Source organism: Anopheles cruzii, chromosome 3, assembly GCF_943734635.1.
Source record: "Anopheles cruzii chromosome 3, idAnoCruzAS_RS32_06, whole genome shotgun sequence".
Lineage (NCBI taxonomy): Eukaryota > Metazoa > Arthropoda > Insecta > Diptera > Culicidae > Anopheles > Anopheles cruzii.
The window spans coordinates 74,316,628-74,579,514 of NC_069145.1; the positions used below are offsets into that span (position 1 = coordinate 74,316,628).

Below are 262,887 nucleotides of genomic sequence, written 5' to 3' on the forward strand. Positions count from 1 at the left end.
AAAACAATTTCCCCCCACAATAACCGGGGTGAGCCAGGCATTTTCCACCGACCCCGACACCGTTCACTTTTATCCGAATTGCTTATGGCGCCTGTTTGGATTCGTTCCAAAATTGAAAGCACTCCTATGTCGGTGTGTGCGTGCCCGCGTGTGTGTGTGTGTGTTTCCTGCCTTCCTTTTTTCATCTAAATCCCGCGTGCCATGGCAACGCACCAGCGCCACGCCGGAAAAACCAATTTTCATATTGAGAAACTGACTCTTGAGATTTCAATTATGCGCACACACACACACACACACACCAGGCCGCTCTCATGTGTGTGTGTTGAGTGGGGGACACAAATACGCGCGCCTGCGAGACCACACAAGAGGCAACCATACGAATGCTGGGACGGGTGGGCGCCGCCGCCCATTTTCCGAGGCGCGTATGTCGCTGAATGAATAATGACGAAACTTTCTACTTTCTCGGACGTCGGGTGTCCTCGGGGGGCGGTGAGGGCGGTGTTTGGTGGCCCGTATTTTGTAACCGAGAATCCGAGAAAAACAGGTGAAGGTGATTTTCGCGCACACACACACACACGGTTCTCTTGAGGCACATCGCCCCGGGGAAGGTGACGACCATTCGGCGACGGCCTTCATAATATGCTCATATTTATGCTCACCTTCAGCCGCACGCACTCCAACTCCGGTCCGTCTCGGCCTGGCTTGGCCTGGCTCGGGAGCTGCCGCCGAAACTCAAACAAAACTGTATCGGCCAATCTCGTTCCACGGCCTGCTCGGAACACACATTTTGGTTTTTTTTTTGCCGTTCGCCCGAACGAACGACACACGGACGCGAACACATCCAAGCACTCCCGGTCCGTGCCGGTAGTCCTGTGGGTGAAATATTTCATCATTTTCCCCTTTTGTGTCCCTGTGTCCACACTAATTTCACACACTCGCTCGTTTCTGAGTGAGTGCTTTTTTCTCACTCTTCGCCGTCAGCCGTCTTAGTAGCCACAGCCACAAAAAAGCGAACACACACACACACAGACCGAGGCAGGCGGAGCGGTATCCAAGGGAAGCGGTACACATAACTCGTTCGAACGATCGCAAAATCTGTCGCATATATTTCATTATTTCACCACCACCGAGGAGAGAGAGACCAAGAGCCTCGCGTCTTGTGGCGCACATCCTTCGGGGCCGCCCGGGTGCCAAACGGGTGCAACGGGATCGTAAGCGGCCAAGATGAATATTGCAGCGGCCCACAGCCCCGTTTCCTGGATGCTCGGCAACGACACTCGGCCCGCACAGTCATTGGCAGCGTTGTTCGCGGGGCCCATTTATTTTTATTGTGTGCTCTGTTGTTTTGCATAACCTTTTTGTTTTGCAAACAATACGTAATTGGAAGCTTTTGGTGAATTCAGTGATCCAAATAGGGATCAGTTTCGTACTTAAAATTCACGTACAAACACATTTAGCAAACTACAAATATCAAGGAAGTGTGACTTTGCCTAAAGCCTTAGTCTTTTATTCAATAAACAGATCAAGTCAAGTCCCCAGATCGCCATTTCCCTTTGCAGACAAAATTCTAACCCAACTTTACTGTATGGCTGTCCAAAGCTGCTAGCAATTCTCCGGAAAACATTTGTTTTCCTTCCCGGAACAACTTTCCATGCTCGGCGCAACACTAAATTTAAATTATATTCACATTTGCAGATTAAAACCACTAGCCCGAAGCTGTCTCGCTGTCTACGTGTCCGCCAGGCGACGGAGTTAGAACAAACATCTCTATGTCCGCTTCTATGTCCGTGTACTAGGTCTATACGTTGAGAATCGGAGTTTTTTAACACACAAAAAAAAGTGTTTATAAATTTTTTATGCAAATTTCTATTTTATTCGAAGGTCAAATTGACCATTAACGTTTCCATCAGGTTTTAGGAGCTTGTGAAACACCACACCTTTCTGTCCCATCAAAAAGTTCGTTTTTTGGAGTCTTTCGACGCTTTTTTTGTAAAGTCAAAATCGCCATTTTGGAATTTTTTAAACCACTTAAAGTACTGCGATCTTCCAAATACAAGTCTCGACAAGCATTTGGTGCGATTCCGAAGTAGTTTTCTTCAACAGGGGCAGAAAAATAATAATCCCCGCAAAACTTCATTTTCAGGCACAAAAGTTGACATACTTTAACCCTTTAAATGATGGGTTGCACACCGAAATAATCTATTTTTCGACCTGAACCCATTTACCTGATATCAAAACAAGGTAATGATGAATGAACCGCAAAACTGGGAAGTCCCAATCGGCAGGTACAGCAATCTTTTTAAAACTCCGATTCTCAACGTATAGACCTAGTATGTCGCCGAAGATGGTCAACGGTGTCAGGAAAGCGAAATCCGTTCGTTGGCTCCAGCACACATTTCGCGTCTTTGTTTCCATCTTTGGTTTTCCTGTAAGCCATTTTGGGCGCCCGTTTCTGGGAGGAAAACTCTACGGGGCACGCTCCGACTAACCACAATCTATGGTAATGTAGTCGCGCTTGAACGCGTCCGCAAGAAAGGGTAGAGCTAGTGTAAAATACTGCGCCCAAGATTATGAGATCATCAGCCCGTGGACGCAGCCTTGCAGCGGCCGAGGGACGAACTTTATAGGTTTTGATTTTGGTTCGAGCAACCTTTCATGGTCATTACCGCCAGACCAAGAGCGCGCAACGATAGTGTTTCCGAGCGGCATGGCATTAGCGATCCGGTACAACTATTGTTCCACGCGCTATCTTATGGTTTTCGCTCGAGTTTGTTGAATAAATTATGGTACCAATGCAACCTTTTTCCACCTCGACGCTGGACCCCGCTGGCTTCGAGACCCCCCATTTGGCCACCGAAATGGCAGAAAAAAACAAAGAAAACAACAGCTTAGATAGAAACCATTACCCAAAGCGCCACGAGGAGGGAAAATGTAAAAAACCGAACCGAGCGCACCTTACGCGAAGAGAAAGGATGGTAAACTTTGGCTCGGATGCACTTTTTATCGTTTATCATCGTTATTAATGATGCAGGGTGAAGATCATAAAGTGTTACCAAATGGTGCCCAAGCGCGATAAACCTTCCCTCTATGCTATGCTGCTGCTGTTTTGTCCAAACGTTGCACTAGCCAAGGGTGTGCTGCCATTGTTACGACCACCACCACAGTCCCAGAGCATCCGGAGAGACAGAGAAAAGGAGAGCATAATTGTGAAAAGCACTCCAACATATTAGATTTCAAGTGTCGGCCACGGTGCAGTGCAGCTCAGTATTGGAACCAACGATACGTTGGCCACTGTTAATCCCTTTGTACGCTTCAACAATGTGAATTTTCATTAACATTCTGAATCGTTAGCTTCTTCGAACTGATAGAGCGCAGTGAAAAATCAATGAAAACTCCATTAATAAATGAACGCTGAAACTGTTCCACAGTAATTGTTCCGAGGGAAAGCTCCACCAGCCGGGTGGCCGAGGGAAAGCCAAGTGTTAATATCGATTTTTGAACGTTACCAACACTTGCCGAGAGTTCCGTAAAACACTCCCTTATGCACGGGTCCCCGGCCGGCCGGCTTCCTGACCGACCAGCCGGAATGGGGAACTGCAAACAGAACGCGTCAGCGAAAGGCTGCAGGTGAAAAACCATCGAACGTTCGCTTTCCCGGGAGTTTTCCAGGAAATAACATAAAAAGCGCAGGGGAAAAAAACAACAACAGCACCCGCAGTAAAGGTCCCGCCGCCGGGCAAACCCAATAGGTAGGGTATTTAATTTTAATGACGGGGTCCGAAAGTCAATTAATGTAATTTTTCACCGCCGGACCGCCGGGCCGGGCCCCGGGCCTTGGTTTCCGGCGGGAAATGTTTCCGGCCACCCGGTCTCGAGCGATCGGGAAAAAAGGCAAACTAATTATATTTATTGAATTGATTCTGTTCCCGTGTCCCACTCACCCCCCCGGGGCCAGTCCTTTGGGCGACTGGAAAATTACAGACTGGGAGCCGGCGGACCCGATGGTCATCCGTTGCCATTCGGCCCGCTCCTCGTTAGGTACCAAGCCAAACTATCATTTCCCCCACAGCGCTCGACGGGGGCACGATGACACGAAGGAAAACTTCCAGTGGGCTGCCGGCGGACACTAGCCTCTTGTTTGTTTGCTGCCCGTTTAAAGAAAAGGTCCTTTGGGGAGAAAGAGTTTCCAGTGCGGCAGCTATTGGAAAGTGCGATTAAAAACGCGCCAAAGCTGACCACAGAAAATGTCCACTCCCTTGCCCAAGTGGCTGAACCCGGGCCCGGCCCATTAGGGGCGATGAATTGGAGGGCTCCTATCGAGATCGCACCCGGTGCAGGATGTAGCGCACCGATCACTTCCTCCGATACCGCCGCGACGATACACGCACCCGTTCCGGTTCCGGTGATTAATCGTTCTGTTATCGCCAAATCTTACACCCAAGGTCGGTCTCGTTTTCGGGCAAGATTTATTCAATTTAGTCCTCACGGGGTTTTCAGGGGCTCAAGTAGCAGCAGGATACACTTTCAATTTCTGGAAAATTGGGAAAAAACACGGTTTTATTTTACGGGTGCGTGTGATCCACACTCCGTGACATTCTCACGAAAAAGGGTGAACCGCGACGGGGCACGAAATGGAATGGAACAAATCGTGATTTCGTTCGAATTCAATTAATTTTATCCCCCCTTTACGGAACCCTTGCGGAAGAGCCTCGGGCGTCGTCCAATCACCGTAAGCCGCCCGAGGACACACACCTTGAGGACACGCACGAGACCCAGCCCAGTGCTATACATTACCCTCCTCCGTGGGCCACACACCTTCAGTCCCAGCCGTGCGAAAGGGCGAGAGCCTCCCCGAAAAGTGTGTGGATTAGTAGAGCAGGTCTCGGGTCTCTTCAGGTCTCCAAATGTCAAGTTGATGTAGCGTTAGTTCCGGTGAAATTGATTTTTTGCTGCGCATGTGGGCACGGCACGGCACGCTCGACGCGCGGCTCTTTGAAGCGAATCTTCCGTCATTTGTTTGGATATGTAGATTACATTCGGTGCTCTCGCACGCCCACCGGAAGGACATTTTTCTTCCATCGAATGCCCGGGGCCGGAGCGAAAGGAGAAACAAGCAATCTCGTTATTTTGATTCGCTGTCGATTTTATTTCATTTCATTCTGCGCGCTCTCTTCTGCGTGGCAGTAGCACCTCCCAGGGTGGCCCCATCGAGGACCTCCGGTAGCGGAGTATCTTGAATTTTTTTTGTTGTAAATGGTGCGATATGTTGCATACCGCACCGACCACTGAGCCCGGCTGCCCGGGGCTCGTTTTCGTCTGGTTTGCCTAGGACCAAAAACACACACACACACACGCAAAGAAGGTCCTGTCTTTTGGCTGCTACGGGACGATGTTTTCGCTCTCGGCATATGATTAAACCCAGCATCACGCCCGCCCGACGAACGGCCACAGCCGGGGCGGGGAGTGTTCCGAGAAGCACCGAGTATATTTGCCGTCATTGTTACGCCACTGATATGATTGTTATTTCACCGTGACTGTGTGATGTGAATACCGGCACACTGTTGCTGGCTGGTGGTCAGGCAGCTCGCGGTGGCTGGCTTGCGTACAGCGCAACAGCCCCAGACCCAGGGATGGTGTAGGCTCTGTGCCTATCTTGCTGCAAAGAATACACATGATGTGGTCCGCTGCATGGTTGGCATTCTTCAAGTTACACGCTGTGGAAGTTCGTATGTCGTATGGGAGGCAGAGTTTTCTGCGCTTATCTATGCAAAGAAGCGAGTCACATTCTGGTACACGAGCGACTTTTAATGTCTTAATGGCCCTTTCGGAATGGCCTCAGAAGAAGCGCCTTTATTGGCTCGACTCAAATGAGCCACAGGGACAGTGTGCCCCGGCCCAGTGACTCCACCAGGGCGGGCTCGGCTTACGCTCGATTGGGTTGCAAGATAAAACAACTTGAAGAAAGTTAAATTTCTCCATCAAAACTGGGCGCCAACAACAACGAAAAAAAATCCAAACTTTTTCCCGTAAAGGCGTTCAAGAGTTCAGCACAAAGTGTGAAAAAGGAGAAGAGGACGAAAAAGAAAATTATCCTTTCCACGGATCCTTTCCACGGAAACTGCGCGGCCCGTGCGCGGCCTGATGGAAAACGCAAGCGGATCGTGTTACAAGGATCCACACGAGCCGGCGTTCCAAGAAACCCGACGGGATGGTATAGGTGGTAATGGCATCAACTTGGAGCGATCTCATTAAAAATCCAATTAAGAAAATGCACGAAAAAGGAAAACAACACGAAAACGGAGGGACAGAGAGAGAGAGAGCGGGGCGCGCGAAATGGCGAGTGAATAAAAAATAATCTGAAATTCAAATTACATCCCTCCATTAAGAGAAAAGCCAGTGATGGGGCCCGCCGGGAAAAGGCCACGGCGGGAAAGCGGCGAAAGAAAATGTGATACGGTCACACCCCCAACCCCTATCTCCTCCTTTCGAACCCGCTTTCGAACGTCCCCGGGTCGGTTGGTTTTTATTTTTTATTTTCCTTTTTATCTCTCCATTTCCCGGAGATCGAGGGTGAAAACAGAAATCGCGCACTAATGTGTGTTCTGCGAGAGCGAGAGAGAGAGAAAGAGTGGCCGCGGTGTCGATAGATGACGAACGCCGGTCAGACGCTGCTGGCGATGGTACGAAGAAAAAAATCAGCATAATTTGAGGAAAGAAGAAGAAAGCTCCGAAAAAAACGAACCATTATACGTTACGGTCCATAATCAAGAACACTCGCCATTCAATTTAATTATACACTCCGAGGCGGGCGAAATGGGCGAGAGAGAGAGAGACAGAGAGAAAGGGCGCACTCGCACTCGTTCGTCGCCGGGTGTCAAAAGGGCGAATCCTTGCCGTTCGCATCCTGAGCAAGCCGTTGGCAGAGCATGGTCGCCATGGTTACTCCGCTTTCGGGCGCTTCATCCATTTGTCGTCCTGTCATCGGGTGGACGTTACAAAATGGTATTAAAAAGCGAAGCGAGCCCGGCCGACCAAGAAAAAAAACACAACAACAACAAGGAAAATAAAAATAATCGTCCCATCGGCGGCAATGGTGGCAATAGAAATCTGCGCCACAGACGACCGAGCGAGAGAGAGACAGTGAGTCCCTCCAAACGATGACGTCGGTCGGAAAAAGGGGGGCGGCGAGAAAAGTGCCAAAGGCAAATGGCAGCCGGGCCAACCTTACGGAAAAGCGACGGAAATTAATATTGCATGAACGCGGGACACGGCTGGCGGACGGACGGACGGACGGACGGGACGGTCACAGGCGGAAACCCTCGGTGTCCCCACCCCGCGACGCAATCGAATCAAAGTGACGGCATTTTGTGTTTTAAAACGGAGCCACGCTGGCGACACAATTAAATTGCGAAAGCCCCGGCCTGCGACGGATCGTGGCAATGAGTGCCGTCCCCGGCATGACACAGGACGGCATCGGAAGTGGCAACGGGCGTGGGGAAATTACTTTCATTATCCCGGCTTCCATCCGATTGCTTCCAGAATGGGGCTCTCTTAGTGTTATTATTATTATTTTCTGTGTTTTCTTCCGTTTTTTTTTTGCTTTTTTGAAACTTAATGCATCGGCATTAATGAGCCGCGCCCGGTTCGGTTCGGTGCGGTTCGTAAAGAATATAATCAAAGCTGATGCGCGATGCGAATGGGCTTTTAATGTATTCATAATCTCTCTCCCAGTCCCCCGGGCTTGCGTCTATGTTTATCAGAACACATTAATTATAGGCTGTGGTCCATTGATGCGGTGGCTCCTGGGTCATTCAATTTAATGGCGTTTAATGGAGTGGTTTTGGTGTTTAGCTTTCAAGAAGCGGCTGTTAAAGGACTTGACTGTGTGAAGTGTACCTTATATGGAACCGGATCTCACGTTTAGTGGCCTTTTACAGTATTGATTGGGTAGCAAGCGAGAAAACTAGCGTTCAATCGCATACCAAATAACGAAGGAACTCGTGTTTTCAACGAAACCTCTCTGGGAATAGGATTCATAGTTTAACAACAGAAAACCGCTCAATCGCTTCGTAAAGGCGATAGTTCTCTGTCCTCTGGGTGTAACATAGTTTCTAGTCGGGATGTCTGTCTCATTTTTGCTTCGGACAAAACGACGAAACTGTAAAACCAAAAAACCAACGATTGTCTGTCGATAAAATTCATAAAATGCCTAGAAGACAATGGCTAACAATGGCCATGCATCCATTGTAGCCCTTCTGATATCTTGTTGCTCTGCGCCATCGTGTTCATTTTGTAGGTCATAACATTGTCGCCGTTGACCACACGCTCACCGTATGCTTTGATTTGCCCCCGAATCGGGGGCACCGACAGTTCAAGAAGCTGTTAAAGCAGGAATCGCCTTTAAAAGCGCCCGTAACACCCGTAACACTTGATAGCGCCCGTGGAGGGGTATTCCGCATTTAAGTGGGGCTTTAAAAGAACTCGGTGCCACGCGGCAGACCTCGGTCCTTAAAGCTCTACCCGCCCGGCGAAGGATTTCCCGGGCGAGCGAATAGGCAATTTCGATCGTTCTTTCAACGTCCCGGGACGCCGCACGGAACCCGCCGGCCTGACCGGAGGGCGGTGGACGGCGGAGAGATAACGCTTACCCGCTTACCACCGACCGGCACGGGAGTAGGTCACAGGGAAACATATGCTTCGGGCCGGGCCGGGTGGGGCACACGGGGTTTGATGGCCCGCCGGCCCGCCGCTTTTCGGACATTGACCGATATCGCCGTAAATCGACGGCACTTTTCCGGGGGCACGCCGGCCGGTTGGGTTTGTTTTTTCTCTACTCGCCCCTGCGTGGAACCTTTTCCCCGCACTTCCGCCGGTGCGGGGAAGGTGGGGGGCATGGCGGGTCACTGGGTGCGCCACTCAGCGGAAAAAGTGAGTTAAAGTTCCGTTTCCTTTTGTTCACCTTCGATTTTGCCAACGCAACCAGACAGGCGGGGCGCGGCCAGCGGGAGCCGGTTATCGTTGCCGTGCCATCCGGGGGCACCCGGGGGGTGGCACCGGATGATGTAGCCGAAGGTAAAGGTTAACCACCACGACGGGTGCTCGGGAGCATCTGGAGGTTTAGTTTTCCCTCGTTTTTTTTATTTTTCGTTCGCTTCGTCCTCTCACGTGTTTGATACCATCAGCGCGAACGCGCCGGCACTGCTGCTCTCCTTGAACTTGGGTCACGGTTTTGATGTCTGCCAATGCCCGACTTCCCGGAAGCCTCGGCGCCCCGAATCCTCCCGGACGGGAGCCGAAGCGTCAACAGACGCCGGTTGGCCTGATGTTTTCTCGCACGCAGCATGACTTTGAACAATTCGCTCACAGCCACAGGACATCGCTCGCCGGCCCCGGGGTTGCCGATCCTGCTGATCCTCCTCCGGTCCTGCGAAGGTCAACACCTGCACGTTCTGCGGGCGGTGCCGTGCCCGAGGACCGAGGTCGAAACCGTCGCCGGCCGTCGTAAAACATTGCCCACCGTTTATGCCAACGTTTGCACATTTTCCCGGAAGGTCAACGGGCGCTAGAAACGTGTTTAAAGTGTCCCTTGCACGCCCCTTTAACCACGGATGCTTGGGAAATTCCTCCCTCCGTTTCGGTTTCACGTGGACCAATCGTGGAGTGAAAGCGTTATGCTTTTGGTTTTGTAGCTTCAATAATTGAACGCACTTGGAGTTTGTTGAACTTTGGCCAAACTAGGCAAACATCTCACACCGGCTTTGGACATCGCCCCGTCGCCGGGTGTTCGTTTCGCATAAACATCCTAACGCCATTGGCGCAAACGGGGAGGCGAATTTTCACACCGAATCGCACTCGCGTTTCAATCGCGCCGCGATGGCTTTACGAGCAGTGAAAAATCCGTTTATTGGTTGCCGCTTTCCAATTTTGTAAATTTTACCCACGCGACCGGCAGAGGGCGCGAAACCGGAGGGTTTTCTCGGTTCACAAACCAGGCGACGACAGCTACGTCTTCGGGGTGACCCAACCCCGTCCGCTTCCGCCAGCACAATCTTTCACACACTCCTTAGCGCACGACACACGACGTCATTAAAATAATGGCCAAGCCGTCGGCCAAATTTCCATCACCGACACGGGAAAGCTCTTTATTGCTCCAAAATCATCTCCCAGCCGACGGTGACGACGCAGCATCAGCGTAAGCGTCGATCCTTTTCCATTCCTCCGTTGCCAACGCAACGCAGCCTCCGTGTGAGCGAAAGAGAGAGAGAGAGAGAGCGCGCAAGTAGCAACCCCTTGGCTCGTTCCGAAAATACACCCAACCCAACAACGAGCAGGAAGAGGAATAAGAAAACCCCGTCTCAGTGTGTGTGTTTGGGGGTATGGGGAGCCCTTTGGCGAACGACATGCGTGGTCGTGGCATCGCAGCATATTTGCACCTACCCAGGACACCCCGGACGGACGGCAGGCTGGGGTGGCTGTGTTCCAGCGAACTTTTATTTATTCTCATCTCGACGGCGGCATGCGACGACGACGACGACGTTCGAAGTTCGCGACTCGCGAAGATTTGCTCTTAAGGAACCCCGTCCGCCCGCCCTGTACCCTTGGTGGGTCTCCGCCTGGGCCGAATGGCAAAAGGATTTCTCGTTTTTTCCTTCGCTTCTCGTTCTGGGACATACCTCTCCATCCGTGGCGGTGGTCCCCCGGTGAGGTGGATGTGGATGGAAAGTAAATTGATTTTTATTCAACTTTCGCTTCAATTTCATTTTTATTTATTTACATTTTTATTTTCCACACCTACACGCGCGCCGAGAGCCCCGGGAACCAGAGCACGCCGGAGCCGGAGCAAATGAGAGCGCGCCGCGGATGTGAGAAAAGTTACAAATCAAATATGAAAGCCCCAGAGGACGTGGTTAACACTTTCGGCAGCGCTCGGTACCGGGCATTAGAAATAGCGTTAGTGATTGCGGTCCCGCACCGTCCCGGCCCCTTGATCGCATCAGTCAACAACGTCGTCTTCTTCTACTTCGGGCACCCATGACGGCACATTCCTCGCGTGCCGTTCCCAGGCCCGCGCTTCCGGCCCGCGGATGGGATTAACATGAAAATTCGAATCGTTTTCTGGGGAGATGAAAATTTAACCCACCACAAATGGCCTGGCCGGGCCGCCTGTGTCGCTTGTGTGTGGTAGTTACTCCGATCCGAAGGAATCGCGAGGCGTACTCGGGCACCGCACCGCGCAACGCGATTACGTATGCAGCTCTCAAGGACTCATCTACATAAAACATATAACATCGTTTTAGGCAGCATCGCGCGGCGTTTCACCTTGCCAATCGAAGGCTTCGATAGGTGGCTCCGGGGGACAGCCGGATGGTACTCCGCACATACTCCGAATGAAGAAATTGAACTTCACCCAAACCCCGAGACCGAGTCCCCCCCCGGGAGCAGCCGCACTCGTGCATCTTGGGCTGGCGTGGGCTCCCACTTGGAAACGGATGGCAAGAGGCAGCGGGGCCCGGGAGAAAAAAAAAACCACGCGACGCATGGTCGAATTTCATTACAACGCTAACGAACGACGGCTGAGGGTGGCTGCCCTGCTGCCGAAAGTCCCGCAAAAGGGGTTCATTGGCTCCGGGCCCCCGGCGGCGGGCAGAAGGAAGGGCTTTTCCACGAATGTATGTTTTCCACCGATAACGAGCCCGGAGCGGCATAGGCCGGGGATTATGGGGCCGCCCGGCCCGGCCGGGCGGAGGGCAATCAATTGAGACGACGCGAGGCGAACTTTCAAACGCAAATTCACAGTCGAAATTGGACTTCAAATGGGGCGGCTGGGGCGGCGAGAGTGTGGCGGCGGCAAGTCGAATATAGGAAACCCAGAATCGTATATGCGGTACGTGTCCGTTAATGATCTCCGAGTCCGGCGCCATGATGAGCATGATTGGAGACGTCCGAAACGTTGGCAACAAATTTTGGATTGTAATAGAAAAATGGAAAAACCAAAAAACAAGTTGGACCCATGTCATACGCGCCCCAAATTATTCCGATGAGGAACACACCCACAAAGGACGCTTCTGTGATGGACGCACAATGAGTGAAAGAAAAATGAAATATTCTCATTTCGCCGGCCCCCAAGAAAGTGGGCTCCGAGTTTCGTTTTGTTGCGCCAAATAATCCCCAAACAATCGGCGTAATTGAAAGTGCACCAAAGTTTATTACTTTTCAGTTTACCCGGGAGAAGGTGAAAAAGGAGCCGGGAAAAAAGGCTCTTGGAAACTTTTAATGAGTTCCCTTTTGAGCCAGCCAAACCGTTGGCCCATCCGAACTATATCGGCCCTTCGTCGGCAGTGCTGAAGCTTCGCACAACTGACCTCTCGCAATGTTGCTGGAAAATTCGGAAACATTTCGTTTTTTTTGTGTGTTACCTTCTTTAAAGAAGCTTGCGCCGGTGCACCCGGGTGGGATTATGGCCGGGGAACTTGAACTGTCCATTTAATGGTGCCAGTGGTGCGTTTTTGTACGACACGTTTTATGTCCCTCGGCTGGCAGGTTAGCCAGCTACTGGTCAATCGCGTGGCGCTTCCTAGCCCATGGCTTTTAAGGAGCTTAAGCTTTATAGCCTCGAACCTTAGCACCGATGTTTCTTCGTTCGGTGGCGCATTAAAGTGGCGCAACATGTTGTTTACGATGGCGCCCGGCCCGTAAGCGTGTTATTGACGATCTTGTCGGAGATTCAATTTTTTGTTATTCAAATGAAATCCGAATCGACGCAAAAATCGTACGCGATGATTTAAATCCGTGATCAGTATTCCCGAAAACGGCGTACCCGTTTGTTACTGGATTGCAGAACACATTTCAATCATGGGCGTAAACAACGGGCATGGAAAACACACACTCCGTAATGCCGATTGCGTAATGCGTCCATTAATTCGCCGAGCTGCACAAACTAATCATCATTTCAGTGTCATCGTCCACCCATTACGGAACCGGACCGGAAATCCGGAGTCCACCGTCCACCGTTCGTTCTCCGGTGCGTTGGGTTGGGAAAATGTAAATTTAAACATTACATGACGGTTCGAATTAATCTAAACCGATACCGGATCATTGCGCACAACCCCGCGCAATGACCCCATGAGCTGGCCCAACCAGACCACAACGTTGGGCTATGATTCTAAAACGAGTTTTTTCTGTCACTCATCCGGTCACACTCTTCAATCGGGACACGCGGTCGCAGCGTTTGGTCAGCCACAAATATGTGGTCCGGCTGTGTGGTGTATGGTGCGTGGTAATTGAATTTATGCAAAATCGCACCCGTTTAGTGGTCGGTGGGGCCGTTAAACTTTGAAATTAAATTGCATTCCCAACCCCAACCATCGCTGTCGCTGTCGCTAATGTTCGGTCGGCCACCATTTTCCTAATCGGCCGCCGGTGATGGTGGTCCTGTTCGATTTCCCGGCCGCACCGCATCCGTCCACAGTCGTTTGGGATGTGTTATAAATTATAAATTACAATCATTTTAGGACTTTCGGTCAACGTTCCAGCCAGTTGCTGTTATTATTGTGCACAGCGCCGCCGCTGCGGGATCTGCACGGATAACGGACCGCATGCTGGATGGCTTTGCCGTCGTCATGAGTCGGCCACATTATGCGGCACCGTCACTGGGTTGGATGCTTCCTGCTTCGATGGTGCACCTTCGGAATGGAACTATAATTTGCTGCACTTTGATTAAGTATCCAGGCGGCTCACGGACACTACTCGAACGGCCTTCAAATTTGGCGAAAACCGTTTCTATTTTTAGTTCCAAATTAAACGAATTCTTCGATCGCCGGGCTCTGGCGAAGGTCCGTCCTCAGTCCGTATGCAAATGTGGGGCTTTATGTAAATATCTCTCCATTCTTGCCACCAAATCACTGGCACCGGAGCAGCAGCAGCGGTGTTTAGGCGGTGGGGAAAGTTAAATGATGCATCCTTCGAACACGATGCCATTTCGATGCGCCGGTGTCCATCTCCGGCTGCTGGCACCGGCCCCGGCCCGAGCTAGGAGCTTAGAAACCGGGCGCAACATTAGGCGCACAGGGCACCATCACAGGTCTCGGTAGTCGAATGGGTCCATATTTTTGCACCAAACTCCGACCTGCGCCACCCAAGTCCGTACCGGTGACTAGGCGCCTCCATCGAAGTGCGGATCGCCAAAAGCGAACGTCCAACGGGAATGGCCACCCTTCCGGCGGTCTCGGTGATTGTGCTCACCGATTCTGTCTGGGGGGCGAGTCCGGGTACAGAGCTGCTGCCGCAGGACTACGCTGCTCTGGTCCGGCACTTTCATTCATATTTAATCTATTGATGAATATGAAAACTTTCAACTTTTTCAATTATACTCATTCGTTTTCGGGTGGCCGAAATAGTCGATATCGCGCACCGTATTCTGCACCGTGCGACTCGACCCGAGACCGGCCCATCGTTCCAGCCGACCTAGCGATGTCCAGGGGGGGCAGCCGCTTGAAGGTACTTCCAGTATTCATGAGGTTATGAAATTTTGAATGACTAATGGACTAATAGGGACCGAGAGAAGATTCGACATTCGTTGGTAGCAGCGCCCCGGGGCCCATTCGTCCCATCGGCGCTGGCCCGGAGCTGAAAAAATCCCAGTCCCAACCGAACCTTCCAATCAGCGTGCTTAAGCCGGACCGTACCGGGGCCGGAACGGGGCCCGGGAAAATCTCTTTCCGTTGCCGAGTGGTTCACTGATTGAACCGTTCCGGGTTTTCCGCCAATGTCCATCGATGAAGAGAATGATTATTTCATCAGACCGTTCGTTAGATGCACCCGCCCACCCGTACGTGTGATGGTCGACGGCGACGGCAACCCCACCAAGAAACCATTTTATAATGCGATCCGTGCATATGACACACACACGCAGATACGCAGGACACGCGTCGTTATAATCACTGCGCTCCGCGTTCGCCACACGACGGTGTCTTCGGTGGTGCATCGTGCACAATTTATTATGCATAATGCAATACCCGAAGAACGATCATTAAGTGTGCGCACGCTGAGGGAATTCGATGCGGACAAATTGCATTGCAGAGGCTCTAGAGTTGTTTGACCGGCCAAGCTCCAGCCCGCATCGGGTAACGAAGACTTTGTTAGTGTTTCACGGGTGTAGATTTTTATGCAAGCCCACTGATGGCTGAAAACGGTACGAAACGGTGCTACAGAGAAAGAAAAATCAAGCCGTCTGTAGTGTTATTGTATTTAAACTATAGTAACTCACTTATTAAATGATTGAGTTCTGTTTAACCTAGACTACATTGGAAAATTTGTAAGATAAATTTTCTTAAATCCGTAATTCTTACTTTTATGTTAACTTCGGTGATAATACTCTCAAAGAAGCACATAAAATTGTCCATATAATTTTAAGCACCAAGAAGAAAAAAAATAAAGAAAAAAAACCATTTTTTTAGAAAGTAAACAATTTCGTAAATTTTCCGACTTTCGTTTGTTCGAAAACAGTTATCAGTCATCAAAAGATATATTCTTTTCATGCCCACCATGAGTGATACTCGCGACTCGTGTTAACAATATTTGCTTTCCTGCTCAAGATGGTGCTGTGGTCATCGACCATCGAACCATCTTCGTCTCGACGCCATTTTCTTTCCATCTAATGATTTTAGCAAATTATGTACACTCAGTCCAGTTACCCACTGACTGCTAGCTACAACCCAACGCGACCATCCGGTACGCCCTTTTTCTGCTCCATTCACGCCATTAAACCCCTTTTCCCCGAGCGAAAAAGGCAGGATAGTGCCTGACCGTTCATTGGGCCACTAATTAGTACATAACCGGGTTTCCGGCCGGGCTCTCCGCGTCTTATCTCGCCCAAACAATTATACGGCATCGCCAAGATGGGTATGTGTGCGTGCCCTGCACTAATACACCGAGACGGGAGCCAGTGAAAAACACTGTGGCATAATCATCCCACCACCACCCGAACCCGGCATTTTCCTCCGAAGGGTTTCGTATTCATCTCATTATATACTTCACACATTAGCGGCGCACGTACGGGTTGATGGCCGAAGGAAATAAATGCTCGGTCCATCTCACTCACTCTCTTCGGCACACACACACACACACGCGCGCAGGTTTTCTCGAATGAAGAACCCCTTATCCACCCGCACACATACACACGCTTAGTCACCGTGAAAACACTCCTTCCTGTTCCACGCGGCGGGTACTTCCGGTTCTATTTTAGCACCAAGCAACCTCCAAAGATGGCCCTTTTTGTCGCCACAAGAAGAAGGATGCTGCTGCTTGTCGGGCAGTCTTTTTGTTTCACACCCAAACACACACACACACACACACCGGGGCCGGCACATAAATACCCTGCACATGTACAGCTAACGACATTGCTCCTTTTTCAGTCAGCGGAGCGAGGAAAATGAAAAGGTTCCTTGGATCGAGGGGTATATGTTTTTCGCTTCTTTTATTTCTACTCTCCCGTTGAATGATTCATTTATGCTTTCGGTTCGGTTCGGGGGTTTGACATTAGCGAACAAAGTAGGCTCTGCTCAAAGTCTGCTAGCAACGCGCGTGGTGAAGTGACAGCATCGCTCGGGCTCTTTTCTTCGAACCGAACTGAGGCAGCATTTTATTCGCTACTTTAATTAAGATGGTTGCTGATGGTAGCGATTTTCCGATGAAAGACAGAGGGAGAGAGCGCGAGTAAACGAACCAGATTGGACCCAGAGCCAGATTGGTTGTTAGAAGATTGAAGCGGACTGGCGCAGCGTCAGCAAAATGCAGATACACTAATGGGCGCCATTTTGTTCCCCGTGTGCGCCGCACGGAACGCACATTATGTACCGATTGACTGTTGGGATTTGATGGTTGAGGGCATTAATTAATTAAATTTCGTGCCGGTTGCTAACAGGAAGTTTTCTTACGACTATTCTTTACAGGGCTAGCAACGAAGAAGGATCTTCTAGGACCTATTCTTTGATCAGCCACCGGAATCTTTTATGTTACAAAATGGTATGTTCGTTTTCTGATGGACTGGTTTCTTATGTAATAATTGCGTTTTTTTTTAACTTTTGCCTTTTTTCAGAAATGGCAAGCACCGTCGTATTTTGATGGTTTATTCCCGCCACTTTACTATGTTTGCAACGAACCATGGGAAGTGGCACGCACATTTAGTGATTGTACCAACAGTTTACCGATTGACGAAAGCTGTCACGATGAAGAGCGAAGAACTTCGGCCCAGAATCAAACATCAACGAACGCAACGCAATGGCACACCGCGGAGTGTTGTCCGCTTCTGCTGGCGACCCATGAAAATCACCTCCCGAAACGTGGCTCAATGTAAGAGACGGAGTACTGACACGATCACACAAACGATACGGTGCCACAAGACGCACAGCTAACGATGGGTGGAAGCAAAAGTAAGAAAAAAACTTTATGGCTTATGGCCATCAGAAGCAGGAGAAAACAGACATGCCAATCGAGTGGCCGAGCGAAAGAGTCGAGGCAGAAAAGCTGAAGACGAAACAAGCAAACAACATGAAACAAACAACGGCAAGCATGAAGAAAATATACACAGACACAGAAGAAATGCAACAATTAAGTTCCTACTCTAAAATAAAGAAAAAATGAAATGAAACATAGATAAAAATATACGTTATAAACGAGAGTGTAATAATTGTACTATTTAGGCGCATGAATTTATCCCAACCAGGATGTTCGATGTTTTGGGGAAGTGCGGCAGAAACACAAAAAAGAAAAACGAGCTGGTGGAAGAGAAAAATCCAAAAACGCCCAACCAAAATGTGGGAGAGAGAAAAAAAAACACACACACAAAAAACATGAAAACAAATGTAAAGTTACTAGAGACTGACCGTTTGTCTGTGGCGCACGGTTTTGGCACCAACGGCGCCGAGTTGAGGAGCGGTCGTTGAAGGATCGGTATCTCTTCTCCGTGCTCTGCCGTGGTGGTGGTGGTTTGCACCACTCGGTGGCGGAAACACTCGGTAACTAAATCGTAACCGGAAGCAGCGTTTCTTCGCTAACGGAACCAACGAGCTGGTATCCGGACTGTCCGGCGAACGGAACCTACGTTCCGGGTGCGGTTTAGGACCGGTGTTTGCTAAGCTAAAGTCGTGCATTGATGACGATGATGGGCTGGCAGTCGGAGATGACGAGACCTGACCGCTGACCGCCCTGAAAGAAGCCGGAAGGTGCGCCGTGCCGTCGCCGACAGACAGACCAGTTTTGCACCTCGCTTGATCCCGCTCCGGAAGTTCAGAGTGGAGATCTAGAATTCTATTACTAATAATTTGTACCGCTGTAAGTGATGATGAAAACGAAAGCATAACGAATAATTGTATAAAGCAAATTGAGTTTTACGTTGAGACGAAGCCGTAAACCGTTAATCTGATGCTACAGATCGAAGAGCGAAATACTGTGTGTGTGTGCGTGTATGTAACAAAAACGTGCCAGATGATTTGGTGCTTCACTCCGTCTCCAGGAGGGAACGCACCGTTTAACAAAAAAAATGACAAAACGAATGTCCAAACAGTAACGAAACTTTCGAAGGCGACACGCTCCAACCGACAGAGAAGGTAGTAAGTTTCTTTTCATTTCTCCACACACTCGACGCTGTACGTACGTCACAAAACAAGGACACCATTTCGTGAGAACCGAACGCTCACCCCCGGGCCACGCTGGAAACCATTTGATGCGGGAGATTTTCGACACATTGCACCCCGATCGCCAGGATCGCTTGAACCGGACCGGAACATCGGAATTATCCACTACCTGCGGTTCCTGCGAGACTGTGAATGACAATGATATTTACGATGATACTCTTAACCTGTACGAAGTTACGGCTTACCTATACCTAGAGGAGTATTTTATAAAATCGAAAAAGAAAAGAAACCAAAAAAAAACACATAATACATAAAGCGTAAGCTACCCAAAAAAACGATAAGTATTCTAGATGAAAGTTGAACATTACAATGAATTTTCTTGATGGGCAACCGAGGCAGTTGTGCTATTGTATGTAAAAAAGACAAACCCCCCCTCCAATGTGCAATGTAATAATTTATGTATTAGTTTTACGAGCTACCAATGGCAGGATCTGGCGAGGATCTTTGATGAAGAATCGGAAGGACCAGCCCAACCGGGAAGGGACGATTTGCTGATGAGGAAACACAAACATCAATATTGCGAGGAAGCGATTGTCCGGTTTCGGTTGCGGCGGGTTGGTGCCTAACTTCAAGCCTCTCTTCTGAAGTCGACAGAAGCGATGATTCAAGTTTGCACCGTCCACTGTATATTGCTAACTGCTTACGATTATTGGTGATTAGAAGAACGCGATAAACATTGGCGCACGTAGAATGCAGCAACTGATCGATTACGATATGATTATACTGACTATATGCTAAGATTAGACATGACGATCCGCTGAAACAGAATAAAATTAAGTCGAGGGTAAGTCGAGAAAAAGCACTACTAATGAAAAAAGTTCCTAAAATGTATCCCCGCTGGCCCGGAGGCGTCCGCTAGGACCGTCGCTGGGTTGGCGGGTTTGCGACAATTTGCATTAAATACGCACGCATGACATACTGCACTACTACTACCAAACTACTAACCAAAACACGTATGAATGGTCGCGTTTCGTTTGGGTTAGACAATTTTAATAATTATGAGTCAAACCGTTAGTTTGTAGAAAGCATAAGCTAGGCGACGTTTGTGGTATGAATAAGAAGACCGGAGATGCTGGAACCCACGGTCCTAGCCGGGAGAATGTATGGTGCAATGTATTAAACTATCACGATGGAAAACTCCAAACAATACTATGAACTTTCACAAACCTTTACCAGCAAGCGCCCGGGGCAAGCGGTTCGTAGCGTACTGACGTTCGCGTGCACTAAATTCGAATGGCCAACATTTACTAGCACGAAGCCAAACAGTGACCGAGGCGTAAGTGTAACGAATTGTTTCGTTTCCCCAACACTCGGGGACAACTTTCACACTAACCACACTCAACGATGCACTCCAAAATGAGCCAATCTGAATGGAAAGAGACAAAAATATTTTATTACACAAAAACCCCCCAAATCCAGCACAGCAAACAACCGTTGGACAGTTTCGAAACAAGTTATAAAAGATGAAGGAAAATGATACTCGCAAAGAATAACAATAATAGATAAGGGAAGTCAAATTGAAAGTGGGCGGAATGTTTCGAATGGTTACGAAAGAATACGAAAGGAAACACTATTTTGTTCCGAAAGATAAGAAAGTGAAAACCGGCAACAGAAATTGATTCAAAAATCCCCCAAAAAGAAAAACAAACCACTAAATTCAAGCTCGCAACACGCGTAAAGCCGACCCGACACGATGAAGAGAAGGACTCGACATATCATGAACGATTACAACTTTCCTCGCATTGAAAAGTGAAAGATTTTTAGAAACGGAAGTGGAAGAAGACTTTCTGTCGACCGGTGGTTCCACTTGCCAAACAAAACAAGACACACACACACACACCACTGCACTTCCTTCCAACCACAAACCTCCAGACAGAAATGGTCCTAATCCTCTTCGTTTTCCTGGTGGCTTTCCGTTTGATCAAAACAGTGCAGTGCCTGAACGGGTCTGAGCATTTAATGAAAATAAGAATCGAAAATCCTACTACAAAGTTCCTGTTCCCTTGGCCGTTACTCGATCACAGAGAGAAGAAACGATCGGTACCCAAGGGACGTTTGTTTTCTGTTGTTTCGTTTTCTTTTTTGTTCTCTTTGTTGAGTTTATGCTATCCCCAGTGGCCCCAGTTAGTTGAGCCCAGTGCGTGATTAATTTCTAAATTAATGTGCATTAAAGCTGAGAGCAGGACCAGGCTCGCTGCACTCGATCCCCTGTGGCAGAGATCGTTCGAGGGCATTGAACTTTGCCTAGCAGTTCGGGTGGCAATCGGGAGGGACTAAGCTAATGTAAGCAGAGTACCGTATCCTCTTGCAGACTGTCGTTCGAATTGTTTCAAAGTTCCGCGACCTCCGGTTTCGAGCCTCAAGACGAGGCAGCTCGAGCCTGCACATCTTGGCCACTTATGCACAGTGGCGATCCACAGTTCCTATCTCCACCGAGCGGAGGCTGTGTTGCTCGGGGCCATCATGTTGGGTGCATCGAAGCGGTGGCCCAACGATGTCGTTGATGACACCGACCGGACACGGCCCAGAGCCCCGTGTGTACTGAAGCACAAACGAAAATGGTAAAAAGAGTTCCTACTAATTAGTAACACTAGCAACACTCGCGCTATTTAAACGGACCGCAAGTTCCCGTTTCAGTTGCCAACATTTACGGTTTTGTTCGATTTGCTCGCCGAGGTGGGCCCTGTCAACATTTTGCCCTAAGCGTATTTTTGATTTGTTGATTAAAACTCCGGACATCGCATGAGGCCGTTTGGTGTCCCTGTCCTACTACAACGTTATTTTGAGCAATCGAAAATGCATTTATTGCCGAAGGGAGCGAAAGTTTTATTTATTTGTGATTTTGCACAGCATTTTGAGAAGGGAGACAAAAATAAAAACATGGTGAAAAGTAACTATTAGCTGTAGAAACGAAACACGAAGCGACGTAAGTTTAGTCCGGTTTTCAATCAGACCACACACTTCGGTTACAGAACATGGAAAATATGGTTTTTGTTTTGCCGATAAACCAACAGTCGATGTCACGGCCATGTACATGCACCACACACCACCACATATGAAAGAACCCAATAAAATAGTAATAAGATAGGACACGGCATGGACAGGAGTCACAGAAATACCGAAAGCGCATTTTTGCAACCAAAACAGTAAACGGTGGCCGCAGTGTCTAGATATTGGTTGGGAAGTAAATGCAAATCAACTACTTACTATCACTACCTACCTACTACCTAGCCCCGCAAAAACACTCTTAAATACAACTACTTAACTAACAAACAGCAAGAAGCAAAAGGACACGAAAAACGTCAACCGTAAACTTACTATGCTAACTATTCAGAGAAGGAATTCAAATGATTGCAAAGTGAAAACCAACACACATCGACAAACGATGGTGCGAGCGGAGAGAAGAAAAACAGACACACACAGGCAGTAAAACACGCAGAAAATTCTACTTACATTGTATAAGGATATATTGTCAGATGTAAAAGAAGAAAAATAAACTTATTTGGTAGTCAAGTCAAGTGGTGTTTGCTATATTTTATTGATGATGTTCAAATTTCAAAACGATTCAAACGGATATTTGAAAATCGTGCCACACAAAAAAGGGAAATCGTAAATTCCCCTTTTTTTGTAACGTTGCCGCAGGGCAACTGTCAGTTGTCAGCGAACCGGTACCGGTAGAACGTACCGGTTCGTGCGGATTCCGCGTTCCCGCACCAGAAAAAAAAGATGTAGAAATTTGTCAAAGGCTTAAATTTGTTGTTTAGTTTCGCTGTGCGTCCCGCGAGCAGTACGCCGCTAGAAGGTTCATAATTCGTAAATTATTTGGTGGTACCACAGAGTTCTGCATTAGTGGTTGGAATTGTAAATGAGTCGTCCAGCAGTAATCCTGCAACACGATCTTCGAGTCTTGCCGGATAAAGTGTTTTTAATTTACTCAATCGCTCTATAAACCTCATGTATAAAAGTGTCTCGCATACACGTGACTGTAGAAGAAACTAAATAGTGCATCGACACGTACATGTTTGCAGTGCACTCGCTACCGGGAACCAGGAAACGCCAGAGAAAGACGTGCTCCTTCGGTTCGCTGCATCGGGATTTGTTGAGTAAAATGCTTTCGGTCTATTGAATCGATGACGGCATCGTATCCGCTTCATGAGTGCGTTTTCAACGGTGATACCCGTAAGCTATCGTTGCTGCTGCGGACCCACGAAATCGCTGAAAAAGACAAACATGGTAAGTGCGCAGTGGCCACCACTTCTGAGTCCTCCTGGGCACCGGACACCCCGTTCAGACGATGGAATCAGCAAAATTTGTGTACCCTTTTTCTTTTCTGTCCACGGAACCCTTTTCGCGGCTGCCTGCAGCCGCAGACCGTGTTTCATGCATCGATTATTTGCACTCCCCGGTGTGTTGCGCTCCTCGATGTTCAGTTTTCGCTTCATTATCCATGGCGAGTGGTGCGAAAAATGCTATCGCAGTAAGCTTGTCCGAAAGTTGCCTCTAAGCGTCCATCCATTATTATTGCAAAAACCACCAATTGGATGAATTTGCAGCGTTCAGCAGTTTGGCGTACCAAATCGCTTAAGTTGTGTTTTATATGTAAAGCATGTCAAATAATACCAAACCCTAACGAAGCCCTTTTTTTGTATGTTTCTTTTTAGGCAACACACCTCTGCACCTGGCTGTTATGCTGGGACGAAAAGGTAACATTGGCTGGGAAACGGTTCATAATCTGACCATGTCTGGGGTCATTGCAACGAGCATCTTCGGTTGGGTCAGCATATTATTATACGTTTTGTTTTGTGGTGCTCGCCTCCCAAAGAAAAGTGCAAATAATTATTCAACAAACCAGTGGCTCGTGGCAACCGTTCGAATTCGAGTGATAGTTTTATCTTGCAATTAAAGACGAGAGTGATAAATGGGCGCCAAGTGAGGTGAAAAGTGAAATTGGCGAGCCGGCCGAGATCCGGGCGTAGAGATTGCACTACACGCCAGCCCACTTTGAGTACCATATAAATTTCATACACAGATATCATACAGATAATTTCAAGTAGCACATCCAATCATGTCACCATACAGTTGGTGCGACGAGGACATCCTTGTTTGCGCGCACTACCGCTATCTGGCGCACCTCAGGGAACAATGCCGCCACGAGAAGCGCGAAAAAGTCACATTGGTAAACCCACTGATAAAGGGCGTTATCGGTTCTTATCTAGCCCAGCATAGCAGGGGCGATGTGGGCTGGCCTGACTCAGCACACAATTTACACGCTATGCAAACAAGTAATTTCCATCGAATCGATTTCTAATGAACTTTTTGTGTATTTCCCTTGGGCCATCGAAATGTTATCGCCAAACGTGGTGCAGATATTGGCACCATTTACGATAAGCTCCGCGTGACGACGCTCAGTCAGCGTTACGGTGCTTCCTTTTGCAGTGAATCAGTGACCGCAGTTCGCGAAACGAACCTTCGGGGGATGACTGGGTTTTATTAGTAAGTCCGCCTAGGGTTGTGTCACAATACGGCACCTTCACTGATGGCTGGCTTTGATATAATATGGGTCGTTTAATCAATGCTTTGGTATCGTGTGGGAAGGCAACGGTATGAGTGAATTTCTCATAAATTCAGTCGTTCCGACGGTCAGACACTTCGATAGCAATCTGATCATAGCCATCACCCGACCGAAAGCTCTGTTATTTTCTCTTTCAATCACTTATTAATCCTCTCCGTCCTTCGGTATCCTGTTTGCCACGAATCAGCCTGTGAATGCTTCGATTCAATAAACAAAGACTTCCCGCTCGCGTCTCCGTAATTACCCTCGGTACTGCAACGAGTAAACTCCGATCCGCAACATGCTGCCATCGTAGTAACCTTGATTTGCAATTCCTTGGCGTCCCTTTCATACGTTTTAAAATGTCTTTCACAAACCATCCAGAACGTTTGTCCCGAGAAGGTTACCGATGGGACAAACGACCCAGCCGGGATCCTTGCGACCAGTGCCGTAACTTGCCAAAGCCACTCACTTTTTCCACCTGTTCCGTTTTATCGATTACGCGAAGCGCGTGTCCTCGCTCATTGTTCTCGTGCTAGAATGAATGTCTCCGCTCACCTCCGGGACCGTATCCGTGCTACGCTGCCCTTGCGATGCGAGGCGGTTTATTTATAGTCACGCAACGGGGCTCGAATGTTGTACCACGAAAGGAAGCGTAACCGTATCCTTTTTGAAGCGATGCTCCGACGGAATTCGAGCGCAGCATTTTCGTTTCGCTTGTGTTGACGAATGGACGAATCGAAAGACAACCAATAAAATCACATCCGCCGCGGCGGCGTTTTCTGATCGGCTCACTTGGTTTTCCACATCGAACCACTGGCAATCCCCGAAGTTAGTCTACTCTGAAATGAGAAGATTAAAGTAAGCTTTCAATCTTCGGCATAATCCTCGCATTGCTCGAGGGACAAGAGGCGGGAAATGAGGTTTATTATTAGTGCTCCTCCTTGAACAATGTCAGTAGGGCCTTCGAAGGATACTAATGGATACCATTATTTCGTTTCAGAATGTACCTTCCTCTTGCTGGCACACGGAGCACCGGTTAAAGTAAAAAACACTCAAGGATGGTCCCCTCTGGCAGAGGCCATCTCCTACGGAGATCGGCAGATAAGTAAGTTCTATCCCCACGGCACCCCTCGCCGCACCATCCTAAACAAGTTCCGCTTTATTGCTTCCTATAGTCAGCTCGTTGCTTCGCAAACTGAAGCAACAGGCACGCGAGCAGATGGAGCAACGGCGACCGAATCTGGTGAAAGCCCTCAACCAAATGGGTGACTTCTACATGGAGCTCAAGTGGGACTTTCACTCGTGGGTCCCACTAATATCACGCATCCTGCCCTCGGATGTGTGCAAAATCCACAAATCTGGCTGTTCGATCCGGCTCGACACCACGCTTGTCGACTTCTCCGATATGCGCTGGGAGCGCGGGGACATTTCATTCATCTTCCGGGGTGAAAATCCACCGAAAGACTCGCTGACGGCGCTCGACAACGAGTGCCGCTGCTATCAGCACGTACGCCACGAAGAAACGGAGCTGGAGATCGAGGACGAGGTCGACATTCTGATGTCCAGCGATATCCTCGCGGCGCAGATGTCGACGAAGGGCATTAGCTTTACGAAAGCACAATCGGGCTGGATCTTTCGCGAGGATCGCCGCGAAACGGTGGCCGGTCAGTACGACAGTGATCTGTACACGATCAACGGTCTGACGCTCGAGCAGCGTAAACGGCGGGAGCACCTTTCGCGCGATGATCTGCAGAAAAACAAAGCCCTAATGGAGTCACTCACCAAGGGCGGCGGTCAGACACAGGCGGTCGACCAGAACGGGGAAATCTATCGACGCGCCTCGCTGCAGCCTCCAGTGACCAGTGGCACCACCTGGGAGGAGTACATTGCCGCCGACACCGGTCAATACCCGAACCTGGGACGGGACCTAGTTTATAAGGAATCGAGTAAGAATTTTAAAGCAACCGTAGCTATGGTAAGTCATGGTGGGCAAAGTCAAATGGTCCCCGGATGTGCTTTTTAAATCTAATCTTGTTCGCTTTCGCCGTCGTTTTGCAGAGCAAAGACTTTCCACTGAGCATCGACATGCTGCTGAACGTGCTGGAGGTGATAGCGCCGTTCAAGCACTTTAGCAAGCTGCGCGAGTTTGTCACGCTGAAGCTGCCGAGCGGGTTTCCGGTCAAAATCGACATCCCCATCCTGCCGACCGTTTCGGCCAAGATCACGTTCCAGAAGTTCGAGTTTCGGAACGATATCTCGCCCGATCTGTTCGTCATCCCGGACGACTACAAAGAGGACACAATGAGGTAACGAGCGCCACCGTCCACCGTCCTTCGCCACCACCACACTTCGCGTCCCATCTAATGCGCCACTCTCTTTCTCTCTTTCCGTTTATTTTTCTTCTCTTCTCTTGTTGTGTTGTTTGTCTTTGGTTTTTCTCCATTTTGGATTCTTACATGCACCCCTTTCCGTTGTTTGCTCACCAATCTTGCATCTTTCCCGTGCAACTCAACCAACCACAATTTGTTCGTCACCAAAACCACCCGCCCGCGCGCACACCTTCTACGCGTGAACAACAAAACACAAACTAACCGATCCGACGCTACGGCACACCATGTACCCACCACCACCATACGACCGACACACGCCACATTCCCTGCCACCGAAACGGATTGCGAGGGTTCATAATTAACGCGCTCAGCTTTCTCATCTATTTCATAGATTTCCTGATTTATGACCTTTCGATCTCGACCGATTAAACACTGCTGCTCGTTGCTCGTTGGTCAGCGCGAAGCAACGGACCACACGACGGACCATCCATCGGAATCGGCCCCACCATCGGCAGCAAAACAGGCACAAGCAGCCACCGATCGCGATCTCTCGCTCCTCTCACGCTCCTTCGTGGTTGTCGTCGATCAATGTACCCGCCGTGCATTGCACATCTTAACGCTAAGCGATCGGCTCACCGCGCGGCCGTGCTGTGTCCCTCCAGAAACAGTCCGGCTTGCCCCGCAAATAGCAGATCAATGTCTAACGTCAGATCGGCAGCTGTGGAGGGATGAAGAAGGACATTTTCTCCGTCGCTCCATCAAGGGTGGTCAGGGGAACACAATATGTATTAGCCTCTTAGAATGGGTAGTATTTTTATTGTTTGTGTAAGTGAGACCACTAGAACGAAAATTATGTCCTGTTTCCTATCCGTTTAGCGAAACCCCGCTAGAACACAAAATTGTAGTAGAGAAACAACCGCGCGCCAGCGGAACACACTTTGGTACAGGGCCGTTTTAACGGGACTTTTCCTGCAGGACTATGCTCCGACACAACAAACCAAAAACCAAATAGGTTACACGAATATTATCGAGTGACAGGACGTGAAATGATGTGGAAACGTTTACTAATGATGATTGCAAATGTAAGATATGCATTTTTGGGATCCCACCAAATTTGGGTCTACAAATGGCACACAGTTTTCTTGAGGGAACAAAATGGGCTCTGGTCTGGAATCGGGAAAACAATAGTGGCTCGTTATTCCAACGAACCTCCAGTTGATTGATCAACGTCTGGTCCTTGTGCGCCATTTGCATGCGTTCAATGTCTTTACTGTAATGGGCATCTATCAAGAAGTTGTTTGGTGTATTGATCGTGTCACGCTTTCCCGATGGTTGTGGTTGGTTTGTAATGATCGTTGTGCTTCATGGTGATCACGGCCCTTAGCTGCGTATGTGTGTATGTGAGTGTTAATCGATCGTGTAATCGATCCAATATTTGGTCAACAAGCTTCGACAGGGATTCCAAGATCGAGCGAGAGAGAGCACCAACTGTTGTCAGACACCTACCGTGGATATCAGTGAAAACCAAAATCAGCAATTTGTAAGATGTTTTGTTAGCTCTGGAGATAGAGGACAAAAGCGCTGTACAAAACGGCACTGCCCGTTCCTGGAGAGATGAAAAACAAGAGGTGAATCGAAAGGAGGGTAAAAGAACAAACATAAAAAGTCTACAAACACATAAAACAGTTCAAGACCACCCATTACTTGGCATCGGACGAAAGAAAACTCACGAAACGATCGGTGGTGTGCCACACTTTCCCACCACCAGACTGTGTACAACAAGGAGCGGCTCTAGGAATCCCGTTTCTGCCGTAAACATGTCCCGCGGAGTTATTGTGGAATATGCAACCAATCTTCATTATCGTCGATAATGACCCGGATGAGCGCAAACATTTTCCCACCCGACATTACACGTTTATAAATCAACGTCAAGTACCTCGCACTGCTGTGCGATCCGAAATCCAGAACGAAGCAATTTGCCGCGATCCGCAGCAGCGCGATTCGTTGCAGCAGCTATTCCGCGGACCGTGGCGTAAATACGGTTCATGGTAGATGGATCATTAGAAAACTACTCGCACCGGCTCTCACGCTCCTCGGTCGAGTGTAGCGTAATTTTAGCAAACGTCAAGGAACCCGTGTGAGGTTCGGAGCGTTGCTGCGGAATACCCTTCTCTAATTGCAGATCTTAATTGATGTATGAGTTGTATTTGCGCGGATTGCCAAACATTGCGCTTCCCTGTTGAAAATGCACGAAGCGGAGAGAGGTATCTTGATGGTTGGCCAGTTATTATAGGATCACTTGTTCCGTTAAAACACCGAAATGTTAGTGTGAGTAAGAAAATGCTTCCTTCTCTGGTTTATTTAAATTGTGCTGAACTTTCAACAGGTTTTGTATGCTTTCCTTTCTGTTAACAACGTTCACAGTACTAGCAATAGACTCCTTAACCTAATACACGAGTTTTCGCACGGTCTGCCAGACTCTAGTGATGTTTGCTCCACCCCGGTGGCGGCTTCGGAATGGGCACCCACTCGGTCACCTGCACCGGTCCCCAAACACGCTTCCACACGCCAACGTATACCTTCTTCTCCTGCCAGGACTTCACCCAGCGGGGCTTCCACTGGAACCGCTTCTTCCAGAATCCGGTCGGCTGTGGCGCCGCCACGACTACGTGATCGTGATGCACATGATGCACATCGTGATGCAAGTCGTGATGCAAATCGTGATGCAGACCGTGATGCAAGTTATGGGTCAGATCATGGTGCAAATTATGGGTTGTCAGATCATGGTGCAAGTTATGGGACAAATCATGATGCAGATCGTGATGCAAGTTATGGGACAGATCATGATGCAGATCGTGGTGCAGATCGTGGTGATGTAAATGATGATCCGCGGTGGTTCCAAGGCTGTGCAGCAGTGACTCCGGATGATGGTGGACTAGGTCGGCAGCATGATGAGCAAGGCTGTCGGAAGAAAAGCTGCAAGTGAAACGAAACATCGGATGAGTAACCTCGGTATCTAGGTAGATGGTACACGTTTGGCTCAATCGTCAGTTCAGTCCCAAGACCTCTTTCCGGAAGGGAGACGGAAGGGAGCTTGTTTACTGGGTTTGAAGTGAACTGCTCTTTATGGTGGTGTGATAAAGTACGTTGTTTACGTTTAAAATTATCTTTAAGCCCCCACTCGAGGCTGGATTTGTTTGGTAACATAAGCATAAGCTTGTTGGGTGAAGCAGTTAGTAAAAAAAAATTTTGAATGACAGTTTATTACAAAAATCGTCTGAAACATTGTGTTTAATGGAACCGGGTAATGGATAAATCGAACAGAGCAAGACAGAAACCTAACCCCATTTGGGTCCCATTAGCCACGAATGTTTATCGAACTCGAGCAGCGCTAATGGCTTCGCTTGAACGGCGAAAATGGACGATAATGCCTACCATTTTGCAGCCCGATGGAAACGGCACGATGCCAAAGTGTGGCCAATTGAAGTCGCAGACGGTACTGGAACATTATTGCTCGGGGTTTCCTCGCTATTGCGCACCCCAAATCATAGATCGTAATTTACGGATGAAAGCATTGATAGGCCGACGCGTTTTTGAAGCCGTACATTGTTGTGGCAACCCGGTTTTTTATTGGCCCGAACCGTGCGGCACGGACGGCTTTCGTTTGTCAGATTGCGCTGATTGCCAACTAATCGGCACGACCACGGCCGGCAGACTGTTTACGCGAAGCACCAGAAGGGTGGTGGCGCGCGCGCTCGCGCATCCAAATGGACGCAAGGAAATCAGATCGCTCGATTTTTGTTTTGGCAGATGTTTAGCGTTACACACACTGGCCGCTCGGGATGTTTGCTTTCAGGCGCGGTCCAGCAAAAGCAAAAAAGGAAAAGTGTTGATGCGTTAATCGGATGCTTCGTGATCGGCTTATGATATCATATTAATGCCGAGACGACCTGGACTTCAAGGCCACGAAAAGTTGAAAATTGTTAGTCATCAACCCGGGCCAATACGTCAATACCGGAGACGGAAAGCAAGCGGCTCGATCTTGCTTCCGAAGTAGACTAAATCAGACCCGCGGGGTGGGGAACTGACAGGGACGAGAGAATGATTTACGAACTGTTAAGCTGCTGAGCTCAATACGCTTGAGACGTGTTAAATTAAGTGCATTAAGTTCTCGTTAAGCCGATCGTAAATATTCCTTAAACTAAGACCGAAGCACGTAATTACCTTTCCAAATCACTAGCCCTGGTCGGATGAAGATTCGGGAATACGGTGGCCATTAACGCTAGAATTAATAGTACCTATGAGGAAGAAAAAAACATCACACAAACCCCTAATTAGAAAGCTTAAAACATGAAGTCTTCCAATTGGCGTTCTGATCAACATTCTGATCTGCGTTTTCAATGGAGGCGCCTGGTGAGTGACAGATTCTACGAAATTAGTCTGATCCTCCTTCGCCATCGTAGCGCACTTAAAGTTTTAGAGTCAACAAAACAGAACACTTGAGAAGTTTTTTGCGTGTTTACTACAATAGTTATAGTCCTTCAGATGTAATCTGTTATCTCCACGACAAACGCCGAATTACACTGATAATTCCATTCACAGCAATCTCACTAAACTTATTTTACTTGAAAACTCACTTTCAGCGCCATTATTGGTAACAAGTTGCCGTTATCGTCACTCAATGCCCGTCGCTCAACGATGATTTACTCCAAATTGACAACGCACCACCAACTGACTGGAGAAGCCAGCGGCGAGCTAGTTTTAAAGACGCGCCAGTTTTACCACGGCGCCAATTTGAACAGTGGGGCTACACACATTACGGCCCACACAACTACTGGCCCGCACGGGGAACGGACGAAGCATGATTTTGCATGTGGAAAATGTCCAAAAACTGTTGCCGCCGCTCGCGCTCGCCCGGCGCATTGCGTCAAAACACCGGAAGCGAATGCAAGTTCATTCGGTAAGCACGTCAGATGAGGCCACGGGTGGGTTGTCTGGGCGCCAGCTACAGTGCCACGCATGGCTGTAACAATAAGTCACTTGTTGTTAACATGAGGGACCTCAAAACTGTTAAATAGTAAGAGCCCCAACAAAGACGAGCTTGATAGGCCTTTCAGCTAAACGTTAATAAGTGGAAACTTTTAGGTTTTACTCTGTCGATCAACAGCGACAAGTGACACACTTTTTGTCAAGTAACTGTAATTAAACGGTGAACATTTTGATTCTTGTCCAGATAGTCCGCTGCTCCACACTCTGATCGTCTTTCTCTTTCGTTTATTTTCTACTCACTTTGTCCACAAAATGTGTTTCATTTGGTATGCAGCGTGCGTGCAATCGCTCGGTTCGGTTCACCGGCCGATCGGTCGCGCAGTGGTGTGTATCGTAAACCGATAGTTGCAATGACATTTTCAAAACACGTACCACTATCCCTCCGCTCCGCCAGAGCTCTTGCACTTAGGACAGGTTTTTTTGGTCGCTGCAGATGGGTACATAATTGAAGTGGACACTTCCGAATCGAAAGTCCAAAAAGCAAAACAACAACATCGGTGATTGCAAGAGCATGAGATGTAGAGGGAAGCCGGCGCACCGCGTTGGCCGAAGCGGTCATAACTTAATCCCCAAGCGATCCGCACTTATCGTTCGCGGGCAGCGGTCTCTGCATGCCAAGTTGGGTATTAAATGTTTCGATTATATCACCGATGGGCGAGCATGTGTACATAAATTTAGTTCGAAACGATCGTCTGCCCTACTGATCGTGAGTTACATTTGTTCGGTTACTCAACGAACGATAAAAAAGTGGATCACTCATTTAAATAAATCATTTGTGGCACAGCACTTATTTTCGAATATAGACATTCGTTGCATTGTGAGTTTGTAAATTAAAATGCAAAATTAACGAAGGCTCCGTACTCCAATTTGTGTTTAACCTTTGTGAAGGGGCACGTCCGAACGGGCACGGAAAGGCCAAAAACATGCCAAACCTCACAACACACACACCGGACTAACGATGTGCCAAATGTAACACCTAAACGGTACGGCAGGGGCAAGGCGAACCGCAGGCGAACAAATCACTGCCAAAGCGGCGGAGGTCCTAGGCCAGACACCCGAGAGACCCCGCCGGAATGGAACGCTCTTTGGCCTATAAATAAAGTTTGGCAAGCGTTTGCGGTAGTGCAAAAACAATGATACGGTTCAACGCAACCGAAACATAGTGCGGCCAACCGAACCGACCGCTCCCTACCTTGGCAACGTGCATGAAATGTATGCTACGTCCGGATACACTTTTCCAAACTCTCTTTCTAATCTTGCACTGTTTGTGTTTCAATTTGGAGCCGCCCCGCTAACATTCAGAAGAATCGAATGGAGTGGCTTTTTGCTGCCTGAAATTATGACCCATTTACCATTGCTTCAGAAGTGCGAAGCAAACTTTTGTTTGTTTATTTTACATTCGTACACCGAGCATCGCGGTCTTCACTAGAAATTTTCAACCAGAAAAATGGCCATACTTTAAAAATGGAACGCGTGCAAGGGAAAGAAGTTGGACCGACCGAAGTTTATTTATCATGCAGGGGCTCAGGGTTTCCAATGAACTCGCGTCTGTTCGGGAGTTACTCGAAAACGTTATGCTTACATCTCTTACACTGAACTTACTAAACTCGTACTGAAAATGCCCTGAGATTTGGTTAAATCTATTTCAAAAGATAGCGTCCGTCGAAAGTACAGAAGCCTCATTGGCGTGTGATTTACTGTCGCGCACTTCAAATTGTGAAACCCCACTGAAGTCCCTGTCTGTCTCCCAAGGTCCCCCACATCACTCACCAGCCAGACGCATTGCGCCGTAATTCATTTTTCCTGCCCGCCACATGAGATACTACCGCTGAACTCGGCCACGGCCCTGAATCGCCGCCACTTACGGTTGCAAAACTTCCGGTGGTGGTGCAGATAGACCAACCATGATGCGCCGGCCAGCCAGCCAGCCTGCCAACCGAGATCGACATTGGATGGCAAATTGGATCATCACACTCCGCTTCCGTGCCACCACCGGACGTGGAAAGTGCCAGGGAATGCGCTCATAAATAGCCGACCGGGAGCGCGTGTGTCCAAGATTCATCGGATCGGGACCGGAGCGCCATGTTTTATTCGCTCAATTAAATCATTCGCTCCCGCCGGAGACCGTGACCGGTTTTCGGCAGCTGACCGACCGGATGAACGACAGCACGTTGTACAGATCGGGACGGATACGAGGTGGAGATTTGTTATGAATATTTCTTTTCTACTGATTCGGGAGTAAATTGCGATCTGCGTGTTGAGTGTGCTCTACTTTTTGCAGTATTTCACAAAAAATCAAGAAATTTCGTTATCCGCTCGGCCCGAGGATTAGCCCACTAGCCCCATCTATTAGCCGAACGGCACGAGAGGGACATAAATTTCTACGTAATCAGCGGCTTGTACACCGTAAAAATATTTACTTGTCAGCGTAGCTTCACTTTTTTCATCCAATCCCATCCGTTTCTCTCCGTAGATAGCTTCGCGTTCACGCTTCGCCTGCTTAATGGCCACACAAGTATTTGCGTCGGAATGGGCGAGAAAATGCGGTCACCGAGTCCTGCTGTAGTGGCAGGGGGGACCGAAAGTCGAAAGAATCCCGTTCAGCGGCCACACCAGACCGTGGGGGATGCGAGGAACAGCGACTAAACCTTCGACCCGCTAATGGTCAACATCAACAACGGTGGTGGAAATGGTGTAAAATGAAAGGAGACTCACACCAAGTGCCGGCCAACAGCATCGGCGGCCTGTAAGTCGATTTATCACACGACAAACGACACGACTCGTGTCGGGGAACGTCGAGGAAAATAGCGTCGGAAAATTAACGAAAATATGCGTCGTGCGTGTACGGGCATTCGGTCGGCGCGCCGGGTTGCTTCGGTCAGGCGCTCCTCAGATTTTGCGCCTCGAAAACGCAGAAACAAATCGTGAAATTCGATTCCAATCCATCAATTCTCATCTCGCCGGGCGCGAAGCGTACCGAAGTTACGCATGGCCGTTGTCTATTGTGACAGCAAACCATCAAAACACCGGGGCCAAATCGAGCCTAGGCAACCGATAATTTAAAAAAGAAGTACCCGAACGTGGCATCGTGACAGCAACGCCGGAAAGGGCCCTGGCCCCGTGCACGTGTAGTCCGTTAGGTGATCAACTGTTTTGTTGGACAGCAGCAGTAGATCACCATCGATCACTTGTGGGCGCGAGGGCGTTCCGAGATGATTTGTTTGGCTAACGTCCCAGCACCGCCCGCCCGGAGCGGCGGAAAATCTGTACCGACAGCTAACCGCTTGTTTTTCCATCTGCCACCGGAGACGAAACGAGACGATCGCAGTGTTTGTTTTGCAGATGTTTCTCTTTACTGTTCTTTTTTTCTTTCGGCAACCGATTATGTTTCATTAGGCACATAATTTGCCTCGTTAGGCGATCGTTTAAAAGGCGATTCTACTAAATGAACCACGAAGCGTTTGACCTAGGGTTTCAAACGTTCTGTTGAAAAGGTCATTTTGTGCAAATTGATCGCAATTTAAGCACGCTTTATTGAAACTGGACTAAACCTTTCTGCGTCCGATCAATGTGCGCCACCGATCGGCCATTAATCTTTCCAGTTAGCCTCGACCTGTCAGCGGGATTTCAAACGCTCCCCAGTGTCGTTTCTTCGTCAAACGGAAAAATCTAACGCAACAAAACCCGCCGTAAATTAGAACCGACACCGTACGTGGTTAATATAGGTTTACGACTAACTGCCCGGAGACGACCATAAACACTGAACACCCGGACACCCGGACACCCGGTTCCATGTTTCTTGTCGCAACAACATTTCAAATCCGGTGCTTTGGGGGCGTTGTATAAATAGTAGGCTGCGTGCGGCCCGATCCGGTTGCTCATCGGCCGGCACCATAAATCAATCCCCACCGGCCACGCACGGGAGGACATGTTGCGCTTACCTGACATTTTACTACAACGTAAACATAAGAATGGCGGCTCCCCGCGGCCCCTCAGACGAACGTCGAGTCGATATCATCCCGGTGGCCAACATGGCTGAGCCGGACCTGCAACTCACGCAGTTTGCCACACTGCTCGTCGTACCGGGCCTCCAGCTGCTGGTACAGCGATCCCTGGGCGACGGTCAGCTTCTGGAGCATCTCCACCTGCTTCGCCTCGCTCTGGGCCAGCTTCCGTTGCAATTCCACCACCAGATCGGTAAGGTCTTGCAGTTTGCGTGTGAAATCGCTCTCCAGCCCCTTAAGTCGCTCGTCGTACATCGGAGCGTCTCCGCCACTAAGACGGTCACCGGTGACCCCGTTGCAGCGCTCCAGTGTGCACACTTTCGTCTCGAGTGCCCCGAGACGCTCCTGATGGCTGCGCGCCAGCTGATCGATCTGGAGTTCAGCGGCGATGATACGACTTTCGAGTACACCACCAAAGGCGGACCCTTCGGCACCTTTCGACTTCGTTTTGGCCACCTTGCCCAATTCGCTGCAGGTCACCTTCAGGGCGGTGAGCTGCTTCGTTAGCTCATTCCGGCAGCCGGTCAGCTCACCCTTGAGGCCCTTAATCTCGTCCGCCTGATCCTTGAGCCGCTTCTCGATCGCCTTCGGGATGGCACCCGCTTTGCTCTGGACGCGCTGCTCGTACTCGTCCGCCACCCGCTGCTGTTCCTGCAAACTCCGGAGGGCCTTCAGCTCGCTGCTCAGCTCCCCGTAAGCGTAGTGCGTGGCGGTCAGGTTTTTGCGCAAGTTGTTCAGCTCATTGCTGATCTTGTGAATATCGGCCGCCGTGTACGTGGTCTTGTGGCGGCTAAAGTACGACAGCCAGCCCGTGTTCTCGTACTCTTCCGGTTGCATGTTGCTCATCGTGGCAAACGGTTATTTGCCCTCCACCAACTTTAAACACACGAAATTGAACTCCGAATCCCGAAAGAAGGAGATTTACTTCATAATTTAGAACGCCGATCGACGCGTCGCCAAAGACTTCGACCGTATGCGTTGAACGATCGCGGGGAGAAATCTAGATCTGTAAAACTCGGAACGGCAGAGATCACAGTAACGATTGCGGCCAACGTCGGGAACAGACTGGCCACCGACCGGTACGACACACACGGATAGTGATCGGCACCTCCACGATCGGCGGCCTTAAAATAAATCGGCCATCTATGTCGGGAAAAACTCCATTTTCCCTCTCTGCGGCTCTCTCTCTCTCGCGGGGAGCGCGAGCGAACGGACTTAGAACGATATTTTTACTGCGATTCTTTTGGCCAGCGTTCTTCGGCTGCGGTGTTTCCGGTGCTCGGTGCTTTGCAAGTGTTGCTCCAATATGCTCACATTTCCATAGCATGGCCAGGTGATTGGAAAAATTATTGTTTGAAATGCCACAGTAACTGAAAGGCCGAATGCAGAGTTCACTGGGAGTGGATGGCACAAGTTCGGTTTGAGAGAATCTCACTGAAAGCAGAACCACCAAACCGGTTTCCGGTTTCAGATCGTCAATACTCAACCTATGAGACATTTATTCAACTCTAAAATCACTAACATAATATCCTTTCTTGAAGCAGCAGTCAAACAAATTAAAAACAAAATGTTCTGAAACTAAAACACGCTTTGAGGTATGTTCCAGCGAGAGAACCTATAGGTACAGAGGAACATTTAAAGCTACGCTTTTTACATCCGACTGTTGTATTCGAAATACGAACAGCCCTCAGGTGGAGGTAATACTAAAGTGAGAATTCTTTGGAATCGCGCCTTAATCTCGTCCCTTCTAAGGATAGATCACGTTCCGCACGACGTCGTACGCTTTGCGTGCCATCGAACGCTCCTTCAGCAACAGATCGGCCACCTGCTCGAATTTGTCCTCGTTTCTTGCGTAGTACGCGGCCGTGTCCTGCTCGAGCTGCGCAATCTTATCCTGTCGCACCTCAACCATCGACAGGAACTCGGTCAGATACGGATTGAAGCGAAAGTAGCGCCCGGGAGGCAGCAAATCACTCAGCACCGTGTGCGTCGCCTCGGTATCGGTGGCCGAGTCGAGAATGCGCAAGAACTTCGTTTTCCACGAGCTGGACAGGGCCGCCTGGTCGAGTATGCCTTGGCTGATGATCTTCTGGCCGTCGTTCGATTTGCTGCGTGTGCGGCCCGTACCGAACGAGACCACGCACTGGATGCGCTCGTTTGGCCAGAGACATTTCGCCTCGTGAATGGCGACCGTCGTCGGATTGTTGTACAGAATACCTCCGTCTTGGTGCAGCTGACCGTTCAGGGGAAAATCTCCAAAGTACGCAGGAGCGGCCGACGACGCACGGACCACCTCCCACAGGCGCGCCGTATGACATCCGGCGTACACGGACTGTACGTTCCGCGGGAAGGTGTAGTTCCGGAACACGTGCGCATCGATGTACTCATCGCAAACCGTCGTCGATACGCAACAGCACTGAAAATGCAGAAAGAGGCCCTTTTAAAATGCAACTCTGGCCGGCAGATGGTGGCCGTTTTTACCCCCGTCGGATCCCACCTTCGGTATGTTCGGCAGCATCACCGTGTCGATCATCCGTCGGTAGCCGATGTGGCGCTTGAGCAGCGTTTCCCACAGCTCGATGTCATAGTACGCGTGCGAAGCGACCAGCCGCGATGCTCCGGACAGTTTGTCGAAGGTCGACGGACGGTGAAACACGTTGTACGCTAGCTTCTTGTACAGGTGGATACCCTCGGTGAGGGTAAGACTTTTCTCCGACGCTAAAACGGCAATCCATTCGTTAGACCACGATCGCCGATAGGCTTTCAAATCGACATCAGCTCACCCAACGCACACACCAATATGGCCCCGGTCGACACGCCGCAAACCAGATCGAAAAGTTCGAAAATTCTCCGATTGGTCAGTCGCTCCAGTTTACGCAGCAGTTCCATCACGATAATGCCACGGATACCGCCACCGTCGATGCTCAGGATGCGGATGCCGTCGCTCGGCAACGGCGGCACGTAGCCGAGCAGCGCCAGCCCCAGCTTCGCGTGCTCCGTAATGGCCGGATCCGTCGAGTACCGTAGCTCTTTCAGCAGCTCGATCGCACCCTCCTCGATCGCGAACGCCTTCTCCTGCGGGTGTTTTTCAAACTTCTCCACCAACTCGTACAACACCTGGCGCTGCCGATCGACCGGGATCGCTTTGCGACGCAGATCGAGCAGGGCGTGGCGCGTTTGCGATTGGTTGTGGCGCTGCAAGGAACAAACCCGTTAGCAGGATGAAACGATAGCTCTTGGGCACTAAATTACCCTTTGTTGCTGGTTGGTCCATCGTTGTTGCCGTACGGTACGCGGAAGAATACCACGAAGAATTGGTTGCTGAAAGGTACCTATAGCGAACGATCTGCGATATACATAAGCCCTTCACTGCCTCGGATCGGATATTCACGACTCACCAGCTAGCCTCCAGTTGGGCATTTTTAGCTTATCACACTGCCCATTCCTACGGATCGTGTAGAAAATGTGTAATTGTGTTACGCAAAACGTCAAACGATTTTTGTTTGTTGTTTGTCTGAGCGTTGCGTGCATTTCACGCTTTCGTCACGCTACAGGGCAGCATGTCGCGTGACACGGCACGCACGCCAGATTGACAAGACATTTGAGTCAAATTTCGCTTCACAAACGGCTTCTATTTTATTTTTGTAAGCGATCTTCACACTCGCACCATAAATCTTGCGGTCCGTTCCGCTTAATCCTCTTCAAAATTTCAATTTCCAAACAAATGTCAATCGTGTGGCTAAATGGCTATTTAATATCGGAATAAGATCATTTTAAATGCCTCCAGTAAGTCATGTTTCACTTTTTCTAGCACTCCGTCTCGATACCCCCAGGGTGCGCGTTCGCGTCAAGGCTCCTTTCGCCGGAGCGGCTTCTGGCCCCGGCTCAGCACCGTTCGCTGCCTCGTTTGCCTCCTGCAGGGCCCGCTTGTTGATCTTCACAGTAGCACCAGCCCTACTTTTCGCGGTTTTCTGCTTCTTAGGCAACGCGCCTTCGTCCACCGTTTCGATCGCACGCTTCTTGGCCGCCTTACGCGTGCGTTCGTTCAATCGGGCCAGATTCTTCAACGCCAACGCTTCCGCACTCACTGTCGCGCTAACGGGTGGCTCACGGATAACTTCCGATCGATTAGAGCAAGTCAAACGGTCGATGGTGGACTCCAGTTCCGGGTCATCCTCTTCCGGATCCAACTGTGGTTCCAGTTCTGCGTCCTCCGCAGGAAAATCGTCGGCCACACCATCCGACACGCTCTTCTCGATCGCTTCCATCAAGGCGGACGTTTTGATTCGAAAGTCTCGCACCGTGCCCAGGTGCAGCAGACACGTGAGGTCCTTTTTCGTTTTCCTGCTCACCTGCGTGACGATCTTGTTGAACGACTCGATTCGAAACACCAGCTTGGGAATCAGTTTCGTCTGGCGAAGCACCTTGTCGCGGTTCGATTTTGCTTTCGCCGAACTGGCCGGCTCTTCACCCTCGTCCTGGCCGAGAACGTTTTCCTCGATGAACGGAATGAGATCGTAGATTTTCGCCGCGAGCGGTTTTGAAGCCTTCACCACCAGGTTAAATCTAAAAGACAGCAAACAGAAGCATGAAAAGAACCGGCACAACGCTAGGGCATCCGATTGCGCTTACTTCGTAACTTCGTACGACACGGGTACGATCGCATGGCAAGCAAGAAAGTGACGACTCAGGTTGGCAAGACACGCGTACATCGCGAGGAGTAGTTTTATCAACGTGTCCATCGTCGAACCGAGTGGCAAATGCATGTTGCAAAGATGCGTGAGAATCGTTAGGATGTGCACCAACTGGGAGCAGATTGATCGTTCCATTGATTTCAGCATTTGAGTCGCTACGAAGGATAGGCAGGCGTTAACCTAGAGCGAGACTAGAGACTGGTCCCATTCGAACTTACTTTCATCGGTATCATGGAGGCCGAAAACCTTCAATCGGGCCATCAAACTGTTGATCCGCAGGATCAAATGTTCAATCTCTTCCAGCTGCTGCCGCACGACGGCACACAGATGGAGAAACGTTTGTTCCACCGTACCGGAAGTGATCGATTTGAGACAAAACAGTGGAGACACTTCCTCCGTCGTTATTTGGCCAAATTTAAGCTCGAGCCGCATCGCCACCGAATCGAAGTAGGCCCCAGTTTGTGTGCGCATCCGAAGATCGAACAGAATGCGGTGAACGATGGCAAGGGGTTTCGTTTTCAGCTTCGTGTTGATGCAGAATTGCTGCAACCAATCGTAGGCCAGCGTCAGAAGGTGCTGATCCATGACGGGAGATTTATAGAGCAGCTCAAGGCACTGAAACAGGCCGACGATGATTTTCTCTGCCACCGAACCCGGGGCCGAATCTTCTCCAGCAAAGTATTGATCGATGATGGTTTGCAGATTCGTTAGAAGGTCCTTCTTGAAGGACAATCCAATGGTGCAACCTTTTGGAGCGCAATAAGTTTATGTCATGGCATTAGAAAAGCATTCAGATCTGATTCTCCCTCTCCTTCCGGCTCTTTGCTTACATATAAGTTGAAGAAAGTCGTTGAATTTTCTCTCGTACAGCTCCTGTGAGGTTATCAAAGCCTGACGGAAGCACTCGACGGCCGCTTGAGACACCAACATTCCACCACTGGCTAGCAGTTCCGTTGTCTTTCGGACGCATCGATCATAAACTAGTTTGGTGATCTCACACAAGTGGCTGAAGGTGCGCTTACTGTGGCTCGCTTGCCAGTAATCCGGCAGGGAGCGCAGTGATTCCATCGTCTGACCCGCAACCTTCAGCAAATACTGTTGAAACTCTCGACTGGAGCGCAATGTGTCGAGGTCCTCTTCCTTTCCGTGGCTCGTGGAGTTGCTAAAACAAACGAAAGTTCTCGTATAGCAAATAACTGAAACAGTTTCCTCGTTTCTACAACTTACTCCAGCATTATCCGCAGGAGCCGTTCCACGGTAGCGGCATCCCAGATGTTTTCCGGTTTAAATGATATGCCCGTTTTCGCAGAAACGATGGTGGAATTCATCGTCGTATCTGTCGTTTGCTTTTTGTTGGTTCCCCGTTTCGGTTCCATTTTCTGAAACCAACCAACAAAAGTGTGATCTTCGTAACGTTCGAATAATGGTTACGATCAGTTTTTACCTTGAACTTTTCGGCGCACTGCTGATGATGTTTGAACAACCGGAAAAGATCCCTTAACAGGCCATTATTGGCCGTCGTTTTCCACGCACAGTATGCCATCGCGGCCTCGATCACATTCAAATATTGTGTAGCAATTACAACTCCCCGCGAATCCAACGTGCCCACAATGCCCAGCTTGTCCACGGTAATGGTATCGACACGTTCCACAATCAGCTGTAACGTGCTTTTAATCGCCGTCGTGTCGTGCTGGACATCGTGCTGATCGCACAGCACGACACAGTGTACCATGAATGCTGTCAAGCGTCCGATATGATCGTACACGACGATCGGTCGCGCCAGGTCCGACGCGTGCTCATCGTGCTCGATGTCGTGTCGATAGCGAACACACTTGTCGAACTCAATACCAAACGATTCGCTCGGATTCTCGCCGAAGTAGCTTTCGAAATGCCAATCGATAAACTGGAGCGCATGTGGTAGTAGCATTGTGTTGTACTCAACCGCACGTCCCAAGGCTTCGTAGAGCATCTGCCGGACTTCGACGGTTTGCGTGAAACACCTGCCGAGAGAGAAACGCGAAACGGCAATCTTTATTCAGCGTTCTAAACCCACGACCACCGGTCCGAGAGCATACTTTCGCAGTATTCCCATAATTTCCAGCGTCGGCATATCGAAGTGAAAGTTAGGATTGTTAGCGGAACCATAGGCAGCTTGCGATAAAAGTGACATTCCGGAGATCGTGATCTGCGTGAAGCTACCACCACCGTTAGCCATGATCGAGCGGCGCGAGTTACTGTTTTTCAGCTGCTTCAACAGCGAACAGAACCCAAACACGCCCATTATTCGTGTGGAAATTTCTCTGTCGACGAAAATCGGTCACCGTTAGGGTAATGGCACATGAAGGTATTTCAACAGAGGTGCGTAAATATGCGTACGTTACCCATTGTACATGGCATCCCGAAGCACCTTGATGAAGCGATCGCGGATGGTGTGCGACCGGTGGAGCAGTGGAAATATAAATGCCATAAAGCGCATAGCATACGTTCCGTTTATCTAACGAGAGGTGAAGAAATAGGAAACAAAAATATTACACTCAAAAGCTCAAGCTCAAGCTCAATCGGCCCAGTTCCGCACCAAAAGCAAATAGTCCAATATGAACTGTATCGTCGAAGTGCATTCCGAAACCGTGAACGTGTTGGTCAGGCTGAGTGTGGTCAGGCAAAGGTTGAACTGTGTCTCTTCCAGGTCGGCAAAGAGGAATTTTTTCAGCTTTGCTATGATGCCATTTCCGAAAATGAACCTCTGTTTGAGGAACTCTTTAAAGAAATCAATCGCAATTTCGTGCAGCTTCGGTTGCTTCTTCGCCAGCAGAAGGGCAAATGCAAAGTGTATAACACCCGGTGTGACCACCTCCTTGCCTTCCTGGCTGTTTTTCGTTAGCACCGAAAACAGGTCCTGCACCGAGAAGCTCACGGACGATTCAATCCGGCCCCGGCACCACGCCGACGTGGCACACAGCTCGCGATCTCGCTCACTGATCGTGATCAGCTTGATCAGAAACGCCATTATCGGTGACGACACGACATCGGTCGTATCGGGCAGTTGGTTGACGCGGCTCATCGCCAGCAGCGAACCAACCAGAAACGGCGTCAGCAGTTTCTCCGGGTTGTTCTGAAACGGTTTGTACATCGCCACGATCTGCGTCTCGTCCAGCCGAAACTCGGTGATGTTCGACAGGTGGTACAGGATGGTTTCTTCGGCCTGACGTAGCTCACTGTCCGAGTATCGATCTTCCGTGAAAACGAGAATTACAATCAGTCAAGGGCTCAAGGGACTGCCCGGGAAGATTCTCTTACCAATGCTATCGAAATCGGTCGTGTCGCTGTTGGCATTCGACAGCACCTTTTTGTAGTAATTCTTATGGAAATACTTCTGCAGGGCCATCAGTGGTACTATCAGCAGAACCGGATGTTTGAGGCACACGTGAAACAGCTGAAAGGCTAGCGGTGGAAGCTCGAGCGGTTCAACCTGTCGGATGCAGTCGGATACTTTCGTCAGGAACGTGGACGCTTCTTCGCGGGAGAGGTTCAAATCCCGGAACATTGCACACATCGGTGTAAGAATGGTCGTTTGTAGTTTCATTTTGAACAGCTCCTCCAACAACTTTTGCCGATAACTGGCTCCGGTCAGCAGCAATCCGTTTGCGTTGAACCTTCCGACACTGCCAGACAGCTGGGCCAACGTTTGGGGCAATAGATACTTCCAGCTTAGACATTTCGAATCATCGGATCCCCGAACCGATTCGATACACAGTTCGCAAATTTCCACGAGCTGCTCTGGCGAAAGTGTCGGCAGGTCGGTCAGCAGTCGAGCGATCAGATCGAAAGCCTGCTTCGTTGACAGTTCCACCGAGTTCATGTGCCGCAGGACGGCCAGGATCAGTTGGAAGCGCTTTTCCCGAGACTCGCCCGAGTATGCCAGCCCGAGCAGCGTGTAGTGCCAAAGCGTATAACCGTCGATGGTTTGCAGATTCGAGACGACCAGATCGATGAGCTGCAATAGGAAAAGTAGCACCCAATCAGTTGCCACTAAAAGTCTCCGGCGGTCGGCGGTCGGCGGTACTTACATAGCTTGATTTCATTTTCTCCAACATCTCCTTTAAGTCTTCGTTTTTACGCTTCTGGCCAAGCTCGATAATGGAAGCTACGATATTTGGAGGCATTTTAAGAGGCACAAAAACACAGCAAAATCATTCACAAAAACACAAGCCGTACCGCATGGCGGTTTACAAGAAATTTCTTGTTGGTTGATTTGTAAACATTTCAAACGCGCGTTCCCGCCGATGGCCGGCCAAGGTGTCTATAAGAAGAGGAGGCGATCACTAGGTTCAAGGTTACTTCACAAGATTACAAGGTGGGTGCATCTGGAGTACTACACGGTGCGAAACTGTAACTGGGGGGCCACACGATGCATAACATATAACATAACATAACATAACAAAATTTGACACTTAATCGGTAAGCATGTGTCAATATAATAAAAATTTATAGTTAAAATTAAAAAAAAACTTCACAAATAAGAACTTACATTATCCTTACGTTTGTAAACAAACGCTCGTTATTGCGTGTTATGTGTTATGTTTTACAGGGTCCGCTGAGCCACAAAGCTTTTGACACATGCTTACCGATTAAGTGTCAAATTTTGTTATGTTACGTGTTACGTGTTATAGTTATGCACCGTGTGGCAGCGCAGTTACGGAGCGTGTGGCCCCCCAGAAACAGTTTTTCCTTCCTTTTTACCCTTTCAAGTGCAAACTAAACTGTGAACCTTTAACTAAGTGCAAAAACCACCTCTCATGGTGCGCTTGTATCCGGATAAATTATTAAATCATAGCGGGCAAGAGTGAGAAAGTGATTGCACGATCACCTGAAGGTGTTTGATGACCATTTACACAGTTCTGTTTGTCGTTTTTCATATCGTCAGCATTTCATTGCGCTTCGGTTTCGCTTGGTGTGCAGATTCGCTTGGTTTGTGTGTTTTTTCAGCCCATGTCGCACGCTTTTTTTGAACGACGCCGTGTTATCGCCGTTATCAGTGAATCGAGCACACCTATGTGCGTGTGTTAGTAGCTGGCCACGAACCACCGTGTGCGTCGCAGGAATCGCCGGTCAGTCGATAGGTTTAGTCGTTGTTACCGCAGTGCAGTGAAAATAGTCAAATAATTTATAGGACAGCACGATGCAAGAGATGACCAATAAGGTTGATGGGTGGTCCAAGAAATGGATCAAAATATTCCTGTGCATGACCTGCACAGTGCTATGTGTAAGTTTGGCCCCGCTTCCAATGCATCTGCGACAACTACTATTTAATGCTCGTCCCAGTATAGTATCTTGCAGTGCTTCTTATGACGATCAGCACCGTTAGCAAACTACAGTACGAACAGTTGGACGTATTCATGGATACGCGGATGTACCGGATGGTACTGTTCTTGGTTCTGGTCGCTTCGATAGCGTTTGTGTTGGCCTTCGTTGGGTTCTTGGGGACGTGGAAAGAAAATCATCCGGCCCTCTACACGGTACACGATTTTTCGGAGCATCGTCACACGAGCAACCTGTAAACTTTCCCACCCTTTTCCCGCCTCAGTTCTGTAGCCTTCTGGTCGTCTTTTCGCTGATGGAAAGCACGGTTGCGTTTATCGGTTACAAGCAACGGCAGAACATCGAATCCGACATGGAATCGAATCTCTGGCTCGCGGTGAATAACTATCCACTGGACATAACCTGGCAACCGTATGTCGATGTGCTACAAATGCAACTGCAGTGCTGTGGTGTTAACAGCTACTCCGATTGGCTGAGAGCGCTCCCGCCGGACGAGCTGGCACCAGAGGATGCGGCCTCGATGCTCCAAAGCGTACCCCTATCGTGCTACGATCCGACCGATATTACGCGGCGCAAAATTTTCGATTCCGGTTGCCACAGTAAGCTGTACGATATTTTCTACGAAACCGGAAAAACGGTGCTGCTCAACACGCTCTGCGCGATTACATTGCAGGTAAGTTTAAGATTTTACACCCAAAAGAAAATTTGGCAACTCAAGATGATCGCTTCCATTTCAGCTCTTTGCAGCATTTTTCGCGTTCTTCTTGCTTGGAAAACTGAAGCGGCTCCCCGAGTGCAAAGAAAAAAAGGCCATCAGTGAGCAGAACGCATTTGGGTATTCCAAAATGCAGAACGCTTACGGTGGTTCTTCGGGGAGTGTGTAAACGGAGCATTGAGCAATTTGGAGCAGTAAGATTATTTTCGCGTTTCCTGTTCCCGCACCACAGTCGAGGTACTGCAAGCAAGGTAATGCGCCGCTTATCAGCATGATAAAACCTTTCCGATAACACAGGTTCAGGTTGTTATCGCGCATGCAGAGAGAGTGATTTCATAAAAATACGCTGAAACCGCGTCCCACACCTACCTCGTGCAAAAGCATGGGAGTGGTTAGCTTGTTGCTTGTTTAGTATAATTACGTCCTATTCAATCGCCTATGCTTGTAGAAACTTGTAACTGTTCATTTGACCATCGAGATGCGAACAATCATAACTATTGGAGAACACACAGAAAACACATCTGTGCATAATCAAAGGGACAAGAAGAATGAGTTTATTCTACACCTCATAGGATACTTTGTTAAGTTCGAATCACGGATTACTATTCCAATAATAACCATTAATTCAAATGTTCCTCTAGCATTATAAAAGTCGATTTTTATTGTAAAAAGCTCATGCAAAAAACAATAGTATTGACATAAGGTTTGACTGAGCCAAAATAAAATCACAGCTATTCAAGCTGGAAAACGAAAGTATCATTTGGCCTTTTTAGTTCAAATTGTGGCTGACCGTTCGTAAAATCAAATTCATGAAAATTTGAATTGGACTTGTACACACCTTGCGCGTGACATGTTTTCCGTCGCACGCTTGATGACAGTTTGTTATGCAACATCTTGGTCCGCGTTTGACAGTTCTCATTTTTGACAGTTCAGGAGAAAAATCAGATCCTCAGCAGCAATTTATTGCCCGCGACCGAAACATTGTTTGCTAAATTGTTTGGGAATTGGTCTGTTCGTGCTCTACCGCCCCCAACCATGAGTAGTCCGGCGAAGCTGCAGGATCTACCACCGAAGGGAGGCTACCAGAATATCCCCTTCGCACGGGTGCCTGCCAAAACCTACTTCCGAGGTCAGTGATGTTGTGATTATGTCACTTGCCACGAACGAGCGGCTGATTCTCCGATTCTTTCGCAGGCTGGCAAATGATTGCCGGTTACGCCGGTATCTCGACCGTTGGACTGTTTCTGTACTGGTTGAATGTGAAGGAGAACCACCGGAACGAGATTGAAATGCGTTCGGCGCGGAACGTCATCTACCCGCTGCTAGTGGCCGAACGTGATCGCGAGTACATGAAGCAGCTGCGGAGAAACCGCGACGAAGAGGCGGAACTTATGAAGAACGTGGAAGGCTGGGAGGTACGCAGGGCGTGTGGTATTCCAAGAGGGACGATCAAAATAACGGATAATCTTTCTCCTGGTTTAGGTTGGCACCTGGTACGGTGAACCAGTCTTCAAAACACTCCCCAAGGACAAGCTGATCGAACCGACGTTCCAAGAGTTCTACGTCCACACCGAACACAAGCATATGGCCCAACGTACCGACATAAAACTGATGAGTTAAGCCCACGGGCTGACTCCTCTTGGGCTGGTTGGTTTAGAAGTTGTAGTTTGAAATGGAAATGTTGTGAACAATAAAACGGAAATCATCGGCGACCGAATAATGGATAGAGTGAGTTCGGGTGGAAAGAAAACCGATCATCGGTTCTTTCAACTGCTTCCGCCAAAACGCCTACGAAAGACATGAGAAAGTCGGCCTAGAATTCAAGCTATTTATTTCCATGTTCAGCGCGTTGCCTCACGTTGCTACACATCGTTTTGCATAACGTTTTTCACTAGCACGGCACAGCTGGAGTGCCTTATGAATAGCTCGTCACACCCAATCCGTGCAGCTTAATTTGTTTGGCCAAATAGCAAGCAAACATGACGCCAAAGAACTGGAGAGACAAAAAATCAGCATCAACAATCGATTCGATAGGTTCTGGGCTCGTTGATCATACCTGAATAACGGCCAGTGCGATACCGACCGCACCGAGGCTGACGGCGTGGGCTTTAATAAAGTTACCAAACGAATCCACACAGCCATCCTTGCGCAGCGTGGTACTGTTGGTGTCCGGGCAAGCGACATAACCGATGGCACCTGGAATGGCAATCAGGATATCAAAACATACTTCTAACCTTTTTGTTTTTTCAACTCGTACCCGTCTCTACTCGGCAGCAACTCATCGGTAGGAACGTTGCATTAAACTTTTCACCGGCCGTGACCCAATCCGAACTGTTGTGAACGCCACAGCAATCGAACTAAGAAGAACCAAAGTTAATGAGAAAGATGATCGGCAAATGTCCCCTCCCATTATACCTACATCTCTCTGAATCTCGTCCCACACTAGAGTGATATCGGCATGGCCGGGTTCACGGTACTGTTTCATCGATCCGGTCAGGGCGTTGTTGAGTAGCTCGTAGGTATCGTTGCGCAAAACGTAACCACTAATTCCAGCCGCCAGCTCCAGGACGAAAATCAGAATCAACAGAATGGAGAACTATTCGAAGATAAAACGGACAAGAGAATTGAACGAAAAGTTTTCCTTTTCATCATGCGGCGTTCTAAGCTACCGTCAGGGTCATGCAATAGTTTTCCTTGTACGCGCCGCAGCACCCGAAAAAGGCGATGATGAAAATGAACGAACCAATCACCACCAGGAAGGTGGGAATGCTGAAGAACTTCGCATCCAATATGTCCCGGAAGCTATGGTAGGCACCCTGGACCGTCAGACCGACCGACATTATGATAACGCCGGTGATCTAGAACAATAAGGAAAAACGGAAGATTCCGGTAGAGATCTTTGCCAGGTGATATGTTAAGCAGCAACGCGTGTGCTTACCACAAAGAAAAAGTTAAAGAGAAAGAGTAAATATTTTACTAAATTAGCGCTGGTTGAGAGAGCCATTTTGGATGATTAAGTGACGATCTGTAAAGACAGAGAAAGGAAAACGTGTTATACTTCGCTTCGCACTAAACCGAGCGCACCGGACAAACACTTGGGGCCAAAGGGCTTGAGTCGTGGTCGTTTCATTTCGTTTGCCATTGGTCATCAATTAAGTCGCTGATGATGCGACCGTTTCTGCTAGACTGAGTTAGACTGTAAGATCCCGGAAGGTGAACTTTTTCGGTTTAATCGCGACTTTCTAGGAACGCGTTATTTCACGCTAATTGCAAATTCATACCTCTGCCCTCGGAAAGATTACATATACAACGATAAGATAAATTCTTATCGTGTCTCGCCGTTTTCTTGCAGGAATTTTGCACCACCAAAACGTTGATTCTCTTGGCTATTTGGTGCGACAAATAAATCCCTGTTGAAGTTTGTATGAAAAATATGCGATCATGCAGATCGCAACTATACCTGGCAATTGACGGAGGCCCTGATCGATATCTATAATAGAAAGTGAACACGCGAAAAAACAATCAACAGCGACGCAGGTCCGTTAATGTTTTGACTACGATCTGATCCAACGTTGACTCGGAATGGCCAACAATTTCGCCAGACAACACTATTCGGCATGCTGTCCCCACCGCGCTCGGTACTTCCATTTGGGGCAACTTTCGATCTCGTTGTAGAGCGGGGAACGCACAATTTCGGCCACTACTCGTTTCCATTTCAGGGCCACCAACAATTCAGGGGGGGAAGCGCGGGAAGAAGAAAAAACCAGTAAAGTGGGGAATTATGTTCGCGGCTCGCCCGACGTCTGTTTTTACGGCGCTACTACCTTTAACACATTGTACCGGTGTTGGGGTTGGCTTCGAAGATCACAACTGTTACAACCGTGACGCAGTGTTTGCGCACAGGGCCGGCCCCTCCATCCGGCCCCCATCGCTACCGAAAGAGTAGTGCACACCATTTTGTAACACCTGTAAATTGATCTTCTTTCCAATCGCACAGTTACCGGCATCGGGTGCATTTTCACACTCCAGCGCTATATGATTCGGCTGCAGCCTTTGGGCACAACTCGCCTCGATTCAATTTGGCGGCGGACATAATGAATTTTACCGATTTCCAGTGAACGATCTGGCAAACGATCGACGTGGCGAGAGGTATAACAACAAAACAAAAGGACAAACTATCTCGGTGTGTGGTGTCCTTGAACTACTGCAAAGGGTCCGTTTATCACTTGCCTTGCTCTGCGTCCGTTAGCACTAAACTTAAAAGCAAATACGTTTGAAAAATGATGCGCAACAAAGCGTTTCTTCGAGGTTTGGTGCGAAACTAACACCGCAAATAAATATAGCGCGGGGCCCGCCGCGAACGAGTTGAGCCACCATTCTTATCGAACACAACGACCACCGAGACGACAGGAAACCATCAGCGGGTTTCGTATCGCTGATAAGCCGCATTATTGCCACGCGTAGGTGTGTATCCGCTGCGCCCATGTTCGTTGTCGTTGTGCACAGTTCTTACCTGCCGTAAGCCGAGGACTAGACACCGGAACCGGGGAACGTGTTCCGTTCGATTGAGACACACAAACGAACGTTTGTATTCTTGGCTTTCAAAGAATTTTCAGCGCGTATCTTGCGCCGAGATCGTTACACAGAGAACCAGCCTGCTGCACTTCTCGAGCGATAAAATACGAATGATTGAAACGCACTTCGGCCACCACAAAACCACTACAAAACTACGTCGATACATACAAGAGTCGCGAGTCGCGATTCGCTGGTATTGGATCGATGCTAGCAGGTGACTAACGTGCCGCAAATAGTACATATTGCTGCTGCAGCGTAATCATAATCCTATTGACGAACTACAAATTATTAATTACGTGTCGTGCTGGAAAAAGGGGCGGTTTTCCCACCCATTCGATCGTTGGATGATAGTGTGTTTTAAAAAATTGAACATGGGCCACACGAGTGAGGGTGGCACGGCTTAACGTGGCATGCGGTCTCGGTTCGTCTGCTGGTGACAAACAAGTAATTATATATTGGAAACCTACCCTTAGAATTTATATCAAAATTTCCCCAATGGAATAGAATTATTTGTTGACGGTCGGAAACGAAGGGTTAATGAAGACACGACGAACGCAGCCATCATGTGACTCAATTGTACGCACGCAACCAAACCCAACGTCAATCGTTGTTTGACACAACCGGCGCGGAATGTTGTTGATAAACAACCGCGAGCGGATTCGAGTTTTGTCCGCGAAACTTTCCTTAATATCTTTGCTGAGAACTGAGCGAACATGAATATTTCTACCGATTTCGGACCAGATTCGGGAGGTCGTGTTAAGGTATGTCTCCGGCGGCAGCAACAGAGTGCAGTGGCTGCATTAACCAAAACGTTTTCTGTTTTCCATAACCGACCCTTAGGGATTGACGATCGTGAAACCAGTTATCTATGGCAATGTGGCGCGGTCGTTCGGTAAGAAACGCGAAGAAGACGGTCACACGCACCAGTGGACGGTTTATGTGAAGCCGTACCATAACGAGGACATGCAGAGCTACGTTAAAAAGGTTCACTTCAAGCTGCACGAAAGCTACGCCAATCCGAACCGAATCCTCATGAAACCACCGTACGAGGTGACGGAAACGGGCTGGGGAGAGTTCGAAATAGTGATCAAAATCCACTTTCACGATCCAACCGAGCGTCCGGTTACGATGTACCACATACTGAAGCTGTTCCAGTCACCAATCCTGGACGGGGAAGTGTCGACGCAGATCGAAGGAAAGAAGGGCCTCGTGTCGGAGCAGTACGAAGAGATTGTGTTCCAGGAACCGACTCAGTTGATGCAGCAGCAGCTAACCAGTGTTCAACCGGTCACGGCGGGTGCCTGGAAACACGATACAGACTGTAAGCAGTGTGATATACGATATTGGGGCCTGGTACAATTTTAATTCCTGTCTTGTCCCAATGTTTTAGTCGAAGACAAAAAGGTACAAGCGCTGGAAAACATAATCGAAACGAAAGCCAAAGTCATCTCGGAAATAGCGCAACTGAAGGAGAAGCTCAAGCTGGCCCGCGAGACTATTGCAAAATTTAAAGCGGAAACAGCCAAAGTGCAAGGACAGCAACCGGCAACGTAAGGTCGTGTCGCACTTGACTTAGATTAAGCATCTTTGGCGGCGAGAATACTAGGATTAGGGTAATAAATTGTCAACTAAAGCACACGCCGGAGAAAAGGAGCATACCAATTAACTTATTCACACCAACTTTATTTCACGTTCGTGCCGCACTTATTTCGGATTGGCCGACGGTGGCAGAGCTACAGTAGCTGCAGAGTAGCGGTGCTGCAAATGAGAATAAATGTGTGTATGATCGACGGCGGTTTGGCTACATGGCGATAAAATTTACGTCACTCTAAAGTATGATAATTGTTACGTGTCTGGGATAACAATGCTTGTATATCCTTTTTGTTACCATGATACTTTCTTGCTTGCAATAGACAGGTGGTAGCCGTACGCCATTTTTCTCTGTTAAGATATAAGATCGTTCTCAATCGTCCCTGAAAGCCGAAACAGCACCAGCAGTATAGCACGGTATTATCGTTTTTATCTAGAGTAAATGCTTCATCATTCGAAAATCAAACCTCTACCTATTCTAGAGCAGATAAACTAGTTCATCTTTGCCGGTGGCGATTACTTGCGTCTCGACTGAAAGATATTCGTTTCTTAATTGCTTCGTTCTCCGGACCCCACGGTCCTTTCGATTTTCAGTTCAAAAAAAATATTGACAACGATTGATTATGTACTTTCAGTTTCCGGAGTTAAAATTAATCTCGATCTAAAAACAAACGCCATTTTCAAAGCTCTCCTAGACCCTTGCGAGCCGTCGTACGGTTTAAGTGACGCGCCCTAAACTAAATTAATCCTAACGCATAAGTACCACTGGTTTTGGTAAGTAATAGAGAGAGTGCCGCCCTACTGCTCCTGGCTGTTGTAGTTCTGTTTCGGTGATTCCTTCGTGTTCAGTGGAGTAGCTTCCGCTTCGACTGCCTCGACGGAACCGGTTGGTTTGTCTCCCTTGTTCCACGGTTGCTCTTCGCCGGAAGCTAGCAAAAGGTAGGCAATGATCTCCACAACATACAGAACGATCGTAACGTAGAAAATCACGCGCCAAGCACCGATCGTTTGCTGCGAAAAGAGAAAAAAATACGGTGGAGCCTTTCGTTTCTGCGATTCTAGCAATGGCGATACTTACATTTCCGTGAGTTATCTGTCCAACAAAGATCGGCACAATAATGCCGGATAGCGTGGCTGCACTGTTTGTGATGGCCATTAGCGTGCCAGCATAATTCGGCGCAATGTCGATGTGGTTCGAGAGCAAGCCGCAGAACATTCCACCGATTGCGGTGATTCCGATCGTCATGAGAGCCACTGCGAGGCCACGCTGGCATCCAATGAAGCACAGGGCCAACAGACAACACATCGGTACGGCAGACGCAATGAAGGTGGCCGTTTTACGCGCAATCGTCGTAGTGATCTTGCCTCGCGATCGCAGCGCATCGAGCGTCTTGCTGAGCGCCATACTGAAGAACCACATTGTCAGAAACGGAATCGCAGTGACTACGGCGTTCTCCTTGATGTTGAACTGTAGCACCTGCTTCATGTAGAACGGCAACTCTATCAGCAGCATGTACCAGCCCCAGTTGTTGCAGATGTGGGCAATCAGAATACCGTAGAACGGACCGGAGGTAAACACCTTACGCCATGGGACTGGAGCTTTCGGTTCACTGTGGCCACCGCTCGAGCACCCGAGCGATGTGGTAATGAGATCACGTTCCTCCTGGCTCATCAGCGCCTGTTGGTTCGGGGAGTCCTGCACCAGCCACAGCCAAAGCACCATCCACAGGCAGCTAAGGCCGCCCATCACGTAGAACACGGATTCCCAGCCCAACGTGCCGGCCAACACGCCCGCCATCAACATCGAAATTACCGTTCCGAGAGCGGTTCCGGCGTACACGATCGCCGACATGACGCTGCGCTCGTTCGGAGGTGCCCACGAGGCCAGCATAACATGCATAGCTGGGAACGTGACCCCGCCGCCGATACCTTCACCGATGCGCATAACAATCATCGCCACATAGTGCAATTTTGCAGACACCGGTGTCAGCAGCGTGCAGACCACGTTGATCAGGACCGAGAAGAACATAACCCAGCGGGCCGAGAAGGACTCGGCAACGCGAGCACCGGGAATTTGCGACACCAGGTAACCCCAGAAGTAGCAGCTCAGGATAATGCCCTGCACCGGTTCGCTCCAGATGAATGGACCGTCCTACGAAATACAAAGATAGTGTGCATTAAGGAGAAGGTTCTATACAAGACGCCATTGCCATTCGAAATCGAGGCTATTAAAATATATAGTTAAATCTTAGTTATTTTGAACGAGAATTTTACGGAGAAAACAATTTGAACAGTTCAAACAGCCCCAAAATTGAACTTGGATTGGTTTCTACACTCTTTGACGATGCACAGATTTAGTCGTTCGTATCGGAATCATTGCGTCCACTGGAAGTACTTTGGCAAAATCAATGTCCGATGATCTTGTGCCGATGACGGCCTCGAATGTCGTCATCTGCACAAGATGCTTTTCGCATTCCTTTCGCGCCCGAAAATACCACAAACGCGTCATTCTTACGCCCGTTATCCGTTATTCCGGTCCGGGCCATTAGTCCAGGCGCAATCATGGTGCTATGGGACTTGCGAAACTCATTTCGCTCCACCCCACTGGAATGAAAGTGAAACCAATTGGAGAATGAAAATGTACGATCATTGACCACCGAAGAGGCAGGGGCATCTTCAGCGCGGCCCCCGACTGTTCCTTCTTCACAGTCTTGATCTTCAAGTGCCCTCGGTTAGCTTGTTGAACACTGGCCGCGATCATTTCGCGCGGTCTGCACATGATTATTATTAATTGGAACGCGTGATCGTCTCTAACGGCCATCACGGACCATCTGTCGGGACCATCGCTCCCGTTCGCGACCATGACCCTCTCTACCGCGTGTTAGTGACTTCGACCGCCGATGTTGAAGATGTGGTTTTTGGCCTCCGTTGGTTCCGGACAATTTGCCGGTTGCTTGATTGAAATGTGACGCTCCGCAAATTGCCGGCGCCTCGGACTTCGATGGAGGATCTAATTCTGGAGATGTGGTGGACCACCCGATCCGAACGAATGTGGTGTGACGTTCCCGCTTGCTATCAGGTTGTAAATTGATTATTTTTGGCCAAATTGGTAACCGAAGCGCACCCTATCCTCCATCATGCCAACGGGATCATAATTCCGCTTTTGTTCCCGTGGTTATCGGAGGGGCACTTTGCAACAGATGAGCTTTGATAAAGGTTTCGTTTTTTCGCCCGAAGTGGTCTCAGTCGAGTGTCGGTAAACGTTGAATGCGATTTTTATTGGAAACATTTGTTTCAGAATCACTGTGGTCGAGTTAAGCGAGGTTAAACGAAACCGGTTATTGAAAAGAATTTCAAATCATTAAAGTAACGGACTTTCAGAACGATTTTGAAGGTCTTAGTTGGGCATGTCGGCTCACGCTCCCTACGCCTAAATCAATTGCGCCACTCGTAACCATCCTTTTGCTCTGTTTCGTATGGTTGCCAAGCAACCAAGAACAGTCAAGGGCAGGAATTAAAGGGCCGCCAAAATAGGGTACTTTTCTTTGTCTTCAACAGAGCCCGTGGCTCAGACTTACCTCCACGGCTTCGGTTGAGTTGCTGCCCTGGCAGACGGGTTCGGCGTTGACGTGTTCTTCCTTCATTTCCTGCGGCCCACCGTGGTGGGCGAGGGCCGAATGGTTCAACATCGCGACCATCGCAACGCTCAGATTCACCTTTAGCCCATAAATGATGGCCATAGCGACTGAGCCCAGAACGGCCAGAATGTAGCGAGCCGGGACGAGGGCTGTGAAGTAGAGAAACAAAAAAGGGCAGCATAAACATATAACGTTAGAGTGTACAAATGGTAATCGTATGTCGAAATCATGGCCACAAATGTGTGCCTCAGTGTTGCTCGTCGAAACAAAAAGGTAATTAAATTTCTCCGTGTCCGTGCGTTCCGAGGCGCGGGATGAGGATTTCAAACCCGACGCATCTACCATCGGGACGCGGAGGGTTCCGGCACGACGTATCGCTATGTAAATCAGTCGACACAGTGACAGAGACGCGAGGGCCACCGATCACAGCAGCAAAGCAATAGCCCGGCGGGAACGGGAGACCGAAACAATGGGGGACACCCTAGCGCGGCCAGTGGCCATCGGTCCGGAACTGCATCTCCACCACCGACGTTCGCTGATGTCAATTCGCGCGAAGAAAAACGCGTCCTCCTCACCCGTTCCCCACATCCGGTCGACGGGATTGCGACCAACGGTGAACCCATGATAAGGTTTGCAGCAAAACGAAAACTCGTACCACTGGATCCCCGTTTGGGGTCACAATTTCCGGCAACCGGTAAAACGGTAGCTGACGGAGTTGACGAACTCGCACAGGGTGCAGCCGCCACTACCGGATTGGAACACGCGAAAGTGGAAGCATTTGCAAGACATTGCACTTTTTCCGCAGACAGTTCGAAGCCGAAGGAGTGCCAGTGGCCAAGGAACTGTGTGAAGTATTCTGAACCGACGGATGAGAACGAGCGATGGAACGGTTAGGTTGGCAAGGGCCCAAAACAGTTGCACGTTCGCAAGGGTCGAGGTATGTTTTTACGGTTGATTGGCGATCATTCAATTAATAGGCAATTGATAGGGTAAAGCATTGATCAACCTCGTTTCGATGAAGCTTTCATTGACAATATTATGTACTTAAAAATGAAATAAAATTAGACACTAAGTAATCAACAAAATTGGTTGAGACCAATGCAATAGACAATTGGTTGCCGAGGTGTCCATTTCGAAATTGAGCCCAACCGCGCTTCATGGATTATGTAATCGCCCAGAATAGAGCAAGGTCGTACGACTCGCGGCACGGTTGAGTGCATAAATCGTTCGCGAACATAATGAAAGATTCATAATATTGTTGTATTTAAAAATACTTTACAACATGCAAAACACGCCGAACGGAGTGACAACAAGAGAACGACATTACAGCCCCAGCATTACGGGCAGTAAAATCCATCGAAACAATGCACCAAAGCACAACATTCCCATCGTAAATTACCTCGTCAATCTCGGTCACCCGACCACAAACCTGTCTCTGCCTCTAAAACTATTACCGGGCCCCCAACGGCGGGCGATGGATTTTGGCGCCATCTCGGTGTTGTTATTGTGCTGCGTTGTGGTATGCGCGCGCGAGTCGAAACACGTGGGGGTTTCCTCGCGAACTTCGGCCCCGGGAGGCCGACTCCCGCTATCGTTATGCGGTCCACCTGTTGGGCCTGGTCACGAACCGCTGGGTCCCCGAATGCTCTCTTCTCTCACAGAACAGAGCACACACCTTATGGGAAGCCGTTCTCGGCAAGCCGACCGAACCGAACCACGTGCTTCGCGAAGGATACCTCAATGTCAAACCTCACGCGCGACTGCACCTCGACACGGCGACCATCTTCGGTATCCTTTTCCGACCGAAAGTGAAAGGAACGTCAAGCCACAAGTATTTTCGCCGGTTGCGGCAGACTCTGCGACCTAATAAGATAAATTCTTTTTCCTCCATTTCCCACACCGAGCGCACAAGTGCTTTGTGATTTAAAATTGGAAAAGACAAACTCAAAGATTTTTTCTTCAATTTTTCCACCACAAAATTCCGGGACCAATAAAAGGACCAAAATTCCTTTGGCGGCAATTTCTCTCACCAGACACCAGACGAGGGGTTTTGCTCATTCGGCCCATTCTTCGCTCTTTCGTCGACGAGCGCGCCGAGAGATGCGCCGGTCGGTTGTCGAGCGCGTCCCGTGTCCTCTAGCTGACCTTTCGAGGCACTCCGCCTTTGGTAAGGTGCACGCATTCGAGTTCGTAACATTGAGCGCGGATTGCGTATTGGTTCGCCAATATTAATTTCATCACCGACGGGCCGATTGCCTAGAATAACACCCAACGTGACACCCGCCCGGTCTCATGTGATTCGGTCGGTCGGTCGTTTACGATATAATTGATCACATTTCGCTATCCCCTCAATAAACAGTCAATTTGCCAAGACTACAAGATGTCCTCCCTTAAAGCTGATGTGTACAGACATTTTTCACAACAAACCGTCGCCACAAAGCAAAACATCTGTTTTTCGCGATTAATGATCCGCTCCCGGCTGTACGACCGACAAGCGAATGTCAAACAGTAGGTAAGGCTCCCCGGATAAGCTCCGGTCCCGAATTCGATGGTATATCCGGCCTAAAAATTCTTCTGTGCCGCTTGTTTATTTGGAAACTGTTCCCGACCGGTGTGCTCATGTAGTGCGGATACCTAGGCGTCTTTTTTTTTTGGGAACGAGACCTGTTTAAAGAGATGGTCTTGTGATTGAACAGCTCGATTGGCCGCCCTGTAATCCAACCCACACACACACACGCCCCTGGGATGCTTTGGAATGTTGCTGCCGGGTCGGTGCTGCTTAACCGATCCCTTCTTAGGTCTGCCGGCTTTGTAGACCCACTTCTCCCGGTGGGGTCACGCATGTCTCGAACAAGAAGTGACACTTCGCTATTAAAGAGCTCAGTTCCTCGGATCATCCAATGCTGGGTCTGGAGGGATAGGCCGAAGTGTTGTGTTCTTCTTGCTCCTCGCCCAACCTGTTATGTTTCAGGTGCTGTGTCGAACCGAGTAATCCGTAGGGGTGTGGTGTTTCACTCGTGCCCCCAGCGCCGGTTCGAAGCCGTGCATAAATTAAACAGACTTCTGGGGCGACGAAAGAAAATGCGCGCTACTCCGCGACACCGATTCCGCTGCAGATAAACTGCCGTGTCCGCGGGGCCACGGAACGCCGTCTGCTCGTTGCGCGTGTCGCTACAGAGATTGCCGCCGCCGCACGGTCGCAAGGAACGAGAGGACGCCAACCGCCGGCCGGGTTTAATTTTAGTTCGATGAAAACCTGAACGCACCACGCACCAGGCATGATAAAGCGCGCCCGTGTGTGTGTGTGTGTGTGGGGATGGATTTCGATGGCTGCCCGATGGAAAGAAAGCAACGGGTAGTGTGGCTGGCCATCGCGAGGGGATCCGAGAAGGGAAAAGCGGTCCACCGTCTTGGCCGCCGATCTCGACCGCAACAAGACCCGTGCCGAGTGGGTTGAGCTGTGTATTACACCTCCGCGCGCGTGCACGGACCCCACAGGACCACTTCGAATCGAATTTCTCCCTCAGCTCCCGGGAGGGTAATGGCCTTTTGTGGGGTTATTGCGAGGAATGTCCGGGCGTTGGCGGACGCAGCCAACGGACAACTTTCACGGCGCAGCATGTTGCACACGCAGGACGTGCTCCGGACGATTCATCTCCGTTGACCTTTGCCGATGTCCTGCGTATCACACACTTTGTGTGGGAGTTTGAAGCGAAATCGCCGACCGCTGCTCAAAACCATATGGTTACGGGCTCACGCTGCCAAGGATTGCCACTGCGATAAGACGTTTTGCTTGCCCATGACTTACATCCTAAAACGTTGCCCTTCACCGGTACGGCCTGGTCACCCATTTTGGAAGCGCGATTTTAACTTCCTGGCCAATTACAGACACTACTTTTCGACTCGACTGGCGAATCTGGAAAAAACAGTAACACTTCCACTGGATTCACTGCTGGCGGACAACCAGATGTTGCTCCAAAGGACACGACACTCCCGACTTCCCGACTGTACGATAGCGTAACGATTAGATAAAAAAGCGTATAGCCGCAACCGGCCGCAAACTGTTGACCGCGGAACGCGCACACACGGTTCGATCCGATTTCTAACGCGTCCGGTGAAAGAATGATTCCGGATTCACGCGGCAAGCGGCAACGCAAACGCAACCGCGAAAACGATGAGAACGAGTTTCGGGAGGTCGCACTATGGGGAAAAGGCGGTCATAAGTCAATTCAAAAAGTAAGGGTTTTAGTTATATTGATTTAAAATAGATAAGATATCTATGACAAATCCGAATTCTTAGCCTTCCATGTTGCGCAGATTCCGAGAAATCATTTGTCAAAGTCGAAAAAGTGATAAAAATGGCTCTTTAAAACCAACTTTTATCAGCTACTTTAACGCGATCGTTAGCAAAGTTTTGCAACGGTAATATACTAGGTCTATGCGTTGAAAACCGGACTGTTAAAAGATGGCTGTACTGCCGATTGGGACTTCCCAGTTTTGTCAAGTTATTGCCCCAGTTGTCCCAGTTGTGCCAGTTATTTTAAGAAAACAATTGAACGACAACAATGGTAGATAAGGAGGCGCCTAGTCACTTGTTTTAGAGAATTTACGCGATTGTGCATTGAAACATTTAGGTGCAATACAGATTGCATAACCCAGGCGTTTAGATTGTGCATTCAAAGATTTTAGTGTCATTCAAATTGCATAGCTGCGTTTAAAAACCTTAAAATAACGAAAAAAGCTTATTTAATCTACTTGAACGCGTACATTACACATAAAAAGATGAATTTAATCAAAACACATACAAAGAAAACAAAAACGTTGAAAAAAGTCCATGGATTCTTCGTAAAAACAAATATGTCCGCCTTTGTCATACAAATTCCCTACTGTGGGTCGCGGCCACACTCTCACACAGATGCAAGCACTGCGGCTCACACACAGAGAAAGTGCCGGGCCGGCTTGTTCCTCAGCTTACAATCCGCGGCACCGCGCGGTACGCAGAGCGCAGACTTTTACATATTTGGTTTCTTCTTCGCAGTGTGGGTTTGCGTCGGCGTAATGTAAAGGATTCGCCTATGCTTCCACATAGCCTTATTCTTATGCTTGCTTCGAGAGCCATGCTTCGGCAGAGATGTGTCTTGGTCCGTCGCACCCTCTGGCCGACAAAATTACGCGCGTGGCCGGCCGTGATTGTGGGGCGATGGTAATGGCAACAGGCGGGTTGTGGACGACAAAACGTTGTTTATCTTTTTCGTTAGAAGTGTGATGAGAATTGTTAATATTTCCAAATTGGGCCCGCCAATGTGCGATGGACACAAAGTTATCGCTGGACCGGAACGTGGCTGGCAGCACGACGGACGATAAATGCTGCAACAGGCACGATGCTTTCTGTAATAATAGTTGAACGGAGTTTGCATCAACTTTCTGAGTTGGCATTTGCATTTCGATGCACTCACCCAAACCCAAGGCAGGCCATTTGTTGCATCTTTTATTGCATCATGCAATCTGTGGTTGCGACGAGTGCATTTCAGGTTTCGTCAGCATGCTTCTTTTGGTAAGACGAAAAGTTCATCCACCTTTCGGTTATCGAACACTTTACTGTAACTGGGTGTTATTGACTCAGCAGCTATCGGAGATAATGTTAACGGAAAAAACCTAAACACGGTAGTATCATTGATAGGCAGCAGGTGCACGCGCACGCATAAATATCATTCGGCCATGGTAATGGTAAACAGTGGGACATACTTATCAATCCATCGAAAGGTAAGGCCAGAGACCAACCATATGGGCTAATAATCATAAATACTCGCAAACGTTGTGCCTCCTAAAGTCAACTGTTGTCGTGGTTTGCCTTGAAGAACTCCGTTCATGAACCGGAATAACGGCGAATTTAACTAAGAGTTAGCACGTGCGTTATACGTGGGACTTGGAAAGTACGCCTTTAAACAAATCAACCGTAACTACACATACAGAGCATACATATTTTCTCTAAGTTTTTATTCATTACTGAACGAAATCGATTATATTATTTATCAATGTTAATGCATGAATTGCATCTTAAGTACGAATCTTCTGGATTTCATCATTATGCTGATGCGGTTACGTTCCGTTTAACAACGAATATCACAGTCACCAATGAGTTGCTTTGTGCTGGGATCAGCTTCTATCATATCAGAGGGCTGCATCTGCAATGGGGCCAAAAAAGATGTAAGTCCTAACGTTAATATGCGTAAAGTAGAAAGTAAAAATGGGAATGGACTGTGCGTTATATTAAAACCAATACCTCTGATCTCTAATATAAAAATACTATCAAACATTCATGGGCTGTTTTCATGAAAGTTCTGTATGGAGGATTTTCACTATTCCCTTAGTTCGCCAAAAGGCACCTTTTTAATTTTGACTTTTTTCGTTCTTCTATTCCTACATAATGGTTTCGGACTTACGGTTTAGTTCGTATCCATTTCGGTCCGCCTTTGCTAGCGGCATCTAGATGAAGAGCGCGATCGTGAATATGCATGGCAACGGCGATACTCATTACGGGATTCGATTCGGGAGTGTTCCCTAGATGGCGGCGAACTGTGAACCATGCAAAAATACTTTCTTACACGATGGGTGCCATTATCGCGAAAAGTGTTCTTAAAATCTTACTTACCCCGTTCCACAGCGTCCCATGTACACGCCCGGTGTGGGAGAGTGTGGCCGATCGGTGATGGAAAAGTCCACCCTGATACGCCGACCGTGTATTTGCAAGCCGTTGCAGTTCAGCCTGGCGGCGGAAGCCTCAGTTTCGGTTTTAAAGTAAACGAATCCGAAACCGCGCGACAATCTCGTTTTTGCATCGTACACCACATTTGCCTTTTCAACCGTACCGTACGGACAAAAAATGTCAATCAGGTATGGTTCCGTGGTGTAAACACTCAACCCGAACACGCCCAAGCAACGACTCGGTTCCGGAGAGTCAACCCGTATGCGTTTGCGGTACGCAGCTTCCCGGTCCCGGTGGCCAGAGCGGCTTCCTTCCGGTGAACGCGACACCGATCTGTACCGATGGTGGTACGGCGAGCGACTTCGGCTGCGACGACTACGATGACTCCGGTGGTACTCCAAACTGCTGGAACGCCGGTCTCTGCGATAATCATCGCGACCTGGGGGGCCACACGATCCGTAAAACATAAAACGTAAAAAAAACCCCAGTTAGAATTAAAGTAACTTTCGACTTTCAGTTTGCCTTTCGCTACAAATTATTAATTCTTCTAATCGATCGCAGTGACATCTATACGAAAGCTTCTTTTCATTCCAAGAGCTTTACGAACGATGCCTCAGCAGAAAAGCCAACTTTTGAATTTATTGTTTTTTCGTTCAAATGACGGTTTTAATCTCTTGGGAGAAATTACTGTTTACTTTTACTTATTACTTATTACTTAATTACTGCGCGAATTACCATTACTTGTTTTATTGACACGGCGAAATTTGTTCAACCTTTGTTCCGCAATAGATCACAGAACACAAACTTTCAAATATGTCTTGTGATTTGTCATGACGAAAATTGGAGTCTTTTTAACTCAAACGGCTCGAAATCGATTGGGATCATCGAGAACTTCCTCTCCTTCGGATTTTCCTTTGAGTATCGTCACAAATTATAAATCTAATTTTGTTATATACGTTTGAAAATTATCTTTTGCATAAACTAAAATTCACAGTCATTACATCGATCGACCCCGTACGCAGTTACCAAGGTGAGACCCGAATAGATAAACGGTACTTGGACACTTATGCGAGTCTCATAGTTTTTAAAGCACATGAACGCTAACCGGCAATCAGCCAGCCATCATTGTTTGATCTACCACGGGCATAGCTGATATGGCGCCTTCGAACCGATCTCACATTAGCTGGCCATCCTAATTAATGGCTTGTATCGCTAATAAACGTCCGAAAATGGGATTTCGAGGGATCGCGGCGTTTGATTATGCTGTTTGACCATGCGCCTGCCCATCGTCCGTCCCGAGTGTTCGCTTCACGCACAAAGGAACGCATTTTATGGCGGTGCCCGTCCCCATTCCCCATTGCTTCTCCAAATTGACCATGATTATGTGAATCATTCCACCGCGGCCAGCGCTCGATGGACGACGACGTTCTGCCATTAGAGTGCAGAAGCAATCGCAGAACGGTCGGTCGCTCGGTCGGAAAGCGGCACGGACGCACCACAGCATCCGCGTCTGATAGGACGAGCGTAGACAAACGGCCCGAAAATTCACTAATGGTCCAGTTGATTACGATAAAGGCATCGCTCGCCGTCGCCACGATGGCGTTCGGTTGGATGGTTGGGAATTTTATGTCTTCATTTGGTGCAGATAAAAATGGTAGCCCAGTTACCAGCCTCGGTCCATTTCGGGCCCCGCCGGCCGACCGCTCTTCCAACGACGGCGGCCATTTTCTTTCTGCTTCTGCGCTATCTAATTAACGTTCAGCTGGTGCCTGCGGAGCACTTTATGGCCAAATCAAATTTGCTCATCGTGCCGGCAGTTATCGACGATGAATGCGCTTTTGATAATGCGCGCATGCTTCTTTTGCTACTCTAGTAAAAACTTTTTTATTTACAAAGGACTCAAAGTTTTTTTTATTTCGAACATATATCAAACCATGTGAGAAATTTCAGAGGTGTTTATGTTCGCCGGAAATATTCTGCGTTGCCATTTTACTATTTCATTAGTTTAATGTTAGACGGGACAGAGGCGTTATATTGCCAACTTAAAATTTTGTTCTCAAGTTAACGGACTGCCAAAGCGATTAAAATAAACTCTTTCGCATAGGAACGGATTAATCGGTCCAATGTAGACGTTAATCGGTGATTTGCTATGCTTTTAATTCAAACAGTTTTCCACCATTTCAATTAATCTACACTTTTTTAATTTCCCTTATGTGGCTCGTCTGTAGATCATCTATCTTGCTGCACCTATTAATCGGTTTCTCAGCGAAAGACTTCCGTTTGAGCTCTGACAGCGCATCAACTTGAGTTCCTGGCGTCTTCTCCGTCCTTTGGCTTCTCAATGTGCGTATATTTTTATTATGTGGACCGGTAAAGTTAACTTTAATGTTTCATAAAAAAATAGCCAATCAATCTTTTTGATACACCATTTTTTCAAAAACCAAATTCGTTCGCGAATTGAGAGTTTTTGTAAATGTTTTTTAAAGAAATAAAACTGCCCGATTGCATCACCAGAAGTGACACGTTCAAGGATCGTATAGATTTTTTACACTCCAGATTCGCCCTGCCTAATGAACCGACGTGCTGATGCAGAAAAAGTGACTGTGGGAAACATACCGTTTATTTTGTTTTTGCCTGCCGAAAGAATTCGGTGTGCTTGTCCAGTTTTTTGCTTCCCTCGGAACTGGTCATTCCGATTCACAGCAGCAAGCCTTCGGCTCGCCACGGTTAGGTTAAGTGGTGTGTCGCTAGTGAGCAATGTTGAACGCTCTCGTTGTTGTGTGTCTTTATTTTTCCGTTTTTCCCAAAATCACCTTGTCCGAATCGAACCGAGAAAAATGTAAAACCAAAACAAGCCCAAACGAACAAGAGGAGCGAATCGGGCAAGAACGGGTAAAACGGATCTCGAGCTTCGAACCAACACAGGCCAGTGCGGTGGGATCGAGGAAACGGGGAAAAAATGTTGATGTACCGGCAACGGATCGTCGAAAAAAATGCGTCCGCGTTCTGGTTGCGTTCTCCTATGGAGAGCGTTTATGACCCACGGGGTACCATAAAACCGAGAGGCTTCAAGAACCGAGAACGGAACAAGCAGCAGCGAACCCGGCAAAGGCGGTTGACTACTGACCGGGTCCAGCGGCCATAGCTCGACACATCCACTCCGGTGCCGGCCGCGAGTGGTATTAGATATTTTAATTCGGATTAGGTGCTCTTTTTAATTTTTAGTCGATGCGTCCGACACCCATCGGGCGCCCACGTTGACTGCCTGCCCGCCGGAACCGGTGGTCTGCTCCGGCGTGATGTGATCTGTTTCGAAATGCAGCGAAGGGTTAAGGAAGGGACGTTATCTTTTTAATCGGATTGCTTTTAATTAGCTCCGGTGCAGCTCTGAGCGTCTAGGCGCGCATTTTGATTGGCTTGGCAGAGAACGGCTCGAAATGGACGCAGTGGCTCGCCTGTGTTGGGCTCTTGATCTACGCCTATCGCAGGACCAGCTTTGTGCAATCGAAACATTCTTATTTTTAGTGTGAGTTTTGAGACGACACGAGTGTCTTTAAAGCTTATCGTGCTTTTAGCTGTTGTTTTATAACCTTCGGCGATGAAGCATCTATATGTTCAACAAGGTCCGTGTTGGATCGAAACAACTCTTTTTGCTAACGATGAACAATCGAATTCTAAAATGGTGTTCGTTAACAGTTTATATAGTGTGAAGGGTATTGGAATGTTGTTCGTCGTTCCAGAATGGTGATCCTTTTCATGGGCACTATTTCGATCAAACGCACCATTCAACGGTGCTAGAAAAGGAATGTGTGTGATCGAGAAATAAAAATAGAAATCGCTCCAAAGGAGAGATAATACTTTTGTATAAAGAATTTCCTTCTTGCGCCGTCTCCGTTGGAAAAGAAATCGTTGTCTTCCCTTCTCGATGCCAATCAAAAGTCGTATTCATGCCAGAGTTTCTCACAGCGAAAAAAAGCACAGCAAGCACAGCAGCCACGGATCGTCCATCTTTGTTCGAAAACCTGGTGCCCCGGCTAATTTATGGCCCTCCGCTTTCGATGGGGCCACGATGATGTTTCCTTGACACTTCACGCCGACCTTCGCCGACGGTTTTTCTCATCCATTTTGGACCCATCGGCGGTTCCAGTTTCGCCTTTCGACGGGTTCGGCAACGAGAAACGGGAAACGAGCAGTGGTACTGAGGCAAGGGAGAGCAGATAAAGAAAATTGGACGTAGCAGCTGAAGGGATTGTCCTTAATTGATTCCTTCTTCTCTTGCGTGTCTCGGCGCTTTCCGGGGGAACGGCCATTCCACAACGTTCTTGTCTGTTTTTGGTTTCCATTCCTTCCCCGAGACGGTAACAGCAGAAGGCGTTGCCATGGCAGCCATTCGCCTGTTCGGTTCGACGAAGGCATTTTCGAATCTAGAAAGCTAGAAGAAGGCACGAACGATTTGCTCGAAAATGGATCTATTTGGAAGCGACCTCACTACAACTTGTGCCAGATGGTCCTTAACAGGACTCGAGAGGCAGTAATGGACGAAAAGTGTTTGGTCCTACTGACTATTGTTGCAGTCGAGCTAAAATGAGTGAGAAAATTCCGTTTTTAAAAGCAACATTATATTCATGTTGGTGCATGAAATCTTACTTAGTTTGTATTACTGTCAATTATCGATAATATTACTAGTTCGTTTTATTTTGTTTAATATTCGAAACAATCTTAATAGAACCACGAATGTCGAAGGAAGCGTTCACCGAAATCTGACTCCCTTTCCATTGAAGGTATTTGAAGAAAACAGTTATGTTCGAAGAGATAAACATCGAATGCCTTTACTCATCACACTGTATCTTCACACACGACACACGGCAAAAATGACGAAAAATGCATACCGAACCGAACCCTCGAGCGACAAAAATGCCCTGATGATGATTCACCGGTTCGCTCAGCGATTTATGGCGCGCTATTACTTTTCCTCCAAGACGGCGAAGGATGGTAATAAAGCACGAAGCGGGTTTGGTGTCGCTCCAGAATGGGAACCACGATTGTGTTCTTTTACCACCTCACCGAACACCGCTGATAAATACTAATAAGCCTACGCACTTTACCAAGAACCGCGCTTATTTTGCGGGCCCCCGCGAGTGATTAAATTGGGACCCCAGCGCGAATCGAATTGGCACAAGGCTACGGTGGAACTGTTCGGGCAAATTCTGCTTCATCAACCGACTGCAGTACCAATCCTCTAAACGAACGATTCCGGGGCGAGTAAATAAGGATCATCGATGCAACGCACAACGTGCAACGTGCAATGTGTGCTGTGTTCGTTTATGGCCAACGCACAGCAACGGGGACTGGGCCATTGGGCCACGACTGTGACACTTTTCATTTGATGATTCGCCGACAGACGCATGACACGGGGGTGCAGAATTAGGTTTAGTATCGCAGGGTGGCGTCCAGTGCATTCGACGGGTTGTAGAGAACCTTTCAAGATCCGATCCGAGGCTGGCGGCTACGCCGACACCGCGCAAATATGGCGCCGAGGCATTCAATGGTGGCTTTTATCGACGATATCGATCCGCGGCACGTGATAACCGCCGCCAGCTACCAATCGCAGCCAAGCTCGTCGATAGCTATGTACGTTACTGAGCCTCAAAACATACTGATACCGGTCGTACCCGTTTTGTATCGATCGGTTTAATGATGATGATTCCGATCCGATGATGCGTAGAACGGGAGACGGATCGAAATGGGCGGCGATTTTGCCAGCATTGGCCAGTGGCCACTTACGATAGGCAGGCACACACATTTCTCTAACACCGCTCACGAACACACTCTCGCTGAAAGGGTTTCACTCGTTTATCGATGATTATTTTCCGAACGCGAATCAAACGCGCGATAAGCACGTGCCTCGGGCCTTAAGGTGCGATTGGCGTGGAGGGAAAATTGTGCTCGAAGCTCACAACGGGACCTTCGGAGCTAACGGTCGACATATGCAATCGATTTATTGCCTGCTGGCTCAGCCAGCAGTTACGGCATCAGCCATTAGAAAAAATCTGGAAGTTTACAGCGCAAACAAATGGTAAAGATAGTGAATTGTTCAACGTCGATTATGGCAATTAAAGTTTTTCAACAACAGGCCCTTTAAGTAATGCTGTCAATCATCTTGGCGATATCAATCACCTGTTTTTGGTTTAAAGTTTTTCTAGTTTATCATCGAGATTAACTGTCAATCAGTTGATCAGCGTTTCAATGGCCGTAAAATCAATATTAAACATTTAAACTGGAATACACAATACGACTTCGTGTCGGGTAACTTGCTGAGAGACAGCTATTTCGCTGCTCAGATAAATAACTTTGTTTGCAATCCAACTATCAAAGTTATTACAGTGTTTCTTGTGAATCGCGTTAGGTCGTTACAGTAATGAAACAGTTCTTTCCAAAACCATCGACATGTGCGAGAAATGGCTTATCATTAATATCCTTAACATTCCTCGGCAGAAACGCAGTGCTGCCCTCCCTCGGTGCAGGTTTGGTCCATCTCCCGGAACCCACTTAATAGGCATCATGCTTTAGGTATTAATAACAAACCCCACCGTTATCATCATAACCTCCTCGTGCCCAACAGTACCGGAGACTTCTTCGGTTGATGGCCGCATTTAAAGCGCTGGTCGAGCGCGTCTATGCAAAACAACTTTAAGTATCGCATTTCAAGCGGGCGCGGTCCGTTTAGATTCGTAGCACGGCGCAAGTATTCCTCACGCTACGGGCCTTTTCCGGGCGGAGTGATTCCTGTGAACAGCGCCACAACCGCACGCCAGTCACGGAACCGTCCTGCGAAGGGTTCCTACACGCCACTGCCGTCCGCACGGTCGTTATTTATTCGATGTTTGGCATTCGACAAGTTCACAGTTCATCTCGCCCCGACGTGTCTTGTTCTGGTTGGCCGCGGTCCTCTCGGTCCCTGTTGACCAATAAAAGCGGACAGCTCCCTCGGGAGTCAGCGCGACCGAGTACGACCGGGTGGCTGTGGGCTGAAAACTCTTCTCGGCTCGCCGCCTGGAGGGTTCCATTGATTCGCCGGGCGTTTCGTAGGGTTTCGAGTTACTTTTCGAAAAGTTTCGAAGCGGCATTCGCCGAACCGGCATCCGGACGTCGAAATCGATGAAGTAGAGCGCGAAACGATAGTAAAACTAGCCACACACATTTGAGAGTGTTCCAAAATGCAAATCCGTGGCCCCGCGCTGTTTGGCATTATTAAGGAACAAGCCAGTGAAAATATTGTTAAAAAACAGGGAACCCGCCACTAATCCGTAGTCGCACGATGTGCCGCGGTGCCTAGTTTCGCTTGGGTCCCAAAAAAATGCCGGACCAGTTGCGAGCTAGCCTGCGGCCAGAAAATTCGGACTAACGATGACCGATTTATTGGATTGACCACGGAGGAAGCAGATTTGGATTATTTTTTACGATCGACAGACCTCGGCCAAAGTAGATCAGTTTATTTTCTTCGTTTTGCACGGCACGGGTCATTGGAGGGAGAAAATGTAAGGTCCCTCGGCGAAGGGTTTACGATGGCTAAGCCGATCCTACCGAGAGCGCACCGGAAGTGTGTGTGGCTTGTTGCATTAATTGGCGATCTGAAATCCGTTCTTTCCGCGCCATTCCGCGGGAGACGATTCAAGGCAAACCGAAATTAGCATGAAAAGTAAGGCAAGGCCAAAATGGTGTGGTCTGATGGGCGCATAAAAACGAGTTGCACGGCAGTTCAGGGAATGGCCGAATGTTAATCGAAAACTGATGTTTTCCCCAAATTCTGAAACCTGCCTTCAACGAATCTCGGAACCATGTTTTCAGTGAACAGTGTTTTGATGGATCGGGAGATTGTAACCGCTGACGCAATCCAGCTCAAAAATAGCGACTTCCTGTTCCCCAAAAGCATTGGCTGCATTTTATCTCACTGTGAAAGTTGCCAAACCTAGAACGGGTCTTTTATGTCGATCTGACATATTTACTAGCGTTGCCAGCCGATTGGCCACTTCGGCAGAGTTTGAGTTTGTGCAAAAAAACGACATCTACGTCTTACGTTGTTGGTTTTTATTGCAAATTCGTTATGATGCAGTCGACACGCCACATTATAGATGCACTTATGCAAATGCACCATTAATATTCGAAAGCATTTCCAAAAAATCTATCTTGTCCAGGTTTTTTCCCCAAGCCAGGAGGTTAAACTGAGTGACATTTTCGACAAACCGCAACAAGGTTACTTCATCAGCTCACGGCTCACGGGGTTGCCATTTTCTACTTTTGCTCTTCGGCTCCACTTTAGCTAGTATCACCCTCACAGAGGCCGTTTGCCATTGTTTATCCGACGTGCTGCTGCTGCTGCTGCGGTTCAGTTACGGTGTTACGAAGGATGAAACCCCGCACTGGTGGGATTACCGTGGGAACTCTCGGAATGCGCGTCAATTAATTCTCACTGCCGTGTGAAACTGTTAGCACCTTCCGTCGGTGTGCTTTGTGGGCACGTGTATGTGTCTGTGTTGGCTCTGAGGTCCCAGCCATACACGGGAAAAATGGTAACATCCAGTACAGAAAAAAAAAAACAAAACTAAATAAAAAGCCGTGCCCTCGTGGCGAACGGCGAAGGATTTCCCGATGGTTCACCGAAGTTCGCCAGCCAAAGGCCAAGGTTTGTTGCTATTGCCTTCCCACTTCACTTTGACTCCCCATTCCGTGGGGTGCATCCCCATGCCAGTGACAAACAACTTGTTGAGGTATACTATTGGAAACTATACTTTATTGAGTTCTTGCATCTTGAGTTTCTACGCCAGCCGGTGTTTAGTTCTGTGTGTGTTTACAAGGTTCATTGTTTGCTTCTTCGTTTACATAATGTCTTAATCGATCTTTAATACTTACTATCTAGCGGCTGGCCCGTTCGTCTCGCCGCTAACTAATTCTTCCTAGTTCTCTTACAAAAAAAGCACAATCTCTTAGAGATGAATCTCAAAAAACGTAAGAATAGAACAGAAAGTAGGCAAAGAGAAGGCTACGGCCGGGGGCTTGAAGGGGTTGGCGCCAAGCGGACACGCGGGCGATGAGGTCCCGTTCACTCACGTTTTGCATATCCCCAGCGGGATCCTAAGCACCGTGCCAGACCTCCCCGCGGATGCCCCCGACGCTCGGTGTGTGTGTGTGTGTGCCAAACTGTACAAATATAACATGCATTCGGCGCACTGTCGTATGCTGCCCTAACGGAACGGAACGTAACACAACAATCCGCGCTGCCGTCACACGCCACAGGAACCAGATCGTTTTCGAACCAATAAACCGGGCTGTTAAACCTCCGCAGTGGCCCAGGTCAGCGTGCCGGGAGGACGTGCGGTCCGTGCGTCTGCGGTAGTGACTTACTTCAATACGCGGCGCCTATCTCTGCTATAACTACTACCATTACTACTAGTCCTAGTCCTAGGCGCCCTCAGGGTAGGGCGCCTATGGTCGATTAAAAGTATATCAATTTTGTTTATACATTGCACTTGAATTACAGATTTTATTTTGTAGTGTTCTGCTGTCTCGCTTCTGTTGCTACCTACCAGCTACTACCTTTTCCTCGTCTCTCTCGCTCTCTCTCTCTCGATCTCTGTAGTCGTCATTTTCTTTTAATCGGCGATCGATCAGCTTCTCCTAACGCGGTTTGTTCCCGACCGAGAGCCCCACGCGCGCCTAGCTAATCTCCGGTGGGCCGGCCGGTTGGTCCAGCCAGCCCCCCCCCTATGTGCTGCTCGGTTGCCGTTGGATCCCCCCTCATTCAGGTTACGGATTAGTTTAGTTTACAGTTTGTTCGACATTCTTCGCCCACAGTGCAGCGACGGCGGCGGATCGTCCTAACCTCGATCCGCGCGGGCGTTCGTAAGGCGTTCTGTGTGTGTGTGTGTTTGTGACTTTGTGTGCGTCTGTTCGAAGCGGTGGCGTTATAAAGCGGTGCTGCTGCTGCTGCTGCGGATGGGTCCTAGAGGACAGGTTAGGATGGTCCGGCTGCCTGCGGGCAGAAATAAATTAAGCACTCGGCCTCGGCACTCATTAGCCGCATCACATTATGCTGAGCGATGTCGGCACCGGAACCTGGCCACCGGCGGACTGCGAGTTGAGGTGCTGCGAGCCCGGTACGCCCAGGTGGTGGTGCGGGTGCAGGGCCGGGTGGTGGGCCGGATGGTGCAGGCCCATCGAGCCCATGCTCATGCTCATCGCGCTCATCTGGTGCAGATGCGAGAGGTGCAGCGACGGTTCGAGCTTCGGCTTCGTGTCCACCAGCAGACTGTGGGCCGCGTGGTTCTGGGCCGCCTGCGAGTGGCCCACCACCAGCGACTGCGGTCCCCCGAGCCCACCGATGCTGCCGTTTTCCGCCTTCTTCTTCTGCTTGCGGTCCTTGGCGCGCCGGTTCTGGAACCAGATCTTCACCTGGCGCTCCGAGAGCTGTAGATTTTGGGCCAGCTCCGCCTTGCGGCGGATCGTGATGTAGCGCGTGTAGTGGAACTCCTTCTCGAGCTCGAGCCGCTGCTGGTCCGTGTACACCACCCGGTACTTGTCCTTCGTCCGTGTTTTCCCTGCACAGCCATCGAGAGATAAAGGAGAAATAGAAAGAGATAAGCGATTACTACAGAGCCTTTCGTTACGGGGGGAAGGCACTCTGGCCCCCAGAAGACCCCAGAGAGAGAAGGAGACAAAGGGTCTTCGGTGTCCGTCCAAGAAGGAGAAACGTGTCAATAAGCAATTCTATTAGTGACAACTCATTTTCATGTTAACAACCCGTGTAACGGCTCCGGAACGAACAACCCGTGGAACCTTGGCCCGAAATAAAAAAAACAACAACAGACGACCAGAACTCGACGCCTGCCGAGTACACGTCGTCGACAACGGTACGTGAGTCAATATTTGTCCTCCCCAGTGAGTCCGCCACGGCACGTAACGAGCTGGTTTCGGTCCGCCGCAGCCCCGGAGACAGTTCGGAGGGGCTCCCAAAACTTGCCGGAATCCCCCGTCGGAAGGGTTGCTGGTGATAAGCGTGGCCGTGTGGCCGCTAGTGTTTGTGTAGCTCGCCGAGTGCCACGTCAACCGACCGTCAGAGTGGCAGATTACGAATCTTCCGCTGCCGGGGATCGTACGGTGTGAGAGCGATCCGAGTCCGAGTACGCAGCAGCCAGTCAGTGAGCTTATCAACAGCAACAACCGAGGTGTGTATTAGGGTGTAAACATGGCGCGATTCGCAGAAATTCATCCCCAGCTCGGACATAGAGGACCGTAGGAACCGCGGAGACAGTCGATCCTACGATCCCCCGGGGAACAATCAGGTGATCGCCAATGCTTGGGACCTCCGAAAGGTGTCGAATGCTCAAAAATTGGGGCCTCCACGTAAGTGGGACACGCTGGCGGACTGACGGACGGACGGGGTTTTGGATGGCCGCTCCCTGATGACGGAGCGACAGATAAGTCGCGTCGTCGTCGGCTAAGTCTGGAGTGATATCTTCTTTATCGCCCCTCGTTGGCGTTTAATATGGTGGACATAAAGATAAAAATGGGCGCGCGCGCTTGCGCACGCACACACACACACACACGTGGTGCAATGTGCGTCGTTTAATTGCCGTATCGTCGTCGTTGAACTGCACCGGAACTCGGTACCGGTTAAATCGGGCGAATGTTCCACCGTGATCTAGGTTAGGTTAGCCGTTGGGGTTTGCCCAACTTGCGATCGCTCCATCCGCTCGATCGAATGAGGTTGGCGCTCTTCCCCATCGGGGTTCAGACCGGGCACTAACCAGCTAGGGGGTGACGTTAACACGGCCGGGGGTTCGGGGGTTTTGGGTTTCCCACCCTAGGCCGTCTTCTAGGCCTCGGCCTCGGCTCATCAAAGGCTGACGCCGCACCATAAGCCACCGATAACGAGCTGTACAACCCGTTCGTCGGAAGTCCTCAAAGTGACGGTGTGTCTCTTTGACACCCGCCGGTGGCCGTCACGCGCGAACCGGGCCGGATTTCGACATGGCTTTAGTACCGCAACGAGTAGTACATTTGAACCGTTTCGGTCCGCCAGCGCGAAGATGATGAGCGAACCGCGAGAGATCGATCGAGCAAATAAATCATCGGACCAATCCGAAGATCGCACAATCGGCCCGACAATTGCACCTGTGCAATTGCACCGGATTGTGGGCGGTCACCGGACTGTGGTGTCGTACGGCGGTGTCGGGAGTCATTGCATCAAACGGCGCAAACCGGACCGTGTTGTGACGTAAATATTGGTTTACCGTCTGTAATCCATTCATCCATCGGAGGCTCCATCCCTGGGCTGAGCCGCCGTGTCAGCTGCGGCAGGATCCGGTCTGCGGGGCCAAGGCGCGTCCCCCCCGGGTCCCCAGGACGTACGCAAATGCACCGCAACCCCTCGGCCGTGGCGGCGGCTCAAAGCGCCGCCGCGCAAAATCAAAGCGACGCCGCTCCGCGTATGATGGGGAGATGATTGATAATATCAATTGACAAATGGATTACCGATTACCCGGTGCCCCCCCTCCGGGGCGGAACCGACCTCAAAGGGTCGCCCTCGGTTAATCCGGCCGGATCAACAACCCGCTTTCTACCTTCTTTATCGGACCATTGGGAGCCCTCACTCGGTCCCCACCCCGGGGACCCCTCGCGCCGCGAGAGGCCTTCCGCATAGGAAGAACTAGACAAAACCTCTTTTCCCTCTCTCCCTCTCCCTCTCTCTCCGCACTGCTCTAGAGTCTTTTGATGTTTTTGGGGCTCTATTTATCCAGAGGTGCTCAAAGGAACATCAAAGGAAAACATAGACACCCACGGCCGCCGCCCCCTGTCCTTGGGCTGTCATCACGCCTAGAAGTGGTCACAATGTCTGACGTTTTTCTGTCACTCACCGTCACAACTCGGAAGCTCTGAGGATCGAAAAAAGTGAAACCTCATCGCGAGGCCGCGGCGTGCCTGCCCGGGTCTTATCGCGCTCATCGTATCCGGCGGCCCGTCGTGCGGATTGCTCCATGGAAGACCAGACACCAACCACACACACACACACACACACAACGGTAGGCCTCTTCTTCGGGGCAAGCCAAGAAAAGTGGACAGTTCGACCCGACGGCGGGTTGGCTCTATCTTTTATCACCACACACCATCGCCGGGATTAACGATGGTTTGGAGGAACCGCACCGGATCTCTCTTACCTTCCGACGGAAGTATGGGGCTGGGCCGAGCGAGCGAGCGAGCGAGAGAGAGCACGAGGCACACACACACTGGTGTAAGAATCTCGGCGGCGCATCGTAAATAATTACCCGTAATCTAATGGCAATAAACGTATTAATACGTTTACGACAAATATCAATATAATAATGGATATCAATTTTTATTTCGGCCATATATAACCACCCAACCGCCCTGGCGAACCCGATCCAGGAGCCGGATCCTGGGCGGACACAATCCGGAAGAAGTCATCGTGTTGCCCGATGTTTTTATTGTCCTCCAATAACTCAATCGTCACCAATCGTCCTCGACACACCCGGTGAAAGGTATGTGTTTGCGAAGAAAGCCTGATGGCCTCGAAAGGGCCCAACCCGCCTCGGCTCGACATCAACCATCCGGCGGCACAAAAAAAGGATGGTGACAATTTGGACATGATTTCTTTCAAATCACCCCCCGGCACGAGAGTGGATTATGTTACCGGGACGGGTCCGGTCCGGGACCACTGCGCTCGGTCTCGGTCCGACAGCTTCCTCCCTCCGCCCAGGCCGTGGTATCCCGTAGGGATAATGGCCTATCACTTCATTCGTTACGCACTCCCCGGGGGTGCGTTTATCATAAGGACACAGAAACTGCGGTTTCTGTGGACACTCTCGGAGAGATGTGGTTCCATTTCTCCCAGTGTTCCCAGTGCCAGTCCCGTGTTGTCCCTTCAGCTCCTACTGGGTGTAAATTGAGGGATCTTCATGGTTCTGGGCTGCCTGTCTAAACTTTAACACCCTTAACTATCTCCGACGGTGTGCGACCTCGAGAGTTGGGTATTGCTGTTTATCTTCCTTGACCGCGTGTGTGTGTTACACAACACGCAGCCCCTCACCAATCACCGACAGTCGTCCTTCTGGTGTGGTCCTACAAAGCGTCACGAAATGTCACTACAAATTCACAATGGCACAGCGGGCAGAGCGGATCCGTGGTGAGCGTGACCTTGTACTGACTTCAACACAAACATTTGGCCACCAACCAACCTCCGGTTGGGCGTTACGGTTGGTCAATTGCAATTTTAGTCAACTTCGAGTGATTCGTTCACTCAATATAATGGTGCCATTGGGCCACCGTTGGGCAATTGCGGAAAGATTGCTAGACTTCGGGTGGCTAAAGAACGTGGACTGCAACGGTGCCTTGAATTCGATGAAACCGGCATGGATTTACTCAAAGCGAGTGGCTACTTCAGGGATCGATTAGAGCACCTTTCCTATCCCATTCGGCTATGACTAATCAAACCAATTGCCTCACTAGTAGAATGCGCCTCCCCCCATTCGCAGTAGTGAAACTGTTATCAAAACCCCCAAAAAGGGCCTCACCCGAGAGGAAGCGTCGCCGACGTAAACGATAACGGAACACACGATCTAATCGGGTCCAAATTTATCTACCATCCGCGGAGCATAAGCGAGCGCACAAGTGATTCAGCAGTGAAGGGCTCCTTTTTATGAACAATAAAAACAAACAATAAAATAGTGGTAAAATAACCGGGCAGGATCCGAGCCGGTCGAGCACGTGTGTGAGTGTGCATAAATATAAACACTGGGAAGCACCGCACGGAGGGCACAGGGTCCCGCGTCGTTTAGTCACTCTGTCACAGCACTACTTAAGACGCACGAGACGCTGGCGCACGGGAAACTAGCCGAAACTGCCATAACCCTTACCGTCTGAGACCGTGGCGAGTAACTCACGAAACAATCGTAAAGCGGCCAGCGCTTCGGAGTCGCATCGCCCCGCAGTTAGTTTGATGGTTTGGAGGCACCTAGACTCCGCTGGAAAACTCCATGGCAACCCACAGCGCAAACGCCACGACGAAGCGAAGAAGGCTGCGAAAGATGAAAGCAATACTCGTAACCGTTTGCACGGAGTGAACCATTTCTGTGAAGCACAGTGTATCGGATCGTCTCGGCTCGGCGGCACGGTGTCCCTTTACTGACGTTTAAGGAGCAACTATTTATGCTGTCCTAATGTTTACGATCATAGTCGTAGCGTGTGCTGTAAAAGAATAAAATACCGACAATGTGTGTAATGGGCCCGGGGATATAGGGGCGCTTCCATAGCTTCGAAGCCTCGAATCTGGCTCGAAAACGGTCGGTGGAAGAGTCCCAGGTCGGTCACTCGGGGCAATTCTATGGCCGACAAATCTATTATCAGTTTTGTGTTTTCTCTGTGGCTCGTTTCGAAGCCTTTGGCTGCACTCTTGTCAACTTCCTGGCATCCTTCTGATAGCCCCGAAGGAGGAACCCGAAGAGGCCAGTGCTTCGTTTTGGCTAAGCCCCACTCGAAGTCACCCTCACTCGATACGGATCGTCGATGGCAGTTGTCTAATTACGTGCCGTGCAGCACGGAAGGGACTCACGCCCGTTAGAGCGATCGAAAATATTCCATGCTGCGGAAAACTTGCGCAAACCAGGACAAGCAAAAAACCACATTGTGGGGATGGCAGCAATTACCGTTATGGTAGAATTTTGATTTACTTGCCCATCGTCTGATCCGGCGTTGTGGAATCACGCCACACAACCGTCTGCGGGGGGAGGATGTTGGTTAATTTTCTCTATTTCACCCACGGGACCGCTTTTCCCGGAGCGGTACGGTGTGGCCGCAACCGCTCCAGAGATGACACCGATGACAGATAGTCGTTGCAATTTGTCACTTTTCATCTCGCGCCGCGCCTACTCTGAGCGCCTGCGGAAGATTGTTATGCAGACAAGATTCACAAACAGTGTCGTTTTTCTATGCTCTGCTTGGTCCTGGCAGACGGTGGAATCGGGAAGAAAATTGGAACGGCACCGTAACTACCGATACTGCTTGTTTTGCTGGTGGGTGATCGTGCCTGTTCAAAGGACCTCGCACATTTACATGTTTGCCGACACTTTGGTGGGCTCGGTAAAAACCTCCCAGAAAAAGGGCCCAAAACAGGGTACCTCCGTCCGCTCTCGGGACCCTCGGGCGACCCTTGCTGGCCATTACCGTAATGGTATAATCATATTATCGCACCGTGAAGGTCGCATCGAGTAACCTCGGAATGGTTGGGCTTTTGAGGTCCCGCTTGAAAGTGGAAAGTCCCACAACAAAGGCACGCACACCGGAGACCGGAAGCGGCCCAGATTGGCCGGCCTGGGCGTCGGCACCGGTGGGCCGGCGGTCCAATCAAGTTGTAAAACATCCTTCGGAGAGCGAAAACAAAACTTGGCCATCGTCGGCTTTCGGTCGGCACAGTTTGTGCACGGGAATGTGTTTATTTTGGCCAGCCTGTTTGGCAACGTTTTTCCCAACGAGAACAAAGCGAAACGTAACGCCCTGTGTGTGGCGGTAATTCGGCCATGGTTCAGGGTATGACGGGTGGGTAACAGTTGGTTGAGCGCCAGAACGGAGAGCCCCTAGCCCGGCGGCGGCCACCGATAACTACGGCTGTGCATTAATAAGTTGGCTAGGATCCTGCTCCTATTTCCCCACTCGACAGTAAACGAACGGCAGAGGCACGGATACGGTTGATTGATGGCCACGGCCGCGACCGAGATCCCCTGACTGACAGCTCCAACGTATATTTGGGAGTCGAAAATCGATTAATCAAACCAGCCTGTCGACCGATAAGCCTTCTGATCGGGGACGGCGAAGCCGAAGTAAGGCCAAAGAGCAGTGCAGTACAACCAATCGCGATGCCCTCCACTTGGCTGGGGGGGCCTCAGTGAGGCCCCAACAACAACAACCACAACGGCAAAAACAGTGAATTCGAAATCTGCAGCTTGGTGGGGCGAATGTTTGACGTAAAATAATGATAAAAGCTTCGCCCCAGTGGCCAAACCACGGTGAGCCGCTCATGGCCCGCCGTGGCGTAGATTAATGACCGAATTTTCGGCCAACCGGAACGCTCGGAATCAAAATGGCCGCCGCCGTGTTGGATCGATTGTTGCGCAGTGGAGATGGAGAGGACGCCACGTAGCGGCAGCAAGTAACGGATTCGCGTGGCGGAACCCGGCGCTGAGTTTCGTTGCGTAACGTGGGAAAACCCCAGACGAACGTACTTCCAAAAGCCGGGCGATTCGTGCGAAACAATCGATAAGATTGCGGAACAAAAGGAATCGGGAATCAACCGGAATGCGCGCGTGTTGGAGATATTTGATTAGGTCCCTTCGTATTGAGCTTTGGCTATGGCTTATTATCGGCAGGGAAAGGTTGAATGTTAACCCGAAAACTCGGTGCATATCTTTTGGCGTTTGGCGAAGCGTTTTGCGCTTTCAACGGCGTACTTTTTTGATAAATAAACAATTTAAACGAAAACGAAAAAAATCAAGAAACACAAAACGAGTGATATATTGAGCGTTACCTGTGTAACATCGGTATCAAACATGCGGTCCGTGCGGGGACAGACTAGAAGAAGGGGGCTTAAGGTGGGCTAACGAGCGCGCAAGGAGTCTGGACACTGACACGGTCCAAGGCACACGGATACTTACACTTTCCTGCAAGAATGCAAATGGGTCGAAAAGAAATCATTAGCACTTTCTTCACGGAGGGTTTGTGTAGGGTGTACTTAAAGGCTTCGTCAAACAAGCTTCGTGTGCCATATCGTGTGGTTGGTTAAAGGAGCAAGGGCGCAAAACATACGCAGCGTAGAGGGGTTAACAGGTCGTTACCATTGCAGCGGGTGTTGGGAAGTACAAATCAATTGCAATCGTGGTAAAACAATCGGTCAAACGGTGCTCTGCGTCAGCTGTACACGGTTCTTATGGAGGGTGTGTAAGTTAATTGAAAAAAGGAACAGGTATTTACATAAAACGCTTCAAACCGAAAGAAATAACACAATCTGTGAATCTTACGAAGCAACTACGACGCATCCCTGAATCTCCTGAACATCTGCTTGCTTGGGAAAGAAGGTGAAGCCGAATAATATGCCATATCCATCACTAATTTCAAAGGGTGATCAAAAAGCAGCACAAGCACACCCGTCGGACGCTGTTTACAAATTAATCCAGCCGCAAGAGTTGGACGTTAAGAGTTAATCCCAAATCGAATCCGCCATCGGGGGGGGATGTGTGCGCTGTTCCGCCTAGTTCGTCACACAAAGTGGCGTCCACCGTAAACCCCCATTTGTCCCGTTGGACAGTGTTTTTGTACAGATTTTGCTCGCTCTCTCCCTCTGAGTTTAGACTTGATTTTTCTCGGTCGGTTTCCAGAGGTTTCGGAGCCGATTTGGTCCGCCGCCGTCCGTCCGAGGAGCAACTGGGCCCCGCTTGTGCCATAAATATTAAATACAATAAAAATATACATAAAGCGAATAAATTAATAGCGCCAAGCTACGGGGCTAGCTTTTGGGCCAACCCTTCTCTTCCCGGTCCCGGTCCGTTTCCTTTCCGATTCGCTCGTCGAAAGAGAGACGGGGGGCCTGTAACGGTAGTGAGGCATCGGAAGCGCACCAGGGAGCGGCGGTAGACGGGTGGAAATGAATATTCAACCACCGCCAGAGAGTGCGCCAGAGAAAATGCCAAAAATCAACCCGTTGTGGTTTGTGGAACAATTCTATTTTCTATTCAGGAGCTTTTGCCCTCTTTTTCTTTTCTCCGTTCCTGGTGCCCGCCACATCTATTTTTTGAACTTCAAGACCAAGAGAGCGGAACTCGCAGCACTGCTACCGGGGGGAAGGCGGAAAAAACCAAAAACAAAATGGTGCCCCAAAACCCGAAGTGTGGGCGAAGCCGTAAAATGGATCCGATTTAATTGGGATCGTTCGCGCGGGGCCCCTGGTGGACGCCGCCGCGGACCAAATCGGTGGTCGCATGCACCAAACTCAACATCAAAACTCGTCATGCTTCGAGATGGAACTTAATTGCGGAACTTAATTGTGAAGAAACAAACAAAGGGTTGGATAATATTGAAATCGTTTCATACCACCGGGCTCCACGGGAGCGAAGTCTTGCAGTGACGGGGCCGAGCAGATGTTGAGAAGTCCTGGTCGGGTCGTCGCGATTTTTTGGGGCACAAAGCCAGGGTACCACCAGCACCGGGTCCGGCCCAGATGGATGGATAGAAGATGGATAGAATGAAAAAAATCAATCGGCTAGCATAAGCTCATGTAATGTGAGTGGATCAAATTCAACTTTAGCAACAACTAAGAAGAGGGTAACGATTCATTTTTAAATCAACATCTTTTGCAGTCCTTTTCTAGGCCGCAAAACTAGCGATCAGGGCCGAACATAAGCGAAAACGCACCGATAAACTCTAACTAAAAACATCATGCTGAACATCAAAACATTGAGTATATGTAGCTTAGGATTGATGGAAAACGAAATAGCTTTACATAGGCCGCCTCATCGATTGGCCATCATCACCGTCGAGGGCACCGAAGTGGACAACGAAATTAGGCGCTAATCGGCCAAAGGAACGGCTCCCGGCGGTCGTTTTGATGGAAAGTTTCCTCACGCAGCCAAATGGACTCGTTCGCCGGGTGCTAATGGAAAGCGCAAAAGGCGGCACACCGCTCGAACCCGAAACGGTACTCCTGAGTGCTCCGGCAACCCTTGGGAAAACACACCACCATCTTATTCTGGCTAGCCATTCTTTCGGAGGATCTCCGAAAGACGCTGTCTGTGACGCTGCCAAAGGGCCGATGGCGACGATCACCATAGCAACCGGACCATGGGAGATCCTTCGATGGCAGACACGGCACGACTTGAAGTTGAAGGAACGAATCGTCCATGTTCTTGGGCCACAATTTTCGGTGTGCGGGTATGCCGCATAAATCACGTCATCGATAAAACGGAACAATAACTCCCCGTCCACCGTTCCTTGAGCCACACATTGGCCGCGCAGGGACGCACTCGCTCGAAAGCTCGGGCCCGTTCGTCCGTTTTTATGTGCCGCCCAAAAGTTTGGTAACAACACATAAACCAAGAATTGGCATAAAACCCGAAACCGAAACTATGTATGCGCCGGGGACGACGGGACCAACCAACCAACGGCTAACCGGCGTAACCCCTGGTTTCGGGGCAAGTGTGCTACGCACCCAATGGAGGACCGCGTCGTGGTGCCGCGTCCCGCACATAAATCAGTCCATTATTCCGGCTTTCTTGACGCTCGAAGCCCCGTCAGGCGGCCCTGGCGACGTTCTTGAGTTTTAATGTTTCTTTCGTTCCTCATCCAGGGTTCTGAGCGCTCCGTACTTCGGCAAGATCTCGAGCAGGGCTCCGAGGGGGCCCCATCGAGAGCAGGCGTTGCGCGCGGCTGTTGCGCTACCATGGTGACGGGTTTATGGAATGTTTTGGGTAATAAATTCTGAAACCTTCTTCGCCTAAGGAGGATCTGATAAAAGGTCGTTAAAACTGCGAATGAACGGGGCGCGGGAGATGCTAAACGGACATGCGGGACACGGTTAAGCACGGTCGAGCGCCACGGGGTTGCCAATGCAATGGAGAGGGAGGTTTTAATATTAATTTTGGTAAATATCCTTTCGGCTTGCTTTGCATTATTAAATTATTTTGGGCAAACATAGCATAAGCTGTCTGTGCAGCAGTCCATGCAAATAATTTGGCACCTAAACATTGTGCCAAGACAAACACAACAAACAACAAAAATGGGTGACAAACACAAACCCAAACACGCACACACACACACACACGCGAGGTGGTTTACTGTACTGACCTGGATTTGGCTGGCTCTGGTAGGACTGCTTCTTCATCCACTCGTACGGGCTCTTGACCGGCGTTGGCCGCGGGGTGATCTGTGGCGACGCCGATCCCGTCGGCGCGCCCGGGCTGGACATGTCGCTGCCGGACACCGTGATCGGGGGCGACGGTATGCTGTGCAACCCGTCGGCCAGGTGGTCGTGCCCGTGGCTGTTGCCGCCGTTCGCATTGTTGTTGTTGCTGCTGCTGCTACTGTGATGAAGGTGATGATGGTGGTGCAGATGGTTTGCCGACTGCCCCAGGTGGAGGCCAACACCGGAACCGGCGCCTCCACCTCCACCGCCGCCACCGGCCCCACCGCCCGGGCTGGGCCCGTGGGACAACAGGGTCGTTTGGGGTGGCGTCGAGAAGTTTTCGTGGCCGCTCCAGTCCGGACTGGACTGCGGGTGGAACACGTGCGGATGGGCATAGTACATGGGCTGCGGGGACGATTCGCCGTCGCCGATGAACTGCGGATGTGGTGGCTGGTGCTGGTAATTGCCCGGATACCAACCGGTTGTGGCCGAGTACGACAGATTGCCGCTGTGGTTCTTCGGGTACATCGCGAAGTGATTATAGTAGGACACCATTTTGACGGACAGTTTGTTCGGGATTCGGTCTTCTAACAACACACGCAACTTGTTTCCTTTCTTTTTTCTTTCACACTCTTTCACACACGCACGCACTCACCACTAGCGTAAAAGGACACTTTACGTTCGCAACCACCAATTTCCATGCACTTAGCCAACAACGGTGGACCGATGGGGCTCGTCGCAGCAGTGGTGCTGCATTGTTTTGTAGCTTCACCAAGCACCCAGCAAGTCGAGAGCTTGTTCTTCGCTTGAATATCAGTGGCTCGCGGCCAATGTTTGGTCAGTATTTAGCACACATTACATTCTTCCTGTTTCTCGATCGAAGCACGCCCGATCACCGATCACTAATGAGATAACAACAAACCGGAGACGCGCTTCCGAAATTGAGCCTCGTCACACCACTTTGCGCGATTAGCGAGTTGTTGCCTTCTACCGAGAGTAGAAAACACAGGAACCGACCTCTTCCGTCAGCTCTCGCACATCGACTGAATGTGATATCGAAACAAAACTCCGATCCGTAGTTGTTTCGGTGAACCAACAGAGTGTACCATTTTACCCGTTCCAAGATAAAATGGGAAAAAACAGAAATGGGCGTGTCTTCGGGCTGCCAACGAACCAATCGCCGTCCGCCAAAGTCGCTTGTTTATGGCCGCCGCTTTTTGGTTTGCGTCTGCCATCTTGCTCTGCGTGAATGAAGGTTTCTTGGGTGCGTTTAGGGGGCAAGGATTTGGTCGTCTCCCTCGTCAAAAGCTCGACCAGAAATCCGCAGGAACGATGCGGCGTTTGTCACACTGTTGCGGAAACAATGTGCGAACGCGAGATGGCGCTCTCGCGAACCACCACGGTCCGCAATGCATAATGATGTTTGATTAATACCACCGTAATAACCGTATTTATCCGCATCGAGGGGAACAGGAAATATAGCTCAGCGACGGCAGGGACTTTTAAGGGTGACTCCCATTTCGCTAATGAAGCCCGGACGCGGACGCGGAGACCCGTCGCGCAGTCCGCCGTGCGCGGTTTTGCGCGGAACTAGCTCGGGAGGTGGTTTGCATAATGGGACGCATCCTTCCTTCTGCGTACTCCATTGCTAGCGGATTTGCTGTCACCAGCAAGTGGGGAGTTTAACGAATTTAAGCTTTCGAAACATTGTGATGACTATAAATTAATACTTAATGTATATGAGTTCCTAGTACTACGTAGTCGAATATGCCGTTAAGCAATTAGTTGAGGAACAGATTTGTTCTTGACTGAAGCTACTACAAATGATGGATTCTCCAGCAAGGAAGTCCTTCTAGTCCTGTGAAAAATTCGCCCAGGAAGACAGGACTTTTAACGACAAACGATCCCACCAATCCCGCTGACGTTATGGTACCATCCAGGAAGCTCCAGAAACAATCGCCAACCCGTCTCCTTGCACGCTGCCCAGGGTGGTGCTTCGAAAACGTTGCCAAAAACGTGTCCTTGAAACCTGGACCGAAAATCTACCCACCGTGTCGGCGGTGTCGAACACAAATGCGGGCCGGCAAAGCGGGAATGTGCGGGGTACGGAAATCTGTACCGCCCTTTGAAGTACCCAGTGCCAATCGGTCGGCAACCGTGGCAAGGGTGGAATAAATTCGCCACCCTCGGGTGCGGTAATAAAGAATATTTTTGACACGAAAATAAAAATAAAACTCCCTTTTTTGCGGCCGTTTCAAAAACGCTGGCAGGCCAACTTGCGGCCGGGTAGGCAACCCGTGGGCAACCGGGGCCCGTTCGCACTACCTAGTTCGTCACATTCGCATCCGTGGCAAGATGGGCGATATTGCTGATTCTGGCATAAAATATATTTATGTTTGCAATCACACCGAAAGGCTCCGGCCCGGTCGATGGGTGTCTTTTAATGGTTCGCCATTCATTCAGATACGAGTAAACCAATGTGAATCGAATCTATCACGACGCTTAACTATTCTGCATACCGATTCGCATCGAACGAATAGTAGAATCACCATTTTATTGCAACCAAACTAAAGTCGTCTCCCTGGGATGTTTCTTTTTTGGGCGCATAAAAACGGGCTGAGTTTATTTTGAAAATTGACACCAATCGTACCATCCTCAAAAGAATCTAGAGAAGGTCGAGAAATTAGAGCATAGCGCTTCGATCGGTGCATAAGCGACCTTGGGTGAGTTTTTTATCAAATGTTTACAAGAAACACAACTAAAGCAGCTGGCTCTTATCACACGAGAGGCTGACATAAGCTAGCGTGTCCGTGAATGCCACTTCAACTATCATCTGCATGATCTTCATCCTGGCCCGTCCTAGGCCGCACGGGGCCTATCACATCCGGAATCGATAACTGTTCGGCATCGATAAGTGGATCGCTCTACTCTCGAGGATGTGTGGCCGTATGTTCCGCGTCACGGCGCCCGGGACAATATGTCTGTGACGCTGCAAAAGGAATGCGCTGCATAAGCGGCTGGCCGGTGCTCCGAAAACGATAGGACGTCAACATGTCGGCGTATAAAATATTGGCCCCCCTCCCCGGCCATAAAGGCCGCGATTCTTTTGATGGCCCTAATCAAACTGTTTAATTTTTTACAGGTGCCGTTAAACGTTAATTGCCATGCCTATTGACGATACTAATCACTCGTGCACATTCGCTGCGGGCCACGCAAACGCGAGGCCCCATTTTGCGCACTGCCTCGTTCCCGGAGGACGTGGTCCATGTGCAACGTTACATTTTCGATACAGCCGAAAAACGGTATCTTGGCTAACGGTCGGCGCGAACGACAGTCAGATGACCGACCTCAAGCTGCACGGCCACCAACGGATTGGGAATGCGGGTTCGGTGGATTAAGCATTCCAAAAATCATTCCAATTTAACGGTTACCTCGAGCTGTGCGTTAAGTAAATTGATATTGAAAACGAGTTTAAGCTTTTCAATTATAGTTTCCCTTCATCGTCCAACTAGAATAGCTCCAAACATTTTCATTTTTTAGGTCGCTTGTCAGAAAAGAAAACCTTGTAACAAATGATAACCTATCTGTAATGTAATGTATGTATATTGAAATAAACTTTTAATTTAGTAGACGACTCAAGCTCTAATCATACGAGAGAATTGAGTTGGAGGCAACATCAGAGGTTGGTGGAGATATTATGAATGAATTACTCCAAGTTCGAGTCGTTTGGCAAGAGTTTTTTTATCTTCCTGACAAGCGGACACGTTTGTTTTCAGTTTTTCAAACGGCTGTTCCTCAGTGGCGAGTGGTGTACCTAGGATGAACCGATCCAAATATTGACCTGCAGCTCGGTTAGTCGGTGTGTAACAAATGCTGTGTAAAAGAAGTGGAAAAAACACTGCTCCCTCCCATTATCGCCATCGTTTTGGGAACCTGCTCTGCGCACCGGTGATCCTTTCGCTACGCCAGTGTGCCACGTATGGGCAGTGGACAAAGGACAAATTGTTCCTTAAATGAGTTGTCGTAAAATTTAATTGGAAGACAATGGTCTCCTCCGGTAGGCCCATTGGACCATTGTTGAGGTTTGGGAAACCGGTTGCAGCAACAATGCCGCACCAAATAGTCCTACATAACAAATTGATCCACAACATACGATCGTTGTCACTCGATTTCACTCGCGGAGATGCTTGGGTCATGATGTGCATGTTTTGGAAGGTAAATTACCCGTCGTTCGAGCTCCAGTCCACTCCTTGAAGGTAGGTATAGGTGGACATTTTCGTTGTACCCGTGCCTTTGTCCATTTACCGAATTGTTTACCCCAGCGAGGCCGATGGATGGTAAATGGAACGGAATGAATAACGATGGATCCGCTCGTTGGGAACACCCGTGCACCCGGGGAATCGGAGCGATCCGTTTTCCTTTGGAGAGCGATCCCTTTTCCTAAATACGCCGCGCACCGCTCCGAAAGGAGGTGTGGTTTTGGCAATGTTTCGCTCCGACACTATTTGCAAACTTAGGTAATACTATTTGTTTTTCTAGCTAATTACAGTGCACGTTTCGGTAAGCTCCGGCGGTTCCTTTCGTTTCAAGCCAGAGAAGGGGAAACACCAGGAATGCGGATTCGATTTGCTGATCCGTGCCGTTTTCCGTTACTTGCACTACATTACCAAATTTACATGAAAGCAATTACATTGGTTGTCTTTTGAACTAGTTTTGGAATTATGCTGTAAATCCCGGTCAACTCAACAAGAAAAAGTGTTCAAGGAATAGTTGACCTGCAAAGGAATATGATCGCTGAACGCAACACATTTAAGAACAGCCTCAACCGTTGCAGAATAGAATCAAGCAAATGTTTCCAGCTTCAGGCTCTTTTGTTAACTTCGACAATGACAATTTTAGTGCAACTTTACGCACGATAGTTGGCAGTTGGTGTGAATGAACTTTAATTAAAAAATAAATAGAGCCCACAAATCTCTGTTCATCTTGCCAATGGAACTCCAAAAACTATAAGTTCATCGCCTTGACCCGACCTGTTGCGAGGGTAGACTTGTGGGCAACCTTTCTTTCATGGGGCCATGCCCTCTCATGGAGTAAATTCCGTCCGACAAACATACAAACATCGTAAACGGACCCCGAGGAGGGTGCATCCACCCGGCGATCCAAGATTTAGGAGCTGGCAGGCCCGAAAGGTCCTAAAGGGCACGAAATCAAAACCCAACACCAGCCGCGTAATATATTGCGGCAAGGGCATCAGCGTGCCCGGGTACATATTTACCATGGGATCGGGTCGCCTATCGCCAGCGAATGTAGGTGAGATTTCTTGTTGTGCCGTCCCGGTGTGACACACGGTCGATGCGGGGCCGAGAAAGTGAGAAGTTTCTTCCATTTTTCATCACACTCCACACGAGGTGGTACCGAGCGAACGGTCTTGTCGCCAAAAAGCGCGAGACGGAGAACCGCCCCACGAAAAGAACCTGTCCATGGGCGCATAATCCAAATGTTGGTCACATTTCTGCGGGTGCCCGGGTCGGCTGTGGCTGCTGCTTGTTTTGCTCCACCCCGACCGACGACTGTTGTCACTGTTTATCGTGTGCCGCCTCCGCATTTCAGCTCTGACGATCCTCATGATCTTTGGCCGTGGAGCAACACCAGCATCGGTATCTGAAAATTCGTTGTTAAGCAAACAGTCAAACAAGGGCCGAAAGCAGAGGGAAAACAAACGTTAACCACACACAATTAGCGTGTGTTTGCACGCATTAGGTCGGGGCGATAATACTATAAATTCTCCCAGTTTGGGTTGTTTTTATTTTTGTCATGAACTTGTTGAAACATTTTCGTTCTGCACCAACAAAATTGGTCAAACGTTGGGCTTCTTTTTTCTCACTCGCATCATTAACGCGGCCGGGCCGGGTTTGGCGGAGAGATAATGTGACTTGATTCACACTTAGTCATGGTCACTAAACGGCAAAAAAAAACCTTAATTATATAACATTTCTAGCTTCATCAACTGAAAAGGATAAAGAAGTAGTGCGGCCACGGGGTAACATAGGGTAGATCTTAGTTTATGATTTGTTGCATTGCTTAACATTGGTGATCTTGCCAACCGTAGGTCTGCGGTAGGTTTAATAAGAATTACGACCTATTCTTTTAATTGATATAATTGTTTGTGATCACAACCAATAAACGTATAGATTTAGGAACATGCGTTCTGTGAAATAAAAAAATGGGCAGGAACGCTGGCAAAATTTAAAGTTTTCAGAAGTTTTTGCGAACAATTTTGAACTATGAACTGAGTTGATTATTATGTTCAATAGCTGCTTTGCGTTTCCCGTACTAAAACTATGATTCCGCCAATTTCTTTATTGTAAGTTAAGTCACAAGTTAATAGTGTTAGTTAGTTAGTAGTAGTTAGTAGTTAGTGTAATAGATCACAAGTTAAGTCAGCAATTCAAGACGAGCCATTAACGTATTGACGACCACAATACTCTAGCGAAATTCGAAAAAAGTCCTAGATGAAAATAAGACACACTAACAAACTAACGGTGATAGGGCAGTGAAAAATAACACATTTATCAATATACTTGTATTAGGCAAACATGGATTGATTTTTCAAATTAATTTTTAGAATTCTTTTTGAATTTTCAAATGACTAGAAATAGGTGCCTCATAGTGAATCATTAAAAGTTCTTTAAGAAGACGAAAACTAGTTTGAAGAAACAGTCTGATGATATCAGTTGAGGTTGATGCTTTTATTTTGTCACCTCAGTCAAAACCCATTAAATTTATTTGTACAATCCATCCTCTTTATTTCAGTAAAGTTGACGCAACATAAATTTTCCCAACAGTTTTCTTGCTTCTGAAACATCTTCAGCAGGTCTTTATATGAAATTCATAATTGAATTCTTTGTGCAACATTAGTATTTAGTAGCTTTTTTCAACCACTACATAAGTGCCAATAACAGCCATACTTCCTTTAGTAGTTTTTAATTTCATTGCTTTAAACGACTATTTAAGTGATAATCTATTGGAACTATACTATTAGAGAGTATATCATTTTATTCCCCAACAAGAGTTTCCCAAATCGTCCCAATTAACTTCAGTCGAATAATTTTCCTACGAACAAACCAAACAAGCAATTTCCCGGCTACGGACGACCACTGGCAGCTCACTTGCGACAGGGAATTCAACCTTTTCCGTTATCCCTGGACTAACCAGTGAAAGGCATATGGTGTCGGCGGGCAAAAAAAAACCACCACTGCTCTTAACCGCCCCCTCCAAAGGCATGGCCGGCGATGGGGTTTATTTTTTCCGTTTCGGCCACTCGCAACGCCACATTGAGGCACAAAATATAAAACACCGTAGTAACACCTTGCGTGATTGTTCACTCGTGTGCAAAAGTATTCCACCTACCGGTGGAAGTCCGAAAGCGCAGGCTGTCCGGGCTAGCGCGCGCGGATCGTAAAATGTAAATGGTCACGAAGTTGAATCCTTCACTTCAGCAGCCGCGCGAGGCCCCAACGCAAGCGGCAGTGGTGTGGCCCAAATATGGCGCAGGGGTTGCGGCAGCTGTGGCGGTGGTGGCGACTACATAGCTCCGCTTTTCGGCTTTGGCCGTTGGTGGAAACTTGCGCATTAACGAACACCCCGACCCGACCACGCAACCCGACGACCGTTTCTCATAACCTGGCGCACAAGGCTGGGCGAGGCGAGGGTCATTTTCCCGGAGCCTTCACCCAAACGCCACCGACGGCCGGCTGTGTGACCCAATCATAACTCATCCAACCCAACAACGGTCCGGCCCGCTGGTCACGCGGTTGCGTTTTTCCATCTTTTCCATTTACAACCCGCGGCGGCCGCGCCGCCGGGCAATAAATTATGAGCGTAATTTTTATTTTCTGAAAATTTTAATTTAATTATCTTAATTAGCCAAGATGGCGATTGCGGGTCGCGGGTGCGCGCGCGATCGTATTTCTTGCGTCCCGCACCCGCACCAAACGGAGAAAGAGCGAAAACCAAGCCCCCCCCCCAGCCGTGGTGCGTGACCGGCGTAGCGTTTGGACAGAAAAGCGGGTGGAAAACTCCTGAGTGGCCTGAGCCGGATCGGAGATCGGAAGCCGTGGGGCGTGGTGGTGGGGTAATCCGGAAGCGCGAAAGGGCTATTACATCTTGCCACCTCGCACGCCAGCCAGGGGCTGACTGGAAGTGATTGGCAAGTTTGATGTGTCGGTCTTTTTGTGTTACCTGAAACTGTGTCCTTTTGTGTGCTTCATTATCGAAGTGGCCCAATAACATAATGTCCCTCTTTTTGGGGGACCGGAATTGGGGAGATAAATTATAGCCCCCGGCCATGGTAGTCTATGATTTGATAAAGATGGCGGCCATCGGGCTCCCTTATCGAGGTTTTTTTTTGGTTTTTGCAAACTGACCATCCCATTGCGGTCGTAAATAATCGCCCTAAATAGCACCGGGTGCGAGCGTTAGATAGAGAAAGCCAAGCCCTCGGGGAGCTAATGGAGTTATGATTTGTGGTGCTGCCCGGGAACAATGGTGCCTGTGCAATATCAGCGAATTGTTTCGTGAAAATGCCCCCACTCGTGGCCCGTCACACGGGTTATGTACTAAACGGCAATGGCACGTGAACCCGGGTGAAAGTAATCCCTTCTCCCGGTGCGGGCCCTAAAGACATATTTTCCTGGCCAAGGAATTATGACACCCTTTTCCACCGGCTTCCCTGGCCTCGCTACCAGCGGCTACCAGTCGAATGATCGGGGCACAGCGGGAAAAACGCAGCCCAAAACGATCACGCTGTGAAAGCACAGCCAGTTGGCCACTGGCATAGTAAAGTGGGCATTTCTTTTCTACTTGTCTGCATCGGGCAGGTTGTAACGAGCCCCGGCTGTGTGACAATTAGCCCTGTCAAAGCGGGCTCGTGAGTGACAATCACTACCAGGAAGGGGCAATGCATATGCAATCTTCAAATTGGTGTATCGTAAAAGTGTTGGTCTAAAGAAAAGATCGCAGATGATCGTGATCATTAGAGTGCGCACCGAAAGTGACCGTTTATGATCCGATCTTCGGCAGCACCACGTGATACGTAACGAGAAGCAATTATTTGCCTTGCTTTGGGATGCATTTTGCCTCATTTGATTGCAACGTATCGAACGTGAATGGTTTCGTTTGGGTGTTTGAAAAATAAACATATCCTTCCCTAGGCGGGTCAGGTACGGGCCGGGTGCTGTTATGTGTTTACAACAAGAGTTAAACAATGCTCGCAGCATCACGTTTGGGTCGAAAAGAAAGTAAAAAGACCACACAAAAATGGCCATTGAATAGAGAGAGTGTAAAATTTAAATCATCCCAAGCACACTGGAGAACGGATGGGCCATCGATGGATGGGCATCATTTTACTGCCGAGCAATCGAACGCAGACGGTTGCGATGGATTTTTATGTTGGTTCTGTGTAATGCACTTTGAAGCGTCAGGCCTTTGGGTTGCTGCTGTGCAATCGTCCTGCTACCAGAACAGAGTAAGAAGAATGGACTTTATCGTATGTCCTTTATGGTTCGTCTCCCGAACGGGGCATTTACATATTTCTAGTCCAACGCTCTGCAAGATGCATTTTGTTGCTCCTTCAAACTTGGCTGGGGATTCGAACTAGGCGGTGATCCTTTAGCCATTCCTCGGGTCTAGCTTGTCAGCCTTTTGCGCCGATATAGGTGATCTCCCCCTATTATAGCATCAGTAGCCGACACAGTGACGATCAGTCAACAAAGCCGAACATGTTAAAAATTTATTCCCTCCTCCGTCCAAATCTATTTACAGAGTTACGGGCCATAACATATATTACAACTACAACTTCATCGACTGCCATCCCAGAAGCATAGCATGGAATCCCAAACTTTACGACCAAGTACCGATAGTTTTGGGTCCTTTCGTAGGACCCAGGCACCGGTTGTTTCTCCGATTCGTGCGTTTATGATGTAATAAAGATGTTCGGCAAAAACAAAGGATAATTCGGGACGCGGGAGTAGCCTGAAAAGTGCTTGTTAGAAACAAATAAATCACCGTGGTGCCAAATCACTGAAAGGGACCTTTAGGGACCTGAAAGGAGTGGAAAATAAACTTTTTTCTTCCTTCCAGCGTTTTTATTGATTTGTTTTGTAGCCGACACAAAAACATGTAAATCAATTTCGGACAAATGTCCTCCCTGGGAAAAATTGGGAAGCGATGACTTACGGAGCTATGACAAACGGCGGCCGATTGATGAATGGACAGTCTTTTGAGTTAATGACGACAACGAGCGTCGATTGAATGTTTTTCGATGTCATTTCGAAACCCTCGAAGCCCGATGACGCAGGAACACCTTCACTGGGTGAGTTTGCCGAAAAGAAAGCGAACTGCGGGCGGGCGGCGCAGGCTTGCCATGGCGCGGCCCACTCTAGTGAAAGGTGGTGGGCACTTGGGGACGAAATAATTGTTTCACAACACGCCGCAGGCGCCCCACATGGCCGTCAATTAGACGCCAATCTGAAGTGCCAAACCATCGACGTCGACAGCCTTCGTTGCACGAGCCCGCACGAAATCAAACTTGAACGCGATCACGGTTGGAGACCACGGGGCCCACCCGGAGGGCGAATGGAAAATAAAAATGGCCGACTTCAAGACTTTTATGGCCCCCTGCTGCAATTGATTACATGTGCGCACCGGCACCGGGGCGGCACAAGTTAAAAACCGATTGCAGTGTGTGTCCCCACCGAGCTGGTACGGCGCGTTTGGCACTCGTTTTCCTCCAAACTAGGGGTTACGATAGCGCCTCCGTTCACGGGGCCGACCTTCCTTTCTTGCGCTGAACCCTCACGAGCATAGAAATCACTCATCTGAATGCTCTATAGTTTGAAACCCCTAAAGTGATTAAACGTACAAAATTGTAAACCCCCAAAACATACTAGAAATTGAAAATACAGATCCTATAATAACGTTCTCCGAGGAACAACACGTTTTTTGTCACTGAAAAACAATCGTTCCTGATGACAATCTTGATAATAAACTAACGATGAATCTATTTGAAGGCACCTAAGGCTGTCGTGCCTGTTGTGTATAGTTAGAATTCTGTTCTGCAATAAAGGATCATTGAACAGGTTCGTTCAGAATTTTGTATAGACCCAAAAATACGATATTTATTGCTGGAAATTGAAAAGGATCTAATCGTTTTGGAAAACTGTAAAATATTCGTAAAGGTACCATTAATATTGAGAAATATTTTGGAATCTAACATATGCACGAGCAAACGTTAGTCAAAAAGTTATCAGTTGAGTTCTAATACTTATTCTTCTGACACGAACCTCATATAATTTGAAATACATACTTTTTACACAAAGTTGAATATGGCTTACATTACTGTTCGCTTCCTCTCTTTCTTTTATCTCTCGATGGCCTTATTACTGTGGCCGATTGATTTAACTTAAGGAATGTGAGAAATTCAAGCAGCTATTCTCGTAGTTTTACGGTTCGTCATGCCAAGCGATTCAATCACTACGTGATCCGTTATTGGAGCTAAAAGATTTGCCTTTTTATTGCTCCCGAAAACATCTTATTTGCGTAGCCCCGGTCCGGGGGTGCTCCGACCGTAGCGGCGCGACGGTACCGCCTCTCGAAGGTTGCCGAAAACAATATTCGCCGAATTTTGTCGGCACCAAAACAAACAATCGTTTTCATAGAAACGCCTTCGGTGCTGGCGGGACCAACAATGGCCCATACACCAGGACCGCGCTCGGATTCGGCCGGAACTCTTTCAAGTCGGCCAGCACGGTAGCCGCGCCTCGCGTCCTTCGCAACCAGCGGAGGAGGAAAAGCGGCCAGCTAGCGACCGTAGCGGAGCGGAAATGGGAAAGCAAAAGGTCGAACCGGTTGAATAAATTTTCCAAACAGTTTTCTCCACTCCGCTCGGCCGAAGAAGCCTTCAGAGGCGCGCGGCGCGCGGCTCGACGATCGATTTAGGCTGACCATCGTCGTCGGTGTCGGCTCTCAACGCGGCACAATCCGTCCCAGGGTCCGGTTCGTGCCTGCCGCACAAAGTAGTGACCGTTCGGTCCGGAATTGCCCTGCCATAAAGTGGAGGTTTACTATCGCTTTTCAGTTTTCGAAAAATTTGTTTTCCCATTCGAGGGAATTGGTTTCTGTGTGTTGGCTCGTCCAGCGAGCGGCCAGGGAACCGGTGCGTGGCGTGACCGTTCCGTTCGGCTTCAAAAGGATGTGTTTTTGGCAGCTGAATTAATTCAGGAACGGGGCCTAGCTTGCAGACTCGTTCGTTTGCCCTCCACAGTTGGTTCGCACATTTTTTGGAAAGTTTTAGTACCGAGATGTTTTTGGAACCCCAAACTGTATCGGTTGCCCTCTAGCTGCTCGACTTCGAGCAAGGCCAATTATCTCGCAAAGTTAAACAACCATTCACCGTCTTCGCTGGTTTTAATTATCTCTCCGCGTTATGGACTTACCATATGAATGCACCCTGGATTTTCCCCCATCAATGTTGGCGGTGCATTAAAAAGTGCATCGGAAGCTTATGTTTAGTCCATTCAAAAAACAATCATTCAGAGTTTTCGCTTCGCCCTGCCCAGTTGCTGGGAGCATCAGGTCCATCGAAAGCGAAAGCCAATACACTTTTATAAACAAATAATCATATAACAATTAGTTCCGCCGCTTACGCCACTTCTATTCTGTGCCGGGTGTTTTTTGCCGCTCGATCGTCCTCGAGCCCTCCAGCCTTTGACGATTCTCGAACGGGGCACGGCACCAAACCGAAAAAGGGGTACGGGTGACGGGGCTGCTCTAATGGCACCAATAGTCATCCATACCAACATGCATATTGTAAACAGTCCGATCGCTACATTTTCCCCACCCGCAGCGCGCCCCGATCGTCGTGGTCGCGGAGTGTCGCTCGTACCGTTTGTGATTTAATACACCCGGCCCGAGCCAACGTTTATGCGTGGTTTATAAATTAAAGTTTTGTTGCTCCACCATAACACTTGTTGGTTCGGTGGGATCTGCTCCGTTGTTGTTTTTTTTTGTTTTACAATATCTACGCTCCGACACCCCCGGCGGTCGATATAAAAACTGGCTGGCTGGCACTATACTTAAGTGGCTGGCCGTCTCGTCTGGTTCTATTGGAACTAGACAACCGGTGGCGGTGGCACCCGAGTAGTGCATTTTCACACTCTGGCACCGTTTTGTGTTTTAGTGTTTGATTTTCCTCGGCCGGCGGACACTGCGGAAGCCGATTTAGCGGTTGACAAACGCGAGTTAATGCCATAAAATCACACTTAAATCCCGGACGTTGGTAAAGCGGATGGCCGTGTTGGTGGTGGTGGGTTGCGCCTGCAGCGCTGCACATCGTCCAATTGGCGCCCCCATTGGCCGGGCTGCCAACTGGCAGTAGGCTAATCACTGGGTATATGCTCAATTGGGCAATAGCCAGGTGTGATTGATTACTTTATTAGTATGGTTGGCCATATAATCATTTGTGAGAACATGTCCGATCGATACGCGAGCACGCGTGCACGATCGCGGTAATACAAGCTACGGTCGATCACGGGGATGCCCGGGGCTCGATCGTCGAAACACGATTGATTTATCAACTGCTAATGGCAGCAGCTTCGTTTGTGTCAACTGTTTCCGTTTGAATTATTTCCAACTTTTACTATGCTTTCTAAGTTCAACTTTTATTCCCGTTCGTTCTAACTCCAGTGAGGAGGACACGGTCTGAAGACTTCTATTATTTTTGTAAGAAATTATAAGCTAGAAGGAGGTTAAATTTTTCGTGCAAGACCTGGACTATCTGGAAAGCGGTACATATTCTGATTAAGCTCCAGGAAAATCTGTGAGCAATCTGTGAGTGTGTTCTGTCGTTGGCCACAGTTATTGCCCAGTTTGTCAAAGATAACTGTTTTTGGGATATGGAGTCCTCCAAACGATCGGACACGGAACAATAAATCCACAAAATGAAAATCATAATATAGACTCAACCACCGATACCGATAAACAAAGACCGATGTCCGAGTCTTCCGGTCTGACATGGTTTCGAAGAGAAATTAGATTTACTTTAATTGTTCCTGTAGACAGAAATATCTACTCATATTTCTAATCTACGTGAAACAGAGATTTCCTGGGCATGGTTATGGAAAGTGTTACCTCCAGCTAGTAGAATTAAGCTGGAAAATTGAACATTGAAACGCGTGACAGAGAAAACTGGGCACCGATCGTAAACGTAAATTGTGCATCGTATGCCTGTAAGCCTTTTTTCACCATACCTCGATGACACGTTTTCCGTGCTGGCCGTGTTCCCAAATCCTTGCTCCCAATCCCTCCCAATAATCTCTCCCTCGCCGGCCCGCTCCGTTCCGGCGGCTTCGTAGGCGAATGAAAAAAGAAAACGGGAATTCAGTTAATTAAGGCCCCAACCCAGGGAGTGGACTGAGCCCCAGCAGCAGCACCATCGGCAGCAGCACCATCGGCAACCATCGGACGGCCATGGTATTTGGAAATCCGCACCAAGCCAGGCCGGTTCACGGCAAAGGCAACCTGCACCCGGATCGACGATCAATGCCACTGGCGGCCGAGGGGATTTAATCGCTTAGCCGATCCAACGATCCGGCTGTGGACGAGCATTAAGCAGGGATACCGTGGCGGGGCTGAATATGTTAACAGCGACATTCGGCCATCGATTGGACCGTCCGTCCATTTCGCAGCCCGGCTCGAGCAAATGAAGACATAAATGGGAAAAAGAAATATGGAGGTTGATCGTTTTTCGTCTGCTTGTCCCGTGCGGACGGTTTTTTCCCCCGTCTGTCCTGCTTTAGCGTTTTCTCCGCCCGTCCCATCCCGTCGTCCCGTTGCCCTGAACGGGCTATTTTTGAAGGCTTCCATTTTATGATACACCCGCTCCTACATTCCGGCGATTGCCTGCCTTCGGACTCCACACCTGAACCGACCACGACTGTCAATCGGCTGTTTTTCATCCTTCTCCTGCTGCTGCTGCTGCTAGTGTCGCTGATTGCTGGCCTTTAGCTTGATCCCACATTTAGAGTTCTTTCTCTGCTGCTTCTACTTCCCAGCTGCCTCCGGGAGAGCTGTTCCCGGGTGTGTTTGCTTCAGTCAACGTTTCATTAAAAGTTGATGGCAGATAAATGTTTCGATCGCGATGGCGATCCGTCCCTGGTATCCCGCGTTCCAGTGGCCCCGAACGTAGTCAATCGGTACAGAAGCAGAAACCTGTCTCGCGACTGCAGAAAGCTCTATGGAAGAGTAGAGGTAGAGAAATAAAAACGTTTGGTAATTTACAACATCTTTCAATTCGATACGATTCTTAGAACGGCACACCGTAAATGGAGTTTGCAGTAGAGTTGTGTTGATGGTCATCGTTTTTATTTCCCTTTAGGAAACCGAACGCTTTATAGATATTTTACGTGGCATTAAATTTGCCTCAACTTTGCTAAAGTTTGAAAATTTAAAACTGCTTCTTCTATGACCACCCTACACTATTAAAAAAGGACATTTAAGATTAACATCACAAGTCAAGTTATGAAGAAATGGAATACAGACGAAGCATGCAGGTGACAAAACGTGTAAAAGTGGCATCCAGCTCGCGGGCCCACATCAAATGGGAACCGAGGATCACTGACTAGCGCGGTGCGGAACCGAGCGGTGGAAAAAATAAAGCCTTACCACACGACCAAAGGAATTTATGATCGTTCCGTGTCGATACACGTGAAACGGCGCAGAAGAAAAGTGAAGCCCTGATAATTGAGCCCGGCTGTCAGCCGGCCAGAAGCCCGGACTGTCCGTTCCGAAGGTCCAAAGACGTTCGTTATTCGTTCCCAGAACACCGCGCGCGATCGCTTCCCGGTGCTCTCGGAGCCCAATTCCACCGGCCCGATACGATCAGGATCGGACGTTTCGGACACGTTCGTTCGTTCGGTCGGTCCGCTTTCCATCTCAATTGGCCCAATCGGTCCAATTAACGAGAAATTTCCTCCTTCACTCACCGGATCGACCGGACCGGATCGGGTGGAAATTGTTGCCTTGTTTCGTTCCCCGTCGTCTTCTGCCTTTTTAAATAATTTATGACAACGCGCGCAACGCCGCCATCCGACACAAGACAAACAGAAAAAAACGAAAGAAAGACCCGGGGCTCCGATCGATCCGAAAAGTGACGATCCGACGAAGATGCCGCACTACCTTTGGGTACCAACCTGTTCGGTGATGTCAGCCATTTTCAGCGGAAACACGCGGCACGGCAAAATGGCGCACATCAGCTCGGTACACACGATCGTGCGCAGAAACGCACGTACGTTACGAAGATAACGGAAGATTTGTTGCGCTCTGCACTGCGATACGGTGTCATTAGAGTTGCTAAAATTTAATTTGTTTTAGGTTAAGATTGTTTCAAGCCATACATTTGGCCCGCACGAAACCGGATGCAGATCCCTTTTTCCCATTCTACATCCTTTCGCAAGCGAATGTGGCCTCGTTTGATAGGGAAAAGTCCTAGGTCATCGCGCGAGCAATATAAAAATAAGACGAACTAACGAACGAGTTGTATACGTCGTACTCATCGCCTTAGCCTTATCTTTCTCCGGCTGACTGACGTCTTCGAGGCCAGCTTTGAAATGTGCCGCGTTTGATGTGAACCTCGTGGCACAACAACGCTACTTCTTCTTCTTTCCCTGGGTCACACTGCGAAGAAGAGAATGGGCTGATGGAGCATCATCACCACGCCGGAGTGGAAAGCAAACCATTCCATTTGCCATTGCTGTTTGGATTGCTGTTTGGGTTGGCGTGTGTGCCAAGGGCTGATTTGTGTTTGCTGAAAAATGTTGAACCACATGCGGCCATCGGCGGAACGAAAGGGCTGCCTTCGCGGGGCCGGTGCCCAGGCCAGGCCGCGGTTGCTATCGCTCGTCGTCCACCGTTCGGTAATGTAAACGGCTGGCCCATTGCCTTCGCACCTCGCACCAGCGGCCGGGAATCGGGAAAGGATCATAAATTTTCTCGCCCGGCTTAAATTGACAATCCAGGGCTTAAGCCCGGGGCACAATTACTACAGTCCGACCCACCGACCAACCGACTGCTGCGAAGAAAGGGGGCTCAGCAACAGTTTGCACTCCGCAATTGAAGTGGTGTTTTGATTTTGATGGTTTTACAATCGCCCATCACCTGTGGCTCAGGGGCTCGATTGCGATTGACCTGTTTCTTGGTCCTGCCCAGAACAATTCCGAGCCCAATGATTCGGATTGGCTATCGCGGGACGAGGTTTATTAATTACTAGCGCCATCCATCCCCCCGGACAAGCCCAATGGTGGTGACAAACGATCGATCGATGGTCGTACGGGTGTATAAAAATCAAATTAATCAACAAATACTCGCAATAACCATCGAATTATTCTAATGATTATTGCTTTGTGGAGCTTGCTCGAACGCTCGAAACCGGTGCTAATGGCGATGATAGCGAAATATCTATTTCTAGGGAACCGCGCCCGCCGGTGGGCAATCTCTGTGCCCAGCTTGGTTACGGTGGTTATTGGTAGCTCCTCAGCGCGAGCCTAGTCAAACCACTTCCCTGCGCGCACCGTGTGACCACTGTGAACTGGCCGCCGCGCTGGACAGTAAATTAATATAGGAATAAAAATAAAAGCATAAAATTTTCATCTACTTTTTACGAGCCGTGTGGCAGTGAAATCAAGTGCCGAACTGGGGAGGGCTTTTCATCCCCCCCCCGCCGACCGATTTACGTCAGTCTCAGAATGAAAAATGAAACGATAGAGAAAAATGGCGGTGAAAAGTGAGAGCAAAAGGAAAAGTTACGAAAAGCGTCAAGTGGTGCACTTTCGCCGGAAAATTGCTGGCGTCATCATATCGAATTTGCATCTCCCAAACCGGTTGCATTTTCATAATCAATTAAACCAAGAACCTAGACTGTCGAATTTGTTGGTGGAAAATGTCCACGGGCTTGGAAGAAAAATGAGGTTCGAGGTGCAAAGAACAACCAATCATTTCGAATTTCCACATCTCACAAAAAATATGAATTTATTTTTGCCAGCAACACAAGCAGCGCCACCTAGATGACTGTCTTTGGAAACTGGATAAGCTCGACTGTACCAACCTTGGGAAACGTCATCGGCGAACGCGGTGCGATCTGGCAGCACTGGCGGCATGGCTTTCAGATTGACGGCTTCAATTCGTCTTAATTCTTCTTCAATTCCAGTGTTGGTGAATAAAGTTTAGGTTTTTAAGCATTTTGAGCATCTTTTACTGATCAATTCAGTAGCGAAGCAGAAGATCTTTGAGCGCTAGCTTGCTTGGGAACGTGAGCAAACATGGGCAGCACCGGCGATCGGATAGAAACGCTGTACAAAAACTACGAAATACTGAGTGACGCTAAGGAAAAAATCGCCGAGGTGCGTGCGGAGGGTATCTGAAAGCGGTGGCCGGCTCTGCAAAGATGGCCTACCGAAGCGGCGCTTGTTTACATCATACGTTCGCTTCTTTGCAGCATGAAGCCGAGTACAGGGAGATTCTCGATGCGGTGAAGGGTTCCGACAAGGAAAAACGGCTGGCGTCGCAGTTCATCGGCAAGTTTTTCAAGCACTTTCCCAGTCTGGCCGAGCGGGCCATCAACAGTCAACTCGATCTGTGCGAAGATGAAGACGCACAGGTAAGCCCATCGTTTTCATAGCCAACGGCATGGCTGGCACCACGATTATAACTGACTTTAAACGATGCGTGCAGATCCGACGCCAGGCAATCAAAGATTTGCCCCAGTTGTGTCGGGAAAACACCGATCATACCCCAAGGATTGCGGACATTTTGGCTCAACTGCTGGTCACCGAAGACGCTGTCGAGCTGCAGCAAGCTCACCAATCGCTCCTTACGCTGGCAAAGGTAAGACCGACACCGGATGCCTCATGGTGGTGCGGTTTGGTAACCTCTTCTTTCCCGTTACAGTACGACGCCGTTGGAATGCTTACCGGTATCTTTAGCCAGATAGTGGATGGTGATGAAACGACCCGGTTCCGTAACTTTCAGTTCGTCAATAACAAGGTCATGAAGTTGGGCTCCGAAGTCATCACGAAGCTGGTCGAAGATTTTATCATTGCTGAAATCAAGAAAATATCACAGGTAAATTACCTTATTTCCCACGTATTCACTCGTTGCATTCTACAAAACTGGATCGTTCGCGTTGCCCGTTTGCAGGATGTGACCGCCGACGAATTTCACATGTGCATGGCCATTCTCAGCCAAACGAAGCTAAGCAAAACGTTGCCCGGGCATGTGGAGCTCGTTAATATTGCAGCCGAACAGGCCGACCTCAAAAGTGACCCCGGCGTGCTTGCATCCGACGATGAGACTGTCGAGCGTTTTATTCAATGCTCGACCGAAGCCCTGCCGTATTTCTCGGTAAGTTGTTGGCCAATCACAACCTTTCTGGTCGGGGTGCACCGTGCGCGAATCCATGAGTTACGTTCTCTTGTTTTTGGCCAGTCACAAGTGGAAGCAACCCAATTCGTCAAGTTTATGTGCGAGAAGTTCTTGCAACCGAACGTGTGGAGTCTGATCGGGGCGACCGACGAGCACCATCAAACACAACTGCGGCTGCTGAAGGTGTTTGCCGAGATGTGCGGTTTTTGCGGGACACTCGAGAAAGCCACCGAGAAAGTGCAAGCGATCTACGACGTGTTGCTGGTGAGTGGTCCACCTTTTGCACGCTGGTTGTCTTTTGTCTGACCTTTTGCTTTTTTGGCTTACACAGGAGTACATGCCGACACCGCCACAGGATGCCGATTTGAATGACACACCATCGTTCCAGTTCTCTCATGCCGAGTGTTTACTGTACGCCCTGCACACTCTCGGTAAGCAAGCGATCGACTTCCTTACCTTCCCGGACGATCAGGCAAAGTTGAAAGATTTCCGCTCACGGCTGCAATATTTGGCCCGCGGTACTCAAGGGTAAGTATTGCGAACAGGCCCAGTGTTGCAAAACGTTGTTTAATTGTACTTTTGTGGTGTTACAGATACATCAAAAAGCTGCAGGAAGCGGTCAAGGGAAAGACGACAGAAGAAATGAAGTCGGACGAGAATCAAATCAAAGTTACGGCCCTCAAGACCACTTCCAACATTAGCACACTGATCCGCGACCTGTTCCACTCGCCGCCCAGTTTCAAATCGAACGTCCAACTGTCCTGGGTCGTACCGAAGGGAAAGAAAGTGGTAAGCCACGCACACGCTGGGTTGCACTTGTCTCATCGGTCATGCGGTTGCAATGACTCATCTGCTTCTTTCGTCTTGCAGCAACAGGAGGACACGAAGGCAGGCAGCAAGCGACATGCGCCCATTACCTTCGACAGTAATGGTAAGGCCTCGGGAGGGTCGACGGCGGGTGGTGACCCGAAAAGCGCTAAGCAATCAAAGCAAAGCTCGGGATTACAGAAAATGTACACCCCGCCGTCGGGCAAGTACTCTGCCAAGATTCAGAGCAACTATCAGTCGAAGAACGGCAGTGGCCGCCGTCCATCTGGCGGTGGCGGTGGTCGAGGTGGTGGTGGTGGCGGTGGCAACCGTTTCAACGTGGGAAAAAGGAAGTATTAGTATGGTGGTGGACCATGAGCATCCTACACAGAGGTCGCGGAGTGGGATTGAGAGTACGAACAGCTGATTGGTCACCCGTCCTTGCATCTTTTGCACACATTTCCGAGTTCTTTCTTATCTTTCCTATTATCGTATCTCTTCACTTGGCCAGCATACTGACGCTCGCATTTCAGCTTACGGATTTTATTTAAGATGACGGAAACTTTATTCGTTTCTCTTTGTACTCTCTTGGAAGTTTTGTGTTAACTGCTGCTGCAAGGTAAAGAAACTGTTTAAGTTCCAATGTTACATTTCAGTTAAAATTTCTCCAGTTAGTCCTAAATCCCTTTCATACTTTAAAATAATGCTACACTACGCTCGTAGTTCCGTAGCTTATACAGTTGTTTCTTTTCATTTATCAATAAAAAAGATAAAATGTGCACTTGAACGATTTTATCACACTTTTAACAGTGTGGAAGAGGAACTGTGAGTTTTAGTCACATTTCCTGCATAGCACAACCATCTTAACGTTTGAAACATAACGAATTATCGAACGAATTATCTTCATTCATTCTCAAAACGTTAATTTTCTCTTCGTTTTCTTTCCTCGGTAATTTTACCAGAGTTTTTTTTCCAATGACTTACCTCTGTGCTTTGTTCCTTTGTATTTCATGAACCATTTGGATGTGTTGCTACTTTCCTGCGTCAATTTTCTCATAAACCCACTATCGAATGATTTTCGATTTGTAAATTATTATCACAACATGCCTCAAAACAAAATCATCGCTGTTCGTACTTCTCGAATCCGATTGTTCCGTTAGACGATGATCGATGGCCGTACTCTGCGAAGTTCCACCTGCAACACCCCACCCACCACCGTATCCCGTATTCGAATGCTGATTGATGATGCCCGTTTGCAAAACCTTGCAAAAAGTGAGCCAACCATGTTCCGTTTCTCCGTGTAAGTGTGTAGTGCCGATCGGCCGACGATTTTCCGGTGCAAACAGAACCGGAAGTGTTTTTTTTATCTTTGCACGTTTCTGTCATGAACGTTCGCGAGTTGATTCGATTGCCAGCAGTCGAAGCTGTGAGCTTACTTCGATGATTGGTGTGTATTGAACACTTCTCAGTGGTTCATTTATGTTTCTTAGCAATTGGGAATTGTAATCAAGCAACATTACTTGGCAATCTAGGAGCTATGTAATCATGCACAACATTTCAGACTTTTCAATGTGTTTGCTTGGTTCCTTTACTTTCTGTTTTTAGAGGTTTTTGTACCCTAATCTAGCTGTCAACCCGTTTTCGAACGGTGCGACTTATAAATTATTTCTCCTATACGTTTCTGCAAGTACGTTGTGGAACTATTCTATTCTCTCTATGAACTTCAATGTCCTCGAGAAAGTACCATAACCTAGAAGCGACATTCAAGATGAAGAATGTTTCGCTTGTCGGGTTGCTTCGACCGGGCAGGATGTAGTTTTGCATTTTTGCAAGCACAAACCGCAAAACAAATGTGTTCCCTTGCTCACAATCAATCTGATTTGCACCATCCATCCGAAACTGCAAAGAAAATTTGCTGTTCTTTCTACAGATTTTCAACCTTAAAACACTGGACAACAACTAATCCCAAAAACATTCATTAATAAACATTTTTCCTAAAACGATCAAAGTATCAGCTTTTGGTAGAGTTTTCTTCCTGTTTTATCCGAAATCATTTTCAGCTCTTTTCTTCCTCGATAAACCTCCAGTTGGCCAGTTTATTGTTCCACTTTATGTACAAAACTGCTGATCAGGACCAACAATCCGGAGCACGCGGTCTCAATCCGATCCCGGTCGGTGTAGTGCCACTGCTGCCTCGAATGTTTCGATCGTGTGGTCACAAACGCGCTCCAAATCCTGCAAGCCACGGAGTAAAATGTCGATGGCTCGAACCGATTTTGCGGCCTGTATCCGAAAGTGCATCTTATTTTCTGCCGGGTGGGGGACCGTGTAGCCGCAAAAGTTTACATCCGGGCTGTGTGAGAGAGAAGAAGTGATTGGACCGAGCGTTTTAGTCGATTAAGGTTTTCAATGAAACCGCCGTAAACTTACTATTTACAGATGATGCTTTTCAGTACATTTCCCAGCGTGTGGCCCTCATCTTCGAAGACAAATGTGCGCGAACTTTCGGAATGCTCATCCCCGGCAAGCTAATAGTGAGGAGAACATGAGATTTTATCGTAACACGGGCGTCAAGCATAAAGATTAAACATACCTCTGCTAATTTCGGCATCTTCAAAGATTATTTACTAGGCTTAACGAGATTTGAAATCAGCGGCAACGCGTGTTTGTTGTTTCTTTGAACCCCACATTCTGACAACTGACAGTAGGGTGAGCAGTGTTGCCAGGTAAACTTTTGAAACGATGCAAGCGATTTGAATTTATTTTAAACATTTATTTGTGGACAACAAAAATCTTGTTCATTGATGCGATTTATGAGATTGTTTTTTAAGTTGGGATTGCTCCAATGCGTCTTTGCGCCACACAGTACTGAACTCCCACCCACACACCCTGTCTAGTGACTCTGGGTGCACGGTTTGTGCTAGTCAAAATTGTCCGTTACGCATATACCGTTCGGTCGAAAAACAGACGCGCGTAGCAACTCGCCATGGCGGAGCTAAAGGAAATCATTGCGAAGAAGTATCTGATAAAATGTGGCACAATCTTAAAACAAAAGCACCTGGTGACGGAGGAGGAGTACCAGATCGTGAAGTAAAATCGTTTGGTGATCAAGGTTTTCGTGTTTTTCTAGGAACTCGCTTTACTAAAAGGCGTTCTTTGTGTTTCGCACCAGGTCTAGCAGTCTGAACGATTTGCACGAAGCGGAGTCCAATCCGTACCGGCTGCAGCTTATCTGTCATGGCGAAAAAGCGCAACTAGAAGCGTACTACGACCGACTGGATGGTAAGCCTCGAACCGTTGCCATACTTCATCTCGTATTGATGTACCCTCTGTATCGATTCCCCAGCCAAGTACAGGCGAATACTGTCCAAAATAAGACGAAAGCCTCGAGCAACTCCCCGGGTACCGGCACCGAGAGTTCCGAGGCCGGCGAGACCACCTTCAGCGGAAAGTGTAGACGAAGCAACCAGGGAAAGGGTCGCGAGCCCCGCTCCTCTGCCAGCATCTACCCTGGAAGCCATTCCCGAGGAGGAGGCGATACCAGAACCAGCTGTAAACCTTCCGGAATGGGACCTCAATCCGTCCCCCAGTAGTCTTCCACCATCACCACCAGCACCATTGCCACCGCGGGATCCATACCAGTTGGTGGAGAAACCATTCCTTCCGCCCGTGCCATCCGTTTCCTCGCTGCTCCTAGAGGGAATTAGCGATGAGAATTTTGGAAGCCTGGAGGTGGATGGTGCGCGGGAGTTTCTGGAAATGGCCACCGGAATCGAGCAACCACCGATGTCTGTGTCGGACCCGCAAACCGTGCAACTAATATTGGCCCAGTTTTCGTCCTTCCGCAGTGTATCGCAACCGACGGATAACTTTCAGGATATACATCCGGAGGAGTGGATGAGCCCGGTCGAAATCGGGCCACTTGCTGAGAACGAAACCGTTCCTGGCGCCGCTATTGTCGATCTTCCAGCGGTGCAGCAACCGGCCATTAGCTTATCGCCTTCTACCTCGACCGGCGGGGATTCTGCTACCGGGCGTCCGACGGCACCAAGACGGCGCAGAGTACGCCGTGTGAATCGCGCTCGTTTGCCATTGGTGAACAATAGGGCGTTCATTCCGCCACCGCGTAGAGCGTTCGATATTTTTGACATTATCATCCACCGTGGAATCGATACCGCCAGTTTACTGAATCGCACTCCGAACGTGAACGTAGCGGTCGAAAGTGTCCACGAAATCCCACGGGCACCATTGCCCACGATCGATCTGTCTGCCATTCAACAGTCTAACGATTCAAACGTTCGGGGACAGCTGGAAACCCAGAATGCTGAGGTGGAACTTCACGAAGGAACACAGAATCCTCTAATGCCGAATGTTGAGCGGAACGAAGAACGGCATACGGCACCGAGCGAATTGATGCCGCAGCTGGTCGATAACCCAGAGCCGATAGTGCCGATTTCTTCGCAGGAAGTACCCGATGTGCCTCGCTTGGTAGACTTGCCCCAGGTCACGATGCCAACACTTCCGAGCTTGGTAAGTGGTCGTTTACAGCTAATTTTCTTTTCATGCCGCTTTATTCTTCGATCCCTGTAGGAAACCCCAGAAATCGTTGTCGATGATGGAGCTGTTCCGTCGTTGCCTGTCGAGGTGAGCTTTGAAAATTTCCGTTACCACTTTCCATCGAAGTAGTCTCATGATTTATTTATTTATTAGCATAAATTTGACAATGGGCAACTGAGCCTAGTTGACAAAAAAATTTAGCTAACCCAAACAATGATGTCTGTCTATTTTCACAGAACGCCACCGGTTTGTCCGAAGCAACATCACCTTCTATGGATCAAATGGTGAGTTTCTAAAGCGAATGCGATTTGTTCTTTTATATTGATTAATCTCGTTCTTGCAGTTGTTGGATATATTTTTCGCCGTGCAAGGGGAAATGTGTCGCCAAAGTTTTATTGCCGACGAAGGTGGAGTTACTGTTGACCAGCTAAAGCGATTGTTAAATCTTAACTCGCGCATCTCGTTTGTAAAGATGATCAAAAACATTCTACTGTTAAAGCAGGCGGGCCTCCTGGAAACTCACTGTGACGCGAATTTACAGCTGCAAAGCGTCGTCATTCGCTTTCCGGACGAGGCCATTTAGTTTGGTGCATGTCATAATATCTTTTTCGATTACTATATATTTTAATTCGTTTGAATTTATTTATTTATTTTATTTCGTTCGAAACGAACGGAACAGACAGGAGAACTCCGCAGAATTAATTTATTCCAGACATAAAACTGTCTCAAAAATAGTATTGGAAAATCATAATTTATTCCCACTGTCTAGAAACATGTACCATATTTTTTGAGTATAATATCCACCAAAAATATTCTATAATAAATCGCTACCTCTTATAAAGAATTAAGAATATAGATTGCTCAATATTGTGTCCACAATTTGTGGTGGACATCCGGATGTAAAACATTTAACTCGAGTAAATATCGCCACTTGTTTGAAACCGACTGTCCGATTGAAACACTTGGCCTGGCCCTCGATGGTTTTGTTTTTCTCGCGAAGAAATAGTTTTTATTTTCTTAACAAGAACACAACTGTACAATATGCGATCGATACAAACAAAAAGAACTTACACATTAAAACAAGAAAGAAACGCAGCCCATTCACCGCTTGTCGTCCTTTTACACATTTGCTGAGACGTTGTGCTTCGCTGAAGATGATGTACAGTTTAAAAAAAATAAACAATTTCCTGGCTCTTGGGCCCAGTTCCGCAAAAACTCGTCCACCTTTTGCCCGTTTGGCGATTGCGTAACAATACGAAGTAATTTCAAAAGGGGCACTGATAAAAAGATTAATCTCACCGGGACGATGGCCACACTTCGTATATGGTACAAAAGTAGTTGATGGGCTCGTTCCTACTGTAGTACGTCGTCTAAAAGCTACGTTCCGTCTCCGATCCGGGACGATACCATCATCCCGCTAATCCCCACACTGAAACGGATTAACTTGGCCCCGGGGGGCCCGGTTGTGCGGATGTGTAACGATCGTTGTTGTGCGCTGGCGTATTGGTGTGCAAATAGTGGTTTTTATCACGTTTGTATTGGTTTTCGTTTGCATGTTTAAGATTTTTTTATTTTACCATTTTCATAGCAAAATTAAGGCGCTTCTGTTTCTTCGGGTATGCTTCGTCGTCTTCGACGTACGGCGGGGTGCTATCATCGGCGGGGTCTAATGGCCAGAGGTTGTGTACGAAAATCCGTTTGGGTGGTGCTTTGGCCACAGGGATTTAGTTTTTCAATACTGTTGCTTGCTGAACCCGTGCACTTACGCCGCGGCCCCTACGCCGGACCGAGCAACTCCGAAAGCATCTCGCGGCTGGCGAACGCGTTCGCCGTGATGCCGGTGCGTGAGCGGCTTCGGTTGAGCTGTGCCCTACGCTCCGCTCCCGCCGGTCGGGGACCGCGCCGCCGTCGCTGGTCCCGATTGCCGAACGCCGAGCCAGTTTGCAGCGCTTCCAGCAAACTGTCCATCACACCTTCCTGCGTTTGGCCGGCATCAATGTTAACCAGTTCCACCTTGCGCTGCTGGCGCTCTTGCTGCTCCCGGTGTGCCCGTTCCTTCGCTTCCTGGGTGCGCCGTTTCTTCTCTTCCTCCTCCCGTAACCGCAGATTGTCGGCGTGCGCCTGCATGAACGCATCCTTGAACGTTTTGATGTCGGTGAAGAACTCCTCCATCGTGTACTTGGCCGGATCGAAGCAGTAGAACTCGGACAGGCTCGAGAACAGGGACTCCATTTGGGACAGCATTCGGCCCAGCACCTCCACCTGTTTCCGGCACTCGCCGGCAAACTTGCCCATCACCTCCACGTACTGATCGTCCTCGCCCTGCGGCACCTTGTTGAGGATCAGATCCGATTCGAGGTTCTTGAGCGAGTTGTTCATCTGGCGCATCGTCTTTTGCACGTTTTCGAGGCTCACGCGCGACGCTTTGGCTACGTGCGGTAGGTCCTCGTCGAAGCTGAGCGCGTCCGGGAACTTGCTCTCGACCACCTCGGCCAGGTAGTGCAGCAGCGTCTGCTTGTTCTCGTAGTCCTTCGTGCTCGACAGCTTTGGCAGGAAGCTGATCTCGAACCCGAACGCGGCCTCCTTTTTGGACCCCGAGTTGAGGTAGTTGCCGAGCAGCAGTATGAGTTCGAGCACTTTGGCAAACTTTTTGCTTGACTTAACCTCCTCGCAGGCGGCCGTGCCGGCCACGATGTCCGGCTTGCAGTCCTGCACCATGTCCGGCAGTGTGATGCGAAAGTGTAGGCTCTGCAGGCGTGCCCCGAGCCGCTTGATGTTGCCGACGGTCGCTGCGAACGCTTCGGCACCGGCCAGCTCTTCGCCTCGCGACCGCATCTCCTGCAGGCGCTTCAGCTGGTCCGGTGTCGGCAGGTACTGGATCAGCTGCTGCAGCACGTTCGAGCTGAACACGGTCATGTCGCAGCGCAGCAAGCAGGTGCGTATCTGTTCGTGCGAAAGGTGCTTCAACGAGCCACCGAGCAGGATCGATAGGTTCTGCGCCGACTTGACATCCAGCACGCGCAGATCGATGTTCTTCTTCGACGTCGTGGTGCCCCGCTCGTGGTTGTCCTTGTCGATCGGTTTGACCGGTTTCGAGGAGAACTTGAGGGCGAGTGTCGCGAGCATATCGTTGTCGGCCAGCTTCTCCTCTTGGACCTGCACCCAGAACGAGCCTTCGGCCAGCTTGTCCGGTTCGATCGCTTTCCAGTTGGCTCGCTTCATCGGCCCATCGGTGTCCCACTTCTTTTTCGGTTTCAGCCCGTGGGGCAGCGGTTTCGGGACGGCGGCCATCATGAATCCACCCATCATCGGCGGTGGCGGTGGGCCACCCATGCCCGGCATCGGTGGTGGAGGCGGCATTCGGACTCCGCCCGCACCCGGCATTGGTGGTGGCGGCGGAGGTGGTGGGCCTCCACCGCCGACCGCCACTACCATACCGGGGAACGGTGGTGGCGGCGGAGGTGGGGGTGCGCCACCCATCGGAGGCGGCGCAGGAGGCATCATCATACCCGGCATCATCGGTGGCGGTGGAATGTTAATCTGAGGTAGTTTACTTTTGCCCTTCGGCGACACGATCAGGCCTCCGGATGCTTCGATCTCCTTCAGTCGATCCTCGAGGGCGGCTGCCCGTGCCTCCGCCTCTTGCCGGGCCGTCTGCAGCTCCGTCATGCGCTTCTCGAAGTCTTCCGACTTTTTGCTCTCCATCTGCTTCGTCTTCTCCGCCATATCGTCCAGCAGGGTGCTGGTGTCGATGTGAAAATCGCGACTCTCAAAGTTCGGATCGCACCCGCTCTTGTGCAGCACGATCTGGGACACGCACTCTTCGATCAGCTTAAAGTACGCCGATCGGTACTGGTGATCGTCGCGGATGAACAGCAGGTGCTGCAGGATCGACAGAAAGTACGGCTCGCAGCTCGTCTCCGCGGTGAGGTTCTTTAGCAGGTCGAAACAATCGTTCATATCGTCCAGCTCGAGCCGCACATTGTCGAAGCGGTTGCTAAACTCCTCGAAGTCGTCCTCCCGGTAGCCGTTGAAGATTTTGAAGTGGTTTATCAGATTCTCGTGGCCACTCTTCTCCACCAGCTCCGACAGCTGATCGAGCCGATCGTGCAGGCCGGCACGCATCATCTCGCACCGCAGGTGCAGCCGGAAGTTGATCTCCACCGGCGTGTTGATGATACAGTTGATGAAGATCATCGTGTTGCTCGACAGCTCGTAGTTGCGGTCCTTCTCCACGAACAGTCCGTCCACGATCGGTCGAAAGCGTTCCGAACCCGGCTTCCGCATCGACGTGGCGTTCGTGATCGCGCGCAGCACCTTCTCGTAGCCGTTCCGTTCCTTGATGAAGGAAACGGCCGACAGGAGCTTCACCGCTTCGCACATCGTCTGCGGGTTGCTCGCGTCGATACACTGCGCCACCAGCAGGATGGCGGCGTGCTGGTCCGGGGTCAGTATCACGTTCAGGCCCCACGAGTTGTTCATGATCGCCTTCAGGCACCGGACGCACTCGTACTCGATTTTCTGAAAGCGCCGCGGGCTGGACTTGCAGAAGCGCAACAGCGTTACGATTTCGTCGATGCCATCTTCGCCAAAGTCCTTGATCCAGCTGATCGGATTGCTGGTCAGCGCGACCCGCAAGCTTTCCACGCACGCCAACACTTTGGCGCTGCGGCTCGCGTAATCACCTTCGCGGAGGTAGTGCACATAGTCGGACGGTTTTTCAAAGCGAGAGTTGGCCCGATGCTCGTTCGATGTTTTGCCTGCGGAAACGGACAAAAACGAGAGGTCATCCACTGGTGTAAGGAGAGCAAGTAGCATTTCGAAAAAAAGGGTTTCACTCGTTCACATTAAAATTGACTGAAATGTTCCACGAGGTTGTAAATTATTTAATTTCCATGTTGTAAACAATTGAGTCGGTAATTCCGTTTTTTTGTTTACAGTGAACTGAAGCCAATGAACCGAACACTTGTGCGAAACGGCAGGCATAGCTGTTGGCCAAAGTAAAAAAAAAAAATTGGGTAAACAAAAACCAATAGACGGGGCGTTGACAGCCGCCACTTCATTAATCTGTGCATTGCGCGCTTCGCACGCCTCGGGCGATCGTCGGTAGTAACTGATCGCCATCGCCAGCGTCGTTATTGGAAGATCGCTCGTAACGGGCCGAGCGCGCGTTTTCCATCCGCACTTTCTTGCGAGGATGCGTAATTAATCATTTCATCCACCATAGGAACGCCGGAGGGCGGCCAATTTCGGTTGGGGTGTGGAACGAGACCACCAGATAGCCACTTCCGGGCGAACGATCTTCTACTCTGCGTGCGCGGTGGGCAGCGAGATTGTTTAAACAGACGATATTTCGAGAACACATTATTAATGTAGCGTTAATTATAGCACGATGGTGTCATCGACGAGCGCAAGTCGCGACGAGTGCCTGACTGCGAACCCACGACGGGACATCACCCTCGAGAAGTTGCATTTGAAAGATTGGCGAAAACATTTGCATCCAACACTGGCCAACAAGATGCTGCCAAGATGGCTGTTTTGCGTCTTTCGACCGTAGATGGTAAAATGCTCTAGCGATTGTGAGCGTCGGAGAGCGGAAAGATCGTTGATGGCGGGCGGCCAAGAAGATGATGTAATGTGAAACGTGGCGCTCGTTCGGACGTTCCAGAGAACCGGCTCTGACCTTGAAGAAGATGCGCGAGAAAGTGGAAGCGTGCTTAGAGCGGAACGAACGCAGAGAATAGAGAAGCAGAAGCTTCTCGACCCTCGCTTCTAGGCACGTGGAACGTGATCATGAGCGGTCGGGGTTGGGCTTGATCTGCACATTTTTCGCAACAATGAACAGCTGATTGGCGCTGCTTGCGTACCAAGAAAGCAGAAGCGGGCCAAGAAAATGGAGCAGAAAGAAAGCAAACGAACGGATGCACCGATGGGAGTAGAGAACCGGGTGGAACGCCACGAGAACCGAGAACGCCACGCTTCCGTCGGGCATTTCCTACGCGATCGAGCGAGAATGGAGCGGTGGGGTGGTGCGTGTTTACAGTGACTGGAACGTGAGGCAACGGGGCCCGATGGATGCTAATGAGAGCACGTGGCACGTCTGGGGTCTGACCACAAGACGCAACCACACTAACGAACGGCGGGCGGTGGTGATCGTGTGGCGCTCGAGAGAACCATCGTTTACTACATCACGCGCTTTATGATAGCGTGGCAAGGTGTTCTACTAGGCCGGCCAGCGGATCTTGTTGCAAGCGGGACGGGACGGGACGGGACACGTCTCGAACGCTTGAAGCTCGTCATTGAATACCTTTCTTGAATTGATACGTGCTTCACAGCTAAGCATTTAAGTATTGTTTTCACAATAATAAGTAGATAGGGAACATAGCGCGAACAATTGATGAACCGCTTCAACCCACATAATGGGTTAAGTTAACAAAATAAAAGAAGGTCGATAAAACTTAAGCACACCAAACGAGTCCCGTGTTCCGTTGAAGTATATTTACTACAAGTTGTAACTATGAATCAAGCTCACACAAATCAACGCAAAGCCCCGCTGAGTACAGGTTTAAGAGGCGATATTCCCAGCACCATGTGTCGAGAATCGTCATCGCGATAAGTACTTGAAATTCTACGAGGATTGCCTCGTCTCTTGAACCAATCAACTCGTTACGCGCGCTCTCTCTTTCTCTTAGTTACTTGCCGGCGTCTGGATTTGTCGTCGTAAACGACCGATGAATTATCTTTTTAACGTCCGTCGCACAGGAGACAATGTGTCAGAGTTTGAGGACACCACCTTCGCGGCCATCCCGTCACCCGGCGACCCGTAAAAGTCGTTGGGCACCCGCCGAAGCCGTTGAGAAGACGACGAAATGATGATGATGATGGTGGTGATCGAAACTCCCAGCCATGGGTGCTTTATAAGGAAGGTGATGGCCGTGAGTCAGCGCCATCGTCACGGCTCCACCTTTCGATTTGAAGTGGCTGGGTGGTGGCATGAGAGAGAATTCTCCCATCCCAAAAGGTGATATCACCACCAACCGCGGCGGCAAGGCCGGCACATTCCGACGCGTTCTTATCGGAATAACCTTTCCGCCGTTTGGACACAGGACCCGTACACGACGCCATCGGTGCGTTGGATTAGGGCAATTTCGTGGTTCCGCTACCCGTCTGTCCCGAAGGGACTTTTCCCGGGGGTTCTGTCATTCGTTCGATCTCTTGTGGTTCGTAAAGATAGTAAATTTGGTGTGTCTTGGCGATTGATGTGCCGGTTTTGGGCTGTCAGCGAATCTTACAACGTGGTCGGATGGCACCAAAGACATTAATTTACTAAATTATTTAATTTAAATAACCGGTTTTGGTACTTGACTGGCGACATTTCTATGGAAGATATTACGCTCGCCTGAGCCATTTTAATGCAACCATGACTAAATTTACGCTGAATCTTAAACGTTGGAAAATGAAAACTTTCCCAAGGTTTAAAACGGCCGAAAAGCGGAGTAACGAGAGCCGCTTGCTGTTGGACACCGTTCAAGCGCATCGCCTACCGCCGTCCGAGCGATGCGGTTGGAAGAAGATGCAATTCATGAGCCCTCTCAAACGCTTAGGGCGTTTATGTGTTGTATTAAAATAAAAAAAGGGGGAAAGCACTGTTCCACTGGCCACTCGCTCACCGCTCGGATACGGAATTTAGAATGTAAACAGACGCAAAGAACTTCGCCCACAGAGGGAATGCGTGCGTGGGGCACCTGTTGCGCGCCCCGTTCCCAGGCGGCACATTTCGCCGGCGTTTCCAAGGCAACCGCACGAGCATTGCGCAGCACGCTCTGCCTTTTCTATGTGTCATTTTCGGGCTTTTATGCTAGTACCGAAAAGAGATTTTAAAAAGTAGAAGCATCTACAGCGAAGCCATCGCTCGGGGCAGTTTTTGGGGCACGATTGATAACGAACCGGCGCGTGATAACACGCGAAAAAGACACTCCCAAGCATTTGAAGGCGTGTACAGAGGGTACCCGCTCGAGACTATTCCATGCTGGCCAACGGACCAGTGGCGGCTTATCACATACACACACATACTTCATGCCATCATAGTTAGCCACCACCGCCAGCGCTCGTTTCGGTATCCACAGAAGTGCGTTTATAAAACAAAACCTCGCGGCTATGTTGTCGAGGAATTTGCTTGTAAAATTTCAAGCGGGTCGCTAGCAACTCATCCACCATCATCTCATCCGAGGGTCACCATATCGTGCTGTGGTGTGGGACTTTGTTTGCTCACAACAAACGGCAGCCGCAAATGATAAGATTCCGAGTAACCAGGACAAATGCAATCCAAGTCGCTCGCGCAGCACTCCAATATCGCGGCATTGAATGTGCAGAAAATGAATATTTTTGGAATTCAGTAGCACAGCACACCGTCACGTGTGAAACCTTCCGTTTCGTGTCCGATGCAGGTCTGGGGACAGTTTGCTAAAAATAAAACTTCGCTTGTTTTCCACTCGATTCGCCACATGAGGTGTAATAAACCGTTGTCCAACTTGCCCTTCCTTTTGGCCGTTACGATGCCACTACGGAAGGTCATCGTCACTCTGCACGGCGCCACGGTGTTTCTTTCTTCGCGTTTTGCGCTGATCGTGAAGGATGCATTTGTGGGTCAACAGTGATTCCGCCCCGATCGTAGTAAACACCGTCAAAGCTATCTCAAGGAGAGAGAGACGCACATTAACAAGAGACACTACATGTTCCAGGGGCGAACAAGAAATCATCGCACTGACGCCACCATTGCGTACTGATCGACGGGGGGCTCGGATTCCGGTTGGCAGAGTAGGCATTGGTAAATAAACAATCACAAAACACACCACCGAAACGGTATTCTTCCTCCAAAACTCGCACCCTTTCACCTTTCTACCGACGTTTCGTTTTGGGACTCCGATTCGATCCGCGTCTTTGTTACACCCGAGGCGGATGTGACTGGTTTTTGACTGCGGCGACTTCTTTGCGTCGGATGCTTTCTTCGGTGACACTTCGGTCGAATTGGCTTACCTTTCACATGCATCATAATCATCTTGCGCTTCTCCTCCAGCGGTTTGTCCAGCAGCGGATCTCGTTTGTCCTTCGGAATGTTCATGTCCTCGAGAATTTCGAGGAACAGTTGATCTACTTCGGCTTCGCTCATTTTGCGCGACTCATTCGGTTCGATCAGCAGCGACAGGTCTCCGGCGGGCCCGGACAGTGGGCGGCCACCGTTGAGGCTACCGTAACTACCGAAGCCACCACCGTGGCCCGTGCCGTTGGGGCCATTGCCGTAGCCAGTGGCGCTCCCGCTGCTACCGTGCCGCCCGCCCTTCTTGTGTGGTCGGCCAAGCAACGTATCCAGAAAGCCACCCGATTTCGCTCGATCGTGTTTCGACATTTTCCATGCACTTGGGGCGCGCACCGCGACCGCAATTCACTGCCAACCGTCGCAAGCCCACCCTAGGTCACGCACTTTCCTAAGCTAAGCACAAACAACGTTCGTTAACAAGGGGGAAAATCAAAAATAGTTCTCGCACGACGCGACTTGCGTCTGACATCATTTCAGTTGAACGCTTTTGACATTCTCGTGCACTGGATCTGGACACAAAACATTTCTGATCGATTACGTCAACGAATCGATGGCGCAAGAGAGAGCGCAAAATCGATGAACAGTCGCTGGAGCGGTTTGGCGTGCATTTGAATGCGACTGGACCGATGGTAACATGCGTGGATTATATTAATGAGTCTTAATAATCGTAATAATTGAAACCATCCCAATCATTGATACCCTTTTGCAATTAAAAAATTGAAATTATGGGCGCTAGAGGCGATTATTTTTCAACAGCCTTTTCAAGAGCCCTTTGCCAGCTGCTCGACTGTCACATCGAGTTACGATGGTCTGCTCGAATAGCTAGTGCATGATTTCGGCCGTGTTTCGGTGCAATTGTTCGCCGGAAGGTGTGTATTTCTCTCGTAGTTGAGAATTTGTTATCAATTTCTGGCTGCATTTTATTACTTTCATTAGCCAAAAGTTTATCACTCAGTCGCGAAAAGTTTCCACTTCTATAATTGGGCACATTTTGCGTTTTTTCCAGTTTATTTACGAGGAAGCTAACAAATCAACATGGCACAAAGCAAACTGAATGATTTGGCCGGAAAATTCGGCAAAGGTGGTCCGCCTGGGCTTACGACGGGTCTGAAAGTACTGGCCGGGGTTGGTGCTGCAGTTTACGGTCTCAAAAACTCCATGTACACGGGTAAGCCGATGGGCAAGAGTTAGCGGCGGCGTATCCTTTCCATTATGGGAAAGAGAGAATGATGCAACATAACCTCTTTTCGCGACACCGGGTTGAGTATTTGCGTTGTAAATTATACTTCATAAATCTTTCTTCCCTTGCATTCGATTCGATTAGTTGAAACATAGTTTTCTGGTAATTATTCATTGTTAAAAAACCCGTTTTAAATGTTTTATTTAATTCGCAAGACGCAATGTTTGCATTACATAATCAACATAGTCGTCCCAACCCTTCCGGAGCACAGCAGCCTTCTATGTTTTTGTGTTTCTCACTGTGCTATCGACTCACATGTGGTGTCAATTGTACTTCCAGTCGAAGGTGGCCATCGTGCGATCATTTTCAACCGTATCGGCGGAGTCGGTGATGATGTGTTTGCCGAGGGATTGCACTTCCGAATGCCGTGGTTCCAGTACCCGATTATCTACGATATCCGCTCGCGGCCGCGCAAGATTTCCTCCCCGACTGGCTCGAAGGATTTGCAGATGGTGAACATTTCGCTGCGCGTACTGTCGCGACCGGACTCCCGCAAACTGCCCGTCATGTACCGGCAGCTCGGTCAGGATTATGACGAAAAGGTGCTGCCCTCGATCTGTAACGAGGTGCTGAAGAGTGTCGTAGCCAAGTTCAATGCATCGCAGCTGATTACCCAGCGGCAGCAGGTTTCTTTGCTGATTCGGCGCGAACTGGTGGAACGGGCCGCGGATTTCAACATTATTCTCGACGACGTGTCGCTAACCGAGCTTAGCTTCGGCAAAGAGTACACGGCAGCCGTCGAAAGCAAGCAGGTGGCACAGCAAGAAGCGCAACGAGCAGCCTTTTTGGTAGAACGCGCGAAACAGGAACGGCAACAGAAAATTGTTCAGGCGGAGGGTGAAGCCGAGGCGGCCAAAATGTTGGGTATTGCCGTGGGAGAGAATCCCGGTTACCTAAAGCTGAGGAAAATTCGTGCCGCACAGAACATTGCCAGAACGGTAAGTATGAGTGAGTGATTGGGAGCATGGCGATGTCCGTTTCATCACTCTCGTTTCTTCCTCAGATCGCCAACTCTCAGAACCGTGTCTACCTCTCCGCCAACAGTCTGATGCTGAACATCCAAGATGACACCTTCGACGATATGTCGAAGAAAGTTTCAAGTAAGAAATGAGATTTACTGTCGCCTTCGGTTGCGGAGGCACCACTAACCCCGTCTGAACACTCACCAACAACTAACACGCCCAACGAAGAGACCACAATTCACGGATTTGGGTTTCAGCCTCCATCTAGATTTCCATTCGCTCAAGAAGTAAACACTTTCCAGTGAAACTGAACCATAAGAACTTAGGGCTTTCGAATTGTAGCACTTAAAGATATTGATTAGGGAATGTTGTTTCCGAAGAGCTAAACTTACGCCGTCGTTTCCTTTTTTGGTCCCTCAAAGGTTCTAGTAAGCTTTTGTAGTATTGTAACTAGAAATTAGCTCAACCAATAAAAGAATCGTTGCATCGTAGAACAACTTTGTCCGCAAAGGGCTTAAATCTATTTAACAACCATTGATCATTGAATTATAGATTATTTGCATGGGACATGCTCATTGTTTACATAAGGTTAACAATTGTTCTGAAAACTATGGCAGTAGTAAATATGGGAAGTAGAATCTATTCGGTTTCTAACATTTAATTTTTATTTGCTCCATTATCATAGGGAAATAAGCGCCTGAGTGATGCGGGAAACTAAAATACAATCACCCAAATCCGATAGAACCGTAAACAAAGTCTCGTCGAAGTCAAAGTCAAAATCGTCGAACGTAGCCAATCGTGTAGTCCCTCGAAAATCGGCGTGTGCAGCAGTGATCTTTCTTCATCCTTCCTCCGGTAGCGCGCAAAACCAGTGGCAAAGATCGCCGGGAAAATCGTCAAATGAATTAGGTGCAGCGATTTTGTTGGACTCGATCGAGAATTGATTGTGTGTGGCGCGGTGTCTTTTGTGCCAGGCTTTCGTTTCTTATCGGCGCTGCTGTTGACTAAAATAGAAAAAGAATAGTGTTTGTGTGCAACACAGAGATTGATTGTGAAGTGTCCCAGTGACCGGTTGGAACGTGACGTTGAAGTGACCTGCAATCCTTGGGAATCGTGCGTTCGAGCAAGGCGCCGGTTTGCATTTTGTTTAGTGTCTAATAGTCGTTAAGATGCATTTTGTGGGCGAAATAAAGTAGAATTCGAAAGGTCTGGTTCATTTCGTACTACCGAACACCCAAGCTGGTGGCGGTTTAAACATAAATTTCGTCTTTATTTTGGGGATCCGCGAGAAAGAAAAACGCAACACCTGGATGATCGTGCCGGGCGCGTACCGGAGGAAGGATCGTTTTATGTTTGTAGTAACCATTTTACTTACATTTCTTTGTATATTTTTTATTTCTTTCGTTTTTGCCTCACTCTGGTGACCGCTCGTTAACGATCCAGGTGGACAGCAGCAGGGTGGCTGGTTTTCGTCCTCGACACCTTCTGTGGTGGAGCAATCACCGACCACCAGCCCTGCTTCTGTGAGTCGTCCCGGCGGCCATTTCGTAGAAGAACACGACGAAAGCTTGATAAAAGTAATCGCCGAAGAGACGGTCGATCGCTTGAAAGGGAACGTCCTGTAAGTAGCAACGAAACGTGTCCTTGGACAGCGATGAACTCTTTCGGACCATACCAACGTGCATTTAGCCGAAACATCCGTTGCACTGTTATGTTTTGTAATGTTTTGATTTTAATTTTGATCCGTTACGCTACAGTTTGATACTTAGCAGATGCTATATGCCTTTTTCCAATAACGTACATTGACTAAAGTTGAACAATGATGAGCGATTCGTGAACGAAAGAGCGTAAGATTCCTTTGCTGGAAAATGGTCATTATTTTATGGCGTACCTGGTGTCACTTAATAAAGTTGTAAAAAACCCGTTTAACTGTATTCTTTGCAGCTAAGTTAGAGTCTTGTTTCGTTTGAACATTAATTAAATGTCTTTCTATGTGGCTACGATCGCAATGGCAGTAAAGTGTTGAAGAACAATCGAAGTGTTTGCTTATTACGTTATTCAATATGTCTTCATATTTTCTGCTTTTTCCAAGAGTCCGTTAAATGGCAGTGTTCTGTATCGAGCGTGTGTGGACACGGCTCATTTCCTGACGTGTGCATCGATTTTGGTCGGCAGCTGTTTCCTTCTCTAGCTGATTGTTATGTGCTGATTATATAGGTTATCATCATCGTAACTAGTCGGAAGCTATTGTGGCTAAAGGCTGTTAGTAGCTATTGTTTGTCTCAACTGGCTCCTACGTACCGGGGGTTTCATTCAAAGACCACCATTGGATCCCTCTTTTCTGTAAGCATTTTTGACGAACTGCAAAACTACACTAACCATGTTCCCTCTACAACCGAACGCAGACTTATGAAAGAACGGCTAGATGAATTAAAATGAATATTAATAACTGAACAAAACCAGTCCAAGTATTTCCTGGGAATCGTTCAATGGAGTATATGAATGGGTGAAAACAAAGAAAGATTGTGAAAGATTTGTGAAGATTCATATACACAATTCGCGGAAAATGCGGTCGACAATGACCACACGACCACGGCGAAGAAGGGATGCGCTGATGCATTCTTAATGATAGGATTATCACAGTGTTTTTACTACAAAGAGGAAAGACAGCAGAGATGAGAATACTGTTTGCAGCAAACTGACAAAATGGATAATATAGTAAAAAGGAAAAAAAAACTTCAAACGGTGGAAATACACCGCAAGAATGGAATGAACAGGAACTCAACATACTATGAAAAACGCAGTGTCGGGGTCAAGCAAGCAGAATATTTGCCAAAAAAGCTTGAAAATTATTTTTTTGTTTCCGCCTCCGAACCGTTGGCGGAAGCTTACAAATACTTAACAACGAGATAGAGACGTGGAGAACCTAACCAACGTATTTATCAACAAATTAAAAACCCGTTTTTTTCTAAAAACTAAGTGGAACAACGGAACATACCTAAACTAAAACACAACACTAATTACACCGTACTCCGAAACCGGCTCACTTAGCAAGCTACGCACACAAATATGACCATCTCTTTGCTGAACGGTTCTGAACTAATCTGTATAACCCCCGCTAGCTTATCTTCTCTCGGGTGTAGCGTGCATTTTACCGAAAGGCATTCAAATCTAATTCAATTTACGAATGAAGCTACACACGCGTAACCGAAGCCATAAGACAGGGTGCACTTCATCCGAAAAATGTGGAAACCAATGGATTGCACCTCAATTCTGCAGGAGCAATTCAAACCTTTTTTTTGGCTAGCTAGCTGTTTAAATTTGTTATCTAAGTTACCGTTGACCTATCCTTCGATCGACGTTCGTGTTTTGCTACCACTCTACACACACACTACACGGTGATGATGAAATATGTTGGCTACGTTGAAGCTGCTGGGGATGAGAGTTAGCGCTCTTCCCCATTACCACTAGAACTGTTATTGTGACTGAGCAGGCGGTGAATTGCCGGCACCGGTTGGCCCTCCGGCATCACTGGCGCTGGTCAGTGGTCAAATGCTGGTCTGTAGTAGGCCGCGCTCGAGATTGAAGCACTCCAGCACCGAGGCACCGATGGAGCTGCGGCGGGTCAGCATCGATGTGACGATGGTCCACTTATTTACCTTCGGTTCGTACCGTTCGACGGAGTTGAGGGACGATGAGCCATCGTTGCCGCCGAGCGCATACAGGGAGGCGTTCGCTTCGACGACCTCGTGGGTTGATCTGTGGAGGGACGCGTATCACGATGAAGGGGCTATCAATTCACGCCCAGCCGATGGCTGGCTTACCTTCGCGAGTGCATGGCACTGATGGGCTCCCAGGCGTTGGTCCGCAGGTTGAATCGTTCACCCGTCTGCATGCACATGGTCCCATCGCTGCCGCCAATGCAGTACAGATAGCCGTCGAGGGCGGCCACTCCGCAGCTACTCCGTCTGGACGTCATGCTCGGCACCGACGACCAGCTTCCGACCCGCGGATCGAACCGCTCCACCGACGATTGGTAGTTGCTCGAGTCGAAGCCCCCGAGCGAGTAGATACAGTTATCGAGCACGGCCACCCGGCAGTAACGGCGCCGGGTGCTCATCGCCGGACACGACGTCCAAACGCCGGTCAACGGATCGTAGCGCTCGACGCTGCTCAAACAGGACGCCCCATCGTACCCGCCGCACACGTACAGCAGCCCGTCGAAGGCGCACGTCCCGAGACAGGACCGTTTCGTGCCCATCGGCGTAATGTTGGTCCACTCGTTCGTGAGCGGATTGTAGCATTCGGCCGTCGCCAGGTCGTTCTCGCCGTCGTACCCACCGACGACGTACAGGAGCTTCCGGAGCGACGTGACACCGGCCCGGGAGCGGCGTGAAATCATCGGCGAAATCGTCATCCAGGCGTTCGTCTTCGGATTGTAGCACTCGCACTCGTTGTGGATCGCAAAAAGACTTCCGCCGCCGACGGCGAAGATGTACGAACGCATCCCTTCCGGGCGCCGTTCGAGCGTACGCTGGGTGACGAGGGCACTGCGCTGCTCCGGGAGCAAATGATACTTCATGGCTTCAAGAAGCAGTTCCTTGCAGTGCGGATCCTCGCGGACCAGCGCTTCCGTTTCGACGCAGTTCATCAGGAACTCGCGGTTCACCAGCGGCAACCGGACGTGCGACATCAGCTCCGAGATGTGCTTTTTGCGCTCGTTCAGATCGTGCTTCACCCAGTTCAGCACGGCCACGAACACTTTCTCCTCGGAGCAGATATTCAGCTGACTGTTTGATATCAAATCTTGTACCTAGCCGGGCAGAGGGGTCCGGGATTAAACGATAGATTGGTTTTAGTGTCAGGTGGTAGAAAAGAATGCCCCAAAAACATGCAAAATAAGTTCAGTGGACGACCTGTCCCTCAAATGATCGATAAACAAATGAAAACAGTTCAATCCCGATGCGAACATGGACGGTCCTGTTTCGAAGTTTACATAACATCATAAAATCACTGGAATCAATGGGATTACCGTGCTCATTCGTTTCGAATGCAGCGCGGTACCGTTACGCGGATGGCAATAACACCTCGGAACACGGGATGGCAATCTCGATGCAGCGATCAATTAAAACCGTTCCCAACAGAAACGCCGATTCCGCCGCACGGTTTGATTGGTTTTAAATTACAAATCCAACCAAACACTCGCGTCGAGTTCGCGTGTTAACGCAGCAAGGATTCTTCACCTTCGGGCGCCAGGGGCGGGTTGGTCCTGTGTGTCGCCCCGCGTAGCGTAAGCTCATGTTTGCCGTTCGATCGTTACAGGAAAATTTATTGGACGGTTGGGGCCGAGGTCGATGCATTTCCGGGAAGCGAAGGCCCCTCGGTTACCGTACGGCTATGACCAAACAGTGTGGCCCTGTGAACTCCCTGGTCTGTTTTTTGGGGCCGTTAGAACTCATAAACCTATTTTCCAAATGCTGCCTACAAGACAGGGCACCGAAAGGACACACAGTCGGGGCAGTCGAAAACAACCTGGAAACGTATGGAAAAACCCCCCCGCTTTTGGGGCTATTCGTTTGTGTTATTTAATGCTCAACGGTACGCATCGATGGGCGGGTAACATAATCATTTCGGGATGACTTGTTTCGTCCTTCCGGCACCCGGGACACTGGGGCCATATGGGGTGGGCGACTGCGACGCATATTCCGGGTTAAGTGAATGTTTATTTACCTCATTAAATCCTAGCAATAAAAACTCCTCGGTGCCGACGACTTGCTGGAAGTTCTGGAGCGCGTAGCGGTGGGATCGGGAGTGGAGCTCCTTGCACGAGTGGGCATCTAGAAAGAGGCGAACGGAAGCCGTAATAGATGAACGCGGACTGATACGCCCGCGGCGAAAGGTGTCTATTTTATCGCCCAACCGAAAGAGGATGCCAAAAGTTTCACCGACTTTAAGTGACCACTATTGGAGATAATGCATTATGGAGGGGATTATGGAAATGAAATTGTGTTCCACCAATTGAGCCCCAATTTGTCCGGGCGTTGGCTCGCGTGTCTGGTATGTGAGTGGAATTTTGATTCGCTTTATCGCTTGGGTGGCACGTGAAAGTCATGTTTTTTTTGTGTCAACCCGGTCTGTGGACTAAACTTTCTTTCACTATTCCCCAGTGGCACAGACGGGCATTAAATTTCCACCCCGCTCGAAAGCTCAATATTGTTCACTGTTTATCGCTTCCCGAAGCTTGGCGCAGGTTGAAGTACGGTAAACATAATTTTCCGAAAGCTGTGCACGGTTTTTGGTGGCAACAGCGGCCCTGGCCTTCGGTTTGCTACGAAAAAAAAATGGTTAAATTGGGTGCGCCACCCGAAAAACAAAAACAACCAAAAGATACCGTAGAATGGATAAACTCCCTGCGGTCGGACAACTTTGGACATAAATTTGTTTTGCCGATGGTGCCCTCGGACAACAACCATATTTTCAACGAATAACACCATTAAACGGAAGGCTAAAGCCTCTCGTTGGATCAATTGATTCGCAATCTCAGTAGCCACTGTCTGTGCTCCGGTTGCTTAGCATTGTGGAATATTTTTACACAAACTATTTGAAAAACTCTAAAATGTTTTGTTCAATAAAACCAAACAACACACTGAGACATGTTCCATTACAAACTACAAATGCTTGCCCATTGTTTGTGGGCCTAATCGTCTATTGTTCATGCCTATAACGGTGTGCCTCCTGCCCAACGGACTAATTAATCAATCGTCGGGGAGTGCCAACAATCTGGCAGATTGCAATGTTCTCACCCGCTCCATTCCGGGATCGGGATGGTTCGAGTTCGATGTTCAATTAAAATGCATACCACCTACGAAGAGGGAGGCCTATTGCAACATCGCAGGGGCACGTCTGCGCCCGGCGACTCGCAACACGTGTTCGGCGTGTCGGCACATTGTCTGCCATTGACCGCCGATGTGGTCATTGCCAGACGCGGCAATTATGAGGTACGGTCAGAGTATGACGAGACCATTGAAACGTCGTAAGGCCTCGTACGGAACCACGGAAGTGGACAGTTTTGATGGATTAGAGTCCGCGATGGTATGCTGATATGACGTCACAGGCATTATGGATCGCATGCAGCGACCAGTGCGCCCGGTGGTAATAATCCGTTCAATGGCCTTACGAACGAACAACTGTATTCCTGTCTGATGACTGTTTGACTAAATAGGATTTACTACTTTATCGGCTCAGACGCGAACGGCGCGGAACGATCGGGACACTAACCTGCGAAGCTACGAATGCCTAGACAGTTCGACGGGTGCAGTTGGCGTAGCAGGAACTTGCAGCACGCTTCACGCACCGACTGTATCTGCAGCAAGCTGGACGCGGGCAGCAATACCTGTGTGGGGATGGAGTACATGCGGAGTAAGATGCGTCCGGGACCAACAGGGAGCTAGGATTACGTTGCCACGAGCTCACCTGAACGTTGTCCTCGGTGATGGTGATTTCGCCGCTGTACGCGTACTCGATGAGCTGCTTCAACGAGGAAGCGTCAATATCGTGCAGTGTAACCACGTCGCAGTTCCGCTCGAGCATGTCATCTGCAAAATTCAATATTTTCAACAATTTATTCGCCAGGACTTAGCCGGACCAGAGTCGGTCCGTCGTCTGTGTCGGAGCGCGATAATTGAATTCTCAATTACCGACCGGCCTGGCATGCGTTTCCATCATACCCGCCCGGCTTGAGCCGGGCTTTTGGCTGCCGGCTGGGGGGTGGGTGGTCCACTCCGGCCACTTCAGACCGACGGGCGCCCGCCAGCTACTCACCGTTGAACATGGCGTAGAAGTAGGGTGAAACCGAAGCGAGAATGACTTTGTGGGCGTTGATCGCTTCGCCGGCAACCTCGAGCCTCACATCGCAAAGCTGCAAAGAGGCACGCGGAGCAGAGCAGCAACAAATTACGGGTCGGAAAAACACGGTCGGCGCGCAAAGTGCATAAATGAAAATCCCGTTGAACCGGTGCCAGGGATGCGAAACGGTTTCACGTTTCCCATTTGACCCCGCCACTGCGGCTGGCGTGCGCACTCGTGCAGGGACATACGCAAATTTGATTGTCATAATTTGACTGTTGAACCTGTTGGCTGAGGGGTTTCAACGCCAACGCCTTGCCGCTGTCTGCTGCGGTGGGGGTCAGGGCACCTACCTGCGAGTTCTGTCTCATGCGGTTGATGGTGGTGAAGGACGCTATGCAGTGGCCGGGGTTCTGGTGGTGGGCCTGGGGCAGTATGTCGTCGTTGGACATGTTCGGTGGGCTCAGATCGCACGGTGTTTGCGTTGAGTTGCATGTTACGGTGGTAACATCTTCGCCGTTCGTCGTTTCATTGCCTCCCGGTGACCTGCAATGGTCGCGATTGGAAAATCGTCAATAACCTAACAAGTCAAACATCTATTTTCTATCAATCGATGGAGCGTGTTACTATTTGGAGGTTTTCCCATAATATTCTATAATTTTATTAAATTACAGTTATCTATAAAAATTACGGATTTAAAAATTGTCTTTTTCATGCAACAGTTTGGCTCCCGCAGTTGCATAGTGAATGTTCTGAACAGCGAGCATACTTTGTCCACGTCCACATCGCAAATGAAATGCATTTTTAATCAGTACAATGAAATGAATGTACGCCACGAAAGCCCATTATCCCCCGGGTCGGACCATTTCTGTCTCCCCTAATTCCATTGTAGCATTCCACAGCCCTGCACATCTTTCCACAACCAAACTGTTGGGCCGAAAGAATGAATGGCGACAGTTGCAAAGTTCCGTCGCCGTCTGTGGGAAACTTTCCACCCAACCCGGGCCGGGGGTGGAAATGGCACAAAAATGTGTGTCTCCTTCGACCGATCGCCGACATGGTTTTTCTTTCACTGCGCTCCGTCTGCGGAGCCGCTGGTCATGCTCATGCCGGGCGCCACACTTTGGGTGGGTTTCCATTGTGTTTCCCTTCCGTCGGCGTTTTTACAGAAACTTAAATCCACTTTCGTTTCTGTTTGTCATGCTGAACGGTTTTCCGGGGGCCACCCGTTGGCGCCAGCGGCACAGTTGGAATCGAATAAAATCGACCGGCCCGGAGCATGATGATGGTTTCAGAATGCGGTTTTTCGCGTCAGCGACGGTCGGGTCTGAAGATGGGTCTCGCTTGCCAGCTGGCCTGAGGGTCTGAGCGTCGGATTAATGCAAAAGTTCATGATTGAAGCAATATTGACAGGAGTTGTAAAAAACCGCGCGGCGCAAGCATAATGCATAAATTGAATAAATTATCATAGAAAATATTTCTGTAGGCGTTTTTGAGTGCTTTGCTACAGCTGGTTTCAGTGTTTAATCGAATGCATTTGGAACCCAGTCTGGAGATTTGGAGTCCACGAGTTTTTAACGATAACGTTCAGTAACAGTATTGATTAGATTGTGTAACCATGTAACCTCCATTTTCTAATTGGCTTAAAGCACTGTCAAATGAACCGAGATTTATTATTCAAATAGAATACTAGTCCCAAACGGGGACTGCTTGATGGTGTGATCAATTTTTCAGTCATTTTTAAAACTAACTAACTGTAATGGGCGGTGCCACGTGGAACGTCTATTCGGCGGCCTGTCGTCGATCATTAAAAATTTCTTCTCTCCCTAATGATGCCCTTTTGATCTTGTACCGAACCTGGAGGAGGTCCACCAACAGCACCGTGACCGTGTAATTGGGTGGTAGAAAAGTTTTAATGATGACCCTATGGTGCATACCCTGCGCGTTAAACGAGTATCTATAAAAACACTCGCCACCGATCGGTAGCCAGTAGCGGCAGTAGCAATCGGAAGGTGCAGAAGTCAACAGCCACAAAGTGGGACGGCCATGTTAAAGGTACGGCTCAATCCGCGCTGGAATGTGTACGATCGGCGCGACTCCTTCCGGCTGCAGTTGATGTGTTTGAAGTTCCTCGGACTATGGCCACCGGAGGATGGCGATCGGGCAGCACGCCAACGGCACACCGCGTACGGTTGGGCTCTGCGAGTGTTATTCATGTACCTGTACACGCTGACACAGGCACTGTACTTCAAGGATGTGAAGGACATCAAGGTGAGTGGGATAAGCATTGACGAGGTTCGAGTTCGGTAACTGACGGATTCGCTTTGTAGGACATTGCGAGTGCCATGTTTGTGCTGATGACGCAGGTTACGCTGATCTACAAACTGGAGAAGTTTAACTACAACATCCCGCGCATTCAGAGGTGCCTCCGTAAGCTGAACTGCTCACTGTACCATCCGAAGGGGCCCGATGAGCACGGGTAATTTGGCGGCCGGCGTGTGGTCGGAGCACTTGAACCACTTGATGGTGGCGTTTTCTTTCAGACCCGTCCTGCGCTCGATGGCCAACGTCTACTGGCTGATGATCTTCCTCACGTTTATCGCTTACTTCACCATCTTTATGTGGCTGGTATCGCCGGCGTTCGACAACGAACGTCGGTTGCCCGTTCCGGCCTGGTTTCCGTTCAACTATCACCGTTCGGCGGTGACGTACGTCTTGCTGTTCCTCTACCAAACGATCGGGATATTAATGAGCGCAACGTACAACTTTTCTACCGACACCATGTTTTCCGGCTTCATGTTGCACGCCACGGGACAGCTCGTGCGCTTGGGAGGGATGGTGAGAAAGATAGGGCATAGTGTTGGCACGGAGAAGAAAGACCCTCTGCTGGCGTTCGAAAGCGATCGCGAGTGGAAAGCCATTCGGAGCGAGGTCGTACGCCACTCGAGAGTGCACGGAAAACCCTACGGCGAGCTGGTCGAGTGTGTGATATTCCACCAGGACATTCTGAGGTACGGTACGGCTCGTGGTTGAACGCGAGTTTTGATTTAATGCTTTCGACTATGGTCGGCCCCTGTAGCTTCATCGATGAGGTGCAGGACATATTTCAGGGGTCCATCTTTGCCCAAGTGTGCGCCTCGGTGATCATCATATGCATGACGCTGCTGCAAGCCACCGGCGATGATGTCACGACGGCCGATCTGGTGTCCTGTGCGCTCTATCTGCTCGTGATGACCTCGCAGGTGCTCATCTTCTGTTACGTTGGCAATGAAATTTCGTACGAGGTATTGTGGACGAGTTGACGCGAGTTGTAGAAATGCTTAGCTCTCCCTTTTTTCAGACAAACAAGTTCACAGAATTTACCGGCTTTTCCAACTACTACACATTCGACAAACCCGCGAGCCAGGCCGCTATATTCTTTATGCAAAGGTAAGGGTCATGTCGATCATGAAACATTGTAGCACACGGATTCTCTATTTCTCCGTAGGACAATGAAGGATACACGCATCCAGGTAGGAAATGTGCTGCGCGTCACACTGAACCTGCACACCTTCCTTCAGGTAGGGATAGGATAGTTGCAACAAATCGAAGAGGAATGTCATAGAAGGGAGCTTCTTTTCAGATTCTCAAACTGTCGTACTCGTATCTGGCGGTTCTTCAGAGTATGCAGTAAACCGGAAATGCATCCAAAGTTCCCTGTCCCTTTTTCTGTTTTAGCTACCAAATATCACACGCCCATACCAAAACATATGCTCCGTCACGAGCTAGCGGAATCGAGTGCACCGGCTAAACACACGAAAATCATCGACAACCCCTTTGAAGTCCTCTCCGTGTCAGGTACCCCGGCGGGCGCGACACTCGAGTCGGATGTCTAGACACTAGTGGAGTGGCCAAGCCCAAGCCCCCGGCGGGGGACCGTGATTTCGAAGCGCGATTACTTACGTGCTGGATTTGACGGGCAGGAACATTTTTTTGTTGCACGCTACCAACTTAGAGAGATGCTTGATGAGAAAGATTTTCACTTTGAGCGTGCATATTCGGCGCGGCGCCGCTAGTGCCGTGGACGAGGGCGAACTCGATGCGGAGGATGTCGACGCCCGTATCGAGCCGCCGGATGCTGCGGAAGGCTGCTCGTTTACTGCAGGACCCGAGGCGGTCGGCTTCTGTTCGCTGCGGGTCGTGGACGAGCAGCAGGGAGGTTGTGGTGTTGTGTCCGGTTCGGCACTGTCCTGGTCCGCGGGGCTCGACTCGGTGGAATCGTTAGGTAGTACGGTGAGGTTAGTAACGTTGGCGGTGGTGCTGGTGGTGGTAATCACTTGTTGCTTGGCAGCGGAAGCAGCACTGATCGAAGCAAGCTGTGCAATGGCAAACTTATGCTGCGGCGGTGCAGGTGGTGCTGGAGGCGTCTGCTCTAGTTCTACGGTCACTGGTTCCGGTTCCGATGCAGCCGGTGCGGCACGCGCGCATCGGATCAACTTCGCACAACCGTTAAGCGAGGCACATGAACCCGACGTGGCCGGCGTCACGCCAGACTGATCCACTTTTACCGGAGTAGCTTGCCCACGGGCACACACAGGCAATGGTGGAACCTACGGTCGGCACCACACGATGGCCACCGGTGCGAGTGACGTGGGAATTCGGGTGGTTTTTTCCCTTAGACTCTGATTTATTTAGCGCTTTTCAACACTCCACTTTACGCCGCTGACGCAATGATGATGTTGGCCGAATATCTCGACGTTCAGTTCAAGTGCTTCTGCATTGGCTGGAGGCCTCCGTGATATGTCGGATGATGGGTTCTATAAAAAAGCGCAAAGAATAAAAAAAGGGAAAAGTTAAAAACTACGCTTCTGAGATATTACAAACACACACACGCATCGGTCATGGGCATGGGCGATAGTGGAGTATTGGAATGTCCAGGGAGCGCATCGATTTGCCTTCCCCGACGAACGTCCAATGCCACTCCTCTCTATGAATTCTCGAAGCAACTCGTTGAATTTAATCACGGGCAACTGTTGCCGAGACAGAGGCATTCCAGTGTGCCAAATCTGGCGCAAATTAAGGTCCACTAAAATAAGGCCATGATGCCCTTTACCTTAATATGCTCCACCACTGTAGACCTCAATTCTTTACGTCCACCACGGGACTATGTGGCTTCTGGTATGCTACGCACTGGCATGGTATGAAAGATACATAACTGCTGGCGTGCATAAGGGAACCGTGGTCCAGTTAGCGAACCCTAGACTTGAAAATTGTCCACAAATGGGATTACACCCATTCCGAACGGTGCTCCGACATCCATTGACGGGCCGCGCTGCGGGGACAGCGGTGCATAATGACCCGATTTTCGGTAGGCACACTTGGCACCGGACAATATACGGAGTACGCACCCCTGTGCCAACCGTGGCCGGTTGTTCCTTTAATGGGTGCAATCAAAACAGTAAACCGTGAGAACTTCCGCCCGCGCGAAGAGTGCAACGCTTCGGTGCGTTTTTGGGCTGGGGTCATCAACCACCAGCAACCATTAGCATTTATTAGTTAGCACTCATCGAGAGATTTGCTTGAATTAAATTAAATTTATGCAATATTTTTTTCTAGTGACGTGTTTTCCCGTTTGTAAGTTCAATGTCTGCTTGTTTAGGTGGAACCATCCGTTTGCTATTTCTCATGCACGCTATCGTCGGCCAACGACCCAACTTCGACCAGCAACGTGCTGTTGCCCAGCTCGTCACCGGTGCCCGTCGACGAGCAGTACGGGATGAACTTGACGTAGTCCGTGTACACGCAGCGCTCATTGCCGCAGTTTTGACACGTTTCCTTCACACTGCACACTTCCTTAAGAAACAGCGACACCGCCCGGGGAACGATCGTCTCCCTGATGTAGTACCCGAGCTGGAAGTCCCACTCCAGCATGGCCCCATTGATTTCCGCATCGAGATCGTCGTTTGTGAATTTTTCCGGCTCGAAAAAGCTGAAAAACGTAGTCCTAACCGACGACGACGCTCCGGCGTTCGTCTCGGCTTCGCTCGCTTCGATCAGATTGTGGCCCGGCTTCCAGTCGATTTTGCACCCGACGCAGTCGAAAATTTCGAACCCATCCACCATGGCCGGCTTCAGCGTGTTGGGAGCGTAGCGCAGGAAGTACTCCTTAGTCAGCACCTCGTTCGTGAAGTAATCGTTCGGTTCGAAGTGAAACTCTAGCACGAAGCCCGGCATCGGCAGCGCCTTCAGCACGCAGCGTATGTCCTTCAGCTTTTTCAATACCGCCTCATCCGCCGACCCAATCTGACCGCTCAGGATACTGGCCTTGAGAACCGTCAGCCAGAAGTCCACGATGCCCGTCGGTTGATCCGCGGCTTCGAGCGCCGCTGCGTCCGGTTCCAACCGCTGCGGCACATCGGATCCGCGCACAATGCGTGCCAATGCCTCGTAACACTCGTCAAACTCCGACTGAAACTCGGCTGCTAGCGCGTGGGCCATGTGATTAAATTTAACTTCCTTTTCGATGATCTGCCGCTGAATTTTGCCCAATGCCTGCACCCTGCCTGCACCGAGATTGCCCGGCGGTGACTTTGGGGGCAGATTGAAAGAAATTTGCTTAACACGCTCTTCGATTTCCGCCACCAACGGGTTGGCTTCGGCGGGCGGAACGGCGCTCGATACTTCCGTCTCAAGTGCGGCACCGGCTTGGGATTCCATTTTTATTTCTTTCTTCAGCTCGGTTCGGTCTCTCGGTCGTAAACGGTACTGCACTCGTCTTGTGCCGGAGGCGAACTAAGTGCTCAACCGCCGCACAGGATTGCTGTGATGGTTTTATTTCGTTCGAGCGAATAGCATTCTCATCAAAGTTGCCTTTGCATTTTATCGTCTCAAGGCAATTCAAATTTTTACACCGAAAACCGCTTGAAATGAAAATTGCCACCAAATGGTTTATGGTGCAAATGGTTTATTGGAATCAACTAATAGTACAACGTCGATAATAAAATAATGGAATTGTTGTCAAAATTGAATTTTATCCAACAAATAACGGGGGTTTAGTACCCAATCGATGCGCTTTTCCCCAACAAATGCTTGATTGGGTAAATAAACAAGTTAAAAATTGATGGAATTTTTGCTGCGCAACATGTAGGCAGAACAGAGCGATGGCGCAATAGCTACCCAGTTTATGATCGAGGGGCCATGGCCTTGCGCGTGGCTCAGAATACCGATGAGATGGCCGTAAAGGGGGTCCGCTGGCAGAAGGCTACCCAACGGCTCCAGAGGCGGAGCAGGTTAAAGCCACGCACCCTGCAAAGAGCCCAAACATTGCCCAACAAAATCCAGGATCGGCGGCGGGCTATCAGCCGCCCCGTTCGGCTTTATGGCGCATTAAACTGAACAACAGGCCCACAATATTCCCGCTTCAGGAGCACCTACATGAAGGTTTTCTAGGACACCAGCGTAACCGGCGGGCCCAAAAAAAAAACGGGTAACCTCCCTGCGTATCCTTCGAAATCTAGGTCAATGTTGCCGATTTTCCCCGGCATCGTCGACTGAACGCATATAATTTTACGACTTTTCCCAAAACCAACATGGCGTTGCGTAACGTGGCGCGCCCGTTCCGTTTTCCGTTGCCCGTTCGGGAAGAGCGGGTCCCGAGCCCGAGGGAAGTGCCCCATTTTTGATGATGTTGTCTGCGCGTGAGTAGCGTGCATCCGCTTCGTGTCCGTTAACCAAAAACGAATCCGAACGGGGGAAAGAATGTCGCGAACAAAACGCTTGACAACATGGTGCCAATCGAGCGGTACGGTCCCGATGTCGCGACGGATAAAACGGCGTATCGGCGGGAAGGATCTAGCGCCGTGTGCCACGCGGGGCACCGAAGTCCTTTAAAGTTGCCAACCACCGTTGCGATGATGACGGTGTTTGCGCCCCTTTTGCGTGGCCCCTGAGAAAAGCGGTTTTCACCTTGTTCTACGCTTTCACTTTCATTCCGGTTGTGTCGCTAGGTGGCCGTGTGGCCAATGGCGTCATCAACTCGCCCGGTGGAAGAACGTGCTGCAGTCCGGGCCCGCGTAGCGTGCCTGTGTCTTATGTAATACAACGGACGAATTCTACCAAGTGGGCAGGCTAGGCTCCACCATCCTCGTCCGCCGGCCTCGTCTCCCCACGAGTGTATCTACAGCGTTCATGAAGTAATGAGCACGCTCGTAATTCGAGCCCGGGACAGAGCCACGCAGGAGAACCCGTTGGATGTTGCGAAGGGTCCAAAAAGGCTGCCCGGGAGTTGTCGGGTAGCAACAACGGTGCGAACGTCCTCAGAGAGTAGGTTTAATATAGAAGCCGCCTTGCTTGGGACAACAAACGGGCCCACTGTTTGCTCTCGTGTGGAGCCGTTTTCCGTGGAATGCTTTTGCCACATGGCGCGGTGGGTCGGTCAGTTTCGGTATCGATTTCTGCCGGGGCGGGGTGGGCCGGTTGCTCATAAGTGTGGTGCGAAAGTGTGGGCCAGACCCTGCAGGGCTACCGGTCACGAACCGAGCCGTGCCGGTCATGCGGGCGTATCACGATTGGGGCGAATGGACTAGTGTTGAAGATGAACAAACGAAGATTAATCGTCTTTCTCCTGTGTCGACGACCTTGGCAGGCCCTACGAGTGAACGCACTCAATATTGGGTCAAAAAGAATGTGCGAGGGAATGATGAAAACTCATCGAAATGAGTAAGGATTAAAATTAACTTGCTTTAAAAATACTACACAATGGCAACGACGACTCGACAGGAAGAAACGTGAAGGTTCCATTAAAAACCGCTGCCCTAGGGGGCCGTTAATTGGAGTGAAAACTTTGCGATGCCACACACACACACACACACACTCCATGCGAAAGGAGGCAACATAACTGCACTTTAATTTGCATCGCTCCACGTGCAACAAGCGTTCGCATGACTGAATGTACTAAAAAGCATACATTGTGCGGCGAAGTAAAAGCGCAGCTCGCAGTGCAGAAAGTGTTGCCTTCCTTCCCCACACGAGACCCCTCACGTTCCGTGACGTTCCGGGAATGGCGGCCATCATAATTCATATTCCATGCCCGGGAGCGAGCATGCACCAGCGACCAGTTTGGGGTAAAAAAAAAATGGGCCGATGCGTCGAGAGTACCGGCGATGGAGGTACGATGCGGCGAAAGTTAGGTCGCAAGGAGTCGTTGAACGTCTGCAAAGGGAGTGGAACAACAGTACTCGTGCTCCGTGCACGAATTCCGTGCCCGAGGCGAGTAAAACTTGAGCCAAACATTTTTGCATAATCATCAAACGCCTCCGGTGGGGCGAAGGTATGCAAGCCGTTCGTGGACGGCACTCAAATAGGGCTCCCCGTTTTTTATCCCCGTTACTATTCGTACTAAAACATTCAAAAATTCCTTGTTTCCTCTTGATCTTGATTCGGAGTGCCGCTTCACACATTTTGTGTCGACTTAAGTGCTGTAGATCAAACGAGTTTTTGCCGAAAGATTAAGCCCCATATAAGGACAGGCAGCACGCATAGGCGCCGGTACTTTGACCGAAGCTCACGCTCCACGGCGAACCTGATACGCTCTGCTTGTCGGTGCCCGCCACGGTTGTTAATTGAATTAACGCTCTCATTTATCACACCTTCTCATCACATCGAGACCGCCGCCGGGTCGAAAAGGCAGCGTCAAAGCGCGCCGCGTTTGGCATCAGAAACAATAGTGTTCGTCTGCTGTGTGACGATCGCTTAGCAGCACTGTGACTGTGGTTTGGTTCACATTAATGCTCCATCCCCCCGAACCCCCCGAAAAGTAAGCTTCGGTCGGGCGAATGCCTGGCCGATCCGATATCGAGTTACATGCTACCGATGATTAACCATCACGGAGCTTCCGCGGGCGGTTATTCACCTCAAGCCGGACGACATTAGGGGCCAATTTGCGGGCACCACTTACAGGCGACGGGCGTACCTGTTTTCCCGGTACTAACGCCCCGAAGCGAACCGATCATTAGGGAACCGATTCGTTCGGTCTGGGCTATAATCGTCTAACATCACTCACGACACCGGCCTAATTTGCATACCGAAATCGAAACAAATGCCCAAACGCTTCCCGGGGGAACCACTGCACTGGATTCACTGGACTCTAAGCTACGGTTCTTATAACACCCTATCCTATCACTGCGTGAACTCGGGTTCGCGGGTTGAATGCTCTCGGGGCGGGATGTCCGACACGGCGGAAGTTTCACTGTCAACTGAATCGACGGTTCGTAATGCTGCGGCCGTTCCGTCAAACATAGGCGCGGGCCGGTTCAACATAAACGCTGCCTGAGTGTTAGGGTTCGGTGTGGCGTTCGACGTCGTCGTGATTCGGCCCGATGATGAACGCCGTGTCGCGGTCGGTATGCGCAGGCGATTCATTGCATGGCGAGTGTGACGCGTTTTGGTCGTGTGCCACCCCGTGGAAAACGGTGGAACGGACAGCGGGAGGAGCTGGGTCGGGCCGGATGAAAACGAGGAAAAACAATGAAAATCAGAAATGCATTCGATAGGGAGGTTTTTACTTCTTTTTATTGGGGTGGGCGGAACTCGCAATCCCAACGGCGATGAATTGGGTGACGAATTGAATGATGTGTTCCAGTGAATTTCCATGTGGTGACGTTACTGTGCGTCGAACGTGATTTACATCTTCACCATGCTGGGCTTTGATTTGTCGTAGAATTTAGTAGGTTTTTCGCTTAAGAATAGTTGAACAAACAAGGATACTTTGATAATCCGAATCTATCGCTGGTGGTTTACTGAAGTTTGACAGCTCATCCAAGAGCTCTTGCTGAGGCTTATAAATTATTTGATTGGAAATTGTCATTCTCATTGAAGTTGCTTCCAAATAAACCCAATAATTCAGAACGAAAGGTAAAATGATTACCAAAAGCCTGGCCTACAGTGCTCCCAATCGACCTTTAACGACATTTTACGACGAAAGCATTCGGGCATCGAATCAATACCGGGCACTTAAACATTACTGCGTCTAATCCACAAAATTGACGTAAAAGTTTTTCCATTTTTCCCGGAAAACGACCAACCTTGGAAGCGGGGGGCCTTGGAAAGAGAAAGAAAACCTTTTCATGTTCTTTTCGCCGAGCTGGTTTGGTTTTGTTTTGTATTGGACATCCATCTGCTCCCAAACTGCGTAACTGCGGTCGCCATGTACGTCACGGGAATAGGCGGGTGGCGCTCGCGGGACGGGTAGATGGAAGTTATAAAAATGCTATTAACCGACGGACATCGCAAACAAATGAGGCAAGCACAATTCTAGAGCGGCTCGCGTACGGTAGGCATCATCATCGTTCGTCTGGCGGCTGATCTGCGGCTTGGCCAGCTTCGTCATCTTGCCGGGCTTAAGACAAGAACAAAACCGATGAACCTCAAAAAAAAATAACGCTAGATTCGAATACGTGTCACAATAAGGCGCGAATAAAACGGTACGATCTACAGCGCCGGGGTAGGCCGTGCGCTGGTGAGTGATTAGCTCATCTCCGTGAAGCAGTGAGCCGGGATCGGGAGTGAGAAGCGAGTGAGTGAAGTGACAGTGTGTGTACACGAGGCTGTTTGCACGGATCTTGTCTTCACTTCTGGCACCGCTCGCAACACCGCGCGCCGGGAAAAATAAATATTAATCCCATCCCCGTTGGCCGGGCGTTGTGCCCACGAGCGGTCGAGGTCAACGAACGCGAACGGACGGACACGGGCGAGAATGCTGGTGGCAAAGTTTACTTTGCGTTGCCCCTCGATTGCGCGCTGCTCTCTAATGCTTTCGGTTCGGGTATTTCCTGGTTTTTGCTTTTCTTTTTTGTCCACCGGGCGCCGGCCGGGTGGTGGTGGAAAATTGATTCCTTCGTGCTTCGTAAGACGCCCGCGTGGGTGATTTGGCGAGGCTTGCCAGGAACGAAGTTTGTTCCGCATCGCTTAGTTACACGATCGGACTTCGTCCGTTCGTTCATCGCTCTCCGACCCCCGCCCGAACGAGGAAGTGACCGAACGGAGGCTCCGGCGTTGACACCGTCAGCTTTTGCGGGTGTTCTGTTCTGCCGCAAAACACACTCGGCAGCCCGGTGTGGGTTTGTGTTGGTGGTGGCCACCGTCGTTGTCGTCATCGCGTGTTGCATACACAATCAAGCGCGGCACATTGGGCGCGGGAGGTACTTACGGTTGAGGTAGTATCGCGGGTTGCAGCGCTTATCGCCGAAAACGCGGACAGCGCGCGGCGCTACGGCGATTGACGTTTCGACACACCAACACACACACACAGGGACGCTTCGGGCCGCGCACGTGAAGGTAAACAGTTTTCTTACTGGGTCCGTCGCGAAGAAAGCTGCACTTTCGTGAAAAACTGGGCGTCTCCACCGCGTGTCTCCACCGACACATGGAGGCGCACGGGTGCTCACTGAAGGACCTCACCGACAATCGCACAGCACGATCGGTGCAATATGGTTTTCGCACTATCGCACAACGCACACACTTTCGTCAAGGGCTGTCACTTCGCGGGTAGCTCGATGGGTAGGAAGATTCACCGTGTTGCTTGGATCCCGGCAACTATGGGTCCGTGTGAAAGCGGTTCTGAGCGCGTCCAGCGCTAGCGACGGACTGAAAAACCACCGACGGCCGAAGATAGGACGCACGCACGCAGCAGCATCTCTTGATCTCGCACAACATCGGTCCGCCGCGGGGAGTGTGCGCACTGCTACTGGCCATGTGGCCATATTCGTCAGTGTGTGTGCGCGACCGAAGCATCTGTGCCTTTGTTGGTGTTCGTAAGAGAATTTCGGCGTATTGGCTGAAAAGTACCGGTGGTTAGAAGAATTTGGGAAAAATGGGAACATAAAACCGATCGCCATTTAATCAACATAATTTTATTTATGAAACGTGTAAATAAGAACTCCTTTACATAAGGGGTTGTTAGAAAAATTCCTCCTTGAAAAAATTTATACATACTAAAATTAGTTTAAAAAACCACCCTTTCAACAAGTGAATAATGTGCGGTTGATCGGAATACTCGCATCGTTTGGAAACTTATCGATTTCGACCCTCATTTCGGACCAACGTCTCGCGCAGGGTTGCAGGGAGGGAGCGAAACGTTTCCGAAACGCTCCATCGGCCTCCCTTCAGTTCAGGCCACCCCGCGAGGCGTCATTCGGTTCGGTTCGAGGCGTTCGGCTTCGAACCGTCGGCCCCGAATTGACAACATAAAACCGACGACTTGTTGTCGCGCCGTTTTGTACGCTACGTCATGGATTTCGGGACGTGAGGGGAGCGTTGTGGCGTCTGTGGCGTCGTCTGGAAATGCATTCCCCCCCGCCGGCTGGGAACAACGTGATTGGCCATGTGCGCTCCGTGTTGTTGTTGTAAAATTCTGGAACAACAATTCCCTCTACTCGGGACGGAAGCGGAGTTTTTCCCTCTTTTTACTGCGCGAGCTGATGGATGGGTTGTAACAAAGACACATCGCACTCTTGCCAAATGGTTCTCTTCGAATTAAACCTATTTATTTGAATTATCATAAAGAGTTCTGCGATTGCGATATGATTTATGTGATATTCTATCACAGTTATGGTGAGTTTTGGAAACGGGTTTTAAACGGTTACCTGGATTATCATTTTTTTAACTTACCTCGCATCCATTAAACATCGGTGCGAAATGTCAAAGTAAATAGGAAAGCTATTCAAACTAAAAAAACCCACCTGTTTGTCGAAAAATAAACTTTTATTCAAAATAGCGTAGTTGATATAATTTATATTGCGAACGATAATATTGCTTAACTGTTAGTGGGCCACTAAGGTGGTCCGAGTTTGCCGAAAAAGATATTGCCAACAATTAGTCTTTTGTCACGAGCATTTCGCATTCGTTGTGGTAGATATGGGTCGTTGCGAGAAAAAAATGTAACATAACTTCTATATGCGTATGTAAGATGATTACACTTTGCGATAACGGGGCGCTAACAGCGCCCAAGCCGAATAAAGAGACAAACAAAACAGATAAAGTGTGTAAATGGATATAAACGGGAAAGGGGCTTCCGTTTACTTCTTGTCCCGCACGTAGTACGTGTGCTGCTTGGTGATCCTGCTGTGCTGCTTCAAGCTGTCGTGCTCCGCCACTGGGCAGCGTCCTTCGTGCTGCTGAATGTATTGCACCTTGTACGAGCTGCTGCCGTGGAACTTATCGTCCCCGAACGAGATGCTGGATGCGTTGGCCTTCGTCGAGCTGCGCGAAACATTCATGGCCGTGTGGTAGTCACGAAGTGCCTTCTCATTAACCATCGACGAGCTGTTGGTTGACACCGACGTGGTATTGGTGCTCCGGTTGCTGCTGCTGCTGATGTTGTTGTGGGTGCCACTCATGCCACTGCCGCTACTAAGCCCGAGTCCGCCCAGCGAAGGCGGTGGACAGGCCTGTCCACGGACGTTCCGGCTCGCAATGGTGCCGGTTTCCAGGGTCTTCACATAGTTCTGCATCCGCGTCTCGGCCGACTCCTTCTCGCGACGATGCAGTGAGCTGTAACTCGTACGGTTGGTCGTCGTGTACATGGCGCTGTCGTTGAGATTGGAGATACTCTTGCGCTGGTTGAAACCGGAAGCACTCATGCTGCTCGTGCTGCCGTTGGTAACGTGCAGTGCGGTGCCGGTGGCAGCCTGCGGTCCCTGTGCCGCTCGGCAGAGGATTGCATTGTTCACGTTCTCGCTGGACGCGAACGTGCTCTTCCGATGGTGCTGACCAGCCGCGGTACTGGAGGAAACCGCCTTGCTGGTCGTGTGACTGCTCGATTCGGTCTTGCTAGATTGCGCCACGTGCGAGGACGATGTCGATGTTTTGCTCGAGGTGTGATCGGTCGCGGAATGTGCGAGGGTTGACGATTTGCCAGCCGCAGCGTTGTTGTTGCTGTCGTTTGAAGCGGAAACTTGAACAAGTTTACCACCGATCAGCTTGGTGGTGGTTGATTGTTGCTGGGCTGTTGCTCGGCGCGATGAGACACCACTGTCAACGGTAGACTGCCCTAGCACGATGCTGGAACTGCCACGGGCCCCGCCAGCACGCCCCGACGGTGAACCAGCTGCCGTCACGCTCTCGACTGTTCCTCGTTGGGTAGTCTTTTCGCTGGTCATCTTACTGCTCGATTGAGATTTCATCACCGAAGAGCTGGTGGATGAGCTGTGCGTGTGCATTTCCGAGGTGCCAGTGGAGCTGTGATGTTGCTTCTGCATTTGCTGCTCCGATAGCACAATCTGGTCCGGCTGGCGTTGAGATGAGGGTAGAGCGTGTTCCGCTCCTTGCTGCTGATGGCTCGACTTGCTCTCAGTCTTGATCGTCTTCGTCACCCATTTTCCGCCAATCAGTTTCTTGACCTGCGTTTCCGTAGCCTGCCCAGACGACGGCTGTTTGGGGGAGCCGACAGTTCCGTTTCGATGCACCGTGCCATTGGTCGAGTCGCTGTGAGTAATATTGTTGCTAGAACGAACTGTCTGACTCTGTGTTTTCTTCATCGAATGTGCTCCGATGGAACTGGCGGTTGCATCGTGTACTTGATGATCCCCGTGCTGGATAGACGTGGTTGCACCCTGCTGCAGGTGCTGCACACTGTCCATTCCATCGAAACCACTCTGGTGTCTTTCGGTGAAACTTTTATCCGTCACGAGTACGCCATCAACTGCTAGCTTCTTGGAAGCGTGCTGGCTCGTTGCCGATTTGTCCGTGATGACCTTTCCGTCGACAACCAGTCGACTGCTGGTGGAAGACATCTGTGAACCGGTCACTTTTTCGCGCGAATGTACATTCGAGCCGAGCGTAGGTCCACCATTTTGGGTCTCCAACAGTACGCTGGATTGGTCACCGTGAGTTCCGTGCTGAATGCGGTGGTGTGCTTCCTGTGTACTGCTGACGGCAGACTGCTGCTGCATCGAGGAGGACGATTTGTGGACTTTGGAGCTGGACGACGTGGACTGCGTGCTGTGACTGGCGTGCTCTTCGGAGACCCCGCTCACCATCGTTGCTCCATTTACCCGATTGGTGGTCATCGATTCGGCAATATTTCGCCCAGAAACGTCATGAATCGATTGCGTTTGGTTCGTTGTGGATCGATGTGTACTACGATCTCGGTCGTTGCTACTGGTTTCAATGCGTTGTGCTTGAGTGTGCTTTACAGCATTGGAGCTAGCGACATGCTCGCTACTAAGCTGATGCTGATGGCTTTCCGTGTGGCTATGAGCGAAAGTCTCTTCCGAGCGAGCGGAAAGATCCTGTGACTCGGTTGTGGTTGTTTGTCTGCCAGTCGGTGTCTTTTTATCTCCCTTAAGAATCGTGGTGACAGTTTGCGTCGTCACGAGTACTGCGCCGTCAGCGATGGTCGGTTCTTGCACCTCCTTCAGTATGGCTTCCTTCCGTTGCTTCTGCTCGTTGTAATCCTTGAACGAGTTGTAGTCACCTTCGATCTGCAGATTATCCTGTGGTTTCACCTGTTTCGGTCTTTCCGCGGGACGGAACTGTTGTTTTTCGGGTTTCTCAAAGCTTCCCTCGGTGCGAAGGTTATCTTCGGGCCGTATTTGTTTCGGCCGCTCGGCAGGTTTGAACTGAGCTTTCTCCGGCCTGTCGAAAGTTCCCTCCGGGCGCAGGTTGTCATCGTGTTTAATTGGTTTCGGACGTTCGCCTGGTCCAACCGTTGATTTTTGTGGCCGTTCGAAGTCTCCTTCCGGACGAAGATTGTCCTGCGGCTTAATCTGCTTCGGTCGATCTGCGGGGCGGTAGGCCTGCTTTTCTGGAGTGACGAACTGTCCTTCCGGACGCAAGTTGTCGTCCGGTTTAATCGGCTTTGGCCGCTCACCGGCCACATAAACCGTTTTTTCCACCCGATCGAAGGTGCCTTCGACGCGCAAATTATCTTCATGCTTGACGATTTGCGCTCGATCGGCCTTTCCCACCGTAACAGGCTTCGGACGATCAAAATTGCCCTCTGGCTTAAGGTTGTCTTGCGGTTTAATTTGTTGCGGTCGTTCAGCAGGTCTGAACTGTGGCTTCTCAGGAGTGACAAACTCTCCTTCAGTTTTTAAATTGTCCTCGGGGCGTTTCTGCTTAGGTCGCTCCGCTGGTCTAAACGGAGATTTCTCCGGACGCTCAAAGTCTCCTTCCGAACGTAGATTATCCTCAGGACGAATCTGTTTCGGACGTTCTGCCGGTCTGAACGGAGATTTCTCAGGACGCTCAAAGTCTCCCTCAGGGCGCAAATTATCGTCGTGACGAACTGGCTTCGGACGCTCTCCTGGAAGGTATTGTGGGCGATCCGGAGCTTGGAAATCTCCTTCCGGTCTCAGATTGTCTTCTGGTCTTATCTGCTTCGGCCGCTCAGCAGTTATGTATTGAGGCTTATCTGGCGTTGTGAAGTCACCTTGAGGACGAAGATTGTCCTCAGGACGAACCTGTTTCCGGCGTTCTGCAGGTCTAAACGGAGATTTCTCGGGACGTTCGAAGTCTCCTTCCGAACGTATATTATCCTCAGGACGAACCTGTTTCGGACGTTCTGCTGGTCTGAAAAGAGATTTCTCAGGACGCTCAAAGTCTCCCTCAGGGCGCAAATTATCGTCGTGACGAACTGGCTTCGGACGCTCTCCTGGAAGGTATTGTGGACGATCCGGTGCTTGGAAATCTCCTTCCGGTCTAAGATTGTCCTCTGGTTTTATCTGCTTCGGTCGCTCAGCAGGTATGTATTGTGGCTTATCTGGCGTCGTGAAGTCACCTTCAGGACGAAGATTATCCTCGGGACGAACCTGTTTCGGACGCTCCGCAGGTCTGAACGGAGCTTTTTCAGGACGCTCAAAGTTTCCCTCTGGTCGCAAATTGTCGTCATGACGGATGGGTTTCGAACGTTCCCCAGCTATGTAAACAGTTTTCTCTGTGCGTTCAAAGTTTCCTTCCATGTACAGGTTATCTTCATGACGAATGATTTGAGCTCTATCGGGCTTTCCGACAACTGTAGGTTGTGGTCTTTCAAAATCTCCTTCTGGTCTCAGGTTGTCTTCTGGTCTTATCTGCTTCGGTCGCTCTCCAGGTCTGTATTGAGGCTTATCTGGTGTTGAGAAATCACCTTCAGGACGAAGATTGTCTTCAGGACGAACCTGTTTCCGGCGTTCTGCAGGTCTGAACGGAGATTTCTCGGGACGCTCGAAGTCTCCTTCCGAACGTAGATTATCCTCAGGACGAACCTGTTTCGGACGTTCTGCTGGTCTGAAAGGAGATTTCTCAGGACGTTCAAAGTCTCCCTCAGGGCGCAAATTATCGTCGTGACGAACTGGCTTCGGACGCTCTCCTGGAAGGTATTGTGGACGATCCGGTGCTTGGAAATCTCCTTCCGGTCTAAGGTTGTCCTCTGGTTTTATCTGCTTCGGTCGCTCAGCAGGTCTGTATTGTGGCTTATCTGGCGTCGTGAAGTCACCTTCAGGACGAAGATTATCCTCGGGACGAACCTGTTTCGGACGCTCCGCAGGTCTGAAAGGAGATTTTTCAGGACGCTCGAAGTTTCCCTCTGGTCGCAAATTGTCATCATGACGGATGGGTTTCGAACGTTCCCCAGCTATGTAAACAGTTTTCTCTGTACGTTCAAAGTTTCCTTCCATGTACAGGTTATCTTCATGACGAATGATTTGAGCTCTATCGGCCTTTCCGACAACTGTAGGTTGTGGTCTTTCAAAATCTCCTTCTGGTCTCAGATTGTCTTCTGGTCTTATCTGCTTCGGTCGCTCAGCAGTTATGTATTGAGGCTTTTCTGGCGTTGTGAAGTCTCCTTCCGGGTGTAGATTATCCTCAGGACGAACCTGTTTCGGTCGTTCTGCAGGTCTAAACGGAGATTTCTCAGGACGCTCGAAGTCTCCTTCTGGACGTAGATTATCCTCAGGACGAATCTGTTTCGGGCGTTCTGTAGGTCTGAAAGGAGATTTCTCAGGTCGCTCAAAGTCTCCTTCAGGACGCAAATTATCGTCGTGACGAACTGGCTTCGGACGCTCTCCTGGAAGGTATTGTGGACGATCCGGAGCTTGGAAATCTCCTTCAGGTCTTAAGTTGTCCTCTGGTTTTATCTGCTTCGGCCGCTCAGCAGGTCTGTATTGTGGCTTATCTGGTGTTGTGAAGTCACCTTCAGGACGAAGATTATCCTCGGGACGAACCTGTTTCGGACGCTCCGCAGGTCTGAACGGAGATTTTTCAGGACGCTCGAAGTTTCCTTCTGGTCGCAAATTGTCGTCATGACGGATGGGTTTCGAACGTTCCCCAGCTATGTAAACAGTTTTCTCTGTGCGTTCAAAGTTTCCTTCCATGTACAGGTTATCTTCATGACGAATGATTTGAGCTCTATCGGCCTTTCCGACAACTGTAGGTTGTGGTCTTTCAAAATCTCCTTCCGGTCTCAGATTGTCTGCTGGTCTTATCTGCTTCGGTCGCTCTCCAGGTCTGTATTGAGGCTTATCTGGTGTTGAGAAGTCACCTTCAGGACGAAGATTGTCTTCAGGACGAACCTGTTTCCGGCGTTCTGCGGGTCTGAACGGAGATTTCTCAGGGCGCTCGAAGTCTCCTTCAGGGCGTAAATTATCGTCGTGATGAACTGGCTTCGGACGCTCTCCTGGAAGGTATTGTGGACGATCCGGTGCTTGGAAATCTCCTTCCGGTCTAAGATTGTCCTCTGGTTTTATCTGCTTCGGCCGCTCAGCAGGTCTGTATTGTGGCTTATCTGGTGTTGTGAAGTCACCTTCAGGACGAAGATTATCCTCGGGACGAACCTGTTTCGGACGCTCCGCAGGTCTGAACGGAGATTTTTCAGGACGCTCGAAGTTTCCCTCTGGTCGCAAATTGTCGTCATGACGGATGGGTTTCGAACGTTCCCCAGCTATGTAAACAGTGTTCTCTGTGCGTTCAAAGTTTCCTTCCATGTACAGGTTATCTTCATGACGAATGATTTGAGCTCTATCGGCCTTTCCGACAACTGTAGGTTGTGGTCTTTCAAAATCTCCTTCCGGTCTTAGATTGTCTTCTGGTCTTATTTGCTTCGGTCGCTCTCCAGGTCTATATTGAGGCTTCTCTGGTGTTGAGAAGTCACCTTCAGGACGAAGATTGTCTTCAGGACGAACCTGTTTCCGGCGTTCTGCAGGTCTGAACGGAGATTTCTCAGGACGCTCGAAGTCTCCTTCAGGGCGCAAATTATCGTCGTGATGAACTGGTTTCGGACGCTCTCCAGGACGGTATTGTGGACGATCCGGTGCTTGGAAATCTCCTTCAGGCCTCAAGTTGTCCTCTGGTCTTATCTGCTTCGGTCGCTCAGCAGTTCTGTATTGAGGCTTATCTGGCGTTGTGAAGTCTCCTTCCGGGCGTAGATTATCCTCAGGACGAACCTGTTTCGGGCGTTCTGCTGGTCTAAACGGAGATTTCTCAGGACGCTCGAAGTCTCCTTCCGGACGTAGATTATCCTCAGGACGAACCTGTTTTGGGCGTTCTGCAGGTTTGAACGGAGATTTTTCAGGACGCTCAAAGTCTCCCTCAGGGCGCAAATTATCGTCGTGACGAACTGGTTTCGGACGCTCTCCTGGAAGGTATTGTGGACGATCCGGTGCTTGGAAATCTCCTTCAGGCCTTAGGTTGTCCTCTGGTTTTATCTGCTTCGGTCGCTCTCCAGGTCTGTATTGAGGCTTATCTGGTGTTGAGAAGTCACCTTCAGGACGAAGATTGTCCTCGGGACGAACCTGTTTCGGCCGTTCTGCAGGTTTGAACGGAGATTTCTCGGGACGCTCAAAGTCTCCTTCCGGTCGGAGATTGTCGTCGTGTCGAACTGGCTTAGGGCGCTCTCCTGGTTGGTATATTGTCTTTTCCGGTGTTTGAAACTGGCCCTCAGGCTTTAGATTGTCCTGAGGTCTTATTGGCTTGGGCCGTTCACCCGAACGATATTCTGTCTTTTCGGGCGCTGTAAAATTTCCTTCCGGTCGGAGATTGTCGTCATGTTTTATTGGCTTCACCCGTTCTCCCGGTGTATAGCCCTGGCGTTCGGGTGCATAGAATTGTCCTTCTGGTTTTAGATTATCCTCGTGGCGAATCGGCTTTGCACGCTCGGTTTTGATTTTGTTGATATCAACATTTTCGAAGTCATCCAGTGTCCAGGTTAGTCGACGTTTCGTGACATCCTGTTCGGTGCTGCTGTGCTCGACTGTATAGGACTCCCTGCGATTCGAATGCTGCTCGGCGTCGTCTTTGGTCCACGTTCCGCGTCGAACAGTAGAGGATTCGTCGTTGAGCTCAGATTTGAAATTTTCTGCAACAGAAACACAACAAGAATTTTTATATGACTGTGACCGATTTCCTTGCAAAGCAACAGTACCTTGGTGGTAAAAATTTTCCGAATTGCTCATCGTTGTGTACTTTGAGGACTTTGTTTGTGTCGTTGACACTGCCCCAGCGCCACAATTGAAGCAATTATGCCGGCTGTAGATAAATTTAAAAAGAAAAAAGTCAGTCCAATGTTTGGCTAGACATCAAGCATAAAAGAGAAATAGTAAGAGAGAGAGAGCGAAATGCAAGGCTTGAAAGCTTTATAGAAATGCTAATAATGTAGTAAACAAAATCGTGTACTTTGCGTCATGATGCATTAACGAACCGTTTCAATGTATGCAGCTGTGACCGGCACTGGAAGTCGCCATGTCACAGTACAAAGTAAACAAAAAATGTAGCGATCTACATGGACAGCGGGGTCACCGCGGACTGAGTGGGAACGCACCAACACAATCGCGCCGACGATCGTCGGCGGCATGATGTCATCGGGCGTTCGCGTAGGCTTTGTGTAAATGAGCATAAATTGAAGCGAGGGGACCCAAACGAACCGCCGACGGCGCGCCACTCGCCAATTGACCATTTATGGGCTACGCGCACGGCCGGAGGTTACTCATTTGGAAAGAGCACAACCGCGGCCGCAGAGGAAAATAGCAATAAAAAAGGCGAAACAACATCGTTGTCGAGATTGTGGACATTGTGATCGGCTTGGAACAGAGTGATCGTGAGGGCGGTGAAAGCAATTTAAACGAAAGCTTCTAGAATTCGTCTCTCGCCGGCTCCGACGCCGCCACTTACCCGCAGGTGCAGATTTCGCAGATGCACTGCTCCTGAGTGGTCCGTTCGTCCATTCGCTTCTTGGACTTGCTGAGCTGTTGCCGTTTGTCTTCGCTTAAATCTTTCATTTCTTTGATAGTCACGCGGTCCTGAACGCGAAATGTGCGAATGCAAATGTACAGAAATAAATCAATACCAACAGTTGGCGGAATGTAGGTTCCGGTATCGAAGATTATCAGTTATGGGTGTCAAAGTGCGCGCGAGGTGTTGATTGAGCAACCACTTACCACCACGTCGATCGATCGAAGGTTTTTCGATTGTTCCGACTCGTTGAGCTCGGACCGACCGGAGTTTTCTTCGAGGAACGTAATCTTTTCCAGCACGTCGATGTGTTTCTTGTGGTCCACCGTTTTCCATTGCTTGGTCTTTGCATCATACACCTGTCAGCGGCCGGAAATAGAACCCCCCCAGGCGTTATCATTATGGCTTAGCTTACGTTCGTTCGTGAGCCTACCTTCGTGAGCTGAATGGTGGTGGTGATGTTGGCCAACTCGGGCCGCTCCACTTCCAGCTCCTTTACAATCTCGGCCGGAATTTCGGTGGTAACGTCCTTCTCGAGGATGGTCTTCTGATCGACCAGCTCCCAGCGCTTCAGCTTGGGATTGTACAGTTTCGCTTCGAAGGACGTCTTCGTCACGTTGGTCACGTCGTCCTGCAGCCCGGCTGTCACGCCGTCCTTGGGGACGATTGTTTCGTCGATCAAGTTCAAGCGGCGCCCACCTTCATCGTAGATCTTGCGCTTCAAGATGGCGGCATTCGATTCGCGCTGCTCGCGGAACTCGGACGTCTTGCGCCGGGAGCTGCTCTGCTCGTCCATCTGGGCGTAGTGTGAGGCGGATTCGCGGGTCTTAGTCGACTCGGAGTGCTGCTCGGTGTGGCTGCTGCTGTCCGCTTTGTTCGATTCCGTCACCAGCTGGGTGCTTTGGATGGTACTGGCGAGTGCATCGTGCACCGACGACAGACTTGCGACCGTGTGTGCGGACTCGGTCTTCGCCAGCATACTGGAGTGCTGGGCGTTGCTGTCCTGCGCTTTCGTGTAGTTTTCCAGCGATGTTGAGTCGATGAGCGTACTTTTCGACGTGGACGTCGCGCCCTTTGAGCTGGACGTGGAAACGTTCGCGGTCGCGGACAGATCGGTGGTCGAGTGATCCACCGATCCACCGGAAGTGTGGAAGGACGAGGTGCTGTGTCCTTGGGCGGCTTGGTACGACGAGGACGTGCTAGTTGTTTTATTGCCAGCCGCATCGTACACGGTCTTGGTCGTCGGGGCCTGACTTTGAGCCATGGAGTAACTCTGGCTATCGACTTGCTGGCGGGTGCGTCCATCGGCCCCGACGCTCTGGAATGATTGCTGATCGTACGTGGAATGATCTCGCATCGGGACGATCGTAGAGGGCGCTGCACCGAACAAGGCACCATTCTGTCGATCAACATTGATCGCTGAATGGGCATGAGATGCACTGGCACCGGCCAGCGTTTGGAATGTTTCGGACGATGTCAGCTCGCTTTGACTGAGGCCTTCCGATTTCGATGTCTTGCTGGATGCCGAGTGCGCCGTCGTTGTACTGCTGCTCGTGCGCTCACTTTTGCTCGACTGCGATTCAGACGAGAGCTTTTCACTGTGCACTGCACTTTGCGAGGAGCGCTGACTCTGTTCCTTCTGCGTTATGGCACTGCTGCTGCTGCTACTCACGGTGCTGCTGCTGCTCTTCTGCTGCTGCTTAGTGCTACTGCTGCTACTGACTGTGTTGAGGGCAGCGCCATGATCGAAAGCCACTTTCGTAATCTCGATCTTAGCCGGCCCGATGGCTGATATCACTTGCTGACTAGCGGTATCACCGGACACACTCGACACACCACTACTAGTGGCCCCGTGATCACCCACGATCGAGTACTTCTTGGACCCGGTGCCCGTCACTAGCACCGTTTCCTGTGTCACGTTCTTGGCACCGTGCGACGACGACGACGACGACACCACAGAACCACCAATCAGCTCTGTCGTGCCGATCGTGTCGCTAGCGATGTGATGAATCTCTTCGATGATGTTATCGATCTGTTTAGATTTGCTGGCCGCACTGCGCACACTGCTCACGGAGCTGAACTTCTGCTCGGCTACCTTCGAGCTCGATTCGTCCCCGGTCACACGGACGGTTTTCCCGGTGCTGTGCATCTCACTACTGGCCCCAGACGAACGGGTGTTGCTGAACTGTTCCGACTTGCTGCTGCGGCTGCTGGACGAGTGGGCCGCCACCGAGGAACTGCTGTGCCCACTAACGGTGGCCATCGACTCGAGCGGCACCGCGATCGTACCGTGGTCCACCATCACCGTCGACGTTGTCGTGTGGTGCGATCGCTCCGAATCGAGCAAACTCTGGGTCTTTAGCTTATCCTGCTTATCGCGCTTGTTCAACCCCATGGCGCTTTCTTTAGAACACACTACACTATTGAGCTCTATTGAACCTCACTTTTTGGCGCCGTTTAATAATATTCGACGGGCGTGCGATTTTTTTTTGCGCCCCGTTCCCGTGGCACGCACTTTTTTCACACCCCACCGAACCACTATCGGGCCGCGGGATGAGTCGGCGATGGCCACTTATCAAATTATACACGATTCTAAAACCATCTGGTGCGCCGCGACTGACTGACACGCTTTGCGCCAACACCGACCGCACACGCACAGAGATTGATGAGGTAATTCACGGGGATCCAATGGCAGAAAAAAACCACTTCCACGTACTCGGGGCACTACACGGCACTGCGCTCAAAACGGGTTGCGCGAACGAACTAAAAGATGCCAACCGCGGAACGAACACCTCACGGGGCCACCTCTCGCGGCTCGCGGCTCTATTGATAGTGTGCGTGCCGGTTGCAGGAGAGAGCTATCTCGCGAGAACGAGAGAGAGAGACACTGTGTGGGGGCTTAAGCCGTTTACGCAACGCTCGCGGGTCGGGAGATCACTTGCTGGCACAATGTTTGCTGTTCGGCGGACACGATGTGACTGAGCGCAGCGCAGGCTCGTTCCATGAATTAAATATTATGAACCGCGGACGACTGAATGACGAGAGGCGGCCCACGACCCGGCGAAGGTCTCTACTGGCGCGACACAGTCAACATCGGGAGGCGATGTTGGCTCTGTAAGGGCGTATTGGTACGCCTACGTGTACAGACGGCGTCGTTGGCGGGTGCCGCGGAGCGAAAGTCCGAAGCCTGCGGAAGAAGTGGCCGCGAAGGATTTACGGTGTTGCGTTGTCCCCGCCGCCGCCGCCGCCCGAAAAGAAACCCAGCGGGATACGCGATCGGCCAGCATCGATCGTATTCGATCTCTTGCGGTGATTCCTCCGGGAAACCGCAGACTTCGGGAAACAATGTTGCTATATTTAACTTCATTGCGTAAGCTTTGATCGGTCGTCGAGGCTGTGGTGTGATCACTATCACAAACGGTTTTGGGCGGAGCGAGACAGATGCAGCAAAAATAGGCCTCATGCCGGCAGTCGACATGCTTTCGGCCTGGCCTCGTATGTCCCGTATACCAAATTTAGAAAGAAACCGCTCATCGGACCGTGATTCACTCCCGTGCGTTCGCACATTCGGTTGATGGTCCTGAGATGACGGGGGCGACAGACCGATTAAGGACGGCATTAAATCGCACTCTCTCTCTCTCTCTTTCTGTCCTCGTTGGCCGTGGCTTCGAAACCGGCTCCGAGTAGAACCACCACCTTCGCAACTCGGAGCTGCAGCTCAGACTGGGCCACCTACGCCATCGTTTCGGCCTACGCCTGCTTTCGGATTTGGGGCCAGATTTGTAGAACTCGATCGCACAGTGTCCATACTCGACGGCGCCACATCGATACCGTGGCTCAAATCTCATTCGGAAGAAATATTGTCTCGGGCAGTGCGGACTGGGCAATCTCGCTAGGACCGGACCGGTGGATCACCGGCGGATAGCTGCAAAATCCATGCAGAGTGTCCCCGTGAAATGACCGTCTTTGGCGGCGATCATTTCACCCACCCATCTAAGGTGCTGTCGGATGTTGCTTCGGTTGCGGTTTCGATGATCACCGTATGAGATCACTTCGAAATAGCTAGACAATGTCACCGCCCGTTAGGACGTCCAAAACGGTGTAGTTCCTCTCACGCTCCTTCGGTCTTTCGGATTGCGTGTGCGGCCCGCATAGAATGAACCGGCAGTGCTATTTCAAGCAAAAACCGCTTAAGATTCTCAACCGGTAGGGTGACAATAAAAAAAGGAAAACAAACAACCATTCGTAAATGGTTCGTCAAGGGCGATGAATCGACAGCATATTTTAGGATTCAATTAAGTAAAAACCAAAATGACCTAATTGTCGGCGGCCGACGAGACGACGTGATACATTATTCACCGTTATTTATTGCCCTATGTTGCATGTCTAATCCTGCTCGAGAACTTGAGGCTACTTGAGTTCGAGAAGCGCTTCATACAGTGCACGGGAGCCAATCAATCAGATCGAGATCGTTTCCATCTAATACCGGGCGCACACCGCGTTTGAAGTATACACGCGGCAAGGTAATTGGTAGTACAATGCAGCGGCAGTAGCCCTTTTTACGGTGGCCATTAAATCACGGAATAATGATAGCTCGCTGTTGAGTGGCCGAACGCAACTATCTGGTCCCGCTGATTGTTGTGCAAATGTGCTAATAGTGTTGTTCCTCTTGAGCAGTGCGCGACACAAGAACACAAGGCACAAGTGGTTCTGTTTCCATCCTATGATGTAAGGCCAGGTCAGCTATGGTTTGCCCACTAGCTAAATCAATATTTGTTCAAATTTATTTATCGACGGCCGGCACGGCACATAATGTGCGTGAAAATGGTCAACACGCGAAAGGCGTGATGGCGATAAGGAATGTTAGATAATATTTTATCGGTTCGATGTTATTTTTTATATTTGTGTGGCAACAAAGATTGTTGGACCTCTGTAGTTGGGGCTTACCTACACGTTCGTGTGGTCAGTGTGGTGTCGGAGAACTGTGTCGGAGCAAGCAATAGAGTTCCGAAATGCACGAATGTGTAAATTGAATTATTTCTTTTCCAATCAAGCGAACTGTGATGTTGGTTCCGCCGTGGCTGATGACAATTTATACGTCCCCCGGGACAGTTGTGACCACTCGGTTTGCCTTCAACTATTGTTTCAGTATTCGTTGGTTCTCGTCCATCAATGGCGGAGCTCACATAAACTGACAACAGGTCGTCGTGCCGAAACCAGAAAACTTCAATTAACAAACATAACCTTTGGCGTGTGCAGGGAAACAACATTCGGACGGCACGCGGACACCACTACTGACCGCGAGTATTCGTTCGCCTGCAGTCCGTAGTTGGTCAATGTGTCGAATCACCGATTCGACCGACAAGTGCAAGTAACATCATTCTTTTTGAGTCTCGAGCTAAAGAGTATTTGTTGGGCAAAGGAGAGAAAAAAACACGCAAATGCATGTCAGTTAGGTTAGGTGTAGTTCGCGGGTTTACACGCGACTTTATCATTACCGTGTTTGAAGTCCGGTGTTTGGTGGATTAGGGAAGGCGTGGCCCCGTCTATCTGGCTGCTTATCAGTGCAATTGCATCTACTCTGGCACGAATGTCGGCCTTGGAATCTTTACGACTGACGCGCAATCTAGGTGCTGGGAACACGTGGATATGCTGATGAAGCGGGCAGCGAAATAAGCTGCCGAGCGCATTAGTAAACGAAAGCACATGGGTACGAAATTGACAGCACTCTTTAGTGCTTGATTTAATCAGTGATGAAGCGTCTCTCTACTCTAGTGAATTTATTGACACGAAATGGCCAGGAATTAAATATTTAAGTATACTTTGAAGTTTGATTCCAATTGATTGTTTGATGTTTGGTTTGATCTATTATTCTACTTCCATGAATGCTGCCGATTGGTACCAGGTTCGGTAAATATTGTAAAGCATACTGGCATAGGTATTTGTTGAATAAAACAAAACTACTTACAGGTTTAATACAAAAACGAACAGACTGTATTATTGAAAAGCTGGGTTACAATCTAGTATCACACACTGCAATGGCAACTAGATTGCTTGTGAAAAAACCAATTTCCTTGGCTGTTATGGCACTTGAAATTCTTCCCTTCGTGAAAGTCTCGTTGGAACATGTTACAGTTTTCATCCACATGGTACGCTACGAAGGGAGGGAGAGAAAAGGCGGATCACCCCAATGCCCCAAACGCGACGCACGTGCCTGACCCACCTAAAACGTGTGAAGGACTTCCAATCACCAGAATGTCACGTTCGTCGTCCTTCTTCAAACGTCCGGCCACGATGGCCCGTATCGGAAAGTTCATGTTGAGCAGCGCAAAGTCGTTTTTGATTTCCGAAATCGAAAGTTTGGAGTTTTGCAGCCCGTATCGTTTGTGCGGTGTGTGTATTAGGATCTGGTGGTACGAGGTACGTAAATCAAAAGCGAATCATTTGAGCGAACGGTTTCAAGTTCAGCGCTCGTCGATCGACACGATCGTGACAGGTTGGAGCGATTAATCGAACGATGCGGGAGCGGCGCTTATAAGGATTGTTGAATGCGAACTACTTTTTGCATATCGTCCATTTTGGAGACACTTGATTTATGAAGGCAGCACTCACACTAAATGATCCATGGCCGACGGTCGAAGATGTGGTACTTACCTTATCCGCGGTGGTTACCATTGTGAGACACGAATGGATACCGTCGTACTTCCCGCATGTTACTAACTTTTCGAATATTTTATAATTCAACGAAAAGGAAAACACTGGCTTCGTGGAGATATCCATGATAGTAAAATCGAGGTGCACGCTGCTGAGCAATGTCGGCAATGGGCATGTGAGTTGTTTGGGAATTTTTCGCTTTGATTGTTTGTGATTCAACGTACTCCATGGTTACAATGGGTAAGCCAAACATATTTCGCTCATGCGTATCAGGACGCACCTGTTGATATTTAAACGCAACACGTACATCGTTATGGTTGTATTGTTCGATTTTTCGACTTTATTGTTTTATGATGCAAACACATGTTCATTGTGGCCGTAGTCACGTGTTCCACAATCTTCTATCTATCTATCTTCTATATATATAAAAATGGTTGTTTATCACCCGTCTGTCTGTACCACATTTTCTCCAAAACTACTGAACCAATCCGCGTGAAATTTTGCCCAGCGTAGTTTTGTGACGCCGGATTGTGAATAAGAAAGTTTGACCCTCCCACACCTCCGCGGAGGGGGGGCTCCCATACAAACGTAACGTATCGTAACGTCCCATGCGTAACTGCGGTGCCACACGGTGCATAACTGTAACACGTAACATAGTGTCAAATCTGTTATGCGCCCTGTATAATGTCGTGTTATAGGGTCTGCTGAGCCACAACGCTTTTGACGCCTGGTCGCTGTACTGTCAAAATTGTTATATGAGGTTCTGCTGTTATGCACCGTGTGGCAGCGCAGTTTCAATCGAAAATGTGTGATGAAATATTTCACGAAATAAATTGTGACAGCCGGTTTGAAAAAGCCATAAAAAAGCTATAAAAAAAGAGCCATACTTTCTTGCTGTCAGTTGATTTGTTTACATACTCGCGCGGAATCGGCATTTTAGTTTGTTCCGGGCATTCCGCTGTTGATAATAAAAGCAGCGCAATGGACGATCAAGTTTGTCCACGTTGTAAAACCACAAAATACCGCAATCCGTCGCTCAAGCTGATGGTAAACGTTTGTGGCCACACGCTATGTGAAAGCTGCGTCGAGTTACTGTTCCTGAAAGGATCCGGTTCCTGTCCCGAGTGTGGAGTGGCACTGCGGAGAAGCAATTTCCGGGTGCAACTATTCGAAGATTCTAACGTCGATAAGGAGGTGCAGATTCGCAAGCGCATTCTGAAGGACTTCAACAAAAAAGAAGACGATTTCGCATCGCTCGACGAGTACAACGACTATCTAGAGGTGATCGAAGAGATAGTGTTTAATCTGTGCAACAACATCGACATCATCAACACGAACAAGCGGATCGAACAGTTTAAGCGCGACAATCGCGACGTAATTCTGAAAAACAAAACCAAACTAAGCAAGGATGAGCTCGAGCTGGAGCAAATCGTCGAGTTCGAGAAGGAGCAGTTCGAGCAGCGGCGAAAAGAGCTAGCGATGATCGAGTCGGAAAATCGGAAGCTGAAAACAAAAAACAAGGAAGAGCTGATCGATTCGCTGATGGCCAGCTACGAGGATGCTAGCGCAATTGTGGATAAATTTTCGCAAAAAGCTGAGCAAACGCAGATTCAGCTATCAAAGTCGATGGCGCCACCGCCGGCACCGAAGCAGACACACTTCTCCTCGGGTATCGCGACCGGCTTTCAAGGACAGCACGGGTTTCTGCCGGTCCCGAAACCGGACGAGGGACCACTGTACGTGTACGAGGGCCAAGAGTTTTCTACTGATGGTCCTGCACCGCCTAGCCTCGCGGAAGTGATCAACAGTGGATATATTAGGCATATAAGGTAGGTGGCGTATTGTTTCGAACTGTTTGAAAGTGTCCTTTTCTCAACGGGTTGTCTTCTTAATTTGCAGAGCTGAAACTGTGGCAGAGAAAACGGGTGGATTCCAAACAAACGTGTCATGCCTCCGAGCCATACAGGAAGCGTTGGCTGGCTTGTATCATGGTTAAGTTTATCTGTACTGGAGGGAGATTGCAGTAAAATAAAATATTTTTGTACCTTACATTTCGATTGCCTCCTTTGCAAATTAGAATATTTGCATCATGTTTTTATGAACGCAGTGGCCGATTCGTGTGTGCGAAAAACCATGTCTACTATGGCAACAGCCGATACGAGGCTAAACACAAACACACAAAAACAGTTTTACCCGTTGCCACTAGCAACGGATATTGAACTTTCATCCCGTGGAACAAGTCGGTAGCTCTCTGAGGTTCTGAATAGCCAATTCTGAGCTGGTGCTTGAAAAATGTACAAATATAGAATTTCTACCCCGAAGCGTACGAAAAACGAAACATGTGCAAGCAAAGCACACAATACCGTCGTATCAGGGTGCCTGGCGGATAAAGGCAACAGTGTCCGGCAACAGTTTCGTTCCGACCAAGCACATTCAGCATTTACCAGTGGCGAAGCGAGCCAGATGGAGGACCCCAATTCGGACGAGGGAATTTGTGTTAACAAAACGATGCTTACGATCAACGATAGTGACGAGATACACGAGAACGAGCTGATGCTGGAAGACGAAGACGACATTGAGCTTACGAAGGAGCTGGATTTTGGTCGAACCTCTCCACCGCTGTTCGGTGATTCTCCGATGAAAACGTGCCTTGTGGAGGGCAACTCTGCGACCGACGCTCCGCCAACTTTGTGCGCGACTACCGAAGTGGCCTCGACTCATCTGAGTATCGTAGGTGATTTTTATGCACCGTCGTTGCTCGAAGCGTCTCAAAGTGTTTCGCAGTGGATTAGTGCCGGGTCGAAGACGACAGGTGAAGCTTCCGAGCCGGCCGCGAAATGTAGCGAACGCAATTGCCAAGCACAACGCCAATCGATAGCCTGTGCCATCGAAGAGCTGACCACGATGACGAGTGAGATGCAGCAGTTCATCCAAGCATTCGAGGCAAAACATTCGATAAATAAAAACTAGAAACAAAACTTTACCACGGAGTCGCCATCTTTTGGGACTCGCTATACGGATTTCGGACACAACAAGAGAAACAAAACGCGCCGATTCAAGAGATGTACACACATAGTTTCTATTTGTTCTTCACTCATATTTCTATGACTCTTCAATGGGTCGTCGTTTCAGGGGCTACGTTGCATGCACAACCCAATGGCAATGGACCAATTGCAGTTAACGGAGACGCCTTTAGCCGGCCCTCGCATATCAACGTGTAAACGAAAGTTCTAATCTTTCAATAATAAAACGATTTTTATAGAGAAAGCATTGTCTTGGACATTATTCTGTTTTCTTTTTGGTGTGGCTATCACTTATAAACTCTTTCTCTCTCGCTTTGATCTGTTCGAAACGAAATGAAACAAATGCACGCAACGTAGTGCAAGGAAATGTTACATTTTGATTGGGTTTCTCTTGGATCGGGAGAAAATCGGCTTTCAACCGGGTTCCGCCAATAGTCTAATTCCTGTTAACAAGAAGTACGAAGTGGTCTTATCGTAGTGTTGTTATTGATATTGTTTGCAAGATGCATGCTGACACTACCTTTGGATTGCACTGCCCAGGCTGCGTTCCGTTCCGTGGATAGATTGTTAAAACTCTGCGTTCTGCTGATATGTATCTGGAGCCTTGGCCAGGCTAGTTAGGTTACTCTAGTTCTACTGCTAGGTAAGGGCCTAGGGCGTTTGTTGCTGTGTAGAAGGTGTGCGGGCTTCCACTGCGGGATGTTGGGTTTCTTATATTTGTACACTGATATGTCATTGATCTTCACTGTCGTTACAATCGAAGGGCTCACTCATGATCATAATCAATAGGGATATGTACTTGATAGTCGGATCGGTTTGTGTGGCGTGGCCCCTTCACTGGGCGGGTTCATTCGCCGCGAACGGTGTGTGCGATTGCGATGGACAATCGATACGTTGTTGTTGGGTGAGCACAGGAAGCGCCTTGCGAATGAACGCGTTCCGCAAAGGAAATCACGCGGGGACACGCGGGCGAGTCCTTTAATGGGTTAGTTCGCTCTTCGTCCCTTCGGAAGGCGCGGACTCACGTAACAGGATCGTGTTTCACTCAGCAACGTTTAGTCGTCTTCGAATGGAAATATTTGCTATTAAAATTTGGATCTTCGCTCCCGTTCATAGGCGTGCTGTGTGGTGGTGTTTGTTTAGCGAAAGTTTGGCTCCTGTCTAGAGGCTCGGGTCGTAATGGGCGTTCGTGAAGTTCCGCGTTCCGTAGCGCAGGGAGCAAAGGTTGAACGGTACCGCGATTAAAGACCCGCTGTCCACGAGCATTGCTCTGCGGCATGTCCCTTCCGGTTGGGTCGAGTTCTCGTTGGAAATATGGTTATCATAAGAACATTTCTTCTCCTCTTCATACATCTCTCACCAACAGTAGGGTGTTTCATCGTGCTAATCACTATCCTTTCTTTTGTTTCATTTCTTTGTTGTTGGACTAGATAAATTGGTTTTGAACAGCTTTCCATTGATTCAACCATAACTTCTTCAACTGTTTGTGTGTTGTGTTGTATAGTAGTTGCCGTGTTTCACTCACTTTACTTGCGTCCGGTGCGGAACCGGACGTACTCCTCTTCGAACAATCGCGACACGCTCTTTGCGCTTCCGAAACTATGCTCGATTGCCACGCGGTAGCAACTTTACATTTAATGTATGTAAGGATGGGTTATAAGATCAAAATGCCTCAGCCAGTATGAATGTAAAGTTTTTTTTCTGTTTTTTTTCAATGAGTTTTTAACGTTTTCTTTTCTCGCTTATTTGTTGGTAGTTTTCTGTTTATTTTGCTTAGGTTTTTGACCGCTCGGCCGGTACGATCACCGGAAGCGGATTGTAGGATTGTATTCCTTAGTCTACGAAGTGGGGCGAGGGGATTGTTAGCAGATTTGGATTTGATTTTTTAAACTTTCTCCCGCCCACCAACTGCCACCATCGTATGTATATGTATATATGTATATATTTAGTATATTGTGTGTATAACGATATGTTTTCATTGCATAAGAACCGATTATATCAGCAAGGGTATTTATTGTTTTGTTTTCAATCAATATTATGCATGTAGTTTAATTGTTCACTGTAATGGACGAAGATTGTGAAGCTAGCTTCCGTCGTATCACCCATTCCGTGCCGCTTATCGTACAAGCCGCCGAGTGGGGCAGTTAGGAGGACAACATGCCGCGTTGATAAAGTACCGATAAATGTATCTGAATCGGAATGTATATAGTGAATAATGGTAACAACATCTGAAGTAAGTCACATCGTATCGAAAAGAGAATTACAATTTCTTAAGATTCTTTTTGTGTTGTGTCGTCAAAAGTTCGAGTGCTATACACTTAGCGTCGCCCCGTAAGTGGGACATTGAAGAAGTTTAGTAGTAAACAGCGATTCGTTGAACAACACCACGACCCACATCCGACAGACATTTGTAAGACCTTTTTCGTGCCCGTGGCTCATGCTTTGTGTTCGTTTGCAACCTCTTACTTTTCGCCAGTTGTGGAATACCGTTTCGATCCGTCTCTCTGCGAGCTGCCTGAAAGTATCGATTGGCTTAACTGTGCTTGATCCGATGATCTCAGCGGGCAGAAATCAAAGCGTTTTATTGCGAATGCGCATTTTGCTGCATCGCCCCATGGTATTTTAGCTGAACAATTTTTAAACGGTAGTAAAATAATGTTGGTGTAATACTTGTCTCATCTTCGTGCGTGTGTGTTTTTAAAACTCTCGTTATGTTTCTTCATGAACGTTTGTGTTAAAATGCTTAACCGTAAGCTAAGGACAATCAGTGATATGTATTAGTTGTGGGTTTATCATGGTTTTCGCGTTACCTTTCCGGGATGCACCGGCAGGTATACTGCTTCCGTAGTTCTATTTTGTTTCGTACATTCGTCAGTTCAGAGTCTTTCTATAGGTTTCAATATATAGTATCTGGTAGTGTTCCGGGTTTTGATTCCGTGCTATAGAACTGTGTGCACTGTCAGCTTTAAATGAAGCATGTTCCGTTTCAATTTTCGTACCTCTTAACTGGTGAAGATTTCTCTAACCAAGCGGTAATCTTTTTACATACTCATCACAAGAGAGAAAACTTATGCTGGGATCATAATGTGAGAACTAATGATAACGCCTGTTGATCTGTTTGCGTATCGGTGGACATCAGGCGCTTAGTGCTTATTGTAGATGATACGCTTCTCCCCGGCGGTGTGTTCAATCTGATGCTTAACCTGTTGGAAAACAGGGAGTATTAGGCCGCAATCGGTACATATTTTTTGATTCATTTGCAGCAAGAGCTTACAAAACACTTTCAAACTTAAAGGCAAAAATTATGTAATATGGTAGCAACATCACACAGCTCCAGTGACTTACCTGGTCGGCGGCGACCGTCCCGATGCAGAGTAGAGGATCCTTGAAGTAGGAGCAAACCTGGAGCACAGGATGAAAAAAAGGGCACCACATGAATACATAGCAAAGAGTCTGCCCATTCAGCTCAAACACCATTCGGTGGCCTCGTGATGAAGGTTAATTGAGCCGGTAACTGAGCGGGGGTCCATACACAACGAAAGCTACTGATTGAACTTTACCTTACGGGGCACTTGTCGATGTCTTCTCTGCACCTGGCAGCAGAGACCACTGGAAGACGAAAGAAAAGAACGAGAAGCAATGTAATAAATGTAATGACGAGCTGGAATCGACAAGATACTCGGACGCAAGACGCTCGCCTTGCTTCGGCGGCGATAGTTGTCGGAAAAGGATTTATCGGCTAATCTGTCGTTTCGTCGTACTATCCTTTACGGGTAGGATTGCCCCATCGGTCTTATCTATTATCGTCTCAAGAAGATGTCATTATATACAAACAGTCGGTCGTGCCAGTATCTGGATGGTCGATGTTTTCGTGACTCTTTAAACAATACTTGTCCCACGACACGATTCGATCGATGGCTCTTACCGTGTTATATCACAATCACTGGAGGAGATGCAATCTTCACCGTACTGCTTGGCCACGATTGTCGGTGGTCGGCAGACGCTGGCACCGCTCAGGGCGGAAATGTCGCAGATAAGCCCGGATTCGCAGTCAGAGTCGTGCCGGCACAGTTCGCCATACTTCCGCCCGTACATTGGCATGCACAGGCCTTTAACTGGAAAGAACGGTGAGGCGTTCGTTAGCGATATTTTCTATTTGTTTTAATTAAGTTTCACAGAAAACCAAGTAACACTAATGGCCACTTTCTTTGTTAGTCATTTCCGTTCAGCATACGCTTCGTTACGCTCTGCGATGCAAATACCCTGGAACAGTTCGGAACGATAACGATGAGGGCCAACTTGTAAAAAAATGCGGCGAATCTCCACTGGCAAGTGGCAAGCAATTATGAATTCATATTCTATTCCATGCACTCTGTGCCGGAGGAAGGTACTTAAAAAGTCCGGGAAGCTTTTAGGAATATTGTTTGAGCTTCCGGGAGCTTCCGGATACCTTTCCCACATCAGCACGCAAGCAATAAACATTTTGTTCAACTGGAAGGATTAAGGTAAAAGTTTTAATACACGCGAACACGTTATCTGTGGAGCAATTTATTTGCGCACCTGCAAATACCGCTTAATCGGCCGCTGCCGGATTATGCGAAACAATAACTCCAAACATAAAAACGGTGAAATTTTAATCATACGTAGAATTGAATGATAAAATTCATGATTGCGTTGCCCCGGGGGGGGCGACTTGGGAAATTGGGAAACATTTTATATCCTGCCATTTTCCATGATTGACCGGACGGAACGGGGGGCCAAAAAGTTGTGACCTCGCAGTGCACACGGGATATGATTGTACTGACACCCCGCACAGCACGGTTGATTTGGGGCACGCTGTGTGGCAGTTGGCGATTGACAAAAAAAGGGCGTCAAAGTCCGTCCGTCCCAGCTCGACGGACGCCACGCACCGGGGCGCTATCGATCATCATCGATGGAGACGCCTGGTTATCGGCGTTTGACGAAGGTCGCTTCAGGAGGTTATTTTTAGCCTGTGACAAACGGAAACGGACCGGTAATGGTCACGCCCGTGAATGTTTCCGATAAATATTTGCATCGAAGCAGCGGGCAGTCCTTTTTCGAACCAAGTGCGTCATATTCCAATAGGGTGCGGGTGGGTTGTAAAAACATCTTAACCTGAATTGCGAAACGTTGAATTGCGTCAAACTCTTGGTTTGTTGAACTTGGTTGACGGTTAACCTAATCAATACACAATCGCAACGTATTCCTTTTCTACACACAACCGACAACTACCGGTTGGATTCACCGACGACAAAGGCATCCGTTTTTCAATTCCTGCCCCGCGGAGGACGTAAACCCTTCATCGGGCTCTGTATTGTTCCGGATGAAGTGATGTTGAAGGAAAAGAAAAGGTCTCTCGAGGGCTATGGCGAGAGCAGCCATTGTGTGTATCTTCAAGGGCCGTACACATCACAGGCGCAGCCAGTGATGCTTGTAGTTGAACCGATTCCTTGTTGATCGATGCCCGGTTCGCCCGAGTCAATAGAACCTGAGAGGCCCGAAAGGCCCTTCGGAAGGTGAACCCATTGTTTCCATCTCTTGGTGGTGATGGGTTTCGGTAAACTTTCTCTTCGCCTTCCGCTTCCAAGCTCCGTAGTTTTTCTCAACATATGTGGCGCCGGAACATGGAAAAAATAATACAGACTAATGTAAACAGAAAAAAAACTGGAAGAATATCGGCAAAAAAACAAGACCTCCCCAGGGTCTTGTTCTGAAGAGCCACAACGGCCAACGAGTCCTTCGCGTCGGTACGGTAAGGCCCATAAAACATTCAACCGTACCGCGCCGTATCTAGCCAGTTGGAACCGGTTCCCCGGGCCCTGGCCGGATCGAAACTGACAGCAGAAACAGCGCACCCGAAGGCAGTGTCATGTTTGTACTCGTCGTGTACCTCCCGACCGACATGTACGTGTAGGTTGCCCCACGTAAGACCCACAACCGCACGTATAACACCAATAGAGGTAATTTTGACATTCGACGACGACATCGCCGGTGGCCGGGGCGGAAATTTGGCCCGAACAAAGTGAAACTTGTTCATGTTCTTTTTTTGCTATGTTGGCGTGGTCTCCGGCGGACCGATTTCGTCCTGCGGACCGCAGGGCGGATCAAACTAAACTCGGCCAATTTGACATTCTGCCGCAAGATATTTATGAAGTCACCCGAACGCTTGCAGATGACACCGCGGATGAGAGAAGGGTGCCCATTCGGTGGGTCCCAAGCTGTAATTTGATCGTCTGAGTGGTGATGGGTAGCCAGAAAGGGGTTTTCACTAGAGTTTTTCTATACTTTTTCGGGATCCTTTAGCAAACCCTTTAGCGGGCACCTTTCTTGCCCATTCTGAACAGTTTACAAGTTGTTCTAAAAACCAACGGACGTAATATGACACAAAGTTTTTCCTGTTCCAATCCAAGGTCAAATCGGTGCTGTCACCGCGGAAGCCGTTCGATTTTCGAGCCGAACCACCCACGGCCAAGCCAACCGGGGCCATCGATTATGGCTTCGACCCCGGAAGAAGGGCTTCAATTTTCCCGGTCACCCGTATCAGGCGGGAGATGGAGGCCAAATCAATGCCAACAACGAAAAAATGACGACTAAATCCACCGTGACGGGTTTTCTCCCTGCCACCAATTCTTCCTGGGGTAGTCTCCCGACCACAAACCCGTTGAATAATGCCCCTCAGGAGGGAAGAAAACGAAAACGAAGGCAGCCGAAAGAATGATGAGCAATGGAGAAAAGTGTCAGGACGAAAAAACACAGAATGACAGAGGATTTTCGGATCGACCTTCCGCGGTCCGGGGATTAAGATGAGTGAGGTTTCGTGGTGGCCAGAAGCGTCTGGCGTGAGTCCAGGCGATAAGTTGCACGGGTCATAAAATGTTATAACAAACAGAGCCAATAATCCAATCGCTGATGGAACGGATGTTCCGTAGCATTATCCAGTCCGGCCTTTTTCTATCTGCGCTAACGCGCTTCGGCGGCACAGATTCTTCTCCGGCGAAAGTTGAAACGAATCTCACACACCAACCAGCGTGGGTTGATGTAGTGGGCCACAAAGCTGCCCCAAAGGACACACAACTATGCAGATGAAAGGTATGCTTTTAAGTCAAAATGTAATTTCATTCTAGGTTTGGGGAGCTCCGGTTCTGCTCCGGAAGACTCGGAGCGCTTTTGATGAGCTCTTTCGAGGCGACTGACTTTTAATCACTTTTCCAGAGCCAGAGCTGCGAGCCGATTATAGAACCGAGCCCCGGTAGGCCTTCGGTGGGCAAACTGTGAGTCGTTTGCTTCGTTCGAAAGAAGAACTTTGCCCGTCAGGTAATTATGTGGCGCGTGGTTCACTTCGGCGAAAGTGTGATTGTGTGGCCAGATTTTTGGAATCTAAACCGAAACAACTGGTGGCACTGGATTGTTGTGGCACCGGAGCACCGAAATACGACACCGGCCAGAAAGCTTCGCCGAATGGTGGCCTGCTGAACGAGTCCGCGAAGAATACGCCACGCGTAACATGAACATAAAATCAGTAAATATACGCAAACTTCAAAGTTCTGCTCCGCGGTTCTTCGCCGAGTGCCAAGAAATTGGTTAAAAAACGCGTAAGGTACTGGGAAAAACGGGGGTGGCGCAATAAGAAAGGCGCACCTTGCGAAAAGGGGCTCGCTCGCGCATAATTTGTTCTGTCGGCCGTGTCCTGCGCTTTTGCCGGGCGACTCACTCCGAACGCTCCGTTTGTTTTAATGATTCGCCAAAAGGTTGCTTTTTCGCACCCAAAATAAAGCGAAAGAGCAGCCTGGTGTGTGTTATGCTGATTGATTAGTATTTACTTTACGTTCTTTTCGGGTTAAAACTTCAAAGGGCTCATTGCGAAAGGTAAAACATAGGCTAAGAAAATACATTTCTTTCGCCCCCGCGTATCGATCCTTCGTGAAAGACATGAAAGGCCGATTGCCGGGCGGTCAGCAAAGAAAATGGCCAGAGCATTAGTATGCGTCATCAATAATTCGGGCAGGGTGGACAGTTGGACATTCACCTATGTGGAACACATCTAGCACGGGGGGTGCGACACTTACCACCGTCTACGGCTATGCAGATGAATCCAGGGCAGCAGTATTCGTTGGCCGAGCAGGTTCGAGGGTAGCACGGATCCTCCTCGTACCGTGGGCTCTGTTGCTCCTCGTCGAGAATCTCGTTCTGAAATGGGACCGCAACGGCAGAGATCGTTAGCCGGGAGCTCCATTAGCAATGCAGTAGATTGAAGATTGTTATGAGAATTGGATTTGGGAATAAATAGGCCATTCGGCATGTTAATCCGTTTGTAAGGTGTCTTAATGAAACTTCTCACGTTGGACGACGTATCACATTCGAGGCATTCGAAATGCCATTAAAGTGTCATGTTATCCTTCCATTTCAAATAGAATCACTTAGCCAGTGTGTAGTTGAACAACTTCAATGACGTCTCATCGTGTTGCGGCCACCGTCCTCTGTCAAGTGCCCACTTCAAACGGTCATACATGACCAAACAAGGACCTACACCTTTCTTCGTTCTACAATTTCTGCTTCACTGAATCGAACTTTCTCGGAAAATTCTCAGGAAATCTGCTCGACCGAGTTTGGCGTTGAAAAGCTTTCGGCTCTAATTTCCGATCACGGCGGTCACGTTCACGGTTGAAAGTTTTATGTCGTAAAGTAAGCGCCGAGTTCGGTGAAGCAGGAAGCGGCGCACATTTCGGCATAGCCGCTGGCAACTGGAACGTTCCGGGCGCGTGTTAAGTCTAATGAAATTAGACCAGTAAATTCGCTTCTGGGGGTCGGCCCCTGTAGATCAATATTTATGCGGCACGGTATGTAATCTCACCAAACAGTGCCACGCCTGAGATTGGCGACGCCATATTAGTTCCGTCGTTCAGCATACGTGCCACGGAGCGAATATTCGCAAATATGAAGCTTGGTGAAACGCTCGGAACGTCCACCGTCGGGGGTTCGGGGCACAGAATCCTTACTGCGAATACGTTCGTGTGGTCTGTGGCAGAGATCAAATTACCATGTAAATGTTGTTACGGTCCGTGTGTTTGTGACGACACTTTCGGTTCTCGCACGCATTCGCACTGTTTGGCTCCGTTCCGCGGTGGCGTTGTATCGGATTTGGTAAATTAGATGAAAAGTTGCCAAAAATGTTGGCGATAGTGCGTAATTAGTTTTCACCCACCTGGGTGGTCGGTCACCGAGGCGTGGACGATGGCGGTGAATTTACGCGTCGCAAAACGCCCAAATCCAACCTCGGACTCGGGTGGCCACACCACACGCGATGGTTTTTATTTGATCAATATGTAGATTTCGGAGCAGATTGTGCGTCGTTTATATCACACACTTTTTGTGGCATGCTGTTTATGACGTGCAGCAGTTTATTGCTTTGCGGTTAGGAATTATTTTTATCAAAACGTTGTCCGTTGTAAAATTCCGTAGAAAACAAAACAAAGAGACAGAACGGAGCAAGTTATGCGAACGCGGCAAGAATATATGTAAATTAAGGGAACCGGCAGAATGCATAATAGCAATATTCAAAAACCGTTTTCTGTTTTCCTCCGTTTTTCATTAATAAAAAACATGAATTTTCTGCATAAAAACACATTGCATTTTGCGCTCCCATCGCAATCGTACGCAGCGTATCTTCGATCGTGCCAAGAGCGTGATAAATTATTCTCTTGCGTTAACGGTTCACCAACACGCCATCGGCAAAACGGGCAGCCGCATTAAATTTCGCTACAAAATTCGCGAAAACGCTTGGCGTTTGTTTCGTACAATTTTTTAGAATATTTTCTTGACTTTTACTATAACAACATCAACCCACCACCAGAGGTTGAGGTCGTGTAATTTACGCGTTCCGTTATTGCCCACAGTGCACGCACATTGGTGACCGTGGGTCCATTTGTAGAGAAGCAGTGGTACTTCCTTTTTCAAATTGCTTCCCTTTCATTGGTCGGAAGTGGCACAGAGCGCGGTTTCAAAAATAACAGACACAACACAAACGAGGACCACACCGTGGTCAGGCGGTTGTCTCGAGGGATGTTGCAAGGTGTGGTACGATGGTAGCAAATATCTGTTCATAATAGCATAAATAGCAGAAAAGGGGTCGACCGGCAATAAAGGTACCCCATAGTAGTCACGGAATAGAGTCGCTGCCCACCGGGCTCGAGGCGACCGTTGGAGCGTGGACTTTGTTATGTTTGCCCACAGAAGACCCAATGAATGGGCAAAGGTGTTACAAGGGAGGACACCTGTGCCGCGGACGTGTAAGCGTTGAAATACACACGGAGTTGGAATATCTTGAAGCGTGGGGCTTCGTAATAGTTTCGAAGCGGTTGTTATGGTTAGAAGAAAGTTTGTTCTTAAGACATGAACCATGGTGAAATTTAATTAAAATAGTTAAGATCAAATAAGTCCGCAGGACACAGGCAAAGGTTAAGAGAAACAATAAGACACTGCCCAAAACTTTCTCACCACAAAGTGTTTTTGGGATTTTCTTTTAGTTCTACGTTTGCAAAGTTATCGAGCGAAATAAATGTTAACCTATCGTTAAATGATGATGTTAAAGCACCATATTTATCTTTGTCTTTGGATTCACTTGAGAAGAGGATGTCGCAATATAATGTTAAGTTGCTAATGTTGATAGCAGTGAATTAGTCTGTACGATTGCTCAATCTTTTCTTCTGTTTTAATATTCGGTAGATCGACCTTTTTCACAGATTTTTTAACAAATCTCTCACATTTCGCTTGAATGTAACGTTCGGGTCAACTGACAGTAACTCTTTTCGAACTGCACAAGCAAAATGGTTTCTTCCGGAAATCACCACTTGAGCACCCCCCTGGCAACGGAAACGGAACGGGGAGACACCGACAAGCTGACGCAAAGCACGTTCTTCTAGCCGTGCAAGTATTCCGTAATTGTTACACAAACAGGCAGACAGCACAAACAGGGCCACAAAATACTCGCCACTCACGGTGGTACCGATCTCTGTTTGCTTCTTACTTCAAATGCAGGAGAAGCGTTCGCCTAGACGAGGCCAACTGCGACGGACAAGTTATGAACTGCGATTATGGGAAAAGTTTCACTCAAACTGAAACGCACTGACACTTGACCCGATGCTGGCAGCCAAGCACTGTAGAGGTTTTTCAACGGTAGAAACGGCCAAGAAAACCACAATAAAAAAACGCACACCACTGTGCCACTGGCAAGAACCGTGACCGTTCCAGGAAATGCGAGGCGATTGAGCGAACGCGAGAAACACTACCTTTTGCCGAAACTTTCGTCACGATCCTTCGCTTCGCTGGGAATCTGCTCGGTGCACTAACTGCGCGCCGTGTGGTGTATCCTTTCGACGGGGGTTTTGCTGCCACAACACACTTTTACACACTGATGCCAAACCAAAGCCAACCAACCAGCCAAATCCCTGATGGCCTTGCGCTCAGGAAGCGTTCGGAAGTGGGGCCAAGTTCTCTCGGAGCTCTGGCAAACGTACTACGCCACGGTCAAGAGTATACTGGCAGGCTTCGGCGCGGTCTGGAAGGACTAAATTGACCACGGACTCGGGCAAAACGTGTTTATGTCTTCCCCTGCCATGGGAGTCCTCGGCCGAGAGAGAGAGAGAGAATTGGAAGTTTTTAAACGAGCATGCGAAAGAGCTTTTCGGTTTCCTCTCGCAAGTTCGGCAGTGGTTCATTGCGGTGTTCATTTCCTTGTTCCAGGCAGCCGAGCTCACTGGGGCTTTTTTTAGGTGCGTTCTGCGATATCGCAAGGACGTGATACCAGTTTTATGTTGTGTTGGTTGTGATTGTTCGCCTTTGGGGTGTTCAAGTGAACGGTTGTGTTTTAATGGTTGCTTGGTTTATGTCCTCACCAAGCATCCATTGAAAATGTGTCATGTCGGGCGGAACTCGTCAGTTTCTCGTAACCCGAGCAGCGTGAGCGTTAAGAGTCACACTAAAATAAATTGAGAGGAATTTGAACTTTTCAGTTACAATTTTGCACGTAGCGCTTCAAAGTTTGTTCTCCAACTATCATCAAACTGACTTCTTTTGTGCAATGCCAAGATGCGCAGATACACGTTTAACAAATAGATAACGAGCTTAGCTAACTTAGAAAGACTTCAGTTTAAGATTGACTTCAAATAGATAGCTTTAAAAGCATTGTTGCCACTTGAAACGGCTACAGTGAGTGTAGTGCAGGCTAGTGCCACTACCATTGTAGTACGCGATTAGCGTTAGCGACACGAGTGCGGCGTAGTTCTTCAGAATGGGTCCTTAGAACTGGTAAATGAAAGAACAATGCCGTCTAATGAGTTCATTTGCATGGGTTTTGGGAAATAATAAAAAACAAGCAAAATGAATCACACGCTCGGTGTGAGCTATCCGAGAGGTCGCTCTTTAAATTGTTTTCCCTAAGATTTTCGGTAGATTCCCCTACGTCGTGGCTGTGGCCACGGTACACGGCGGAGTTCGGCTGAAGCGTTGTTCCGTTCTCATCTCCAGGTCTCCAGGTCGGTAGCGGGCGGTTTCGTGCGCAAACTCCCCAAACAAACACCGTGCTCGGTGGCGAAGCTAAAATGTTGCTCTCCCGTTCCTGTCCTAGAACTGGTCTCAGGACATGTAAAGCTTGTGAATGATTATTACCGATGACGGCCATGTACGGCTTCGGATGATTGCTGCGAATGTTCTGAGGCTTCAAGGAAGTGAACGAGGAAGTCTCATGAGATACGAAGGTGAACGGAAACTTTGCGTATTGAAAATAGAAGTACTTCCTGCCGTTTTCTTAAATTTGGATCGAAAAGTATGAACCACAATGATAAATGATGTAAATCATCATAAAAAAGAAAAAATGTCAGCATCAGAATGGGTGGGAAATTCTTTACATTTGCTTTACTGCCAGGGACACATTTGGTTTGAACCAAAAATAGTATTGTTTTATTTTTGGGTCAACCACATCACACGAATGAACACATTTTCCTGACGCCACCAACAATAGCACTGGCTGATGAGTGGGAGATTCGGCCGCAGGGAAAAAAACCCGAAAGGACGCAATCACTGTCTGGCACGAGGAACAACGCAATCTCTGTCTGTATCAGTCTCCTCGCCACTGCATCGCGATACCGGAAGGAAGTGAACCGGTGTGTTGGAAAGGAGTTTTATTGGCCCACTCTTTGAAATGCACATTCGGGACCGCTGTGAGGGATGCTGACGGCGGGCACGCGGTGGCAAGAACGGTGCCAGTGACGTAGATAGGACAACTCGCGCTAACAAGCCACCGACGACACGTGGGCGCACGAAATTGATTGCCTGGGCGAGAACGTTACGAAACATCGGAATTGAGATGGCGAACGGCGGGAAAACAGCGCGCATCACGGAGATAATCAAAATTGCATAACCTATTAATGTCCCGTGATTGGACGTGCGAAGTTGTTGTGGTGAAACTAACGAAATTTGAGATACTTCTCTCGTGCTCAATTCAGCACACAGTCTACGTGGAAATATTATTTGGAATACCCACGGCGAACCGTTCCGTATTTCGGTACCGTAATCGAACCGACATTCGATTCGATTCCGTCACCAAAATGCAAATTATGATCGACGTTATTACGAATCTATCAAACGTGATGATTTAGTAGCGTTGCGTAGGTATTCGCGAGTGCCCTGATGACGTGTGTATGTCGAAATATGAGCATACCAAGTCGAAGTAACGCACGGCCATCCGGCGCTCGAGTTTGCATACTAGTCCGGGGTGGCTAACCCGGGGCGTTTCGCCTTCGAGACATCCTAGACGCTTCGCTTGGCACCTTTTTTGCCGACATCAGCTTCCACCGAGCTCACGTAACACGGTTTGTCCACGAAGCCAACACACGGACACGCTTCGGTCCGTGCTGGGACTACGGTGAACAAGTTCCAGTGCTTCCAGTGTTTGCTACGCAGGATGCAGTTGGAAGACTTTTTCGCCTTCACAATCGCCCAGTCGGGGAGCCTTTGCGAGGGAGGTTCGAAATTTATGAGCTCCTACGACGCGGCCGTTCGTTGCGGTTCCGCCTTCTGGACCGAAGCAGACATAACTTTTCGTTCTCTCGCAAATAGTTTCTTACAGTTTCGTGGTGTTGAGAGGCTACCGTTGGAAAGGGTTTCTGCTGCTGCTGCTGCTGGGAAGCATTTTACTTCGACCTGAAAAGTGGCGTCCCGATGGATCCAGCATTTGTGGCAAAATGTTACACGCGCAGCGAAGATAATTCTATGTAAACAGTAATTCCCTGCGCCAGCTTGAGCCAAACGTCCGTGGAAGCTTTCGATAACGTTTCTAGTGCACCAGTTTTATGGTTTGATGCACAAAGGAAGAGTACGGTAATATGAATTACGAGTTTTCCATGGGTTGCCGCTATGAATGGGGGAGCTTTTCGCAGAAGGATGCTGCCAGCCAGAGGGAAACCGGATCGACTCTGCCAACGTACGTTAGACTATGACACAAGGGGTTTACTTTGTGAGTTATATGTTTGAATGACCTGCCAAAATGTAATTCTTTGCGAAGGTATTAAAGGATCCTACAAAACCACTAATATCGTTTGCTTGCATCGGTGGAAATGTGAGCGCGAGAGTGAGCAGAATTCAGATGGAGGCGCCTGGTTTGTTTCGGTGGTTCACGTTGAATTTGGCGGAAATTCTTTATGCACTGGACAAACAATAGTTAACTTTATAGAAGAATTTGACTGCCGAAAATATAGTAAAATACTAACCCCGATGTACGAACCCCGATTGGGAACTGGTTCACTCCTCCTGCTACAATCAGATTCGAATAGATCGGCTGCAGACGAGTTATCGGAAGTGAAATCGCTTTAGTTCGCAACTCTTAAACGGCCCCATCAATGGCCCGTGCCAGGTCCACTGACCAGGACCACCGGAACACGTTACGCTGGGAAAACATTGTTTTAAATGGTACTCTTCAAATATTCAACACCGACTGGAGCTCGTGAATAAATAATCCTTCAACTTTTCCCGGACACCCGGACAGAAGTCAAACGGAAACGGACGGCCGAAACGGTTGCAGCACGCGTGGCGAGGATAAGTGTTGCGAGCGGCCCGAGAAGACCTTCATCCCGAGCCAACCTGTTGCCGGCGGAGGGCAGCGGAGATTCCGCCGTCTGCCGCAGGGGGCAGTGCCGAGATTCGGCGAAGCCCGCCGTCGTGCCCTCGGGCGACATAGTTAATAGATAATTATCCTGCATTTTTCATGCGCCGACAGGGCGCTCGTGGAAATGATTCGATTAGCTTCCATTGCGGCGAGAATTCGCCCAACAAAGCAAACAACGACGAGACAGAGTGTTTCCGAGTTTTAGCACCGATCCGCTCTATATTTAACGCTCTTTCGTGTGTAAAATTAAAATAATCACATTATTGTTTTCTACACCGCCCCCGTAGTTGGAGCCCCATTTGCTGTTCCAGTTTTGCCTGTCTTTTCCCGGGATTCCGGACCGATTCCGGCCCGATTCCTTGCCTCTGCCACGTTGAAGTGTTAAGAAATAGCACGAAATAAATATAAAGTTTAATAAATAGTTTGAACCGCTAACAACAAATTTAATAAATTAATAAATTACTCTTAACAATGACTCCGAAGCACATCAAACTGCTCGCTCGGTTCAACCCGTCCGGCGTGTCTGATGTGTCTCTAGTGTTTCCTAGCCTAAGCTTCTATGCTAGCTAGCTTGTCCTCAATGTAAAGAAATGCCTACACACATACATACAGACACACACACACACGTACGGGTGCACGCACACGTACGGGCGGCCGGAGCAGCTTCCGGGCGCCACGTCCATTCATCCGATCGAGTGCAACGCAGTCACACTTACACACTCGGCTCGTACACACTGGTCGCTACACGCACACGCTTTCGCGTCACACGAACGTATTCACACCCGGTAGGACCGGTAGGCGGGAGAGGGAGGAGGGGGGCCAGTGCTGCTTTGCTCGCTACTTGACACCGGTGACACTCCGGAGCCAGGGTTTGTAGAAGGTCGTGCGCATGTAGACTCCGGGCAGATACGGAGCAGCACACCGGATGCCATGGGAAACGGTTCCGACCAGCTCGTACCGGCCGTCGGGACGCTGCAGCACGAGCGGACCTCCGCTGTCACCCTGGAACGAGAGATCGACGGGTGGATGGTTGAAATTTAATTAGTTTAACCTATGCCGGGTGATGCACCACGGTGCAGCCGATCCGATCGGCATCGGCTTAATTATCTCATTATGTCCCACATTTATCGTTCTATTATTTTACGGAACGCACCGGACGCAATCTCATTACTTTCATTGCCCGTTTCCCGTCGTCATGTCGCGTTACATCGTTCGGGACGAGCGCCATAATTGTTGCATACCATCGAAAGCTAATTGCACCCATTTTCGGGGACAAGCTCGATCATTGCGTGCCGAGCGATCCAATCTACAGTTACCGAGGATTCGAAAGCATTAATTCCGTAAAAAGTATGACGGAAAGCACAGTAACATCAATGTGAGATAATTAGTGGCTCATGTTAAAGTGAAAACATTCACCAAAGAAAGCGGCATCGAATCCAGGGAGCAAACGGTCAACAACAAATGGGAAGCCCGCACGGTCACGGAACATCCATCCGATTCGAGGCATTCGACGACGGCGGGTGCGGGTGCGGTGAAAAATGGCCGCCCATTTGGCCCCACTGGAATGGCTGATGGAAACCTTTCGGAGCGTTCGGATGAACGAAATTAATTAACCGAAGCTTCGCCAATCAATAAAACGTCGACGTGCCTCGTTAGACGCCGGGCGGCCCGTGGCGCACGTATCCTTTCCTTCCGGCCAACTCGGTGTCGGAAGTCTGCAAACCCCGATACGTACCTCGCAGGAGTCACGTTTGCCGTTGGCGTACCCGGCACAGACGAACGATGGTAGGATCTTCTTGTTGTGGCCCGCCATGTGGAACATCTCCTGGCAGACGCTGTTTTCGATGACCGGCACCTTGTGACCGGAACCGGCAGGCAGGCAGGCAGAAACAGGCAGATGGAAACGCCGTGTCGTATGCAAATGATGCAGTGATGGGGAACGGGAAACGAAAATGTGATTAGTTGTAATGCGAGTTGTTGTTGTTGGGGCGATGATTTAGGCGTGTAATTACCTGAACTTCCTGCAGGACGGACGGTACGCCACCGCCGTAGGTCAGTCGGCCCCAACCCGTCACTGTCGCCATGCGGCCGGTGAAGTCCGCTTCGTCGCCCGGCATACAGATTGGCACTGGCAAAGGCAGAGGCAAAGGAGTGTAAAGCGTGAGACAAAGTCCCGATTAATTGTAGCGGCGAGCGCCTTTCGGAGCCAGACACTAATGGTTGGGCAATCAAGGGTAAATACAAGTTCCGTGATTTGCCCACGTAACGGAGTGGATTAAGATGATTACGCAAGGCCGGTTCCGGCATGTCCGGGCGGTTCCGGTTCGAAGATCTCGCCAAAGTGTGTGACCTGGATGTGGGTGCACCCAGGTCGCAGGCATCGTTCTTACCTATGTGGACGTCGTAGTGGATGGGATTTTCCAGCTCCAGGATGGCTAGATCGTTCTCGAACGTCGCCGCATCGTACTGCCGGTGCACGATGACACGTTTCACGTTCTTCGTCACGGACCGCTTCGTTTCCAGGTCGCTCGAGATGTCGAACTCACCGAACACGGCCACCAGCGAGGCCAGGAAGCTGCAACGGAACGGGCGTTAGCGCGTTAGTGCTGATTTACTCTGTCCGTTCATATTTTCCGACCGAACTGAGCGTCCTTCGAATACAATGTTTGCGGGCGGAAGTCCATAAGGATCGCTCTAAGGTACGTCTACTACAATGTTGCAAGCATTTCTATAGGGTGATCCATCAATTGTTTGGATTTTAAAGTACATCTGGAAACTTCATCTGGAAGTTGTAAACATTTAGCAAAAACTTTGACATTTTTAAAATAGGACGCCAGACGCTTGCTGAAAATTGGTAAGTAATTAAAACTTATTTCCCAAGTGGTATGTCTTCAACTCAAATTTTACGCAATTTGAAAAGGTCACTTCATTTAAGCTTGTTTCCACCTCGGTGGTTATGGTAATAAGCAGAATTGTCGTATTTGGGGCTCGGGAAACCCACACGTCGTGCAAGAAAAGCCAATGCTCCCACAACAAGTGGTTGTTTGGTGTGGATTTAGGTCTGGCAGCATCATTGGTCCAATTTACTTCAAATTCCGTGTACAATGTTTGCAGTTTGAAGTCCATAAGGATCGCTCTAAGGTACGTCTACTACAATGTTGCTAGCATTTCTACATTCGAGTAGCTGTACGCCTGCTGCGACCTCCAGATCCGGCAAGAATTATCGATTTTCAACAGAGCAATCCAAGAGATACCCAAGAATGAACTTCCCGAATATTCCGGATGCCCTGTCGCCCCGGACCTGACGTGTCACTTACCCCGGCTGACAGTGGGCGGCCGTGATGACGTATTCGTTGGTGATCAGCACCCCGCCGCACTTGTTCTTCGTGAAGAGCCCGAGCCAGGTCGACTCCCGGACCAGCACCTGCCAGGGCCACTCGCCAAACTTGGACGCCTTGCCGCCAACCACCCGTCCGCTCTTCATCAGTGGCCGCTGCCCACAAACTGGCGAAAAAAAGGAGGAAAAGGGAGCGGTCACTTGGGCGACCCGGCCCTGGTCTTCGTTGTCGTCGGCTTACGGATGCGTCTCGATCCCGCCGGCTGCTCGTCCTCGCCCTCATTCGTCTCCTCGCCCACGTCCTCGTCCTCCTCGCCCTCGCCGTCACCTTCCTCGTCTTCGCCGTCCACCGCGTTCTCCTCCTCGTTGATCGTCTCGTCTTCCGGGGCGGCGGTCGTACTGGTCGTCGTCGTCGGTCGTCGCGTCGGCCGCTTCGTCACCTATAAGAGTGGTTTTTTTTTCAACTGATAAAAAGCGGAGTTGCTAGTTTCTATTGTCCATGCATGCCTTGGGGCCAGTACTCGGGACTTACTTTGGTCGGGCGGCGTGTCGTAAGCGTGGTCGTGGTCAGATCGGCGTCCGCCAGCGTGGGTCGCGCGGTGCTGGGCTTGCGGGTCGGCTTCTTGGTCGTCGACACGCGGACCGGCTTCTTCGTGGTGGACGTCGGTGGTTTCGTCGAAGGCTTCGGGCGAGAGGATGCGGATCCAGGCTTCGGTTTGTTCGAAGGTTTCGGCTTCGAGGGAGTATCGGCGGAAGGTGGTGGTTTGTTGTTGACCAGCGTCACTCCCTGGCCGGAGCCCGGTTTCGACGTCGGTTTGGTGGTGTTACTCGGACGGCGCACTTTGGTAGGCTTCTTCGAGGGGCGCGCCGTAGTCGGCTTTACCGCCGTGCTGATGCCACCTCCTTCGACCGGTGTGTCGGCCAGTGCGGTCGGTTTGGCGGTCGTCGGCTTCTTTGTCGTCGTCCCGTTCGCCGGCTTCCGGTTGCCGCTCGGACGCTTTTTCTTCTTCTTCGGTTTGGCCGTAGTGGTGCTGGTCAGGCTGGTGTCGGCCGCGGCCGCGTCAGACACGGCCGTCAGGTTGTTGCGGTCCTTCAGGATCTGCTCCAGCTCGGCCAGGTTACCGTTGAACGACGCGACCAGCTTGTTGACCAGCAAGTTCACCTTGTCCTCACCGTTGGCCGGCGATCCGTTCTCGATCTTCGTGATGTTCGACATGCTGCCCGTGGCCTCGGTGATGTTGAGGTTCGGGTTGCGCACCGGCGGGAAGTTGTTGCTATCGTCGGGCGTGGTGTAGAGTTCGGTTTTCAGCGTGGACACTTCGATCGGGGCCGGCTGACCGTAGGTCTGCAAGCTTGGCTGACTTGGGATGCGGTTCAGTGCCGGGTAGGACGCCACGGACCCGTAAGACGGCGTCGGTCCGTATGCCGGTGGGTAGGTGGAGGAAGACGCAAAGTTGCTGATTTTGTTGCCACCGTCGACGATGGTGTAGATTGCGGTCGCGGACGTCACCGACCCGGTTTGGTCGTGGGCCGCCGGGCGGCTCGTCGATCCGAAATATCCCTCGCCCTCAAAGTCGGCCATCGAGGACAGGTACACGGGCGGTGTGTTTTCGTAGAAGCCGGGCCGGGAGCTACTCGCGGCGACTTGCGGTGGCGGCTGGGTGTGCTTGTTGTTCCACGTTGATGACGTCACCAGACCGACCACCGGTTTCGGCGTGATGTGCACGGTGGGCGACGGACTGTCGGATGCGCTGGCAATCTGAATGTAGTTGACGTTGGCCAGTGTCGACGGGTTCTGGTGGGACAGGGTCGACGATTGGACGATGTACTCCGGCAGCTGGATGGTGGTCGGAACGGGGCGCTTCGTAGCGACGGTCGTCGTGACCTTCTTCGTTGGTTGCACAGACGAGACGGCGATTGTGGAGGCGGGTCTGGTTGCCGGGCCGTAGTAGTTGCTGGCCAGGGTGTCGGAAGTGATCAGGACCGGACGCTTGGTCGCGGTGGTGCTGGTGCTCATCGAGACGATGATCTTCGTAGGCTTCGGTCGGGGTGTCGAGGACGGAATCGGATCGGCCTGGCCTCCGCCTCCGTAACCGGCAGCGTTGGTCAGCAGGGTGGCCTGCACGACGACCGGTTCCAGGGTGGGCCGCTTGGTCGGCTTCGGACTGTAGACGTAGCTGGTCGACGGGACGTTGCTGGTGGTGTCCGTTTTCTGGGGCTTCGTGATGTAGAAGCTGGTCGGACCGTACCGGTCGTAGTCGATCGAAGCGGTCCCGTAGGCCGGGGCCGGCGACGTGGTGTCGGAACTGGTGGACGGCGCTGTCGCCGTCGACCCGTCGGTATCGTACTGGGGACCGACGGCCGAATCGTTCAGCATCAGGATGATGGACTCGATCGACGGAATGCTGTTCATCGAGACGGTCGGCTTGACCGGGGCCGTATCGTTGTTTTTCGTGTCGTTCGAGATGGTCTGGACCAGGACGTACTGGTCGCTTCCCTGCTCGCCGCTGCCGCCGCTGCTGGTGCTGGTGGCGGCTGGCGTTGGTTTCGGTCGCGGTTTGAAGTGTGGCTTCGGGTACGTTACCTTCGCCGGTTTTACCGTCGACGGCGGAGGCGGTGTGTCGGGGACGGGCGCCGGCGCCAGCTGTGGTATGCCGGAGAAGTCGGCCGGATTGGCGTAGCTTTGGTCCACCGAGCCGTGCTCGTTCAGGAGATCGGTTTCGGCGGCCGGGTGCGTGATGTCACTGTGGTCGAAGAACTGGCCGTTCTCCTGCAGGATCTGATTGGCAATCTGCTGCACTCCGGTCGCCGTAATGTCTCCGGCGGTGGTCTCCGTGGACTGCTGGGAACCGCCACCGGTCTCGCTCGCCTCACCCGAATCCCCGTGCTCACCGTACACGCTCAGCAGCGACGGAATCTCCGAGCTGTACACCCCGCCGGCGCCCAGTTGGCTCACCCCGAAGTGGCTTTCTCCGTCCGACTCGGTCGTCGACGGGTATCCGACTGACGACAGTAAGGACGACGACGGTGGCACCAGCGGCTGCTCGTCGGTTTTGATCTTGTTCGTCGACGGCGAGTAGACCGAAACCGCCCCGTTGGCCACATCGTACTTGCTGGCGGCGGCGCTGATACTGTTCATCACGATGTCCTCATCCAGATCATCATTGCCGATGTAGTTATTGTTCTGGATCTTCGTAAATAGCGGACCAATCTTCTCGCTGCTCGCCGTGTACCCGCCACTGGTGTCGACCGCCTCGTCCTGCACCGGTGCCTGCGACTCCCCCCCGTATCCACCCATTTGGCTCCCGAACTTTTCGTACTGGCTGGCGATGGCCGAGCTGAGGGACGACGACGATTGGCCCGACTGCTGCTCGGTCGCGTTCAGCTGCTCCATCAACGGATCAACGCCTCCGCCCAGCGAGAGTGACTCCGGCGTCAGCGGTAGCTCGCAGCAAGTCCCGAACAGGAATCCGTCCATGCAGGCTCCGACCACCTCACCCTGCCGCTGGAAGCACTCGTGGTTGAACATACAGATCGTCGGGCCGCGGCGCTCCGGCTCACGTTTCGCCAGCGACCTCGTAGCATTGCAGAACTTTGGCGTAATTCGGTAGCCACCGAAAAGTTTGCGGCTGTCTGTGGGGGAGAAAAAGAAGAAGCACCGGCTGAGGTGAGTGAAACAGAACGAAGGACCGTCCCGGACCGGACGAAGTGTTGCGAAGCGAACCGCCGCAAAAACGTGCCATAAAGTGCGACGAAAGTACGTGACATTGCAGCGTAGCCGAGCTGTCAGTATTCACTCCGCTAGGTTGCCCAGTTGGTCCTTCCTTGCTGCAGTGTCCGCCGCCGAACACCCCCCGTCGGACTGCAGCGCCGTCGGTAAACAGAGCGAATGGTAATGTTGACCTACACGCCGCCCGACTTTTTATGGAGGTCCTTCCAGCCACCTGCCACCACTCGAACGAACGGCGTATCGATTTTTCGCAGGCGTTCTGAGGCGGCCGAGAGCGAAAAGGCCACCCCGACGGGGGGCAGAGGGCTAAACCAAGAGATCAGAGTTCCGAGGGTAGCAGAAGTTTCGATCTTTCAGAGCGCAATGTGTGCGCTTTTCAACGTCAGTCGGCCGGTCGGTTTTAAAAGTTCCGACACCGACACTATTCGGGGGGTCTGCTATGGTCACGTAGAATATTGCCTCGTGTCCGTTCTCATGTTAAATGTGGGCGTTACGTGGGTAGCTTATGATACATGTAAACACCACGACACCGGCTCCGATTTTGGATACATTTTGTTTGGATATCGATTCCACTGGTTCCAGCCGAAGCGATTGGAATCTCCACCGATAGGATCTCCTGTTTGTGTAGGAGAGCTCCCTAACTGGGCAACCCATTAAACTGCAGCTATTCTGAGCCAGCATAGGGCTGCGTAGGGTGCCCTTCCAAAGTAGCAGTCGGCATAGCCTAATCTAACCTAATCCCGCGGATGCTCACCGAACGGGAGCGACAGAAATTTAATCAATACCCAAACGGATTGCGGAAGCCACCCAAAGCCATTGGGAGTCCCATCATTTTGTCGTTTAACAAAGGTAACGCTGCGCTGGCTGCTTCGGTAGTAACGAGTTTTCGAATCATCCAACGTTCCGCGGGTTGCCCTGATTGTGCCATGAATTTACGATCGATTTTTGCACGTGCGTTTGCCCAATGTCGCCTCGAGTTTGATCGTGTGGACCGAGGCACGCACCCAACATTTGCGGCGGACACTTGTCACATCACATCAACAGAAACATAATTTTAATGTGTTTCGATGGCGGTACTAAAAGGTTACCGCCTTGGGGCTAGTACTGGCCGCAACGTTGCTAGATGTGCTGGACGGGTATCCCACGTACCCCGGATTTCAGCCGGTGACCCACACGAATTCTTGCTTCTCTCTGCAAATCTCTGACGTCAAAACGACATCGGCAATTAATTCTTTCGGATGGGAACGCGCTCTTGCGCCTCTTACGCGGGCTCGATTATTCATGGCCGTTTGTGCATTTTTCTTTCCTCAACCAGCCATTGATGGAAAAGCGCTTCAATTATGGCGCTTTCTCGAACTGGAATTGGAAAACCAGCCGAGCGGATAAGGTGTGCCAGCTTCGCTTGATTTGGAATGATTTATTTACAGTGTCTACCCGTTGCCTACCCACCAAAAGCCGGGTGAAGGTGCAAAGTTCACGCAGCAAGCCACCGGCTGGCAGCAACCTGGGGCATCTCGACCCACCTTGATAAAGGCAACCGATTGCGTGCCGGGGAGTAAAGAAATTCAACGAACCAGAGAAGACAGTAGGAGAGAGAGCAAAAATTTCACAGAATCCATCAACACCGATGGGGCATATCATTAATGTCGCTTTCGTTTGCAGCAGCCGTCCCCGAGCGTGAGAGTGGTTTACTGCCTGCGAAGGTCACATTCGCCCTAACTCCTTGGGGGGCGGCTTCGAGAATTGCGCCCCGATATGCTAACTGTTAATGGGCGCGCCTCTCTATTGCGCCACTGGCGTGTGCGATAAAAGTGAAATTCGCGCGATTGTCACGGGCGTGAGAGGAGATAATGGCAAGGTGCCGGCAGACAGCAATGAGACAAGTGCAATGAATATCAATTGTCGGCCATTTTCACGGCTTTCATTGGTCTGAGTGAACATTTGTATTATCGTCCCCGGGGGTAAGTAATTTGTTGTGAAGCTGGCAAATTAATTTTTTGAAATTCACTGCCAACGGAACGTAGAGATCTATGCTCCTTTGTAGGCCTAAGGCTGTCGATTGTTTCGAGTCGCTAATTCTGTATGGTTAATATCACAGTGCTTCGATGCGGTATCTTAGTGACACTAAACGATTGGGTTGTCCAATAAGTTTTGAGCTTCGATACACAGGACGCCGCTGCTAACCTAGTTTTGTTTTGTTATGTTGGTGCAGTGATTACATTTTTTTTAAGTTTTTAAGCAAAGGAAATTTATGAACGAATGTTGAAAGTGTATAAGGACTCTTCGCCTTCAATTAGAACAGTAGTAAGATGACTTGCTGGATTTAAACGTGCTCGTACAAGCATTGAAGACGATCCACGTCAAGGACGTCCAAAAATACAGGATATCGTATTGCAAAATCGTAGAGTGACTGAAAGAGATTTTGAATAGGGAGACCATACTGAGTAATAAAGTGTATTTTAAGCCATAAAATAGTGTTTTCTTATCGAACCGCAAAACTTATTGAACAACCTGGTATCTATTTCAGTCCTGACCCAAATTTCCGATTCATTAGCACGTAACGCCAGCCACTACTCGGCCACTGTTGCTGCTGTATGGCGCGTCTTCCTGGTGATGTCCTTTTCCCAGACCTGCGCCTACACTCCTGGTACACTGCAGTGTACGTACTGTGTTTGCGTTGATCTAATTTACCGTGACCACTGCCGTGGCTCACGCCGAAAATGGTGCAATAGAGCGGTGCGAATGCGTACCGACCGTGCGACCGACCGAGCGGTGATCTGTCTTCATCTCGGACGCAAATCCCTCCGGGCCGGCAATGCCAATCTTTGTCACTGTTGTTGCTTTGCCAAGGGCTCAGTGTCGCAGCTAATAAAGGTCCCACGGATAAGGTCCCAGCAGCGATTGTCCTTAAAGCGCACGATGCCCGAAGCAATCATCGTGCAGCGTTCGTACGGAGCTATACATATTCTGTGCCCAGGTGCCTCGCGGGTGGTGGATTTCATTTTCCACAAACCCTCCGTGGCGCCGTGCGATAGAATTGCAAATGAATAGGACGCCAAAACTGCGCCGTGTGCGGCACCGGATGAAGCGTGTTCCCGAGCGTTCGGTTGGCTTGGTGCCAAACGCAAAACTTTATCCCCCAAATCTGGTGCCGTACGGTGTTGCGAAGTCTTCCGCCTCTCAAATATTGACCCATTTGACGCCCCGGGCACCCAGTCCAGCCAGCCATCGGACGGTGACTGTCAAGAAGTGAGCCGTGGCTACGCGATTGGAAAGATGAAGTGGATTAAGGTTTCAGTAAGACAGCGCTATTTTGTAGCACGATTATTATTCATTTGCGGCTCTCTCGATTCTTGTAGCCTCGGCCTCGATTGTGCCGAGCTTGGGCTTTGGGCGGATCGAAGGGATTATGTTATGGGAAACTTGGACTGCGGCTTCTACTTTTCGGTTTGTCTTTCGGTGACTTTCCGGAGATTCTGGTTATGCGGGGTATAAAGTTTTCTGATTGTTATTATGTCACGAAGTATGCAGTACGGTGGCCATCGATCGAATTGATTGAATATGGATCCCAGCGAAGGGTCCATCAATTATCGAGCGCTGGCAATGAATCTCCTTGCTCTGTTTTGCTGCTTGCCTTCTCGGCTCAATGCAGATGGAAAGTTATAATTAAGGATAACACACTGATATAAAGATATTAGAGGAAGGTAGAGAAGGTGCCCCACTATAAATCAAGTAGAGTTGCCCGGAACAAATTTATAATAAGTCTCCCAAAACGGTCTCCCACTTAAGACCGGAGACTCCGGCGGAGAGTCGGTCCAAGGTGAACCTCCGATGAAACCATTAATCATTCGAGTAATTGGGCCAAGGGTTCACAGGTTGAAAAATCGGTCGGAGTGTTTTCCACCCGGTGTTACGGCCGGTCACGGTCTGGTCCAGGCGCCCACCATGTGTTGCCCGGGTGGAGGTGAACAATTGCACCATCATCGTTGTCTTTGTCCAGGGCAGGCTTAGGCAGGCAGATCAGACACGGTAAATGTTTTATGCTATTGCGCTACGCTTCTTCTTTTCATCACTCGGGCAACATAAACCGGACCTATTCAAAGCTTTTGCCGTGGGCCAAGGCGCGCGCACACTATCGCATAGAAACTCGGTGTTTTATCTCAAAACGGCGACAGGAGTCCATTGCTGATCCCGGTGCCAGATAGAAAACAGGTCGCCGTGAACTTCGCTTTCGTTATGCTGTGGGTTGGGTTGAGTCTGGCCATGGCCACCAAGCGAATTGGCATTTTTCTTTTTAATTGCTTCCATTCCGGCATCCTGGCAGTGGGTTTCACATTTTCACGCCTAATAACACGCCAACACACAGTTCGATGTCCGTGTCCGGCTCGCTGGGCCGTCGGGACGGCCACAATATTTGTTGCGTAATGTTTCCTTTTGCCCGTAAATGTTTAGCTTTCGCGTTGAGCTCCAGACTGACGGGTCGAGGTGTTCTATTCACCCACTTTCCATTTTTTGTTTCAAGAATTCACAACATTCTCATTCTGGTTTTCGGAAACAAGGGCCACCGATTATGGTCTGGAGTCGATAAAAAACGTGACCAACAGACCTACCTCAGGCCGGCGAATGAAGGATGGAAGACTAATCCCGAAGGGCACATTCTTAGCATTCAGATCAGATTAGACCGCACCTTCGGGCTCGCTGACTGACTGGCGATCGGCCACCGGCGATAGGAACAACCTTGACTCTACCGAAAATTTCCCCAGCCGGCCGGAACTCGGTATCGGGCGTTGAGGTTGGGGCTCCCGCATCACGCTTTGCTTTGCGCGCACCTCGCGTGACGCTCGCCTTCGGGGTTCGGCTTTCTCTTTTGCCGTCATTTCTTGCTCTGTTTATTTTGCTTTCCATCTTCGCATCGACGCAAACGGAGACATGCACCAACAACAGCAGCACCATCACCACCACCATCACCACCAGCACCTACAGCACGATCAAAGGCCGTGGCCAAGATGTGCGCCGAGCCGGGCGCTTGTCGGCGATCGGGGCGAATGATCGTATCTTAAGTATGACGGTTATGAGAGGAAAACTGAAACACCTCGGTGTCGAAGGAAAACGGAGCCCCGCGCCGTGCCGGGTCGCCGGGGGTTCGGGTAGCATAATTGATGATGGACGGGCGCGTCGACGATGTGGCGCATCGGGTGTCGACCGAGCGCGAATCAAACCCACCATCATCATGACTGACTCCTCGAGGGGGGGAGCGCGATATCGGAAGTTATAAATTAACTCTTGACGAGTGACCCCGTGTTGGTGGAATCAACATCACCAGGGTGTCCAGGAAGTGGGTGTCCATGGGTGATCTGGACCCCACCTGATCAGGTGTGGGGCCCCTCGCTTCGGGAGCAGATTTGGGAGATCTTTTATTTGCTGCTGCCGTGCCCGAAGGTGAAGAAGGTGTGAAGTTGTCGATGAGTTTTGCCAGTCAGGTCCGGCGTCGTCGTGGGCAGTCGTCTGAAGCATATCCAGCGAAGGTTCACCGCCAAATCGCCAGTGCTCCCCCGGGAGAGCTGGCGCTTCGCTTCGGACGGCATATAGGTCAGCTTTTCTGGCCCAAAAATGTGGAGCTATCGCGTGGAGGGCATGACCGAATTGCTGGTATCGCTGGTATAGCGTGCCGCGTGTCGAAGCCCGGAAGGTCTCACGTCGTTGCGGATATGGGTGAGAGATAGGATATAAGGGGAACCGATTGTATCGGGCTAATTTTGTGGGGCTCGCCGTGGTGGTCACCCCATTAGCGGCAGCACAACCAGCCCCCCGCAACGTTTTGTTTTTCGGGGGAACGGATTGAATAAACCTTGAGTCTTCTAATTGGACATTGCATCATAATGTGAAGATAGCATGTTGTTCGGCAAGATCGGGTCCAAATGATATGGACTCATCAATATTGAGTTTACTTATTAGTAAACGAAGTAGTCGATGATGTCTAACGCGATTTGTCAAGAGTCCGAAACCAATCCGAACACCAATCCGAAATATAATGCATAACTTGAGATGAACTCCAATTTGTAGCGTTACGTGAGTGTTCCTTGATTTTTAAGGTCAATTTTGGAAATTTAGAAGACTCTCGTTGCCGGCTTCGAGAGACGAAGCCACGGTCAGCCAGAATTGATCAGAAGTGGGCAAAAACCGAAAACTAAATAAAGCCATTAATCGCTCAGCAAATTAACGTCCCTAGCACCCCCGGAACCGGTAGTTTTGATGAAGTTCATTGTGTAGCCGGCATCATCAGCCGACGAAAGTGCCGCTCAACTGTGGAGCCTTGCGTCTGCGTATTCCGTATCACCAGCATCAACGCTAGAACACGTTAAAACCAATCAAAAAAAGAAAAACGGCGGCGCACCTCCCAGAAACTAGGTTACCCGGCGAAATGGGTCACACCGGGCGAGAAATTTAAATTCTCACCACGCACGAAGCAGCAGCAGGAGCAGGAGTGTTATCACAACGGTATCCATGGCAATGCTTCTAACGCGATTGGACCTGCACGGCACGGTGATTGGCTTTGGCGTTCTTTATGATTAGCGCCAGCGGCAGCAGCATCCTCGATCGATCGGGTTGTTCCGATAGTTGATTGCGAGAACGAACCTCTAATCTGGTCGCTTCCGACCGGCACCAGCCGACCGGCACCAGCCGACCGGCAGCATCCGTTACCGACTAGCGGTATCGGGGCTGGGCGCATAAACTGGCCGGCTGGCCTCCTCTAGAGGCCTCAGCCTCGCCTCGTAAAGTGGTGTAATCACTGGAATGTGAAATCAATCGCCTCTCGCCGCTGGTGGCTCCACCGATCGATCGTCGTTATATCGATCCACGCGTGCTGAACGACGTACCGGCCCCAGAACACTCCATAATTCTTCGCCTCTACTCGCAAAAAGGAGCGTCAACTGACGCCATCTTCACGCACAGACGGTAAAGTAAGACACTCGGCAAGCTAGGCCTGGCCACCGCCCGGTGGGAGGTTTCGGTGAACAGGTGCGACCATTTTTGCGCAGCAGACCGACCGACCGCCCGCCCGCGTGAGAGAATCGCCATCGCCAAAGCCCTCGAACGAGCCGAAAAATTAGCTGTAGACGAGACGAAACGGCCTTTAAGGCGCGGCGTTGTTCGTGGCGTCATTATGGGCACACGGCTTCGGCTCGAAGATTAGCGGAATGTAACTGTTTGTAGCTTCGGAGGCCTTCCTTTCGGCGCACGTTCCAGTGGCGCCAGACCGCAGCTCAAGAGTGGCTTTGTTTGTATTGTGTGTTTTTATGCCAACCCTTTGGGAGGTTCGGTTCGCCCGGACCGAGTCGCCCAATTCATGCGAATAGTGCGAAATCGCGGGTTCGGCCCAGCCATCGAGTGGGCCTAATGTTGGCCTTAATGATCCGGAGCTATCGAAATTATAGCGCACCGCAATTGCTAGGCTTGCCTGTTTCGCCCCGTACAGTATCGTGTTCTAGATTGGAAATCGTCAGAACTCCACCAGAAACTTTTCCCGACCCGACGCGATCGCTAGTCGATTTGGGCGCGCCGATTTAACTGCAGAATGGGGCGCACAAACAAATGATTTAAATGCCGGAGCCGGGAACTCTTGAGTGGAGTTCCATAGATACCGTTCCGTCCGGGAAGAACGGCAGATTCGAGTGGAGCGGAATGATAGCAATCCAGAACCCGGAACCCGGGGTTTTTGGGGGGCCGAAAATAGAATCCCGACAGAAACAGAACTATGCAGGCGCAAGTGGGGCACCATAAATGGGCCTCGGCCATGACGTCATGCCGTCAGACCGGGCGGGGAACCGATGTGGTGTGTGAGGTGTGACAATTCGCGGTAGACCCAATTCTCGGTACCAAAAGCCTATGTCCAATGCTGACACCGTGAATTAGAAACTTTGGTCAAGTGTAGTTGTGCTCGCGCCCCCTAATCGATGCCAAGGGGACCAAGCCGTGTTTTGTAGGTCGACCCGGCCGGTTGGCTGACGGTTGAAAGTGAATATCATTGAAGAGAAACGGGAATTTGATGACATATCGAGAAAGTTTCGTTGTCGTCGAAACGAGGCGATCGACGACGCGTGGTGCGATCGTGCACGATCGGTTTTGCGCGATCCAGAGTCCGTCTTGGGTTTGTTTCTGCGTTGTGGGGAGATCTGCGCCGGATTTGCGGGGCACAAACTTCAAAATGTACGCTAGATCATACGACTAACAGGAGAGCGGGAGTATATGCCGTAATCGTTGGTTATATAGGTTGATCTATCTAGTGGACTAACTTGGTTACTTGCCTTTTAAAACGTCAAACTTCGTTCTGAAAATTGTTCGCCTGACGCTTGCAGAAAGTACAAACAAACTTATTTCCAAAGACTACAGTATTCTACTCAAACTGTACGAAAAGCTCATTTCCACCTCGGTGGTTATGTTAATAAGCATAATTCTCGCATTTAGGGAATTGGAAAACCCACACGTCACGTGCAAGAGAAGCCAATACACCGACAGCGTGTGACTGTTTGGTGCGGATTTCATCGGCCCATTTTCTTCGGAAATGAAAAAGGAGCCGCTCTAACCGTCCGAAAAATAGTGGTTGACTGGTTCTTCGGCAAAATAGAATTGAACCCATTTTCGGAATCCAAACTAAAGTCTGAATTTGAAGTCCCTGATGGGCTTTACTTACAGACTTGAACAGAAGCTTTGAAGGTTGAGGTAAGATAGAGCCATTTGCTGCTGGAAGTAGCTTTAATCATATTCTCGGTAAATTGATTTGGACTTTGGCGGTTCAAATACTATTGACTTATGCTGAGGATGGCATAGTGCTGACATTCTTTGACGCTCCACATCGATAGGCGCTCCCGTGGAAGGTCCACATTTGACAGTTGCTTCGTGTGCGCAAATTAACGCGTCTCCCTCGAATCGATCGATAGTTCCAGAGTTCCACGATCACACGGGTGGTGCGAAGTGTGCAGCTGCTGCTGCAACCACACACCGACAGCGCCCCACGTACACATGCGTGTTCCGGTCGATCCAGCTCCGCGTCTGGTGATAGCAGCGGCAGCAGTGGCGGTGTGTAGTGTACCGGTCAGCGCGGTCAGTACTCGCCCGACTCGTATTCCCGTTATGTCCTGGATTCCTCGCGCTACCCGTTCGCGGCTCGCAGGCAGGCAGCGGCCCGGCAGCGAATGTGGGACAGCGCCGTGCGGCAAGTGTGTGGCCAGGCTAGCGAGCGAGCGGTGGCAAGTGTGGCAAGTTGTGCGCGTTGCGCATCCGCAACATGTACAACATTGACCAGCTGCTGGCTGGCTGCGACCTGCGGTCGGGCCGGGTTGGGCGCATTGCAATGCGTGTGTCGGATGGCGGTGTGTCGGTTTATTAACCACCGCCATCGATCGCTGTTTGGTAGGCGACACACACACACACTATGGCCATTCATGCGGCCGACTTGGACTGGAGCCTAATCAGCCCAGTATTCCAGGCACGGTCCCGGTGACAATCCGGGTTACGGGCTTGGGCGCATCCGTCTCCGACAGGCTGTGACATCGGACCCCAAACCGCAATCGGTGACGATGGACTGCTACTGTGCTCAGACCGAAAGAGATCCCCGGGAGTATTCTGAGGGGTTTCAGGAACCGTTGTCGGTTTGAATTATCGCATTACGTGTCACGTCGGTTGACAGCCGGATTGGCACGTTACCGAGAAGGATGCAACGCAGCACCCTAAGCTGGTGATTGGCCCCCATTCAAAGGTGCCCCAAGCTGAAGATAAATGTTTGAGCTATATTGGGACTCCTACATAGTGTTTCAGTGTCACATAATGAGCTACCTTTTTATGTCGCCTAACGTAAGCAAAATAACTAAAGTATCAGGAACATAAGAAAAATCTGGCTCCCTATTGTAAGCCCCGATCGATCGTACAACGTGGCCATTTTGAAGCGTAATAAAGTTGACTTCGCATCCACCATCGGTCAAGTGTGATTTCGCAACTTATCAGATTGGTTTACGACACCAACCGACCGAAACGACCAGCGGGCGATAAAATCGGGGCCATCGTTGCCAACCAGGCCGAAAGCCGATTCCCAGCGTTCCGCCCGAGATTTGTGGAAATCATTAGCAAACGGGGAAGCTCTGCTCGTCGCTTTGGTTCTCACAGCGCCATAAACACGTAAAGCCGTATTTATAGCCGAGCACCGGGGACTGGTTTTCCCAGACTCGCCGTTCGTCCTGCTCCTGCTACGAAAATTATCCATTCACCCGAAGGAAAGTTCCGGTGCCCGGGTGGGTTCCGGGCAATAATAAACAATCATAACACACAGGCCGTCGTCCGGTGTGTTGCCGCCACCAGCACGAAGGATACACGGACACTGGCCTGGTACGATTCCGCACCGTTTTTATGCACGACGATGAGCTCGGACCGGGCACCGGGCACCGTAAAACTTTCACTGTCCGTATGACGCCGATCCGGTCCGTCTGGCGGTTATTGTTCTGTTCGCCTGTTTTCTGCCAATGTGCGGCCCATGGCATAAAAAATGGCGCACCCTGACCGGTTGCTAATTTTATGGTCCCCCACCCGAAAAAGGCAACCGGAACCCGGTACCCCGGCCCGGAGTTTTTTGACAACGAACAACGACGTGGGGCGCTAACCATTTCGGGACCCTCTGCGTCTCCGTCTCCGGTCCGTGATTATAATAAACTACCGCGCGATCGGCGAAGAAAGTAAAAACGGAAACGCGCGCTTGGATCCAGATCCGCAGAAGCGCTCCGGAGCAGGCGCGCGCGCGTAAGAATGCCGCGCGGTGCCGCGGTGGAAAGCGAAAACGATGGCTCGGTGGCCACCGAGTCGGAACATGCTGTCGAACGCCCGTGGAACACTTCCCCTTCTCTGGGTGGGTTGAAAAAAGGTCTGATCCGTTTTACTTTCGTCGCCAGAAAGCGTATCAACCCGGGGCCAGAACCTGGGCTCCGACCATGATCTGAAGAATCGCACCGCCGAGTCTCGGAAATGTCATGCGCAGTGCGGTGAACAATTTCGGATCACGGATACGAAACTTGTGCCTTTTTTTCGGGGCAATGTACTACAGCGGCCAAAAGCAAACCGGAACCAGTTGTGAGAATATTTTTACAACCGGCCAAACTGTGAACAAAGAATACTATTTGAGCGCTAGGCGTGGTTTGCGTAATGTTGTCTGTAAAAAAGACCATTTTTGGAGAGACAAATCTTGGTTCAAGTTCCTCGTAATCATTCCACGATTATTTGGACACAAACTCGACTCATACCGTTCCGCAACCACCGCGAACCACGAAGAATATGTTGAAGGCTAAGACAATTTCCGGAAATTGGAACAAATCTAGACAAAGATGTATTGCATACAGCAGGGATTACTTTAAAGATGATGACATAGATTTAGAAGAATAAATACAGATTTTTCGAGATATAAGCCCGAATTTCCGGCCACAGTAGAAATTGTCCTACTGTTAGTATCTTGTGTTGGTCGTCTTATCCTTAGTCTAATTGAATAACTTGTTATCCTGTTGATAAGCAGCAATATGTTCAAGGTTTCACGGAACACTTTATTGCACCGAAAGGTCAAAGGCTCTACCCAAAGGTCAGTGCGGATTTATGGCCAGTTCGCGATGGTCCCGCCCGGATGCCTCGTTAGTGACTTGTTACAGGCAGCTCTACCCTCCCAGGGACCCGAGTTGTGCTTCCTCGCCCTCGATTCTCGCGACGCGGAAAAGCCATCCGCCCGTTCGGTATCGATCGCCATCGCTTGTTAATTAGCCCTCGGCAGCAATCTTATTTTTATCGTTCTCCCCGTTAATCTGCAGCCGGCCCGGGCTAATCTGGCGATCGGGACTTAATGTCGTCATTAACGTGGCCGCGCGTTTGCCAATTTGCTCCTCGCCCGTTTTGGTTTTGGGTGAGAAAATTGAATTTTACAGCCCCGTCACGTCAGCCATTATTGCGGTGCAGTTTTGTGCAGAAATGGGCGCGCGCGCAGGTCTCGACACTGCAAAAGCTTGTATCTGAAGTCGTCCGACGTCAGTCAAAAGGGGTCCCGAAAATGGGTGCCGTTGTCGTACACTTTGCTGCCGCAGTGGACCGAACCATTGTGGCCGGTGAGAAAAGCCCCAGATGTTGGCCCGTCGTCGTGAGCAGCGAGAGGTCCGAGGAGCAATGTGCGGGGTCGTCAACAGCCACAACACAAAAACAAAACAAGAGTAACACGACGCCTATAAAAATCGTATAAACCCCAAACGAGCATCCGACTCTGTGGGGTGGAAAATAGACCACCAACAAAAAAGGGGCTGAGAATTAAGGCAGCGAAAACGGGGAAATGGAAAATGCCACCGACCGTAGTTGCGGCAGTAAATGTTTACACTCCCGAGCGCCTTCCGGTAACCTCGACCTCGGTGGCCACCAAGCTGCAACCCGGAGGCAGTCAAATCAGGCAGCTCTCCTCGCAAGATGTCAAAGCCCGCGGGTCGCGTCATGCGGATTTGGATCGGCGTCTTTCCGGTTCGCTAACCAAGGCGGTCAGCGCGACGGTGGAGGTGGCACCCGTCAGTCAGTCAGTCAGTAAGTCAGCGGGGCAATGCCGTTTTGGTGGCTTCTTCTCATGGGCGGACCGAAAAAAATTCGGGCCCCGGATTGATTTGACGGTTTATGATTTCGGCGAGTGCGCGGCGCGGATGTAGGTTAGTGAGACAACGCGGAACTCGCGTCGTTTACGATCCAGCGGCTTTCTGTGACAAGTCGTGAACGAAAGCGAATGGCTTCCGGGTTTCGTTTCATTTCTGTGTGACCTCGTGTACCGTACGCTGGGTCCGTGTGGGTGCGGAGGGGCGGAACCGTTTGAAAGGATTGCAGCAGCAATCTTGTCCCTAATAAACGGAGCATTCCACGATGAGCGACCGATGAAGACAAGACAGCCCCCGGATCAACTTTATGCCTATGTCTATGAGCGTTTTCGGAGATTCTTCTTTCTCGGCGCGGTTTTATAATCGTCTGCTGAGCGTTTACGGGGCATTCGGAACAGGTTTCGGTCCCAAGTTTGTTTTGTTGGTCATCGATACCAATTCTGGTTGCCGCGTAAACTGTACGGATTAAAGCTAAAAGGCGATCAGTCTGGCTGCTGGAAGTGATCGCCGCCGATCATCGACGGGCCACTTTCTCTCACACCAGATAAAGCGGAAGGTGTTACCAATATCTTAAGTATAATAACAGGTGACGGCCATGTGGTGCTTGAACTGATTTTCAACTTGCGTGGCCAGTTCCGTCCCAACTTTCGATACACATTTCAGCCATTTTTGTGGCGTTCGAAACTGTGTAAAATAACTTTACTCACTCTGTCCCTGAGCACAGGAACTCATTAAAACCAACGCCGGATACCGGGAACGGGAACGGTCAGTGGTATCGTTCTTTTCCGGTACTCAAAAACCGAGCCGAGAAAGTAAAAGCATCGTCAAGCGTCGAGCAAAATACATGTCCGGCAGTCCCAATTAGATCCCATAAAAGGACATCTGCCGGTGGCTGCGTTAACACGCGACTGCGGGGTATAAAACAGCCTCCAGCCATCGGTCTCACGGTAATCCGGACGGCAGAAAGCAGATGAAATCATCTGCCAGTGCTATTTTGTTTCTTGTTTTTCTTTTTGCCCCCTCGCGCCGGGTAATTGTCGCCGTCGAACGGGATGGACAAAAAATCCGGCGTGCCGGTGAATGAAGGTTTCACTTTTCATCGAATTGCCTCAACTCACGGAGGCCATTTTGGTCATCGAACGGGCGCCGTCTCGTGGCAAATTGCGGACGTTGACTTCGGACGTTACCGATCGCGGGCGCGCGCGCGGAAGAAATCGAAACCGATCGAGGGGAGACCGAATTCGCAACCCTGGATGCTTGCAGTTTCCCTTGCAGTCTCCGGTCCGCCAGCTGACAGCGTGTTAATCAATTTCCCGTGGCCGGGCTGGGTGTCGGAATCGAATTTTTCCCCTTCGTCGGTGCATTTTCGCTCGTTCGCTGAGATTAGAGGGTCGAAAGGAATCGGAATGGTTTAAAACAATCGCCACAGCCTCATCGTGGCCAAAGTGGGAGAGATTAATCAGCCTCACGCTTCGCCGATAACTTGGAGCGAAAGGAGCGAAAGTCTTTCGGGCCGGGCTACCGGGGCCGGGTGGTGAGAAAAGCGTGACACGGCCGAGGATTCGCCGCGCTGGAGATGAGCCCGACTTCTTCGCGGCCCGGTCCGTCGTGCTGGGAATTGCTTTTCCTTAGATTCTTAGGTCCCGTCCGGGAGGTCGATTGAGCCTATTTCCGAGCCGATCGTGAATTTCTTTTCGTGCCTTGTTTTGTTTTCCAAATCCCACACCAACTTTCCTGCCACGGCACCGGCACCACGATCTATTGGCGGTGTATTGTTTCGTTTCCTAGGTGCTTGGATTGGCCGGGGATCGACAGAAGGCCGGGATCCGGTCGGTCTCTTCACTTTCTCTTCATTGGCGATGCACGGTGCACGCTCCTTGTTTTTTTTCGGCACCTTCGGCCGGGGTCCCGGGGTCTCTGGCGTGATGACGGTGATAAAGTATAGGTTGGCCAATTGTTTTTTTGTTTTCGAGTGTGCGCGTCTTTGCGGGCCAAACGTCGTGTACTTTACGTCAATGCAAAAGTAAAAGTTCGCCATTTAGCATAAGTACGGTGGCGGAGTGTGAAAAACTCGTCGATCACCCGCCGTGTGACAATGGGTGGCTCAAGTATGCTGCCCGATGCTGCCGCCGAAACGGGTCAAAACACGTGTGGCCTTCTTTGGGACCTGTTCGGGCCATTATTGGCCGCCCGATTGATTGGCCCGTAGGAGCCGTGGCGTGGCAGTAAACAGATTCTCGGCTCGCCGAGCCTACGAGTCTCGGATCGGGTTGTGGAACCCGCAACATAACAGTTCAAGATGCCCGGCAGGCGCTTGTTGGCCTAGCCCTCCCCAGCTTCCGTACTCCGTTAGAAGGTATTTGACCCCGCGCGTTCATTTGGCAAGCACCGCGGACGCCGAGTGGCCGTCTGTTGCCTTCTGAGCGCCCCAGTCGGGTGCAAATGTTCTCTGCTCGTCGGTCTCTTCCCGTCTTCGGTTCCGTACTTCAGAGCCTCTGGGGATTCTCGGGATTTACATCTGCTAGCGGCTCCGGCCCGCTGATTGTAGCCCGCACATCCCATGGCAAACAATTAGTCGTTGTTTAACTAATCGGCGGTGGAGATCGGGAAGGACTGAAGCAGTCAACCAAGCTTCGGAACCCAATTTTGGCCACAACAAAACAAACGTTCGGTAAACTAAACCTTGTCGGCGATAAGACAGTTAGACGATAAAATAGCGCTTTTCGGAGTGATAACATAAATTAAGATATCTTTCTGTAAGCACCTCTGACAGGGGCCATTCTTGTGCAAATGGTCACCACACAAACCGCAGATTTATGAACCGTTATGCACCGTTGAACGCGACCGTTTTGCAGCCCGCCATTCGCCCATTGGCTGGTCATTTATGTGTCAAATATTGAAATGTGATCCTCGGCGAATCAGGATCCGGCTATGCAAATGGGGCCGGTGAACCGGAACCGAGCCCGGGCGAATCGTTTCATATTTTAGCCGCCACGGACGCGTTTCTCGGCGGTTCCGTGGCGAGAATCGCGGCAACATAGTTCGCGATTCCTGGTGCCAAAAGTGTCATTCCCATTTGGTCGTCGTCATCCGTGGCTTTCACTTCGATGTGGAATGCAGGCGGAGGATCGCTGGGGATGACGCATGTCAGCTGGTCCACGGGGATTAGAGAGACCCCTCGAACAGGCTCGTGTGCATATAAGCATGACGAGGGTTTGCGTGGTGTAAATCCTCCAAAGTGCCGCCCGCCCGCTGGAACCGGCTGCGGATGGTTCGGCCCGGGCCAGTTGGCACTTCCTGCGACGGAACCGAAAGTGAACGGCGTTCGGTGTGTCAATAAGAACGATGAAAGTGAGTTGAACTGTATGTTTATCGAATTATATTTACACACAGCCACCAACCGGTCGGTGGTCGGTGCCCAAACGCGGGACCTCCGGGGCTCCCCGGTGGTTCCGGTACGGTTCGTGACGGGTCGCTCTCTCTTCCTCGGAACGTTCCTTCTTTTGCATCGCCCCGGCCCCGGCAAGGATTTGGTGGTCGTCGCGAACGGAGAATCCCTTTCCAGCGGTCCGCGGCGATGTATGTAAAATGTGAAAGTGAACTCAGGTGAACCGCGTGGCACACACACACACGGAATGGCCACCAATCGTTCGGCAGCAAACAATTCAATGGCGGTAGCGGTAGGTTGGCAGATAGAAAGTTGGTGTCACGGTCGGCGCCGTCACCGCATGTTGTGTCGTTTTTTGTGGCCGTTTAATTTTGATGTCATTGCATTCTGCTGTCAATCGGATGCAGGAACCTGCGATCTGCACGGAGCTCACCAAACATTCATTAATTCGATAATAATCGAATCGATTTAAACGATCAAACGAACGGTCAAGTTACTGGCTTGAAGAGTGTGGTCGGTTCGAAGCTTGAGGCATATGGAGTCTTTCTAACGGGTCACTCTTGGAATTTTAAAAAGCCACTTCGCGAACTCGAACTAAGCCTCTTCTGAGCTCCTGGACCGTCCTGTCAGCGGCACACACAATCAGGCCCAGGCCGCTCGGGGTACCGTTGTAATTCGTGCTGCGTTAATTTTGCTCGACTCCCGGGGGACACTTGCGGAAATAGCAGATAGCCACCCGACAACGACAACAAGAATGTAGAAGACACAGGAGCGCCGTGGCAGCCAGCGCCCTCAGGATCTGGTTACGGGGCGTAGATGCGCAATTTCCGGTCTGCTGAAGATCGAGCGGTCCGACCCAGCCCGGCCCGGCACTAATTGATAACATCCTTCAGGTGGTCGCCGGCGACCGCCGGTCCAGATATTCTAACAGTAGATACATTCTGCCAAGTAACGGTTTCCCTGCATGCTGCGGTCGGTCGGTCGGTTAGTGCGCAAATAGACGTCGGGACGGGCTGATAAGAACCCGTTCGCGAAGGAAACGGTCACCGACATGTGTCCCGACCTAGATCCGCGCATCCCGCCGCCCCAAGCTCTCGGGAATCTAACCGCGGAACACGGGCACTCCGCCCCCGGAACAAGTTGACAGTTACAGCTTCATTTTGATGGCAGGCTGATGGCGCGTGTAATCTGTGGCTGGCCTGGCGGTCCCGTGATCGGAGCAGCCGTCGGTGAAAATGGCCTCTAAGTAGGGTAATCAGTGACTCATTTGAGCCCGTTAACCGCGGGATGCTGGGAACGGGCGAAAGTGGAGGATGATTTATTGATGAATGATTTATGATGCACGCCCGGCGTTGCCGTGGTGACCGCCACCGAAGATCTCACCCGAAAGGCGCGCGCGCCAGCCCGATTAGTGGACATTGTGTCGCGGCGCTCGCGGTGTGAGTTTTAATCGTTTCTATTGTTTTTCGTTGTTGTTGCCCCGAGTGCGATCGTAATGGTTGTACTTTGATTGAGATTTCACCCGATTGTGATGATTTATCACTCTCAAACATAGCCTTCGGGGTGCCCTTCGGAAGAATGGCGCTCTGGGAGTGGTCGGAATGCCTGGGACTCCTTCACGATCGGCCCTTGTTTTAAAAGCCGCGCAGCAGTAGCTAATGATTGATTGTTCGGCCAGCCTGAGGGTCAGCAAATTGACGATCATCTATTATCGGCTAACTATCGGGCGATGGTTTCGGGCCAAAAGCCTCTAATTATTTTATGGACACTTCAATCGTTGGTTCACCAGACACCGTTAATTGAGGTATTAAAGGCTCACCTTAATGGACCATAAAATAGCGCATTTCCGTGAGTTTGACCGATCAAAGGATCAAAGCAGCTAGCTGCCTACGAATCGCACCGTCGATCTGTCATCGCATTGCGTACGCACCTTGACCGCCATTTGCTCCCGTTTCGCCGATGGAATGCTCCTAACACCATTTACATAATCGAGCTCTTCGTTTCTACCAAATCGAATCGAGACAACATAGCTAAACAGAAGTGCTTTTCAATCCTTTCACCAGGGATCCGGCCGGGGGCCGATGGCACGACCCGCCCGGTTTCCATTGCCAATTTCCCGCGCATTCCACAGCAAATCGGCAAGCAACGCTCAGAAAAAAAAAATGATAGAGCTATGAACTCCCAATTCCCTATCTTAATTTCAAATGATTTGTGCCATTTCGACCGTCGGCGGCGGCGGCGGTGCGCATCGATTGTAGAGACCCGAACAAACGAAGAAGAAGACGAAGAAGCACCAAACACGGACACCGACGAAAAAATCACAAAAATCGTTTTCAACTCGACACCGAGACCTACTTTTCGGTGGCGGCAACCGGCGTAGTACCTTCTGGCGCGCCTGATCCGGTCTCCGGACTGCGGTCCAATCGAATGGATCGATTCGAATGGTTTGAAGGGTACCGACGGGGAACCGGGGGTGGTGGTGGTGGCGGACTGTACTCACTCAATTACCCGTGCCTGGCCAACGTTCTCACGACACACGCTGCGCCCGATAGGAATCCCGGCGCCCGATGCTATCGGGCGCCGTTCTCACACATTGGCCACCGGTGGCCGGTCAAACCTTGACCCCCAGACAACATAATTAACCTATCCCGGAGGCTTCCCTCCGCCCCGCCAAAAAAGGGCTAAATACGGTCCACACTCCGCCGGCAGATGGTTCGGCTCAGAGGGCCGCTTTAGAGGCCAAACCGGAGACCGGAGTTTGGAAGTAAGATGCAATCGCTGTCCGGGAGTCCACCCCCCGAGTTCACCCTGCCGTTTTTTGTTGCCTTTTTTTGGCCGCCACTGGCCGGTTTGAATACAGCCCCCGAGTCTACGCGCCCCGAGCCTGGGCCGAGCGACGCGATGATGATGGTGGAGATCCGATCTTCGGCTCGGTGGCTCGGTTTCCATTACCACGCGCGGTTCCATTACGTAAAAAAGTGGATGAAAAAACCGGAAAAAAATCAGATTAGGTCACCGAATTCTGGCCGAGTCCGAGTGGCAATCAATTTCTAATCAAACCCAAACAATTACCGGAGAAATGATCTTTCCCGCGCGGATCGGGACCGCGTTGGGACAGAAGCGCTGTGGCCCTCGCTGGTACTGGTGATATGCTTTCCCATGACCAAAAACTGGACCCCGGGTATTGGTAGTCGAGGTTTGTGGCGGAGCGTGAAAACTGCAGCGGATCGATTCGTGACCGAATATCGGGAGCTCGGTTGGGCCTTGGCCTTGGTTACGCAGAACCGCTGCCACCGCCGCCGACAGGGGGCCAATTTTATGGCACTGGTTTTGTGTCCGGAGCCTGCCTGCCTGCCTGCCTGAGGAACGCAACAGCAGCAGCAGCACTCCGTTACATAAATTGATTCAGGTGATCCGAATAATGGCGATAATTAAAAGTAGGCACGAAAAAGAAAGCGCAACCGATGAGCGCTTGTGATTAATTACCCCGGACGGAGTGGTCCGGGGGAACGGGGGAGACGGGGAGCCAGGCTGGGTAAACACGGCCACACGGCGCGCCGGGCTTTCTGTGTCGCTTTCTGGAGCAACCAGCAGCCAGCCAGCCAGGGAGCCAGCGAGTTTGTTTGGACGGACGGACGCCTGAAATGATGGATCGGATCGGAAAGCGCATCCACGATGCGCGAGCGATGCTGCCAGATAACCTCCTTCTCGCGGCCGTAACGCTGCGTGAAGACTGCGACTAAGTAGGGCCACAGCTCGCCCTGATCCTGCGCCGTTTGAAAAATGTTGCTCTCGCTTCCTGTTTTGCGGTGCTTGAGTTGATGGGAACCCGATCGACTGCATGCGGCATCAATTATGGCACGTGAGCGCGTCGTTCGTAACACACCGATCGATCCGGCCATTAGGTGGACTTGTTCACCGGCAGCATTTAGCTTGCGAGCGTGATCTAAATAGGTGGACGGGGAAAGCCGCGAACGAGCGGCAGCGATGATAATTATCCTTGGCGAACGATCGATCTATCGTTCGCCCGACCGACCGTGATGTGCAAGACCAGCTCCAGCTCCAGCTCTGGTGCTCTGGTGCGCTGTTGTATAATATCATAATTATCGCGGCAGACAAATGGCGCACTGATGGCGGGGCACCATTCGTCCCCGATCGGCCGCCGGGCGATCGCGGATTATCGTGCTGGTGGCTGGCTCTTCAGCCACGGGCACACGGTTTGGCACGGTTAGGTTGTCGTTTCCGCAATTTTGATCCGCCGATCCGCGGTGATTGAGTCACGGTCAGTAGGGCATGCTCGCCTGCCGGTTCCATAAAGGGTGCCAATGGCAAACAGAGCGGAATGCTCGTTTGTGAGACCGAGGGGCGCTGACTTGAGAGCGGAGACGCCCAAATTTATTTAATCTATGCTCCACATGCGAAATGTTTGTCCCGTCTCGGTGACCTAGCGAAAGGTTTTGTTAATTGAATAGCTGAATATGGAAACAGGATTGCCTGATGGTGATCGCCACAATCGCATCAGTTAGGAGCTTATCGAAGGTAGGCTTTGTCGTTGATATATTTATGCAATTTTTAAAACAGTCCCCCCCCCCCAAAGTGGACGCTAATTCCGTCCCATTTGTGTTCGACCCGACCCGCGAAATTAGCTTTCCTCGCACCGCTAACGGTGCCGTTTTGCTACGGGCCTCTCCGCGCCTAAATTCGAACAAAATTCACCAGCTGGTCCAGCGCCATCGAACATCAAACGCCCGAATCCCGACCAGACCCGGCGAGGCCGGAGGACCGGTTTTCGGGCTCGATACCGCACCTGCGATCGTCCGTCACGTGCTTACCTCGTTCACCTGTTGAACTTAACCCATTTACGGTCGCGATTCCAACCACGGTGCTGATGATGATGGTGATCGCCAGGAGTGGCCGGAGTTGCCGGAGCAGCCGCAGCCGGGTGCCTGTCTGCTGCCGGCCGGCAGCCGTCCAGCGTGCGTGGTTCGCCATCGCCCGTTCGCCCTCCTTAACCTTCCGACCAGCCGACCGATGCCGGCTGTCACACTCGGGCACTCTGGCGCGGGGAGACGGCGAACAAAGCAACACTCCGACAAAACGCGACTAGACGAAACCGATCTCCCGGAGAGTAAGGCGAGATAAGGCGGGGATATTAACACTCGAAGAGGCACTTCTCGAGACGCGGTTCTCAAGTGGCAGTTAATTGACAGGGACTGACCCCGCCTCAAACAGTGCGCAATAAGCGACCCGAAACGTGATTCCGGTCAGGGCGTTGCGCGGACCAAAAGCCTTATCCGGATGCACCGGAAAGTAAGTGCGATGGCGGTGGCTGCTGCGGGCGGCCTTCGTTCGTCTGGTCCGCGGTCCGCGTTCGTGCTCGTCACTTTCACCCCGAAGATTCCAAGGAAAGAGAACCTTGAACTTTCCCTAACGCGTGCGAGAGCGATCTCGCGGGCCCCTCGTTACGCCAGCCGCCGCTCGGGCGGGCGATCTTCCTGTCTCAGTTCCTTCTAGATCGACCCGCGGACGGGGGGGCGGGAGAGTTCAGTGGCCCCACGCTGTGCGTTTCTTCCGGAACGGGCGCCGACTGATCCTCACTCACTCCAGAACCACAGTGCCGCACGCGTGAAGGACGCGTTCCTCGCTGACGCGACCGTTCAAGTCACTCGCGGCCTCCGTGGGCCTTTGCACTGTGCGAGCGGGCACGAAACAAGAACACACACGGGGAAACGCGTGGTGGTAAAGCACAACGATCGAGCCACCGGCCGAGAAAGTTTCTCGGATCCTCTTCTCGCGGATTTACACTTCCACCCCAACAGCGATTCGAACAGTGGCGTTGTTTGGCAAGAGCCGCGAAAAAGAAAGTAGCACTTGGACTTGGTCCGCTCGGTTCCGGCGGTTCTCGCGTCACGACGGCGACGGCGAAGACGACGGACGGTTGGGCACGTTGCGCTTGCGCGTCTCTCGACGGAATGGTCGGTGCACACGACGCAACTCTGGCACTCTGGCGCGGATCCGCCGGGGCGCGCGGTCCGTTTCCAGTTTTGTCGGTCGCTTTCTCTTCTCTTCTCTCCCTTGCGCCCACTGCGCCCGATCGGCGGACTCGCACTCCCGCCCGTTGGCCGTCTTGCTCTGGCCCGGCTCGACACACTCCGTCCTTTTCGGTTGCGCACGATCACCGACGCACGATCGGCTCGCTTTCTCCGGTGCGCCGCGCCGTGATTGTTGTTGCGCCCTCGCCGATGTTGCGATGTCCCGTTGGCGAGACGCTGCGCGCGGGGTTGTTGGCGTTGCACCGATCGCGAAGGAACTAGGAACTAGCGATCGCGATCGCGCAACATATATACACAACAAATCATTAGAAGCCGCTGCGGATACGGCACGAAAGCTCTCAGACGACGGCCACAGAGAGAAAGCTCGCTCTTCAGGCCCGGGCCGCGTCTTCTAACGATCGAGCTTGGCGCCTCTCTCTCTCGTCGGTTCCTCGGCGGGAGTCTCTTAGAGGCGGTAGTGGCTCTCCGGAGCCGGAGCCACTTGAGGAAACTCGATCACCGATCGCCGACCGTGCCGATTGTCACTTCCGTGTTCCGAGGGACCTGCATACTGCACCCCGACTCGTCCTGAATAGCTGGCTGGATACTGTCCTTGGCGTGTGGCTTCAAGTGTGGCAGCAGGCAGACATCGGAAGTAGCTCGAGGGGCCTCTGCTCGGTTGTTCCACGCAGGGGACACGGTTTAATGAGCAGGAGAAAGGTAACACTTCATCCGCTCTTGGAGTTGTTTGGGTTCGATTTTTCATCATTTCGGATTTTGTGGGGAAAACATATCCCAATTGCGGGATGGTTTTCGTGCGGGAAACTCAGCATAATGTGATGAGCCGTGGTGGATACGTTTGAAGACGTCTGAGCTGTAGCTTGAGTCGTTCGAAACAACTTGGCGCAGGCTTTGTAACTTGAAATAATTAAAATTTTCTCATTCGGGCACTCAGGACACGGGAATGTGAAATTGCAGGTTAATTATATGGTTTCTATTTCACTTTTCATTTTTAAAGCAAACAGTTTCAATAATGTTTTTATTGAATTTAATTAGTTATCGCTATTTGTTATTGTAGAATTTTATTTAATATTAATCATTTTCTACGGTTCTCCGATCGCGATTTTTAACGTTATTTAACCTATCTATTTTAATGGAACATAACACAGGATAGCACGGATTTGTGGAAAAACAAAAATTGGATTTTGCACCATGATCAGATCGTTGCTTGTGCGCGAAGATCCAAAAAGGACACACTAATGATGCCACAGCTACCGTATTTCCCAGATGTGGTCTTCTGTGATTTTTTTGAAGAAAAATGCTACGCTCCGATAGAAGAGATAAAGACGGAATCGGAGGAGGAGCTGAACAAGGTAAAAAAAAATCCGTTTTGAAGTGCTTCGAGGATTGGAAAAAAAACGTTGGCACAAGTATACTTATAATATCTGTTGGGAATTACTTTGTTCATGAATATTCATGAATAAATAAATAAATAAATAATTTTTGAAAAACAAACAACAAAATTAGTGATATTTTTTAACACACCACGTATTTCTTTAGCCAAAAGGGCCAATAATGAACTCATGAATGTGCGAAGTTATTCTCCAATGATTCATAGCCAAACTGCTGTTTAAATGTTTCATAAATGATTTATTTCCTTTTATTTATTTTACCATCATGCAAAATATTGGTAATGATATTCGATTCGATTGGCATTGGCAAGATTAACGAAACCTTTGCAGCTTCTATCAAACGGCCCAATCGATGAAACTGATCCTCACCCGGCGACGATGTGCGGCCATTCGCAACGAACGCTGTCTGCCAGGATGCACACGCCGTGAACCAGTGCCCTATATTGCGTTTCGCCGATCGTGATCGATTCGCTGGCACATCGTGCGCCGATGTTGCGCCGTGTTCTGCCGATTTATGACCGTACCCGGCGCATGTGCCAGCCCGTGTGCACACTCGAACGCGTTTCTTAAATTTATACTCTCATTCTTCTTGGTCGCAGATTTTCTCTTCCAAAACCAACCTTCGGCCTCGCAACATTAGCTCCGACGTACCACCCAACATATTAACCCAAACCCATCCGAATTAAACGAACCATGTTCGTTAGGCACGGTGACTGCGAATGTTGGCGTTTATATTTACGACAATGACGCCTGCCCGTATGTGTCGCCCCCGTGTGTGGTGCATAAACGGCAGGAAAATGCGGGAATTTTCTGCCCCAACGAGTGCCGCCACCGCTCGCCGGGAAATGGAAAAGCGAGCTCCAGCTCCAGCCCACCAGCCCACCAGCCAGTCGGGATGGATTGGAGTCAATTGAACCGTTTTTCAGTGCATACAAACCGAACCGACTCCGGTCGGTGCGATGTAGGTTGTGTGCAGCATGCAGCGCGCGCGGGAGAAAGTGTACCGTTTTTTCGATCCGTTAACCTGGTGGGGGGGTGCAGAATACGCCGATCGTAGAACGAGTTTCCTCACTCCGGTTCCGTTGGACCCGATGTCCGATTCTGACTCTTCTGCGTGGGACGACGGCGGCTGGAATTTGTTCCGATTCCAAACCCACATGCCGAGAGTGTCATTTGAATGCTGCCCAACGAAAACGCATAAAACACCGGACCGAGATGTCGAGTGTGGTTTCCATACTCACAAAAAAGGAAAACGACCTCAAGTGGCCATCGTGCGCGTAGTGCCCCCCCTCAATGTTACACGGAAACACATTACCTTCGTCGCGGGAACGTCCGGCGGGAATCGAATGTACTTTCCCTTTCAGGCGTCCCATCGGTTCGGCTAATAACATTATTCCGAAACCGACACGGCTTCATCCCTTTCCTTCAGTTGGTCACGCTCGCGGGACAGGGTTCGCGAGATGCTGAACTCCCGCGCGCGGTGTCGTAGAAAATGTGACCATTTGACAGGTAATGACGGCGACATTGTTTGACTTTTATTGTCAACCATTGGCCGTCGTTTTCACCGGCCCCCGGCCCCGGACCGTCAGCCGGCAGCTTGTTGTCTTTCTGTTTGAGATTTCAATTACCCATAAATGTTTCCTCCACGCGACATGCGCTCAGCTTTCGATTCGATGTGGACAAACCATTTTCTCCGCGGGGTTTTCGTTTCGTCCGCAAGTGGAACATTTTTTGGATCAACCCCGAAGCTGGCGAAAATAACGCTAAACGGTGCTCCTTAATGCAAATTTTCACAAATGCATATGCGACTTTTGCGTCTTCGAAAGTGCGCTGCTGGGCTTTAAATTAAACGTAACCGGGCACATCATCCCGACGACCAACTGCACGCCGCTTCGCCGGAAAAGTATTTGCTGCGAAGAGGTGTGAAGTAAATACTCACGCGTCTTTGTGTCTGGTGGGTCCTACACAGGGAACCGCAAACCAATGGCCAATGCAAATGCAATGCTTGCACCTGGGAAAATGCTTGCCACCATTGTGGCCACCCCCCGGTTGGCTAGAAGTATGCGCTGGCAATGACTCCCGGGGCGCACAAAGAGAAGAAGCATAAACATAAAAATCGAAAGCCATCGGTGGTTAGCGGGTTGGCCATAAAGGAGCGCACCCAGTGCATCCGGTGCAATGTGGTGCGCCCGGTGTGCGATGCACCGATAACGGCCCTCACCTGTGTGTGTGTGTGCGGGGGTATTATTTGTGATAAATTTGCATCAACAACATCGAATCGCGCCCGCGCACCCTTTGCGCTGTATGCAAATATTTACTTTCGCCGCTGAACCTTTTACCTTTTGGGAATGCGTCGAGTGGCACACTAGAAGTGCATCTAGCGCTGGCGCCATAGTGGAACCAGCATCGTTTGTTTTTCATCGGCCAGCGATGTTATGCTACCGCACACGGTTCGATGACATGCCCCGGGCTAGCTCAAGTTCACAAAAATTGGAACGCTAGAATATTGAACAAGAATTCGAAATTAGTTCACGTTTCATAATACGCGTCATGCTACGAATTCGCTCCGTTCCAAATATTTCGCAATCGATTTCAGCCGCCCGCCAAACATTCCGGGGCCACACTTTAGGTGGAGCATAAACGCACAAATGTAAATACCGGTTTAGTGGGCGAGGATATCGATCGAGAGCATCGATACCCGCCGATACGCGCCGGGTAGATCTTAAACGAATTTCGATGGTGGAAAATTGGATCGCTAATTGAGACCCGCTCGGAGTGTTGATGATTGGGGGAACACATTTCGCGAATCGCTCTCAGAGGCCTCCTCAGTAGCGGTTGGAGTGGTATTTTCCTCTCATAGACACCACATCGGTGAGACCCGCAAAAGAGCCGATCGTCTAATAACGGCAAGTGTTGATACCCCAAAATGGTACACCGAACGGGTAATGCAATAAACTTGATACGATCTGTGGTCTTCGGTCCACTTATGAATAAACACCATTTATTGGCTGTGATCAGAATTTCGGTGTGCTACGCAACCCAAAGTGACACATTCCGTTCCCATTCAGAGAAAGCGTTCATCATCCTTGGCTTGGTTCGCTTTTACGATCGGTTTCGTTCGCTAGAAGATCTTCCGAAACCTTTACCTTCTCTCGAAATTCCACAAGCCGCTGCCGCTGAAGATGTTGGGAAAGTTGCACTTGAGAAAGACAAAAACCCGCTTTTCTTACAGAACCGATCGTCCTTCTGGGCGAAGGGCTTTTAGCTGGTGGCGCGGCCCGCGAGTGGAGGAGTGCACGAGCGCACGACAAGTAGCTAGTTTCACTTTCCGACCGGCCACTCCGTGAATCCGGAGCGTCACATGTGCGAGCTGCGTTCACTTGACACGCTTCGTAATGGGCCTTTGGCGTCGGTTCCGGTTCTTCCGGGAAGCGTGGTCGGTGGCTCGCTCACGCCTCACGCCTCGATCGCGGCCTTTCTTCGATCGCGCTCGAGCCACGAAAGTCGTGTAGCATCTTGATTTCCGGAAAATTGAAAGAAACGTGCTCGAGCACGGCGTCGAGTCGGGCTAATTTCACTTGGCCCTTTTTTAACGATGGTCCCACCGGCCCAAAAAATGGTCGCGCGCCCGTCTTGCGGTGAATTACCAAATTTCTCGCGCCAACGTCAGAGAAATGTCAAAATGATAGACGAAAGCACGGATGGCTTGGCACGCAAAAATTGGACGGAACGTTGGTTAACCTGTCAGCCGTAAAGTGTTTTGACTGATTTAATAGGGGTGCCAGGCGTAGCATTTGGTCAGAAAACTAATTCTAAACCCGCGAAAGTGGCTCACACGTTTGGCGAGAAAGAAATGACCCATTTGTCTTAGTCCGGCGGTCGGAACGCGGTCCCGTCGTCGATTCCGAGTCGTCAATGGCCATTAAAATCTATCACTTTCTTGGGTAGAAAACAAGGGGCCCTCAAAAAAAGGGGGGGAAAATACGAAGCACACAAGCATGTTACTTTTAACTGTCGTTTTCACCATTAACCGCGGCCGATAGTGCGGTGGGCCGTCGATAGCGCGTCTCAGACTAATGCGGCGGTGACAGTGAAATCCAGCTTCGTGGTCCGCGGTCGCGATAGTGTCAACAGACGGAATCGGTAATGGTTTTTTCGTGTGTAATTTTGATTTTCCACCTGGTCTTTTCGACTGTCCGGGCCGCTGATTTGCCTACTTTCCTATGGAGCGGCCTTTTTCTTTCTTTCATTCGTTCGTCTTCCACTTGCTCGCGGTCGCTTCGCGTCTCGGCCCTTCCGCCCTTCCCTCTCCAGGTAATTTAAACCCACAAGCTCGCGCGTGAAACTCCCTCCTCTCGTGGTTTCCTCCGCTCTTTTCCGCCGCTGCCCACGAGCGGACCCTCATGAGCCGGCCTGCTCACTGCAGCGAGCGTCGCGCCCGCCCCCTCTCGTCTTCGCCGCAGGCAGAGGGGCGTTCGAGCTCACTCATTTCAGCCTTCCTCATCCCTTCCTCAGGCGGAGGGGTACCTCGGTCACTCAAAATTGTTCACTGGGTACGAAAGACCTCTGACACCACCCCCTCGAGACAGGTCGATAAACCGCTGTCAGATGGTTATTATTCCACCGGCATCGACCAGCCGCCCGGAAGATCGGGAGGCACGCGTCGCGGGAGAACCAGCGGGGGTTCAATAACGCACCCCACGTGGAACGACGACACGGGGATCAAAGGAACGGCGCGTGTACTAACCAAAAAAAAAGAAACAAAACGGGAACCACCAAATAAATAAAAACACTACCCCCAGAACGGTACCGCATTATGGCGGGCGGCGAGTTCCGTAATAATCGTACGGCCAGGAAGTGGCCGGACCCGGTGACCGCAGTACGGGAAACGCTCACTTTCGCTCCTCCACGCGAGTACCGGTTTGCGGCTTTCGGCTTACTAATGCGATGCGTGACGCTGCCAGGCTGGACCCACGGGGTCCAGAGCCCAGTCTGTCTGTCCGCCGGACGGTCGCCGGACCAACGGAACCCATCAGGAACCCCCGCCCAGAAGAAACTGTTTCCTAACGGTTCTTGGCCGTTTATGCGCCGTTTGTGGCAGCACTATTGTTCCCCTCGGTACCACCTCACTGAGGTGGCCACCTCTCTGTGGTGTGTGTAAGTTTAAAATTCGGCACTAGTCGAGTTGGACCGTGCCTCGCGTGCCACGATGTTTACGAATCACGCTCTAGTTGAGATTTTACTATTGCAATAAAATATTACGAAATGCCGTTCGGGACCAATCGGGAGTCAGTCATCAGCCGCTGAACGTGATGTGGCTCGATTGTAACGGGAGCTCACAGAACAGTTCTACTATCTTCGCAACTGCAACGATGTGGCCGAAAATCGGCCATTCCGGGTCCGCGAGTTTAACACGCAAACGCCACGGTGAACATGAATATTCATTACGGCCCGGCCCGGGTAGAGTGACATTTTTCGGCAGTCCGGCCGTACTTACACGACGTAAACGGGAACACGGGACTGCTGTAGGTGGACGAGAACAGCGCACTGGCGACGCTCAGCACGGCAAGGGAGGTAACGAACGGTGTGCTGGATGGCCCGGATGGATGCCGGTTCCATCTCCCCCGACGGCGACGATCTGCGCTGGACATCTGCAACGCGAGAAATAAGAAGACGTTTGCGTTAACTACTGAACCGAACTACCGAAACTCTGGCTCCGACTCCGACTCTGACTCCGGACTCGCTGAGTGTCTAATGAGTCTATCACGAGTTAGTAAAAAGTAAACGAGTACGAGGCAAAGGTCATAGACGAGGCATTAGCATAATGGTTTCAAGGTTTTTTCGCTGCTACTTTGCTGCGGGACCGCGCCGACATTATGCTGTAGCTCCGGAACTGGACCCCAACCGGGGCTAATTGGAGACAGAATCGTGCCACCGACCGACCGGCGACACGCTGCTGATAACCGACCGTCAGGACGATCCCTACACGAGACGGTGTCGAGAGGATGCCAAAGTCGGTTCGAAGTGGAGCGTAATTAGTTGCAGATTTCAAGCTGAATCCGAGTTGGGCCAGCGCACGTACAACGTTGATTCAGGGCATCCCACGATCCATGTTTCCTTGTTTTAGCGCATTCCAGCTCCATGTTGCCCACGTCAGTGCAGAGCCACGCCAGGGCCCTTGTAGGTGGCCGAGGCACACCGAGCGCCGAGTTATATGTTAATCAAGTTCAAGTTGAAGGTCACCCGCCGGCGAACGAACCAAGCAACTACTTAGCGACATTCGGAGTAGCTTCGGAGTTCGTGGTGGCTGCGTTATGAGATCGCTTCCAAAGCGTGGCCGCCGGCGGAATGGAACGCTATCTCGCGGCTGGTTGAGGCTGTCAGACTCTAAAGCTGTCAAAAATAATTCAAACGCACCCAAGCGCACAGAGCAGAATCGCAGCAGGCTCCGCTGGAGCGTCAACACTGGCCCGGGCACACTCGCTTCCCGGAGCATCCAAGATGGCTGGAATGCCTCGTGTGGGAATAAGTCTTGTCAAATTCTTCCAAATTTAAAAGGTTCCCGAATATGTTTCATGGTACGCTGCGCCAGAAGAATGATGTGCAGCAAGAGTTTCGGGTGGGACGCAATTTATGGAGGCGAAAGAAAAGTTTGGCCACCGGCTGGCGAACCCGTGACCCACCGTTCGGTGAAGGTTGAACGACCGAAAGCACCGTGAGTATTTCCATCATTTTCCACCGTGGCCCAAGACGCAGCCGGCAGCGCCAGAGAACGCAAGAACGAGGACGTTAATCTGCCCATGAGTGAGCGTTCGCTGGTTCTGTGGACCGCACCGTGAAGAAAAACTGGCAGAAAATCTAGATTAAAACCGTTTTCCTTTTTTTCTCGCTCTCCGCAGCAATTAATGGCGATGGCGTAGGGGCTGAGGTTGGGCGTTGGCCGTGCCGGTGGCGAAATTAAGCACCTGGACCACCGAGCTGGAAAGACGAGATCTCGGACGCACGATGAGCTTTATTTATTTTCCACGGTGCGGCTGCTCCACATCCTGCGAGTCATTGAAGTCGACGATGTCTTCCGACGGGGGTTCGCAAGTTCTTTGCCACGGCTTGCAGCAGAATGTACAGAACGCAAAGCGGCACGAAGCACTGTTCCCGACCGGCGGGATCGAGCCAAGCTGAGGGCCGATTCGCAACCGATGACGTATTACGGCTCGAGAGGATTACGTTAGTAATGGACGGGTAAAGACTGCTTGCGCCGTCCGTGGCACCCACAAGCTATTGCGCCCTGCCGGAGAAGGAACACACCTTATGCGCATCCGTGGCCTATAGAGACTTTAGCGCGGAGTTGCGCATCAGAAGTCGAAATTGCTTTCAGCACTTGGTAGTAATTGAGCCTGACAAGATTAATCAGCAGCAACAATCCGAACAACCGAAAGGGAGTGCGAATGCGAATGCGCCATTTAACCGGTAGGGTTGGCTGTCGTCGGGTCGGGTGCAAGTGCACCTCGGTGCATCCGCTTGCTGGGGCGGTAAGTTGCGATACCTGACAACGGTTTGACGCTTCCGTTGGAGCGTCGGACAAGAGCGTGAAAATTCCTAGCCATTTATTTTAAGACACAGAGAAGGAGGAATTGACCGTGCAAAGGGCCTCCAGGCCGACCGGCAGGAGACGGATTGCTCACAGTGTGGGAATTTAGTCATTGGTTAAGGATCGGAGAATTTGAATACAATTACAAACTGACTTAAAACTGATAATAATTTATCTTCCATAGGTTGATAAGTGTTTGGATTCCGAAGATGGGGCGCAAAATATAAATTGTAGCCGTCGCTGTATGGCACGTAGCACCTTCCTGGTAAAAACCAAATGTCGTTCAAGTTTTCAGCTTCAATTTCGCCGAAGAACCAATCTTTCCACGATTACGGCGGCTTCTTCATTTTCGAACATACTAGATCGATGCGTCGAGATTCGGAATTTTAAAAAGATGGCTGTATCTGCCGATTGGGACTTCCCAGTTTAGTTGTTCATTCATCATTACCTTGTGTTGATATCCGGTAAATGATTTCAGGTCGAAGAAAAAAATATTTCGGTTTGCAACCCATCTTTGAAAGGGTTAGACCATGCCAACATTTGTGCCTCAAAATGACGTTTTGCGGGGATTATTATTTTTCAGCCCCTGTTGAAGAAAACTGCTTCGGAATCGCACCAAATGCTTTTCGGGACTTGTGTTTGGAAGATCGCAGTGCTTTAAGTGGTTTAAAAAACTTCAAAATGGCGATTTTGACTTTACAAAAAAAAGCGTCGAAGGACTCCAAAAAACGGACTTTCTGATGGGACAGAAAGGTGTGGTGTTTCACAAGCTCCTAAAACCTAATGGAAACGTTAATTCCGATCGCTACTGACAACAAATGATCAATTTGAACCATGCATTGATCGAAAAACGACCAAAATGCAATTCTAGCGGGCTTCAATGGGGGCGCCTGGTGGCCCGTGGAATCAAGCACCATGCGCCCCAAAAAACAAAACTGTTTCAGGATACTATCAAATCACTTGGATGGGAGTTGCTATCCCTCCCCGCGTTATTCACCAGACTTGGTTCTTTCCGAATATCATTCATTTTCATCAATGGGACACGTATTGGCTGAGCAGCCCTTCGTTTTTCTACGAGAAAGTCGAAATGGAATGACTAATTAGTTTACTTAAAAAGTCGAAGAATTCTTTCCTCTGGGAATCCATGACTTAGCAGAGAGATAGGAGAAATGTATAGCTAGCAATGGCACACACTTTGAACAATGTAGAAAATCGCATTCAAAGTTTATAAACATTTTTGTGTGTCAAACAAATTCCGAATCTCGACGCATCGACCTAGTAAATGGCGTTTTCCGAGTCCCAAATACGACAATTAAAAAAACTTAAGATATAACGTTAAGGAGCAAGTTAAATACATATTTCTTGTTTAACCAATTGCACTTCTACGGATTATTCTTGATAGTATCTTGATAGTGCACCCAAGTGTCTTTAAGTTACGCTGTACTCTCAAAGAAAGTCTTCACGAGGCGCAACTGAACATTCTTATAGGTTCGTTCGACTGTGTTAGTTATGTCCATTAGCTTAATCAGCTTCATTAGTTCCATTAGGTTGCGATTGGTTCTACATTGAGATATTATTTTGATTTGTTTTCACCTAATAACTAGTTCGCCAAGGAAGCACTAGGTCCAGCGAGTAAGTCGATTGTCCATTCAGAACTCCGTCACAGACCAGCCCGTAACGCCGTAACGGTAAATAGCACTCACACGAGCTCTGCCGGGCTACCAATTTTAATGGAGTCGAAAATTTGCTCACTAACCCTAATTAAAGGCCATCGAAGCCATCACAGCATCAGCATCGTGGCCTGATCCGATAACATACCACGCAGCCCACTGAAGCTGATCGCTCGACTCGACTCATTAGGAGACCTTAATTCTGAGAGCCTCCGAGGCGACTCCGCCCCGAGGAGCGACGACGCCGCTGCAGATGATCGTCGCGTCCGATCGATGTCCTCCGTTGCCCGCGGTCGCCTCCTCCGATCCCAACCAGACCCAGAGCTTTGACCCAATTCGATGTGATAATTTATTATTTCACCGCAATCAGCGAAACCGGTTCCGCGTCGCCGAAGAATCCGGCGGATTTCAGCAGCAGCAGCACTCCACTGCGTCGTTCACTTACTCTTTTTTTATTCTTCCTCTATCTATCTCTCTCTTGTGTCCGAGTGCTCTGTTTTCTCTCTCTCCTTGGTGACATTGGATCGGGCATCGGATCGGGAGGCGCCCGAGCGCTGGTTTGTATCATAATTACGCCCCCCACGGGATCAGTTATTAACGGTTCCTTGGCCGAGGGGCCGGAAAAGAAAGCTCGTGCTCGTCCCTGCCCCTGGCTCGGCCACCATCCCTATCCGTTTCCGGTCACTGGAAGCTAATTAATCTCACAATTATCCGTCCGTCCGCAAGGCATCGTTTGCATGCCGCCACGGTGACCACGCGCATCATTGTTCCAAGCCCGAATGGGCCGAGGGCTCCCGATTGGAATGAGATCATCGAGATCGGGTCTGCGTAGTGGTCGGAAGTAATCGATCGTGGCTGTCGCTGCGACGGTGCACGATGCTATCATGCACTTCTGATCGCCTGTGAGTTCTCTTGAGACGATCGGATGGCCAACAAATCGGGTGACTGGCTGATTCCTATTGTAACCGTGCGGCTCATTAATGGTGGCATTATTTACGTTTGGTGGCGGTCTGTGGAGGCGACCTCAAAACGATTAATCAACCAACCTCCATCGCCCAGCGGCACGATACACACGGAAACATGTCAAATTTGCATTCCAAGCCCCAAGTGGAGCTGCAGCGGCAGCAGATGCAACGGAGGATAGAACGAAGTCGAACCGTTCCGGTTCGCGAAAAGTGGAGCAAACGGACCACAGGCGATTGACAGGCGGCAGTCGGACCTAACTGGATCCAGCCAGCGTCGGCCGGCCGACTCCTCATTAATGGCGAAAATCGAAGTGCGAAGAAAAGGAAAGGTAATAAATCTCATTTCCACTTCGCACATGGCGCTCGGGCGCGCAGCTGAAAGTGTGTTAACGGCGCTATCTTCCCGTTACCGGTGCCCGAACCGATCCTGAGGGAACTGTATCTGCGCACTCTCGTTTCGATTCGAACTCAAGATGGATACTAGTGAGGAGTAGGAGCCACATAAATCTGGAGAGCTTCGTTATGCTTTTGAATTTGACTGCTTAATGTCACTTTCGAGCTCCTGAGTTCACTTTCATCGCTTAATCACCTCCGGCGATGTGATTAGAAAGCTTCTTTATCGAACTCCTGCTTCGTCTGTCAATCGGTTTCACGGTCTGATGGCCACCGCCGTTGAGCGCAGGGCTAATGAACATTGCATCCCGTGCACGCTTAATCACGGCCGTGTCACGGGCCGGTGCGTGTGAAATGGAAACTCCGGTGCGCGTTGCATAACGAACCAGAAAGATGTTGACGCACCGTTGATGCCATAATTCCGGTGCGCCTTCCGGAGAGCATTACAGTCATCCGCATGAATCAATCTGAGGGACACACGGCAGCAAGTGTCCTTTTGGACGGTGAGCATCCGTGTGACGTGAACCTTGTAGACTCTGGCACGCCGGAACCAGAAGCACGCGGAAAGGATACGCTCGCATTGTTTGCTTATTATGTCGTTACAATCGGGCTCAACCGGGGCTGTCAGATTCAAGGCGACGGTCACGATGAGAATGTTATGTAAAACGCACGAAGGCTTCTTCGGTGGCGGCACGACAGATCCGATTGACCGCCGGCGACCGGTTGCAACAATGGATAATGAGAGATAGGGTAATGCATTAAAAAGCAAGAACCACAACCGCCATTAAAACCGGAAGAGAGCCGAGTTGTGCTGATTGATCGGTTGACTGTTTAATGATAGGGGACCCCCCACGGCACGATCTTCGATGGTGCTCCTCGTTCTAGATCGATTCACCCGTTTCCCGGACCGGGAGTGCCCCCGGGTGGGTGGATTAACACCGGCCGTCCGTCGGTGGTTCCTGGGGCCAATTAAATGTTTTTAGAACTCCGTGGCACACCTGACGCCGTGTGGAATCGACCTCTATCCTAATCCTACAGTACACGGAACCGGAGACACGGGTTTTTTTGGACCCGTGGGCAATAAAGTGGCATCCCCATCATCAGCAGCTCATCTCGGAGTTCACACGATCGTTCTAATGATCGCCACGGACGCACACTCCGCCACTAATATGCTGGACTCCCGACAGAAGAGTTGAGTTGAGTTGAACTTTGTGACCCGGCGCGATTTTAAAATTAGCCCCGAACCCCGATCCCCGACTTACCTTGACTTCTTTCCGCGGATTACGCGATGTCTTACTCGTGCTGTGTCTGTGGTATTCGTTTGGCGTTCGATTTTGCGGCTCTTCACAGAGCGCGATGGTACGGCTTATGCTCCGTTAGATCCACACCGGAAGTAGCAGCACGGCAACACGGTTGTCATGCGATTGCCCCATCAAACCGCGACCGGATTCGGAACCCCAAACCACTCACTCACTCACTCACTTGGACTGGCTGGTCTTGTTCTCTGGTTCTCTGCACGCACTCGGGAACCACTGCCAGGAACCGCTGGATCCACTGCCGGGAAAGCGCACGGACCAACACGACCTACGCACGGACACCTCGGCTAGCACTGGCTCGGCGGGCACAAACGATCGCTCTCTCGCCGCGGCCACAGCCAGGCACACTCCAACACACGCGCGCACTCCCGGACGCAAACGGTACGCATCACGCACTAACACCACGAACCGGCGAGGCTGGGATCACCATGGCAACCACGGCTCCGCGCGGCTAAGGTTCTTCGGCAGCACTTCAACACACTCGGATCTCGGATCGGATCACTTTCGCGCGCAGCTTCGGCGGGAAACTCGGCCTCCGGCCCACGGGGGGTTTTCCTCTACGATTTTTGTTCCACCCAACGCACACACACACACACACGCACACACAACACGAAGAGTGTTTAATTTCTTCTCTATTTTCCGTTACTGTTGTGGCTCATCGTCGTCGCCCCGTCGCCGTCTTTGTTGTTGCTTGAGGAAATGACGATAATTCTTGCGTTTTAATGCGTTTCGAGGGCCTCTCTCCCTGCTGCTGCTCTGGAACCGGCTGGAACCGGCTCTTTGGGGTGGCCCGCCCGCCGGGTGACCGTTAGTGCAATGGCTCGAGGCTCTAGGGGTGGGTTGGCTCTTGATTTTCCAACCACCCGTAGGCTAAGCGTTTCAGGACGCGGTCGATCGACGCGTAAAAGTGTGTGAGAGAGACACAGAGACAGAGAGAAAAAGAGAGCGACAGAGGGTAATTTTGCCTCTCACTGGCCCGGTTATTTTCCGGGTGCAGCTCCAGAACGCGCCCAGTGACTTCAATGCGGGCGAACACGCGAACTTTCAACCAAGCACACCGAGTGCGGTCTGCTGGTGCTGGTGGTCTGAGCGGCAACAATCCGGCCCGGAACCGTTATGGTGGTGGTGGTGGCGATCACAGCCCTACTTTGGGAGGCGGCGTTGTTTACTTCCGGAGAGAGTCTGAAAGGAGATCGAATTTTGTTGTGGGGAATTAATGTTGTTTTCTCCGGTTCCAGTTTCTTTTCCTGTTACGATTGATCGATCACGCAAGATGCGTCATAAAGTGGCATTTCCTTCGCTGCTGAGGCTTGCTCGTTACCTCAGACTAACCTCAGGCCGGCATCGATCGATCTCCTCGTTCTTAATATGGAGTCTTTGGAATTTATCAATCCAACGAAGTGCCCAGCTCCAATCTCAATCGGGTTCTGCCGAGCACTGGCCTGTTCAAGAGCCTGTTTCCCTCGGGTTTTTTTGCCTCTTCGCGATCACGCAACGGTTAACCACAACGGCTGGCAAATTCGGTGCCGGTGCTGCGAAGATGTTCTAAGCATCGCCTCGCACAAATCGGTCGATGGCTACGCAGAGATCGCGTTACCGTCCGCAGGCTCGTTAACAGGCGCGGCCTAGCCACTTATCCAGAACCTCACACCTCGCCACCGTGCCAGCCGTCATGTATTATGAGACATTCCGTTAGCGAAACCGCAGCCGATGCAGTCCGACGGGGAGCGTCGAGCGAGAAGAAATTCGCTGCGCCAGCGCCAGGTGTGTGCCCAGAACTGCGTTAAACGGCGCGAGAAGGCGGCTCGCGGAAGTGTTGGAATTTATAATTACAAAACGATGAAGCGTGGAGAGCGTGTGGGCAAAAAAATGCTAGGATGGCTCCGACCAACCAAATACCCCAGCCAGGCCAGGCCAGCCGGTGGGGAAGTTCGTGTCGGGAGGCCCGGGGGAACGAGCTACAAACATTTACTTACAGAGCGCCACCAGGCTCAGCGGCGCGAGACGCCCGGGCCAGCAGCAGCCAGAACGCAAGCATAATAAACTGTTATACGCGCGTAACGGGATTTAATTGAAAATCAATCCGTGGCCATTCTCTCCGACGCAGTTCTCTGTCGGGGTGCGGTGGGACGAGGGTACTTTCTTTTCCACCCGCCTTTCACCAGGCCGGGGCCGCACCATGAACTAGTCACTAGCGTCTGCGCGTGAGGCGCAATTTTAAAAATTAAGAACTTTCCAAATGCGGTACCTAATCCAGATTGATGGCCCGATACGGTTAACTAGCGGCGCACGGACGGAACAGAACAACAGAACGAATCTCTGGAACAGGTTCTTATTGGCCAAGGCGAGACCGGAGCCCGTCCGGCCGGCGGCCGGCTCGATGCGTTAAGTGGACGTGAATTGGAGGCTCTTCGGGAAGAGAACGTTTCCCAGAAATTCCCGAGTTCTATGGAGAAAGCCAGGCACTCGAATAACATTCCGGCCCCCTCAGGTTATTGTGTGCTTCGGACAGTATCAAACACACCGATCGGAAGATGCAAATCATGGCACTTAGAAGGGGTTCACCTTGACGTTCGTCCTCAGCAAAAGGCAACTCGAGGCTCCACAATTTCTCCACACGCTTATCATTGCCCACAGCTGTTTCGAACGGACGTCGCGAACATCGATCAGCATACTGCATGTGTGTGTGTGTGTGTGTGTGTGTGTGTTGGACACTCGGCTGGTGACACTGCCACTGACTGGCTGGTTGGCCAATGCGGGCCGTCCGGAAACCTTCGCGGAGAAAGCGCGAGCGCGCCGCGCGCATGACCTCATATACGGCGGTGGCGATCGACGGAAAGGAAAGGCGCACATGACTAAGCTCACATAACCTCAATACGGGAATCTCATTTCCTCGTTTCGATTCCCCTCGCCAGCGACTGCTGGCTCTGCGCTCTGCGTCGTATGCAGAGTGACTCCGGCCTCTCCGGGGGAGATGAAGAACTGAGCCGCTGCACTACGCCCGCTTATCATCCGACGAAGAGAAAGAGCGATCTTATGCGGGCCACGCATCGCCCGAAGTGCACTTTCGAAACTCGTACGTTTTTCGCCAAAAAGTTTCGCCGTCTGACCGAAAAGTCCCCAAAACACTGGAAACCAGTGCCAGGTTGCACAATGGCCTCGGCCTCGGTTTTAGAGGTCCTCCTCCAGAGGCTCCTGCTGACCTGCTGAGCCACCGTCGGCGTCGGTGTCGGTGGCCTACTTCGCCCGACCGACGCTTCGAGGAGACCTTCGAATACCGCGCGTGACGACGACGACGGCGCAAAGGCGAAGCAAGCGCCAGCATCCTCCGATCGTTCCCGCTACAAGCTCTCTCTGTCTCTCTTCCGCGCGTGTTCGTGTAGGCCCGGGCTGGGGAGTTCCCGGAGTTCGGGTGGCCCACTCCCGGTGCCACTTTCTAAAAAATAGGTTAACCGGCAACGCAAACAAGTGAGCAGGGCCGGCGAGGGGTCGGTTTTTGTGTTTGTCCTCACCGGCCGTGGCCTTCTCCGGGAAAGAAAGCAAAGCCCGGGAGGGCCGGAGGGCGCCTTTGTCGCGGTCGATCGGGGCCACTGGCGCCCCCGGGTCCCCGGTGGAGATTCTGACGTTTCGATTTCGTTTTCAATGCGCAAAAACTTTCACAAAATCGGCTTTACCACGCCGTGTGGAGAAAGTGGCCGCCTAGAAGTGACCGGTGTTGTGTACCGGATCCTGTGTATTGGAGGGGAGCCAAAGTTCTCGCTCCAAAGAGGCAGCATCCCGGACGGTAGACGCCCGGGCGCGTCCAGGTCATCGGACCGATATGCTGGCTTATGCTGCTGCGCGTTACAACAATGACGCGCGCATCGGTTGCGTCCGATTCTCGCCTCGAGAGTCCGTCCCGAGCGGTGAGGTTCCTCGGTTTGGAACAGGTTTGTGCCCTTCTTTTCTCGCCTTTTATCAGGTACCTTTCTTCGTCCGCCTCTGTCAGCGATCGATCGATCGATCGGCAGCATCGGCCGAGGTCAATGCTATCGAGCTGGGACCGCCGTGGACCTGCTGCGCGTCCGCGTTTAAGTTTATGTAACCTGGCTCCGGTGCAGCGCAGCTGCAACAACAATGAACGGAACAATAAACACTGAGTGGCGAGTCCAAGACCCCGAGCAAACGTCAACATACTATTCTGCTGTGAAAAGAGAGAGATAGAGAACGAGATCGAGAGAGGTTCTCGAAACGAAATTGATATCACAAACGGGTGATCATTGACTCAATTATGGTTCTGACTCGGTCACGTGACTTCCACCGAGCCCCCGAGGAACACTAATGGGGTGGAAACCTTGTGTTGGCTTGCCAAAAAGTGCGGACTCCCTGTTCCAAGAAACCCACCGGTGTATGTCTGTGTGCGGGTCCAATTGGAAACGATGAGTCGTTCAATTTTCCGGCTTCGAACGCCCCGATTTTGATGGACCTCGCAGCTCGCAATCGATGAAGACATTGATTGCCATCGACTCGGTCCTTATTTATTGATTAATGGTCCCGGGGCGGGTTTGGAGTGCTGCCCCGCACTCCCGGCTGGGAACCAAAACACACACGAAACACACGAAACAAAAAAAAAAAAAGGACGGAACAGGTTTACGCGCGTAGCACGGTTCTTGCGGGCCGGAAATTCCGATCGACTTGATACGAAGCGATGCCCTGATGCCGATTGTGGTCCGTTTTTCCCAGCAGCAAAGTCAGTACTGTACACCACGAGCCATCCCGATCCATGGAACACCGGAGCAGCATTCCCGGGTCGTTGTGCAATTTGGTGCACTTCCCGAGGGTCCAGCCATTCCGGGGTTCATAATTAAGCGAAATTCGCGATCGCGCCGTTGTGCGGGCCGAAAACAGAAAGGCCCGCCCCGTGAAGGAAAGTCGGGACCATCGTTTGAGAACTTGTTTGCGTGGCACTCGGTTCGGACCTCGGAATGATGTCTTATTCCGTGGCCTCATCGGCCGCCGGTCTGACTGCACTCGGCCGAGGACGCGTTTTGCTTCCAATCAAAATTCACAGTTATGATGAAGGCCTCACACACTGTGAGGGCCTGTGGGGTCTCCCGGTCTCCTCAATCCCGGGCTCCCTCGGGAGCCCTGCGGGCATGGCCGCGAAAGGGGTGGACGGCAAAACTGGACGCACCACATTCCGGGCCAACCGGGAACCGACTTACTACATTTGGGATTGGCTCTCTGCTATCGCTGCATTCGCTTCGGAGGGGTTCCCGCAGGGTGCGTTCCCGTTCGCTGCTAATGCTGCCCAGGGGCCGAGGGGCCGAGACTTTCACTTGACCACCACTTGGTCTGGCACTCCAGGGCAAGGTTCTAGTCCGCGCTCGTCTAGTCTCTCAAAAGTTAGCACAATTACCGGCGATCCTGATGCTGCTACTGTTGCTACTGGTTCTTCGGTCCCTCGGGAGTTCTAGGCTCGATCGCAAGGGCACTCTAGAGTCCCCTCGGAGGGGGACCGGGCGGAGTCTGCGGAGTCACTTCGAGCACACAGACGGAGCACGGAAGGAGAGAGAGAGCAAGACCTTGACACTGAAGACGTTAGATTTATACTGACTGACTCCGCGGCGGTCAAACGTTGCCGTCGCGATCGCCAAGACGATCGGGTACGATCGGGTTGGCTCGGTGGCGGTGTGTGCCGCAGCAACCTGACACACGTTCGCGTCGCTAACGGTGTAGTGGTGTGCCACTGGCCAGTGGCACGTGCCAGAGCGAGCCAGCAAGCCCCTCGGAGATCGGTGTGTGCGTCTCGCGGTGTGCGCAAGTGCTTCGGCCGCGGCTTCCCCGGGTCCTAAAGTATGTTGCGCCAGCTAATGGACCGCATATTCTTGGCGTGCGTCTTGGTCGCCCGAAAGGGATGCAAACAACCAGCTCAGAACGGGAGCGAGCGAGATGCCACGGCACGGGATGGGACGGAAACAGTTGTTTTTTTTTCTATGCTACCCGTGGCCGTGTGTTGGTGCGATGTTGGGTGCTTCTTCTTTTGCACCCTTTGGCACCCTTTCTCGCTCTCGCAACCGGTTCGCATCGGCGCCTCCTTCTCTTTCTGTCGACGCTTCTTCCGCCGGAGCGTCAGCGGCTTTTCTTCTCAGCGTCTGTCTTTTTGTTTTGTGTACTTTGTGTTATCTCCGTTGTCCGTTCCTCTTTTTTTCGGTGTGCCTGTTTCTGCACTGCAGCCGGCGGCGGTCGGTGGTCAAAGCTCAGATGGTGCGCGCCCTGAAGGAACTCGGTGCGGGCGCGCGCGCCGGGTTCGTCGCTTGATGCCGCCGTGAGTCATTTGATAGTCGGTTTGTGCGAACGATCATCGCGGTGCATCATCGTCGCTGCGGCTTACATAATTAAGCCCAACTGTTCGATATTGGTTCCTTTTTTCCGGATCGATTCGTTATCCGGTCGTTATCGCGCATTTTACACAACGCAACGATAATTTAAATATTTCTTTACACAGATCGTGGTGCCAATTTCATGTCCAAGTTCAGCTTTCCTGCCGCCGTGTCAGCGCGAATGTGGAGCACCGCCGTGGGCCGCGCGTGATGCTGGCTTTCAATTGTTCTATTTACCCGATCCCGGCCACGATCGTGCACCGGGACCGTATCCCACGGGTACGGGCATCCCACCTGGTATGCGACCCGTTTTGCCAGGGCCCGCAAAGGGAAAGTACACGGAGGAACACTTTCGAAGCATTAGCAAGCTGTGCGAAATGTGCGCAATGCTGGCCGCACGGGCGGGGGGGGGGGGACGGGTGGCCTTAAAAACCCTTCCCGGTAGGCCAAAGTCTGTGTTCCCGATCTAAGCGAGCGAGGAGCCTGAATCCACCGCTGCTGGTGGATGCTGGTGCTGCTGAGCGATCGAATAGAGAGAGAATAGAGTAGTGAAAATCGGGAAAAGGGAGTCGAGATAGAGACGAGAGTGCCCCGACGGGAGTGCACGGCAGAACACGGTCTGCGGCGGCCGACGGCAGGCGAGTAGCGCTTGCATTCTTTGGCATCAGGTTTTGCGACCCTCTTTTTCCGCCCGGATCGACCCGGAGCCGCAGCCTAATTAACGCAGCCGCCACCGCAGCCGGGCCAGCGAACCGGGCCAGCCAGACCGGGGCTGGATGAAACAAATGATGCAAGATGATCTCCCGCGCTGACGAATTCCCGCACCGGGATGCCCTGTGCGGCGGATGCGATCGAGAAGCGAACTGAACTGGCTGAATGGCGGCTGGCTTGTGCGGCTTGTGCAACCCGCTCGCCCGTCGGGATCGGGATGGAAAAGTGACCGACCCACGGCCCGGCCGAGAAACTCGTTCCTCGTGGCTCGGTTGATAACTGTTCTTCGACGATTTATTTTTCATCCTTCAAAAATCAGGTTTCCGAGGGCGAGGGAGATTTAAATAGGTGTGGTTGACGGATGGCCCATGCATCTAGGGCAGTTCGGCGCAATTAGCCAATGGGGAACACCTTTTAACCGCTCCAGGAACCGATAAGGAAGCACCGGCTTAAGTGCTCCGTATCGCGATTGACTCAAATCAAACTGCACTCACATTTATTGCGTGCCCCGAGTGGACAATTCGAATAGTGTCTTAACGAGCCCATCGGCCCACATTAGAGGGTCGAATGATAGTGATACAAGTTGGGTGCATTGTGTTACAAAATATCGCTGCAAGGATCGGCAATTATTCTGCCGTATCCCGTTTACGTTCGCTTCCAACGGAATCTCCCAATCGAAGCCCACCGGAGGGTCCATGGAGCCCCGTATCGGAGCCCATAAAACGTGGAAAAATGAATAAGTGTTACATCGGGTTCTCTCCGCCCTCAGCTTATTGAAACAAACTTTTTCTCTCTTACCTCGGACTGAGGCAGCCACCACACTGAACGACAGGATCGGGAAAGCGGCGACCAGTCATAGGGGCAACTTCACGAAGGAGCATCGGCAATTGTTCCATTAAAAACCGGGTTCTAATCGAGATGCGGCGGCAAAAAGATGCGTAGATTTCAAGTGATGAATGGCAGAGCGAACCGAGCGAGAAAGTTGAATCTCTGCCGTGATCTTAATGGAAGCATTCTTTCTCTAAAAATAGTACGAATTGTATAAAAACCAACACGTGGCCTGTATGATCGTGCGAACGATCTATAAGATTGCGCTTTTGCCACACTGAACACGAGGCGAACATAATAATCGCAGCAGCGCACGCAATCTGCACCGCATATTAGTTGAACGACCTTAAAACGATCATCAACGTCAACGTCAGTCATACATAGGCAGTGCTATCAATTTTCCCCGCAGACAACGACAACGACGACGACGACAACATCATCCGACGTAAAGGGGGGTGGGCGACGGATGCCCAGAGATGCGGCAAAACCGGAGAGCGAAACATGAGATGCGTTCTTGTGCGCCACGTGCGACGGGGCACGCGAGAGCGGCTAAATGGGGAGTGTACGATCACCGTAAACGGTATGCGATCTACCAAAGGATCAGTCTTATTTAAAACGGAGTTTTTTGTGACGTTACTTGCTGCCCGGTGGCCGGTTTATATTTTGTTTAACTCATAGAAGGGCAAAAACTGAATGATATTTCCGATTTTCTTTCTATTTGTCCAATTTTGAACCTATTCTCTATTTTATGAAGTCAAAAAACGGGTAGCAGCTGTTTAGCTTTGTTTAAAACCCAGATGAAATATTTCAAACGATGCCAAATGTGAGGTGTACAGCAAAATGCATACTTTTAGGCGCTCGGGTATCAATCTCTTATTGGAGAAATGGGTTTTAGGCCGAAATCGTTCAAATCCTTTTGTTTAGAAACTGATCGAAATAAATAGGACACACCGAAATTTAATGATTTCCATCATTCCTGTTGTGCGATGTTCACAGTTTTATTGATAAACGTTAGTGTCTGGAAAACGGGCACCGCTTTAAGGCCTGTGGCCATCATGTCGCCAACGCGACCTCACCTCGCCACCGGTGGGGGGGGGCTCGCCCTAAGCGCTTTAAAATAATTTACCAATAAATTACTAGGTCCTGCTCGCTTTGCTTTACCACCTAACAGCTTAACCGCTAGTATCTCTCTCGCGCCACTTAGAATCTACCACCCTGAGGCCTGAGGGCTTTCTCTCAGTACTCCTTGCCCATCACCTTCTCGACCCACGGAACGAACTTCTGGATGTTGGTGTACACGCCCGGCAGGTGCTCCCGGCCGCACCCGATGCCCCACGAGACGAGCCCAATTAGCGTCTTGCGGCCATCGATCGACAGAGTCAGCGGCCCGCCCGAGTCACCCTGGCAGCTGTCCCGTCCTCCCTCCTTGTAGCCGGCGCACAGAAACACATCGTGGATCGTTTCGCGCCTTCCCGCCGCCCGGAACCACCGCTGGCACCGCTCGTTCGGTATCACTTCCACGTCCACCTCCTGCAGCACGGACGGCACCGTGCTCTGACCGTGCCGCGTTCGTCCCCAGCCGGCCACGGTCGCCATTTTGCCCACCAGCTTAACCGTTTTCGGTGGCAAACACACCGGCAGGATGTGCTGCCGGAAGACGACTTTGCGATCCAGTTTGACCTACACGCCCGGGGAGAAGAGGATCTCAGTTTAGTCACGGGTCGGGTCATCTCGCATCCCGCGCGCCATCATCAGTTACCAGTGCGATGTCGTTCCGGAAGTCACTCGGCGAGTAGTTGGGGTGGACTTCCTTCCGCTCGATCGAGTACTCCTCGTGCGTCAGCCGTTCCTCCTGATCCCGCACGTCCCACTCTCCGAGCCGTACCTTGAGGTTACTGTTTGGGGTCCTGGAATGGGAAGTGAAAAGGCTTGGTTAGTCGGCTCCGGGGGATCGCCTCCGATCGCCACCACTCACGTTGCCACACAGTGGGCCGCCGTCACGACCCAACGGTTCGAGATGAGGGCCCCGCCGCAGCTCAGCTTCTTCGTCAGGAAACCCGACTTGATGAGGGCCGCCTGCCACGGGTGCGTTCCGAATCCGCTCGAGTGGCCCCCCACAATGCGGTTCGTCCGTGTGTACAGCTCCCCGCAACCTGCGATGGAGCGAGCGAAAGAAGAAAGGATAGGAAAAGGTGGGCTTCAGTATAGGCTGCGTTCGGAGGTTTTCGCAGGATCGTGTGATCGTCTCTAGATCGAGGTGTGCCATTTGCGAGTGAACCCGGTGGAAGGTGCTGTGGGTGGTGAATCCCTTCACAGGACTACAGCGAAGCGAGTACTACAGAGCGAGAGAGAGAGAGTCGCGCAAGGTGATGGTGAAAGAGCAGAAAGTGCACGGTGCACCGGAAGTGGTGTAGTGGTGGGTGCCGTGAGAGCCGTGCAGAAGGTGAAGCGATAGACCAGGCCGGACAGGTGCAGAACCGAAGCCAACAACAACCGAAGGATGCCACTGGGGTGCGCCACTGGGTACCGTTTTCGAAGCCGTATCCATCGTCCTCCTGCGGGTAGCCCCCGAACAGTGCCGTGGACTGCGGTGGCCGCTGCCCGTACAGTGTGGTGGACGGACGGGGCCCGAAACTGTACGGTCGGTCCCCGCCACCGTACGGGCGCTGATGGTCCGTGTGTTCCGCCGGCGACTCGGTTCCGTAGAGCGGCGGCGGCGACTGCGGTCTGCCCGGTGGCTTCGGCGGGGAAAACGGTGACGTTAGACCCCCGTTTCCGAGCTGGTTCCCGTCGAAACCCCACTCCGGTGGTGGCGGTGGGTTCGTGGCCTGCGGGGTGTGGTGGTGCTGCGGGTGATGGCTGAACACCGGTTGCTGGGGCTGTACGTTAAAGTTATTGTTCGAAAACAGTGACGTTTGCGTCGTCTGCGGACGGGTTTGGTGTTGCGTCGAGATCGCGGACGATGAAGAGGATGATGATGATGAGGATGACGATGAGGATGATGATGATGAGGCCGGCGGATAGAACCCGAACAGATTTATAATGTCACCTGCGTGTGGAGAGAGATAGAGAAAGAAAGAGAGAGAGGGAGAGAGAGAGAATGGCGCATGCGATGAACGGAAGATGAAAGATCAATCCTTCTGATCCTGGGATCCCTGCGAAGGGCCTGGAGACCACGGCGGTGAGCTCACAAACGGCGGGCGGGTTAATTTTCGTCACCTCATTATTCACCACCTCGTAACGGCTTCCCCCTTTCGGCGGCTGATGATGGCGGCCTGTCTCAATCTTGGCCGCCAATTACGCGCGTGAAAGACGCGCGCGCCTGAACCGGAGCGCGGACATTGTTCACGCCACGTTGTGCTCCGTTTTTTCTGCAACCCTCCCCCCCACTCCGATAATTGTGTCGATGGGCCAGGCCGACACTGACTGACAATGGACGCGTGTAGTAGTCGTTACGCACTGTCACCCAGTAGGCGGCTCGGCGGGTTGTCAATCCGTCTGCCAGCCAGCCAGCCAGGACGGTGCCGCGTGGACGATAAAACGTCACACCTCGAGTTTCCCTTTCGATGAGTTATTGTTGTTGGGCTTTTGTGTTTTGATGTGACTTTTGTTTAGCTCTTTGCTCGCTAACGCCACGCCACGCCACGAGACGGCTCGAGCCTTTCGTCACCGCGTGTGTTTTCATTTCCCTTTTTAAATCGGAGCTCCTCCGTCTTGAGGTGAAGAGTTATGCGCGAGAGTGCAAACCCCACAGTGTCTGGCAACGCGCACCGGTGGTTTCGATTCGGCAATTAAACGAAGCGTTAACAACGGCGCCGACGGTTGCCGAATTTCATTACCTAGCCTCAAGGGGGCTCAAGGGCGCACCCCGCACTCAATCATTTATCGGCCATCGAAGGGTCTGGCGTAATGTGGTGGCCCCTTTTTCGGTCGGGTCGGAACTGGAGCGTGGCCCCCCCACTCCGGCCCGGGGGTGGCCTTAATTGATGAGATCACTCTTACGCATTGCTGACAAGCGTACTCCCCGAATAATGGAAACACTTGGCACATACTCGTGGCACTCATTACGCAATCATATCGGGTCGAGCGGGCTGGCTATTCCCTGTGAGTTGGAAATCAATTACTGGCGAGAGATAGCACGGACCCCAGATAGTGCAGTTGATAGGGCGGTCGTTGTCATGCAGCTGGCTACATGGGTCTAACAAGTTAGCCCGTAAAACACACCGTTACAGAAAGCAACAGAGATTGACATTGTATATGGTGCAGACCAAGACCGTGAAAACCGGAAAGGGAATCCTCGTGGACTAGAGCTCTTATCTGGCCACAGCCTTCGCAGCAGCTCGGGCCTCTGGTGAGAAGGCTCGAGATGGCTTCATTAGCCATTAGTTGGCATGTGACCATGCTGAGAGGTGGCCATTGCTGGGCGGCGAGATCTTGTAGCGCAGATAATGATGATAATGTTCGTGGCGGTCGAACATCGGCAGGCCGAAAGAGTGCAGCCAGAGTCGGAATTGTATCGGAAGTAAGGGTTGTTCATCAAATGTGTTACTTTGCACCGCGCCCAAGGGCACGTTCCATCGGTTCACACACACACACACTCACACGTTTGCAGTTTGGCAACAAAGAACAAAGGACGCGCGCACGGTTGGCCGAGAAAATACTTTCTTTTTCACCGACTTTTCGCCGTCTCTCGCCGTATGGGGCGCCCTTCGCATATGGCGACCGCGCGTCTCTTGACAGTGGGAAATGGATGGGAGCAAAAAAAAGAAGAATCACGACGCGAACAATGCGTACGCGGCGGCGGCGCATTGTTCGTGACACGGGCCCACGTTGTGACAGATGCACGTTGCCGAACGGGCGATTTGAAAGCTACTTCGGCCGACCGTTAAGTTAAGGTGGGTGCCAATTTGGTGTGGCTAACCGGGCCCGGCCCCAGCCCGAACGAAAGTGAAAGGTTCCGCACCGGTAATCATCGTGAAACGTCCTTCCGTCGCCGGGCCCAGCGAGAAAGCGCACCGATCCGACCCCGCACACCGATGGTTCAGGAAGTTATCCCGGTGCATAGTTATCCTGCCTGCCCCGTGGCTGCGGTCTGCGCGCGTCACATTGTTCACCACGACGGACGGGCGGAGATTAAGTCGTCCACGTCTCGGCAAGGGTTGACAGTTCGGCGGACAGCGATTACATGGATCATACTTACTGGCATTGTGTACGGCGCCCTGCTCGGGGTCGTTCTCCGGCGCGAACTCGCGATCGATGCAGCACGACCAGATCATCCCGCCGGAACAGAGATCGAGTGGTTTTCCGCCGCCCAGCACGCAGGACAGCGAGAGGCCGCACTCAAACTTGCGCCCCTTGTGGCGGCACGTCTGGGGGATCACTGAAACGGGACAATTAAACGATCGGCATTTAATCTCGACTGCAGCTTAAGGGGTTTCGTTTCGTACGGTTGATTAAATGGAGAGAGAAACAGAATGATGCTTGATAGATACAGGTAATGATACTTGAAGCATGGATTTTTCTACAAATCGTTGATTAGGTGTCATGTCAGGAGAAACGAATCTGGTTTTGTAAAATTAGTTACGTTAGGAGCGGGTGAGCTTCGATGGAAACCTTTTCTTTCGAAGCATCGCTTAGTGTACTAGTCATGACAGGGATACTGCATGGACAGGACTTACGACACCTAAAGGCCCTACTTGAACCTTCTAGGCAATTTTGTGCAAGGCCTACTGATTCCAACAACGACGCGCTAACGCGTTCCAGTTTAACATTTGTCCTGTTAGCTCCTTGTAGAAACGAGTCTTATCTAAACAGCGTTTTAATCTATTAAGCTACGGCCACAGGAAGCGTAAAACCGAGCGTAAAATCAATTTGTAATGCCAAATCGTTTACGCTTATGTCAAAAAGTTTATACTTCCGCGGAGACGTAAAAACAAGCGTCTGTACGCTTCGTCAAATATATGAATAAATTCATGCGCTGTCCATTCGACAGTTATGGCCTATGGCAACAACAAAACATCTGACTAGTTCAATGAAAGTATTCTCCAGCAATAGATATTGCTTTCTCCCATCGTTTAGGTAATTCCCGGATTTGATGGCGATAGAACTCATCTTTTGAAGCGATCCAATCAGAGACCCATTTTTTCAAAACATTCATAAGAATTGAACCGCTGGCAAATCGTTACTTGTGCAACGGAACAAGTAGAAGTCCAAAGGAGTAATATCTAGTGAATAAACGGCGGGTGGGGCAACAGTTCCCATTCGATTTTCAAGATAGGTTTTGACCGGTTTTGCAGTGAGTGGTTGAGCGTTGTCATGCTCAGTCAAAAATCAGTTTATTATGTCATTTATCCCAGCATGATCGTTTTATGGCCAAAGCTAGCTTCAAACGCATCAATTGTTGTCGATAGCGTTGTGTATCAATAATTTCATTAAATTGTAAAAGCTCATAGTACATGACACATTTTTTTAAATCTCAGAAGAACGGACCGGCCCGTATTTATTACACCACACCTTTCATATGCCACAATATGCGCAGCATAATCATCAGGCTGTACCTAGATCGTTTAGCATCCAGGATTCTTGTAATAAATCCACTTTTCGTCACTAGTGATACTTCATGATGAATCAGTACAAGAACCCATTTCTTTTCTACACAACAAACATCTTTAATATCGATGACTTTTGGTAGCACTTTTCTTCATATTGAAGTAATGAAGAAGTGCTTTCCGCAAAAAAACTTTACCAGGAACAAACTTCGACATTTTCAGAGGCTTAAAAAAGGTGCACTTTATTCAAAAATCCTATGCTGCGTTAGGTGCGTAATGACAGTAGCTGTCAAACACATATTTCATAAAAGTAATGTGTGAAATTTAGTGAGTAATGCTATGTGTTGTAAACCCGCATGAATTAATTTAAAGTCTTAATATACAGAATTGAATATCTGTTTGTATGTTTGTTTGTTTGTCCGCTCCATTCGCAAGCTGTGTAGCGTCCCTTGAGTCACTGTCGCACACGATGAAGCAGTCAATTATCCAACAATTATCCAAATTATCTTAACTCCCGGGATTTTCCAGGACTGCTTGCACATATGTTGAAGTTGAAGGTTGGAGCTATGGTTATTCTTTTGCGAAACATCAATCCGCCGAAGTTTGTTGTTTTATAAAGAGTTGGACAAAAGCCACCCCCAAAACCTACTTCTGCCCAGCAGCTCGATGATGGAGTTTTGACCAAAGTCTTCGCCGTTGAACGTTTGACGTTTGCCGAGGGCATCGAGCAGCAGTATATCCTGTTCCTGCTGCGGCGACGGTCCACTCTGTGCCCCGGCGGACCCCACCACCATCACCACCAGCAACAGCCACATCGCCATCGCACCCACGGGCCCACTCCCAGGTGCCCGAGGCTTTCGTGTCCCAGACCCACCCGACACTTTCTTCGATCGCGGCGTACTTTTTAAACACATGTTGCTTCGTTTTTTCTTTCTCTTGGGGACACCTTTCTTCGATATTACAAAATGAATCACTTCACACACGCACACGCAAGTGGCAACGGGCAACGGTGTGGAACCAATTTGGGAAAATAATTCAACGGCGACGCCAGTAATTGCGGCGGCGACGGCGCCGCGTTAGCGTAACACGCGTTCTCCGTTCGGAACCACCACCTTCGGCACCATGTCGTCCCCCGTGGATCACCACCGCCAAAAACCGGCACTCCCGAAAACCTCACTTTCGCGGCCACGCACCTTTCTTTCGGCGATCCGCGCGACGACTTGACGGTGACGTCGTCGACGTCGACCGGAAGTGTTTACACAATCCACGTTTTTCGCGTGTCGCGTGCGGCGCAGGCGTCGCGTTGGCGTGATGGCCGAAAACTTTTCCCACCACCACCACCACCACCACTACCACCGATCTTTCAGCGTAACGCGTTGCGCAACATCACTTTTCGCGCGCGAGGGGCACGCAATGGGGTCGCCACTCGATGCGTTTCCGGTTCCGGAAGGAAGCGAATGAATTGCACAAAAACCGTGGCACGATCACTGCACAAGCCGCTGACTCATTAGCCACGCCACGCGAGGAGCCGCGGACCCTAGTGAGGTCCCTTTCCGTGCGGGGTCCCGCCACTTAACGATCGCTCCGCGCTCTCCGCTTCCACCGGGAACTTGAGCACTCTGACCGCAAGACAATGAACCCACCGGTGGGGGGGTGAGGAGTGGGTGTGCAAAGGGCTGCGGCTGGGAAAAGCAATCACTCACACCACCGCATGGTCCCCGCAGGTTCCGAACAGGCCCCCGCTGGATCAACCTTTCCGATGAGAACGTTTCTTCGCCCGTCTTCGCCCCGTTTCCGTCCCGTTCTGCACCGGTGGGGGGTACTCTACGAAGTCGCAGCCCACAGAGTGTTCCCACAGACCGCACCGCATGTGGTGATGGACGCTGGGCAGGCAATTTCACTTTCTGCCGTTTGCCAGATAAGTTGCTCTTCCAACCGCAACGGGTCCGGGTTTGTTGCGTGACCCCCACCGCCGGACACACGGTCAGGTTCAGGTTCAGTGATTCCGTACCGAAAGAGAGAGACAGACAGAGAGAGAGAGAGAACACGCACGCACGCACGATCCCTCGTGTGGACGATCGCCTGGGCGAAGTGGGCGAAACGGACAACTTTCACACGCGGCGGATTCGCAAGAAAAAGGGACCGATCGGCGTTGAGTGAGTGTGCCGATCGAGTGCTGACGATGAACTGAGGAGCCGTGCGCGGGCGTCGTTCGCTGCCGGCCCTGCCCATGCCCTGCTGTGGTGTGGTGGGGTAACAGCCAAGGAGATCCAAGACACGACGATGAACACGAGTGAACCCTTTCTTCGATCGCTCCCCGGTGCTTTCTCCTGCGATCGCGCCGGAGGCGTTCACTTGGCCGGGCCGGGTGTTCATGCAGCCTCGGTTTGTTTGTTTTAATTTAACAAAGCTGGAGCTTCTTGAATTAACGGCGCTTGAGGACCGGGCGTGGCTGAAGCCCCTTTTGGTGCGCAACCCGGTGCAAGCAACGGCGCCGGCTGCGATCGTCCCGAGCCGATAAGGAACGGGCTCGCAATTAGACGTAACTGCTTCCGGCAGGGGCGCTAGAACCGCTTGACAATGTGCAGCCTAACGGTGCTCCCGGGAGTCACCGGGACCGGGATGAGTTACATGGATGATGGCCCATTTGTCGCCCTCGGGGGAGTTGTAGTTATTTTGTAGCATAATTTTACTGGGCCGTCTTTTAAAACCTGCCATGCTGTGCGCTTAGTACCGCGATTTGTTTGCCAATTCCTGGGCCCGAACGATATCGGTCAAGGTACAGTAAGTGCCATAAATCGTATCGGGGACAGGCGCTACCGTTTAATTGCTATAAAATATTTTCACTTTAATTGCATTGCACACACCGTGGTCGGGTGCTACGCAATTAGCGCTATAAAATGACTACAATTCGTTCTCGCTGCACGGCTACGTTTGCGCGGGCCGCTTTCTCGTTCTACGCGCATGAGGACCCATCCAGGATGGGCGCCCTAGCTGCTTCGGCGCCTTAGACGGGGGAAGGTGTCGAAAGTGATTCCGATTCCCCCCCGCAGGCTGGGACCGGTTCGGCCGAAAAGTTTGTCCACCATTTTGCGGCACTCCTGAGGGTCTCCTGGCCCCGGACAAAGGAGAGCGTTTGGCACAGACCGCAAACAGCGCGCGGACCGCTGGAGAAAGTAGATGACAACCGTGTATTGCTACGCCCAGAGGGGCCAGAGAGACACATTTCATGCCCCCGGGGGGCGGTGCGACGTTTTGCGCAAAAGTAGCCATCTGGTCTCGGGGCTCAGCACGGGTTCGAATCGTCGGGAATCGGTTGGCGGAATAATGCGCCGACAACCGTGGCACAGTGGGTTAACTAATTCCTGTCACTCGTCTGCAACCCGACGTGGTTCAGAAACCCGAACCCTCCCCGAAAGGGCCCTTACATAAGCGCGTGCGTGGGTGACGCGGGTCATCTACGGGTGCTCTGTTTTCGGTCGAAACTCCTGCCGGGGGCCTCGGAACGCGCAAGAAAGCGAAAGTGTGAGTCCGACCGACCCGAAGGCCATTGTTTACTTTCTCTTTCACGGTCCGGTCTGGGCGGCGGTCCCAAGGCGGAATGAAGAGTTATGGATTTATGGAACGCAGCCGTTTCGGGAAGGGATTGGCCGTTTCCGCTGCTAAGTGTGTATGTTTGTTCCGTGGAGCGCTTCCCGCTTTCGGAACGCAGCCTGTGTGTCAGGTCAGTGGAACAGCAGCCACCGCCACCACTGGACCGTCCGGCGGAACATGATGGCGGAGGGCGTTAGTTATTAAAAGCCGTTTCGCACATTATCTTCCCGCGGCCATCAGTCGGCACACGGCAGCATGGCCAGTTGCGTAAGTATTGCGTGGTGCGATAGCCTGCGCTTCGAAGTGCTTCCGAAAATGTGGTCCGATGCTTTCACTATGGACCTCGATGCGCCACGATGCGTCTCGTAATCAGGTCCGGACTCGGTCCGGTTCGGTCAATTCGGAAACTGGCAAAAGCGCGAAGCAAACGCGATGTAACAATTGCACCGGCTGATTGGTGCTGCCAAACTGTCAAACTGCCAAGCGAAAGGTGATCAAGAACGGGATCGTTTCCAGGTGCTACAAAAAAACGGCAGCAAATGGTCAAACTGTCAACAAAATCCAGATTTGTGGAAAGGCAATTCTTGGCTTAACATCCTCCTGATGTTTTTGCATCACATTTCCTTGATCTGCTCGTGATCATTTCGACACGAACTCGACCCATATCGTTCCGCAATCAGCTGACTTACCACCAAGTGACTTCTGGCTGTTCTCTAAACTCAAGAAGCCACTGGACACCGTGGCCACCTTTTACAGTCAGTAGTTGGGATACGAGTCAAAACGAACGGGGATGTGAAATAGGATTCATACGACAATATTGTGCGAAAACGATCGCCATAGGCCATTGCTTGGTGGAGCAGCTCAAAGGGTGGCCAAACAATGACTAACGGCCAGGAAGGTTCTACTGGGTGGGATTTGACTGGAATCATTTGTTATGAGTGGCTTCCGTGTGGCCATACACTAAATTCAACTCTCTACTGTCAACAATTGAACCGTTTGAGGATAGCGATTGACCAAAAATGGCCAGAATCGGCCAACAGAAGAGGTTTTGTGTTTCATCAGGACAACAAAATGTCAGACATGTGTTTAGTGTCTTGCCATAAATTCCGGAAGCTTGGTTGGAAAGTTTTAATGCCAATCCCCAGTCCGGAGCTTGCACCAAGCGATTATTACGTTTTTCGGGTATTACAAAACTTTCTGAGTAAAAAATTGGGATCAAGAGAAGATTGTGAAGATCGATTACTAAGGGTTTTCGATAATAAACACCAAGACTCTGTAACAAATCCAGGTCCTAATAAATTCCAAATCTAATAAAGTTCAAGACTTTTATAAGAGAAGCATTATGAAGCTACCTTTAAAATGGCAACCAATTCTGAAACAAAACGGTACACATTTGACGGTACGAATTTGAACGGTACATTATTTACATTTGTAAATCAAACTAACGGAAACATCTTAAACATAAAGTTTTGAAATTCACGCAAAAATTATGGATTTCTTTTTATCTAACATAATATGTTTCGAATTTGTTGCGGCCACAGTAGTATACATTAAAATTAAAAGGAATAATTTGTTTATGGTTTATATTTGATTCAATCATAAGTGTTGATTAATTTGAGGTATAGTTTCCGCCATTCAGTAATTGATCGTTCCATTATGTTCTATGGTATCCTTTTTCATTCGGATAGTGCAGCACTCCACAAGATAATTTTGACAACGATAAAAATCTATGAATTAAACTGCGAATTGTTGGAGCATCCACCGTATTCAGCAAATTTGGCCCCTAGCGACTTCAATCTCTTTCTAGACCTAAATAATTTCATGCGTGGAAAGCGTTTTTCATTAAATGATGAGGTTATAACAGCTGTGGAAGCGTATTGATGACAAGTGTATTGACGATCAATCATAGGCTCAGTCTTGAATCATAACGAACGATGAACGATCATGCTTTTGGTTGCTGTCATCGACTCATTAGATGGATAGTCCAGAAGTGCTACTTGTGTCAGCTTGATCACGATTTAGGTGCTTTCACACTACACTCCTCATTGCCTCATTTATCGCACGAATTGGGAGTGACCATTTGGTGAAACACCACCATTGCGCATTTCGCAGCCTACTCAGCGTGGCGTCCACTTTCACTAATCTCGCATCCCGCGTAACGATCTCAAATTGTTTTTTCCACAGTTCAACGTACCGATTAGTTTGTCATCAGGCGGCCCAAATGGTGGCACCGAGCGCCAATCGTACCCAATCCTAAACCAGTCCCTGTAATTTACTTACTTCCGTCGAACTCTTCGAAAAATCGGCCCTGCTTGGGCAGCTGGCGGCTGATGAGGGTGCGCAGATTGGCACGGTCCAGCACCTCGTTGAAGCGCTCGTTCGCGTTGGCGTACTCCTGGCCCGCGACGGCCCCCTCAAACCGGACACGGGATACTTCCGAGCCGAACGCGAGCTGCACCACCAACAGGAGCAGCAGCAGCATCAGCACCGAGGGCAGGCAACTGCATCGTATCGCCCAGCGGCCCCGCATAGCAGCGCCGGCCAGTTCACTGTCACTGTCGCCTGTCCGTTTTTCCGGAATCGCGACCGGAACCGGTTTTCGCGTGCGATCGCGTAATCACTCTCACTACTCACTCGTCACAGCTTCGTAGCCCCGTAAGCACGCACGCGAGCGGGGCCGCGGTTCCCGATCACACACCCACACGGCCGGTGCCCAAACCCAAATTTAGGCGATTAGGCAACTGAACTTGGAACCTCTTGGGTGTTGGTTTGTCTTGGTCAGTAGGTGATTCGGTCCACCGCTCGGCGAAACCCTCCGGGACATCGGTGTTCGGGGGTCAACACGGAGGCGGCCAAAGGAAAGGAAAACCCGAAAGCGATGCAGAGCGGACGGGAGCCCCCTCGAGGCCAACGGTCGAGGCCGAGGCCCGAAAAACTGGATTCAAATGATACGTTTCACTTTCACAAATTAAAAAGCCAAACGCTCTCTCGGCTCGCGGCCTAAAGCAGCCTAAAAGCCTTTCCCGCTTGGCCTGAGATTTCCTTTTTCACACACACACACGCACGCGGAAGATTACGCACACGCGGTCGCGCGGTCGCGATGCATCAAGGAGGCGTGATCCAGCGGGGATCGCTAACGATCGGCACGGTGCACTGGTGATGTGCCGAAAGCGAAAGTGTGCTTATCCTTCAGCCGGACGTCTCCGATACTTTCTTAACCGTGCGGTAAGACGCAGCGAAGTGGTCACTTCACGGGGTGACTAATCCGCACCGCAGAAACCGCACACCGGGCTGACGTGACGTAGTACTCCGTAACGGCACTTTGGTTTCGGAAATCCCACCGCGTTATGCAACGATGCTCACACACACACACACACACGATCACCCACCTCGCGATCTTTGGCAAGGATTTTTCGAGGGCAAAATCAGACCGTCGGGCGCAGAACCAGAAATGGGCGGCGTCGTTACGGCGCGTGCGATCGGCAAGCCGTCTCCCGGGATACTACCCCGTTTCGAGCGGTCGGTCCACTAGCGCGCTGCTCGATTCGCGGGGTCCCCTTCCACACCGTGGCCGCTAGAAATGAGCCAAACACGGGCCGAAGACAGAGCCGAAATGAGCCGCTGGTGATCGCTGTGAAACGCGTTCACAGTCACGCGGTTTATCAGCCGCAACGGACTTGGAGGAAGTGCGGACAGGTACTCAACAACATGCCACCGCGACCCCAGCCCACCACGAGAGAGAGAGAGAGAGAGAGAGAGAGAGAGAAAGAGAGAGAGAGAGCGGGCGCACGTCTAATGAGTGTGAAAATTGAGTGAACTGTGCTGTCCATTTATTATCGCAAACCGCACCGCTGTATTTCATTATCAGGCGCATTGCTCACGGTCTAGTTCTTTGGGTCGCAGCCACCGGGCCAGCCCCGGCCCAAGAACCGCCGGTGAACCGAGCTGCCTCGGTAACGGGCTCCAGCATTTTCTAAATTTTATTGCCGATTTCGCTCGCGGTCCGTTTATCGTTTGGGGCGCCCGAGAGTGCGCCGAATCTTTCCGTCTTCCTTCCCGGGGCGGTGGCTCGATCCCTGGCGCCGGGGGGCACGATTTTCGAAAGCCAACCGAGCGAGCCGCAACCCCTCCGGTGAGTTAGTTCCGACTCACCGGAACACACCATAAACACACTTCCGTGGCACCACGGCTTGCTGGCTGCCGGCAAGTATCGTCGTCGTCGCTAACGTGCGGTTAGCTATCGGCACTTTCGCGAAAAAAAAAAAAAAAAAAGGGGTGGTTGTTAACCGATCCGCAACCAAGCAGCCGGGCGGCAGTGTTCCTGCTTCCTCGGCACTCGATTGACCGTGACGATCAGATCACGGTATCACGGATGTGAGGGCCACCGCGGGGAGCACTAGCCGGTGCCCTGTGAGTCGGCCCGGTTTTTGCAGCGAGACCAATTTCACTTCGATCACAATCATGCAGATTGGCCAGGCCCGTGTGTTCCGGACCTGCTCCGGGGTGATAAGGTTGGCAACGGAAGTAGAGAAAGGGTTTTGGGAAATTCCAGCAAATTCAGAAATTCAATTGAATTGTTTCATTCAAAGCTTTCGGAGATACATTTGCATGAGCTATTATTGAATGACCATGATTATCGTTTAAGTGTTCACTCTTTCCAGCTTCTGCGGCGATTTCTGACACATAAATAAAATTAAAAAAATGGCCCAAAAGGGCGGGTCGAAACGTGCTTTCATCAGATAAATAGTGTTTATTTTATAAAATTTATTGCATTACATGTTCGTCGCAAGTCGGCGCCAGAGAGCATTCAGTCGATAAAGGAAAAGAAAACATGCTCCCATTTTAAAGTAGTTCTGGCCGCCGGTTCGCCCACCGCGGGGCTACTAGCGGCGTCTAGGAGCGAAAAGTTTCTGTTTCTATTAAAAACGAAAAGAATCACAATTATGTGCGGCATTCGAATACGGTTGATTAAAATGCTATGTCAATAAATAGTCAATACTGTTTCACTGCGCGATCTTCGCGAGACCGCGGATCACGCCATCACTACGCTCTGTATCCATTTGATCGTCTTCTGAACGTTATGGTAGATGCCCGGTTGATGGTCGACTCCACAGCCGAAGCCGGCACTTGTAATCCCGATCAGTGTGTACCGCCCGCGATCGTTTATGATCAGCGGGCCGCCTGAATCGCCTAAAGAAGAGAGAGAGACAGAAAGTTTGAAGCATAAATTGATATCGCGCCTAAAGGTATGCAACCCGGGCTGCACCACCTTCTTAACTTAGAGCTTCTTCGGTCCCTTACCCAAACACGCGTCCTGATGGCCATCGGAGTGCCCGGCGCAGAACATTTCGTTGAACAGCTCAACGTTGATTTTTTTACTCTTGTGCCATCGCAGACACTCTTTTGTACCTAATCGGCGAACAGAACGAAATAGAAATAAATTAGATGGAATGGATTCTCACGGTGTCCGCGCTCTTACTTATGATAGGAACCGCAGCCGTGTGCAGAATGTTGGTTCCCGTTTGTCCCATGTTGGCGTTCGTTTTGCCCCAACCCGCGATAATACCCTTCCGGCCAACCAGATCGAGCGGGCGCATCGGTAGGCAGATCGGCAGGATGTGCGATTTGTAGCCAGCCGGGCGCGTCAGCTTCAGCAGTGCCAGGTCGTACCGATCGGGCTGGGTCATGCGAAAGATGAACTTCGGGTGCACGATCTTCAGCTCGACGCGATGCTTCTCGGCCGGCAGCGGTTCCATGATCTTGCCCGAATTCTGCGTGTCCAGCTCACCCAAATAGATGACGATGTCCTTCAGGCGTGCCTGCTGTATGCAGTGGGCCGCGGTCGCCACGAACCTGCGCGACACCAGGACACCGCCGCACTGGTACTCGGCGATCCGTATGTGCGCCTGCCACGGATACTCGGCAAAGTTGGCCGTCCTCCCGCCGATGATGCGCTTCTGCAGGGTGTTTTGCGATGTTTGCTGAATGCCACACTCGGTCTAGAGGAATGAGGGATGGCGTAAGCAATGGAGGAATCCAGCAGGGATCGAGGTGTCGAGGGAATCGGTGCTCACCTGCATCAGTTGGTCGGAACGGCGGTGGAAGAAGCTTTTCTGCTTCGAAAACTGTGGCGGAATGAGCATGTTCGGGCGGTTAGGTGCGGGTACCAACGGGGGCAGCAGAGCCACCGGAACCATTGGGCCGGCGTAGGCCACTTTCGGGGCGATCAGCGTACCCGACAGCTCGCTCTCCGGCACGCAGCACGACATCAGCCACCGGTTTTCGCCGCATCCCGACACGTGCCGGCCACCTTCCAGCCAGCAGGAGAACGACAGGCGACAGGCACGCAACTGGTTTTGGTACACACAAGTGTCCGGGACCCCCAGCACGTTATGGATGATGTCTGCGGAACGAAAGGCAGGAAGAAGGTGATAGGTGAATTCGACGACAGTACCTATTTTAACATTCCAAATTTCTGGCGATTGAAGCCACCGTGATAAAATCGTTTTGCAAAATCACAAAAGTCAATCCTTTTTAGTATATCCTTTATAGTCCTTTAGTGTATATCGTCCCACTTCGTAAATATCAAAGTTTCTACCAAATGTATACAATTTCCAGAATGAATGAATAAGAGTCTTTGTCCGCGCACTAGCAACACCTTCGGATAATAGGGACCTATGACGTCTGTTACTCGAGAGCTTCATTATGCATGCGATTGGTTGGCCTATGACTCGCCTACGTCTGAGTATCGTGAACGAATTTGGCACTTGACCTTCACCTATTGAATGTGTGTCGTGTTTCAAACGATATTGAATCCTCAGGATAAACTTATGTAAGTTCTCGTTCGTCGGACAGACTATAAAAGCGGCAAAATATGGGTCTGTCTTCGTTAATTTAAAGTTTTACATTATTTGTTATGTAAAGTCTCGTCAATTTCTTCCAGTTTTCTTCTCCTTGAGTTCAAGCGCAAGAAAAGAGGCAAAATACGACCCCAAAGGCACCCCAAAGAGAAGATGCGAAATTACTAAGCCTTTTTCAAATTCCTGTTGCTAATTTCAGCGATTTCGACAGGCGCAAGATGTGTGCAGAATGAGCATCACCTGGCACGGGAAATTTCAATTATCTTCCGTCCATTTGACGGATACTCTGACGGCGCAATTACGCTTCATATTTCACGTACTCCGCTGGCCGGTGGACAATGATGAATGGAACCTAGTCACATTATCGGTTTCGAAACTGCTCGCCTCGGTTGAATCCCGGGGCCTAGCCGGAGTGGCACGTCAGCCGGACGTGAATTGGCCGCGCAGCCCCACTCTGGAGCCTCATTAACCCACATTCCGCGTCTTTGTATCAATTCCTGATTAAAAGCCTGATGTTCGATGCCCGTCGATCATCATCGGCTAGGCCGGCCACTAGGCTAGGCCGATAGCAATTTGACGCGATGATAGTGCAAGACGTCGTCGCCGTCCCGCTGTCCACCACGGGGCCACCCCGAGGCGGACTCGAGGGATTTCAATCGAACATCATTCGATTCGCATGCCGGGGTTGTCGGGGCGGGAAAACCTATTTTGACCCTTTCGGGTGCTTCAGTCAAAGGTTTCGGTGTCATCAGCCGTGACCAACGTGACACGTGCGCTCAGGATGATTGCACATTGGCACATTTCTCACCTTGGGCCGGACGCTTGAGCAACACCTCGACACAACTTGTTGCCCAACCGAAAAGCCGTAGATCGATCATCTGCCGTTTGGGTTGCGACGTCGCAAACGCTCACTTACTTGCCGGGACCACCGTGGAAAGCCAGCCGAGCCAAATCAGCAGTCCAATCGCGCTGGTGGTTGGGAAACGCCATGGGAGCATCTTCTGCGTCTTCTGTTAGCCGGCCGCCGATTGCGTCTTATTTTCATTCTTCTGAAAGTACACAGCGAAACGAAAAGATCAACCTTAGACCGGGCATCGTAATGATGATGTCGTGGGAATGCTGTACGGGATTGCTGCCAGGATTGGGGGGCTCTATTCGGTCCCGTTCGGAGCCAGTGACGGTGGCCCAGGCAGGCTGGGCTGGGCTGGGTTAATTAGATAAAAAAGCCAGCCGGCACATTAATTATTTACAGCCCTCAACCCGCTGATGGGTGTTTTCGAAACACGTTTTGAACGCGTTATATAAGCGCAGACAAGTGTTTAGCATATTTTAAAGCGGGACCGCGAGACGAGCGAGCGGCCACCAATCAGACCAATCAGGTGATATCTCCCGGGCAGCATCCCAGGACCCGCAGCGTAAATCAGTTCATCGCCCCGCGAAAACCGTTACCCTCCCGTCCAAAAAAAGGTAGACAGACATTCCGATCGCGGAAAAACGGAGAAAGAAACCGGGCCGCGCGGGTTGCTCGCTACTCGCTGTCTAACCCTCGGGCCGGCCTTGGTGAAGGTCGACGAAATTATGCTTCTGGCGGCGAGGAGACTGCCGTGTGTCGATGGCGCCGCCGTCCGTCTTTGGAGCGTCGTTTCGCTGCTGCCGCTCCATCTCCATCTCCGACATTATCTTTCACCAATTTGGTCGGTGGCTCGTCGTCTTCTTATGCTTCGTTTGTCCTCCACGATACCCGGCCGGGCTCGGCCGAGTAAAACGATGGCAAGGGATGGCAAGGTGTGTAGTGGCCCGCGTTGCCCGCGGAGACATATCGCTTTTAATGAGACCGGGTTGCCCGGAGGGCCGCTCGGGGACCGGTGTCGTGTTTTATTTTCCGTTTACTTCGCTGTAATAATTGAAAAAAAGCAAGTAAACCAGCCGCTGTACTAAGTTGTACTAAATTGTACTAAAATGTACAGTTTATTCACCACCTTTGTCTTGCACGTCCAAATCGAATAATAACACGCTCTTTAGGCTGCTGGATTATGTATGCGCACGGTACTCATCATCATCATCATCACCGCCGTCAACGTCATTATCTGCAATCAATTGACGGCGCTCGATGCAGCGTGATGGCTTTACACTTTTGCGAGCCGTTCGCTCGCCCCATCTTCGGGAAGCGTGTTACAAAAACATCATCTCAAAATTTAAGCACCACGTCTGCTTCATTAGTCCTCGGCGGATCTTCATCCGAGCGCTACGGACGGGGCATAAAAAAGCAGCGCCACACAATTAATTCGTTAGCGCTCCAGAGCGGAGCCCTGAGATTGTTTTCGCTTTTCATGAAAAAGGAAATTTGCAGCCAATTTCGCGCTCTCCTCGAACGGGCAAAAAAACATGGCGCCCAAACAACGGGCCCAGCCCGCTATGGCTAGGGCTTGACAGTAAATCGCGATTGTCTATAGAATCAGTGTCTGAAGGGAATGATTACAAAATGGAGCCCGGATGGCACCGGGAGTGTCACTGATAATGGCCATTGGCAGGTTGACGCGTACCGGGAAATCGGGTGGCCAAACGGACGGAGGGTGAGGAGGAAGGACGGGCCAGGGGGAGTACTTTCAAACCACCGCAGCAGCCGATTATCCACGCCATCCACGCCACCGGGCAAGCCGAGCCAACCGTGGCCCACCGTGCCAACGCCCGGTGTGGAACTCCTTTCTCCCGACGCCCGTCGGAGTCGGAGCATCGCCTTATTAAACAAACAGATTATCGAGTGCCCCTCTCTCTCGCACGCCCGCCCGCCGGTGTGTGCGCACTGAGCGATGAATTAAATTGCGGGGAAATTAAAATGGAGAAATTACAACCACACGATTGACCTAATCCGGGCCGGGCCGGGCTGGGCTGCGGCGCCACCGCAGTCACTTCCATCGCGGGGCCTGCTGATTGGCGTTGCTATGCGGGCGTCGTGAGTCGTTCCGACGCCACCCGACACCGGCCCGGCACCGGCTCCAGGAACGTGTTTGAAATGTCAATCCATCGGGCATCGGGCGGACAAAGAACAGTTTCTGGTGCCGTTGAACCGTGCCGTCCTGGTATATTGCCCGGGCGGTCGGGTTGGGTCGTTAAAAACCGGACGGCATTCTGGCGAAGGCGAAGAAGCCGAATTCTTTCCCCGCGCGTGAGCCCCACCCCCCCCCCCCCCGAACTGGGAAGACCGGAACTCGCGGATCGCCGCCGAGAACTTCACCGTAACTCATTAGTGAGCGACTGCCAAAATTAATCCGGTGCCGGTTGGCTGGATCGATGGCCGGATGGCCGGATGGCGATCGATGGCCGCTGATGCGGCAGTAAGTTGTTGATTAAAATCAACGCCTCAACGCAACAACGGGTCGTGGGCAACACGGTACCAATTAATCCTCAGCGAGTCCCTAACGGTACCCGCGCGGTGGATCCAGTTTCGGCGGTGTGAGTTGTTCTGTGGACTGGGCCGTGTTTAATATTGAAACTCCCGATTTACAACCCGGAAGTGGCTGCCAGTGCTTTGCCAAAAGTTCATCATCCGCTCGCTCTCTCGAGTGATCGACTCTAATCTGCATCTCGTGCCGCACTTATCGCGCGCACTGAAAGAAAGACCCCATCATCATCATCGTCATCGCTGGATCCGGCGATCACCATCATCGGGGTGCTCCATATTCGTGGCTCGTGCTGCTCCGAGGAGCATGCAAAACACTTTCGCCTCACCGCCCCAGAAACAACCGTTTCAAACCGAACTCGCGGCCATCGCTCCTTAGCCGAGCCGCGCCGAAAACAAAAATGGACGCTCGAAATAACAATAATAAGCGTCAATTGATAAGCGTACCATAAAATGCACTGCAGTGTCAATGCACTTGTCCGGTGTTTTCCCCGTTTTCTTTTTCTCTCGCCACTGCTTCTCGTTAATTTCCATACGCAGGGGCGCGCACTTGTTTCGTGCGCGACACGCGAAACGCTGTCCGTACTTTCGAAACGAATCCGTTTGGAGGGTTGTGTTTTGCATTTTCACCCCGAAGCGGCCACCAACCGGAGCAGCTCCACGGCGCACGAATTATGCACACGAAAGCGATAAATTCGGAGGAGGAAAACTCGCGCGCTGGAAAAGTGTCCATTGAGGCGTCCAGCGGCGGTAGCGGGGTCGGGCCGTTGGCAACGTTCTGCTGTCGCTCAGTGGCGATTGTATTCGCTTGCGTTTTCCCGGGAGTTCGTTGGAGTTTTCCCAGGCGCCCTTTGTTGCGCGGTTTCGCGTGTCCATCTCGCGCGCGTGTTGGTTGCGTGGTGTGGGGATTAATGCTCTGCTCAAAACCGGCCGGTGACACACGCCGGTGCACGAGGGGGTGGAGGGGGGGCGACCGCATATGTATGAGGTTCCCATGAGGCAACGGCAACATTCATCAACGGGCCGTGCGCCGAAAAATTTATGGGCGAACCGTTGCGCCAATCCGGAGTTTCGCCATCGCGGGGGTGCAAATTGCATCCGTGGCTCCGGTGGCCATCCAGAACATCCGCGACGACGACGACGACGATGGTGCCGCGGTGCGAATGCTAACGGAACCGCTCGGAGCCCACGATTTATGAGAATCATCGCGCCGGAACCGGTTTCCGCGCCTTCAGTTCTCGGGGCCTTTGTCCGTGGTCCGTTTAGGCACACGCGCGCGCGCGTTCCAGATTGGCCACCCCGCGTCCCCACACCCCCACACCCGCACAGTCATGCAGATGGGCCCCAGGCTCGCCGATGCCTGATAAGCTTTTGGGGAGCAATTTTTCCCCGTTTTCCTTGTAACGATCCGTGGCCGGTGGCCGCTTCCTCTCCAGGCAGGCCGTCGGGATTCGTTGCGCTCTCTCACGCGGACCGTGACGTTGGTGCCCGGTTGGTGATGTTCACGCCACAGCAATGCGATCATCATCATCATCATCATCGACCGACCAACCGTCCGTCGGGCATGTAATCCACTTTTAATTAGAATAAGTAACTGGTTCACTCGATCGAACTCGTTTCGAACGTTCCACATACACACACACACGGAGCACATAAATAGCGGAGCCATGGAGAAAGCATGGTTAGGGGAGGGCAGAATTGGAGCGATTCTCGCTTTCCTTCCCAGCTGGGCTTAGAATGAAAACGAACGCATCGGGCGCACCTTCTTCTCGCGGGTAGCCGTCGAGTCAGCACCGTCCGGGAAGGTGGTTCATCGGAGTCACGCGGCCACGCACACACGCGCCAGGTACGCCTTGTTTTCCTGCTCTCGACCGGGATCGCGGATCACGGCCAACGCGATCGTGTCGCAGGTTCACGGACGCCCCGGGAAGTTGATCTCGTTTCGTGCACTAGGACGCGCGGTGCGCCAACCGACACCCGAGAAAACCGGTTGGGAAGGGAACCTGGGGAACTTGGCGGGAGCCTCGGGAAGCGAACACACCTCGAAGCCCACTGGAGGAGCCACCGAACGCCGTCCGAACGGTTCGCGGGCCTGTGGTAGACTGACGACGCGCTGTTCCAAATGCGCCGACCTGGAATGCTTCTCCGCCCCGTGAGGCGCACGAAACTCGCTTCGGACGACGCCGCGACGCCGCGTGTCGATGGTGCCGCCCCCCCCCCCGCTCACGAGAGGCAGCCGGCGGACTGAGGCTGAAAAAGAACCACAGCGCACCGCGTTGCCGTCGCCGATCCCCCCAGAGGATCGCGCAACGCAAAGCCGATACCGATCGGTGCTACCGGAAAAAAGGGACCCCATTGCAGGGAATCGAGGAATAGGCAGCGCTCTACTCTCGAGTGGCTGTTCCCTTTTTATTTTATAAAAGGCCCTTTCGATGAAAACGGAAGAAAGACACCATCCCAGTGGCGATGGTTGCCTACATTCAGGGGACTTTTTAAAGTTTTCGCCGAAAGCTTAAGGTGTGTCCTGTTTCAAAGAAAATCATAGAATGTGCTTCCAAAGAATGAGCGAAATAACGTGCACAATTAAATATTTAAAACAACGCCGAAACAATACCTTTCGACCTCAGGAATTTTATCATAAAGGACCCTTTCATGGCCAACAATTTGAGCTTAGGGAATAGGAAATAGTGACATGGTGGCAGATAAGGCGAATACGGAGGGTTGTTGTCTTTTTTGGCGCTTTCAATCATGTCCTTCGAAAGTGCTGCCCGGGTGTCCTTTTAGTCGTCTGTTGCCTCACATGGAACCCAACGAACACAACATTTTCCGTTTCTCCAAATCTTTGTTTTGGGCATCCTCCCATACTAATGTTATTAACTGATAGAATTGCCCCCGTTTTATATTTTTTTAGATTGAAATCTCCATAGTTATGGAGTGTACTGTGTAATTTTTTGCAACAACTTAAAGCAGCATTTCGGGGGGGGGGGGGGGAACGAAACCGAATCTTTGCCGCACGACCGCCAACAGTAAGCCCGGTCCGAGCCCAGCCCACGCCAGTGGCGGACAGTAAAGTGGGGTTCGCGGCGTTGTCGATCAGCTGCAGCGTTGTTGGAAATGTTGAGAAAAAGACGCTGGAAGGGAACGGAAAAAGATGCTGGGCGTGCTGGACGAGAGTCTGATGGCGATAGTGTGGTGGACAGCCGCGACGAATAGTGAGACAAGTGAAATGAGCGAGCCTGGAGAGAGGAAGAGCGAGAGAAGGCGAGAGAAGTAGGCGAACCCCCCCTCGGGGGCAGCAATAGATCGCCCCTGAGCGGTCCTGTTCCGAAACCGGGTGAAGGTGAATCACAGAATGATGTCGCAGGAACAGGAAAAGCGAGACAAGAAGATTGCGGAAACGGCATAACTGTGTACCAGGGAGCCCGCAGGTGTACTATTGGCGCAGGGATGACCCACGATGACCAACACTCTAACCGGTGGACCCGGTGACTCCTCGATGTTACGTGTGGCCGTACCGGGTGTCATCTCCCCGAACTCAAGTGCCAAATTGGGGGAATCCCGAACAAAGAAAACACCGAAATAGGAACGGAACGGAAATGGCGGCCAAGCTCGAAATTGCAGGAAATTTGCATCACGGCCGCCCGAGGCCTGCGCCCGAGGTTCGCGAGCAACGCGATCACGGGACGAGCGGGACGGGACACGCACGGAGGAAAGGGGCGGAAACCTCTCCATATTTCATCCCATTTCCGATCGGATCCCACGGGCACCGGCACGGGAGTTTCCGGGACGCATTCTGAGCCATTAGAGAGCGAGAGAGAGAGAGAGAGAGTGAGCGAGTGGAGCGTCGGCCCGCTGCTGATGCTGCCCGCCGACAGCAGAAGGTTAGTGGTTTATTGGGTTAAATATGCGGAACGCCATGGTCAGTCTCGACCGAAGAGGCCCCTCTCAAGCGGCGCCCAAGTGGTTAAATTACTTCCACTTAAGTGAATACATTTCGCTCATGTCTGAGCTCAGCTGCAACCGCCGAAAAACGGGATGATTTGTATTGAAACGATCGATTACAGATGCGTTCCGTTTAGGGGGGCTCGTTTTTGGTTCCTTTCCAAATGTGTGTTGAGGATCGGGCGAGTAGGTTAGAATAATTGGAGCAATCTGCCGTGTTCCTTTCTGAACGTTCGTGCGTCGTGCGGTGGAAAGTTACACTTGTCATCTTCGACTGTACCCTATTCGTAGACTTCGTCTCTATTCGTAGAAAAATTGAATAATTTCGAGCTAATTTGTCTCACTTAATGGCTTGAAACATTCTTTACCGAAATGTTATCTTATATTTTCGTACGCTGCGCCACTTCTTAGCCATTGCAGTGGCTTGGGCGGTTTCCGTAACACGCTGCTAGCGTGTGGTAATTTTTTCGGTCATCGGAAAAATCCACTCTATAAATTCGTCAAAATGTCACCATTCCGGTCGAACGACCCGAAAGACATCGGTTTTCTGGAGACGCAAAAACTACGCCTATAAAGGACAGTTCGACCCTCCCACACCCCCCTGAGGGTTCCTAGGGGATTCATTAACTCAATATTAGGTTCAAACACAATTAAGTGCGATCCTGACACCCTTGTGAGTTGTATACGGTAACTCAATCCGTTCAACCGTCAGAATAGCAGACTACCCATCTACCATTCACCGTGTCTAGAGGACACGGTGAAGTTAGCTTTCACCTAACTCACTGATTGAACACCAGGAAATCCTCTGAAACGGCCCGAATCGAGAAATAAGGATGAAATGAGACGTGGCTAGTTCTACATGTTTATATCAATCTCAAGTTTTTATTATTACCAAATAAGGCGGAGAAATCAAAGGGATAAATAAAAACTATCTAACATGCCACTTCGATCTAAGACAAATAGTAAATATGAAGTAATGTCTCTACATAAGCTTGAACTTGCACAGTTAGTGGAAAAGTTAAATTTAACGTTATAATTCCTTTTCTCTTGTCGCAACGTTGTCTTCGTTATATCCAGTTTTCTATGTTCCATCAAAGACAATGTTTTGTGAGCCATCACTTTTATTGTTCTTATTCAAACAAATGCTATTAATTCTTTTTATGACATTTCGAATGATGTGATAGTGCAGATGATGCATGAAAAGCTTTCCTACAGATTCTACACTTAAACGGCTTTTCACCGGTATGAATGCAAACGTGATCTTTCAATGTGGATAATCGTGCAAACTTGGACGGACAATGCGGACACTGTTTGTATTCGTCCTTGTTGTGAATTTTCTTATGTTGTGCCAGATTGTTTGAAGACCTGAATGCTTGGTCACATATTTTACACACAAACGGCCTTTCATCGGTATGAATTCGAACGTGATCTTTCAATGTGGATAACCGTGCAAACTTGGACGGACAATGCGGACACTGATGATGTTGGTCCTTGTTGTGAATTTTCTTATGTTGTCCCAGATGGCTTGAAGACCTAAATGCTTGGTCACATATTTTACACACATAAGGCTTTTCAAGAGTATGAGTGCGGATGTGAACCTTTAAATAAGAAGAAAAAGCAAATTTAGAAGGGCAATGCGGGCACGTATGATCCTTGTTGTGACGCACAGAATGCTTCCGCAGAAGTTCAGATGATCTGAAGGCTCGGTCACAGATTTTACACGCATAAGGCATTTCATCGGTGTGTGTCCGGATGTGAATATTCAGCTTGGTTGAATGAATATAAGTTGCTGAACATGAGCGTTTATACGAGCGCAACCGCCGTAGAGTTTTCTCTTGATCGTTTTTACGTTTTTGACCACCTTTGAGGTGTTTTCCGGCATCGATGGCAGCAACTCCGTTTCGAATAGATTCTGATGCCGAATCATTAACACACGTGTTGGTTTTCAAAGGGCGATCTTCTCGATCCTGGCAGATCGATTCTGTAGGATTAACTCGTTGATCACTCCGAAGTTTATACGAGCGCATCCGCTGTAGCGTTTTTCCTTGATCGTTTTTACGTTTTTGGCCTCTTTTGAGGTGTTTTCCGGCATCGATGGCAGCAATTCCGTTTCGAATTGATTCAAATGCCGAATCATTAACACACGTGTTGTTTGTCAAAGGGCGATCTTCTAGATCCTGGCAGATCAATTCCGTACGATTAACGCGTTGATCACTCCGACGTTTATACGAGCGCAACCGACGTAGCGTTCTCTCGTGATCGTTTTTACGTTTTCGGCCACCTTTGAGGTGTTTTCCGGCATCGACGGCAGCTATTTCGTTTCGAATTGTTTCTAATGCTGAATCATTAACACACGTATTAGTTGTCACAGGGCGATCTTCTTGATCCTGGCAGATCAGTTCTGAAGGACTTGTTTGGAGGTTATCCTGTTCATCGACATCGTCATTCTCCAATTTGATCGGAAATGGATTTTCCTCTGCTTCGAACAAATCATCAGCTTGGTTGCCACAACATTCATGTGTCCCATTTACGTGAGGAATTGCGCAAATCCTCTGAACCGCATCGTTCGCTACATCCGGTGCGGTAACTTCAGTTTTGATTAATAGTTCTGTACCAACCGTTTGTTCAGCAGAGTGGCCAAGATGGTCGTTACTGATGTCTGCCTCGTTCTTCACTGTGGTTTGCTTTTCGGTAAATCGATTGACCAGTGCAATGTTTTCGTTGCATCGCCAGCGAAACGTATACATCTTATCCAAGCGCGATTCGCACTTCGTGCACAAAAACGTGGGAACTCCAGGTAATATATCGGCCTGTAAAAATATGAGACTCATAGAACAGTCTTTCTTGTGGAAAAGGCTGAAATGTCTGTTAACAATCGTCCTACCTGAAAACCGGTACAATCGAAGAGTTTTTGAAGCTTGTATTGTCCGGATTCGTCGTTCGCTAGGGGCTCTAAATCGTCACACGCCGCCAAGCACCATCGGCATGTTTTTGGGGTTCTGGAAAATAATGTGCTGTAATACCTTTTAATATGCATCAAACACCAACTTACTCAACACCATTTTTCTTCTTGATAAACGCCGAAGCTTTCATTTTGACTGCAATCGTCTATTTCTGTGCAGAGATTTTCTAAATTCGTCCACGTTGGATTTGTTTACTATTCTGCGGTGCGTTTTGTCAGTTTCGGTTCCGTTTTTACCTTTTGACAGCTCGGTCTAATACGTCATGACAGGAACTCACGAGCAGTTTATAAACTGTAATTGACGGCTAGCTCCGAAGTCACTCAATCTTGTAGGGAATTCAAACATCGGCTAAACTCGACAAAATGGTCAGATTTTATATGAAGCCAACACCGAATTATTGAATGGTTAAAGGTGAACGAGTTGTCCGACTAATTCACAGTCGTGCGTCTTTATTTGTATCATCGCATTTCACAGATGCCAAGGTTGTTGGGGTGAAATTGCTCACTTTTAATAAGAAAAGGGGAAAGTCAATCACTGTGAAATGATGAAATACCTCAATTTTAATCAACCCGGAACAGAAATTATAGCCAAATTATTTACCCTATCTTCAGGACTTTTCGATGTCTTTGCAAGGCAAGTTCCCCCTGTCGCACCTCCGGGAAGGGGGGCTCCCATACAAACGTGACATAAAATTCAGTATAATTCGGGATGTTGTCGAACAAATCGAACCAAATTCGGCAGATGGGAGTTTTTGGGAAGGGGAAATGTTCTGGTGAATGTTTGAAACCCCTCCCAGCTTTACAAATGCGGGCTCCCATACAAAATCTGGCTAAATTAGACCAAAACTCGGATATTTTTCAAGCAATTTGAGCCAAATTCAGCTAATGCAAGTTTTGTCATGCATCCAACGGGAAGCGAGAAGGGAAGCCGATCAGATACGTCAATTAGGTCCGAGTAGGGCTAATGTTAATGTTAAGGAAAAAGAGTTTATAAAAAGAATTTCAGTCGCCATCGCCATGTTTGGGCAGGTTTAGTATTTTGTTTTAATCGATCTCCGTGCCGAAAATGTAGTTGAAATGCAGTGGTCTTCGGTACATTGCACTTTAATGTAAAAAAATTGAACAACAATGGATTTTGATATTGAAATAAGTTAACCTCAAAAACTCGAAACGTTTGGAGTACGGCTACGGCAAGATTCGACCTCTACAAAGCAGAGCTCGTCCATCGCCACGGATTACGGATGTTCGGTGCTTAAGAACTACCTGTTGTTGAAACAATTTCAGTTGACTTTTATGCTTATTGACTTTATTAATGTTGGGTTCTCGCAGTCGACATATTCAAAAAATGGTCTTCCAGCGCCTAATGCAAGAATCAAGTAACGCCGCGGCCCGGAGTTGTTGCACTTCCGACTGACCGAAGGCATGAAGCGGGAGCATTCGATCCGAAATTGTACCCCCGGGCCCACCGAGAGGGGACTCTCCCGGTGGTGGGTAGAAAGTTGGATCCACCGTGGTCCGCATCTCGCGAGGCAATCGATCTCGATATTCCGCCCGGTCCATCTTCCGAAAATCCCGCCTCTCCATGCCGCGGCCGCGGCGGGGACCTATAATTAAGCATTAGCAGCACTCGCTGGCGGTGGGTGGCGCCGGACACAGTTTGATGTCGCTCGCGTCAAACATGCATTCAGCATTAATCTCATACTTTCGCCGGGCGCCGAGTGCCGAGCACCGGGCGAACGAACTTCAATTGCGGCGCCGGCCACATCGCGGAAACGCGGTCCCGCGAAAGGTGTGAAAAGCTGGCCCCCGGCCCGGTCGGTAGGATGCGGCTCTGCGACACGTGCGGCCGCTCGAAACATTGTTGCCCGCCCCGGCCCATCCGCTGGATGGCGCTGGAGGCGAACGTCCGGCAGAAATTGCGCCGATCGCTGGCGAAATGCATCGCCGTCGGTGAGTGATGGCTTTATAATGGTTTGAAGTGCAGACAGCCACACAGAGATAGAGAGAGAGAGAGCAAGAGAGGCAGAGAGAGAAAAGGGGAAATATAATAATCGCAACATCCTTTCTGCTCGTTAACAACCCGAGGCCCGGGCCCGTCCGTGGCCGAGTGTCAAGTTGAAATGGACAGTTGACATTCATTACTAGCCTGATTATTATTATCCATCCATCCTCCGGAGGAGGCGTTCGCGACCGCGGTAGCAGCGCAACAGCATTAATACATAATTTATGATCGACCCTCCCACCCACCGGCACCGGGCGGCGGCCGGGCGAGCCGGGCCACCTTGCTGCTGCCAACGCCGTTTGAGTGAATTTTGAGCAAAGAAAGCTCCGCTCTAATGAAGGGGATTTGTTGATTTATAACTCCTAGGGGAGCCTCGCCGCAGCAGCCGCAAAAAAGGGGCAGCCCCCCTTTTTCGCCGTCGCCATTCCTTGGCCGTGGCGTAGGACGCGTGACGTCACTGGGAACGGACGAGCGAGTGGCGAGCGAGCGAGCGAACGAACACGAAGGAGTCGGAGTCTGCCGGAGCCACCACGAACGGCACTTACATCAGATCGACCCCGGGGCCCCGGCTCCAAAGTGGCACGGCAGCAGCATGACCGCAGCATCCAAGATCCGGTTCCTTTCTCCTTGCCGGACGGCCTTTCGCACCTTGCGCTCCGGAGGTTAATCAACGGCCGCGGTCCTTTTGGCCTCGCCGAGGGCACAAAATAAGATGAACCGCAACGCCCGACTCGACCCGAAACACCACCCAACAACAACAACAACAGCAGAAAAATAATATCGTACCGAACGCGAGTCCGGCCGGTTCCGGGACACGGGCGCTGATTACACTCAGGGCCCAGGAGTCAGGGGCGCCGGCTGTTTCGGCTCGGTGCGTGGATAATCGCATGACCGAGGTCTGACGTCTGACAGTTCGCACCATTGGCCGCGTTACCGTCAACCGGACGCCCCAAGCCGGATCTGCATCGTTTGCCGGATTTGCGGCGGATCTGAAGATAGCAACTCCTGCAGCCCATTTTCAACACGGGCCCTGTGGTAGGCATAGAGAATAGTGACATCTGGCTAGTCAGTCTGTCAGTTGGTCACTTCACACTCGCGGCAAACTTTGGAACGTTCTAATAAGGATCTTACCTCAACAAGAGCTTGACAAGAGTTTGTATTGTTCAACAAGAGTCTGGCAAGGGTTTTTGTTAAAACTCTGGCCAAGAGTCTGGCCACTTTTCTTCGAAAGATTCTACACCAAAAATGGAAACTCCTGCAGACGCAAGACAAGGTCGTCATTTTCTCCGGGCGCCCGCCCATTAACAAGGTTGTAATGAAATCCGCTTCAAAAGCTACTCATCCCGCTCCGACCACGGGCCACGGGCCCAGTTCCACGAGTCGGGTGTTGGTGCTTCATTTGTTTTTTTACGGTCGCTCACCAAACTTCGGCGAGAAGAGAAAAACAAAACACAAAATCTGCGGCTGGGTCTTCTCTGACGTCGTAACCAGCGTGGCTCGCAGATTGTGGGACGGCCAGGGCGCCCGATAGTGGCGCCATAAAACCGCGAACGGCCGCCGGGTTACTTGGGCAACATAAAATGGGAAGAGCGGTGCTGCCGCCACCAGTTGGGCCACCACCGAGGGTCTGAGAGGGTTTTTGGTTTGTGTTTTTTTTGTGTGTTTGTTTCGCCAATTTCGGCGTCGTGGCCGGCCGGGATCGTGTTAAATGATTTACAGTAATTAGGCCAACCAGGCCGAGCCCCGAGAGGTGGGGAGAAAATCACGTAAGTCCGGTTGCAAATTTCAGTCCGTCCGGCCGGGTATCGGGAAGGAACGGTTATGAAAGAGAGTAACGGTTTCCTCTTCAGCGTCTGTCACTTCGGCTCGGTCGGCGGTCACCGCGGTGCGTGCTTGGGACCCCTGTTGCGGTGCGTAATGTGGGAATTTATCGACGTGAGTTATTATGATGATAAATTTTATGCACTTGGCCTGTCCGGAAGGACTCGTGGCGGAAGTGAAAGGCCCCGGGCTGGCAGCCAGCCAGCCAGCGTCTGCATTTCATTTCACCAACCCCGCTCCGGGAGACGGTGACAATAAAATCCTTTCCTAGATCGTTACCTGATGTTATGATCCTCCACCGTTGGCACCGATTGCGACGCGATACGCCGTGCGGTGCGGTGAAAAGTCCGGATCAGCTTTCGTTACAAGGGAATTAATTTGTTGGCCTGCAACTGGAATGGAGTGTAGAAACAGGAATAAGAAAGGAGAACTGAGGACTATTTGCCAGACCACCGTTACAAGAGTCCTAGCGAGAGAGTCGACGAGCTTAATCAGCTTAATATTTTGTATAATAGGCTCAGATAGAGCACCGAAACAGAATATCGAATGGGCTGAAGAAGACTTTTCTTCTTCCAACCGAAGATTACCCAAGAAGCACCATCACGATGATTCAAACCTTGGCTTGACCATACACTGATTGATTTATTATTTAATAGATTAATGGCAAACTAATGGACTACATTTTTATTCAACTAATTGATTTTTCGGATATTTTCGGGTCGGGTTGGTCATCCTGGTCGACAGATCTGTCTTCTAACCGGGGGAATCAACGACCTACCACCGCGGTACTATTGCAAATGTAGTTGGAATCGGACCATTTCCGACCGTTGTGCCATTAACATTAACGTTGAAAATGACGAATAATTGTTCTCGGAGTAACTGCAACAATGAAACGCACTTAATAGCTTCCAGAGTAGAAGACACCCTCGGCGTTAGCGAATTCGTTACCATCAACTCGTACACACCATTGCATACCTTCAGGCGTTTCTTTCTGTGCGGCGTTGCTCCCGAAAATCATCGCCACGTTCGGTGTCGCGATATCGTTCTGTTTTTATTGTTTTTTCATCCGACAAAGTTTCGATTGAGAAGCAAAAAATAAACGGTTTTCAATAGCTATCTAAAAACAACACATTGCCACATGGTCAAGTCGCTTAAAAACTACTCACCGGCCCGCCCGCCCGTAGCATAATCCGCGGGTCGGTCGGTTGGCGCGCGGTTTAGGTAAACAAATTTACAAGCTCGCCCACTACGACCGGGACCGGGTTCGTCCGGGTTCGTCTGTTGTGAGCGGAAAAACGGCTAACACTTCTTCGTGTGTGTGTGTGTGTGTCTGGTAACCTTTGCTTTACGTACAGGATGCGGCGGTCCATCCGGCGGTTCCGGTGTCCTTGCGCGCCCCATCGCAGCGCTCCTTAGCAGATAATAAAAATAATATTTACAACGCGCGTATCTATCTAACGCTTCACGCGGTGCGTGCGTGGCAGGTCGCGGTATGGTGCATATGGGGGGGTGATGGGAGCTTCTCTTCTCTCGACGCGGCTGGAAAGTACTAAGCCGTATCAAGCTCTTGCCCGTTCGGGTTCGGCCTATTTTAATCGTTTCTCCGTCGTCTGCCGTCGCCGGTTTCGTTTTACGTTAGCGTCATTGAAAGTGCCGTGCTAATTGAACAGTTTCACAGAAACGTGTAATTAGCATATGATATCAGCGTACAGATCTTATATTACACGCCGTGTGCGCCGTGAAACCGAGGGCCTTCGCAACGACGGCCACTCCGTCGCCGTCTTCATCTTCTCCCGTTTTCTCCTTCTCTTCCTTTTACCAAGTTATTCCTCACTCACTCTCTGTCCTGGGCTACTGGGGTCACTGTGTTGGCCACCGTTTTGCCATTGCGCTGCGCGCCGTTAAGGATACATTTCCTCGCGCGCGCGTGGGGTGGATTATAAAACAAAGAAAAAGAAACACACATAAGCCATCATACACTTTCGTTCTCTTTACATATCACATTTTCACTGCGTGCCAAGTCGGTTGGTTGGTTGGTTGGTGTGTTGGTCGGACGTTGCTGGTCTGGTCGCTGAATGGTAGCCCCTCAATCGACGTCCCAGCCCCCGCGGGGGGTTCCGGGGCGCAACTTCGCACCTCCCGGCGGGGTGGCCGTGACGGCTTGGGACGGGGCATTAAAATAAATATCTCATAAATAAATCCCCCAACCGTGGTGTGTCCCCGGTGTCCGCGGTTTCCTTTTGCTCGCTTTTTCCGTCGCGGCATTTCGGGTTCCTTGTTCCGGGTACGGGCACGCAAACAGGACACGCCGAATGGACCACGAAACGGCGGGTTCCACCGGTTCCAACTTCGGGGTGACACTGGGATTGGGATCCGCAGGACCGGCCCTGGGACCGTGACTCTACGTGGAGATTTGCGTGATGTGCGATATCCAGTCGACCGTGTTGGCGACCCGATGGTAGATGCCCGGTTGGCCGCGGGTGGCACAGGAATATCCGGCGGACACAATACCTGTCAAAGGCCGGGAGGTCGGGAGATTTAGATTAGACAAGCGGCAGGCGAGCCATGGCGAGCAGGACTTACCGATCAGATACCATCGGCCGGTTTTTTCGTGCATCAACGGGCCACCGGAATCGCCCTGACAGGAGTCCTTGCCGCCGCCCCGGTAGCCGGCGCACAGCATCTCCGGATAGATGACCACATTGATGCCGTTCGAGCGATGCCACCGTTCGCACACCCTACCGAGCGAGAGGGGAAAGAGAGAGAGTGTGATGTTTGAATCGAGCGGGCGGGCAAAGGTGGTCGACCCGCGCCCCGCGCCAAACTCACCGATTGTCCAGCACCGGCACGTCGACGGCCTGCAGGGTTTTGGGACGCAGCCGCGAACCCGGATTGAGAGCACCCCAGCCGGCCGCCCACCCGAACTTGCCGAGGAAATCTTCGTTCTTCTCCGGCAGACAGATGGGGGCTGTCCGGCACCGAACCGGAAGAACCGGAGCGCAAGAAAAATGAGAACAGAGGCACGAAAGGGCGGGAAAGAGAAAGAGAATGAGGGACGTATGGCAAAGATGATGGTGTGGACGGGAAATCAGAAATGGAAGGAAAATCGGAGTTGAGGTTTGAGGGCGTGGACGGGTGGCCTCCGGGGGGCGGCCCAGGTTTCACTTCACTTTCCGGGATCGGTCTCCCGGGGCGGTCCCGTGGTGGAGCAGTGAAACCGGGTGCGCCCCGTGGCCGCGAGAGGTCTTACCGATGTGGGGCATAAAGTGCACGGTTCGTTCCAGCGTCAGGACGGCCACGTCGAACCGGTCGGCTTGGGGGGTGAATTTGAAGTACGGGTGCACGTTGATCGTCCGCACGCCGAACGTGTAGGCCGGCAGGGGTTCGACCGCCGAGTTGATCACGTAGTCACCAAGGGTCACGTGCACCTGCCGCGGGGTCGCCCGCGCCACGCAGTGCCCGGCGGTCACCACGTGGCGCCGCGAGATCAGCGAGCCCCCGCATCTGGAAAGCATAGACCTGTTTTACAGAGTGCCGTGTGCAGGTAGGGTGTGGCGGCAGCGGTGGGAAGGGCGGTGCGGACAGAGACAGAAGGGCGGACAGACCGGGCACGAAGTAGATTGCCGACCGCGCGGATCACGATCGGTCACGCACCGATCGATAGGCCGATCATCCGGTGGTGGACCCAGCCCAACGGACCGCAGTGGAGCGGATTGCAGGAGATCGGGAGATCGAAAAGGAAAGGAAAAGTCCCGAACGGAATCGTCGAGCGATCGGTGAAGTGGCCGCCGATAACGATCGCGGAACGCAAGATAACGCAAGCAATGAGAAAATGAAGCACAAAAGAGGAGAGTAGACACGCCAAAGACACGGTCAGAGAGAGAGAGAGAGAGAGCGAGAGATGGTGAGGGAGTTAAGGAGGGAGAGAAGAAGAGAGGGGAACAAAATATGTTAGCGGATTAGTCAATGATTAGTGGCGGCATCGCAAACGGATTACGGCAACGGCAGCCCAACAGTCTCGTGGCCGGCCACGTGGCCAGGACCGTCCGTCCGTCCACGCCTTGGTGAGAGTTAATTAACGTTTATGGTAATGAATCTTTTCTGCCCTCCACCTGCGCTTGCGCTGGGCCCGTCCTGTGGCGCATAATTCGATTCATTGTTGCAGAAATTACCGCGGATCGCAATTATCGCCGCGAAGGGCCATGCGACGGTGGCGTTCTATACCGTCCGTATCGGAAAAGAAAGTGCCCAAGGCCACGGCCCAGGACGGCCGTGATTGAGGGCCGACCGGAATTGATTCTTCAGCTTCCGTTCCGCGCTTTTCTCTGAAGCTCGCGCGCCGAACGACTGGGAAGATGACCAACGGGAAGGCCATTACCGGAGCGTCAGTTAGTTGATTATTAGTGACGAGGGAGGGGCGAGTTATTGAATCGACGGAACGAGAGGTTATTCAATTACAGGAGGGCGGCCGAATGAGTAGGCCGTTGGTCGCTCTTCCTTTGTTTGTGAGGTCGGTAGGTTCTATTGTCATCGGATGGGATGTTGATCGCCGCATGTTTGCCAACAACTGTGGGCCTTTATTCCAGCAGGGGTCAAATGTGACCTTTTGACAGGCCAATAAACATGTCAAATGGGGTGTAACTTTCAATTTTGAAGGTGATAACGGATCTAACTGAGGAGATTCGCGCTGGGGTGCTAGAAACCAAAAGAGCTTTTTACAGACCAAGAAAACTTTTTTCTCTTACATCTCGCGTCGAGAAAGTCGAAAGTCGAAGCTGGTGTTATACAGATCCTTTGATAATCTCAGTACTCACATACGCATCAAAGACATGGACTCTGTCCAGAACTGACGAAACTCTCTTGGCCGCGTCCGAGAGGAAGCTGCTCAGATTCATATTTAGCTCCGTATGTGTGGAGGGACAACGGAGAAGTCGTTACAACAGCGAGATGTACGTAATGTACGCTTCGCCAGGCTTCGATGGGCTGGACATGTCATGAGAATGGCAGACGACGCCGAACCAGTCCGCAAAGTCTTCTTAGGCCGTCCAGAGGGACAGAGCGGGCCGTAGTAAGCCCTGCCCATAATAACACACCGTTACAGTAAGCAACAGAGATTCGCATTGTCTGTGGTGCAGGCCGCTCGGCGGTCGTCAGGCGTCAGGAATTGGTGCCGCGCAGACAGATGAACTACGAATGAGCCGCACGAAGAGTTGATTACGGAATCGTTTGAAATCATTTTTGTTTTAATAAACCGATTTAAAACGGCCAAAATGTTTCAGAGAGAAATTATTTGGAAAAGTTGTTCGCTCAGCTTTGATCAACTTAAAAAGCTCAAAAAGGCTTCGATACACACGGCACAGCTCAGCTCACTGTTTACCGATGCAAATCGAGCACCGTTTGCTGAAGGGGGCCTGGGAGACGACGAACCGCGCGAAAGCGAAAGGTCCATGGGGTGTTCTGGTACGGAACGGCGACCCATGCCCGGAAACTGCCTGGTGCTAATTGATTCAATCACAAACTGTTTACTTAATTGAAGTAGAAAATCAACTTGAACGTGCCGAACAATCCGGCTCCGATTCGTGCCACTTTCATCCCGTCATCCGGTCATCCGGCTTCCGGCTAAGATAGCGCAAACAAAACGGTATGCAAAGCGAAGCGTGCGCGTGTGTATGAAGGGGGAGCCTTTTTGCAGCACCGAAACCCGGGTCGGTTTCGGTGAGTGCCGGGTCGGTCCGGGCCGCGACCAATTACTCCAAGCTCCGAGCTCCGGCTCCGGTGACGGCGTTTCGCTTCAAATTTATTTGGCCAGGCGTGGGATGAAAGTAAACGCACTCGACTTTCGTTTTCGAGGCCGCGGCGGCAGCGGCAGTGTCGTGTCGCACTTTTCACTTTCTTCGACCGACATCCAGCAGCAGCAGCAGCAGCATCCAGTGGCAGGGCGAGCGAAGGAGGGCATAAGATTTCTCCCAGGATTTGGCTAATAATAAAAACAACGCGAGGAGACAAACCCGGCACCAGGCACCCGGAAACTGACACGGAATCGGTGTCAGGGTCCCACCCGACCCGCGGAATGACATTTTTCTTTCTCCGCCCGGCCTCGCCTTCTCGGAAGAAAGTTGTCGGCAACCCATTCTTACGCGGACATTAGCATAAATCATGCAGACCCCGCACTAAGTGACTCCCGGGGGGTGGGGTCTGGGTGCGGGGTGAACTGTTTACCTCGAGGATCCTATCCGGATGTAAGCCTGCCACGGGAACGATCCGAATCCGGCATCATCTCCGCCAACGATGCGCCGCTGGGCCGTCTGCTTCGCCAGCGATATTCCGCAACCTGCAACGAGAGTGCCCACCCCACCACGGCGGCGGAGGGTTGGCCAGAAAGGGAAAGAAAGAAGAACGGGGTAAGAAGAACCCGACCACACGTGGAGAAAGGGGGACGGAAGGATTAGGCACACCCCGGGGGGTTGTAGGCGCCCTTGGAGTCTTAAGCTAATTTTTGCTGGTTGCCGTGAGGGCACAACAGAAAAAAGGGACAC

General features: G+C 50.5%; 23 protein-coding genes across 27 annotated transcripts in view; 7 read left to right on the forward strand and 16 right to left on the reverse strand.

The window, feature by feature from the left end:
* The first annotated feature begins 22,471 nt into the window (after positions 1-22,471).
* Positions 22,472-28,241, forward strand: LOC128275149 (ankyrin repeat domain-containing protein 13C). The gene is made up of 6 exons (XM_053013554.1): positions 22,472-22,925; positions 23,354-23,395; positions 25,247-25,351; positions 25,422-26,221; positions 26,305-26,552; positions 26,968-28,241. Exons 1-6 carry the CDS (start codon positions 22,823-22,825, stop codon positions 26,981-26,983), a joined length of 1,314 nt encoding a protein of 437 aa, XP_052869514.1. The 5' UTR covers positions 22,472-22,822; the 3' UTR covers positions 26,984-28,241.
* A 2,575-nt stretch (positions 28,242-30,816) lies between these two features.
* On the reverse strand, positions 30,817-36,613 carry LOC128273240 (uncharacterized). Its single transcript, XM_053011175.1, has 2 exons — positions 35,567-36,613; positions 30,817-30,874 (listed from the first exon to the last, which is right to left on the reverse strand). Exon 1 carries the CDS (start codon positions 36,473-36,475, stop codon positions 35,618-35,620), a length of 858 nt encoding a protein of 285 aa, XP_052867135.1. The 5' UTR covers positions 36,476-36,613; the 3' UTR covers positions 30,817-30,874; positions 35,567-35,617.
* Positions 36,614-37,076: 463 nt separating this feature from the next.
* Positions 37,077-39,117, reverse strand: LOC128271983 (calcium-independent phospholipase A2-gamma-like). Its single transcript, XM_053009686.1, has 5 exons — positions 39,028-39,117; positions 38,882-38,961; positions 38,413-38,824; positions 38,127-38,347; positions 37,077-38,045 (listed from the first exon to the last, which is right to left on the reverse strand). Exons 1-5 carry the CDS (start codon positions 39,047-39,049, stop codon positions 37,377-37,379), a joined length of 1,404 nt encoding a protein of 467 aa, XP_052865646.1. The 5' UTR covers positions 39,050-39,117; the 3' UTR covers positions 37,077-37,376.
* Positions 39,118-39,395: 278 nt separating this feature from the next.
* Positions 39,396-44,486, reverse strand: LOC128273230 (Fanconi anemia group I protein). Its single transcript, XM_053011164.1, has 11 exons — positions 44,391-44,486; positions 43,621-44,317; positions 42,899-43,554; positions 42,705-42,817; positions 42,399-42,623; positions 41,768-42,323; positions 41,551-41,702; positions 41,154-41,485; positions 40,542-41,069; positions 40,262-40,478; positions 39,396-40,195 (listed from the first exon to the last, which is right to left on the reverse strand). Exons 1-11 carry the CDS (start codon positions 44,484-44,486, stop codon positions 39,421-39,423), a joined length of 4,347 nt encoding a protein of 1,448 aa, XP_052867124.1. The 3' UTR covers positions 39,396-39,420.
* Positions 44,487-45,468: 982 nt separating this feature from the next.
* On the forward strand, positions 45,469-47,066 carry LOC128273239 (leukocyte surface antigen CD53-like). Its single transcript, XM_053011173.1, has 4 exons — positions 45,469-45,586; positions 45,651-45,839; positions 45,908-46,315; positions 46,380-47,066. Exons 1-4 carry the CDS (start codon positions 45,503-45,505, stop codon positions 46,524-46,526), a joined length of 828 nt encoding a protein of 275 aa, XP_052867133.1. The 5' UTR covers positions 45,469-45,502; the 3' UTR covers positions 46,527-47,066.
* Positions 47,067-47,272: 206 nt separating this feature from the next.
* LOC128272853 (NADH dehydrogenase [ubiquinone] 1 alpha subcomplex subunit 13) lies at positions 47,273-48,080 on the forward strand. The gene is made up of 3 exons (XM_053010735.1): positions 47,273-47,486; positions 47,552-47,772; positions 47,840-48,080. The coding sequence occupies exons 1-3, from the start codon at positions 47,393-47,395 to the stop codon at positions 47,975-47,977; spliced, it is 453 nt and encodes a 150-aa protein (XP_052866695.1). The 5' UTR covers positions 47,273-47,392; the 3' UTR covers positions 47,978-48,080.
* Positions 48,081-48,172: 92 nt separating this feature from the next.
* Positions 48,173-51,037, reverse strand: LOC128272658 (CD63 antigen). 2 transcript variants are annotated; one of them, XM_053010514.1, is made up of 7 exons: positions 50,871-51,037; positions 49,296-49,382; positions 49,027-49,215; positions 48,777-48,953; positions 48,615-48,714; positions 48,414-48,553; positions 48,173-48,350 (listed from the first exon to the last, which is right to left on the reverse strand). In XM_053010514.1, exons 2-7 carry the CDS (start codon positions 49,359-49,361, stop codon positions 48,273-48,275), a joined length of 750 nt encoding a protein of 249 aa, XP_052866474.1. In that variant the 5' UTR covers positions 49,362-49,382; positions 50,871-51,037; the 3' UTR covers positions 48,173-48,272. The 2 variants fall into 2 exon arrangements, with proteins under 2 accessions (XP_052866474.1, XP_052866475.1); XM_053010515.1 differs by lacking the exon at positions 50,871-51,037 and adding an exon at positions 50,588-50,733.
* Positions 51,038-51,527: 490 nt separating this feature from the next.
* On the forward strand, positions 51,528-52,822 carry LOC128272929 (YEATS domain-containing protein 4). The gene is made up of 3 exons (XM_053010817.1): positions 51,528-51,693; positions 51,773-52,253; positions 52,323-52,822. Exons 1-3 carry the CDS (start codon positions 51,646-51,648, stop codon positions 52,484-52,486), a joined length of 693 nt encoding a protein of 230 aa, XP_052866777.1. The 5' UTR covers positions 51,528-51,645; the 3' UTR covers positions 52,487-52,822.
* Positions 52,823-53,201: 379 nt separating this feature from the next.
* On the reverse strand, positions 53,202-60,011 carry LOC128272714 (sialin). The gene is made up of 4 exons (XM_053010580.1): positions 59,969-60,011; positions 56,101-56,309; positions 53,601-54,674; positions 53,202-53,533 (listed from the first exon to the last, which is right to left on the reverse strand). Exons 1-4 carry the CDS (start codon positions 60,009-60,011, stop codon positions 53,321-53,323), a joined length of 1,539 nt encoding a protein of 512 aa, XP_052866540.1. The 3' UTR covers positions 53,202-53,320.
* Positions 60,012-62,221: 2,210 nt separating this feature from the next.
* Positions 62,222-66,009, reverse strand: LOC128270975 (transformer-2 protein homolog beta-like). The gene is made up of 4 exons (XM_053008404.1): positions 65,994-66,009; positions 62,813-63,305; positions 62,604-62,736; positions 62,222-62,345 (listed from the first exon to the last, which is right to left on the reverse strand). Exons 1-3 carry the CDS (start codon positions 66,007-66,009, stop codon positions 62,637-62,639), a joined length of 609 nt encoding a protein of 202 aa, XP_052864364.1. The 3' UTR covers positions 62,222-62,345; positions 62,604-62,636.
* A 6,914-nt stretch (positions 66,010-72,923) lies between these two features.
* Positions 72,924-84,380, reverse strand: LOC128275307 (homeotic protein caudal). 2 transcript variants are annotated; one of them, XM_053013764.1, is made up of 4 exons: positions 83,768-84,380; positions 82,019-82,078; positions 80,587-80,592; positions 72,924-73,461 (listed from the first exon to the last, which is right to left on the reverse strand). In XM_053013764.1, the coding sequence occupies exons 1-4, from the start codon at positions 84,378-84,380 to the stop codon at positions 72,947-72,949; spliced, it is 1,194 nt and encodes a 397-aa protein (XP_052869724.1). In that variant the 3' UTR covers positions 72,924-72,946. The 2 variants fall into 2 exon arrangements, with proteins under 2 accessions (XP_052869724.1, XP_052869725.1); XM_053013765.1 differs by lacking the exons at positions 80,587-80,592; positions 82,019-82,078.
* Positions 84,381-102,083: 17,703 nt separating this feature from the next.
* On the forward strand, positions 102,084-106,038 carry LOC128272188 (apoptosis inhibitor 5 homolog). Of its 2 annotated transcripts, none has more exons than XM_053009943.1 (9): positions 102,084-102,277; positions 102,373-102,534; positions 102,609-102,761; positions 102,825-102,998; positions 103,074-103,277; positions 103,362-103,562; positions 103,630-103,826; positions 103,892-104,087; positions 104,169-106,038. In XM_053009943.1, exons 1-9 carry the CDS (start codon positions 102,197-102,199, stop codon positions 104,463-104,465), a joined length of 1,665 nt encoding a protein of 554 aa, XP_052865903.1. In that variant the 5' UTR covers positions 102,084-102,196; the 3' UTR covers positions 104,466-106,038. The 2 variants fall into 2 exon arrangements, with proteins under 2 accessions (XP_052865903.1, XP_052865904.1); XM_053009944.1 differs by having other exon boundaries at positions 103,892-104,084; positions 104,187-106,038.
* A 143-nt stretch (positions 106,039-106,181) lies between these two features.
* On the reverse strand, positions 106,182-106,794 carry LOC128273294 (probable DNA-directed RNA polymerases I and III subunit RPAC2). The gene is made up of 3 exons (XM_053011232.1): positions 106,699-106,794; positions 106,536-106,633; positions 106,182-106,458 (listed from the first exon to the last, which is right to left on the reverse strand). Exons 1-3 carry the CDS (start codon positions 106,714-106,716, stop codon positions 106,263-106,265), a joined length of 312 nt encoding a protein of 103 aa, XP_052867192.1. The 5' UTR covers positions 106,717-106,794; the 3' UTR covers positions 106,182-106,262.
* Positions 106,795-109,714: 2,920 nt separating this feature from the next.
* On the reverse strand, positions 109,715-118,068 carry LOC128275765 (protein diaphanous). Its single transcript, XM_053014379.1, has 2 exons — positions 117,699-118,068; positions 109,715-113,422 (listed from the first exon to the last, which is right to left on the reverse strand). Exons 1-2 carry the CDS (start codon positions 118,066-118,068, stop codon positions 110,439-110,441), a joined length of 3,354 nt encoding a protein of 1,117 aa, XP_052870339.1. The 3' UTR covers positions 109,715-110,438.
* A 508-nt stretch (positions 118,069-118,576) lies between these two features.
* LOC128275516 (prohibitin-2) lies at positions 118,577-121,988 on the forward strand. Of its 2 annotated transcripts, none has more exons than XM_053014049.1 (5): positions 118,577-118,628; positions 118,766-118,927; positions 119,279-119,937; positions 120,003-120,099; positions 121,405-121,988. In XM_053014049.1, exons 2-5 carry the CDS (start codon positions 118,795-118,797, stop codon positions 121,584-121,586), a joined length of 1,071 nt encoding a protein of 356 aa, XP_052870009.1. In that variant the 5' UTR covers positions 118,577-118,628; positions 118,766-118,794; the 3' UTR covers positions 121,587-121,988. The 2 variants fall into 2 exon arrangements, with proteins under 2 accessions (XP_052870009.1, XP_052870010.1); XM_053014050.1 differs by lacking the exon at positions 121,405-121,988 and adding an exon at positions 120,647-121,216.
* Positions 121,989-123,509: 1,521 nt separating this feature from the next.
* Positions 123,510-131,774, reverse strand: LOC128272370 (kelch-like protein 17). The gene is made up of 8 exons (XM_053010167.1): positions 131,749-131,774; positions 128,160-128,352; positions 127,783-127,879; positions 127,435-127,556; positions 127,240-127,354; positions 125,692-125,798; positions 123,786-124,774; positions 123,510-123,720 (listed from the first exon to the last, which is right to left on the reverse strand). The coding sequence occupies exons 1-8, from the start codon at positions 131,772-131,774 to the stop codon at positions 123,510-123,512; spliced, it is 1,860 nt and encodes a 619-aa protein (XP_052866127.1).
* Positions 131,775-133,461: 1,687 nt separating this feature from the next.
* On the reverse strand, positions 133,462-134,502 carry LOC128270976 (nucleosome assembly protein 1-like 1). Its single transcript, XM_053008405.1, has one exon. It carries the CDS (start codon positions 134,500-134,502, stop codon positions 133,462-133,464), a length of 1,041 nt encoding a protein of 346 aa, XP_052864365.1.
* Positions 134,503-141,520: 7,018 nt separating this feature from the next.
* On the reverse strand, positions 141,521-152,380 carry LOC128275076 (microtubule-associated protein futsch). Its single transcript, XM_053013458.1, has 5 exons — positions 150,419-152,380; positions 150,192-150,344; positions 149,926-150,053; positions 149,180-149,283; positions 141,521-149,113 (listed from the first exon to the last, which is right to left on the reverse strand). Exons 1-5 carry the CDS (start codon positions 152,378-152,380, stop codon positions 141,858-141,860), a joined length of 9,603 nt encoding a protein of 3,200 aa, XP_052869418.1. The 3' UTR covers positions 141,521-141,857.
* A 5,240-nt stretch (positions 152,381-157,620) lies between these two features.
* On the forward strand, positions 157,621-158,635 carry LOC128273244 (CDK-activating kinase assembly factor MAT1). The gene is made up of 2 exons (XM_053011179.1): positions 157,621-158,468; positions 158,539-158,635. The coding sequence occupies exons 1-2, from the start codon at positions 157,621-157,623 to the stop codon at positions 158,633-158,635; spliced, it is 945 nt and encodes a 314-aa protein (XP_052867139.1).
* A 3,515-nt stretch (positions 158,636-162,150) lies between these two features.
* Positions 162,151-173,421, reverse strand: LOC128270977 (prohormone-3). Its single transcript, XM_053008406.1, has 6 exons — positions 173,398-173,421; positions 167,750-167,870; positions 163,588-163,777; positions 163,223-163,271; positions 163,008-163,064; positions 162,151-162,865 (listed from the first exon to the last, which is right to left on the reverse strand). Exons 1-6 carry the CDS (start codon positions 173,419-173,421, stop codon positions 162,806-162,808), a joined length of 501 nt encoding a protein of 166 aa, XP_052864366.1. The 3' UTR covers positions 162,151-162,805.
* A 2,256-nt stretch (positions 173,422-175,677) lies between these two features.
* On the reverse strand, positions 175,678-225,091 carry LOC128270978 (serine protease filzig). Its single transcript, XM_053008408.1, has 9 exons — positions 225,044-225,091; positions 210,887-211,040; positions 178,710-181,810; positions 178,419-178,617; positions 178,158-178,344; positions 177,231-177,415; positions 176,853-176,968; positions 176,576-176,695; positions 175,678-175,842 (listed from the first exon to the last, which is right to left on the reverse strand). The coding sequence occupies exons 1-9, from the start codon at positions 225,089-225,091 to the stop codon at positions 175,678-175,680; spliced, it is 4,275 nt and encodes a 1,424-aa protein (XP_052864368.1).
* A 1,331-nt stretch (positions 225,092-226,422) lies between these two features.
* Positions 226,423-243,266, reverse strand: LOC128270979 (uncharacterized). The gene is given in 12 exon segments (XM_053008409.1): positions 226,423-226,902; positions 226,982-227,129; positions 227,198-227,375; positions 230,423-230,602; positions 232,420-232,607; positions 233,523-233,574; positions 237,645-237,865; positions 240,401-240,554; positions 240,666-240,773; positions 240,844-241,363; positions 241,439-241,767; positions 243,141-243,266. Coding segments are annotated over 12 exon segments (2,640 nt in total). The 5' UTR covers positions 243,223-243,266.
* Positions 243,267-258,752: 15,486 nt separating this feature from the next.
* LOC128270980 (uncharacterized) overlaps positions 258,753-262,887 on the reverse strand; it is a 13,050-nt gene continuing 8,915 nt past the window's right edge. Inside the window, exons 4-8 of the mRNA XM_053008410.1 lie at positions 262,571-262,682; positions 259,602-259,855; positions 259,181-259,319; positions 258,935-259,089; positions 258,753-258,862 (exon numbers count right to left, since the gene is read on the reverse strand). Of these exons, the coding sequence (XP_052864370.1) occupies positions 258,753-258,862; positions 258,935-259,089; positions 259,181-259,319; positions 259,602-259,855; positions 262,571-262,682 (770 nt within the window). The remainder of the gene's footprint in view (positions 258,863-258,934; positions 259,090-259,180; positions 259,320-259,601; positions 259,856-262,570; positions 262,683-262,887) is intronic.

Bases quoted from the DNA above. Each gene is read 5' to 3' on its own strand.
- LOC128275149 (XM_053013554.1), top strand. From the start codon at position 22,823: ATGACGGCATCGTATCCGCTTCATGAGTGCGTTTTCAACGGTGATACC. The intron at 22,926-23,353 runs GTAAGTGCGCAG...GTTTCTTTTTAG, and splicing joins CGCTGAAAAAGACAAACATG to GCAACACACCTCTGCACCTG. The intron at 25,352-25,421 runs GTAAGTTCTATC...TGCTTCCTATAG, and splicing joins CTACGGAGATCGGCAGATAA to TCAGCTCGTTGCTTCGCAAA.
- LOC128273240 (XM_053011175.1), bottom strand. From the start codon at position 36,475: ATGAGCAACATGCAACCGGAAGAGTACGAGAACACGGGCTGGCTGTCG.
- LOC128271983 (XM_053009686.1), bottom strand. From the start codon at position 39,049: ATGCCCAACTGGAGGCTAGCTG. The intron at 38,825-38,881 runs GTAATTTAGTGC...TGTTCCTTGCAG, and splicing joins GGACCAACCAGCAACAAAGG to CGCCACAACCAATCGCAAAC. The intron at 38,348-38,412 runs GTGAGCTGATGT...TTGCCGTTTTAG, and splicing joins CATATTGGTGTGTGCGTTGG to CGTCGGAGAAAAGTCTTACC.
- LOC128273230 (XM_053011164.1), bottom strand. From the start codon at position 44,486: ATGCCTCCAAATATCGTAGCTTCCATTATCGAGCTTGGCCAGAAGCGT. The intron at 41,703-41,767 runs GTAAAAACTGAT...GGTTGGTTTCAG, and splicing joins AGTGCGCCGAAAAGTTCAAG to AAAATGGAACCGAAACGGGG. The intron at 41,070-41,153 runs GTAAGCAAAGAG...GCGCTCCAAAAG, and splicing joins CGACTTTCTTCAACTTATAT to GTTGCACCATTGGATTGTCC.
- LOC128273239 (XM_053011173.1), top strand. From the start codon at position 45,503: ATGCAAGAGATGACCAATAAGGTTGATGGGTGGTCCAAGAAATGGATC. The intron at 45,840-45,907 runs GTACACGATTTT...TTCCCGCCTCAG, and splicing joins ATCATCCGGCCCTCTACACG to TTCTGTAGCCTTCTGGTCGT. The intron at 46,316-46,379 runs GTAAGTTTAAGA...CTTCCATTTCAG, and splicing joins TCTGCGCGATTACATTGCAG to CTCTTTGCAGCATTTTTCGC.
- LOC128272853 (XM_053010735.1), top strand. From the start codon at position 47,393: ATGAGTAGTCCGGCGAAGCTGCAGGATCTACCACCGAAGGGAGGCTAC. The intron at 47,487-47,551 runs GTCAGTGATGTT...ATTCTTTCGCAG, and splicing joins TGCCAAAACCTACTTCCGAG to GCTGGCAAATGATTGCCGGT. The intron at 47,773-47,839 runs GTACGCAGGGCG...CTCCTGGTTTAG, and splicing joins AGAACGTGGAAGGCTGGGAG to GTTGGCACCTGGTACGGTGA.
- LOC128272658 (XM_053010514.1), bottom strand. From the start codon at position 49,361: ATGGCTCTCTCAACCAGCGCTAATTTAGTAAAATATTTACTCTTTCTC. The intron at 48,954-49,026 runs GTAGCTTAGAAC...ATCTTCGAATAG, and splicing joins ACTATTGCATGACCCTGACG to TTCTCCATTCTGTTGATTCT. The intron at 48,554-48,614 runs GTACGAGTTGAA...TTGCCATTCCAG, and splicing joins TTGCTGCCGAGTAGAGACGG to GTGCCATCGGTTATGTCGCT.
- LOC128272929 (XM_053010817.1), top strand. From the start codon at position 51,646: ATGAATATTTCTACCGATTTCGGACCAGATTCGGGAGGTCGTGTTAAG. The intron at 51,694-51,772 runs GTATGTCTCCGG...ACCGACCCTTAG, and splicing joins ATTCGGGAGGTCGTGTTAAG to GGATTGACGATCGTGAAACC. The intron at 52,254-52,322 runs GTAAGCAGTGTG...CCAATGTTTTAG, and splicing joins CTGGAAACACGATACAGACT to TCGAAGACAAAAAGGTACAA.
- LOC128272714 (XM_053010580.1), bottom strand. From the start codon at position 60,011: ATGGGTGACCAGGCCGTACCGGTGAAGGGCAACGTTTTAGGAT. The intron at 54,675-56,100 runs GTAAGTCTGAGC...TGTATTTCGTAG, and splicing joins ACTCAACCGAAGCCGTGGAG to GACGGTCCATTCATCTGGAG. The intron at 53,534-53,600 runs GTAAGTATCGCC...CTCTTTTCGCAG, and splicing joins GACAGATAACTCACGGAAAT to CAAACGATCGGTGCTTGGCG.
- LOC128270975 (XM_053008404.1), bottom strand. The intron at 62,737-62,812 runs GTAAGTAAGATT...CATGGTTCACAG, and splicing joins ATGGGACGCTGTGGAACGGG to TTCGCCGCCATCTAGGGAAC.
- LOC128275307 (XM_053013764.1), bottom strand. From the start codon at position 84,380: ATGGTGTCCTACTATAATCACTTCGCGATGTACCCGAAGAACCACAGC. The intron at 82,079-83,767 runs GTCAGTACAGTA...CGACCCGACCAG, and splicing joins CCAGAGCCAGCCAAATCCAG to GACTTCTCAACATCTGCTCG.
- LOC128272188 (XM_053009943.1), top strand. From the start codon at position 102,197: ATGGGCAGCACCGGCGATCGGATAGAAACGCTGTACAAAAACTACGAA. The intron at 102,535-102,608 runs GTAAGCCCATCG...CGATGCGTGCAG, and splicing joins GCGAAGATGAAGACGCACAG to ATCCGACGCCAGGCAATCAA. The intron at 102,762-102,824 runs GTAAGACCGACA...TTCCCGTTACAG, and splicing joins CGCTCCTTACGCTGGCAAAG to TACGACGCCGTTGGAATGCT.
- LOC128273294 (XM_053011232.1), bottom strand. The intron at 106,459-106,535 runs GTAAGTTTACGG...TCTCTCACACAG, and splicing joins AAAAGCATCATCTGTAAATA to CCCGGATGTAAACTTTTGCG.
- LOC128275765 (XM_053014379.1), bottom strand. From the start codon at position 118,068: ATGTCGAAACACGATCGAGCGAAATCGGGTGGCTTTCTGGATACGTTG. The intron at 113,423-117,698 runs GTAAGCCAATTC...CCGTTTCCGCAG, and splicing joins GATTATGATGCATGTGAAAG to GCAAAACATCGAACGAGCAT.
- LOC128275516 (XM_053014049.1), top strand. From the start codon at position 118,795: ATGGCACAAAGCAAACTGAATGATTTGGCCGGAAAATTCGGCAAAGGT. The intron at 118,928-119,278 runs GTAAGCCGATGG...TTGTACTTCCAG, and splicing joins CAAAAACTCCATGTACACGG to TCGAAGGTGGCCATCGTGCG. The intron at 120,100-121,404 runs GTAAGAAATGAG...TTAACGATCCAG, and splicing joins TATGTCGAAGAAAGTTTCAA to GTGGACAGCAGCAGGGTGGC.
- LOC128272370 (XM_053010167.1), bottom strand. From the start codon at position 131,774: ATGTTCCTGCCCGTCAAATCCAGCAC. The intron at 125,799-127,239 runs GTTAGTGTCCCG...GCCTCTTTCTAG, and splicing joins AGGCATTCGTAGCTTCGCAG to ATGCCCACTCGTGCAAGGAG. The intron at 124,775-125,691 runs GTAAATAAACAT...CTGCCCGGCTAG, and splicing joins TATTGCTAGGATTTAATGAG to GTACAAGATTTGATATCAAA.
- LOC128270976 (XM_053008405.1), bottom strand. From the start codon at position 134,502: ATGGAATCCCAAGCCGGTGCCGCACTTGAGACGGAAGTATCGAGCGCC.
- LOC128275076 (XM_053013458.1), bottom strand. From the start codon at position 152,380: ATGGGGTTGAACAAGCGCGATAAGCAGGATAAGCTAAAGACCCAGAGT. The intron at 150,054-150,191 runs GTAAGTGGTTGC...TTTCGCGTTCAG, and splicing joins TTCGATCGATCGACGTGGTG to GACCGCGTGACTATCAAAGA. The intron at 149,284-149,925 runs GTAAGTGGCGGC...ATTTATCTACAG, and splicing joins TGCGAAATCTGCACCTGCGG to CCGGCATAATTGCTTCAATT.
- LOC128273244 (XM_053011179.1), top strand. From the start codon at position 157,621: ATGGACGATCAAGTTTGTCCACGTTGTAAAACCACAAAATACCGCAAT. The intron at 158,469-158,538 runs GTAGGTGGCGTA...CTTAATTTGCAG, and splicing joins GGATATATTAGGCATATAAG to AGCTGAAACTGTGGCAGAGA.
- LOC128270977 (XM_053008406.1), bottom strand. From the start codon at position 173,421: ATGGCCGTGCGTTACTTCGACTTG. The intron at 163,778-167,749 runs GTAAGTGTCGCA...CGTTCTTTCCAG, and splicing joins CTGCATAGCCGTAGACGGTG to TTAAAGGCCTGTGCATGCCA. The intron at 163,065-163,222 runs GTAAAGTTCAAT...CCTGTGCTCCAG, and splicing joins ATCGACAAGTGCCCCGTAAG to GTTTGCTCCTACTTCAAGGA.
- LOC128270978 (XM_053008408.1), bottom strand. From the start codon at position 225,091: ATGGACCCTCCGGTGGGCTTCGATTGGGAGATTCCGTTGGAAGCGAAC. The intron at 181,811-210,886 runs GTAAGTACGGCC...TCTCCCCCACAG, and splicing joins CGTGTTCCCGTTTACGTCGT to ACAGCCGCAAACTTTTCGGT. The intron at 178,618-178,709 runs GTAAGTCCCGAG...CCACTCTTATAG, and splicing joins CGACACGCCGCCCGACCAAA to GTGACGAAGCGGCCGACGCG.